This window comes from Chrysoperla carnea, chromosome 2 (assembly GCF_905475395.1).
Source record: "Chrysoperla carnea chromosome 2, inChrCarn1.1, whole genome shotgun sequence".
NCBI lineage: Eukaryota > Metazoa > Arthropoda > Insecta > Neuroptera > Chrysopidae > Chrysoperla > Chrysoperla carnea.
In genome coordinates, this window is record NC_058338.1 from 3,878,813 (window position 1) to 4,167,170 (window position 288,358).

General features: G+C 29.7%; 3 protein-coding genes and 1 non-coding gene across 4 annotated transcripts; 1 reads left to right on the plus strand and 3 right to left on the minus strand.

Annotated features, from left to right (window-relative positions):
- Positions 1–14,137: 14,137 nt before the first annotated feature.
- On the minus strand, positions 14,138–220,587 carry LOC123294231 (lachesin-like). Its single transcript, XM_044875347.1, has 9 exons — positions 220,509–220,587; positions 155,518–155,639; positions 96,278–96,463; positions 94,945–95,149; positions 83,586–83,717; positions 69,134–69,253; positions 19,945–20,115; positions 14,762–15,120; positions 14,138–14,152 (listed from the first exon to the last, which is right to left on the minus strand). The coding sequence occupies exons 1-9, from the start codon at positions 220,585–220,587 to the stop codon at positions 14,138–14,140; spliced, it is 1,389 nt and encodes a 462-aa protein (XP_044731282.1).
- On the minus strand, positions 98,725–101,738 carry LOC123293312. The gene is made up of 2 exons (XM_044874086.1): positions 101,653–101,738; positions 98,725–101,186 (listed from the first exon to the last, which is right to left on the minus strand). The coding sequence occupies exon 2, from the start codon at positions 101,168–101,170 to the stop codon at positions 98,747–98,749; it is 2,424 nt and encodes an 807-aa protein (XP_044730021.1). The 5' UTR covers positions 101,171–101,186; positions 101,653–101,738; the 3' UTR covers positions 98,725–98,746.
- On the minus strand, positions 181,225–181,296 carry Trnat-ugu. The gene has a single exon. It is a non-coding gene; the product is annotated as a tRNA-Thr (tRNA).
- Positions 220,588–277,047: 56,460 nt separating the features above from the next.
- On the plus strand, positions 277,048–282,266 carry LOC123292496 (modular serine protease-like). The gene is made up of 14 exons (XM_044873202.1): positions 277,048–277,092; positions 277,319–277,370; positions 277,953–278,078; positions 278,377–278,511; positions 278,581–278,700; positions 279,222–279,368; positions 279,429–279,883; positions 279,988–280,203; positions 280,419–280,610; positions 281,017–281,153; positions 281,252–281,413; positions 281,611–281,785; positions 281,847–282,026; positions 282,087–282,266. The coding sequence occupies exons 1-14, from the start codon at positions 277,053–277,055 to the stop codon at positions 282,191–282,193; spliced, it is 2,244 nt and encodes a 747-aa protein (XP_044729137.1). The 5' UTR covers positions 277,048–277,052; the 3' UTR covers positions 282,194–282,266.
- The last annotated feature ends 6,092 nt before the right edge of the window (positions 282,267–288,358 follow it).

Genomic DNA, 288,358 nt, shown 5'->3' on the forward strand with positions numbered 1-288,358 from the left:
TAATTTTAGAAAAAAATTGTACATGTGAAAAAATGTGGATTTAAAAAACATCCGACAATTTTTTCAGGTACGGACTCCTAAACTCATACTTGAAACTTAGCTAAGAACGCTCTCCATTAAATTACCCTTTTTCATTAGAGCCTTCTCCAAATTGAATCGATTTAGAGGATCATCGCCTATTTTGCAGTAGTTTCGGGCACGGAACCTATACCCAAAAGAACATCTATACCCAAATGTTTTTCATCAATATTTCTAAGCGTTACAAGCTTAGGGCTAAAATACGAATACCTTGACATAAACTTCATACATACAGAATTCACTTACGTAAACCATAGAGGAGTGACAGGGGGTATTTGAAGACCTTAAATCTGATTTTGCGTATTCGGAAAATTTATACCTTTTCGCCACCATCTCGGAAAATGATTTTTTTTTACGTTTTGGGCCATATATAGCGTTCTATTCATTCAAATTCGATGATTTTGTTGTCGTTGGACTTGCCTGCGTTTTATCTTGAAATCCATTTATGTCATAGAACTCGAACTCACTTTTTATGTCCTTTGCTTGCTATAAAAATTTCAGCTTGAAATCTCTTTTCGTTTTTGAGTTGTCGCGTTCACACACAGACAGACGATCAGACAACCGTAAATTGACTTTTTGGGTGACTTTATGAACACCTATACCAAAATTTGGTTTTTAACATAAACCACAGTACCTTGCTTCTAGACTATAATTTAAGGTATATATGTTTATTTATGGTATATCTATTTTAAATTAAGAGTATATTTTCAGTTTTATAATACAGTTTTCCATTTATTTAGAATGAATGAATCTTCTTACTTGTGTGTTCACATATTTATACAAAATAATAATAAGTAGAGTCTTCGGGGTTGTTTTGTTGGTCCTGGTTAGGTTACAGGTTAGAGGTTAGAGGTAAGTGTGTATCCTCCCCATACCTATGTATATGAAATATAAATAGAAAGTGTGTACGATGGTACCGTACGTACTTTAATTCTACTCTAAATAAAACTTTTGAATTAGTTTTGATGTTTGTATAACACATATATAAATATTATTATATACAGCTTGTATTTTTTGGAACTGTATATTGGAGAAAATCGCTACTATTGGCCAGAAGTTAATATCACACTTAAATTTTAAGAAAGAGACGTATTGGTCTATGGAATAATTAGATCATTGAAAGATTGATCTGTGTATATTTGAACAGTATTGTTCAAAGTTATTATGGTTCTTTAATATTCATTTATTACAACGGCTACTGAAACGAAGTTAAGCCTGCTATCGTGGTTTTATTTTAAGGGAAATGTTGTCGTGTAACAAAATGAATTTCCGAATAAATAAGTAAAATTTATAAAATTTTAAAAAGGCTGTATTTAGAGACCCATAGAGTTACGGATTGTACGTGTTGTTGTCGGTTACCGGTCAGAATTTTTTTTAATTTCTGCGTAATTGAGGTACATGAGGTACTTATATAATGGACCTGCTGAGTCTACACGCCTGGAATCTGGAGACTGGAGTTATTCAACAAATTATGCTAGGAATTTGTTTTGTTTCTTTGTAAGCGGTATAGCTCGTAAATGGTACAGTTTAGGATACTCATGCTAGAGGATTTTTTTTTCCTTAGATGTTTTTCTATAACACAAAAATAACAAAAATGAATGAGTCTAACACTTTATAGTGGCTAAGTATATTTCAAACAGGCAAATCGCTTTTAAAAGGTAAAATCGATTTTTTTTTTCGACTTTTATGTATTGTCATGTCAAAAAAGAACACTCCATATTTATCTATATAGATACCACAACCACGACTATGCAAAAAGCGTATATGCAGCTAAAAAACTACACACTGTATATTAAACTGCTTTGCTAGTGATTTATAAACATAATTAAAGTAGCGAATCTTGTAATTTAGTTGTTGTATTAAATAGTCAAAAATGAAAGTTCATTTTATATATATCACAACATTTTTAAGTGAAAATCGTATACGTGTACCAAACTTTTCATTTTGTGTCTGCGACGAAATTGGAAGGATAATAATGTTGTAGCTGCATTTAAGAATAAGATTTTAATGGACGCAATATTAGATAGAAAAGTCACTTTCTGTGAAACTTTTTCAAACCCACCCTAAAATGTTCTTTGAATCACTCTGATAAAAAGCTCTCACGGCCATAAAAATTTTTAACTAGTAGTCGAGCTACGGCTGATAAAAGCTACGAATATATTATAGTTTTAGTATATGACTAGGAAAATGACTTTCTGTGAAACTTTTTAACCCATCTCCAAAATGTTCTTCCTTCTGGTCAAAAAAATTTTTAACTAATAGTTTTCGAGCTATGGACGATCAGAGCTACATACAGATTATATTTATTCGCTCCGTGTGTGAGTTTCGTTTCCATGGTAACGATACACTACTTTAATTATAGAATTGTATGGATGCCTATATAATTGTATGGATTGCATTTAAGACTTACATTGAAAATTTAATATTATTGTATCACAAATTTAAATAAATAATTATGATAATTTACATTTGAAAAATAATATTTGTGCAATTTGATTTCTTATTTTCACAATTTTTAATGCATTAAGTTTAATTAATTCGTGTTTTTCAATAATTTTAATTTGACATTTCTATAGCATTAACATGTAAAGAATTGCAAATTAGTCATAACAGCCCCCTTTAACTCCAAAATTTTTCACTTAAAGCGCTGGCATCGATTTTATTGTCCCTACCATGACTACGCACACAACGAATAGTACTCATATGACTAGAAAAATGGCTTCTCAAATACAAATTAACACTCTGTATAAAATAATTATTTATAAATTATGATGATATAACAATTTTAATATTTAATAAAGAAATGCAAATTTATATATAAACATGTACTTACTATATATTGTACATACACAGCACATCATTTTAAGTTTAAGAAGAATAATTTAAATATTATTATGAAAAAAGATAATTGACTTTTAGAAATGATTTTTCCCGGAAATAATAATATGAAAATCGTAACATGAAAATTTATTTTTACTTTATTCCAGATAATAAACATGAATGTGTAGAATAAGGTTCATTACACTTTAAATTAGAAAATTGATCATCATAAATACAACTAGCATTTTTTTAAAAACTGAGCCGATTTTGAAGATAATCGCCAAGTTTTTAGTTTTTCTGGGTACGGAACACTTAATTTGCACTTGAACCTCGCATATTGAAATAGCTATGAACAACCTCCATTATATTACCTTTCATACGAAACTAAAAAATCAAAATCGGTTCATTCGTTTAGGCACTACGATGCCACAGACAGACGGACACACAGATAGACACATACACACACACACATACATAGCGGTCAAACTTATAACACCCCTTTTTTTAAGTTCGGGGGTTAAAAAGAGAGCGACTTACCTATTAAACTTACTCTTTTTCCTCACGCCTCCAATAACTTACCTTGTCAGTAGCTGTGACATCTTATTTTCGCCTAGTATCCTGAAAAAAAAACCATGGCTCCCACTCAAGAAAAGCTTGCGAGGATGCCATACCAAGAAGGTCTTAACAGATTATTAGATAATCTGAAAAACCAACAATTATAGGCATGGACCAGCTACGAGGGAGGGCGAATCGCCAAAAGCCTGTTGGGTGAAGGAAACTCGCTCGGTAACAGAGCCGAGGAGATCTTGAAACTAAACAGACCTGATATTATAGTCATCGTAGAGTTACTCACATCGATCCACTTTCTGTGTTACTGCCTGGCGCTCATACAGCAGCGAAGGAAATGCTTTGGTCCGGCCACAGTCGAACCAAAAGAAATTAGGAAACTCAGCGCTAGGCAAATCCTGGGTTTCAGTACATCAGTTGGTTATAATAGCCACTGAAAAGCGTAGCGGGGATGGAGTACAAGGGTCTATTTTGCTAGGTGCTCTGAACCATTGCTTCGAGGCCCGATGCTCGAGCATGGCCCGCTAACCTCCATACCCCCATACCCATCTGAAAAAAAACTCCCTGGAAAATTGAAAATTAAAGGATCATTCAAAACTAGGGCAAAAATTTTTAAAACTAGAATGATAATAATTTTTTATAGTTTTTATTTATTTATTAAATAATATAGCAGATATTAAATATATTTCAAAATTTTTATATAATAATATAATTATTATTATAATTTTTTTATTTTTTTTTTATGGTAATATTTTTATTTATATATATATAATCATATTTATTGTCAAGATTGTTTTACAAATGTTTATTACAATACAACATTTGAATTTAATCAAAAATATACAATACAACAATATATTTCATTCATTTTTTTATTTTATTTTTAAATTTACATATTATAACCAATATTTTTTTCTATTCATATTTTTTGATTAATTATTTAATTTTTATTTTTTTTTTTGTAATTTTTTTAATATTTTTTGTAAAATGTCATAAGTATTTATTTTTTATTCTGATAATCTAGTTTTTCTTTATTCATTTTATAATTATTTGTTTGTTATAAAAATCAACTGAAACCCAAAAAATTGAAAAAAAAAAAAAAAAATTTTATCGCTGCTCTAAGAAATCAAATAATAAAATAGTTTTTTTATCTTTAAATTAAAGGTATATTTTAGAATTTTCTTGAAAGAGAAAGATGAAATATAACAAAATAATAAAAGATTTGACAGATAAATAATATTTGTCATTTTTCTTTAATATAATAATGTTTACCATTATGACGTCAATAATGCTATATAAAATTTCTTTTTTAAATATGTTTTAATTTTTTCTGTCACTTACTATTTAATTAAAAATGACTTATTGAGAATATTATTTGTGTCTAATCTAAAAGATTCATGATTTATTCTTAATCTAATTAAATAACAAATAAGCATTATGACGTCAAAAGGCTATACATATCATTTAGAAAAGATTCATACGTGATTCATACGTGATTCATATGTGAAATTTTGAAATAGGTGTTAGTGCGGTTTTAACGTCACGGGCTCAAGGGCTATTAATAATATATTGATCAAATAAAATCATGATTTGAAAAATTAAATGCTTTCGAAATGAATATAAAAGAATTTAAAAAAAATTCTTTTTCGATTCAATTTTAAATATTAACAAAATTTTAAAAAAGCCATACAAATTTAAAGATAATTCCCCTAAAACCGGATAACTCTTTCAACCTAAACACAAATTTCTATGACTTTTTTATTCAAATATATATAGTTATAATGCATGATTTGTTTTTCTAGCGTATCGTAAATAACCAGGGATAATATAGATATTTCATTGATTTTTGTCACTCTTTTAAAATTTACGAGTGACACATGTATGTTTCTGGTGCTAGCGCTAAATATTTTATGCAATACGTCAGAAAAACAGGTTGTATAATATTTTTTTAATATACACATTGGAATATACAAAGAGGGGGGGGGGGTGTGATTTATATATTTTTTTACTCTAATTAATGTATTTTTTTGAAATAAATACAGAGATTTTTGTTATTCAATAGATATGCATTTATGTTGATATATATGTAGTTTTTTTTATTAATAAATTCTTCATATGACGATGTTTTTGTTTCATTTCGTTTGATTCTGACATATCGAGAATCGAAAATTAAATCATTGAAATCTAGATGTTAAAAAATTGTGGAAAGATACTACAGCGTCTGAAGTATATACCAACAGAAAGATAAATATGAATATCTTTATAAAAACGTTGAGATCGATTTTTCGAAAGGATAACAATTATTTTTTTAACTTATCACTTCCGACTTTTTCTGATAGAACTATACACCATAAGAAATTTTGAAAATTTTAGATATCCCCGATATTTGCTCTTTTTCCCTTGTGGCTCTCTCCAAACTTAACCACTTTTCTTGACGTACAGCTAAGAACACTCTCAATTAAACTACCTTTCAAATAAAAAATATAAAAATCGGTTCATCTGTTTAGGAGCTACGATGCCACAGGCAGGTAGACACACATAACGGAGATTAAAAATTGTGCTTTTAGAAGATTTTAAGCCTTTTTCCTACGTTTAGTAAAAAAAGAAAAAATATATCGTTTTTTGAGATTCCTCCATAAGAGCCAATGTATTTTATATCGATTTTCAATGATATGTTTCTTAAAAATTTGCATGGATACCAAAGCTGAAATTTTAAACGCATATTCTTTGAGTAAAAATTTACCTATAAAAAATTATGAGCCTTTAAAATCAATTATTATTGCCATACTCATGCATCCTTACGATTTGAAGTCTTTTTACTACGATTACAAACTGTATCGTTTTATTTCTTATTAATTGAATTTATATTAGGTTTTTGGTAGTACATACTATATTATAATAAATAATTAAAATAATAATTTTATTATTAGTGTATGACTACAAAATTTTTTTTATTTGATCTCAAAATTAAATCCTTTACTTTTTTTAACATCTAGATTGAGATTATTTATCTGCGTCTTAAAATATTAACTCCATTTTTATTTGCATATAAGAATAAAATTACTTTACAATATTCTTATTTAAAATAAAAAAAGAAGAAATAAGTTGTCTCTGTGTTATTTACATTATATTAAATCTATCATAATATAATAATAATATATTGGCATCCATTTTAATAAATTCTCTCTTGTAAATTTTTGAAATTATTTCATATTTATTTTATTTATTTATTAATGATAGTTATTTATAAACATTTAGAATTTACATATTTGGTTTTCTTGTTATATTATGAGATTAATATTAAAATAGTGTTGTAGTTATCATCCATTCATCTTCATCAATAAACTTAATAACAATGTATTTTGTGTTTATTTTAAGTAGTACATAGTTTCAAAAGTAGTTTCAAATAATCTTTGATTAAGTAGACTTAAATCTTAAAATCATTTCCAGAGTGTGGCATAAGTGGATATACAGGATGGATCATTCTAATCTATAATGGCTAATAGCTCGTTTTGTAATAAAATAATGAAAAAATAACTTAAATAAAAGTTGTAGAGTTTCATGAGGGACATCATATTTTTTCATCAAATTGGACCTAATTCTTCGTTGTGCTTTAATAGCCCATTTAGATTCTACACGGCAAGAGATATTAGAAAGTTGATCCTCATAAAAAAAACGAACAACTTTTGTTTAAAACATTATTTTGAAAAACGTTAATCTTCGGAAAAAACGACTTAAAAATATGTCATTATTACATTTAATCGAAAGAAAATACGCTTAAAGCTTATCGATAATTGTAGGTCAACGTACGGACACAGGCAATGTTCTTGCCAACTTTTGACTAAAGTATTTTTCCTCCTTCGAAAGCTGACAATTTTCGAAAAAATAGTTTAGATGAAAAATATTGTTTTTTTTTAATAAAGATCAACTTTTTAATTTAAAGTGTTTTTCTATCTCTTACCGTTTAGAATCTAATTTAGCTATTTAGAAAAATCCGAAGAACTATGTCCAATATGATGCCATCATGTCCCCCATCGAATTTTGTAAGAAAGTTTTAAAATTCATTGATTCAAGACACATTACAGCCTGAATGACTAACGAATAACTTTTTGTAATCGTATATCCACGTTTGCCACATTTTGTATGGTGTATGTGTGTATATATTTTGTCTGCCCGTTAATAGAATTCTATTTATATTAGAAATTTCGATAAATTAGTGTAAGACAAAATAACTATTTTATATGTTCTAGAATAACAGATTAAAAGATCATTTTGTAAAATTACTTAAAATAGTTGTATATGTTAATTTATACAAATAATTTTAGTTTTCGTTACTAATCGATTTTAAGGCGGGTTTTACCACTTTTAGTTAACTTTAATCGTAGATTAACGATTTTAACATGGAATAATTCGACGAAAAAAAGTATATCTTCGTTTAAAATTAATAAATTAGTAGATAAACCCGAGCCTAAATGTAGACAAATCGAATATTTGCACATTAAAGTTAGTATTGATGTATTTTCGAATTCCTCGAAATATAATTGGGAACCTTATTTGATTCAGCTTGATTTAACTTCATTTAACGCAAGTATGTACAATTATGGGCCGAAAAATTGAATCACATAGTTTTTTTTTTATAATATCGAACATTTTTTACTGCAACTTAAATTGAAACTACCTGGAAGTAGAATTAATTGGAACTAGATAGAAATTATGACCTTCGGTAGGTTTTTAAGTCATTAAAATTACAAATTAGTAAATTAAATCCAGCCAGTAGTTTATCTTGCCATGAAAAGAAGAGTTTCGAAATGAGACTTTTTTTGTGCAAGTCCTTTATTCGAATTGGGTATAGTGACCCAATTTTACAGACCATTTATGGTACATTTATTAAACCATACATATCGAGCATTTGTTTATGTATATAGAAAATTGGTATATTATCAAATTGTCACAATTAATTAAAATTTAAAACATGAAAATTACGAAAAAGAAAATATAAAACGATTATCTGTAAAATGAAAATGGTATTATTTACGGTTTAAAAAATATATATATATATAGATTTAATTTTTAACTTGATTTTATGGCGCATACAAATAAATACAACAATACAAATCACCATACAGAGTGTTCCAGAAGATAACAATACAGATAAAAAATCACCAGTAATTCAATATGGAATTTCCAACATGGAAGGAGAAATGCAGGAGTTGAATAGGTAATACTAGGGATTTCAATAAAACTTTATAAATACATTTTCTGATTAACAAAGTTTTCAAAAATCACAAAAAATTCCTAGATCATGGGGCTTTTTTTTATTATTTTATCGTTCAAAGTTGGCTGAAAAAATGATGAATCATATAGGTTATCCTTTTCAATTGGATATTTCTATAACAAAAAATTTAGAGAGTGTGATAAAAAACTATCTTAAATATTTAGAAAATCTTGTTGTTTATAATAATATCATAAAAGTATAAAGTTGTCGATGATATTAAAACTAAAATTAAATTTTAATTTAATTATGAGTTCATCGAAAACTCGTCATTTGATGAACAGAGACGACTATAGTTAGAGTATTGATGATTGAAGAGCGATATCTATATTATCAAATTTATAAGCAGCATTTACACACAGTATATTTTTGTAGTTGCGTGGTATTGTAAACCCTAAAATAACTCCTTACTTGACTACAAAGTATTTACCGTGCAATAAACAAAATTTTTTTACAATGCTGAAGGTTTACAATCACCTTAAACGATAATTTATTTATTGAGCATCATGAATGGAAATCCAATATTGAACTGAGCCACCCTGTAGGTATATAACGTTAAAAATAAAAAGAATACTAGAGTTACAAACACAATATTAACAACAGCATACAAAAGCCAGGTTCAATAAATTTTAATCTTGGATTAAATAGTATTAGTTAGTTAGTGACTTTTTTAATAAATAATACCCGTTCTCTTATAACTTACTTGTATTATATAACGAACGATATGCTTGGTTTTATAAAATATTATTAATAGTTGATTCAAAAAATACTTAACAAATCATCTTGGCTCTTTTTATGTACCTACAGGTTGATTGGCTTATGTTTTTAAAAGAGTGGAATTACTATTTTAGACCTTTGGAGAAGTATACGGCTTAGCCAAATAAGAAAAATAGCTCGAACGTCTTATCATCAAAATTCGTTGTGAATTTCTATTTAAGATCTGACCTGATCCCTCTACTCGTGCTGGTATGATCAGAACCGGAAAAAGTGATCAGTTTCTTCTTCTTAAATGGATAGTAAAATCAGTTCTACGACTACCTGTGTATGCACTGTGGTCAGTTTTAAGATATTGTCGGTTTCACTTAATCCTTTCACAAACGTCGGCAGTAGGATTAAATTATTGAAACTAAAATCATTTTTAACCCTTCGAACTAAAAAAAGGGGTGTTATAAGTTTGCCCGCTATGTGTGTGTATGTCTGTGTGTGTGTCTGTCTGTCTGTCTAGCGCCTAAACGAATTAGTCATCGTAGCGCCTAAACGAATGAACCGATTTTGATTGTTTTGGTTTTGTTTGAAAGGTTATTTAATGGAGAGTGTTCTTAGATATGTTTCAAATGCAAGATTAGGGTTCCGTAGCCGAAAATTTGTCAAGGGTTTTTTAAATTTTGTAAATTTCTCTTGTGAAGTTAAGAAATAAACTTGACTTATCGTTTGATCCTTGATGTTGAATTTAGAACAAAGGAATTTAAAAATTCAAAATTTGTTTGATGGAAATCTGCTTTCACTAAAAAAGTGCAAAATGTATTCATTTGTACTTGTTTTTTTTTGAACCAACTATAGTATTACATGTAAAACAATAAGTTATTACCACTTTTTACTTTTTATTTATTTATTGTAAACATAAATTAGAAAAAAAACAAAACTTAAAAAAAAATTTGTAACATTTTTTTTTTTCGTATTATTTTTACTTTTTTTTTTTTGTAATTTCATCTAATTTCGTATAAAAATCTTTTTTATTTAATATATATAATAATTTTTTTTTCTGGTAAGCTCATTATATTATACAATTTTATTTATTTAATTATTTATTATTATTATTTTTATTTATTTATTTATTTTTTTTTTGGGTAATATAATGTTATAATGTTTTGTTTTTTGTCTGGAAAAATGTTTTTTAAAACTCGAAGTTCGATAACTTTGCTATCACACTATTTTTTACTAATTTTTGTTGTTTTTTCTTTTTGTTTTAGGTTTTTTTTACATATAACGAACTATGCTACAGATAATTACTTACCAGCTAAAGATATTTTAGTAATTAAATTTTTTTTTTTTTTGTTAATAAAAAAAATCAAAAATTTTGGTATTTACTTTAAAATTTTATCAAGTATCTAAGTATAATTTGTGTCTAGGTGGAAGTTTTTCTATAAAAATTTTCTATGAGTTTTTTTATTTTAAAAATACTCAGAAGACAATGATCAAAGTAATCATTTTCTTCTGGGAAATTTCAAGTTCAAAAGTTTTTAAATTGAAATTATTTCTTTTTTAAACAAATCGTATTAGGAAACTGTATAAAAAATTTACCTGTAATCATTCACTTAAGAAGAAATACCCAGAATTATTAGATTAAAATAGTCCCTGATAATATTCTTGGATTTTCGAAAAAAATTACTATCCTAGAAAAATTTTATGAAAAACTTTAATTTAGAGTTGTAAAGATGTCTGCATGAGAAAATTGAATTGTTAAAGTCTAAAAACTTTTGAAGATCTTGGTTACAAGAAGAAATAAATTAGAATAAAAAAGGAAGGAATAAAGCAACTAATTCTAGTCAAGTATTACACGGCCCTGTACTATTATTAAAATTGAACTAATACATATTATTCTATCGGAAGACACTGATGGAACAATGATAAAAATCATTATTCTTTTTTCATGATTCATGGTGTATGCAAATTATAAAATATTACAATATTGACATGTTAAAATTAGCACGCGAGTAATGAAGGGTTGAAAAATATCATATAATATGTCTTATGAACAATGGTGTCTGCTAATCCAGTCAAAATATACATGAAACTACAGAAAAAACACAGTTCTTATCTGAGCGATGAAATTGAGACCCATTTACCGCCCCAATAATTATAATTGCCGCTATCTGGATTCGAACCTGCAACCTTCCACTCAGTAGTCTAACGATTCAAGCCCATTGTGACTTAGCTAGCACGACTACTGAGCCGGTAACATGTAAATCATTTATGTAAAAGTAAGTTTAAGCAACATGGCGTCAACTTTGCGCTGTACAGGTGATAATATGGTTGCCACAGCCCTTGACGTTTCACCCCTACACCAGAAAATATGTACTGAGTTACCGAATACTATCTCTACGTAAGTATTCGAAGAGAACTACATAAATATCGTACAGGAATAAATCGCATAGGGTTTGAGGGGAGATCACATAGTTTCTTTACTTCGGGTACAGCTGCTTTTGTACGGCACTAGGTTTTTTCTCCATTTTTTATGAGGTTCATCTGTACCTGTAACTGCTAATTCTCACCTGTACTCCGTAAAACTGACCCCATGGTGCTTAAACTTACTTTTACATATAGGAGTATCTTTTTCAACTGATGGTTCATGGATTCCTGATGGTTCATTTCACCTGAAAAATTTTAGCATGGGCTTGTAGTCTAGTAACATTAATGGAAAATTTTGACAATGCATTTAGAAAGTTATATTTAATGTATATCTCTTTGACATATTTTTTCAAAACTAATATTTATTTTGACTGGATCAATATGTCATACGAAGAAAGAAGGTTACATTGTCAATAATTAGTGTAAAAAATATCTGAATATTTCATAAAACCAAATCAAATATGTAAATAATAATTGAAAAAACATTCGTTAAAACATTTTCTCATAATATATCATCTATCTACAGTAATTGTAATAAAAATATATAAAATCAATACTAAAGTAATAAATCAAATATTAATATAAATAAATATAATTAAAATCTAATTATCTGTTTTCTAAATATAATGTAATATATAATGTATAAAATACAAATGGATTATACATATCTCTCATATACTTATAATATATATATATACAAATTGATTAATTTCAATATTTCAGTTTATAATATGATTTTCTAATATACATGTATAATAAAATGTATATACAGGGTATGACTGTGATATAAAGACTGTTGATAAAAATATAAAGACTAATAAAAGACTTCGAAATAAGGAAAACAAAATGGTACCATGAAGTTGTCGAAAAATAGCGTGTTTTTTTAGAAGTATTCGCCAACAATTTATAAAAATAGGAATTGTGAAAATAAAAGACAAAATTTTTTATTTAAATCTGTTAGAAAATAGTTAAATTTTCTATTGAAACCAGAAATTCTGGTAAAAACAATTCGACTCAAAAATGACTTCAACGTGGATCAGTTAATGAACGCAATGACAGGGTTAATCAAAAAGCTAATTGAATAGACGCAGACCCGTGCTGACAAACCGTGGATCAGTAAATGAATGCAATCACAAGGTTAACCAAATAGGTAAAAACCGGCAGATGCGTTAATTAAAGGCATGGTCAACCCTTTGATCAGTAAATAAACTCAATCGCAGGGTAAACTAAAAAGCCAAAAAACCTGCAGACCCGTGCTAATTCGACCCCTATTTAAGGCACATGTCCAATCCGTGAATCACTGAGTGAACGCAGTCGCAGGGCCAACGAAAGTTATTATAGTACCGCGTTGTTTTGACAATTTGTAATGTCCGAGTATGCTGACCAGAGATTTATTAAAACCCAGGTATTCATGTCTGCTTCTCGCTGCCAGCCAAGAAGGCTGGCATTACCATGGAAAATCCTAAAATAAAACTCATGCACGGTGCGAATACAAGAATAAAAATACATCAAAATAAGGTTCGCATAAGCTTTGCGAAAAAGTAAAAGTCAGCTTCTAGTATTTTTTATGTTTATCGCCAGAGTTTTCTAACCAAAAAAGATGTCAATCCTCCAATGTTGAACCTATGAATTTCTTTATTTTTTCTTTTTTGAATTACTTCTATTAGTCTTTGAATTTTTTCTAAGACTTTGAGATACGATCGGCCCTGTATATATGCCAGTATATGACATTCGATAATAACAATTTTTTTTAGCTTTATACTGTCCGTTTGAACCAGTATAAGACGGCGATATTTAAATAAAAATTATTCAGAGAAATTATTCCAAAAACTATTCATGTCGATTTTGAATTTGGTAACGAAAAATTAATTTTTATGTTATATTTTTTTTTTATTCGCTAGAAAAGCCACTTGTGCAGATTTTTTGCAAAATATTCTCTTTTCAAATATATCTTTTATTACAGGAATGATTTTGTTTTTGTAGATTTTCAAGATTTTGTTGTTTTCTTACGACTTATATAAACACGAAAGTTTTCGTAAAACTTTCCAATCCGATTTCGATTCCAATCTTATTATTTTATCGAAATAGTTTAAATTTGCTATCGTCCGTCTTACACTGACACAAATGGTAAAAAACTAAAATGATAATTTATTAATTATAACTTTTATAAATACAAAAAATATTATAAAGGTTTTTTTTTTTTTATATTTCTTTTAGATTATTATTTCACTTAAAAACTATATGGTTGGGTTTTTATACAGAGTGTTAATTTTATTTGGTGAATTGCTAATTAATCAAAATAATATTAAATATTGCAATACTTTATATTCTTTTTTGATTGTCGCTCATAAAAACCTAAACATTTTTTATTGTAATTTGTCTCAACTTTACCTTCTAAACCAAGATGCATTATACTTAAATGTAAATTCTGACAAATGAAAGGGGGTTTGTGAAATATAAAGGTCTAAGATTTAACTATATTCTCACCCTCAGATAATGTAAAAACGTCTCTCAAACCTCAACTAAGCGAAGAGCATTAACCTCTTTTAGGCACCACAGTCAATTTGAAGTCCGAGAGATTTCTGTAAATACCGTTTGACCAGGCCTGCTGTATGATGTTCTTGAATAGCTCCAAAGTGTTTTGGCTGGAGATATGACAACCCTCATTTTATGCACCTATTCTCACTGAATCTGTTACCAAATTTATTCTCAAAAAATAAAATTAACACCCCTTATACATCGATATACACATTCCACAATTAAATTTGTAGGGGTACAATATTATTATTTTTTTATTAATTTTTTCATTTTAATAATTTTTTTTGTTTTGTTTCGATTTTTATTAATAAATATTTTATTTTTTCTTTATTTTTATCGTAACATAATTATAATAACATTTAATGCAACTAATAATGGAAGACTCTGGATTATAATAAATTGGTTTATTGGTTCAGCACTACCCTCAACTAATGTCACCCATGGGGGATTTGTTTGTGGATTTGTATTATCATATTTGATTGTACGTACATCATCAATTGGCCATACGGATTGTGTGGTGATGATCGCTGGTAGGTCATCCTCATAATCATTGTTCCCATGACGACCTTTTTGACCGGGTTGACGTTGTTTTTTACGTGTTTTGTTTGAATTACTACTGTTGACATTTGCTGATGGTTTTATTCGGGATTTTGGGAAGACATCAATGAATCGAGGCGGAGGTTGAGTTGTTGTGGTTTTTGATGGAAGATGTAATTCTGTTAACGAGACAAAAGAAGGAAATTAAAATCGTTGATTTTATTGCCAATTTTCATAAAAGTATTTTCCGTGATTTTGAATCAGTTCGGTAAATTTGCTAGTTTTAAAATAAGATGAGAATAATGTCTAGAAACGGGCAGGAAGAGAAGCCTTCAGGAGTTATAACTTCGATTGACTTGTAAATTTTCAATTGTGAACAAAACTCAAATTTTCATCAAAGTGCTATAGGTGAAAATTCAGGGATTTCGTGCTTTTTCATCCTCGTTTACTGGAGCCAAAGGGGCCTTAAACTGCGTTGAAGTGAATAAATAAATTGAAATGCCATTTGTAACACCTAATGAGATACTTCTCTTAACCGGTAGTCACTTATTTTTAAAAGGACGTAAATTTTATATGATAAAAAAGCAAATAAAATAATTTTTATATGCAAACAATTTTTTTAATTAGTTTAATTGAATTTAACTGTGAAGAAAAATAAAAACGTTCATAATAATTTAATTTTCAAATTAAAAAGAAAATGTTCTAGCAAAAATAAAATAAGAAAAAAGTAAATATGATATTGAGCAAATGTTTTTTTTCGTTTAGTTGAATATAGTTTTCATTACTGCATTCTAATTTTTATTACTCAATATTTTTTAATTATAATTATTAATATCATTTTTAGAAAAATAGAAAATACATACAACAAGTGTTAGTTTTTAAACAGGAAATCAAATTCAATTGAAGTAAAATTTTACACAGTCTCCCAAATTTAATTTACCGAGATATAGATACCTTCTTTATGTAAAGAAAAAGTCGTTGTGTTATTATAAACACAACATAAACACATTATTTTTTTCAATTCTTTTTAATTAAGATTACTAGACAAGATATTTGTCAATATTTAGTTTACGCTGTATGTATCATATTAGAATCATCAATTATAATCGAGAGACTTTGATGTAAATAAATATCGTATACATGATTAACAGTAAACAACACAAAAAATAATAATAAAAAATAAGTAAATAGACAAAGTAAAAATAAAAATTCGATGAGTTGAAAAAATTACAATTCGATGCCTAGAGCTCGAATGGTCCAATTTGAAGGGCGCTTGGCATGAATCCAAGAAGTCCGAATTTGAGTATATTTTTTTCAATTCTCTTTAATTAATGTTACAGTATTGAATACAGCTATCCACCAGAAGTATTGTGAGTATCGCTAATTAGTATGGGTCTGACGACCATACTGTATTGACTCTTCCGCTATAACTATTGCCTAATGCTACACAGTATGACGTTCATTGAGCATTTAATGAAAATGTATTTTATAGATTATTTTCCTTAATTTTCTATTATTTTACTATAAAATAATTTTTAATTGATGTGGTATTTATGCTTTCATAGAACTATTAAAGCTATCATAGTAGCTATTCTATTTTGCTAGTATAAACTATTATAAATTGTGGTCTTATCTTATATTTTCGTTTGATCTTTCATCATCGTCCAAAACCGTGAAGGGACGAGGAATGGTAGTAGAAAATGGATAATTATGGTGCTTTGTACTTTCCTTTAATAATATTATTAGGTCAAATAAGTTTCGAAAAGAAACAGTTATTACATTAAATCAAAATAAAATCCTTGCAAGGTTTTTTATGAATTTTCTCGTTCGGGTAGGATATTGCAACTCAATTTTGGAGCAGATATCTTCAACCGATTTAGCTGAAATTTCGTATTGACGTTTAGTTAGTACACGAAGTAGGATAACAATGCATTTTTGTTGTAAACATTACCTGATTTTCACATCGTTTCCACCATATTTCTTAAACATAATATACTTTTTGTGAGGTTTAAATAATTGTAATAAAAAAATGCTTTTTAAAGTACAAGCTTCTATTATACGAAAAGCTGGAGGTACATATAGCTGAGCGCACCCTCTTCTGCGCTCTATTTCAAAAACGGTTTAACATAGGTTTTAACGAAACAAGTTTCCGACGAAATTGAAGGCAAAAGACACGAGCTATTCACAAAAAAATGATTTTCGAGACCTTTGACCTTGAATATCTAAGATAAAGGTTGTACAAAAATTCAGCTTATTCCCTTTGATTCCGAGGTTGCCAACTTATTCTGAGTAAGATGATCTGGTTTGTTACCATAAACTTAGAAATAAAGTGCGTTCTCGATCTAGCTGTCAAAGGAAGTTTTACAAAAAACAAATCGTTATGTCTAGGGTCTCCAAAAGGTTAAGAGCAGCTCTGATTATAAATTAAAATGGAAAATAGAAATTATCGGAGAATTTTGAATCATGAATTTGAAGTAAAAGTTAGTTAAGTTTGTTATACCATGTATATATGAAATATACATAGTATATTAAGTTTAGTCCCAAGTTTGTAACGCTTAAAAATAATGATGCTAGGAAAAAAATTTTGTCATAGGTGTTCATAAAATCACCTAATTAGCCAATTTCCGGCTGTCCGTCCGTCCGTCCGTCCGTCTGTGGACACGGTAACTCAAAAACCAAAAAAGATATCGAGCTGAAATTTTTACAGCGTACTCAGGACGTAAAAAGTGAGGTCAAGTTCGTAAATGAGCATCATAAGTCAATTGGTTCTTGGATCCGCAGGACCCATCTTGTAAACCGTTAGAGATAGAACAAAAGTTTAAATGTAAAAAATGTTCCTTATCAAAAATTAAACAACTTTTGTTTGAAACATTTTTTCGTAAACATCACTGTTTACTCGTGAGGGCGCCAATTAGGCGGAAATTTTATAATATGTACTATACTTGCTTATCAGTTATGTATGTGTCACATGTTTGTAGTGTAATGTGATAAAGAAATCAACACTGAAATCAATACTATGCATGGTATTTCAACAATTAACTCAGTCAATTGTTTGTTTTCACTTGTTTATTATAAAATTTAAAATTTATTTCTAAAAGTAGGTTAATTGAATCGACTAAAATTTTTTTATCAATATTTATACAAAAGGACAATCTATTAAATGTATGCCGGCACTTTTTTTCCTTACTTGAAAAAATTAATATTTTATATAATTTAAAATTTGTTTTCTTGAGTAAAAAATATTTCTTCGTGCTATAACGATGAGAAATAAAAACTTTTTTTTATTTCATTTATTTTTTTTTTCTCTTTGCTACAAGTTATTTTCTTTATCAATTGGTGTGATGTTTTTTGATTGACATGATATTAAAGACATTTTCTTGATGAAATGAAATATTTTATTATTTTTTATGAGAAAAATGAACAGAATATCTCAAGAAAAAGTTACACAAAGGAGTATCTCAGTAATTCTTGTGTGCTCATTTCTTGTGAATTTTGGTAATTTATATTTTGAAAAGCTTTGCAACAGGTCCGGAATCTTTTATGATTGAATTCATAAAATAAAGAATAGTTGGGCAGAGTCTGGGACGATCCTTGAGGTCCACACGAATGACTTAAAGTTAAGTTAGGTTAGGTTAGAGTGGCTGTCCTGGGGTGGGACACACGTAGACCATATGGTCCGTTGTGATACCGAAAAAGGGTTAGCCCATCCTCGGCCATTACTCCATGAACCATTTGGAGCTGTTGAGGAACAGCAGGAGAGCTTTGACATCGACGGATTCCAAGTCGGAGAGGTCGTCAAAGAGAGGCTGGCTCAAGTAAGTCCATCTCCTCATGACAAGAGCTGGGCGGTGACAGAGAAGATACGACATTGTCTCCTCCTCGTCATCACTGTCACAGCTCCTGTAGTAGTCGTGATACCCAGGCCCAGGTGTTCAGCATGCCTGCCACCCAATCAGTGTCCTGTAATAGCCGCAGCAACTTTGCGAACAGAGGTTCTTGGATGTATAAAGTCACTGGACTAAAATTTAATATGGACCCTATGGTATATTTTTTTTAGAGACATTTAGTACATTTTTTGAAGACATATCTGTAATATTCTATGGAATGCATAAAATTGAAAAGATGCTTGTGTATTTATTGACTGATTCTAATAAAAAATAAAAATTTCTTACTTTTTTTTTTTGATAATAAAAAATATATATTTTATGTACATCATGTTAAGGGAATATATCTTTTTTTTTCTTTCCGTAGAAATTCAATTTGAATTATAATAATACTTTTTTTGTGTCTTATGTTTTATTTGAATTTTTGAATTTTATGGATTGGTAAAATATTATTGAAATCATAACCAAAAAAAAAAAAATATGTGAATAAAACTCCGTTTTCGTACGTTTCAATGAATAAACTGTCATTTGTCTGTGATTTTCAATTTTGATATTAATATTCACAAAATTTATTTCGAAATTTTGTAGAAAAATCGAAAAAAAAAACATTTAGTCACGGGAACTGTCGGCGGTTGGAATATTACTGAAAACTTTAAGACAACTATTTTTTTAAAATGTTTTAATTAATTATAATTATTACTTGAAATTATTAATAAGTCTGTTGCGAAAAGGTCCTAAATTTCACAGAAACAAATATTCCGCGAGTTGAGGCACTTATAGACGACGAAAAATTTTTGTGGCTCTTTAAGAACTTTGAAAAATAACTCCTGTAATTTAATACATTATGGACAAGAGTGACAAAGCTTCTATATTACTTATATTACTCTTAATAACCTTTATTATTTTAATTGTTATTATTTTCTCAAATTCAGGAAACTTTTTGACACCCGGTAGAAAAATGTCTTAAGCCATAAAAACCAGATTCAAATTTGAAAATCCAATTCCATCTGTAAGCGATTCCTTAACGCATTTATAATAAGATTAAGAACTAAATAATAAACTAAATATACCTGTAATAAATAAAAAATATTTAAAAAAAAACGATAATTTTTTATTTACCTTGTAAACGTACAACACCTTCTGCTTTACCCAGTGCATTTTCTGATGAACATATATATCCACCAAAATCTCTTTGCTCCAATGATCTAATTGTTAAATTCATCAACAGTGAATAATCGTTCAGCATAAATTCTTGCATCACGTATTTACTTCCTTCCATTAACTTCTCACCTGAAGTCAAGCGAGAAAAACCATTCATATTTTATTTTATATTTAAGTATTATATTATATATTATATTATATATAAAATGTGTGTTCTGGTACATATTATATTATATGTGTATAATGTACAGAATGTCTCAGACAAAACAATGCATTCTATTACTAGTAAAATGTTTTTTTTGTTCAAAATGATTATTTTTGTATATTATTTAAAATCAGAAACATTTTAGTCTTTTTAGTTAGAAAAAATCTGGAGGGGGAACAGGCAATGTCGCGACTGATGTATCGAATCCCAGACTGAATCGCTTATGATAGAAGTTTGGAATTTCGAGAAAATATTGATTTTATACTGTAGGTGTCACATAAGAAAGGATTTTTCGAAATTCATACCCTAAAAGGGTGAAATAGGGGATGAAATTTGTATGAAAATACAGGGCGTTCTGTTATTGACTGCATATCGTTATCCTGCAGAATAAGCTCATAAAGACGAAGGAAAAAGTTATTTTCCACTTTTGAATATGAAGCCTACTTTGCGAGATAATTAACAAAATAAATTAATATATCTTTAGCGAATCACAGTTCAATAACATTTTGAATGAAACCAATAAAACACTACTTAAAGAGAGGATGTGTTTTATCATAGTGGAAGGCGTCTCTAAATACAAAATTATTACAAGAAAACTCTATTTGGCTACTTTTGTTATTATAAAAACTAACCCATTAAAACCTACACTACGTTTCTTGGTAAATTAAGTGTTGTACGCAACTAATCGTGCGAATATCACATACGTTAGGCATATATTTGGCAAGACGGACAATTGTCCGTTTTGATAATATCCTATAGAATGCTTGACCAGCTAAAGCTCGTAGTAGGCTCAAAACCTTAGATGTACTGTAAATAATTTAAAATTAACCCAATGCGTAAATTAAACAGAATCTTTGTTTATAAATTTTCAAAGCCTTTTTCTAGAACATTCTATAGGTTTGTATACATACAGCCATGTGTGTGTGTGTGTGTGTGTGTGTGTGTGTGTGTGGGTGCATGTATTTTCTGTTATGTTATGAATGAATAGTGCTCATTCAGAATATAAAGTTGTTGAAAATTATATTATTTATGTTATGTACAGGGTTATTCACTCCACACACCAAAAAAAAAAACACAAAAAATACATATCTTGAAGCAAACAATGGTATAAGAATATGTGAATGTAGTACGTGGTACGTGCTTATTAGAGTATTTGCTGAATTATATTAAAAATTATGTGGTGTTTTGAAATATATACTTAAAGGCAAAATATTTTTATGGTTAGTTTAACAGACAGTTATTTTAGACAAGTTTCTAGACTGAAAAATCAAAAAAATTTCTAGTACGTTCTATTACTACTACGATAATTTTCGTTCACGTTTGCTTTGAAATATTACGGTTAAACTTTCCTTTTTTTTTAAATATCAAGGTAATTTCTGTCCATACAAAACTGAAAGTGTTGGATAAATCGCATATGCCGAGAATTTAATATACTTGAACTTTTGCTTAAGGAGATACGCAAGGATTGAATAATACTAGGGATTTCAATAAAACTTTATAAATACATTTTTTGATTAATAAAGTTTCCAAAAATCACAAAAAATTCCTATGTGTTCGGGCTTTTTATTATTATTTTATCGTTCAAAGTTGGCTGAAAAAATGATGAAACATATAGATTATCCTCGTCAATTGGATATTTCTTTATCAAAAAATCTAGAGAGTTTGATAACAAACTATCTAAAATATTTAGACAATCTTGTTGTTTATAAAAAATACCATAAAAATATAAGATTGTCGATGATATAAAAACAAAATTTTAATTTAATTATGAGTTGATCGAAGATCCATCATTTGATGAACACAGACGACTATAGTTAGAGTATTGATGATTGAAGAGCGATATCTATATTATCAAATTTATATAAAATATTTTTAACAATATCCCTCATATTTTAAGCTTTAAAATCATCAACCAAAATTAAGAACTGTGCATACAAATGAAAAACTTTTTATGGTAAAAACATAGACTTTGATAGTTGAATACCTCTTAAACCGTACAAAAAATCGATATGAATTTTTCACAAAAGACGTATAAAAGAAAGATTAATTAATAAATAAAATTTTCATTTCCAAATTTTTTTTGGGATCATTTTTTCGGTATGGAAATACCTAGTCAATCTTGCCCTAAAATACGTTAAGATCCGTTATTTAAGAGATTTTTCAGTTTTAACTTGCATGGTAATCGGATGGTGTACCACATGGAAGTAGTTGAAGTCCATTTCTATTTTATAAAGAAAAATTCGTGGGTGATATTATTTTCTAAATTGTTTTAAATTAAGTTGACATTATTTTAAATCGTCATTTTATTGAATACTAATGAAAAATGCAATTCATTTTGCATGCATAAAACGTAATTTTCATGTTAAGTTCCTTCAATCCAGGTTTGCATATCATATACTTTCAATTACTTTTTTTAAACACAAATAAAGAAGACAAAAATATAAAAAAAAATCAACCATAATGATTCATAAATTCATTCATTCTTCTCTAAAATTCAAATAAAAGTTTCAAAAAACAAACAATATCATCGCATACATCCGTTATGCCTTCTACTATGCTGTGCTCCTATCTATGTGCAACAGAGCCAGTCAGCCACCAACAAACATTATACTTTGGCTAACACAAAAAGCTAGTTGCATGTGGGAGCTATGTTAATAATACTGAGAAATGAATACTATGCTAGTACGAGGGCTGGCAAAGTTTTGTTCAAGAGTTCACATTAAAACGGCTGAATTTCGGATGTTTCTATCTTTGTTGAAATTAGGTTGGGATGAATAATGTCGTGCATCTGAGAACGGTTACGAGAATTAACCCGAACTAGTAAAGCAATCTACTTTCTGTAAATTTAACTTCTGTAACTTTCATCTGAGTGACAAAAAAAGACAATTTACCTTCATGCAGTTGACGAATATTGTGTTTATGAATAATTAGTAGTGATGCAAAGGTACCCAAATACCTTGTCACTCCATTATGGGGATAAAAAACAATTTCTTCAAAATACTGTGATAGGGTTGAGTGGATCAAACTATTAAAAAATATGCTTTACATAAGCTAAAAGTTACTGCTATTTAAAATCCGTAAAATAAACTTTTACTTTTAATTTATATTGCAAAAGTTATCCGGGTACCTTTCCAGTCGAAACCGGGTACCTTGCCAGCCGGGTACCTTGCCTTGTCGTGGAAACGAAACACTGAAGTTCGAAAATTTGAACAGTAAGACGGATTTGAATGCGGTTTTCTGCATTCGATTCATTAGAATGTCAGTTAGAATTGCTTTTAAAATTGACCCTAAATACTAACGTTATTTGGGTCGTTGAAAACGAATATCGTGACAGAATTGGTCTTCAAGGTACTCAGGCTGAACGGTAACCTCGTTTTCCTCATAAATTAATGGCATGATTACATGGTTTTTTTATTATATTTGTCCCGTAATAATAACATTAATTCACGGGGACAACGAGGATACCAGGTACTTTCGAGTATGATTCGGTCACGAAATTCGTGTTAAACGACTCCAAAACCCTCATTAATTATGTTGGATCGATTATATAAATTTTTCCGCAAAACTTCAAGAGACGAAGAGGATTCCGTTTACTTTGGGCACCAGGTACCCTAGGAGACCAATTCTGTTGCGATATTCCCAAAAACTTCCGAATAAGGAGTCTAGAATCATTTTCATCATTATTAATCGAATTATGAATTTAGTATTTACGAGCAGTTTAAAATAGAAATGCATATTATTTATGCAGTTAATGCAATCGCTCTCAGGTAACAGATATTTTTCAAGAAAAGAAATATCCAAACCAACTTTTTTGTGATTTTACCAGCTCTTATACCAACCATATTCTCATAGAATTTAATCGAAACCAACCAAGAAAATAGTATAGCAGTACTTTACAGTTGTTTCGCTAATGCAATATAAAACAGTGATAGTTTGAAGGAAGAATGTTATTTATATACGATGTTTTTGGTAAACTTTTTTTACGAACTCTGTGGTTTTGACTTCTAATTGTCAGTAGAAGTTTAGGTTCTTTTCTTAATCAAAGCTATCGTTTTTTTTTTCGCGAAAGCGTTGATAATATCATTGATTTCCAGATGTTTAGAAAAGATGTTACTGGATCGTCAGTCCATGATAATGAAAACAATTTATGTAAGTGGGATCCGATCCATTTTTCGGACTAAGAACTGGTCTATAAAAAAGCAAGCCCGAACAATCTTTCCTGTCACATTTAGGCACGTAACAAGAAGAATCGGTGTCAGCCAAGCCAATGTAGCACACTGTTTTGTCAGAGTTGTTTCCTTGGATGACACCGACTCCAAAAATAACAATAATTTTAACTACATTATATTATCGTCATTATTTTATTTTTGTGTGAAGTCGGTTTTCTTTTTGTTAAAAGTTTTTTTTACTTTGTGATTTTTAATGAATCTGAAGTACACTAACTAATTAGTCACTAAAAAAAGAATAATCGAACTCGGTTGGCGTGATATTGAGTTATTCGTCCTCTTGTTGTGCATGCTTAATGCATGTTTAAGACTTTTATGGTTTTCTCATGGATGCCGTTGTTAGAACTGGACCAAAATGAAATGGGATCACACGGGAAGCACCAGCTTTCAAATTGAGTCATCAAAATCGATTCACCCAGTTGAAAGTTCAGAGGTAACACACATAAAAAAAATGCAGACGTATTGATAACCTCCTCCTTTTTTGTTTGAAGTCGATTAAAAATATAGTTTGTACACATTTTTAAGACAACACCATCTATAACTATTCCGTAAAACACCAAAGTAGACGTACTAGAGAAGCTAGCAACTCAAATTACTAGCTTTATTTCACTCTTGTTGCATATATAAAATGTTCATATATAACAAAATATAATAACAAAGAATTTGTAGTAATTAAACCATGGAATGTAATAAATGTTTTAATGTTTTTATATATTTGTTTTATAATATTTTTAACTTCTTTCAACATTCTTCACATCACAATATGCTTACTGGACCGTCATGTCAGTCCATGAGAATGCTAACAATTTATGTGAGTGGGGTCCGATCCGATCGGATTTTCTGGTAACGCAATTTGAATTGATCGCTCTGTACTGCGAGCTTCTACTGCTTCAAATAAATAACTTGCCAAGACATATGAAAGAGAAGAAGTTCATTCATGATTTTTTTATGGGTAAATTCAAGGCGGCTCGACCGTTTAGGGGCTATAATGCCACTGAGAAACACACAGATAAACACTTTAAACTTATAACACTTCTTCTTAAATACTTATCAAAGTGATGGTCCAGGACTTCAGATCAGATGAAAAGGATACTTAAAGAGCTATCATTTTTTGGGACAAATTTTTGGAAATATTTTAATTGAAATTGAAATATTTGAGTTGACTTTGTTCTTTTGAATTATTGTCTTGAATTACCTAATTATTTTACTATTTCACTCTTTTTCGAAATGCATTGAGCCAGGTTTATTTGGCCATTCATATCCATAGTAATTATTTATATGTTAAAATTATATGTCATGCCTTTTCCGAATTGAATATCATCACCAATCTTTTGGTTTTTTTCGGGCATGAACTCGAAGCTCGCACTTAAAATATAGCTAAGAAAAAAAAAACTGTTAAAGTACCTTTCAAACAAGGGACTTAACTTAGTATAACTTGATATATATTTCATTGTACATATATAGGGTATAAAAATTTTCCCGAAATAAAATAGAAATTTCATATAGTTTATTATTATTTTTAAGTATATTTACTTACCGTTCGTTTTTCAATGGTTATTGATATAAACTTTACGAAATATTATCGAAAAATTATTATTTTACCCAATTATTTTCCAATATATATATAATAAAATGATGCTTGTTTTAGAATGTAAATAAAGCTATATGTTCAAAAATCGGTTCAAATATTGTAATAATTTGATTTTATATATTTTTAGAATTTATTCACAAAGCATTATCAAAATATTTAATAATGTTTTCAACATGAAAAATCATGTGTACATACATAGGTAAACAAAGGGTATAACATATTCATGTATGTAAAATTCGTAAAGAATCCAATTAATTAATTATTAACTCTTCGTTTTTCCCGATAGAAAATTATTGTTTTCACTCGAAAAACAGAAATGAATGTGAATGAAAAAATCTCGATTACGTTTTACTGGGTCTTTTTATTATTCTTCATTTTTTTATTACGTTTTTATCCAAAATGCTTTTATTTTTAACCGACTTCAAACAAAAAAGGAGGAGGTTATCAATTCGACTGTATTTTTTTTTTTAATGTTTGTTACCTCAGAACTTTTGACTGGGTGAACCGATTTTGATGATTTTTTATCTATTTGAAAGATAGTGCTTCCCGTGTGGTTCCATTTCATTTTGGTCTAGTTCTGACAACGGCATTGATGAGAAAACCATAAATGTCTTAAATTTGCATTAAGTTTGCACGGCAAGAGGACGAATAACTCAATATCACGCCAGCCGATTTGCATGATTCTTTTTTTAATGACAAATTAGTTGGTGTACTTCAGATTCACTAAAAATCACTAAATAAAAAAACTTTTAACAAAAAGAAAACCGACTTCAAAAGGGAAACTTTTCCAAAACAAATTAATATGCACTCTAAAAGTAAAAAAATAATTTATAATAAATGTAGTTAAAATTATTGTTATTTTTGGAGTCGGTGTCAGCGAAGGAAACAACTCTGACAGACCAGTTTGCTACATTAGCTTGACTGACACCGACTCCAAAAATAAAAAGTACAAATATTGCAAGTAAAAATAAAATTGTTGTAAAAACATTGAAAATGAAGTTATAAATATTTTCTTCAGTAAAATTAAAATTCTAATCAATTTATCACACTGACTTTTACAAGTTGAGTTTATTAGAACAAACTAGATTTGTTGCCATTTGTTTTCTTACAGTTATAAAGAATTTCTTTTTAAAAACAACACACTATAAAATACATATAAATAAATAAATAAAATAATTTTCTCAATAAACATTGCTTTACCAACGAACAACTTCCCGATGTAGAATCGTACATCACATCTCTTATTTTATTTATGTATTATGTAACTACAAACCACTGATGAAAATATATATTGTATACTTAAAGATGTTATTTAAGTAAATCCAACTTTAATCCACTAGAATATATTTAAATCTATTTTCCAAGGATCTAACAAAACCTAACGTTGTTACAACATTACCTACGACCTACACTTATACGTTCTATGTTGTATACGGTTGTACCTTATATGAACGTAATTCAAACTATAAAACAAAATGGTAAATACCTTGGTAGAATACTCTCTTGGCGTTATGTTCAGTTCAGTTCAGACAAAACGTTGGCTCATTGCATTTATGTACACTACAGATTTGAAAATTTGAATCGAAAGTAGAAATTGAGATTGTTATAATGGATAATTAACGTAGTTTGAGCATTAAAGTAAAGTTCATAAAACCATGCTCATAATTATGTGAACTATTTGTGATAAAGTTCACACTACTGTATAAAATACTTAGAAGTGGTAGGTGTACATATACTCAATTTAAACGTGCAACTGCAGAATAAACAAATAAAAGTAGTCGAATTCGAATCTCTTGGATTCCTGCCATTTTTTAAATTTAAGCTTTTGTTCTATCTCTAACAGTTTACAAGATATGGACCCAGGATCCAATTGACCTATGTTGCTCATTTACGAACTCGATCTCACTTTTTGTTATCTTTTTTCGTTTTTGAGTTTTCGTGTTGACAGACAGATGAACAGATAACCGAAAATGGACTAATTAAATGATTTTATGAACACCTGTACCAAAATTTTCTTCATAGCATCAATATTTTTAGTCATAATTTGGGACTAAACTTAGTATACCTTGATATATTTCATATATATATATATGGTATAAAAACTTTTTAATAGAAAATAAACATATTAGAAATGACATAAAATAGAACAAAACCAAGTGTTTCCATCCATACAAGGCATGTACGAACAGGCCAGATTTAGGATTGAAATTATTTTTATCTTATGTTCAACTTTGATGATGGATATTCCTATTTTGAAGTTTTCTTCTGAGTAGCATTCAATGTTTTCAAAGTTCGATTATTTGAAAATAAAGCTGGATTTGATTCCTATACTTTGCGGTAGATTTTTACAGAGTTCTAATATTTTGGTATATTTATTTGTTTTTAAGGTTTATACGATTCATTGATTTCTGAATCTATGTGTACACATATATGTATGTTCTACATGAATGTTGTTGTTCGTACAAAGACATTAGAATTGTACTCTGTAAATTTATTATTGTCTCTCGTGAGAATAAGATAATATAAGGTTACGTCAAATTACTTGACACAAACATACATTATAATACAAATAATATATAAAATATATATACCTGAGAATATATACCATGTATGCTTTTAAACAGGAAGTACTGCGATCTATGAAGAAGGCTTAAGATAGTCATGTGCCTACTTCAATTTTTCCCAAAAAAAAACATAAACAAAAACAAAAACAAACAAACAACCTAATCACGTGTAAGGCACAGAAGACCTAATCCATGAGACTATATGCAGTATGTCCCCGAAGAAATTAGCCACGCTTAAATGAAGGCCTTTCTTCCGATTTCGCATATAAATCAATACTATTTAACGATAGGTACAATAAGGACTAGGTGTGCCAAGGATTATCCTGGCAAAAATATTGACAAATATTTTGGTCAAAATTAGTTATAAAATCGTTCTCAATCGCGTCGGTTCGACCGTTTAGGGGCTACGATTGTCACTGAAAAACACATAGACGCACTGATAAATACTTTAAACTTATACAACACTCCTTCTGAAATCAATATCAAAGTGATGATCAAGATGAGATGAGATGAAAAGGATACTTTGAGAGCTATCATTTTTTGGGACAAATTTTTAGAAATATTTTAATTGAAATTGAAATATTTGAGTTGACTTTGTTCTTTTGAATTCTTGTTTTGAATTACTTAATTATTTTACCATTTCACTTTTCGAAATGAATTGAGCCAGGTTTATTTCACTATTCATTTCCATAGTAATTATTTATATGTTAAAATTATATGTCATGCCTTTTCAAACTGAATCGATTTTGAAGATCATCGCCATTTTTTTATTCGTTTCGGCTACGAAATACGAATCTCGTTATTGAAACATAGCTAAGAACACTCTTCGTTAAATTACCTTTCGAATGAAAACAAAAAAAATGTAAAATCGGTATGACCGTTTTAGACAAACACCAGACACACACGCATAGCGATCAAACTTATAACATCCCCTTTTTGTTAGTGTTCGGGGGTTAATAATAACAAAAACAGTTCCAGTTGGTGAAATAGATTTGGTTTGAAAATGTATAAAGTAATTGTTTAACCGCATCTCTTCATGCAACAACGCCCTATGTGTAAATTCCACATTAAAATCAATAAAATTAATTTTGATTTGATTTACTTTTCATGTAGCTACTCTAGAATATTAAATTGAGTCAATCAACACATCTAGATATAGATATTTATGAAATTGCAAAAATAATTAGATGATGAAAAATATATTTTTCACACAGAAATAAGGGTGAAAAAATAAAATTTATTACGTTTATTATATTATTTTATTTTAAAAACTAGGGACTAAAACGATCAGTTATATTAGCAATAACCGTCAAAATATATACATAGGGACTTTGACAAAGTATATGCGTAGCTTTAAATTTAATATATCATATACAGGACGTTCTGTTATTAACTTCAGATCGTTATCCTGCAGAATAAGCTCATAAGGACGAAGGAAAAAGTTATTTTCCACTTTTGGATATGAGGCCTACTTTGCGAGATAATTATCAAAATAAATTAATATATTTTTAGCGAATCAAAGTTCATTAACATTTTGAATGAAACAAATAAAACACTACTTAAAGAGAGGATGTGTTTTATCATAGTGGGAGGCGTCTCTAAATGCAAAATTATTACAAAAAAACCTCTATGTGGCTACTTTTGTTATTATAAAAACTAATCCATTAAAACCTACACTACGTTTCTTGGTAAATTAAGTGTTTTACACGACTAATCGTGCGAATATCACATACGTTAGGCATATATTTGGCAAGACGGATAATTGTCCGTTTTGATAAATATATGCTTAGATACACATACACCTACACAAACCAAAGTATGTATGTTGTGTGTTGAAGTTGTAAAGTGATACAATGTTTAAGATTTTGTGTTCTGTATTACACAATTTATTCCCCCCTTCCTCGTACCTATATTAATATATAATTTGATACCTCCCACATCTAATTGGCTATTGGTGATTTATATTTTTGTTTTCTTTATAAATAATAACAACAAAATTTTTTTTTTAGTATACACTACCCAAATAAATCAATTATTGTTTTATGATAGTCTCCTCTAAGTGGCACCTACTAATTTAATGAATTTATAGGTTTGTGAATTCATAAATCTTTCTATTTTCCCACAGGAACATCTCCCGAATCTGACCTCAGATCGAAATTTGGTAAGGAGCTTTTTTGTTCGTCTTTGTGAGCTTATTCTGTAGGCCAACGATCTGCAGTTAATAACAGACCGCCATGTATATATTACATTATTATATCATCAATTGTACAGAAATACATTCATGTATTCAATGTATTTAAGTGGAAATATATTCTCATATTCACGCATGTTCTTTTCTGATCGCAATTCGATATCGAAACTAAAAAGAATGTTCTATGGAAAAACGAAAAATGTTTTTAAATGAATTATAAATATACATCGTGACTCGATTGACATAACTAAAGATCGTATTCTCTGGATAATTTTAAATCAAAAATGCCTTGTTCACTTTTGTCCTAAACACAATAGATAAGGAGTTATGGACACTTTTAAATTTAACCAATAAAGTACAGGCATTGTCCATGGTAAAGTAGTTTAATGTTTTATTAATTACAAAATTTATCGACAAGTACTCTCATTCTGGAATTACCTTAAATATTAATAATGTTTCAAACATACATTTATTTTATATATCGGTAATATCACTACGTACAATTATATGAATTTCAATTGAAAATTAATATAATTGAAAATTAATACTTGCGTTAGCAAATGTGTTTTAATAAAATTATATGTAAATATATTTACTTATATAATATAATATTTTATTTCTGCATATATAAATGTTATATGCATTGTAGCTTTATACATATATATAATATATTTACAAACATATTATATATATATCGATATTTAAATATATGGTTTAATACAGTGCATGTTACTAAACAGTATACCAACATCAAAATATGAATTTTCCGAAAACATTAATTTTAGAAAATGTTTTGCAAGGTTTTATTTGAAAGCTGATGCTTACTATATGTGGTTTCATTTCAATTTGGTCCAGTTCTGACAAGGGTATTCATAAGAAAACCATATAAGTCTAAAATTCAAAGAATTTTTGAACTCTCTTGATGGCCTAAATTGTTTTGATATTTATCACAGAGGCCACCCACATCATTATTTGTTAATCTTTATTAATTAAATTACATTCATATTTACAATTACATTTATGATGTGGGTGGAATCGGTTACTTCTTCGACAATTCTGCACCCCCATTAATAAATTGTTCACACTGCGGCTGCCTGGATTCGAACCCATAACCTAAGTCTAAATAGTCCAACGATCAAAGACTAACGCCTTAGACCGGTCGGCCATTTAGGCTCTTGTTTTGATATTGATGCAGGGGGAAACCCAGAAGTATATTGAAGTTTGTGAGCTCATAATGAAGTGAAATATTCACAATTAAAAATGTTTGCCTGCTTTTTTGAGAGTAAGGGCTTTTTACGTTTGTGGTAAATACAAAATAACGTGTCGATTAATATGAAAATCAAATTTATTTTGAGTTGTTACCCCGAACCACGTTCTTCGAATGCCTTCAACATCATTACATATTCTATATTATGGTAGTAGGTAGGTATTATATCTAACTTTAGACATAAATATTAGCTTTAAAATGTAAACATTTAATATATGCATACAGCAGTTTATATACCTATATGGTTAGTATAGAAGTAACATAACATGGTTAGTAAATATTACTTAAGTACACATACATTAGTTGGTGCCTACACCAACCTAGTCTATAATATATTTACATATTGCAAAAATAAATCATAACTTTAATATATATATATATATATATATATTCCATTTATACGAAAGTATATATTTATTTTTTAAATTAACCACTAGGTAAATAAAAAATCAATTTTAACTTGCCTTAAGTTAGTGACCTTCACAAAGGAAAAACAAAAAATACAACCTAAATCTAAAAATAATTATAAAAGAAGTGATAACATACAATTGACTGAGTTAATTATTGAAATACCATGTAAAGAAAGTGTTGATAAAAAGCAATAGTTTGTTTTTTGACGTCATGTGAGTAAAGAAAGATATCCACTCTTCGATATAGCCACACATTCATAACTGATATTCCCATATAATACAAACTATAAAATTTGCACCTAATTTGCGCCCTCGTGGGTCAACAGTGATGATTGAAAAAAAAATGTTCTAAACAAAAGTTTTTACATTTCAACTTTTGTTCTATCTCAAGACCCAATAGACCTATGTTGCTCAATTACGAACTCGACCTCACTTTTTACTTCCGGTGAGTGCGCTGAAAATTTTTTCTACGGTTTTATCGATTTTTTTAAAGGGGTACCCCTTAAAAAAATTGCAAAAATCGAAACATTTTTTTTCATCTCTAATTTTGATAAAACTATGTATATAAGGTAATTTTGAACCAAAAAGTTCAAAAATCGCATGCATTTGATGACTGATCGAATAGTTTTTGAAATACGGACTAAAATCGATCAAACTATAGCGATATCTCAGAAACTCGGCATCAATCATTAAACTAACCTGATTTTCATTCTTTTTGGATCAAAATTACCTCATCCATCGAGTTTCATCAAATTCCAAAACCTCTTAAAAAAATTGCCTAAAAATGAGAAAGTACTTTAAAAACAAACCTCTAGTCAAGATTTTTCTCCTGTTAATGAAGATCAATTCTTTCGTTCCTGAATGCGAAAACTAACCTTTATTTTCAATTGTTTATCCTTTTTAATATGTACCCAACAACTTAAGGTTTTGTATTTGATTGGTATGATAAATCCATTCTTGAAGAAAAAAAAATTAGGTTGATAAATTTTGATTGAAACAGACAGGTAATGAATAAATAAAGGTAATTTTAAAACAATTAGGGGTTTATACGCATATAATTGATTTCAAGTATCTACACTTGTATTGTTTTTCCAAGGAATTTATGTAGGATATGAATGTATTTGACATGTCTTATTCGTCGCAGCACAGGTATAAATGAGTAATTTATTTTGTCTGTTATAGCACTAGGAAATGTTGAAGATTTGTCAATATAAATTATTTTGTTTATTTAGGAAATGTTTATACATTTGTCAATAAAAATGATTTGTTTGTATTTATTAAAATTAATTTTATTTACGTCATATAAGATAATTGTTTTGAAATTATCAATAGATGAGTAAAAAAGCTTGCGTAAATTTATGGAAATATAGTAAGCGTGTTTTTATAGGCTTAATAGTTTTTCAATTTCGCTGATAGTAAAATAATTTCAAAAAGTGTTTTTTTTTTATTATTAGAATTATATCTGGTACCGTGTTATTTCAGTAGTTAACTGATATCGAATTTGCCACATTAACCATAAAAATTAACTTGGTAGCTGGTCCATACCTTTAATTGTTGGTTTTTCAGATTATCTCCTAATCTGTTAAGACCTTCTTGGTATGGCATCCTCGCAAGCTTTTCTTGAGTGGGAGCCATGGTGGTTCCCAGTTTGGCCAGCTTCTCTACTCTCTCATTACCGTTCCAACCAGAGTGTACGGGGATCCAGGTGATATTGACTTTATTGTGCCTCGCCAGGTTGTTTAGACTGTTTCTAGTTTCCTTGACGAGTCGCAATGACACTGTACAGTTTGATAGCGCTTTGAGTGCTGCTTGACTGTCTGTGCAGATACTAATCACATCATCCTTCAATTGGAGGTGGTCAGCACATCTCATGATGGCTACCAGCTCTGCCTGGAATACAGTATTGTAACTGTCTAACTTGATGGATGTGTCATTTTCCCTTCTTGGGAGGCAAAACCACGCGACAACACCCTCTGCGGTTTTGGAGCCGTCTGTGAACCAAATTTGGCCATGTCTTGGTCCTCCGCTGATCTACTAGTCCTCTCTCGTTGGAAGGCAGATCTTGCTCCTCCGTCGGTAGGGTTCTGATTTTGCCTTGTGGTTCGTTTTTAAGAGCCAACAGCTTACCTATGAAAAGTTTGGACAGGTCACTATTCCATCTTTTCAATTGTCCAGATAGAGATCATTACAAGGTACAGCCATTGAAAATTTAAACTGATATATAAAATCTTTAATCACAAATCATTTCAAATCGTTCTATTTTTATTTTTAAAATTTCATAAGTATACAATACATATGTGTGTATTATTCTCTACAGTTTTAAGTAGGTACTATATCTTTTCTACTAGAAATGTCGGAAACAAACAAACAACAAAACTATAATACCACTTATAAGAGAACCTAACGTGTATGATTGTACTGAGTGAAACAAAAACAAAAACAGAATAACCGAAACTCCTTCGATGAAATTTTAAAGAAAAGCCTTAATTCAAAAACTGAGTTAATTCTTATACTTATAGACTAATGCAAGGTTTCAGTATACATTGGACTATGAAGGGAAGAAAGCAGAGAGACAGGCGCAAAAACGCTGAACCGTGTATTAAGGTAGTTCCTCCGCGACCGTCCAGTCAAAAAGTTTTGGACTAATACTATCATTCAGTGCATGAACTGTGCTATGACTATTATACATATACCATATATTATTTTCAAAAGACTGTAGTTACTCACTATTATAAATTCTATACGTATACACACACATACTTTGACATATACTTTTACCATTAGTTTTTATATGCTTTCCACAAAAATTATCGCTAAAACGAGTTATTTATTTAAGTTTTTTATCGAAACTATATGGTAAATAATTTTTATTTTTATTTATATATTTTCTAAATATAGTATTCTACATTATATTAGTTTTTCATAGAGATGGTGGACGTCATTCATTGGTAAATAAATATAATATTTGTAAATTTGTGTATTTTTATACACTTCTCCCATGTACACGTACAAATTGCGTCACTTTTAATTGCTAATATCTCATGTATGGCATGGTGAATCATCTTCTAATTTTAACAGCAAGTGTATTATGAATTAAATATTTTATATTCTGAGTTTTGAGAAATTCTTGGAATATCACTTTCGTGTAGGTACTACCTTAAGGCATATTCTTTACCGAGATGATATTAATTTTAAAATGTATGCAGAAAATTTTGAGATTGCTCAAAAGAATTTGAATTTTGAAGTATGTAATGCATGTGATCGTCGTTGGTTTAATTTACAAATTAACAAAGATGGGTTTTGTTGTATTTGTCATAAATTTAAAATAAAAAATGAATTGAATATTTTCACAGCGGATAATAACATGGATCCTGGTTTACAACCTGATGTTTTAAAGAAATTAACGTTTGTTGAAGACCAATTAAATTAAAAATATTTGTCAATAATTGAAGTATAATTTTATTTTAGAAATATGTATTCTATATGATACCATTCGCGAGCCATTACAAAGTTATGCTTTAAGCTAGTTTATGTTTTTATGGTTGGTTTGTTACATTCGGTATTTAGGTATGTGATTCGTATTTATTCATTACTGAGTTGAGTGAAGAAGGTATCATCAGTGAGTACCTTTATTATTCTTCTCCAAGTCTTTGTAAAGTTTTGTTTATTGAATAATGTTTTCAATACACATGAAATAAATATATGAATATATCTGTGCTGTGTGTGTATTATTATTATTTAACAATAATACTTTATAAAGTCATGTGATATGAGTGCAAAAGGAAGGATAAAATATTGTCTTTGTATAAAATATTATAAATATGGGTAGTTCTACAAAGAAGTGGATCAAACAAAGCTTATATTCCAATAAACGTGGAGAAAACATGTGAAAACAAACAATTTAACTGAGTTAATAGTTGAAATACCATGTCAAGACAGTATTGATCACGCAATCATTTTTTGTACGTCATACAAGTAAAGAAAGATAGCTAATTCCCATATAATACACTAATTTGCACCTAATTTGCGCTCTCACGGGTTAAAAGTGATGTTTACGAAAAAATGTTTCAAATAAAAGTTGTTTATTTTTTTATAAGAAACATTTTTTATACTTAAACTTTTGTTCTATCTTTAACAGTTTACAAAATGGGTCCTACGGACCCAACACCCAATTGAACTATGTTGCTCATTTACGAACTGGACTAATTAATCGATTTTATGAACACCTATACCAAAATTTTGTTCGTTGTGTCAATATTTTCAAGCGTTACAAACTTGGAACTAAACTTAGTATACTTTGTAAATTTACTACTTGGTTTAAGCTTGGTTTACCTTCTAGATCAAAAATACAAAAAATAATAGCTCCAAAAATTGCTTTATTTATAGGACTGCCCTTACATATGTATATGTTGTATATTTTATTATTATACACTCATAATGATGTAGATTAATTGCCTTCCTTCTATTTATCCCTCTAACTCCTGTTCTGTTCCTGTTCCTTTTGTATTGTATTGTGTTATGTTGTGTGTTATTATACATTCCTTCCTTATCATCTCATTATTCAATTATTTGTATAATTGTAGACATGAAGAGAGGTATCCATATTTAATAAAAATGTTTTTATTGAAAATTTCACAAGGTTAAATGCTTAATTTTTGTATTATGTTTTTCAAAATAATATAATCGAATTAAATCAGTTGATATCCCTTCTTAAGTTGAATATTATTAAATGATAGATACTAATATCTACTGATTATCATTGGCTGCTGGTTATCCAATGATATTCAGTGAATGAACAAATTTATCAATTTTTGTCATACCTGTAGCGCCCAAATTAGGGCTCAGATGCAAAATTGGTAAATAACTTTTTCCATCGTCTTTATGAGCTTATTCTGTAGGCCCAAGATTTACAGTTAATAACAGAACACCGTGTATATGTCCTATGAGAGAAAATGTAACACATCGACTCAAAAGTACTCGCTAGAAAGTAGGTTTCTGGGATTTTTTTGGAAAAGGTTGTAAATAATTAGACAAGTTCATTTGTCATCGTCTTCGGTGTATAAATAAGGGAGTATTAGTGTTTATTCTTTCTCACAACACATTATCATTCAATTACAATTGAATAGCAATTTTCGTAAACTAATGATGTGTGGATATCATTCATTCATTAAACAAACACTACCAAACCAAATAATACTAGCTTGGTATCTAACCAAATAACAGTTTGCTTACTGGCTAGTCATTACATTATAAGTTAACATGAAACACTAACACTAAATGTTACCAGTTTACCAGTTTAATGGTTTGAATTGTATAATAATAATATTATCTATTACGAGACAGGGTAACTAGTTGAGAAAACAACGATATCTGTTTGCAATGTTCACATTATTCGGTTTTGTTGGGAAAATAATTTTTATAAATTCAAGCAAAATATTAAATGATTAAGAGAAAAATCATTTTATAATAAAAAAGCATGGGGTGCTAGATTTCAATCACCATAAATTAAATGTTTTCTTTTTTGAATTTATAGAAATTATTTTCTACTTTTTATCTCAACTAACTACAAAAGCGAGTTAAATCAAAATGAACTATTTAAGCAAAGATTAAGTGTTAGGTTAAGGATGTCATAGCGGTATGAGTCATAGACCATCAGTTAGTTCAATGTAGACAGCTGGGTATAATATATACATAGATAAGTATTTATACAATAATCAGATGTCTATGAATATATCTGTCAAACTTATTTGTGTTATTTCGTATAGTGATCCCCATATTACGTCATCAAATTGGATGCCTGCGTTTTTGACAGTTTAAAAAAGGTTTAAAATTTAATTTAAGTTTTTGACAAGAAAGCGTGTGTATTTTCCGATATAAATTTTTGGTCGCTTATTATCAAGCAAAATCAACATTTGGAAGTACTTTTTCAAAAATAGTGGAATTCTCTATTCGGGGAGAATTGGGAATTATAAAATTTTGCAGAAACAGAATATTGAATATCGGATATTCATCGGAATTATGTATACTTGGTACTAACCAAGCCCTTTAAATTGTCGATAAATTGAATAATTAATACTCACCATTATGGGGATGGAATATATGGAGACTTTGATAATAAATTTTCTGTATTTGTTAAGCAAACACATTAATTGGTGTTGTTGTTCGAGTTTAAAATAAACGATTATGTACATAGTCCAAGAGACGATGACCGTTTGAAATCTTTTATGTCTGATTTTACGATAGAGTTAAAGTTGAACAAGGCTTTGCGATTGATACTTACAGAATGTTCTCTTAAATCATATGTTAGTGGGAGGAAAAATTTGTTAAAAATTTTGCATGCCAAATTTTGTTGGATCTTTGAGTTTTCTTCTTCGTAAGTTGAGTTTTTAGAGTTTGTAACGACATTGCAATTGCGTTTCTTTCAAATGTACATACATTCGATAGAAGCGATAATTTTTTTTTTTTATGAGGCATCTAAGCGGATTTTGAAGTTACTGTTCTTGAATTTATGATGAAATTGATTGAAATTTCACTACCCTCCCCTCTTTTTGCTTACATAAGTAGACCCACGGAATAAAAAATACATTTTTTTTGCAGTTTAGGATTTTAAATGACGTATAAGTGGATTTTTGGAGTCGCTGATCTCGAATTTCAAAATGCGTAGCTTGCGTAATCCTTCCTACTCTTAAAGCTCAAATAAGTAGTCCCTCGACATAAAAAAAACAATTTTTCTGACTATTTAAACTTTTTTAAGGCATGTAAGGAAGTTTTTTAAGTCCCACACTAGTGATGCGGGGATTAAAACTCAAAAGTTCTGCTTTAAAACTTTTAGATATTTTTAGGATAATTTTCCATAAGTCAATACACTCAGCAAACAATTTTCGAAGGGAAAAGGTTAGTTTATCATAATAATTCCATATTGACTTGTTTGCACTCATTATTTATTGACCCAATAAACTTTGAAAGGTGTTTTATCTTGTTTTATACCTTCATACATTTAAAATTACTCTGTATCACAATATAAATATTTAAACGTAAGGTAAAAAAAAAGCATTTTCAAGTACTTTTGACATTAATCCAATATATAGAAAAAAATTGTAACATTTATGAATTCTACATAAAATAAATATAATTTTTTATTTTCATTTTCAAAATATATAAATTTTTTTTTATCTAACTGGGAAAAAAAAACAGCTAAAAAACTATATTGCAGTATAAAGCTATAAATATTGAAATTTAACTCATGAGACGACTATTGAAATACTATCGTTAAGTATCGTTTGACATAGAAAAAAAAATACCTAGTCATTACTTTTTTTTATATTATTTTATTATTTTATTTTATTTTTTTTAAAACCATAACGTTTGTTACATTTTTCAAAAAATTAAAAATATTTATTCTGCACTTGAACCAGTAGTTTTTTTTTTTAATAAACAACTAGCGATCCGACAGCCATTTCGAATGGTATAGTTTGGTTATCTTCATCGTACACCATAACTTAAAACATGGATACATTTTTAAAATGTATTTTATAAGTAACTAGAGTGACACCCACCCGCTTCGTAGGGTTTAAAAGTAAAGATTGATAAAGATTAAAACTCAGAATTAAAACTCGCTCGAGATTATGAACAAAAGTGGAAATTATTGAGGGAAAGGGAAGTGATGGCTCTATAACACGGTAGTTTTTGTTTTTAAAGTTGAAATTGCTCACCGAAGCGGGCGGGAAGACCAGCTAGTATCATATATCGCACAAATTTCTATAAAACACACTCTTTCAAAATATCTATTTATGATATTTCACACATATACTTTCGTTAAATTAAATCTAATCTTTCTATCATTTTAAATGGTAAACTCTTTCATATTTGTTATAAATAAATTTTTAATTGTATCCACTTAGTAATTATATAATGAAACAAACAAACTATTAAAACATTAAAACACATTATAAATAAATAAATAATTTAATAAATATATTATTTATGTATATATTTATGGTTATAATTAAATAATTAATTTTCATATCAAGGAATACTTTATATAATAAGTTTCTAATTTCATTTAACATTATGTAATATCAACTATTAATTACTTTTGTTTTATCTAAAATGTGTATAAGTATATATAGGATGTACCAAAAGTCATTGATCCGCCAGAAAATATAAGCCAGAGGATTTGGAATAATACTAGGGAGTACAATAAAGCTTTACAAATATATTTTTTGATTTACAAAGTTTGACAATCTTGTAGTCTATAATAATACCATACAAATATAAGATTGTCAGTGATTTAAAAACAAAACTTTACTTTAATTATGAGTTCATCGAAGATCCATCATTTGATGAACAGAGACGACTCATAGTTAGAGTATTGATGATTGAAGGGAGATATCTATATTATCAAATATATAAGCATCACTTGCACACAATATATTATATATTTTTGTAGTTGCATGGTATTGTAAAGCTAAAAATAACTCATTGCTTGACCACAAAGCATGTATTTAGTTTATATGTATGTACCGTGCAATAACCAAAACTTTTTTACAATACTGTAGGTTTACAATCACCTTAAATTTCGCTTACTTAATGGTGGCGCCACACTGTAAGTTGTATCTCTCATAGAATATGAATATATTATATATTTATCTATTAAGGTTAGAAATTAATGTTTTGTGACTAAATTATATAGAAATGTTTAGAATATTTAATTAGATAGTAATATTTATAGAATTTAATATTAAGTAGGTACGTATACGTATATGAACGTAGCTATAGTGGAATACTATTTTAACATAGAAAATTCTAAACAAGAAATAACTATCTTGTTACTATATTACTCTTAAGTTTAAAAGTACTAAAATTTATGTTTAGGTATTATATTTGATGGTGAAATATTTGGCAAAGTTATTTGTTTCGATACTTTTCATATATTTGAAATTGTACATTGAAATGTTTCAAACAAAAGTTGTTTACTTTTTTATATGAAATAATTTTTACATTTAAACTTTTGTTCTCTCTCTTGCAGTTTACAAGACCCAATGTATTCATTTTGCTCATTTACACGCACCCAAACTCACTATTTGACATTTATTTCAAAATTTTGTTTGTAGCATATAAATACTAAATAAAATCATTTTTTAACAACAAGTTTTTAGGAAAAGAGTACCCGTACGATAAAAGGGAAAAAATGAATGGTAGAAAAAGAATTTTTAGGTAAAGGTTTCCCACTCGAAACACAAAAAACGTCCACGATTCTTACCACTATAAGTCCGGACTCTAGTGAAACTCTGCGAACCCCCAAAATTGAATTCTAAATCCACGCCTGTTGTCAGGGTAAATTAATGGTAAAATAGGTCAAATTTTAAAATAAAAATAAATTTTCGTGTTTTACCCCTATTTACCATTGGCTGCTGACGCCCTTGGCTACTTTCCGGTCACTTTTTGAAATCTATTCACTCTTTTTCTAGGAAAACTCTCGTCTCATAACGGAAAGGCCTTATTAGAAATCCAGAAAGCATTTTTACACACACAAAATTTTTGATAAGCGCACTTCTAACGAAAAACTGTGTCATACTTCTCTTCTAGGAGGTCATATCTATTGTTATAGCTGGTAAATTACCTTTATCTTGAATTAGTCATATTCGTTTTATTTAAACAAATTTATTAAAATTAAACAAAAAAACAAAACTGCTTTCTCTTCATTTTTCGTATTTTATTAAGATATAAATATATGTCGACTTTATATTATCTTGTTCTAAGAAAATACAATTCTAATATTAAATATATCTAACTCTATGGCCTTAGTGTGTATTCTTTCAGGTTCAGTTTCAGTTTTGTTTAACAATATTCGAACCTACCAATCGAAACTCATTCAATAATAGAAATGGATTATTCTAAGTTAAAACTTGAAAAAAAATTGAAAAAAAAAAATAACGCGTTGTGTCCGACTAATAAAGGATGTATGAGCACGGTAGTGGGGACACAAATTGAAAAAAAAAAATTTTTCAATTTTGATGGTGAATTATGTTGTAGCTTGACGAAAAGTAGTGAGTTAGTCTCTTTTCTTGACAAAATTCAGTGCGTTCTCGATTTCTCAAATGAAGGTTTATAAAAAAAGGTACCCGTGATCTTTATTTGCTCAGGGACTCCAAAAGATTAAAATCCAAGCTGATTAAGTAGGAGTTTTTAAAAAAATTCTTGAGAAAAGTTTATGAGAAAAACTTAGTTAATGTATTTCTACAGACGGCTAGTTATGGCTGTTATTTTATTCATAAGACAATTTTGTTTCAAACTGAAAATATATGCTACAATTGGTTTAGTAAAGATATCTTTAGAAATTGAATTTCAACGTTTCCTAAATGGTAAAGTTTGTGCTCGCACTTTAAAACATACATATGATATGTATTACTATACTTATTAAAGACATAGAAATGCATATAATATTCTGCTTCTAGCATTCGTAGTATTTCTTGAGAACAGAAAATAGACGAAGTATATAAATATAAAGCTACCACACCAATTTTATTGCTTCTCTGTGTTTTTTTTTCTTCTTGTATTTTAAGCATATAAATTCCACTACTTCCTTGAATATTCAACAAAAAGGTCTACAAAATTAATCCACTCTGACTATTGGAACCTTCACCGTTCGTAATTGTTGTGTACAAACTGGTTATTTTGTATTCAATGACCAATGGGTCTGGTGAGAATCAACCAACAACTTACACTGTAAAAAAGAAGCTCTAGCTAGGTATCATTTTTAAAAAACGTCGTTTTATCTGTGTTTTTAGGAAAAACTGAAACATACACTGCAAAATTTGGCTCTTCCTGACATCTATTGGTGTATATCGTAGTTACCGAAATAAAGTACTCTACCGGGACATTCAATTTGACATTTGCATGGAGAAATTTTAAAAGGTTTTTAATAAGTGATAAATTTGGGTCTTTTAACTCAAAAAATATCGAGCAAAGCTCGGTCATCCAGGTACTGAGTGTTTAAATACTAATAAAATCTTAAATTTTTTATATTTATACGAATTTTTATTCATAAATACATAAATAATTAACATTTTCGTTTAATGAAACTATTTTTCATTTTAAATTATCTTTATAGATTAATCAACATTTTTATTTATGTAGTAACAAACTTTTGAATTTATTATATACCATGAATGCTATACAGGGTGAGTCATTTTAATCCATAATGGCTAATAGCTTGTTTTGAAGTTAACCAATGAAGAAATAACTTCAACAAAAGTTGCAGAGTTTGATGGGGGTACTATGTTCTGAGATCAAATTAGACCTAGTTCTTCGGATTTCTTTCCTAGCCAATTTTGACCCTAAACGGTAAGAAATATAAAAACACTTTAAATTAGCAAGTTAGAAAAAACAAAATAAAAATAAATTCAGTACAATAGATAAGCAAAATAACTGATAAAACTGCATTAAAATTTTTAATAAACTCATTGTACGTCTCATGTTCGTAATAATATGTGTTCATACAAAATATTCTAAGTGAAATGAATGCTGCTGACTACATAATTAGACCGTCAGCCTATAATAAAGTGAAATTATTTCATAACAACTCTTTTCTACGTTTTAAAGGATTGCTAAAGGTTAAGTTTTACTCGTGGCTTGAGTATCGAATTTCTGCAAGTTAAGTTTTTCGATGATTTTATTTAACATGATACCTGTAAAAAGCGTCAGGAAGTTTGCATTCTCAGACCTTAAGCCCATAATGAAGCAAAATTATTTTATGATGCCTTTAATCTATCTTTTAGCGGATTGATAAAGGTAGGTTAGGTTAGGTTAGAGTGGCTGTCTTGGGGTGGAACACTTAGACCAAGGGGTCCGTTGTAATATTGAAAAAGGATTGGTCTATCCCCGGCCACTCTTCCATGAACCATTTGAAGCTGTTAAGGAACGGTAGGAGCGCTTTGACGTCAACGGACTTCATGTCAGAGGGATTGTCAAAGAAAGGCTGGCTCAAGTGAGTGCACCACCTCGTGACAGAGAAGATGAGACATTGCTTTTTCTGCTTCTCATTGTAACAGTTTCTCCAGTACTCACGATACACTGCCAGGCCCAGACGTTCAACGTGTTGCCGCCCAGACAGTGCCCTGTTATAGACGCAACAATTTTAGCAAATAAGGCAAGAAATCGTTCAAAACACGTAAATCTCGATTTCCATAAAATCGATCCAAAGTTAAAGCTTCCGACTTTCTTTACGCTTTATTGTGGGCACAATGACTAACTATACAAGCAGTAGTATATGCTAGTTCAAGCAATATTATATATAAATATATATATGCTTAAGATATTAAATTTCGAGCGTTAAAGGTTTCGACATTATTTTATTCTTTATGTTTCATTGAATATTTTTCAAATACCATCAGTAAATAACCTCCTTATTGATGATATACATCTATATACTCTGCATAACATATTCTTTCTGAGTAGAATAGATTTCTTATATGCAACGTATTCCATGTCTTGGAACAAGCTTCCAAGAAAATACCATCGTAGACCAATATAACACAGGTAAGCGCTATCAAACTGTACAGTGTCATCGCGACTCGTCAAGGAGACTAGATACAGTCTAAACAACCTGGCGAGGCACAATAAAGTCAATATTACCTGGATCCCCGGACACTCTGGTTGGAACGGTAATGAGAGAGCAGACAAGCTGGCAAAATTGGGAACCACCATGGCTCCCACTCAAGTAAAGCTTGCGAGGATGCCATACCAAGAAGGTCTTAACAGGTTAGGAAATAATCTGAAAAACGAACAATTAAAGGCATGGACCAGCTACGAGGGAGGGCATGGATCGCCAAACGCCTCTGGAATGAAGGAAACTCGCTCGGTAACAGAGCCGAGGAGATCTTGAAACTAAACAGAGCTGATATTAGAGACATCGAAGACTTACTCACAGGGCATGATAACCTGAATAAGTTCCAAGATCAGATTGGAAAAAGAAAATCTCCCGCGTGTGACAGATGTGGAGAAAATTCCGAAGAAACACTAAATATTTTTCTTTATAGAAACAAGTTCATTTGTGATATTTGTAATATTTGGACACAAGCTTAAAATGAAATATGCCGAATATAAAAAATAAATTTTCTGTAAACTATAATATGTAGACATTGTGCATATTCTAAAAACTATTTAATCTATCGTATGTTGTGTGGGGGCTGTGTATCGTAAGTAATGTATTTTTTTTTCATTTTGTTGAAGTAACTATTTTGCAATTTTATTTCATAATAATATACTACATGTACTGATATAAATACTATAGGTATTGTTATACCATATTAAAATGTCTATTTTTAAAGAATAAAAGTTAAAGTATTTGAATATTGAAGCGTGTGAGCGCAAAAAAAATTTCAGTAATAAATTATGAATATTTTTATCGCTTTGTTTGAAAAACTCACGCTATTATTATATCGAAAAAAAAGGTGATAAAACTTTAATATCCATAATAAATTTAAAAAATAAAAAAAACTATACTATAAACATGAACTTAAACAAAAAAAACTGCTTCTCAAATTCTGTTCTTTCTAGAAAAAGGAGGAAAAAAATTTTTATGACAAAAACTACATACATTATACATCCGGCTAGAAAAACCATCATCTTCGATCATGTTACTTTATGTAATGAATTTCTAGCTGACTTCTTGAACTTCGTTTCACCTACAAGCAATTTATTTGATTATAACTTTTGATCAGAAATTATTAATCAGAATTAACACCTGCAGCTCTATTTATTCATTAATATAGCTAATACTATTGCATAGCCCGCCCGCTAAGCTCACTCACTAGCCCAACCTCAGCCTAGTCTACCGGGCCTTGGGAGTTGAATAGCAAAATATCCTTTCTTACATACAATATTTATAAAGAAACATTCCTAACATACTGCTTGTGAGAAGAATAATAAGAATTCCTATATTATAAAGCACATGAAGTTAAGAAAAGCTTAGTAACATTTACAATAATAATACTTTATTATTACCTATTTTAATACCTACCAAATGTACGAAAAACAATTGCATTAAAATTGGTGAAGGTCAAGGTCATTTCGGAGGAGCTTAAGCACAAACACCGTGATACCAAATTTTTTACATATTATATTGTTCATTTGGGATTAGTTGTTTTTTGGGATTGGAGAAAATCTATTGATAAGAAAATAAGTAAAATCAAATCATGAAAATCAAATAAAATCTTTATGTAAGCTATCAAAATTTTAACAGTCAACTAATTTTTCCAAATGCTGTAATTGACAAAATCTGATACCTATATTTAACGCAATTCGTGTGAACAGATGGATCGCAAAAATCATAAAAAAAAGCAAAACAAAACAAAACAAAATGTATACAACAACCCTCAATTCATAAATATTTCCGGTACGGATAAACGTTATCATTGTGGTGTCACTGTATCTTTTTTTTTTCCATCATATATCCCTACTAAATTTTACTAAATTTGTTGACAGAAATGACACACATTGACTACAAAGTCAATAATGTATAAACACAAGCATACCAGTATGATTCCTAGGGATACGTTGTTGAAAAATGTACGAGATGAGCTTTTGTAAATTGAATGCCATGATGTTTTTTTGTAAATAAAAACTTTACAACCGATTTAATTAATTAAAATTTAAACCCGCAAGGTCCATGTTTCATAAAACTGTTTACTATGCATACACTGTTCGTGATTCGCCAAACCAAAAATATGTTTCTTAAAAAGCTTATATAAGCTTCACAAAAAGCTTATATGGCTTGTAAGATTTAAATGATGTTTTTCTAGAGACTCACATCTATGAGTTGGCAACACTTTTTTGTGTGATATTGAAATCTTTTTCTTTCTATTTTTATGAAATATTATCGCCCTATTAACTCAGTTGGTTAAGGCGTAATCAATTTCGTCCGTGGTATGCTTAGTGTAGCGAGTTCGATTCCCGGCATCGCAACAATATTAATTTTAATAATAGTTGTGATGGGCTGGTGTAGTGCATGGTGTATGCATGAAGTATAAAGTTATAATTAAATAACTTTCTTTCTTTTTATTTTAATCCAAAGTTGTGAACCTCTAAAACCAACACCTTAGTATTATCTATTATCCGGCTCGAAGGACCAAAAATATTGTTGTTTTTTAATCTGAATGGAAGGATCGAAAGTTGAAACAAAAACAGTTCATGTCGAACCTTTAATTATGCGTATTCCGATACCATACACTTATCACCCCATAATTTTTTTTAATTTGTATGTTTTTTTTTTGTCAACCCTAAATTTGATACACAATAACATTTATATGATATGTATAACAAACAACCAGTCAGCGCTCTTCCTATATGTATGTATCATCTCTAAACAATGTGACTAAATTTTACACAACAGCAAATAAACGTAGAATGAACAACAATATCATCAGCATGGCATCATCCTGGATTCCCGATAATCTTAGGTCTAAGGCTTGGTATAGTTTTTGACAGTCATTTTAGAAAGATAGAAAATATTAGAAGCTGTTGGTAAAATCATGATTAACAAGCTTTTCCTCTATGTACACTCGTATAGCTGGAGATTTTTCTTGAAGATAGCTTAGTAATTTTTTAATTCTTTGGAAAACTTCAAATTCGTAAATGTTTTTTGAAGACGACATTAAAAGAAAAAGAGAAAAGAAGACAACTTGTTTGTAGGCAGTTACAGGTTTAGTTAAGTTAAGGTTGAAGGCAGAACAAAAAGTAAAAAGAATTGGAAAGTTAATAAACCAAAGGCAGTAAATTTGGATCGCTTAACTGGGAATTTCAGCAACGATATTAAGCGCCTCAATCTTCTTGATATTAAGCGCCTCTTTACAAATAGTGGGGCATGATTGACTCATTGATAAAATAGTACAGTAAAACCCTGTCCCTTAAAAAGTATTTTTAAAGCATTGCTATCCAAACTAAATGTGCATGCAAAATTTCAGCTCCATCGAAATCCGGAAAGTGGATCTTTGACTTGCAAGATTTGATTACAGACAGACAACGGGACAGGTGAAACTAAATAAAAGCTTGTAAAAAGTGACTGTATTTTTGACAGCTTGGTTGAACAGCTTGGTTGTAAGCTACTATGGTTTGTTAATAACCATCTATTTATTCAACGCCTGCTCTATGCTAGTTCTCCACCTTCTACTCTAAGCAACCAGTTATCAGATGCCATCATAATTTTTTTTTTCAAGGTATCCTCTTTCAGGAGCAACTTGCAGTTCGCAAATGGAACTCCCGGGTATTTATTGCTGCTTGTGTCCGGCAGCATTGTGCCATTTCTGGCAAGCTCGTCGCCTTCATAATTTCCTGGAATGTCCCTGTGTCCGGTACTCATACCAGGTTTACATTCATTTGATCCGCCAGCTCATTTAAGGACTTACGGCAGATAACATGGAATATTTTTTTGAAAGACTTTATAAATTTATAAATTAAAGTTTAATCCTGGCCCTAGACCTAATAGTATCTCATCCAGTATGTTCTGAGTTCTGATACACTCTCCTGTAGGATGATGTGATCGTTCTCATAACAGTTGATATATTTCATAGGATAAAAAGATTAAACAGATTATAACGTTAATATAATTTTCGTTGTTCTAATTTATTTATATGTGTATTGTGAATGAATTTTGAGTATGAGTTGATTTGACATAACTCTACTCTACTCTTTACGCCAGTTCTTATCTCTTCAACAAATTATTGTTATATTGTTATTGTTATTTTTTGATATATGTTTTATGTCAAATTTTATGGAAAGTTATGGAAATTAGACTCCGTGGATGTGTAAATTTTTATGTGCATATAAATTCTAAAAAAAAATTATTAATAATAATTATTTATTAGCATTTCAATGCATTCGAGTGGCATTTTGTTTGCGTAAAAATTTTTATTTCTTATAATTTACAAGGACTCACTTTGAAGGAGTAAGAGCTCTGATATTGAATTAATAGGAATCAAGTACTTATAAATAGGTAAGAAGTGTTTAGTTAAATATTCGGAAACTTTGAGGAAATGAAGCTGTTATGATTAATATCAATACCAAATTAATTACGATAACATTAAACAAAGTATCAAAAAAGTAAATTTACAGTATATCATATGATTTTATGGGAATCCAAAAAATTTAATTTTGCTCTATCACATCCAAATTATAACCAATTTTTGTTAACCAGGTATGTAATTCTACTAAATTTGGGTCATACTTTTCAAATTTGTTATCAAAATTAACGTAATTCTAATAGGTTTCAAAATGTGGAGTCCTGGTCCCAGAATTATGCACAAAAGTGATAGCTAGCAAAAAATTGACATCACAGATGAAAATAATGACCCAAAATTAGTGGGTTTCAAAAAAAAATTCCAATAAGATCGGATCAAATTTGCCTGTATTATAAAATCGATTTTTTTATCTTTATGACGTCACCAGAATCCAAAAAATTTAATTTTGCTTTATCATATCCAAACTTTATTTAATTTTGATCAACCAAGTATGTAATCCTACTAAATTTGGGTCATACTTTTCTAATTTGTTCTCAAAATTAACCTAGCTTGAATAGATTTCAAAAATGTGGAGTCCTGGTCCCAGAATTATGCACAAGAGTGATAGCTAGCAAAAAATTGACATTACAGTTGAAAAGATTGACCCGAAATTAGTGGTGTTCAAAAAAAAATCCAATAAGATCGGATCAAATTTGCCTGTGCTATCAAAAAAATCGAACTTTTTATCTTTATGACGTCATCAGATCCAAAAAATTTAATTTTGCTCTATCATATCCAAATTTTATTCAATTTTGATAAACCAAGTATGTAATTCTACTAAATTTGGGTCATTTTTTTCAAATTTTTGATCAAAATTAACCTTGTTCTAATAGATTTCAAAAATGTGGGGTCCTGGTCCACAAAAGTGATAGCTAGCGGAAAAATGACATCACAGCTGAAAAGAATGACCCAAAATTAGTGGGTTTAAAAAAAAACTTCCAATAAGATCGGATCAAATTTGCCTGTGCTATAAAAAAATCGAATTTTTTATCTTTATGACGTCACCAGAATCCAAAAAATTTAATTTTCCTCTATCATATCCAAATTTTATCCAATTTTGATAAACCAAGTATGTAATTCTACTAAATTTGGGTCATACTTTTCTAATTTGTGCTGAAAATTAACCTAGCTTGAATAGCTTTCAAGAATTTTGAGTCCTAGTCCCGGAATAAATCAATAAGATCGGATCGAAAAAACTCTTTATTATGTAAATTAATGCCTTTTACATGATTTTTTACTAACTGTTTGTTTTACTTATAAAACATACGTTTTGTTTTGCGCCCCTAATTCTTATACGCCGGTGGCGGGTGCCTCCTTTCCCACCTAGTAACGGATCTGATACTAAGACATTTATCTAAACATATACTCTATACCCATTTTTCCATGGCAAATATTTATACGAAATTTTTCCTAGAAATTTCGAGAAATGTAACACAGTTTTGCATCATTCAGTGCTGTATAAAACATTGAATATTTCACCTAATTTCACAAATATATACAATTCTTAAATAGTAAGATGAAATGATTATAAATAATTTGATACTTATACAGATCTAGAATACGTTTCGTTTTTACCACAAATTTACCAAAATTTACTCACACACATACAACTAGGTATATATTATACGCATATGATATAAAGTTACCACATATTCTTACCACACACATTGCTTGAATTTATAAGACTTTAATGTATGTACCTTGTTGTGGTTTTATATTAAAGGTAGATAGATGTCTATTCGCAGCCCAAGTAGGTAGGTAGTTATTTTAAAGGTTTTGCATTTGGTATGTCAGTGTATAATGTTTTGTGTGTGTTTAAAGTTTCTATTACATGTAAATATAATTATAGGTGGAAATTATATTTTAGTTAAAGGTAGCACAAAATAAAAGTTTGTTTTTACCCCCGAACTATAAAAAGGGATGGTATAAGTTGGACCGATATGAGTGTCTGTCTGTGGCATCGTTGCACCTCAACGGATGAAGATACCCCTATGTAAAAATCGAGAGAAACGCAAAAAAAATTATGTTTTGGAATTTGATGAAACTCAGTGGATGGGGTAATTTTGATCCAAAAAGAATAAAAATCAGGTTAATTTAATGATTGGATGCAGAGTTTCTAAGATATCGCAATATTTTGACCGATTTTAATCCGTATCTCAAAAACTATTAGACCAGTCAACAAATGCACCCGATTTTTGTACTTTTTGGGTTAAAATTACCTTCTATACTGAGTTTTATCGAAATTGGAGATAAAAAAAATTTTTCGATTTTTTGCAAATTTTTTAAGGGGTACCCCTTTGAAAAAATCGAAAAAATCGGAAAAAAATTTTTGTTTTGGAATTTGATGAAACTCGGTGGATGGGGTAATTTTGACCCAAAAAGTATAAAAATCAGGGTTATTTAATGATTGGATGCAGAGTTTCTGAGATATCGCAATATTTTGATCGATTTTAATCCGTATCTCAAAAACTATTCACCCAATCAACAAATGCACCCGATTTTTGAACTTTTTGGGTTAAAATTATCTTATATACTGAGTTTTATCAAAATTGGAGATACAAAAAATTTTTCGATTTTTTGTAAAATTTTTAATGGGTACCCCTTTGAAAAAATCGAGAAAATCGGGAAAAAATTTTTGTTTTGGAATTTGATGAAACTCGGTGGATGGGGTCATTTTGATCCAAAAATTATAAAAATCAGGTTAATTTAGGGATTGGATGCAGAGTTTCTGAGATATCGCAATATTTTGACCGATTTTAGTCCGTATCTCAAAAACTATTAGACCAGTCAAAAAATGCACCCGATTTTTGAACTTTTTGGGTCAAAATTACCTTATATACTGAGTTTTATCAAAATTGGAGATAAAAAAATTTTTCGATTTTTTGTAAATTTTTTAAGGGGTACCCCTTTGAAAAAATCGAGAAAAAACAAAAAAAAAGTTTTATTGATCAAGAACAGTGTATTAACAGTATTAACAGTGTATTATTAGGAATTCCCTAGACAATACATTTATTTTACATTCATTCTTTTCGATGGGAGAAATCAAAATAAATACAATACTAAGAAAAACCGAAACAACCAATCTCAATACAATTATTTTTGAATTAGCTTCAAATTCTTGGTAAACCCACATAAAATATTTTATACGGGGGCAGAAAATAATTAAATCAAATAAGAAACAAAATCGTTTTTCTTGTTGAATTAGGTTAGGGATCAAGTTTTTATTTTTTTATTGATTTACAAATAAATATGTTCAGTAAATATTCCTGTTCTATCTTCTAAATGTTATGCATTCAAACATTTCGTGAAAGAATAAAATTCTAAGAATAAATAAATAGATAGAAACAGTACATACAGATTCTATAAAGGTTGTCCCCAAAATAACCGTTAATCGAATAGCAAAGAGATATAAAAGAGAAAGTTTCCTTACAGTTATTAATATTGATTATATAGAAGCTAGTTACTCTTGTCCATAATGCACTAAATTACAGGAGTTATTTTTTATTTTAAATAGGATCAGCACCGTTTTAAACTATATCTCCATAACCGTACACTTTAGACCAACCGTCACCCAACTCCCCCGTCTATTTTCCCGGGTAAAAAAAATAATATATAATTATATATAAATCATACATAACTACATATAGAAAATGGCCTTATATAATTATATATGAATCATATAAAATTATATATTGTTTACATATAATTATATATAAATTACATATAATTAGATATACTCATATATAATTATATATAAACGCTCGAGAAATTAATGTATCGTTATATCTGATTATATATAACTATATATAATTAGATATACTCATATATAATTATATATAAACGCTCGAGAAATTAATGTATCGTTATATCTGATTATATATAACTATATATAATTAGATATACTCATATATAATTATATATAAACGCTTGAGAAATTAATGTATCGTTATATCTGATTATATATAACTATATATAATTAGATATACTCATATATAATTATATATAAACGCTCGAAAAATTAATGTATCGTTATATCTGATTATATATAACTATATATAATTAGATATACTCATATATAATTATATATAAACGCTCGAGAAATTAATGTATCGTTATATCTGATTATGTATAACTATATATATTTAGATATACTCATATATAATTATATATAAACGCTCGAAAAATTAATGTATCGTTATATCTGATTATATTTAACTATATATAATTAGATATACTCATATATAATTATATATAAACGCTTGAGAAATTAATGTATCGTTATATCTGATTTTATATAACTATATATAATTAGATATACTCATATATAATTATATATAAACGCTTGAGAAATTAATGTATCGTTATATCTGATTATATATAACTATATATAATTAGATATACTCATATATAATTATATATAAACGCTTGAGAAATTAATGTATCGTTATATCTGATTTTATATAACTGTATATAATTAGATATACTCATATATAATTATATATAAACGCTCGAGAAATTAATGTATCGTTATATCTAATTATATATAACTATATATAGTTATATATACTTATATATAATTAGATATAACGATACATTAATTTCTCAAGCATCTATATATAATTATATATGAGTATATATAACTATATATAGTTATATATAATTAGATATAACGATACATTAATTTCTCGAGTGTCTATATATAATTATATATGAGTATATCTAATTATATGTAATTTATATATAATTATATATAAACTATATATAATTTTATATAATTATATATGATTATATATAATTTTTTTTAACCCGGGTTTGTAAGGATTTTGTACATTTACATTCAGTACGTGAATCTGAAACTATTTAAATAAAAAAATAACTCCTGTTATTTAAACCTCTTTTCTAAGGTTTTCCTCGTTCTGTTTTTCTTTGGCGGTTGTTTTCGCCAACCTATATATTCTCTATAATATATAGTGTACACTAACGCTTATAACAATACACACAACAATACTTATTGTACACAACAATATGTGTGTGTGCTATGAAGAGAAAAGATATTTTATATTACGGTTGTTATGTATCGATAATAATAGTAAAATCTTTATTCAACAATACGTAGAAGTTAGAGCAGAACAGAACATACAATACGCGGTGTATATAAATTTGGAGTAGTTTTAATATTATCAAAAAACTATTTATTATACACTAGTCAATAAAATTTAAGACTAGCCTTTCACTGACAATATTATTGGCTCAATTAATAACATGGTCAAATTCGAGTACTTTAACATCGAGTCGAAAATATCAGACAATTTTGCCCCAATTTCCTAGATCAATTTTTTATATTATATAAATACGTATTTTGACTACCAAGTAATCAGCATCAGTATTAATTAGCTCATCGTAATTACTCTTATTGTGTCGGTTACTGGTTGCTAATTTTGTGTCGGACTGCACATTGATATTTTCGTGTACCTACAATTTATACTGTTCTAGGTATCTATCAAATTGTAATGTGGCGTCAGCCAATAAGCTTCCTTCAGTTGCCAATGCGCATGATATATAATACCAAAAATTGATCTAGAAAAAGGCAAAAATCTAAATTCCTAATAAATTTTAAATCTAATTTCGAAATATTCTAGAGTTCTAATTTATTATCTTTGATAATATTTATAAAAATCTTAGTTGTAAGATTTGCAAGCAATGTGTACTAGCTTAACAGATAAAGCTTGAATATTTGAGCCAATAAAATGATGCCAGAAAAAAAACTCATAGCATGTGAGTCCTGTTGTTACGAAAAATGTATTTAAAAAAAATATGGTGCCCATAAATAACATTACGATTTCATTGGTTAACTATATTTTAAAATTCAATGATTTCATCAATATCTTTTTAAATAGAATATGATGTATAAAAAACACAGAATATAGAACCAAAGTTTTAATAGGAAGTGTATTTATTGAAAATCAGATATATCTTTGCATATATTAACATTCTATGTAATATACGGGAATCAGTGTAGTCACATTTTGTGTATATTGGTATAAATATAATATATTCTATGTTCAAAGTACGAAATCATGATACAATACCATGTTATACAGACCAAAACTAGTTATGACTTAATCATTGAAATTTGAAATATTATACCATGTATATGAAATATACCAAGGTATACTAAGTTTAGTCCGACGTTTGTAATGCTTAAAACTATTGATACTATGAACAAAATTGTGATATAGGTGTTCAAAAAATCATATAATTAGTTCATTTCCAGCTGTCGTCTGTCATCATGATTACTCAAAAACGAAAAGAGATATCAAGCTGAAATTAAGCAACATAGGTCAGTTGGATCTTGGGTCCGCAGGACCTATCTTGTTAACCGTCCGAGAACAAAAGTTTAAATGTAAAAAATGTTTCTTACAAAAAAATAACCATCTTTTGTTTGAAACATTTTTTCGTAAACATCACTGTTTACCCGTGAGAGTGCAAATTATACGCAAATTGTATAGTATGTATTATATGGGAATATCAGTTATATATGTGTGACATGTATGTATGTGTAATGTGACAGTAATCAACACTGTCTATGTATGATATTTCAACCATTAATTCAGTCAATTGTTTGTTTATACGTGTTTTGATTTAGTAGTAGTCAGAGAATTATGCTAGGATCCTTCTACGTAAGGTTAGGTTATATTGATTGTCCACAAGTGACAAACTTATTACACAAGGTCCATTGTGATACCATGTTTATATTTTACTACCTTTTTCACTGAAAATTTCTGCTGCTCAATTATTTTAAGTAAACCAGCCTATCACAACTATGAAGTAAATAAATTTTCATGTGACGGAGGGAATCAAACCAGCTTGTTTATAGCGCAATATATAATCACTATATAATTACTTGAAGCATTTGACTTCTTAATTTGTCTATAATATTTTATGACCCATTATTAATATTAGCCCAATTTCGTGCCCCGATAGTAAATACACATATATTCTACATATTATATATATAAAATATATATAAAGCAATGATTTATCTTAGTACCACTTTTCTCAATACAATAACATTTTATCTAAAAGTTTTACTTTATGTAAAAGTATATATAATAAAATTTTATATTCAACAAAAATTTATTTTTATGTTTTTAAATAAATAAAAACCACTACTGACTGACTGAATGAAGAAAAGAAAATATAAAGGTCATGAGCGTAAGCTCATGCTCAATCGAAAAAAAATTACTGAATTACATCTAGTTACGTCATCATGACTGTTGGTGTTATAACAGGTAAAAATTTCTTGAGTCAACGATTTCAATACTAAATTCAAGACAAGCCGTGGTGAGAGTCTGATGCGACCTTTGAGGTCCACACGAATAATTTCCCAGTAGGTCGTTGTGTGCGTAGTCATAGTAGGGACAATAAAATCGATGCCAGCGCTTTCAGTGAGAAATTTTGGCGATAAAGGAGAGGTTGTTATGACTAATTTGCAATTCTTTACTTGTTAATATTATAGAAAATGTCAAATATCTTAATTATTTATTTAAATTTGTAAGAGAATAATATAAAATTTTCAATGTAAGTCATAAATGCAATCCACAGAATTCTATAATTAAAGTAGTGTATCGTTACCATGGAAACGCCTCCAATAAAACTCACGCACGGTGCGAATAGCAAAAAGTTTGTGGCTTATTTAATTTTCCTTTATTTTGTTACACCTTTGACAGTACTATATGGGTTTACGGTCTAATACCCATCTCTTCTTATTATCGAAGTATCGAAAATTTGATAGGTAGATTCCAATGTAGAATGCTCTAAAGTTTTTTTTCTGATTTTGTTATATTTATTTGAAAATTGTCGTATTGATAAGAAGTTTTAAATTTTAAATGATTATATTCAAATAAAAAATATTATTTCGTTTATATAAATAATATTACATTTTTTTTTATCATCATCAAACTTTTTAAATTGTCATTTTTGAGACAAATATAATCTTTAAATAATAATATAAGAATTGATAGTAAAAATTGAATCAAAATGACGTATCAATTTAAAAGTAATAATTGGCTTTAATCTATTTATACAGTGGATATAACTTTCTGTCTAGACATTCACGCAAATTACTTAGTTTGATATTGTAAATCAAACAGTTTGATCCAGTAAAGCCATTTTTGCCAAGTTTGTAACGCCTTAAAATAATGATGCTAGAAAAAAAAAATTTGTCATAGGTGTTCACTAAATTACCCAATTAGTCCATTTCCGGTTGTCCGTCCGTCCGTCCGTCTGTGGACACGATAACTCAAAAACGAATAAAGATATCGAGCTGAAATTTTTACAGCGTACTCAGGACGTAAAAAGTCAAGTTCATAAATGAGCATCATAGATCAATTGGGTCTTGGGTCCGTAGGGCTCATCTTGAAAACCGTTAGAGATAGAACAAAAGTTTAAATGTGAAAAATGTTTCTTATCAAAAATTAAACAACTTTTGTTTGAAACATTTTTCGTAAACATCACTGTTTACCCGTGAGGGCGCCAATTAGGCGGAAATTTTATAATATGTACTATACTTGATTATCAATTATGTATGTGTCACATGTTTGTATGTATAATGTGATAAAGAAATCAACACTGACTATGCATGGTATTTCAACAATTAACTCAGTCAATTGTTTGTTTTCACTTGTTGTTTATATGATATAGCTATAACATTTTCTACTTTTTGTTTAAAACTTTTTTTAAAATATTTAATTTAATTATTAAATAACAATTTAAGTTTAATAATAATTACATACCTAGTCGGTAATGTAAAAGTAATTCAAAGGTAGATAGATAAGTGTTATGGGGTATTATTTAAACCCATTACAGTTACCTAGAATAGCTCTTTGTATCTACACATGAACTTTAAATGAAAATAAGCTTTAGTGAGCTATATGATTATATATTGGTTAGAATTTACCTTTTACATGCATATACAATTACTTAATATATATTTGGTAACTATTGTTTAATGTTAAGTACAGATTGTTCTTCTAAAAATCCTCTTAGACTTTACACAAATGGGCAAAAATCGATTTTTATTTAGTATATACTAGCTGTGAACTACCCGCTTTGCTGGGCAACATCCCCACTTGCACCCCTCCCTCCACATTTCCTTGCGTGGGATAACAGTTTTGTAATGTACACGTCATGCTCTTTTATTTGATACCCCACTTAGGTATATTTGTAAATATTCGATAATTCCTTCCCACTTTCTCGCTACACCTTTCTACCCTCCGAAGGTTAAAAGTAGATAAAAACAATAGATCTTCGAAGCTGGTTGTATATCGTGTCAATATTTGAGCTTAATCGATGCACAACTTTTTTAGTTTTTGAAGCATATCCTTTTCAACTCCTATTTCAACCCCTTACTCTACTATAATATGGATGTATTATACATAAAAACCTTCCTCTTGAGTCACTCTATCTATTAAAAAAAACCGCATCAAAATCCGTTGCGTAGTTTCAAAGATTTAAGCGTACATAAGGACATAGGGACAGAAAAAGCGAGTTTGATTTATAATATGTAGTGATAGTCAGTTCAATCAACATCAAAAAAAATTTCCGTAATCAACCGTAGAATTCATTTTCGTTGAAAAGTTTAGTTTTTATTGGGTCTCGATTGGGTATGCCATACTTTGTATGCCCTCTTAATTCCCCATTGGGTCCAAACATATTTGTGGTGGCAAGTGCTAGTCGGGATCACCGGGCAAGCATGGCAACTAATTATCGGCCAAGCATTGTCAAATAGAATGGCCCAGTTAAGGCAAACTATGATCGACCAAGCATCATCCATTAAAATGGATTGGGATTTATCCAATAAAAAGTGACTCCATTAATTTAACATTTGGAATCATTTAATGTTAGTTAGGGCGATTATCGAGCCCAACCAGTGCTATTAACTGATCGGCAAACTATCGGCTGAATGATTATCTGATTGTATACTTGGTAAATTTGATATGAGATTCATGGGCCGCTCATCAAACGTTAATGGCCTGGTACTTATATCATCGTGAAACCATTCTAAGAGCCATTCAACGACCAGTCATTGGCAAAATACGGGATGTCGACGTTTATTTATACAAGTGGGTTGTATTTAAATTTGATATCGCATTATATGAATAAATTTAGCTACTGACGATGATTCCTTTGCAATCGAAATATCGTTTTTTTAGCGAAATGTAAGTCTGTTATATGTTTTTTTTTTTTTTAAATTTCTTAATATTCAGGTTTATTTCGATTATCGTAGTATTTATTTTAATAGCAATACTTTTTTTCAATTCAACCCTGTATACAAAGACATTGATGAGATGTTCCACCTATCAACACACAGTTCCAAGGAACACATCTCACTTCTACATATCTATGTATGTATATATAGATAAAACAATTATTTTACGAAAAGCAATTAAAATACTTAAGTATGCATGTGAAAATGCGAAATGAAATGAACACTTGAATCGTCAAATTCATGTTGATTTCAATTTAATATTAAATTTAAATTAACATTATAAGCACATTTATACAAAATCATTTACTACGAGTATGTATATATATATATATATATATATATATGTATGTGTCTTATTTTACTTTCTATCATCGAAATTCTACCTACGCGCTACTAGTAAAGATACTCTTGTCTACATGCTAACTCACCTTCAACAGTTATCTATCTACCTACGACCTAACATCAAATTGGAATAATTATTGTTATTGTGTATTCAAAATCTATCGATAAAGGTAAATGATCGAACGTAAATTCACTCGAAAAAATTACAGACAGATTTACAGATGTTTTTTGTTTTTTTCATGATGCTTATTAGTTGAAGCTACCTTCAAATTTTCATTTCTCTATCTAATTGTAAGTTTTCGAAAAAATGGATACTAAAGTTTTGCCCCAATTTGCTTCCTCAATGATGTTTACGAAAAAAAACTAACAGAAATATACGAAGAAGCTCTAAAAGTTAATATTTTATTGCTTACATTTTTACTCTCGTAACGACAAAAATTCTTAGAATTTCTAAATGGCTTAAATAAAATTTTTTTACTGTGGATATACATCCGCATACAATTAGAACAAGTGAAATTTACAAAATTTAAAAAAAAAACCGACAAATGCGATTTATTCCTTCTAAACCGATTTTTGGAAGTTATAAAATGTTCTCAATCAAGTCGGTTCGATCGTTTAGGAGCTACGATGCCACTGAGAAACACACAGACTCACAGATAACCCTTTAAACTTATAACACTTCTTCTTAAATCAATATCAAAGTGATGGTCAAGGACATCAAATGAAATGAAAAGGATACTTAGAGAGCTATCATTTTTTGGGACAAATTTTTGAAAATATTTTAATTGAAATTGAAATATTTGAGTTGACTTTGTTCTTTTGAATTATTCTTTTTAATTACCTAATTATTTTACCATTTCACTTCGAAATGAATTGAACCAGGTTTATTTGACCATTCATTTCCATAGTAATTATCTACTTATATGTTAAAATTATACTTCATACCTTTTCCAAACTGAATAAATTTTGGAGATCATCGCCAATTTTATAGTTTTTTTGGGTACGGAAATCTTAGTTCACACTTGACACTCTCCGTTTGATTACGTTTCAAATGATATCAAATAAATTAAAATCGGTTCAACCGTTCAAGCGCTACAATGCCACAGACAGACACATACACAGATAAACACATAGCGGTCCAACTTATAACACCCCTTTTTTTTAGTTCCGGAGTTGTGTTTTAGAACGAGCGTGAGCTTAAAGTTGCATATAACGCAAGTGCTGACGGTTTAAACAATAAAATTTTTACAGCATAATTTTTATTATAAAAAATATGCATAATATGAAATCATATTTTTAAAGGCATATAAAATAATAATATAAATATGTGATGTAATTTACTACTAATGGTAGTCATTCTTTATAGTTTAGAAGACCACCCATATCATTCAAACTACTAGATATATATAATATAATATATATTATAATATATTATAGACATTTTGAAGTAGAATTGTAATATTAACATACATATCTGTGATCTATTATGGTTATATATGCGATAAACATACCGTATGTGAATGTATAGATGTGTGAAGCAATTCAACATGATTAGGTATGCATTTTCTTACAATATACAGTGTGTATACTGAATATTAAAACTTAGGATAAGATATATGGTTTATTCTACAAGGGCTAAGAAATGAACTTGGAGATGCTACTCATTACTTCAACATACTCTAAAACTTGAAATGTTGCAAAGTAAATTGGAAAGTCAAGATTTTTAAAAAGGCAAAAAAGTTTAAAGTTTGTCCAGACGCGGGCACGTGTTAATAAAATAAAATTGGCAGTACTTAGTCGATGTGGTACTGAAGTAGTGTGAGTGCGACCTCTGTAGTCCACACGACTTACTTCCCAGAGGAGGAAAAAACAATTTAAAAAAAGGACTTGTTAGCTTTCATAGATTATTCTTCGAACATCTACTGCAGCTTATGCTGGAACAATCATTATCTTCATAGATAAATGATTTGTTTATCCACTTTTCAGATTTTGTTTATTTAGTTTATTCCTGTTTTTTTATTACCATTAAAAAACAACTCAGCTAATTCTGCTGAAAATTCTGCTTTTTCAGTTCTTTAATACGCGATAATGCGTAGAATAATCCCAGCCACGTGTTAATGTCATAACTAGTTCGCGAGATAATCGAGGCGAAAGAATTCGAGCGAACATACGCACAAACGTATACACACTCAAAGTTTACTTCTTTAGTCTCAAAATAAACTCTGGTAGAACAAATATTGTATTTCAAGAAAAAAAAGTGTCGTTATTTTGGGTGGTGTATATTATATCACGAGACTTGCCCCTACAATAAAAGCAAAGAATTACAAATTTTCTTTTTTATTACAATTTTAAGTCATACGTCCGGTATAAACAAATAAAGTCGAATCGATTTAGAAATGATGACTATTCCATATTACCCCATATATAATATACATAGTTTCGAGTTTAGTGACCAAGCAGATATTACAATATTATGTACAGTTATGTCCGAAGGTATTTAATAACACAGTCTTTGAATGCTTTTCATTACTAGCATAATGCAACAAGGAATTATTGTAATATACAAGCATATGTGCTTCTATATGTAGAGATAGTTGAGGTATTCCTCATATTTACTAGAAATGAAGAGAAAAATGAAATTTTATAAATTGTATCTACGTCTTGCGCTGGGTCTTTTTTGTAAAACTTCATTTGACATTTGACAATTCATCGATCCGCTATATTTATATATTCCAACTAAGTACAATTTAATTTTCCATCTATAAAATGTATGACTTTAAACTAAAATCAATCTCTTTCATAGAAGTAATGATTTTGTTTATTTAACTTCAGTGATTTTGTATCAATTTATATTTTAAAATCAATTCCATACTATTGTAAATACAAAAATTTAGTTGTACTTGTTCCAATCGTAAGGAAATTGTTTGAAAGTATTTTTACTTTATTTCAATATGAAACGGCCAACTTTCGAGATGTGATACCTCAATCAAATCAATCTACCTGTAATTTTAATGGTCCATAGAATTTCAAGATAACGTTTGCCTGACCAAAAACTAATTAAGCCAACCTATATGGAACAGTTATTTTAATGTTAAAATGAGTGTCTTTAATTTATATTGTAATTAACTCAATTTATTCCAGAAGCGTAAGCATAACAAATTTTTTATGAGCCATCTCTTTATCTATTATAATATTTTGAATAAAAATGTACATTTTAGTTCAATTTTTATCATTAAAAAAAAAAAAATGTTGCTAAAAAATGAAAAAAAATAGTAAAGATAATAAACATAAAAAAGTGAATTTGTGTGTTACAATAATGCAAACAGAACGAACAACGATTAAGTGCGAAACAAGTTTTATCACTATAGCATAAAACGAACTGGAAATGTTTTCTAGATCGAAAAGTTGTTTTACGAAAAGATTTGTTTCTCCTAGTACGAAACTAGGATGCCGAATATGTTCAAACTATAAGAGAAGATCATAGATGGTTGTAAAACATAATCTTACCAAAAGCCTTGCAATAAATGAATCGATGCTGTAGCGAAAAAAGTTAAAAATCTACTTTGAATACGATGGTAGAAATAGGTTGAGAATCGAGAGAAATATTAAAATCGTTAATAACTTCGTAAGAAAGACACATGTAGATCAGTGCATTGAAAAGTTCCAGAAATGAAGTAAAAACCAACCCCTCCCCTACCCTCTCAAAAAAAATTTCTAAGCTACTCTAATAAATTAAACGCCATTTATGCCAATACAAAACTGGATAAAGATCCATCAAGATCCGAATTAGAGTCGACCTTCACCCATCTGCTTACCGAATAAAAGTTATTTTTATGAAATATAAAAAAAATATCCCAGCAATGGGCTGCCTAATGTGGTCAAGATTACTTTTAATGAAAATACCAAAAGTAAAATTTTTAGCTGACATTCCAAGCCATTTCTCGGGCTAGAGACCTGTCTATAACGAAAACTATCGGAACGTGAAGTTAAATCGTATCCTCTCTAAAATATAAATAACTTTTCTGGATATTTCGAACTCACAAACCTTTAAACATTTGATCTATATAAAGCTTCAATCAGTTTCAATTTTTAACACAACGGAATCCTTAAAATATCCCTATTAATAAACATATTTTTATCTTTAACTTCTCAAAATATACATTCTGGCGTGCTTAAAACATATGCGTGTGTTGTTTTAGTTTGCTTTTAGAGTAAGTTAATGTGCGAATAAAATAAATTTAGTGTAGAGCATATTTGGAAGACAAATTTAGGAAACCGAAAATATGAAATAGCACGTTTATATTACAAGAAATATATTCTTGTTTTTTTTACAGAGCAGGCGCTAGATAGACTTGAGTGTGCAAAAATGTTGTTCAGAAATGCTTATAGATTAATATTCTGGATGTTGCCAGAAACCCTATTAATCCAATTTTTGTATATCCCTCTCCTCAAACGTAAAAACTGGTTCAATAGGGTTTCTGGCAACATTCGGAAGCTTTTCTGAATAAAAATCAATTTTGACACACTCTTGAATAGTAATAAAGTGAATGAAATTTCTAGTTTCTACATTTGATTGAGTTTCTTGTACCAATTTCTAGTTAATCTGACTTCTAGTATTATTGAGTATGCGATTTTGATATTATAAGAATTATTACTGAAATTCAATTGATTTTACACTTCGAAGAAATTCGATATTTTAAATAAATATAATTTTCGTTAAAGACTAACATTTAGAAATAAATGCTTTTCCTAGTCTTACGAAAGTCATATACCTTAACTAGATTTCTTTTCTAAGAACACTATTTTCTTTCAAAAATGAATTCGATGGCAGCAAACATTAAATAAAAATTAAATCACTCAGAATTTCTAGAATTTGTTTTTCAATATGTCTCTGTTGTTTTTTTTTCTGCTAAATTATATTGAAATTCTGCTAATGTATTCAACGTTAATTTTATTTTCTACTAATTTGCTAATCCAGTAATTATTTTCGAAAAACTCTGCTTTATGCCAACGGATGTTGCTTTAATTCAGTTAGTTTCAAAATATTTTTTCTAGTAAATGTTTTTTTCTGTTTATAAATAATGCAATTATTTTCGTACTTATTTTATCAGAATTATTAAATTATCTTTTTTCTCAAAAATAGATAATACCTCGAGAATAGAACATTTGAGGATAGGAAGTGGCTCTCAGCTAAGAAGAAGTATAAGATCACTCTATTGTTCGAATATATACAAAGGCCCTATCTTTTTAAATGATAATGAAATATCAAGTTGAACTTCAAGTATACGTGCAGCTTTTAATTATTGTAAATTTCAATTATCAAGTTTTCACAAAATTCTAGAACAAAGCATTCCGTAAGAGTTAATGAATACAGACTTACAGTTGAATAAAGACACAGGATTGATTAATCTTCCCGCACGGTAAGATCCGGTACTCTTTGAATGAGGCTTAAGTTTCGCTTTGCTAGACTGATGTGAATCTATGCCGATTTCTTCTGGGGCAAATCAGAATACTTGATAAGATCGTTTCATATTGTAAAAGGAAGTAAATTTTGTTCTTTTTTCTAGAAAAATTTGTTATAATTAAAAAAAACTAAAGCTAACCGGCAATAAATGAGATGGTTTTTGAAGTACTAACAACACCTTAACAATTTTTACTTTTGTTAATAATATCTACGACTTGGAAGCAGTCGAAGAGTGGAATATTTTTGTACAGTTTTGTGATGAATTATTTTCTTGTGTGTACTTTTTTTTACCAATTTCTTTCTATTTTCCTTTTTTACTTCATACTATGTTTAATTTATTATCATCGTTGTTTTGATGTAATATAAAAATTGGATGACAGACAAGATATAAGTTGACTGTTTCACGTTATATTCAATTTGTCTGCTAAGATTAATGCGTAAATAAAACTTCTTTTTTTTTCCATTTTGAATATGAAATTATTATTATTTTTATATATTACATTTATAAATACAGAATCTTCTAGAGAACGGATGTAGGAAGCTTTTCTGACCCTCAGAAATTTTTCTCTTACCATTTTTCGGTATTTACACTGCTGTTTGAAAAGTAAATCGAATACCAGCAGCAGGTTTAGCCATAATAATTTTCATATCGTTACCTGAAACTTAATCAAGTATACGATTGTCACTTAAATTGTGACAAGGTCGTACTGTTAGACTACATTCCCAACAGGTGAGAATATGAATGTCACACCCCTTGAGTCTCGACCCTGCATCAAGGCGTTGCTGGATACTAACTCTGTGTAAGTATTCGAAGCGGATTACATAAATGCCGTAAGAAATAAATATGATAACTTCGCCAGAGCATCTTTTTCAACATTCATTGTAGTCTATGTCTTCCAAAAAGAATTTTGAAATTTCCATAGTGATATTTTTGATTCCTAATTATCTTCGGCAGATCTTCTTGATAACTATTAATGAGTTCATAGTGATGACAAACTCTACTGAGGGATTTCGATCATGTAGTGGGAGACCATTCATTTTTCCTCGAAATCATTAAACTCCAAGGGATTAGTAGAGAATTGAAATTAATTAATTATTTACCAAACCACTATAGACAGTACTTTTTATAACAAAAAATAAATAAAGGGACTTAAATTTACAGTATTTGAACTTGTAAGAAGGACCCACATTCATTAAACACTCTGTATATTCATAAATATACCTACAATTTATTATAACTGTAGTTATATCCGCAATATGATCAGCTGCTGATACTACATATTTCTTGTTTTGTGAATGAATAATACGTTCAATCGATGAAAGTATGCGTTAAAAAGCTTTTCGGAATCGGATGCAACTTTACTTATTCTATGCGTGATGTGTTTGTAGGTCCTAAACGGCTATTTTTGTAAGAATTTTGTGCATTTACATTCAGTACGCGATACTGAATCTTTTTAAATAAAAAATAAACCCCTGTAATTTAATGCAGAAAAAAAATTCTCTGTGGTATGATTAATTATCTCGTAACTTAGACCTCAGATCCAAATGTGGTAAAGAACATCTTCTCTTTTTCAGCCTAGTCGGGAATTGAAGACAATTATAGAAAATCCTGATACACATGAAATGTAATTTATCGAAAAAATCTGATATAAATCTTTAAGTTCTTGTTTTTAATATTTTTTCTTCAAAATTTATAACCAATACACAATCCATATTTTATTTTAGATTAGTTCCATTGCATACAACAATGCAATAAACATACATTATAACAATATGTGGTGTCCGTGCAATGTCTAAACCAGCATAGAAATAATACCAAATATTTATTATTATTAGACATTGTTTGCAATAGATTCTAGAAAGATTCTATAACTGACAATATTGTAGTGTAGCTACTAGTGTGCATATGTGGTTTTAGTGTCTATCTAAATAAAACCCATACCATTTCCAAAAAACATAGAATATATCGAATTGGTTTCTCAATGAAATGAATACTCTTTCAAGTATTATAGGTACTTCTACTCTCTAGAAAACTTGGCTATCGCTTACTTGGAAGTTGGAATAGCTAAAAAAAATACTATTTATATATTCTACATGATATTTATTTGTAGAATACAGTGGTTGAAAAGTCTTTATATATTATAAATGTGAAAGTAAGGATGTTTGTTTGTTTGTTTGTTTGTTATGCTTTCACGCAAAAACTAGCGAATGGTTTTTAATGAAACATCAGATGGTTCCAAATGATGATCACAGATAGAGCAAAGTTAAGATCATCATTTTTTTCTCGAAAACAAAACGACGTTTCTCGTTTTAATATTTACAACTATGACATGTGACGTCACAATGATTTTGAACCTTCGTGTTCCTTGTCACTCAATCTTACAATATACTGATCCCCCCCCCCCTCTTTAAGAATGACCTTTAGCACACAATATGAGCTTGAAGCATTCACTATCGATTATGATTAAACCGTATCACCAAGACTTTACTTCGAAAATACGGTTTTCATTTCAGATGATGGCAGGGATCATCCTCTTGGTCCATCCACATCGTGTTTTATTCTTGTTTATCCTATATATTGTTCCACAAATCTACATTTAGATATTTGAATTTAGTAGTCACTTCTATTCCAGAAGCACTTCATTTTTTTTAAAATAGACTGACTACTTATTATAATTTAAGGTGCCATCGAATAAGATGGGGTTGTCGGATTCAATAAAGTAATATATGTTTGTTATTTCTAGATACATAGACTTGTGGCAGGATTTAACAAGTTTTCTATGAGTTAGGACACATATACTAACGTTATTAGTGGTAAAGTATTAGGGAAATCGATATATTGAAATGAAATAAACAGTACAACTTAATTAAAATTTCTATGTAAATTTAAGTAATTTATTCACTATTTTCACTATTTCAAACTTAAGAGAATTAAACATTTTATAGGAGTGAAATATCGAAAAAAAAATTTAAGATATCTCCGGTGTCGGAGTCCAGTGCACTGCCACTAGGCCACTGTACCATTTTTAATATGAAATGAGTATAACTATGGATATACCCTAGCAAAAACGTGTTGATGGGGATAACTTTGACGACGCGAGCCCCAAGGATTTTACCTTGCCGAACATTACTTATTATAGATTATTATTACTATTGAAGTCTTCACTTAAAAAAAATCCGGTTAATTTGACGATAGCCTAATAATTGTCGGATTTCTAGATTCAAATCATTTGTAAAAGAAGAGTCCTTTTATAAAATATCTTTTTCGATGGTATCAAACACTGAAAAAACATTTTATTTGTATACAAAAATAATTTTTCCAAGAAATACAAGTTTTTTTTGTTGGATATTCGAGTCTGTATAAGATTTGAAAAGTTTAATATAAATAGAATAAGTTTTTGTTTCATATATTTGTGTTTATAGTGTACATAGTGTAATGTAATAAAAAATAAAAAGTATTAACTGTTTGTGATTACAACAACTAAAGCCAATAAAAAGTAAGTAAGAAGAGGTTTTACTATATAATAAATAAATAAATAAATAAATGTATAATATCTTACCAGTATCTTTGTACCAGCTGTTGAGTGCTCTAGGCGATGTTTCTACATAACATTGTATAAGGACATCGCTCTCCATCGGTGCAGCTACCAACTGGTTCGACACTTTTATAAGTGGATGAACTGTAATCAAAAATAATCATTCTTTTATATTTTTGCACATTAAGATGATCCATTTTTTTTATTATTTGCGAATAACAATATAATTTAATATAGCTTCAAGTATTATTATATAGGTATAATAAGGAGAAATGCATTTAGTTATTTCAGGAGTCAGTGTGAAATATTGTTGCGGCTATTACAGGACACTGATTGAGCGACAGGCATGCTGAACGCCTGGGTCTGACAGTGTATCACGATTACTGCAGCAGTTGTCATAGTTGTGAGGAGGAAAAGGCAATGTCTCATCTTCTCTATCACTGTCCAGCTCTTGCCATGAGGAGATGTTCTTACTTGAGCCAGCCTCTCTTTGACGACCTCTCCGATCTGAAGTCTGTCGACGTCAAAACTCTCCTGCTGTTCGTAATAAGCTCCAAATGGTTCATGAAGTAGTGGCCGGGGATGGGCCTACCCTTTTTCGGTATCACAACGGACCCTATGATCTGAGTGTGTCCCAATCCAGGACAGCCACACTAACCTAACCTAATATGACGATGATTAGTTGTATTTTCGTTTAATCAAGTAAATGCTACTAAATTAAAGCATATGTAACGCGAAATTTGACACATGTACAGAACGCGTGAGTTAATCTCTCATCACGGAACTAAACGTTACCCAACGTTTGTCGGAAGTTCGGAAATACGCATTTGCAACTTTCTGAAATATATCGCCCATTCTTGGACTAAAAAACATTTCTCCCATATATTTATTATCAGAAATATTTTAATACAGCTTAGCACACCATACCAGCTTACACAAGTAAGCAAAAATATCATCTTCTTCGTTCTCAATGCACAAATAATACTTCAAACATTGCACAAAATATGTAACAATATTTTATTATGGCTATAAAAATTTGTGTGTTTTATCTTCTAGCAGATATATACATATATACTAGAATGATACCCACCCGCTTCGCTGGGTTTAAAAGTAAAGATTGCTCTCGTTTATTCTCTTTCTACAACACTCGAAATTATTGTAAAGATTGTTTTACACAAGTAAAATATATGTATGGTTTTCTATTTTTTTAAATGTATAATAGTAATTATTTATTGAGTATATCAGAGAAGATGGCCGTGAAATATTTTATATTGACTATTTTTACAGAAATCTGTAATTTATGATAATGTCAAATTAAATTAATTTTTAAATTTTTTTATTAATATATCTTTATAAATTATATCTCATGTGTTATTCTGATATATCAGCTATATTGCTGTACAGTTTCATTTAAAACCATTCGCTAGTTTTAGCATGAAAGCGTAACAAACAAACAAACAAACATGCTTACTTTCACATTTATAATATATAGAAATACATTGTTGAGAAGAAAATATTGTGAAAATTATTGTTGCAACCCAACCATATATAGCTCTAATTCGAGATATTTATTTTTATTTTACGATAAATTATTATATTGTTGTAAAAGATATATCTGGTGAGTGAGCGGATATGAGTGGAGGGGGGGGCGAGTTTATAGTTTAAAAATATGTTTATTTTACGTGATGTTTTCGTAAAAAATTATTTTTAGTTTGCTTCATAAAAATGATGATAAAATTAAAAAAAAAAAAAGAAAAACAAAATTATGAGTAGATTAGAATATAAAATGAAGTATGAAAAATTAAAAATTACTATGACCTTTCTTGTTTTAATTCCTTGTAAAGCTGAATTTACATATCTCTACGTATATTCGTTGTGTGCGTAGTCATAGACAATAAAATCGATGACAGCGCTTCCAGTGAAAACTTTTGGCGATGAAGGAGGCTGTTATGACTAATTTGCAGTTCTTTTCATGTCAATGTTATAGAAAATGTCAAATTAAATTTATTGAAAAACACTAATTAATTAAACTTAATGAATTAAAAATTGTGAAAATAAGAAATCAAATTGTACAAATATTATTTTTCAAATGTCATTATTATATGTATGTCATTATTATTTTTCAAATTATCATAATTATTTATTTAAATTTGTGAGACAATAATATTACATTTTCAATGTAAGTTATAAATGCAATCCATACAATTATATATGCACCCATACAATTCTATAATTAAAGCAGTGTATCGTTACCATGGAAACGCCTCCAATAAATCTAACGTACGGTGCGAATTAGTTACACTTGTTCATGCTTGGATATTTAGGAGAAATTCAGGTTATTCTATACACTACTTTAGTTACATTATAATCTTAAAATGGATTATATACTTAAAAATTAAAGTTAATTTAACAATAGAGTATTGTTAAAATAATTTAAAGTTATGTTATTGCATTGGGGGATTATTAAATTAAGTATTGTTGTATGTCACATATATTGTTTAAGCACAAGAAAAAAGTTAAAAAAAAAAAAAAAATTTTTACAGTATGTAACACTTTTAAAAAAAATTGTAGCTGAAACAAGTTTTTATTGTCCTAGTTTTATTACAAAGTTTATTAAAGTTTGTAATAAAATTAGAAAAAACGCTAATCGATTCAATTGAAACATACCTACTTCAAAATTTCAATCCTAGAAATCTTAATAAAGAAAATATTGGGTTGAATTTTTATACCATGTATATCAAATATACCAAGGTATACTAAGTTTAGTCCCAAGTTTGTAGCGCTTAAAAATATTGATACTATGAACAAACTTTTGGTACAGGTGTTCGTAAAATCACCTAATTAGTCCATTTCCGATTGTCAGTCTGTCCGTCTGTCTGTCGTCTGTCTGTCCATCATCACGATAACTCAAAAACAAAAAGAGATATTAGCTTTCATAGCGTGCTGAGGACGCAAAAAGTGAGGTCGAGTTCGTAAATGAGCAACATGGGTCAATTCTTGTAAACCGTTAGAGATAGAACAAAAGTTTAACTGTAAAAAATGTTTCTTATAAAAAAATAAACAACTTTTGTTTGAAACATTTTTTCGTAAACATCACTGTTCACCCGTGAGAGCGCTAATTATGCGCAAATTGTATAGTATGTATTATTTGGGTATATCATTTATGTATATGTGACATGTATGTATGTGTAATGTGACAGAGTGAATCAACACTGTCTATACATGGTATTTCAACAATTAACTCAGTCACTTCTTAAGAATAATTATCGTTTTTTGCAAATCCCTCTTGTGTGGAGAAACATAGGCCGATAGTATTCACAAATACCTTATAAAACATGCTGTAAATATCGAAACCAAACACTCTAAATAACACGTGTGTTACGATGTATGAGCAAATATCACGTGCGAAATAACGAAATTGTGATAACTAAATTATTTGATATCGTTGGTGGTGTTGCTCGTGTGATAAATAAATAAATAAATGTTTATATACCCGAATAATAGTGTATCTAGTAAAAAAAAAACGAACTTAGAAAAACAAAGTTAAATTTAATTTTAGAAAAACTTTTTAGATTATTTTCTTAGACTGTATGATATGTTGTCGCATACCCATCCGCCACAGGAGCACAGGATATACACACAGACATTCCCACAACAAAAATAGAATTTATCATCATATAGTTTTCTAACATTAAAGTTGGTTTTAAGTAAAAGATTTCATTCTTTCGTAAGTTTTTTATCTTTTTTTCTTTTGTAGATGTCTATGACCTTTTTTGTTTTTTTATTAGCATAATTTTCGATTTCGGAAACACGAACATTATATGAGAAACGTTAGAATCATTTACGCTTTAATTTTGTTAACAAATGTTAGTCTTAGTCTTAGCCAAGAAAATAATTTTAATTCAAAAATGTTTTTAGGCGCCAACTAGAAATAGTTGAAAATCTCTAAGGTGGTTTTCACGCAAAAACTACTTAATGGATTTGAATGAAACTTAACAATAATATGAGCTACAATTAGTTTTGATATTTCAAAGAATGTTATCCAAACTTTTAGACTATTTCTATTCATTGTATTCTTCATATTTCATATTTTTTAGCCGCCAATTTTGAAAAAATATAGAAAAATTCAATGATATTAAATCATAATTTATCGAAATGTTCGAATATATTTTATTAATATATTCTTCTATTCGAGAAATAGATTGCTATGTATATATAAATGATGGTTTTTCGATCGGGGGAAAAAAATTTTTCAATTTGTTAAGGCAAATATTGGTTGGCGTTTTGTGTATATCTTACGTACACACAATTCTTGATTTCATAAGCATTCGTGATGTAACCAGTAAGTAAGGGAATACTTTTATAACGAAATAGTAACGAGGAATATATTCGGTATAGTATTCCGGGTGTCTAAAATGACCCATATCCAGCATGTTTAAAATCAAAAACAATTTATTAATTGTTTAAATCGATTCCTATCGAAAATTATTTTAGTCAAGATAAAAGACGTTGTTTGAGAAAATTACCAATCACAGGGTTAACGCAAAGGGCTAATAAAACCGCAGGCCAAATGCTTACTCCATTAAAGGCATGGCCAAAACGTGAATCAGTGAGTAAACGCAGTCGCAACGTTAACGCGAGTTGATTTGACACCGAGTCGTTTTTATCTCGACAGAGTTGCTTGAACCAAAGTTATTAAATACCGAGATTATTCAGTCCCCTCTAGTGATTAGATGAACAAGTTTTGACCAGAAGCGTCATAAAAATCACTTTTGATCGCGAATTAGCAGTCAAAAGAACTATTAGCCAATGCTTTTCAGGCAAAGTTACTATAGAACAGTTAAAAGTACTTTTGCCCGTTTTTCAGCTAAAAATACTTTTGACATGCTAAGAGTTTGGACTATGACATATACAAAGCTGCTGAATGACACGATAATTTGAAGATGATACTCGACCGTACACGTGTGAATGCCTCGTGTTTACTTTGACTCGGGTAAAAAAAATCGCTCTTTGAGCATAGTAAAAGGCGAAACGAGGACCATCGAGACTCCATAAGTGTTACTTTCACGTTATCCTTCCTCACTCAACTTCTTGAGACTTTGCGAGAGTGCGGAAACGGCCTTATTAAAATCAGTCAGAGAAATAATTAGGATTTTAAAAAGCAGTAGTGGCAATATTTGAATACCCGGTATACATAGATAATGTACTTGAGTAAATGCATCACAGTTTTATGCGAAAGACGACATTTCTAGTATACATATCTTTAATATATTGAGGTTTTGATCGTAAAGTGCTTTTTTCTATCAAGCATATATCAAGTCACAAATCTTCTTCGAGTAAGCACATGATCTCTTAGAAAAAAAGTCAACTATTCAATATAAAAAGTTTTCTGTCCTTGGAAAATTTTTAAAAATATATATGCTTGCATGTGACAATGATATCTCTGGAAAAGTCTGGAAGCTATCTAAATTCTACTTCATACAAGTAAAAATTTCTTTTGAAGAGTTGGACACTGAGCTTTCATTACCGTAAGAAAAAGTTAAAAATTTTATCTGTAATCAACTTGATTGGTGGATCCGTGATATCGCTGCTATTTATAGAAGAATTTTATGCCGATGATAATCGTTCAAAATGGAAAACTGATTTACTCTTCAGTAACAGGCGTGAGAAAATAAAGAATTTGAATCTTGAGGACCATCTTAGAATTAAGCATTTTTGCATGTAAAAGTATCCGAATATATCAAAAAATTAAATCAATATCTATAAAAGAAACTCCTTAACATCAGAGCTCGGTCGCAAAGGTCACATTTTCCGCTCATTAACCGCTGCTTTTTTAGCTCATCGTGCATCCACGAGGCAAATAACTATTTCGAGATTTTAAGGCAACTCATAACGAAGAAATCTCGGATTTTTCCTAAAGAAATCCCCTCCGAATTGCTGAAATCAATCACTTTCACCACCACTCCGTTTTAACTTTCATTATAGTGTATAAGGCATTATTTTCGTGATATGTAGGACCAAAAAAAATAGAAACTAAAATAACAGAATACCAAGCATACAGTTTGAGAAGAAAAACTGTAGCATAGTAAAACGTAAGACGATATATATGTACATAAATGCAAATAATATAATCAAGCATACAGGACTAGGTCAGAAAATGACTATTGTGAAAGTAAGTACCGTAACGTTCTACTTCCTTCCCCCTCGGAGATTCGATACACAACTGGTGAATATTTTTATAACTTTGGTATAATTAAATGTTGAAGATGATTTTAAACCTACAGTATTGTAAACAAGTTTTGGTTCAATGCACGGTATATACATATAAACCAAATACATGCTTTGTAGTCAAGTAATGAGTTATTTTTAGCTTTACAATACCATGCAACTACAAAAATATATAATATACAAGCTGAATACAGAGAATTACAAAATTATTCCCTTTTTGTATCCAATTATTCCATCTGGCAGTCCTGGAGCAAGCCCCTAAATCAACAGCCAAACCAATGTTTATGAAAAATAATGTGATTGGCAAATTCTATCTATGGGGTATGGGTATGGAAGTTAGCGGACCATGCTCTAGCATCGCCAAATAGACCCTTGCACTCTATCCCTGCTACGCTTTTCAGTGGCTATTATAAACCAACTGATGTACTGAAACTCAGGATTTGCCTAGCGCTGAGTTTCTTAATTTCTTCTGGTTCGACTATGGCCGAACCAAACCATTTCCTTCGGTGCTGTATGAGCGCCGGACAGTAACAGAGAAAGTGGATCGATGTTTCTTCTGAATTTTCTCCGCATCTGTCACACGCGGGAGATAGTCTTTTCCAATCTGATGTTGGAACTTGTTCAGGTTATCATGCCCTGTGAGTAACGATGACTCTAATATCAGCTCTGTTTAGTTTTTTTTCTAAACCATCCCTGAACTATAGCGAACAAAACAAACAAAAAATTTTGAAAATCGGTCCAGCCGTTTTTGAGTTTTAGCGAGACTAACGCACAGCAATTTATTTTTATATATACAGAAGATCAATAAAATTGGGAAAAAAACCCAACTCAACCCACACCCACCACCACCACCACACCCACCACCACTACCACACCCACAGCTACCACCAACACCACACCCACCACCAACACCACCAACACCACCACCACCAACAACACCACCACCAACACCACCACCACCATCCAACCCAACCCAACCCAACCCAACCCAACCCAACCCAACCTAACCCAGCCTAACCCAGCCTAACCCAACCTAACCCAACCTTACCCAACCCAACCCAACCAAAAATTACAAAAATTGTGTTTTTTTGAATTTTTTATAATTTTTTCGATTTTTACAAAATGCAAAAAGTGTAAAAAAAGTTTTTGTTTCCGATTTCGATAAAACTAAGTTTATAAGGTAATTTTGGCCCGAAAATTACAAAAATCGTGTTTATTTGACCATTAAATGAGTAATTTTCGAGATATTTTATGAAACTGACTGTAGAGCCAACATTTTCATTTCGTTCAGTCTCTGATATTATTCCGCATTGAATCTAATTATTCCGAAATTGTCCTTTTCATTTCAATTACGATTCATTACTGTTTCGGACACACAGTAATAAGCTAATTCAAATCATCGTCAGCTTGGTTTAATATTATTGCCTTAATCCCTTTATACTTGACAGCGAAGAATATAATGTATATGTAAAACCCATATTCATTCAAAATACTTAACTTGGTATACATATAAAGTGAAACGAACGACATCAATTGAAAAAAGTATCCAAGTTTTAGATTGAAATCAATAAATGAATTGAAATGAGTATACATTCAGAGTTTTAAGAAGGGTTTTCTTTTCTATATGTGTCTCATATATTCATATCTATAATACATAATCATGTGTGTAGTCAATCATTGGGTATGAGGACAATTTTAATTGAGCATAGACTCATGTCTGACAAAGCATTTTTATATGGCTAGTACCATCAGTCAGTCATAAACACAAAATAGATTTATATTTTTTTTTTTCGGAATGTTAAATGAGACTACTAGTTGAAGCTACCTGCAAATTTTCAACTTCCTATCTTTTATACTTCGAAGAAAATGGACACCGAAGTTTTGGCGTAATTTGCACCCTCAGAGTAAACAGTGATGTTTACGAAATAAGGTTTCATACAAAAGTTGTTTCTTTTCCATAACAAACACTTTTTACAAATTTTTTTCCTTCCTCTTACGGTTTACAAGATAAGTCATACGGACCCAAAATCATGTAGCTTGACTTCATTGCCACCTCTCCACTAACGTAGCTCAGCGTAGCTTTTAAGCTTTTTATTACCCCCTCTTGACCGAGTCACGCAATTTATGGATGAAATCACGCCATATTCTAGCAATTCCGTAATGCCAGTGTACTAGAAATTAAAAGTGTCCTCTTGACTTGATAAAATAAAGTAGGTTCCATTCGCCTCATGGGGATCATAATAAAGGTTAAGCTGAGCGCACCATCTTCTTCGCCTTCTATTTCAAGAAACAAAAAAAAGTTTTAGACAAAATTTTTAGAAAATTTTATCCTCTACAACTTTTATAATAAATATTAAAACGATTGAAGTCAAAAGTAACGAGATATTCACAAAAAATTGATTTTCAAGACCTTTGTCCATGAATATCTAGGAACGCTCACGCGTGACCATTAGTGCCAAAATTTATACTAGCAGGTTTGTACAAAAATTCAGTTTATTCCGTTAGATTCCGGAGTCGACCACTTATTTTGACTAAGATGATCGGGTTAAGACGTTCCCTTACAGTCAAGGGATTTAATTTTTTCTCTTTCTTCACTATCCCCCCAGCTTTAATGACACACCCTATACACTTCTCATCTTTATACACATTATTATATACAACTTATAAGATATGTGATGACAGTATAGAATTTGGGTGTCATAGATATGACGCTATGATATTATTTTATTACACATGCTCAAGTCATAAAATATCGAACAATAAGTAACCTTATATATGGATAATATTCACTAACCTACTATTCGTAAAAGGGTCTGAAGATCTTATACTCACTCGTATATGTATCATTTTAATAATATAAGTTTATTGAAGGATAGTAAAAGAAATTGGAAAAAATTTACTTCGAACTAATTTTAGTATATTATACCGTTTTACATATTATGTTCGAGTTAAGTGTACCAATGACCTTTGAGAGGTCTATATGGCTAATAAAAATGAGACCACGTTTTGTGTATAGATAACATCGTAAAAAATTAATAAAAATTACTATAAAATTTTTTTTTCTATACATTGACCATAAAATTATTCTAATAAACTCCCAAAATCGAAATTATCAAGTGCGAATACAACCAAAAAAAGCGATGATCAAGTTGAGAGAAAGAATTCGTTCATATTTCTGCTCTAGACGGTTTCTCGTAGATTATATTATTGTGTCATAGAGCAAGAGAAGGTATAAGATCGATCTTCACCCATCTGATAACCAGATGAAAGATTTTTATACCATGTATATATGAAATATACATAGTATATTAAGTTTAGTCCCAAGTTTGTAACGCTTAAAAATAATGATGTTAGGAAAAAAATTTTGTCATAGGTGTTCATAAAATCACCTAATTAGTCCATTTCCGGTTGTCCGTCCGTCCGTCCGCCTGTGGACACGATAACTCAAAAACGAAAAAAGATATCGAGCTGAAATTTTTACAGTGTACTCAGGACGTAAAAAGTGAGGTCAAGTTCGTAAATGAGCATCATAGGTCAATTGGGTCTTGGGTCCGTAAGATCCATCTTGTAAACCGTTAGAGATAGAACAAAAGTTTAAATGTAAAAAATGTTCCTTATCAAAAATTAAACAACTTTTGTTTGAAACATTTTTTCGTAAACATCACTGTTTTTTTTTCGTAAACATCACCAGTGAAGGCGCCAATTAGGCGGAAATTTTATATGTACTATACTTGATTATCAGTTATGTATGTGTCACATGTTTGTATGTGTAATGTGATAAAGAAATCAACACTGACTATGCATGGTATTTCAACAATTAACTCAGATGGTTGTTTGTTTTCACTTGTTGTAATGAAATTTTATTGATTTTTAAACACTCCTATCATTGTTTTTCTATCGAAAAATGTTCATGGCTATTTTTAACCCACGAACTAAAAAAAGGGTGCTAAAAGTTTGACTGCTATGTGTGTGTCTGTGTGTTTGTCTGTCTGTGGCATCGTACCGCCTAAGCGGATCAGCATTTGTCGAGGGTTTTTTTAATTTTGTAAATTTCACTTGTTTGAATTTGTGATTACAAAACGAGGTACTATATCAACAAGAAAATTAAACCTTTTTGTGATTCAAAATTGTCATGATTGTTTTTTTTTTCGAGTTAAGAATATAGAAAGCTATTAATAGAAAAATTCATTCATGATAAAAAAATATAAAGCTTCTTGATATACGAGACCCCAAAAAAATTGAATCTATTAATAAACTTTATAACATCGAAGAAACTTCGGAGAAAAATGGTATGATCATTCTTTTTCTTAAAATAATATAATGAAAAATTTTTTATTTAAAAAGTAAACTTGACAACAATTTAATAATATCAAGACATTATTAAGAGTAATGTTTCGTTAAAACGATGAATGAATATATTGAGTGTACCTAAATATACGACTGTCAGTTCAGTGTAAACAGCTGGGTACATGCCTGTAAAATTTAACTGTGATTTTTATACTTTTTGGATCAAAATTACCCCATTACCCAAAATTTTTTTTCGTTTTTTTCGATTTTTTCAAACGGGTACCCCTTAAAAATATTTGCAGAAAATTAAGAAATTTTTTTAATCTCTAATTTCGATGAAACTCAGTACATAAGGTATTTTTGAAGTACTTTATATAAGGTATTCAACATTTTGAAGTACATTTTCAAACATAGTAGAATACCCTATTATACATATAGGGTATCATACATATTTTTTTGCCATCCAATATATTTGAAATAATTGTCAAAAGGCATTCAAGTATTATTTTTTACTCGTCATAATTTTATATTAGATTATGATTTATGATAAACTGAAAGCTCTTTCTCAAATGTTTTTCTATTTATTTATTTATTTATTTCATTTTGAACGAATTCCTTAAACAGGAATAATAGTTTTTATTTATTTATATTATTTTTCATTGTAAACAGATTTTCGAAGTAAATCAAATAAAAATGAGGTGTATAAAAAAAAAACAGAAATTAATCTATTATAAAAAAGATTGTAATAAAAATTTGACTAGAACATCACATGACTTCTATAATTGTAAGGAGAAGAGTTGAGTTGCTGAATATTGTATATTTTTATACCATATGTATACGAAATATTCTAAAGTATATTAAGTTTAGTCCCAAGTTTGTAACGCTTAAAAACATTGATGCTATAAACAAAATTTTGGAATAGTTGTTCATAAAATCACCTTATTCGTCCATTTCCGGTTGTCTGTATGTGTGTCTATCGTCTGTCCGTCTGTCATCACGATAACTTAAAAACGAAAAGAGATATCAAGCTGAAATTTTTAAAGCGTGCTTAAAACGTAAAATGTGAGGTCGAGTTCGTAAATGAGCAACATAGGTCAATTGTGTCTTGGATCTGTAGGATTCATCTTGTTAACCGTTAGAGGTAGAACAAAACTGTATGCGTTAAAAATATTCCTTATAAAAAAAAAAGAAATAACTTTTGTTTGAAACAATTTTTCGTAAACATCACTGTTTACCCGTACAATCGCAAATTATGAACAAATTATATGTAAGAGTAATCAACACTTTCTATACATGGTATTTCAACAATTAACTCAGTCAATTGTTTGTTTTCACTTGTTTATATCGTTTTCTATTAAGAAAAAACAAACTAGTGCAAATAGATATTTCTGTTGAATCAATGTTTTCTTTTACACTACTTTTTGAATACACGCCGTCTCGGATCGATACAATTTTTATTAAGATTTATTGACATAATATTCACACGTTTTACATTTATTTACTTGGGGAGCAATTAGTTATTCCTTTCAGGTAATTAACGAAAATGTAAATTGCGATTGCGATAATTATAATTTATAATCATTTGATTCTTTCTCAATTATCATTAAAGAAAAAGGAAAAACAACCTTCAGGAATCGTAATTTTCAATAATCAAGAGGCTTCCGGTTTCAATGACATTTTAACTTCTTTGAAACCTGGAGGACATCTGAGACTTTAGAAAACTTAAATAAGTTTCAACTCTCAAATAAATTTATAACTTAAACCATCATTTCTAGAAGTAAGCTTGCAAGTACATGTCAGATTGAGCTATTCATATATAAGTGACATTTATATGAATGGCTATTTTGCAGTGTAGGTACTTTTCGTTTATATGCAATGTGACCACCCATGATTTCGAATTTTACTTTATTTCCCTGAATAACCAGATTCCTTAGAGCGATTTTTTTTGAAATGGGTGATTTAAAATATTCAATTTAATAACTTTATTTGAAAAAATAATACATACTCGATTTTACACAATCTAAAAAACAATTCTTCCCGCATTGGTAGTTTGGCATTTCTTAAGGAAAATGATGTCAAAAGGGGGTACTTGGGTGAGTGTGGCATGGAAGAATACATATTTGAACCACTATGATATATTATACTTGGATCACTATTGTTCTACCACCGTCATAAAACTATATTTGACTGTCTGCCGAAAAACGTACATGAAAATTTTGGTACGTTTCGCACGAACAACTGACTTTATTATAATAATATGTTTTTTTTGTGAATGAAAATGGTATTTTATCTAGCAATTAAATTATTATTAGTCACTAAAAATACACTTTCAAATGTATATACAAACTATACAGAATGTTCAATTTACATTTAGGCATAAAAATATCACGAGTATGACAGAATACATGCGTTAAGCAATGCATCTAAGTGAGAGGTATTATATATATGTGTTGAAGCTTCGATATGTGTTGAGATAGTTGTAAGACGCTTGAAGAGTGGGAGTTTCTTAGTTGAATAGATAAACTACAACGGTCAAACCACGATACAAGTCACTTTTGCAATTTCATATAACACTTATAATACCTCATACTTAGATGCATTGCTTAACGAATGTACTTATACTCGTGTGTATTTATATGCCTAGATGTAAATCGAACATATCTGTATAGTTACAAACACCACCATTTAAATATTATACTAGAACTAATATGATTGTGAAATTCCACATGCTCCTAATTTTATTATTATCCCCCATCATTCCTGCCCCGAACACGTCGTAATCATAGTCACTACACTTAGTCGTATAAACGTGTGTATAATTATTATTAAAGTATCATAGTCGAAAATAAAATGTTTTAAAGTTTTTAATATCGTACAGAATGAAATAAAACTGAAAGATATAAAAGTCATAGATGTATATACTCAAGTTAGATTGCCAACTTCAAGAATTTCTATTATCCAAAATCTTGTACAATTTTCCTTTAAAAAAAATAAAACTTATTCAAGTCAAATTATGAAATCCCTGAAAGACGTACCCCAAACTTAGCAAAATAATTAAAAACCGGACACCAAAGCCAGGTTATAATTTGAGGCCGAGATTTTTATTATGTCATTGACCTTATTAGATCGTCTTGTACAATAATAATAACACATATAAACCGAAAGAGACTATGTGAGATGATCATTATAAAAACTCCATTAACTAAAATTCAAACAATACCATCGGTCTTGGTAAAGGTACTACTACACGGTGAATCATTTGAGACAATAAACAGGGTGAACCAATTTTATCTTTTATAACCCAAATAGTTTAAATTAAATAAAGTTGAAAGACTAAAACCCCGACGACTACAGAAACACGCTCTTAAATGTATAAAAACAAGAAAATATTTTCATCTGAAAATGTTATGATAAGTAAAATCGTCATTACAGTCGGGGGACTTCTTTTCTATTAATCTTAGAGGTCCTCCTACTGTAATGATGATTTTACTTATCATAACAATTTCAGATGAAAATATTTTATTGTTTTCATACTTTTAAGAGCGTGTCTCTGTAGTCGTCGGGGTTTCAGTTATTTTTATTATTATTATATTTTATTATCATAAATAATGTACATAATATTGAAAATCTGTAAAAATTTTTGTCTCTATATCGCTGTACTTATTGTCTGCGATTGTTTTACCGATCTTTTTTGTGAGATAATATCTATTTATTATACGTGGTAAAAGATATAGAATGTACCCTAAGTAAAAGTTCTCCGTGTATAGTACACACAATGACAAAACATCACACAACTACCATACACACATACATAGACACACATAGAAACTCTCACCACTCGTTTGTAGAGTTGTAGTATATAAAATAATAGAAGAACATAACATATTAAAGAATTTCTGTATGAATATAATATAATTTTTCGTAGCGCTATGTAGCTGTAGGTACGAATGCATATACTTACAATGTACTTGAACTGTAAAACGTTTACTAACTGATGGTGGTATACCATTTGAAGCGATACATAGATAGGCACCCATATCTGCACGCTGGATATTTGTTAAGTGTAGTGTATCACCATCATACGACCACAATGCTGTAATTAAAAACAAACTTATTTAGTTATGTAAATTGCATATTATATAACAAACACTATATACTATATACTATCCTACAGGACAATATGTAAGAAGAAGGGTTAGTATCGAATTATATAACAACATTGTTTTTTGTACAAAATATTATTATAATGTTAGATGTTGGATTAGTTTACAATATTTTTATACACTTTAGGAAATTGTGTTCATCCTGAAAGTCAAAATAACAAATTTATTTGTCACTTTGAATCTGTCTGCTATTGGCTGATAGTTAAAATTTAGGTATACAAATTCGCAACTCCGAAATACTAGACTGACCTCTGCTGGTTTAAATAGAAAATGGCGAGGATATTCAAAAAATCCATGAACCCTAAGTTTCTGCTACGTGGCAAATAAGCTCCTGAGTTGCATAATAGCAGAGCGACTATTTTCGAGATAGAGGGGGCGAGTGCAAATAAAATGAGTAAAATTTAACAAAGATTCTGTTCCTTGCCCAACAAGGAATACTTCCCCAACAATGCCACGAATGTTACGCAATGCTAGCCGATAATATGTTTTTCCAAACGGAATACCTGTGAATGAGTTAGGTATGGTCAGTTATCTTCAGATCATAGCTAGCATTGGTATCGTTATTGCATTAGAATATAAAGTCAAGTCAACCATATTTGATCGTCTTCTGCTTGAAGTGTATTTAAAATTCATAGAATAATCTGCATATTTTAAAACCTTTATCATCGTTGAGAGAAGAAAGGTCGATTACATTTTGGTAAAATACGAAAATTAGCTTGCAATATTATTCTGTACTGCGTTACTAATAGGCACATAGTATCATAATATCAAATATGGTCCGGCGTTGTGTGTATTTATTATAGACAAGAAGATAAAGTTCAATTTTGATGGTGAATTATGTTAGAACCTATGAGACGAAAAGTAAGAGTTAAATTTTTCGATATTTGGAGTAATTTTAGAAAAAATCTATCTAAAAATTAGTAAAGTTAATTTTCCCTGAGTGTTTTTTGTTTAAAATACATACTTTTGTTTATCCAATCAAAATGATGGGCTAAATTTATGAACATAAAATATATATAATAATATAAATATTAAATATTTATTGTAAAATATAGAATATGATCCTTTAATAAGAATATTCTATTAAAATTAACAGAATGTTTACTATAAAAATAGATTAGATAATTATTTTGGTTTAAATTGTAGTATATTGGGTGTCTCAGATCACCCGTGCATCCCAAGAAAATCAAAAATATGTTGTTGAATGTGGAAAGAAAATTTAAAGAATTATTGACTTTTATTTAAGGTGATTGAAAAGTCGATTCAGCATGGTTCATTTATTTAAGAGATTTCAAGTTCCATATTAAAGTGGCATATGTTTTGCTTTTTCGAAGAGGTGTATGGATTATCTAAGCACCCGGTATTTATTTATTATATAAGCCCATGTATAATATAATATGTCAAGTTAAAAATGATTTATCAGTTTGTTAAATTAAATCTAACATAAGACATATTTGGTTTATGTGTTATGGTATGTTGTTTATGTATATCAGGCTTTATTTAATATTCATAAACATTTTTACGAAATATAATACAAAAGCCTGTTTTTAGGATGAAATAAATAATATATGTAAAAAATATTGCCTTAATCTAGAAAAAAGTTCATTATATCTCCGATAATGAAAAACTACGGGTTGCTTGTATCCCAGGTCCGGTTTAGCTTTGCTCTGCACAAGTGTAATCATCGACGGCTTCGTAGTGCCGTCGGAATGGCACTTGGTGGGATGCCAAGAGTGGCTCAGAAGTTTAAGCTGTACAGGCTCATCGCTTATGAGTCATTTAATGGCTTTGAGTGACTTTAACTCGGTGAGTTGCATTTAAAATGAAATCGGTTGGTAGCAATGTAGAGCCACAAGTACTGTTATAAAGGATGCGAACCTCACCAAGACAACGGTACTGACCTGCTAGCTACTTTGAAAGCTGAGATGGCAGAGACGCTAAAAGACTTGCCCTATCGGAGGGCATCTTGTTGGGCGGTGTGTGGCGCCGTCCATGGCAGTGGTCGTGAGGTTAAAGCCAAAGAGTACCTCACGTAAGACAAATACCACATTCTGTAGTTCAGTTCAAAAGTTTTTTTTTATAATGTACAGAGAACTAGCAGCTGTTGGCACTTCTATGTCAACCCTAGCATTGAGATACTTGGCGAAGTAAGATGAAAGTATGGTGATGAGTGCTTCACTTCGGCGGTTTGAGAAGTATATCCCGGAAGGGTACTTTATGAGAGTGCTAATCTACAAGATTTTTTTACCACATGATTCGTTGAATAAATATCGCGATCATAACTAAAATCACTAGACCGAATGAAATAACAGTCTGTTATAAATAGAACTCTAAATAAAGAAAACTAAATTTATTCCACCTTATTCGTATTTATTTCTAGAATAGCCTCTTCAAAACGCAATTCGAAGACATGTGCTGCATTTTTTTGCTATCATAAAACTATAAAAAGTATATATATATCGAAACTGATCAAAGGCAATATGAATTCTATGAATATCATGACGTTATCTTGTTAAAGGAAGAAAGAATGTCACCAGTGACGGAGCTATTTTAAATACAACATGAGGAATGAATTTGAACTCCTCTTCTGCTTAAAGCTAGGGAAAATAAAACTAAATTCAAAATCAAAAATTTATTCATATTGTACGGTTTTATTGATCACTTACAAATGTCTGTTCACTTTGTTGAAGTGGTCTTTACCTTGCGAGGGCTACTGAAGATATAGCAGTTAATTATAATCCAATATAGCGCCCATTGGACGCTATATTGTGCAAAAAAATGTATATGTTCCTATTTGGCACACTAGAGACAAAACACGTGAGACGATTTTAATGATTCTTACGTCAATCGATTTGTCTTAATCTTACGAGTGCTACTGAAGATATGGCAGTAATTAAAATCCAAAATAGCGACCACCCGACACCATATTTTGAAAAAGAATAAAATGAAAGTCGGCGAACTGTATCAAATGGGGTATCATTGAATAGTCGACTCTAACGCGAAAATCGGCTCTAACCGTAAAAATGATAGTCAACGAACTAAGGTAAGTGGGTTATCGTTGAATAGTTTTTTGAAAACGCCACTGGATAACAATATATGTGGATACACAATCAAGCATCATACTTTGTATCGTTTGTAGAAAACAGTACTCATCATATTTATTCCTTTTCTGTTTTTAAAGATCCTTCAATTCGTTATAACCGGACATTTTCGATTCAATACTTTATGAATACTTCTTATACGACGATTATATATTTTTATTGTATGGATATAAATACAATGTGTTGAAAATTCGTTTCAAATTTTATTAAAACTAACTGACGTATATAATAGCACTGCAAACCAGAGTTCACGTTCTGATATACTAAGTAAACACTGAAAATGAATGAAAAAATTCCATGGAAATTAACGGGATTGACAACTGTTTTGAAGAATTTCCCGATTAGTATTAATTAATCTCTATATCTATATATTATAAATGCGAAAGTAAGCTTATTTGTTTGTTTGTAACGGTTTCACGATAAAACTAGAGAATGGTTTTTAATGAAACTGTACAGCAACATAGCTTATACTTCAGAATAACACATGAGCTATATAAAATTAATCTGACATTTACTATTTTTAATTTTTACAGAAATCTGTAATTTACGGTTCAAAATGATGACTATAGATGGAGTGGGTCTATAATTATCATTTTGAACCATAAATTAAAGTATTCTGTAAAAATTTAAAATAGTAAATGTGAAACCATTCATGGCCAACTTTTCTGATATGCTACTCAATGAATTATAACTATTTTACATTTAACAAAATTGAGCCCTGTGCACATCAAGGGAGGTTGGAGGCTATAAAGCGTTGCTTTTTACTTTTAAGCCCAGTTGAACGAGCGAGTATCAGGCTGGTTTTATAATAAAAATGGAGGCACCGAATACTGAACCTTTTTAAATAAAAAAACTCCTGTAATTTAATGCAGAAAAAAAAATGTCTGTGGTCTGAAGTACTATATAGTTTTGTATCACTGATATGTTTTTCAAAGTTTTTTTTTTATAATCATATAATATTATATTTCGTCGATATAAATATCGATATGTAAATATGCTAAGAGTAGCTAGAAATATCAAGTGGTCTCTTTAGTTTCGAACTCGCCCTTTGAGATTCTCTACCTCGACGCTGCTTTACTCTATTTCAATCAATTTACATTTATTTCACGTTTTAGATACTTTTAAAAGTATGCTATAACAAAAAATAATATACATATACATTCATTTAACACAAAAAGTTAATATTTAAAAATTTTATGGATGAATATCAAATTATGGAAAAAAAGGGTCGAATTATTATGATGATATTAGAAGGGGAAAAAATCAATTAAATATTATGGGTTTACAGTTAAACTACTTTATGTGAAAAACAAAAATAATGCGATTTATTCTTTGTAAACCGATTTTTGGAAACTTAGCTATAAAATATTCGCAATCAAATCGGTTCCTGTTTAGGGGCTACGATGCCAATGAGAAACACACAAACGCACAAGTAAATAATTAAAACTTATAACACTTCTTCTTAAATCAATATTAAAGTGATGATTCAGCACATCAGATGAGATGAGAGGGATAGTTAGAGAGCTATCATTTTTTGGGACAAATTTTTGGAAATATATTAATTGAAATTGAAATATTTGAGTTGACTTTGTTCTTTTGAATTATTGTTTTGAGAAACGTAATTATTTTACCATTTCACTTTTCGAAATGAATTAAGCCAGGTTTATTTGACCATTCATTTCCATAGTAATTATTTATATGGTAAAATTATATGTCATGTCTTTTCCAAACTGAATCGACAAACACACATAGCAGTCAAACTTATAACACCACTTTTTTTTAGTTCTGGAGTTAAAAATACGAAATTGTTATTATTCAAAATTTAATGAACAATTTTCTACCAGAACTTGGAAAAATTGGATATATAAAAAAAAATCTTATTTTGTATATTCTATATTTTGAGACATCAATTCTGTTGAGTGCATTTTCTGGTTTCTTTGTTATTCGAAATATATTATTCAATGCATGTATTTGTATATTCTAGATAGAATATACTTTATATAGAAAAGTTTGATCGCATTCAATATGAATGATATCGTATCGTATGTAGTACTGTATTTACATTATAACTAAGTCATGCGTTCGTTCGTTCTCTCTCCAACCCATACATTTCAATAACTTTCATTTTGATAAACTTCGAAACATAGTTTATATTCGATTGACAGCTTTTAAAATTGATTGAAAAGCTAATTTCTAAATATACTATATGATGTACTATTAGTAGTTTTAGAAATTATAGAAAAAATATGGTCTTTATTAACCGACTTCAAACCATAAAAAAGGAGGTTCTCAATTAGACTGTTTTTTTTATGTTTGTTACCTCAGAACTTTTGACTGGGTGAACCGATTTTGATGATTCTTTATCCATTTGTCTAAAAGTCTAAAATTTGCATTCATTATGCACGACAAGACGACGAATAACTCAATATCACGTCAACCGATTTCGATGATTCTTTTTTAGAGACAAATTAGTTAGTGTACTTCAGACTCACTAAAAATTACGAAATAAAAAAAACAAAAAGAAAACCGACTTCAAAAGAAATTATTTCCAAAACAATTGAATATGGACTAAAAAGTAAAAAAATAATGATAATATAATGTAGTAAAAATTATTGTTTTTCTTTTTGGAGTCGGTGTCAGTCAAGCTAATGTAGCAAACTGTTCTGTCAGACTTGTTTCCTTGGCTGACACCGACTTTTTGTTAAAAGTTTTTTTTATTTTAATATTACAAATTTCAACCAATTGTCTCCGAAAAAAACGGCGTTTTTTTGTTTCTACAAATTATTAGGGCCTGTTCAATTAAATCTCTACATAGTATAAATGTGAAAGTAAGCATGTTTGTTTGTTTGTTTGTTTGTTTGTTACGCTTTCACGCTTAAACTAGCGAATGATTTTTAATGAAACTGTACAGCATTATAGCTGATATATCAGAATAACACATGAACTATAATTTATAAAGATATATTAAAATAAAATTTAATTTAATTTGACATTTGAAAGTACCATAAATTATAGATTTCTGTAAAAATAGTCAATATAAAATATTTCAAGGCCATCTTCTCTGATATACTCAATGAATAATTACAATTATACATTTAGAAAAATAATATATTTTACCTGTGTAAAACAATCCCCACTATTATTTCGAGTGTTATAGAAAAGGGATAAGCGGGAGCAATCTTCATCAATCTTAACTTTACACCCAGCGATCTATTAAGATTGTAACGCTAAATAAAACTTTGATGAGTGTTCCAAAATCACGTAATTAATCTCTTTTCAGTCTGTCAACACGATAACTCAAAAACGAAAAAAGATATCAAGCTTATCTAAGCTTAAAAAACGATATATATTTTAAAAGGATTTATAAATTTGTGTTATTGATTTTACAACAGGTTTTATCTTAATAATGTAGTAAAATCATTAATTAATTATTTTGAAAATAAACTTTATCGATTTATTAATTACTAAAAATGAGATTCTGTACGAGTGAGATAGAATGAGGAATAATGAATGAGACACACTTGATGATGGTTAAGTTGTTGAAAACTATCACCAGTAATAATGATATTTAGCTGTTATAGTACAATATTTATTATACTTTACGAACAGCATCATCGATTGTTCTGTGGAGCAACGATACAGGTTTGTATTTTTATCAGATTTCTGCCTGAATTTGGCTTTTTTACCTGAGATCTCGCTGTTGATTCCCCCAAAAATTAGTACGATTTTTACATTCCCAGATTTGATGCCTTTAGATAACAATTAAAAGATGGATGATAGACGTAAATCAAGAAAGACTATGGCCGCTCTTTATATCAAGGAGGATTTCGGAATGACGTTCGACATTTGGGGTCATCCATACATTCGTCACACCAATTTTACGATTAACACCTCCCCCTCCCTCCCACTTGTCACAGATGGTCACATTTTTAAGCCCCCATCGTCTGGTGTGACGTCTTTCTATTAAAGTGTATACACAGTTCTTACAGAACTTTTGGTTCTGTGAAATAAATGAAAAACTGGATCGTTGAGCGTTAGTTAAACGATTCATATTGTAAATGTAATGTTTCTAACTAAACATTTGACGTTTGAATAAAGCGAAAGTATTCACTAACAGAGTTGCAAACATTGAAAAGTAAAATTGGATCAGCCTCCTCCATTTAAGTAGTAACATCGTTTTGGATAACGTGTTTCTCCCATTTAAGTTGTAACATATTTTTTTGGCAAAATTACTCCCATTTATGTGGTAACATATTATAGAACAGCTCTGTTTATAAAATGATTACATTGTAAGCCAGTGAAAATTTAGCCAGTTTTTAATTTTGTGACCAAAGTATGGTTTTGCTCCACGAAGAACGGAATTTTAAAACTGAATACGTTACTGCTATAATCATACAATTATCATTGTTATTAGAATTAGTTGTTGAGTATTGTATAATGTATTGTTCTATCTATAATGTATGTATAATGTACACGGTGGAGCAGAGAAAGGTGCGATTTTGAACGACTATATGGCGAGGGCTACGTGTTTGACCGATATATATGAATGTTCATCTGTTCGGGACTAGCTTCTAAACTTCTTATTATAATTGGACCAATGAAGTATCGTTAGAAGCGTCTTGACCGCCAGCTACTTGCTACGTGGCGCCTCTACTTGCTTGCGTAGAGGACATAAAGCTATGATAGCGCTTTTCAAATATATATATGTTGCTTTACTTTCTCACGCAATTTTAACCCCAAAATGGTTTAGATAAAATAAAGTTCGAAAACTAAAACCCCGTCAGTTACAGAATCACGCTCTTGAAGTATGAAAACAAGAAAAAATTTTCATCTGAAATTGGTTATGAAAAGTAAATGAAAATATTTTCTTGTTTTCATATTTTTAAAAACGCGATTCTGTAATTGTCGGTGCTTTAGTTTTCGAACACTATTTTATTAGTAATTAAATAAACTATTTGGGGAAATGAATTGGTTTTTATTCTTCAGCGATTTTAAAATCGCTCACTTTTCTGCCCCACTCTGAATAGTTATTATTTATATGCTATTAAATTGAGAGTTTCACTAATATATTAATATCTTTCTAAATCACAATTCTACAAGTTTTGTGGTTCAGTTATATATTATACTTGTCAGCGAAGCGTTGTTAGCTGTAGTTCTATATAGCCTAGATAGCTGTTATATTGTTTAATAGTTCACACGTAATATTCAACCAAGATTTATATTTATGTGACGAGCTGGTAACGTTGGCGAAAGTTTGTATAAAACGACTGAATTTTGAATATCCACATTCTTTGATTGTTGCAGTTCATATCTGAAATCAAGCCTACTAAAAACTCACCTGAGAAAACAATGTCATTATGTGTTTGACGCAAAGCTTTCTCATTTTGTGTTTATAAAACATTTTATGCATGTTTTATAAAATTAATTCTGACACCTAAATAAGGCATAAAGTTTGACTCAAAGGTATAAAAGTGTTTTGACCTATTTTTTGTTCTATACACAATAATCTGTTCAAATAAAATACCAAACTACTACTTTATAATTAAGTGTTTTTTAAATATATAGGATGTCAAGAAATATGTGCACCTCAAAAAAACAAAAAAACTTAAAAAGATAAAAAAAATAATCTATAATCTATCATTTGATTAAAAATTTTAAAATGAAGTTAATCAGATTGATGCACTGGCTCTTTGAAGTTAAAGAATGCGATCATAGCTTCTCTCATATGGTCTTGTAGCTTTAGGCTTAAGGTTGAAGCCAGTGTTTATGATCACACTGTTTTGGAGGCTTTATTATATTATAGTGCTCTTACAATGAATTATATTTACAAAATATATTTAAATATGAGGGAATAATTATTCAATTGACATGCTGTATACATATAATATATGTATATTGTATAATAGATACAATGAGAAAAATGCATTTAAAACTACTAAAAAACAATTTTAATAAACACATAGCTTCTAACTAACTAACTAGTAGAATAGAATTGGATAGAAAAGAAAAAGTTTAAATGGCATTAGATGGATATAGAAACTTCTAAAATATATACATACACAACAAGTATTCAGTATAGAAGTATTCAAGAGTATATATGCAGAAGTAATCAACAACACAAAACTCAAGTACTTTTTAAGTGAAAACTTGAGAATATTTAAAAGGTAATAAACTTAAAATACAATACTATGTATATATATATATATAATATATTAGTAGTACCCCATACTTTATATACCGTGTCCACGAAATGTTTTCTTAAGGTAGTACTATCGGTAATAGACTTTCCATTCAGAATTTAATGAAGCTTGGCATAGTTGTCCATTATTATATCATAATTAACCAGTTAAATTTTAGGGGCCTTCAGAGAACTAACTTAATTATGATATAATAATGGACAACTATACCAAGTTTTATTAAATTCTGAATGCAAAGTCTATTACCGATAGAACTACCTCAATTCTTCAAAAAACTTAGTTTTATTCGAATTTGAAGTAATTTTTTTGAATGAAGTATGTATTAAGTTCGATCGGAATTCGATTTTATCAACTGAGAATCTATTGATATTATGAAAAAAATATTTTAAAGGTCGTTTGTAAGCAGTATGTTTGAAGTGAAAACTTCTAAGGTGCGTTAGACGATTTTTGGTAGGGTAAAATCTTATATTACCCTAATTGGCGTCAGCAATGCTACGTCGTTATCAACATGCTAAGAATATAGCTACAGATATAACACAGTAACCTAGGAATCTAAAACATTTTTTCTAAAAAACGACACCTTTGTAATAATTGTTAAAGCTGTACAATTAATACAATTTGATGTGTTCTGTGTATTATGGTTTGTCTCATGTAAGCACATAAACAATCCCTCTTTGTTTTATACATAAGAACTGGACTAGTGACAGCGATTTAACTATAACGTAACATACTGTATAAGTTAAAAGTTTTTTAACGAACTATTCTATATTACTATATATATTAGTTTTGTGTTATTTTCTTAGTGGTATGTTAAGATTTTCAAGTGAGAAGGAGAAAGTTTTAAGTGAGAACCTAACTAATGTAACTAAATTATATTCCAAAATGTATGTGAGATATAACCAAATTGTACATAATATTGTACTTATATTATATATATATATATATATATATACTACAACTTATGTAAAGGATTGCGTTTATATTATATGTATATGAACACTGATGTGATCTTATTAGACATAGAAAACAAAGATCTCTTGAAATGGGTTATACATGAGTATGTTTAAAATAGTGTTATTAAGGTGTTACGAGGTCTCATACTAACAAGAAAAGGAGAAGGGGAAATGGGGGGGGGGAAGGTCTATTAAATAGATCAATGATACAGTGATACATTAGACAGAAAATAATGTATAATGAGGACCAATAATGTTCTTGTACATCAGTTACATTTGATTCTAATTAGTATTGAAAATAGATTTGCTGATAATAGGGTAATTTTTACAGCATAATATATCTTCACTGAAAAAAAAATTTAAATAATAACAAACTGATACCGAAGTTGGCCGTTTCATCTTCAAATCAAGTAAAAATACTTTCAAACAATTTCCTAACGATTAGAACAAGTACAGCTAAATATTTGAACGGGATTGAATTTCATATATGAATTCATTGATACAAAATCACAGAAGTTAAACAATCAAAAGTCAGGCATGTTATCGATGGAAAATAAAATTGTACTTAGTTGGAATATAGAATCGTGTAAATAAAGCGAATCGATTAATTAAACGAAAATTTCTTTGCGTTTGCTTTAAATTGAGGATTTGGTTATGATGATCGCATATCTATTATGTCTAGTCCATATGTGATTGAGTCAACTACATGAAAATTGTTGTTACAAACTTACAGGAAGTTTGAAATAAAGTTATTGATCATTTTTATAATATATACCATTTTTTGGTGAATATGCAACAAGTATCGATAGCACATTTGGTTATAAGCTGTAGACTAAGGACACTAAAATCAACATTAATCCTAATGTCGCTGGTTCAAAAATTTCCCCAAAAATTATTTAAACTAACCTTGTTTTTCTCGACCACCTTCATGTCGAAAAACAATATTACGATTATCTTCACGTCTCCATAATACCGTAGGCTCTGGAACACCAGTAGCATGACATCGTAAACGTACTGATCCACCTTCTGTGGCGGTATTCCCATCAATTGATGATACCATATCATCTTCATCAATTATATCAGGCGGTATAACTACTTCTAAATTACCCATCTGAAAAAAAAAAATGCATTGATTATTACCCAAACAGTTTTTTTAAACTAACATCGAAATTTTTAAATAGTATTTGAGTTCTTAAGGTTGAATAATAACTTGCCTTACAAGATTGTTATTGTGTGACTTAGAAAAGGCTGTTTTATTAACTTTTTATTACTTTCATGATCTTCACTACGTTTTGCTAGTTTTGCCGTGGTTCATAACATTTTTAGAAAGTCTCGTCTGTGGAACAGAGGTTTTTTCTCCTAACATAGCAAAATGGTAAGAAAATGATAAACGGAAATTAAACAAAAACAAAAACTATGTCTTCATATAAGTATAAAACGTAATAAATTATTTTTAAAAATAATTTAAAGCAAATTTTAAGTCATAATATTAAAATTTATTATTTTATAACTTAAAATAAACATTCGTACAGTCGTCTGTGTTATACTTGAAGTGAGATGTTAGAGAAACTTTTTATTTTTGTATCATTTTACACAAAAAACATTAGGCTTTTATATTTATGAAACACGATACTTTCCAATTACATTTTCTAATAGTCCTTTGTTCAAGAAAAATTAATAAAATAAATATTAACTTTTTGATTTTTAGTAGGTTTATATTTTCTATCAATCAAGCAAAGTTTTAAAAAAAATATTTTTGGCGATCTTAAAATCAAGTTAGTTGGGTAAATCTATCTGATTTTGCTAAGAAATTCGGTAAATTTTGGGGGAAGGCTGATTTTTATACCATGTATATGAAATTTATACAACGTATATTAAGTTTTTATACCATGTATAAGAAATATATACAAGGTATATTAAGTTTAGTCCCAAGTTTGTAACTCTGGAAAATATTGATTGCTACCAACAAAATTTTGGTACAGGTGTTAAATAAAATCATCTAATTAGCCCGTTTTCGGTTGTCTCTTCGTCTGTTACTTCGTCTGTCTACCAACACGATAACTCTAAAACGAAAAGAAGACTATGAGTTATTCTGCTTAGAGCTAGAGACAAAAAAATGCCACTATGATAAAAGAGAGTTTTTCTGAGTCATGTTTTCAAAGACGTTACAGAAAATGTATCTTGAGTGATTTAAAATGAAGCATATGTTACAACTGCCTAGAAAATGTTAACAACTTACCTGACTTCGCATTGGGTCTGTATTAATCTGGCACATATATGTACCTGAATCATTCTTTTGTACATTTGATACATGTAATTTCCACGTATTATGGCCATTATGTGTCACCGATAATCGTGGATTGTGTGCAACCATATGCGTGTGTATTGCTAAAATTGCTTTTGAATCAGATTTGATCCACGCCACCTGAAACAATAGAAAATAAATCAATTAGATTTTTTTTTATAGATAACAATAATCTTTTGCTGAAGACGAGCTTGGATTTAGAGTATTGATGGTTGAAGAGCGATATCTATATTATCAAATTTATAAGCAGCTTGCATACAATATATTATATATTTTTGTAGTTGCGTGGTATTGTAAAAATAACAAATTATTTGACTACAAAGCATGGTTTATATGTATGTACCGTGTAATAAACCAAACCTTTTTTACAATACTGTAAGTTTACAATTACCTTAATAAGACCTTCACTTTTAAAATAATTGATGCAATAAATTATCAATATAATGTGATTTTTTAAAGACCTAATTATTCGGTAATAAAAGCATTATCAATCAACAATAATTTTAATGTACTAGACTTTATGGATGGAAAAAGAAGATTATAAAAATGATTTTTTGGTCACTTAAATTTAAAACAATATGGCAGCCACACACACAGACATTATTCAATTATTACAATTTTTTTTCTTGCAATAAAAAGAAAAGAAAATAACTTTTAAAACAGAAGAAGTCAAACAACTATAAATTTTTCACACAAAAAATTATTATTTCAACACCAAATATTTGGCAAGTGTATATAACTTTTGGACAGGATATATTTTGCCTAAAAATTTGATTGTTTAATAAGAGGTTTAAAAGCCTAGCTTCACACGGTCATTATCCTTTTACCCATATCGATATTGAACAAGCAATGTTTTGGATCATAATCAGGTTTTCAAAAAAAAAAAACCGTTCGCACTATTCGACAGTACATAAAAAAATATGCAAGTTAAAATCCGATGATTTTCCTGAACTGTAAGAGCTGTTAAAATTTTTCAGAAATCGTTTTTCTCAAAAAAATTAGGTTATGTATCGGACTAAAATTTATCACCCTTTTTTACGATCATAAGTTACTATCTTTTTCCAGAAATTCATATCAATTCCTTCATTTTTAGAACTGTGATCAGAGAAAGTTGAAAATATGTGGTTACAGCAATTTTTGAGATTTTGAGGTTATTTTACTATTCATAGGGTCCGAATATGGGGTAAGGTCGATGCAGAAATTTTTAGTAAAGTCTCCATCCGGTAAAAAGAAGCGATATTCAAGAAAACATCACCAAAGAAAACAATGTTGAGACAAAATTTGCAAAAATTTATCGAAATATATATCAAAATCTTTTGTTTTAGACAAATTTGGATATACCGAAAAACAGTTGGGATTTCATTTTCATAGAAAATAACATATTACAGGATAAATAAAAAAAAAATGAACAAATGTGCGCCCATATATACCTACTTATATTACGTTCTCGCCTTATGAACTGGCACGTGTTTGCCTCATAAAAAATGATATTAAGTATCATACTTACGCACGTTCGTCCACCATAGCCTATTAAAAGGGGAGGGGGATATGGGAAAAAGAGCTATTAATTATATGTGAAAGTGTTTTTTTGGCTCGTATGTCTTTTTTTTTAGAATTGTTTATGGGTACGGTAGAACCATAGTGATCCAAGTAACATTTTTATATTTGTGAGAAAAAAATAAAACTTTCACTTGAACAAATATGGAATGAAATAATTATGAAAAATGATGTTTCTTTCGTTTCCACATGCCAAAATGCCAAAATTTATTTTAAGTAAACTGATACTTGGGTCGCTATAATTCTACCATCGTTTTATGGGCTCTTACATTTTTAAGGAGTATTAATATTTTATGTAAAATATTTTTGTTCGTAAGAAATCATAATTAAAATGACAAATTTTCTTATGGGTATTTTAGCAAGGTAATATATTTTAATGGGATTTTAAGGTATTTCCAGTAAAGCACTTATCTCGACAGATTTGACCTTTTTTATAGGCTCAGAATATCGTCCCAAAGATGCAGAATTTTTGGTCGTTTAAATTGAGATATAATCAGCTACAAGGTTCGCGATTTCGAGAATCATAGCATGTAAAACTATATTTTCTCGAAAAAATTGAAAAAAAGTACAAGATTTGAAAGAAATTTTTTTAGAATTAAAAAAAACTAGTACCACGTTGTTTTATTTTCGAGATCATAATTTTGACACAAATTGTCAAAATTGGGAACCTAGGCATTAATCATCTCGTATTTTAAACGGGCAAAATTTCTGAAACTATGGGATTTTATAGAAAGCCCTATTCTTAGTCTGTGCAAAAATTCGGTCGTGAAGTGGGTTTTACTGCACTTTTATCATGAAAACAAATAAGCAAAAGAAAATTTGTTAAAACATTCTTTATTTTCATTTTTATTCACATATCAATTCCCACTCATTTTCATAAGGTCTCCCAAACTTCCCTGTTATGGAAGTAAACACTCTTCGTCCCAATCCATTCCATTCATCACTCCCATCAACATATAAAAATTCACCATTTCTTTGAATAGTAATATCAGTTTCATGAGACGCTCGTGAAATTTTCCATGAACTATCTGACGGAAGTTCATCTTTCCGAGTTAATACGGGTCGACGATCAGCCAATTTAACCCAGGAGTCAGGTCTTTCCGTAGCAGCAATTAAAAACTCTTTCGTGTGAACATTTTGAACTGTTAAATTACCATCTTCTACATCAATGTTGAACATCCATTGACTTTCTGCTTCAATTTTAGGTGTACCCACGAACACCGGGTGTTGTTGATCTGAATAATTTTGGCATTGTCCGCAAGCGTATAAATATTCACCCCAAATCCGATTTTTTAGTTTACATTTATCACCTTGCCAAAACATTTTTCGTGTCCAAACAGGTAACTTCCATTTTATATTCTCAGTAATTTGTTTATATTCTTCACTCAACTTTTCATATTCTTTTATTTCCATAAATTTTTTAACAATTAATGCTAATGCTGCAATTTGATTCTGATTATTGACGAAATTCTGTTTTTTTAATTCATCAAAGATAGTCGATAATGTTACGGCCGTAAGCTGTACAGACCTTCCATGTAAGAAGCTTAATGTTATTGAACATTTAAAAATTTTTTCAAACCTATTTTTTAAAATATTTTCTACTTTTAAAGCTTTCTGTATAGATGGTCCGATAATTTTATCGTAGTATTCATTAATATCCTCGGCTGTTACGTTGGTTTTACGAAAAATGCGGAGCCGAATAAATTGTAAAAGTCCACAATTACTTGGAATCATTTGCACCCACAAATCTTGAGTTTCATTAATACAACTGCTATAATTTAGAAAATCACGTGAGTATAAATCCATAACTGCTATAGCACCAATTTCGAAGTTTTTAGGTGATTCCCATTCTTTTATCACACTTGTGATAATAATTTTCGAAGCTTTTAGGATATTACAATATGAACCTTTTTGACTGTGAATGAAGGCTAAAATATTTTGTAATTCGTTAACGCCATTATATAAATTATTAGTTTTTATAAGAATTTCTTCTAGAGAAATCGTTTTCAATTCATTAAAAAGTTTATGGGCCTCAGTTTTTTGTCCCAGCAAAATTTTCAAAACACATAAATTAATTTTAATGCTTTCTAAATTCTCTGACATAGAATGTCCTAGCAATTCCAAGCTTAAAGTTCCGTAAGCCATGTTTCTCTCAGTTGCATCGGGTTGTTTCTTAATAAAATTCATAATATTCTCAAAACTATTCAAGTCGTAAGATGCTTGAATAATTTGAGACATCGAAATTAATTTTAAATGTTTAAAATGTTCAAAAGCTTCTTGAATTTTCCCAAGCTTTACTTCTAAGATACATAAATTCACTGTGATATTTTCTAATTGGTTAGAGCTTTCTAATGTTAAATATTCGATTGTAGAATATTCTACCATTTCGCTATATAGAATTTCGTACGCTTTATTTTTATTGAATTTTGATTGCTTTTGAATAAAATACATAATATAATCCGAAGTTTTCAGTTTATCAACACCATTTTGGAAAGATTTTCTTATGATTTTCGAAATTGTCTTTAATTTAACATCTGTTATATTTCCACCAGAGCTTTGCATATTGGCAGCATTAAACTGCACTTCTTCTAAATAGTCAATAGCTCCATCAAGATTATAAAAATTTATTTCCGTTACACATTTTTCAACTGTCAGAATATCAAAACGTTCTAATTCTCCCATTAAGTAATTTCTCAAATTTTTCAAATCAGTTTCTAGTTTGTCCAATTTGAGTAGCTGTTTTTGTGATAATGATTCTTTTATCTTATGGCGTTGTTTTAAGCACTCATCATGGAAATTTTCATAAGCTTGTATCAATTTAGCAATTTCTAAATTTGAATCGCTAGCTAAAGCTTTTAAAAACAAATCTTCCAATTGCCGAATAGCCCATAAAAGTGTTTTTGTTAATTCTTTACAATTGTCCGGGTATTTCAGATTGGTTTCTGATGAATTTTGATTAATGGTGTTTGAAGCTTGAGAAATTATTTCTTTAATGCGTAATTTAAAATATTTGATTCTAACATTACAAACTTTACATTTAAGTCGTTCTGTTGTTTCTTCTGGCGATAAACTAAATATTTCTTCTAATCCTTTTAAATCACTTTCAATAGTTTCAAATTGTTCTCGAACTGTATGTTGAATATTTGAATTTGTTACTGGATTTTGAGGTGATCCATGTGTTGCAAGTATTGGACATAATACGGTGTAAATGAAAATTACTAAAATAGTAAAACCTTGAATGGAATTATAAACGAATCTCGTTCTATTCATATTTTGCAGAGTTACCCTAAAAAAATATCATTTCAAATTAGTTTAAGTCATCCAATAATTGTGTTCAAAGAAGTTCCAGAAGTGATTAACTAAAATCATCGGACAAGGATTTTGAACAAGATGGTAATGATCGCATATCCTTAATAAATATTATTGAGTACTTTTTAGCGAATTTACGAAAACCTCCGAGGGAAAGGGAGCTATTGCTTTTGTATTGATGATGGAATTTTAATGACCATCAAAATTTGGTGTCAAGAAAAGTTCTGATATTTGAGTCAAGTTCGTTTGTGAGAAAAATAGACAAATAAGCAAGGGGTGGGAGTGATTCCTCTTAAGAGGGAATTCGCTTAACTAACGCAGCATCCGTACTACGAATTTTTTTTAAAGTTTTTTAGACAAATATAAACAAAATTGTCTACTAAAAATGCGTGTAATTTTTATAAATAAAAATCAAAAATATTAATACGAATTAGATTCTTTACCTTTATTTTTTGGGAAAAATATTTCTTGAGTTATTTCTCACTTTTAAGTAACAGACACAAACTTTAACATTTAAATATGACGACACCATAATTAATGCACAAATTATTGGCAAAATCAATGTTATATATATCTACAATTCACACGTACACAATGTTTCAAAAGTATGAATTCAGTTGCATAACTAATAAGGTCCAATCAAGATATTAATATATCGAAAAAATAACTGTTAAGTTGCTGTGGATTTTTTAAGGCATAGCATGGATATCATCTATCTATAATAGCCGTGATGACCACATAGTAGCCGAAATACGTACTTATAGAAAAATTTATAATACAAAACTTTATCTAGGAATTTAATTCAAAAAGTCCGAGTTCGAGTTCACATTTATTATTTTTGGAAATACTAATTAAGAAAACAAATTGTTACAAAAGTTAAACTTTTAGAAATATTTGACTTATGAAAAAACCATTCCTTGGACCTTATAATATCGTGATGATATAATAAGGTCCTAAAAAAAAGAATTATAAAATCAATTCTTACCGTAAAAAATACACTATAATAATACACTGACACGTTCTTCATCTATATACATACTTTTGGGACATGCTGTACACATACTACTTGCTATAACATAACGGTATTAATGCTACGGGTCAACAAATCTCACTTCTGATAAATTATAAAATAAAAAAGAAAATATCTTTTTGATAAGCTAATGAAATGTCGAAGCAATAATTTAGTCTAATAAACATAAAGCTAAGTATCACTTTTAGGAAATAAATTCGGAGATCGACTTAAAATTTAAATCGTGGTATAATATAGTGTTTTACGCAGCTAAAAGTTTTCAATATACACAGTTTTCAATTTTTAAATTGTAAAGAAGTCATAATTCATTGAGAATATCAGAAAAGGTAACCATGAATTGTGTTATGATCATCATTTTGATATTCCCAATGAATTATGACTATTTTACAATTAAAAAATTGAAAACTGTGCATGTCTTTTAGCTGCGTAAAACAATCCCTTTAAGTGTTATGGAATGTTGATAAGTGAGATCAAAAGGGGCGAGGCTATAAACCAGTGGTTTTAACTTTTAAGCCCAGTGAAGCAGGCGAATATCAAGCCAGTCAATAAATAAACGTTTTATGTCCTAGTGTACGCTTTCCATTAAAGCATATAGTAGTTAAACGAATCAATTGTACAAATAATTTCTCTACCAATATGCAGTAAAATAATAAACTTTGTGTAAAACTACATTTTCTCACAAATGTTACATGTTGTAACTTGTAAGTAATGTTTATTATACGTTCGGAGTCAACGATGATATTATGTAATTATATTCTAAGTATTTCCATCTGTTGTAACGTAAATGCATTTCTGTTTTTCACATTTGTATTATTGTATTGTTTTATAAACAGCTTGTATTCTTTAATACTGTATATAGACAATTTATTCAGATTAATATTTTATGTACTTCAATCACCAGAAAAATAAGACAAAATAACAACCGATCTGCTTTAAAAATCCAAGTTTTTTCACCGCGATTATCTTTATTCTGATGCAAGAAATGACCTATGAAAAGTTCATTGCAAAATCACTGCCGCAAATAAAGTTATTCATGGTCAAACGTCAGTTACGTTGAGTTACGTAGTGAACTCAAAAATGACGGTTTCAATTTTTAATGGATTTTTACTTTTGGTGCGGATTCAAATAAAGGTTTGCACAAATATTGAGCTTATTCCCATTGATTTTGAGATTGAACCGCTTTTCTTGACTAAGATCGGGTTAAATTTTCTCATCTCAACTCCCACATTTTATTTATTCATTACTTTTAATAACATTACTAATTGAAGCATGTTTTTTTAATTTTGTTTACAAAATTAATATCTAAATTAAGAATTTTTCCCTAATTAATAATATCCCTCCAGCTAAACATATATTTTGTTGTAATGACTGGGCTGTTTACTGTGTCAGTCCCTACGTAGATAATAAACTAAGGTGGCGAAGTCCGTAACGCAGATGTTGATTAACAAATTAAATGTAATAAACTGAAATTATATTCTTGACATAAAAAAATTATTTTTATTTCACAAAACAAACAGAAAACGCAACAACAACAAAAAAAAAATACAAAGACGGAAAAGATTTTACATTTCCTTTATCATAACGTCTTGTGTCTTTGTTTTTTTTTATATAACCCGATCATCATAGTCAAAATAAGTGATCAATCTCGGAATCGCACGGAATAAGGTGAATTTTTAACAGTCCTATATTTAGATAGTATAAATGTTGCTTCAAAAGTCACGCGTGTGCGTCGTTAGATTTTCTAGGCCAAAGGTCTCGAAAATCAGTTTTTTGTGAATATCTCAGTTCGTTTGCCTTCCATCGTATTAACATTTATTATAAAATATGTAGAGGATAAAATTTTCTACAAATTTTGCCTGCCAAACTTTTTTTTTGTTTGTTCAACCGTTCTTGAAATGGAGAGCGCAGAAGGTGTTGCGCTCAGCTTAACGTACTCAGTGCTGAATCAATATTTATAAATAAAAGGCATTAAATAATTATTTAACTCCATCTCCATCTTCTACGACCTCTTCCTCCGTTTTGTCGGCTACAATTTACCTGCTCTTATGGATGCATATAATTATTTTTGCCGCTTTAAATTTACCGTGTCATTCAATTTATGTTTACTTTCGTTATTAGTGTAATAAAGGTTTGTACAAAAATTCAGCTTATACCGTTCGATTCCGGTGTGAAACTCTAAGATGATTGGAGTATTATTTAATTGTATAGAATAAAATGAAATAAAAAAATATTATATATTTAATAATAACAAATTGAAATAACAACATAAACACAAACGCAACACCATACTTTTAATGCTTTTAATGCTATAACTAATAAAATAATTACGTTATCCTTTTGTCGTTCTTTTTTTTCTTCTATGTATGTGCAAAATTCTTCTCGTTTAATATTTGTTGTTATCATTATATTTTGTTAACTACTTCGGACTTGGTTTTTAGGACAATGTACCTTTAAATAGATCGAAAATATTTCGAAAGATTTATCACCACAGATAATCGATTAGTATGGTAAAAATTAGTAGATACGGTTAATAAGCCGGGATTCATGGAAAAGTTGGGAAATACCGCACCGATTTTAATGAAACTTTTTGTAACGAGTTGATAGAACCTCAAGGAAAATTACGCCTTTAGCTTAGCCGAGTCAGAAGGGAGACACAAATTTTTTTGAAATGTAAATTTTGATTAGAAATTGTCATCTAGTACATATTTTGGGTCACTGATTACGAATCCGATATCGGATTACACGGATTCTGTCACGTATTTCGAAACTGTGTCATTTTTGGTCAAGAAAGCGTTACTGGAAAAAAAAAAACCTTTCTAAGAGAACAAAGACTTGGGTTCTAAAGTGATCGTGGACTACTGACATATAGAATTTCTGTAAGTAAGCGAAGATATCTCGTAGTCTCCGTTGAGGGTCTGTTTCTATTGAAATTTGCGATATAATATTGTGAAATCGAGCAGAGTAACAAACCATTTATCATTATTCATGTTATATTATCATTTCACCGTGCGTGGCGTTACGAAAGTTCAACGCGAGGTGTTGACGTCACTGCCGTTTGAATTTATAGTGAAGAAGCATCATTTTCAGTTGTAAAATGCAAATTAAATTTTTAAAAAAAATTTTCTTAATAATTTTTAGTAATCTTTCGAAGAAGGAAATAAAAAAACATGGAACTTCTCTGTATAATGCAGAATCTTTTTAGGGGTTGATGTACCAACACTTACCCGATTGGTTTGCTTTTATTACATAAGACAATCTTTGTATTTGTTGAGCAAAGAAAACAAAAAAGTGAGAAATATTTGTAACCATTCCTGTTTTGGAACAATTTTACTAAGTTCTTCGTTTATGGTGACAGCGATTACAAATTAAGTTGAGGGGTTTACATGGAAGTAATATGCTTATTGTGATGATAAGTAGTAAAATCCCAAAAAATAGAATTTCTCCAAATCATATCTGCTATTTTATCTGTGAATTTATATGTAAATAAACATTTTACTGACATTGAGAAAATTATTGAAATTATATCTAAATAATAAAGTCTGGTCGCTGGAGTCTTTTTTACACGCACTGGAGAAAAACTGCACAAAAATAGTAATTATTCGGGGAAATTGTTGATTCTTGTCGAGAATCAACTGAATTCAACGTTTTGTTAGCCTGTTTTTAGCATGTGATTAACTCATCATATCTTAATTTGAGGGTCTCAGGTTAATTCATCTATCGATTTTTCTTTTACTAATCTGATCGTCTGTATTACGCGAGTCTCGCTATATTAAGGGCAAATATTTAGTGGAGTTACTAAGAAAGATCAAAGAAATCCTCCTTATATTAATCTGACGCGCTCGTGTTACTACCCAAATCCCCTCTTGAGCTTTCTTACTATATGTAATTTTTCGGGTGCTTCACTGAGGAATGCTTTCGGTTTTCAAAAATGTCGAAAATTATCGAAAGCATTTTCTAGAACTTTTTTCAACTTTCGAAAGTCATTCACAAGACTAACTAGCTGAAGCTACCTTCAAATTTTCAACTCCTTATCATTTATAGTTTTGGCGAAAATGGGTTCTATTATATTTTGAAACTATTTGTCTGCTTCACTGAAGGTGGTTAAGGAATTTTCGGTTTTCATTCTATCGCTCATGGTATTGGTTTAAGATCGAAAAGTAAGCATAGTTATCTCCAATGACTTTAATGACGGTACAACGAATTTCGCAAAGATAATCTTCAACAAAAAAGAGAGAAGTCTTTCAGCGCAAGGACTAATGTTGATGACTAAATGCGTTTATTATTATTTTTTTTTCAGATATGACACAGAAAATAATAAAAATACCAGAAATGCTTTTATCTAGGAAAAAAAAAACTGAAGGAAATATCTAATTATTCTTTTCATCACAATAAAAATAAAACCATTCAAGCTTTGGTTTATGCTCAAGTACGAGGAACATACGATTGCTGTTAGATAAAAATCAGTAATTTGAAGTAATGCCTAGTTCGTGATGTACAAATCTATATTTTTGTTCTGCTTCTTCAAATTTTATTAAACGATACCCCCAGAAATCATTCTTGAGATGTCGTCCTCTCTGTCACTGCCCAGCTCTTGTCATGAGGAGATGGACTTACTTGAGCCAGCCTCTCTTTGACGACCTCTCCGACCTGGAGTCCGTCGATGTCAAAGCTCTCCTGCTGTTCTTAAACAGCTCCAAATGGTTCATGGAGTAGTGGATGGATCAACCATTTTTCGGTATCACAACGGACCTTATAGTCTAAGTGTGTCCCATCCCAGGACAGCCACTCTAACCTAGCTATCTTCCATTTAAGAATTTGTTAAAAGTGCTAACTTTGGGAATATTTTTTTAGCGAAAACTGTAGTCACAAATGAGTTGAAATTTCACGAGTGCATTACAAAAATGTTCATCTTTATCATATTTTTTCCCATTTTTTTATCGTAAAAACAAAACGCCATTAATCCCTTAATACATTGTGTCATGAAAATGATATTCTGAAAATTGTTTTGAATATTCAGAACGATTACCTACAAGCAACTTCCTTATACTGAGCAGTTTATAAATTGACCAATTCTTAGTTTACTTGCGATCAATATAAATATGATGTGTTTTCACAACTTTTAACAAAAGCGTGTGCTTATATTATATGAAAAACATCATCTTGTGTCTCTCGTTCCATTTTCGTAACAAAAAGGAACTTTTATGATTTCATTAACATTTATTTGAATAATTTTTGTTAAAAAATGCTAATTGACTTTAGTGTGGATGAGAATCATCTTATCACTGCATTATTGTCTGTAGATAAATTTACATAGTTCTACGTACGAGATTTTCTTTTTTCTCTAGCTTTAGTTGGTTTCCCTTTACCATTTTTTTTTCTACACATTTTTTTTAAACTTATGTCGTACGTTATAATATGATTGTTTTTATAATTTTATTTTGTATAATCATAATTATGAAAATTTTATAAATAAAATTTGAGAAAAATAAAATTATTTTACAGGCATGTTCTTGTTAGTGCGATACTTTGTTCCAGTTAACTGTCCCAGATGAAAAAAATAGGTTTCTATAACTGTTCGTTAATAATAATAATTAAACTGTATACTCGTATTTATATGCAAAACATACTGAGAACAATGCACGTTGGGAAAGGGGTGCAAAGTGGTGCCCTGCCTTGAGAGAAAACAAATTTTGCAAAAACAAAAGCTATTAACTCTTAAATAGCCCCACACATTCATAACTGATATTCCCATATAATACAATACATACTATAAAATTTGCACCTAATTTGCGCTCTCACGGGTAAACAGCGATGTTTACGAAAAAATGTTTCAAACAAGAGTTGTTTATTTTTTTGTAAGGAACATATTTTATTTTTAAACTTTTGTTCTATCTCTAACGGTTTACAAGATGAGCCCTAGGGACCCAGGACCCAATTTACCAATGCTCATTTACAAACTTAGTCTCACTTTTTACGACCTAAGAACGTTATAAAAATTTCGTTTTTTAGTTATCGTATCAACAGACAGACGGACAGATGGGCGGATAACTGATAATGGACTATTTAAGTGATTTTATGAACACTTATACCAGAAATTTTGTTCGTAGCATCAATATTTTTAAGCGTTACAAACTTGGGACTAAATGGGGACTATATACCTATATTAAGATATAGTAATTTCATAGAATATTATTTTTCCATTTTAGTAATGGACTTTTATTTTGTAAACATGAATTTTCGTTGATTTCTCACAAATCTAAAAATGTTACTTGGATTACTATGGTTCTACCGTCTTATATGTACAAGGTATTCAAATAAAATTGATCTTATGTAACTATCTCATGTCATAATTTCATGCATGTATAAAAAACATTATCCAATAAATTTTATGAATTAAATAACCAAAAAAAAAAAAAAAAATGGTTATCTGTAAATAATAATAATAATAATAATAATAATAATGATAATAATAATAATAAATATAAACAGATATAACAAAAAAAATAAACAAAGAAAAATAATATGATACGTTACATAGAGAAGTTTTGTCGGATTTTTTGTTGTTGTTGTGATGACTGGCGACTCCCTTCCTCATATCCTTTGAAGCTTTTAGTTAGCCTCGTTCTCTGGGAGTGTGTGTGTCGCTTTATTACATTTTTACATTTTATTTTTTTTTATTACGCTGTTCCTTTTTTTTTGTTTGCTCCTTTGTTTAGTTTAGTTACAGGAATAATACAATAAAGTAAAATGAGGATAAATTCTATACAATTTAACGTATATTGTTTGTGTTTTACTCTCAGTGTGAGTTACATATTTTCTGGAAGTTGAATGAAGTATAATTAAACGGTAGTAAATGGGGAATATTGCGCGACGAACAAAATGTAACCAATTCCATCCGCGGTAGGCATATAGGGTAGCGGGTTCAATTCCCGCGTAATAGTTGTGATGGGCTGGTGTAGTGCATGGTATATGCATGAAGGAAGTGGACTCAGCCTCTGAAATTGAGGAGCCGATAAATGAAATTATCAGCGGAAAGGTGGTAAAACACATATATGGTATTACTATGGGCTTTATAGTCCAAGTGTGTCCTTCGTGGACAGCCAATATAAGACAATTTCCCTCTAATATCTCGTAAGGAATACATATTTTACTGTGGAAGCTAGAACATGTCTTCGGGAGCTTTTGATTAGGCTAGGTTAACCTAACGTAACCTATTCCATGGTTGCCTAAATGACGACATAAATACAATATAGAAAATTTTCGAAAACATAATAAATTGCACATTCTATACAGGGTATTTGAACAATTAACTCAGTCAATAATTTGTTTTCACTTGTTTAGTAAAATTTTTATGTTAAAAGGATGTCAAACTGAAAAAGAGTCATGCTGTAGATATAATAAAAGACTACGTACATAAAGTCTGGGGTTCAAAAAGGCAACACCAGTCAGATCACAGTATTATGGTAGTACACTATACAAACAATATGAACATTGATGATATGTGACTGACTGATCATTACTGGTATTCATTTATAAATGTACAGCGTGTTACAAAATTACCGAAAGAGCAAAATAATTATTGTAGAGTCTAGTTAGTTTTCGAAAAATGTATTCATAAAAAAAACCTTTAACAAAAAGAAAACCGACTTCAAAAGAAAAACTTTTCCAAAATAAATTTAAATACACTAAAAAGTAAAAAAATAACTATAATATAATGTAATTAAAATTATTGTTATTTTTGGAGTCGTGTCATTAAAAAGTTCTAACACTCCTGTAATTAAATTTGAAACGATATTCTGAACTATTTGTATACAGTTACTTACCAAGCGAACGTCCTTACGCTAAATAAAACATCAATTGTTTTGAGATACCTGGTCCATTAAAGAGGATATGGACGCTGGAATAAACTTTTGTAATGGAATGAGTATGGAAAAATGAATGGCCAATAATTGTATTTGTTTATGTCAATATATAGGTAGGCAATACGATCACATCGAGTAGCTATTTTACTATCCCTATCTCTATATTTTATAAATGTGAAAGTAAGGATGTTTGTTTGTTTATTTGTTACGCTTTCAAACAAAAACTAGCGAATGGTTTTTAATGAAACTGTACAGCAATATAGCTTATATTTCAGAATAACACATGAGCTAAAATTAAAAAAAAAAATTGATTCACCATTTTTTAAATTTTTACAGAAATCTTTAAATTTTGATCAAAATGATGATTATAGATGGAGTAGGTCCATAAATTAAACTAATAAGGTCCATAAATGAACCATAAATTAAAGAATTCTGTAAAAATTTAAAATATTAAATGCCAAACAAATCGTGGTCAACTTTTCTGATATACTCAATGAATTATGACTATTTTACACTTAACAAAATTGAAAACTGTGTATATCAAAAGAGGGTGGACGCTATAAAGCGGTGGTTTTTACTTTTAAACCCAGTGAAGTGGACGGGTATCACGCTAGTATTTATATAAAATAAAGTATATATGGTAATAAATTCAATTAATGGCGTGTTTATCAAAATTAAACAAATTACTAAAACCACAGATTATTATAAAATGTGTGTTTGTATGTGTTTGTGTTTATACACCACAAATTATATAATTTAGGACTAGAACTGGGGATATTACACCAGAGTGAGCGTTAAATAACAACAAAAAATATATGGTAATAATGTAATATATAATATATGAAATATTTATGTGCTTTTTTGGATCAAATGTCCACCAAGTACTTCTAAATGGTTATTATAAAACCGAACTCGAATTATTTGTAAAATTATACATCTTAATTACCTGAATATACAGAGTGATTCAAATTTTAACAACAGGGCTATATCAAAAACTAGATAATGTTAAACATGGTATGGTATGGTATGGTATGGAGGTTAGCGGGCCATGCTCGAGCATCGCGCCTCGAATCAATGGTTCAGAGCACCTAGCCAAGTAGACGCTTGTACTCTGTCCTCGCTACACTTTTCAGTGGATATTATAACCAACTGATCTACTGAAACCCAGGATTTGTCTAGCGCTGAGTTTCCTAATTTCTTCTGGTTTGACTATGGCCGGGCAGTATCACAGAAAGTGGATCGATGTTTCTTCTAAATTTTTTCCGCATCTGTCACACGCGGGAGATTGTCTTTTTCCAATCTGCTGTTGGAACTATGTTAATCATAATTATGAGAATAACGCTATAGTATCTGCAATATAGTATATTCGCCAAATCAATCACCCTTGGCTTTAATCATGAGGGATTCTTAGCTGATTATGCCGAATTTCTTATTTTTCTAAACAAATCCATTTTTTTTCGAGCTATATATGAAGTAATATTTTTTTTATCGTATATCAATCACCATTAAATATATGACCAGTTACCATTCATTATAAGATAATGCTTCTATAATCACCATTTTTAAATAAAAATATTTACATTTATAAAAAATGGTAGTATTTTTTATTTTTATTTTAAAACAGTAAATTACAGTCGTTTACTTGCCTGTTGTTATTTCAACAACGTTCGAGTTTATTTAAATGGGTTTTAAAACAGTGAAGGCACACAAAATATCGCTGAACTACAAAATTTTCTTTAAAAAAGAAATCCTAATTATTATCATTAAGTATAAAGATAATAGAGCCTAAGTGGGCGAGCGGTCTAAGGCGCTAGTCTTCCGATCGTTTGTCTACTTAGACATAGGTTGTGGGTTCGAATCCAGGCAGCGGCAGTGTGGACAATATATAATTAATGGGTCGCTTGGATAAGAACGTAGTAACCGAGTCCACCCACATCAAAAATGTAATTGTAAAATATGTTTGTAAATGAATAAATAAAGATTAACAAATAATGATGTGGGTGGCCTCTGTTATAGGCATATTTGTCGGAGAAACGGAGGTTAAACTCCATTATTATTTTTTTATAAAGATAATGATATTTTTTCGAATTATTAATTATAGAAGTTGTTTCATACGTATATCAGTCAACTTCCACACAATATTACATCAAATATGTAATTTGTATTGCATAGAAAAATACAAAATAGGAATGAATATGAAATTTGATTATTATATAATTTTTCATTTTAAGAATTTTTTTTGCATACAGTAATATAATTCTATTTCTTTAATGAATTTTGATGTCTTTACCAAAAAAACGACCGTCGTAGAAATTGCCTATTGTTAAAGAAAAACCTATTTGAGCGACTTTAAAAAGAGTTCTGTTTTACTAATTTCTCAGAAACTTTTACAATAAACATTCATTTGAAGAGACGGAAAAAAAGACTGGTCCAAGTGGATCAATTTTCTCATGGCATAAACGACAAAGAATCGATAATAGATTCACGACCACGAAAAAAAACTATATTTTTATTACAGAGTGCCGGAATTTGAATTTAAACTGCGCGCGTTTGTGGTGCATTATGAATCAACAAGGAATATTATTTGAACGTTATGCGTCATTTCCGTAACGCTATTCGCCGAAATAAAAAGGCCGGAATTATGGAAAGACAATTCATGGTTTGTTATAGCGTTCTACAACCACCGTATTCACCTGATCTGGCGTCGTGTGACTTCTGGCTGTTCAGCAAACACAAAAGATCGCTCCGGGGACACCGTTTTGCGATATGGAGCGATAGAGGAGATTCAACCCGCAGCGAAGACGGAACTGAAGGCAATCCCGGAAAGTGACTACTTCCAGTGTTTCGAAGTTTCGAAGACCCGGAAAATCCGTTGGCATTAGTGCATTGCATTGGGAGAGGATTACTTTGAAGGGGATAAAATTGATTTGGAATAATAAATAAAGAATTTTCAAAATAAATATAATGTCACCTGATTTTTTGGGCACATAGAAGATTCGAAGGCCGCCATTGATGATATTCTTTTCTGCAGTGTAAAGTAATAAAAATTGTAAATATTTACACATATATTTAAAAAAAATAAAATTAATACTACATGCTTCGAGTGTAACTGTGGATGGTGTGTGTATCCATTCTATTATTTTTATACCATGTATATATGAAATATACATAGTATATTAAGTTTAGTCCCAAGTTTGTAACGCTTAAAAATATTGATGCTAGGAAAAAAATTTTGTCATAGGTGTTCATAAAATCACCTAATTAGTCCATTTCCGGTTGTCCGTCCGTCCGTCCGTCTGTCTGTGGACACGATAACTCAAAAACGAAAAATGATATCGAGCTGAAATTCTTACAGCGTTCTCAGGACATAAAAAGTTAGGTCAAGTTCGTAAATGAGCATCATAGGTCAATTGGGTCTTGTGTCCGTAGGACCCATCTTGTAAACCGTTAGAGATAGAACAAAAGTTTAAATGTAAAAAATGTTCCTTATCAAAAATTGAACAACTTTTGTTTGAAACATTTATTCGTAAACATCACTGTTTACCCGTGAGGGCGCCAATTAGGCGAAAATTTTATAATATGTACTATACTTGATTATCAGCTATGTATGTGTCACATGTTTGTATGTGTAATGTGAAAAAGAAATCAACACTGACTATGCATGGTATTTCAACAATTAACTCAGTCAATTGTTTTCACTTGTTTTTTATAATTTAAATTTGTTATCATTTGTATACAATTCGTTAGTGAGAGAACAAAATATCTTATATTAATAAATCAGTATTTGAGGATTTCAGAATTCGAGCATCAACACATTAGCACATGGTTAGCTTTATGGTCGTTATGTTTCCATAATTAAAATACATCTCTTGCCTAATTTTATGTTTATTCTTCATTTGTTTCACGATTTTTCACTTACCTAAAAAACTTGTACGTACGAATTTTGTTTTATTATAGAAATCTTGAATGAGAGAAGTTTTATGTTAGTAATTTTTTTTTTTCTCGAAAGTTTACTAAAAATTACTAAGAAACATCAAAAAAGAAATTTTTAAGGAGTGTTGGAAGTTTGTATGAAACTATGTGATTTTTGAAGTTAGAAATGTAAAATTTGATAGAAGTAAGGAGATGAAAAATTTTTTTCGATTTTTTGCAATTTTTAATTGCATTTTTATTTGCATCGATTTTAGTCCATAACTCAAAAACTATTCAACCAATCATCAAACGCACTCGATTTTTGCACTTTTCGGGTCAAAATTACCTTATATACTGAGTTTTATCGAAATTGAAGGTGAAACAAATTTTTCGATTTTTTGAAATATTTTTAAGGGGTACTACCCCTTTGAAAAAATCGAGAAAATCGAGAAAAAAATTTTGTTTCGGAATTTGATGAAACTCGGTGGATGGGGTAATTTTGACCCAAAAAGTTTAAAAATCCGGTTAATTTAACGATTGGATGTAAAGTTTCTGAGATATCGCAATATTGGGATCGATTTTTGGCTATATCTCAAAAACTATTCGACCAGTCAACAAATGCACCCGATTTTTGCACTTTTTGGGTCAAAATTACCTTATATACTGAGTTTTATCGAAATTGGAGATGAAAAAAATTTTTCGATTTTTTGAAATTTTTTTGAGGGGTACCCCTTTGAAAAAATTGAGAAAATCGGAAAATAAATTTTATTTCGGAATTTAATCTATCTCGATTTACTTATTTTCCAAGTTTTGTAAAACCCCAACTATCTTAAATAGTGTAGTAACTTTTATATAATTTGTGGATACAATTTTCCTTTAAATATAACATCTAACTTTTAAACGTATTTTTTACTTACGTTATTATTGAAACTTGATCATTATATTTAATTTCATTTTATGCCATCCAAGACAACATATACATTTAGACAACACGTTCCAACAAAAATTTTCTTCGTAAATCTTATCAAATAACAAATATAATCTTTAATAAAATACTTTGTTAATATTATTTTATAATGTGTAATGAATGTAGAAAATTTATATATCGAATACTAGTTTGATACCCGACCGCTTCATTGGGCTTAAAAGTAAAAAACCACCGCTTTATATCCCAAACTTCTCTTCATCTTACTTATCTCCCTTCCATAACACTTGAAGAGATTGTTTTACGCATCTAAAACGTATGCACAGTTTTCAATTTGTATAATTGTAAAAAAGTCATAATTCATTGAGTATATCAGAAAAGATAGCCATGAATTGTTAGACATTTACTGTTTTTATTTTTCACAGATTTCTTTACCTTGTGGTTCAAAATGATGATAATATATTTACTCCATCTGTAATCATCATTTTGAACCATAAATTAAAGATTTCTGTAAAAATTTAAAATAGTAAATGTCAGATTAAATTTAATTTTTTAATTTTTTTTAAAAATATATCTTTATAAATTATAGTTCATGTGTTATTATGATGTATGAGTTACATTACTGTACAGTTTCACTAAAAATCATTCGCTAGTTTTAGCGTGAAAGCGTAACAAACAAACAAACAAACATCATTACTTTCACATTTATAATATATATTATATTGAATATAAGCTTCTTCTATTGAAATTGAAAAACAGAATTATTATTATATGAAATCTAAAAACTTTTATAATAACTAGTAATGAACTAATTACAGAAAATGAAGATGAAGAAAGTAACACAGCATGTTTCGTTTTACTTACAGTTTTATTAATAATAATAATAATCTTTTATAAAATATATATATTGACAATATTAGTAGAATCAATATTTAATAGTTTTGGAAAAGTTTTACTAAAAAGAATAATGTATAAAAGAAAAATGTGTAGCTAGAGACAACATCACGAAAAACATGATTTTAAGACATCGGATAAAAGAATGGAGATGTTCAATTTAAATTATTAAGGATAATTCTAAGCGCCTCAATATTTACAAATTAAATTGTCCTTTAAAATTATTTATACCTTATTTTGAACTATGATGACTTTTGTTAGCTTCTTGAATGTCGACGAAAATTTTTCGATATTTGCCTTGGCTTTCGAAATAACGAAAGCTTCGGTTAGGTTAGGATATATTGGCTGTCCACGAAGGACTGAGGCAATAGAGCCCATTGTGATAAAATTTATGTGTTACACCACCTATTCGCTGATAATTTCATTTATCAGCTCCTCAATTTCAGAGGCTGAGTGGACCTCCTTCATGCACTACACCAACCCACCACGACTATTAATATAATAAATTTTGTTGCCGCAGCGGGAATCGAACCCGCTACCCTAAGCATACCGCGGACGGAATTGGTTATGCCTTAAACAGCTGAGCTAATAGGACGACAACTCAACCCAACCTAACCCAACTCAACCCAACCTAACCCAACCCAACCCATAACAAACGTATAGTGTTAGTAATTACTAAACAAAATTTTCAATTTTCGATATTTTGAAAATTACTCACCCAAAGTAACCTTGAAAATGGTAGAAAGTTAAAAAGTATAACTTTTTTCCCCCGTTGTCTTTCTAAAATTAAATATTATTATCTGCATAAAAAAAAAAAACCTTAAATTAAATTATGTAAATTATATGTATGGTATACATAAATGCTTTAAACAAATATGCTTAAAAAAAGTACGCAAAGTTTACCTTCACATTCGAGCCAAGTATATATTTTGTTCTGTAGGTATGTGTGTCCTGTAATCTATCTTGTACAATCCAAGTTGTCGTACCAGTAACGCATACGTTTAAAAATAGTAACGAAAATAACAAAATCCAGGAGTTTTAAGGTAGGGAATAGAAGGGCTTGTTTTAACAGGGCTTCCTCACTAGAAATTTAAACTTGATTAGCGTATTTGTTTGCGCGTTGCTGTAGGCAGTGTCTCACCAGGTAGCCCAGATGTTAATTTTAGCTTTACAATAACACGCAACTACAAAAATATATAATATATTGTGTGCAAGTGCTGCTTATAAATTTGATAATATAGATATCTCTCTTCAATCATCAATACTCTAACTATAGTCGTCTCTGTTCATCAAATGATGGATTTTCGATGAACTCAAAATAAAAATAAAATTTTGTTTTTATGTTAAGTACAAAATTGTTTAAATATTTTAAATAGTTTTTCATCACACTCTCTAGATTTTCAATATTTGTATTTTTTAAATTCGCAATGGCATATTTTCTACTGCTACGCTAGCTTGGATTACACAATGTCCTCTATGATCTGTGTCCTGTGTATATTATGTACATAAAAAATAAAAAAGGAATTAAAAAGAGTTTTGATCAATATTTAGTTAGTAGAGGTACTCTCAAACAAAAGGATCATTTGGTTGTTAACACACAATCCTTTAATAATGTACCAAACATTGACTAAGAGAGATTAATGAATTCAACCGTATTAAAAGCACCAATGAATGAATATTCCTCGATAAATTATATGCTATATGCTATATGGTATACAGAGTGTCTAACTAAAAAATTTATTCCTGATAAAAAGCTCTGCTTTCAAAAATATTAACATTTAACTATCCAATTATATCCAGGGTGTCTCCTAATTAAAGAATATTCAGGGCAAACGGTTCAAGAAATCACTGCTTAGATATCTAGGAGTGTATTTGCAGAGCTTTTTGTAAAAAATAAATTTTTTTCGTAAACCTTATAATAAAAGAGATTTCACATATGTGGCCAATTTAGGTAGACATTCTGTATATCGTTCTAATATCGTAACTAACGGTGCAATCGTTTTAAAATAGGATCACATCATATGTACAAACGTGTATTTTAATACGCAAATAGTATGGAATGATCTATTTGAGCTAACTTCAAATTTAAAGTATATAGATAGATACTCTAAAAAAAAGTTACGAACCTTATACATTACAGCCTGCGTCAAATACAGTAGTTCTGATTCTCTGATTCTTCGCAGACTTATTTATGATGTAACCCCAATGAATAATTCAAGTTTGTGGCCTCGAGCGCCAAACGGATCTTTGTCAAAAATCGAAAAATCCGTAACAACATCGCCTTTTATTGTAATTTTGGCAATTATAATCTTCAAGGTCTATTTTTGATAGTTCCTTTTCAGGGTGTTTTGTGTAGACCCTATAGTTTCTTTTTTGAGCTATTCAAAGTTTTTTTTTCTTCGAAATTCGCAATTTTATGGAATGTTCTATTTTTCTGAATTAATTTCAACCCTAATTCTTCGTAGCTTCTCGTAGATGAAACAAATTTCCAAAGAATCATTGTTAAAATTCATTCAAATCGGCACAATATTGCAAAAAATTGCGAAGTTCGAAAAAATATTAAACTTTGAAAGGCTTTATCTCGGAAACAATTGAATCTATAGAGACAATTCTAGTCTCATATTGTAGAAAATTTAGTCTACTTGAAAAGATACTATCGAAAACTATTCTTTTAGAGTTATAATCGCCAAAATCTGAAAAAGGCGAAAATTTCATGGTATTTTCGAAAGTGTGTGAAAAATATATTCAATGAAGTAAATCTATCATCCAATACTAGATCGTTTACTTTTAGAACCTTTTATTTTCCGTCGTTTAGTTAATAAATAAAACAGTTCATTATATATTTTATTGATATGGGTTTCATATCCATATATTTGTATATGCAGGTATCATAGCTTATGTTTCATGTTTGAACCAAGTTCTTTCATAATCCCAAATTTTTATTTATGTAAATCATGGAAACTTTTGTGTACAGTTAGTATTCTGTAAGTTGGCTCCATATAGAAAACGTTTTTAATTATAATAGTTACGAAAAAAAGTTATTCTGTATAAAAACTGCTGCTTTCGAAAATATTAACATTCAGGTTTTCGATAAATTTTAAAAAGTTCGATAGGAATGTTAATGGTCGTCTAAAGAATGTCCCGAAATTAGTGGGTTTCAAAACAATTCCAATAAGATCGGAAAAAATTTTCTTCTGTTATCGAAAAAATCAAATTTTTGAACTCTATGACGTCATCAGAATCCAAAAAAATTAATTTTGCTCTATCACATCCAAATTTTATCCAATTTTGATAAACCAAGTATGTAATCCTACTAAATTTGGGCCATACTTTTCAAATTTGTGATCAAAATTAACCTTGCTCTAATCGGTTTCCAGAAAGTGGAGTCCTGGTCCCGGAATTAAGCATTTAAGTGACAACTAGCGAAAAACTGGCATCACATCTGAAAAGAATGTCCCAAAATTAGTGGATTTCAAAAAAAATTCCAATAAGATCGGATGAAATTTGCCTGTGTTATCAAAAAAACGCATTTTTTAACTTTCTGACGTCATCAGGATCCAAAAAATTTAATTTTGCTCTATTTCATCCAAATTTTATCCAATTTTGATAACCCAAGTATGTAATCCTACTAAATTTGGGACATACTTTTCAAATTTGTGATAAAAATTAACCTAGCTCTAATAGGTTTCCAGAAAGTGGATTCCTGGTCCCGGAATTGAACACTTATGTGATAACTAGCGAAAAACTGGCATCATAGCTGAAAAGAATGGCCCAAAATTAGTGGGTTTCAAAAAAAAATCCAATAAGATCGGATGAAATTTGCCTGTGTTATCAAAAAAACGAATTTTTTAACTTTCTGACGTCATCAGGATCCAAAAAATTTAATTATGCTCTATTTCATCCAAATTTTATCCAATTTTGATAACCCAAGTATGTAATCCTACTAAATTTGGGACATACTTTTCAAATTTGTGATCAAAATTAACCTAGCTCTAATAGGTTTCCAGAAAGTGGATTCCTGGTCCCGGAATTGAACACTTATGTGATAACTAGCGAAAAACTGGCATCACAGCTGAAAAGAATGTCCCAAAATTAGTGGGTTTCAAAAAAAATTCCAATAAGATCGGCTGAAATTTGCCTGTGTTATCAAAAAAACGAATTTTTTAACTTTATGACGTCATCAAAATCCAAAAAATTTAATTTTGCTCTATTGCATCGAAATTTTATCCAATTTTGATAAACCAAGTATGTAATCCTACTAAATTTGGGTCATACTTTTCAAATTTGTGATCAAAATTAACCTAGCTCTAATGGGTTTCCAAAAAGTGGAATCCTGGTCCCGAAATTAAACACATAAGTGATAACTAGCGAAAAACCGGCATCATAGCTGAAAAGAAATCGAATTTTTTAACTTTAGAATTTTCTTTTACATGATTCTTCAGTTTCTTTTATTATTTAATTTTAATCTATAATGTTTATAAAATCAGCGAATCTATGGATATTTGTGGTTACAAATACCTACATCATTATTTACATCATGACCATAACGATGAACCAAAACAAAGATGCAATATTTTAAATTATATAGTAGCTTTTAAAAATTTCTGCCTACTCTGTCTTAAAACTCAATATAGGTATAAGACGCCACTGTCTTATACCTATATCATCTTATACATATAATCTTATCACAGTACATATAACCACAATAGTATTATAGTTGATTGCATTTTCTAATATCAATTTTAAAGTCTATAACGATGTCTTTTATTACTTAAGTGAGTTGGAAATCATATAAGTAATGTATTTGTATTCTTAGCAAAAGGTACTTAGTGATCTAATAATAAAGATACTGATATGTTACACCTAATAATATAATATCATTACATACTTAAAGATACCGAGAGTTTATTAAAAATTGAAGGTAAATAAATAACAGTTTAAAGAAAACATGCTTAATTGTACTAAAAATTGGGTTAAAATTTTACGTTACATTCATTATCCAGGTTTTAGTACAATTAAGCGTGTTTTTATACCCTGATATATATGAAATATATCAAGATATACTAAGCTTAATTCGAAGTTTGTAACACTAAAAAATATTGATGCTAGGAACAAAATTTTGGTATATGCACTCATAAAATTACCTAATTGGTCCACTTCCGGGTTGTCTGTCCGACTGTGTGTCTGTTCGTTTGTCTGATTACACGATAAATCAAAAACGTAAAATGATATCAAGCTGAAATTTTTATAGCGTGTTCAGAACGTAAAAATTGAGGTCCAGTTCGTAAATGAGGTACATAGGTCAATGGGGTCTTGGGTTCATAGGACCCATCTTTTAAACCGTTAGAGATATATCAAAAGTTTAAATGTAACAAATATTCCTGACAAAAAAATTAACAACTTTTGTTTGAAACATAGAAGCATTATATAGTATGTACTATATAAGGAAGTGAGAGGAAAGATACTCGTTATAACTTTGTGTGTAAGAGTGGCTATCTATATTTACTTACATGACGTAAAAACACGATTAAGTAATCAACACTGTCTATACGTGGTATCTCAACAATTACCTCAGTAAATTGTTTCTTTTCCCTAGTTTTTTTTATCTATAATTAATTTTCCAACCTCACGATCTTCCGAATGAGGAGCGGAAAGCATCGTCAAAACAGCTTCTGATCGTTTATCCTGTGAATCCTGATCAGGCTACTAGGCTAAAGTTATTTAATTATTGTATTATCATCGGTACTTCATAAGACTGCAAAATTTCTCCATGAATGTTTGAATAAATCTCTGTATAAAGCCCTTAAAACTTTAAATATGTCTTTCACTACATATACGTAACAGGCTTGTGCTCTATTTCAAAATATGTTTGATAGATTTAAATATGATAATGTATATAATGTTAATTATTATTCTCTTTATATTATATATATATTATCAAATTATATGATATATTATTATTATTATTATTATATTATACAATTTTATTATATCATTTAGAAGTACTTAATTATATACTAGAGGAAGTATTTATTTATTTTATATGCCTAATATTACATCATCAAACCCTTACATAATTGATGTTTAAAATATTTTGATGAAATTTAATGAACACCCTCAAAATAAAGACAATATACAGAGAGTTTCTTTATTTTTTTTGTTAGCTTAAGGATGTATGAGCATGACAACAATGTTTGATTTAAAGGGTCAAAATTTGTTTGTAGGTAGTCTTTTACTCAAAGAATATGTGGTTAAAATTTCAGCTTAGGTATCCGTGCAAATTTTTAAGAAAAAAGTCATTAAAAATCGATATAAAATACATTGGCTCTTATGGAGGAATCTCAAAAAACGGCATATTTTGGAAGTTTTTGATAATTTTCATTTGGAATGAATGAAAACAAATTTAAAAAAAACTGTTTAATAGAAAGCAAACATATTAGCAATGAATTAGAAAAGAAAAAAACTAAGTGTCACCGTCCATATAAGGGATGTAAGAGCAGGGTAGATTAAGGGTTGAAATTATTTTTACCTTATTTTCAACTTTGATGATGAATTTTGTTATAACTCCATGAATGTAGACGAAAAATAAGAATAAAATTTTTCGATATGTGTCTTGGTTTTCGAAATATCGAAAGCTAAATAATTAAGCAAAATTTTCTATTTTCGATATTTTGAAAATTAAGCCAGATATCGAAAAATTGTATTCTTACTTTTCGTCTTATATCGTCAAGTAATAATATAAGTTTATCATCAAAATTGAAAATATCTATTTTTAAATTTGTGCTCCCACTACCATGCTCATACATCCTTAACATTTGCAAAAAAACGTACGGATCGTATTATTACAATAACAGAGTACAATTCAGTTTCCAGTTTTTCCTTTCCATTATAAGTAACGTTTCCTATTTTTATATTATTTGTATTATTATTATTATGTTTTTTTTTTTTGTAATTTTGTAAAAACTTCAAAATAAAGAAGAATAATAACCGAACAGTACAACCAAAAATTCAGTTTATTTATTGAATGAATAAGCGTTTGTTTGTTTATTGTTTAACTAACTGTTACCAGTTTACTGTTCAAGTTACCCAATTCTTCCCAGTTCTGTTTGTTTGTAACATTATTTTTCCTTATTTATTTATTTTTTCATTTTCATTGTGTGTTATTAAAAAAGACGAACTGAACATATATATATATATATATATATATATATATATATATATATATATATATATATATATATATATACAACGAACATAATATGGGAAGGACACATGAACACATACAAACATACATTTTTCAACCATTTACAATGTGAAATATGTTACATCGTGTTACTTCCAAAAATTTATTGTAAATTTCCCGACCAGAAATTGCCCCCATACATATGTTCGGAGCCAATACCTGATCAGGAAACTGGATATTCGAAAATCATTGGTATATTTATTTTAACTAACTTTTTTGGGAAAGTGTTATAAAAACCCTATATGAAACCTTACATTAACTATTGGGGATCTATTTACGATATAATTTGAAAACCCAGTGGAAAATTATTTGTATAAGTTTTGCCTAGCTGGAATCTGTTGGGAATATACCTAGGAAAATACATAGGAAACATATGAAAAGCCAAAATTGATAATGTAACTAATATGTGTCTATCAATTTTTGTATCAAGATAAACTAACTGTATACAATATATAACTATCCTCATGGTGTAGTGGATAGCATGTAAGACTCGTATTCCTAGGGTCGTCGGTTCGAAGCCCATCACCACCACATATGTTATAACATAATTTTTTTTTAAATCTACCATCAAGATGGTGGGATGGAACGTATTGTGGGATGGATGTAATTTAAAATTTTTTCAATAGGGGAGGGATTGTCCAATCATAAAACAAGACTTATATACGTTACATCCCAATTCAAATTCCTTATTCAGCAACCAACTATTTGGTTTGCAAACGCTTGTACACGAAAATTTGATGTCGGATTATATTGTCTGAACAAAAAACAGGTTTTCGTTCTAATAAAGGTGTTTTCTCCTTAGATTCCTCGGATGGAAGTGGAGAAACAATCTTAAAACAAAATTTGCATTAAATAAAATGTTACGTTTCAAATATTCAAACGATAGCCGATAGAAAATTAAGTTTAAAAAAAAAAGTATTTATTATGAACAATAATGGAAGTTGAAATACAACTGTTTAACTATTTCTATGTTTACAAAATTGGTTTAAAGTTGCTTCGAGTTTAAAAAGAATGAGGCTTCATAAATCACAACTTGTAGTGAGGTACTACACACATACATATTCCCTTTTTCGTACTTGCTTGCTATCTCCTTTTATTATTTTTGGTAAGTTACTATTTTGGTAGCATTTTACTGCTGTATTCAGCATCATACATAACAACACATCTATTCATCCATCTATTTCTAGAATTCATTTATCAATGACGAAACAGAAAGATTGTTTCAAACATATTCACTGAAGAGAATTGTATTGGCAGCGTGTTTCAGAAAGAATGATACAAACAAGAGCTCTGGTAATGTCGCAAGAAAGTAAATTTTAAGACAACTGAATTTTTAATCTCAACTTTCTTATTGAAATTGAATAGACACGATAACAAAAATCAAAAATTGCATTTATTTAAGGATTGGACGCGTAATTTTTGAGTTAAAGGTCGAAACGAAATGAACAGATTTTTTCTGATTCACTTTAGAAAATATCATGGACATATTGGTCTGAAAGTCAAACTTTCGGCACACAAACTCTATACACCAAGTTTTATCGAATTCGGATGCAAAAATTTGTTTGTAATTTTTTCGATTTTTTGCAATTTTCTTAATTGAAATTCCATTTGAACAAATCAAAAATTTCACACAGTTTGTCTGATTTCGATAAAACTCGAACTTGCGACCCAAATAATACAGAAATCGTGTTTATTCAACGATTTTTTGAATAATTTTTCATCGACAAAAATCCCTCATTGAGAATGATTTTTCGCATCGATTCGTTGGCAAATTTTAGATCACATTTCTTTCTCATATGTAATAAACTATAGGTTTTACAAAAAAAAAGTCTTTAAAACATGGTTTTTCAATACCACTGACACACTTTGTAGATGTGTATAGCAAGTTTATACACAACATTTATATACTGACATATAAGGGAAAAAAATCAGATAATTTGATTTCTGGAAGAAAACTAGTTAATTTTCCCAAATGTCACTCATTCAGTCACTCAACTATTGAATTATGTAATAATTATGTTTAACTGTTCAACGAAAATTACGATGAAAGAAATATTTATTTCAATTTACGTAAGATTTATTAAAAAAAAAAAGAAGCATTTTAACAATTCTTTCGATTGGAGTTCTGTTTCTATATCCTTCGTATACAAAAAGTTAAAATTGGTTCTGGTTAAAATTTTAGCTCAAATAGCATAATAAAGGTATATATTATTGAACAATATTGAATCAGAACTAAATTTTATTTGGACAAGTGAAAAGAAACAATTGACTGAGTTAATTGTTGAAATACTATGCATAGTCAGTGTTGATTTCTTTATCACATAACACATACAAAAATGTATAGACAGTGTTGATGCGCAATTGTTTGTTGTTTTTGACGTCACGTAAAAAACAAAAGATATTCACTTTTAAATACACACACACACACTGATATTCCTATATTAATACATACTATAAAATTTGCACCTAATTAACGCCCTCGTGGGTAAACAGTGATGTTTACAAAAAAATGTTTCAAACAAAAGTTGTTTATTTTTTTATAAGGAACATTTTTTACATTTAAACTTTTGTTCTATCTCTAACGGTTTACAAGATGGGTCCTACGGACCCAAGACCCAATTGACCCATGATGCTCATTTACGAACTTGACCTCACATTTTACGTCCTGAGTACGCTGTAAAGGAAATGGACTAATTAGGTGATTTTATGAACAGCTATGACAAAATTTTTTTCCTAGCATCATTATTTTTAAGCGTTACAAACTTGGGACTAAACTTAATATACTATGGATATTTCATATATGCATAGTATAAAAATTATAATAACTTAAAAAGAAAGTATACTAATTTAATTACTTAAAAAGAAAGAAGAATAAAAGAAAGTTGAAACATTTTAAAACTGATGATTCTAATGAGGAAATTTAATTATTAAGAACTAATTCCATTCTTTACTTTATTATTTACTTAAAATTAAAAACCATTTTATGTTAATTGAAAAAATGGGTTAGAAAGTAATATACATGAGTAAAGTGGAAAGAGTTACAAGAAAAATCAAAACAGACCCTTAAATTTTATTTTGCTTAATATTTCTTTCAAGACGGCTTCCATTTATCAGAGTTACAAAATTAAATTAAAATGTTCACCAATCAGAATAAAAACGATCACGAGCGTAGGAGAGCACATTTTTCTTTTGAAATATAAAAATTAAAAATCGTAATTTTTAAACTGTATATCAAGTGACCTAAAACGCGGGTAAGCCCTGCTGTGATGTCATAGTGGTATGAGTCATAGATCATCAATTAGTTCAGTGTAGACAGCTGGGTATAATATATACATAGATAATAAGTATTTATATTTATTATAATCAGATGTCTATGAATATATCTGTCAAACTTATTTGTGTTATTTCGTATAATGATACCCATATTACGTCATCAAATTGGATGCCCGCGTTTTTGACAGTTTAAAAAAGGTTTAAAATTTAATTTAAGTTTTTGGCAAGAAAGCGTGTGTATTTTTCCGAAATAAATTTTTGATGAATTTTTATTAGCAAAATCAACATTTTGAAGTTCTTTTTCAAAATTAGTGGGATACCCTATTCTGGGTGTACTAAAAAATTGCAGTGGGCTTCGTTCAGCCTTAAGTACATGTTAAATGTTTCGGTTAATAAAAAATATTAATAATTTTGTAGACCCAATTCAATTGACTGCATGGCGTATTAGGACAAAGTTTTATCGCCTGAACGCATCTATTGAAACTAGATAAATACTAAAGTTTAATAAAATAAATACAGTTATCATATAGTTACTATTTTATTAATTCTTTTTCAACGATATAGAGAAGTTAAAGTTTTGGTTTAATTTTTTTTTTACCCTTAAACAAAAAGAAAATAAAACTTTCTTTTCCAACTTTATGTACTAATATATACCAACCGTTAAAAAAAATATAAATAAATAAACAATCTTCTTTTTAAAAGTAAGTATAATCTAAGCAGCGGGAAGTCAGTAGTGGAATCAAAATATTTCAAGAAAAAGAAAGCAAAAAACGAAGGCGAAGAAAAAAAAAGTAAAAATAAGAATGAAAATATGATGACTTTATGTTGACTTGCGAGTGACTGTATACATAGAAATATATAGGGTGTCAAGCTATTTGATTCATGAAATTTTAAAGCGTATGCTTTGAGCATTTTTAAGTTGAAAATGTGACTTAGAGTTTTATCCTATACTAAATATTAAAGATCGACTAGCCGGAGATCAGTAATACAATCCGAGGGATTCTGTTAACCCATCAGGTTTCATTGAAGTTTTAGATCGTAGTATTAGAAATTTATTTAAGTATAGATTGAAGGAATCAGTGTCAGAAAAGATAAGACATCGTTCCTGCTCCTCCCATGACACCTACTGCTATAACTATGATGCATTGGTAGGCCCACTCGTTCAGCGTTGCCTGTTGTAGTAGCTGATTTTGTTTTTAGAAGCCCTTTGAAGCAATATAAGATCTTCGAATCGCAAAAAATTGCACTGAGACCATACCTGTATTCTAGTACCACAAGTCATTCCTGCCCCCATGAAAGATAGGTCTTTCTTAAGATATTTTCATTCAAAAAAGACGTCGAAGCACTTTTGCTGAACTTACAGACCTCAAAATGATTCATAGAGACCAGTGAGTGGGGATAGACTAATGCTCTTTTCGGAACCACAACGATGATGGCAATCAGTTAGTTATATTTTTTTGGCTCGACTTTGCTGATTTTAAATTATCGAAGCAGTATAAGCAAATATCCTCTCATTTCAGACGGCGTTGACCTACTTTTCAGCCGTTTCCTAGCAGAAGCGAAAAAAGTTTGACACTGAAATCTGAATACATTTTTGAGAGCAAGACGATCGCGGAATCATAAAAATAGAACCTGCGTTTATTAAGTTCGATTTATTATTATTATTTTCGACAATTTTATAAAACTAATTATAAACGACATTTTCAATTTTTAATCGTGTGACACCCAATTGATACAGATATAAACTCAATAAGTTTTGATTGTGGCTTTGTTGTTCATATTGAACAAAACTTACCAGTTTATAATATGATAGATACTTTACCATCAAGAGATGACAGACGTGGTGCAAATCGAATGAGCAGCATCTCTCTATCAAACAATGCGTTGATTTTTTTCCCATTTTTTTTGTTCCTTCCACAATTTTTGTTTGTTGTTGTTATAATACTTTCGATAAGGGAATATGCATTGATATGGTAAGGATGCATTTATTTAGGCTAGGCAGATTCCTCATTTATAAGCAATTTTTTAAGGTAAATAAAATAATTATAAAGAATTGTTTTCTCTCGTAAAAATCTCTTATATATATATATATCTCCGAATGCAAAGAATTTTACTTCAGAATTCGTAGGTCGTAGGGACAGATAATCTTAGCTATCTAAGACTTAACTCAAAGCTCTTCGCTCTTTCTACGGTCATTACGCTCAAAAGGAATTCAAATCCAGGCGTTCTGTTATTAGTTAATTTAACTGCGGTTACTTGAGAGTGTTTCTTTTGTTTCGTTACTTCTTAATGTCAGTATAACCAGGTTTCCAAATCACAGACTTTATTTACATGGCCTCCCATTACTGAGTTAAGTTTTTGTGAATTTTTAATGCTTTTAAAAGCTAATCACCATGTAGTACCTTCTTTACTACTGGTTGCTTTAGGAAAGTGACCACGGCTCCGCTCTCTGCGAACTCTTCAGCCTGCCCTCAAAAATTATTATTAGCAGCCGTTCCTCTCTACGCATTAAGTACACGATTCAGTGAAAAAAAATTGATTTGTAATGCTATTTTCGAAGTTTCTAGCTCCAAACTTATTAAGAATTAGTATTATGTTTCTTTTATGGGTTTAATTCAATTAGATCTCGACTTTCCAACTATCTTAACACGTTAAATGAGACGAAATGTCATATGGATATTGGATAATTATTAGGGCACAAATTCAATCGAAAAACTTATCAACGCCAGCCAAATTCTACATAAAATCACAAAACGCGATGTAAAGCTGCTTTTTTGCAAGCTACGTTTTGCAAGCAAAAAAAAGTTGTCCCACAAATTGTGGGAATTTTTTCAGATTTTCACCTATTACGCGGGTAGCACAACTTTTGTAATGACGCGTGACCATAGACATAGAAAATGGAGTTCGTTCTCGATCAAGTCTTACCAAAAAATCGGACTCCGTGATTTTTATGTGTCCGGGGTCTCCAAAAGGTTAAAGACGGCTCTATTGTCAATGTGTTTATTGAGATATTCTATGTAACCCATTTGTATTTAAATGCTTGTTAGACATCCTTCGGATTTTCGAATTTCTATCATTTACCTCGAATAATATTTTACAAAAAAAGATGAAGAAAGCGTGATGTACTTCAGTTAGTTTTTTCTTTTCATACCCACTATACTTATTTATTGTTTGTCTGATTTCTTGCCATATTTTATTATTGTATGATGAAGATATTCTTTTTATTCTTTATCACTCACGAGATGTATGATTTTACTTCTATGTTCTTTTTATTTCTATGATGTGTGTGCAGCAGTGGTGAAGAACGAGAAGGAATGATGGGTTTGGATAAAAGTGTATTATTACTTCTTCTTGCTTCATTTATATCTACAAGACGATTCAGGAAATTTAATTGTTATACAATAAAAGAGAAAAATATTTCAAGTGAAGTCAATTTTATTTTATCAGAAGTAGCTATCGAAGAGGGAGGGTTGTATAGAAAAGATTTTTATAGTATTCAAAGAAGTGTAAAGATAAGATGCGTGAAATCAATCACCTCTGTATTTTCTGATAACTAATCTGTAAAGTATATTGTTCTGAAAAGATCAGCTTTGTTATACCAAAAAAATTTGCGGTGTAGGAGTTGCGTTCGTTGTCCAAGTAGACGGAGAAGAATTTTAAATTTACTGAAAAAAGTCGTGAAACAATAATAAATTAACAAACTTGATTTTTGAAAAGTCAGTGGACTAAATAGTTTTGGGACTATGCGAGATATCAAAAATTACACACAACAGTATTAAATCCTATTTTTCTACTTTCTATGGATAAATGGATAAAGACGTTATTCCAAAATTAGTTAAATGAATTCGGGGATGCTCAAAATAGATATTTCTGATGAAAATTCGATATCCAATTTTTTTCACGGTCACAAAACTTCTTTTATTGATAGTACAAGGAAGTAAAAATGGAAATTATCCACAAAACGTAAATTCAATTATGACCTTTTTTTGCCAAGACAAATCTTGCGTAGAAATGTACCCTTTCTTTCGATATTTCCTAATACCCAGGGGCATAATCATTCAACGACGTATTAAAATGATTATTTCTTCTTGTGGAGTTCCAAAAATGATAACTACAACTCAACTTTTTTTCCTTAATCGTAAGCCAATTAAAAGTTAACTCGAGTCAAATGTTGTACATGGACGTTGATGGCCCACATGATAGAAGGCCACGAATGCCTAAGTGTCGTATTCAGGAGAAAACATAAAGATTCGGTTTTAAGCTTTTATCACTATATTAGAAGAATTTAGAATTGATAATTTAGCATTTTTGTTAGAAATATACACTTCATACACTTAGAATAGAGGCGCTATTCGTAACGAACACAACCGTTTTTAGCATGACTCGCGGAAATCTATATCATTTCATTACATTATCAAATTCATACAATTATCAGATATTTAGTAATATTGCCTATAACTATAAATAAATGATTTCATTCTATTAAAATATACGCCAGTAAAGTTTTACAAAAAAAAAAAAAAAAAAAACTATAATCGTAAAACGCTATGTAAATCTGCTTATTTGGTATGTCAGTTGGACGCCTTTAGGGAATATAAAACTAAGTTTTGCAAGCAAAAAAAATCGCAACTAGTTTTAATGACAGAATCTAATATGGCTGATGAATCATTCAGTATCTTGATTACCTGATTTTATAAATTTTTGACTTGACAATTTTATACTGTTTAAATGCATAACATATATCTGCTTACTATGACTGCTACGTTTTTCATGCTACTTGGCTACGAATTAGAAATATGAGATATACATATAAGCGGGCACACACGTATTCAAGTATTCAATTTTAAAAATAGATATATAATTTTTGTTCAAATAAAAACTTTAGAGAGCTGTACCACTTCTACTCACTTCTGTATAGGTTTTTTTTCCCACGGTAATGCTACTGTTAAATAAAAAATACACAGTGTCGCATACATGACGATTCATTAGATTAGATTAAATTATAATACAAATAAGTTTGACAGATATATTCATAGACATCTGATTATAATAAATATAAATACTTATTATCTATTGATATATTATACTCAGCTGTCTACACTGAACTAACTGATGGTCTATGACTCATACCGATATGACATCACAGCAGAGCTTACCCGCGTTTTAGGTCACGTGATATACAGTTTAAAAATTAAGAGATTTAATTTTAATGTTTTAAAAGAAAAATGTGCTTTTATGACTCGAAATCAGAATATTTAATTAAGTATATCTTAATATATATATTTCTTGTGTGTGTGTGTATGTGACTGAACTTCTCCTAGACGGCTGGACCGATTTCGATGAAATTTTTTGTGTGTGTTCGTGGAGATTCGAGAATGGTTTAGATTTACAATTTGGTCCAGTACAACTGTTTTCGAGGGCTCCGTACCAAAAAAATGAAATTTCATTAAATGGTGGGAGCGCATATAAATCATATCACATTATGTATACTATGTGTACTATGTATTTTTAATAGTATTCAGGTATTGTCAATAGGCATTTAGTAGAGCCATATGCGAGCGCAGCGAGCTCTACTATCAAAGGTCAAGCCAAAGGTCGAAGGTCAGGCCACTCCAATAAATAGGAGTTAAATTGGGGTTTAGCGGGATGGGTTTAGCGGACAGGCTAAACGTAGTATAGGTATTCATGAATTGGAGTTACGTTTTTACGGGACAACGTCAGTCGGGGCCGCTAGTTTTTATATAAATTTTAACTTTTTTCAAATTTCATGATTTATTTTTGAGTAACGATAATACCCTATTGAGGTAAATTTTTTTGTATACCTTTCGGTTTTCACCCTGTGATTGAAATGTTCTTTTCCACTTGTTATAACAATATGATGATTTGAGAGAAAACTTACGTACATTCATTCATATCTACTTCATACACGATTTTTCACACAAATAAAGGATTTTCTTGTATTCTTCACTACGTTCCTCTATCTATATCCATTTTTTTTCAGTAATTTTTTTTTTCCGTCTTATTATGGTTTGTGTTCTTCGTCATATATATACAATTTTTTTCAATTCAATTCCATGTTCATTTCGATTTTTATGATTTGAAATAAATTTAATTTTGTGAAAAGTATATGAGATATTTTTTACGAATTATCTGTGTAAGTATCTGTGTAGGAGATATATTTGTACTGTGATTTTTATTGTGCCATAGGCGCTAAAATCACCGAATTGTGTATGTTTGTGAAGATATTGTAAGTAGCTTGATTTTTTTTTCGGGGGAAGTGTTAAATTATTTTTTATATATACCGCGAAAAAAAATTGATTTTATTATTTCAGTCTGTTGAATTTTATTGATTGAAAATATATCTTGTGGAAAATTTACGTTTTGCAGGTGACAATGCTGGTGTCACATCCTTAAACAAGTGAAATTTACAAAATTTTAAAACCCCTGACAAATTTAGTCCTTGTAAACCGATTTTTTGAAACTTAGCTATAAAATTTACCTAATCTAGTCGGTTCGACCGTTTAGGGGCTACGATGTCACTGAGAAACACACAGACGCACTGATAAACACTTTAAACTTATAACTTTCCTTCTTAAATCAATATCAAAGTGATGGTCAAGGACATCAGATGAGATGAAAATGATACTTAGAGAGATATCATTTTTGGGGACAAATTTTTGGAAATATTTTAATTGAAATTGAAATATTTGAGTTGAGTTTGTTCTTTTGAATTATTGTTTTGAATTATCTAATTATTTTACCATTTCACTTTTTAAAGTGAATTAAGCCATGTTTATTTGACCATTCATTTCCATGGTAATTATTTATATGTTAAAATTATGCGTCATTCCTTTTCCAAACTGAATCGATTTTGAAGATCATCGCCAATTTTCCATCGTCTCTTCGGGTACGGAAGACTAAGCTCGCATTTGAAACATAGCTAAGAGATACTTCGCAGTGTAGTTTACAAACTTTCAAACTTGAAGTCTGTACATGGAAGTTATATAATATCAATGTTTACAGACTAAAAGTTCTCGTGTACATGGAAGTAAAAATCAAAAACTTTTCAATACGGTATGCAATTTCATAGTTACTTGAAGACCAATTCAAAGAAAATTATTATCATTGTAATATAGATTTGAAAACAAACCCTCAAGCAATTCATACGTATTACGATTTTCATCTACTGATATAACAAGGTGCGTCATTTCAATCAATACATTTAAAGATCTTCTAAAATACTCCCTCATTTTTTGCATGGGGTAGCGGGTTCGATTCCCGCCGTCTCAACAAAATTAATTTAATTAATAGTTGTGACGGGCTGGTGTAGAGCATGTTATATGCATGAAGGAGGTGCACTCAGCCTCTGAAATTGAGGAGCTGATAAATGAAATTATCAGCGGAAAGGTGGTAAAACACATATATGGTATCACAATAGGCACTATAACCTAAGTGTGTCCTTAACGTGTTTGCAAAATTTCGACTCAATCGGTTGAGGATGCGTAAATTAAAATTATTTTGCAAGATTTAATCTGGACAAATATTCAAATATTTATAAATTAAATAAAAGCTTGTAATAAATAGTACCATTCTTATTGAAAGACCTTACTTGATAAATAAAACAAATCCAATGACGTTGTGACGGTATTATAGTCGAAGTAGAAACTAAACAAATAGAGATGCAGTGTAAATTTTCATAAAATTGCAATAAAATCAATTTTCTAAGTTCCATACCATTTTCAACTTTATATATTTTCTAGTAACTAATATGGCTTTCACAAAGTGTTCACATTCATTTCAAATATAAAAAGTTTTTTTTTGAAGATGTTTATTTAATATAATAATAATAGTTGGTGGGTACTATATGAGTATCAAAGGATTAAAATAAAAGTCCTTTCTGTATAAAACAGGCTCACTTCTATATATAGTGACCATAAATAATATAGAAAATGGTACAGAAAGTTTTTGAAATGTTTCAGATGGTAAAAAAAAGTTTATTATTTTCTATGGGGTCTACAGTAAGTATCAATTTACGCTAAATATTATATTTTTGGTAAACGAACTACCCATGTGACGAATCGGTTAGTTTCAAGACTGGATTAGAATAATACTTTCATATCCCGTCAGCACTTGCATTCTGAACACGTTCTGTTCGAAACTTTTTCTATCTTTATATAATCTTATCTATTTTTGAATTATGATTTTCAGATTTCTTCAACATATGTACAGTCCTTCAGAAATTGTGAAAGTTGCGGGCCTGTTCGTGTACATTCGCTAGTTTATTATAAGCCGATGGCTATCTTCTTTTACTTACGTGACATAAAAAAAAACTAACGATTTCGCTATCAACACAGTCTATAAGTGGTATTTCAACAACTAACTCAGTCAATTGTTTATTTTCACTTGTGTAAAATCATTTTTCATACCTGTGTTCAAAAATGTGACTATAAAATAAACTCTTAAAAATGTAGACAGCGTACAATTATTTTGTTGGCTTTGAAAGAGGAAATGTTTCAAATTCTGGTTATTCGAACTTGAATACTTTATATATCGTTACCAATACGTATACATTTATTACTGAAATAAGATTGCACCATCAACATTTACGAAATTATAGTTACTTTTTCTAGTGAAAATACTAGGGTAATATATTTCTTCCTTTGTATGATTAGAAACAGAATAAAATATAATTTAGAACACATTATCCATGTATGATGATGCCTGCCTTAGTACTTTACTACATTTGTACCTTTTGGTACGAGAACCGGCAACGATCCTATACCAGGTGTTCTGTTATTGATAGCAAAAAACTATACCAGTAAATTAAGCCTATGAAAACAAATGGAAAAGCTCTTTATCAAATTTCGATTTGACGTTGGATTCGGCAGATGTAGCCATGGGAAAAATAGAAAGATTTATAAACACACAGGCCTAACAAATTCATTGAATTAGTAGTTGTCACTTTAGAATATAGAAGAGGCCTATCATAAAACAATAATTGATTGTATATTGATTTAATTGGGTAGTGAATATTAAAAAAAAAAATTTGTTGTCTTTATAAAGGAAACAAAAAAGTATTACATATTTATTAAATTATTTCACCAATACAGAGACACTCAGTTATGGGAGGTATCAAATTATATATTACCGCGATTAAAGATTACAGAACGGTTAACGCACACGTGCTGACGGGTTAAAATTTTCCATGCTGTTGCCAGCTCTTATAACATTTCTATTTGAAAAATCGTAGTAAAAGTAGAGCTACGAACATAACTGTTGTCGCAGTAAGGTACTAAGCACACACCTTCAGGATAAAATTACTATAATATATTGTTACACGTATGTTATATATTATGTATATGAATGTATTGTTATGTTACGTTAACAATATTATCTGTCCTTTTATTAAATAGATTTTTTCAATACATCCACACACTTCCATTAAATAAACAGGTTTTAACAAGGTAAAGGTTTTACCTGAAAACAGTATGGTAATGTGGTCAAAGTTTGATACTATTGTATAGGTTACTCATATAACTTAAATTAAAATGCAATGCCTTATTCCTGAGTGATTAATATATCGAAAAATTTGTTTTTCAACGACCATACTTCGTCGTAAACCACAATTTCTATTCTGCAGATATTTTCTAAAATACTTCTACGTTTGCTTAGGCAGGTTGGAAGATTCGTTCGATAGTTCTGGTAAACACTTCAAGGGTCCATTTAAAAAAAAATCATCTAAGACTTTCATAAAAAAAATTGTCATATAACCTTTAAACTTCTGTATATTTTAGAAAAAATCAAGTTCATATTCTACAATGTTAGCAACATAGAAAGCTTTATTTATTTATTTTATTCTCATTTTAGTCAAAACTGACGTACTTTTCAGTTCTTTACTCGGCAGAAGCCAGAAAAAATAAACCTTATGAACATTGAAGACTAACGTAGTTACGATTTTCCGATCAATTTTATTGGTTAGCTCCAACCTAGGCAGCCGAAATAAGGAAAGCAAAGATATAATAAACAAAGTTATAGTAAATTAATTTCACTATGTTTAGCCAATGAATACCATTTTCTTTCTCATCAGGTATCCTTCAATAATATGGAAGTGAATTTAGTGTGGATATAATTATCATTTAATCCTACTTAGGTATCATTTTAATATTGTACCATACACATACAAGTACATACCTTTTTACGCTACTGTGGATTTATTTTTTGTGGCAGTTTTTTTTTTTTATTACTACATTTATATATTGTATGGTCAACGTAAAAAAGGTTATATTTTAAGGATAATAGTTGGGGCATAACTGGCTAAAATAATGGGATGTTAGAAAAAATAACAGTTGTTTAATATTTGTTAACTCATGAAACCTTTAACCATAATAACATTAATTAAGAGACATTTCTTATAATTATTTTATTGTGAGATTTTTAGAAACATGGATAAAACTTAATGTAATAGAAAACGTAAACAATTAACATAGTTATTTATCTAAATACTCTGAATATTTTATAAATTTCACTTCACATTGGCTTTGATGGTAAATCACTTTTTCAATACTTATCTTCGAAACAAATCACTCAACATGAAATTATTCTTTCTATATCTTTTCTAGAATGCACAAAACTTGGTAGATTCAATTCTTCAAGAAAAAAAAGCAAATAACTCCTGCAATAAATAAAATACTCAAAAAAAGAAAGAAGAAGTGTATGAAAAAATATAAGTTTTAGTTTACTTAAGCATTAGTGAAAAAAGTAAAATATACACCCTCCCCCTTTTCTGTAAATTTTAATGCAGAAAAATTTTTTATTTCGTTCACTCTTCACAATCTCATGGCTACTAACGCTATTAACTCCCATACGAATATGCTCATGCAATCACAGATATCTAAAATTTATTTAGAGCAATGATTACGTACGTCATTTAAAAAAGTAGTTCTAGCAAGAATTAATTTAGAAATTGTTATATCCAGAGGGTTTTAGATTAAATGCTCAAATATTAACATGTAGCGTCTAACTAAACAATTATTTGCAGACAAATGAACATGCCCGCCAAATAGACACGAACAAGTTTTGGCTGAGGGTGCCAATTATTGTCAAAAGAAATGCAGAACAGTGAATGATAGACAAAAAAAAAATATATAATTGACGGTGTTCGAACCAAAAGGTTATACACCTCTGATAGACAAAGAAATAAAGCACTAAAAACGGATCAAATGTCGACTTTGTGAGCAGTAAGGCGGATTAGGATGTGGTTTTTTTGCATTCGATTCGTGAAGGCGTCTACAAATTTTGTGAACAAAAGTGATGACAAAGAAATGAAAATTTGGTAAAGCTGAACAAACTGGAAATTAAATATCGATGGATATGAGTATCGTTTTGTTACTCGGGGATTTTTGAGTCCGCTGAACACAATTATCACCACGAGAATGGCAAACGAGGTACCTGATGCCCAAGGAAAATGAAAGGGAGACGGCTAGGTACGAAATATGTCACAGAGATGAGGTGTATATTTCCTGCCCTGAGCACTAGGTACCTTGAGCACCTTTTTCGTTATGATATTCGAGTTTAGCGACCCCAAAAGTCTACCAACAACAAATTTAGACTGATTTCTATCGATATTTAGTTTCTAGTTTTTCTAGCTTTTCCAATTTTTTATTTCTCCCTCATCACTTTTGTTGTAAAAAGATTGTAGAAGCCCTCACGATTTGAATGCAAAAAATTCCATCCCGATACGTCTTACTGCTCGACAGTTCATTGCTATATTACTTCGACTATGATGTAAACTATCTAAGTTAAATATATGAGTATTCGTGATCCAAAAGTAATACATACATGAAATATGTTGATGTTCTTTGAATAACCCCACGCTCACTCAATGTTACTCTTTCATGATATTCTCTTGAATAATATTTTAAACTTTGTTCATAAAAAGTTGAGATATGTTTTGTGTTGTTTCTTTTATTTTTTTATATTTTTCTCTTACTTATTTATTGTTCGTATTTTTGCTAATATACTTTTTTCAAAAAAAAGAGAAGAAAAAAATTTGCTTTACTAAAAAATGTAATTTAATAACCTCCTACTATATAGAGTACTATATCATATGTATTGTAGTTCGGTAACAAGTTCGAATAATGGGTCGTTCGCGTACTCCCTTCGGTTTGTGAAGTACTATCGCTTTTGTATTGGCATAAATGTAATCAGATTTAATAAAGTTTCTACGTTTCTAATCGAAGTAATTATGATTTTTTAAAAAAAGTGAGAGGTTTCGTGGGACCCTTGGTGGGAACTATGTTCCATTTCTGATAAATTATGTTTTATTTGTCTTATTTTTTAGTCTAGCTAGATAGTACTCTTTGCATGAAGAGCACAAGATCATGTAATCGTCGGGAATGGTATTAATATTTCAAGATAATATTGTAAAAAAGTCTCGGTTACTTATCTCCATCTGCCCACCACACGATAAGGAATATAGCTACAAAAAATATCAAACTAAACAAGAAGCTTGGAAGAATCTTACAAATTTAATCGGACCCGTTTCAATCAAATTCGTTTTTAGGGTAGATACCGATCTACGATACAATACTTTCATATAATGGTATACTTAGTATTTATATATATACAATGGCATTGTAAATAGAATATCCTGATTCCCACTTGAACCAGTAACAAATAATATCCTTATACAATAATAATAAATGAAAGGAACAGTAAGTTTGATAAGAGAGTTTAAAGATGGAATATTACAATTATTTTAGAATTGTGTATAATTATTTTGGTTATTTATTTGAACAATACAAGTGTAACGAGTCTGATATCGTGGGTAACTCTGTGAAGGTTGTATCTAGAAGCAATCAATTATATCAGATAAGATTATTGACTCTTTGTTTTACTCGTATTTTAGGTTGTTACACTGGTTCGATTGTCACTGTGTTACTCGTATGTTAAGTTAGGAGTCCGAGGGACTTCTGCAAGTCACGTTTGCCCATGCCTGCTTTAGAAAGTTAATTAAAGTTATCTTCATCATCTGGGAAATTGAATGTGGAGACTACAAGGGTCTCACTAACATAAACTGCTTGTTTTCTGTGTTTTTTTGGTACGAACTCCCTAAATAAAGTCAAGATAACTACATAAGAAAATATAATAATAAAAAGACGTTTTAATATAAAATAAAAAAATGTAAGAAAAATATAATTTTCAATTAAAAATTTATAAAACATAAATATCCACCATAAAAAAAATTTTAATATTAATTAACTTTGTTTTATAAAAAAAGAAATTACTTTTATTATTATTAATCGTTCATATTAATTTATTGATGTGTTAAAATATGTAAATTTATGAACAAAACGATAAGCAACGTTATTTACACAGAAAGTTAACCATGATAAGAAAAGAGGATGGTTAAATAATTTTTTTATTACATTTTTTTTGAAAGAATCTCTATATATTATAAATACTGTTTTTTTATTTTTCAATAAAACTCAACAAGTTTTATAAATCAGTGTTCTTAAAACTTTTTCAATTTTTTATCAATCCTTTTCTAATAATCCCGGTTTTTCACGCGATTTTTTTAATTTCTGTTTTGGAATATTTGAATCGATTTTAGTCCGTATCTCAAAAACTATTCGACCAGTCATCAAATACATGTGATTTTTGTACTTTTTGGCTCAAAATTACCTTATATACTGAGTTTTATCGAAATTGGAAATTAAAATAATTTTTCGATTTTTTGCAAATTTTTTTAAGGGGTGTACCCCTTTGAAGAAATCGAAAAAATCGAAAATTAAAATTTGTTTTGGAATTTGTTGAAACTCGGTGGATGGGGTAATTTTGACCCAAAAAGTATAAAAATCGAGTTAATTTAATGATTGGATGCAGAGTTTCTGAGATATCGCAATATTTTGATCGATTTTCGTCCGTATCTCAAAAACTATTCGACCAGTCATCAAATGCACCCGATTTTTGTATTTTTTGGGTCAAAATTACTTTATATATTAAGTTTTATCGAAATCTGAGATAGCAAAAATTTTTCGATTTCTTGAAATTTTTTTAAGGGGTACCCCTTTGAAAAAATCGAGAAAATCGCAAAAAAATTTTTATTTTGAAATTTGATGAAACTCGGTGGATGGGGTAATTTTGACCCAAAAAGAATAAAAATCAGGTTAATTTAATGATTGGATGCAGAGTTTCTGAGATATCGCAATATTTTGATCGATTTTCGTCCGTATCTCAAAAACTATTCGACCAGTCATCAAATGCACCCGATTTTTGTATTTTTTGGGTCAAAATTACCTTATATACTGAGTTTTATCGAAATTGGAGATAGCAAAAATTTTTCGATTTCTTAAAATTTTTTTAGGGGGTACACCCCTTTGAAAAAATCGAGAAAATCGCAAAAAAATTTTTGTTTTAAAATTTGTTGAAACTGAGTGGATGGGGTAATTTTGATCCAAAAAGGATAAAAATCAGGTTTATTTAATGATTGGACCTATAGAAATTCCCCACCAAAAAATTAAAATCCATAAAATGGTGAACAAAAGGGAGGATAAGTGAGGGCTATAACGTGATAGTCTTTGTTTTTAAAGAAGAAATTGTCCTGCAAAGCGGTTGGATACCTGTCAGTCCAAAATAATGTTTACTTCGAAATTGAATAAAACTCTGTTCAGAGAGATTATTTTGATCCAAAGAATAACAAAAATATGTACATCTACCGATTGCAATTGGGAGCGAAGTTTTTAAGATATAGCTTGAGATCGATCAATTTGTAAGAAACGAATTTTTTAGCCAAAATACTAAAACTATTCACCCAATCGTTAAAAGCACTCGATTTTTATATTTTTTGGGACAAAGCAACTAAATTAAGTGTCTTTTCGTTGAAAGGACAAATACTTTTTCGAATTTTCTTAAAGAATGTTTTCTTACAAATGGAAAGTGATTATCCCATGGTTTTATAATCTTATTTTCTTTAGTTTAACCTAAAACAAAGATTTTGTTAAAATTTCATTACACAAGTGTAACACACGAAGTTCTTACATTTTCAAATCAAAGATTTGACTTGAGTAAATTTGACGCCAATATACGAAGAACATTAATGGTATTTGGTGTATATCCTCCGCACCCCGTGGTTCCCACACTTTCATCTCATACCACATCCGTAAAAGTTAAGATATAGTACGTTATTATCCAATTACTTATAAAACTAATTAAGTTTTAACAAACTAAATGAGATTATATCAAGTTTAAAAGTCTGTTATGTATAGTACAGAGTGTCCCAGCTAATAATAGCAGTGGGTACCTTATCTGGTATCATAACAAAAAAAATCGACTTCAAAAGAAAAACTATTCCAAAATCAATAATTTGGGAGTACATAGTCGGTGTGGTACTGAAGTCGTGTGAGTGTGACTCCTGTAGTCCACACAACTAACTTTCCAGAGGGGGGAAAACATTAAAAAAAGGTCTTGTTAGCCTTCATAGATTATTCTTCGAACATGTACTGCAGCTTATGCTGGAACGATCATGATCTCCATAGATAAATGATGTGTTTTATCCACTTTTCAGATTCTGTTTATTCAATTTTTTCCATTTTTTTTTATTACCAATTATAAAATGGCTCAACTAATTCTGCTGAAAAATTTTTCAATTCATAAATACGTGATTACGCGTCTAATAAGGCTAGTCACGTGCTAATATCATAACTGGTTCGCGAAATAATCGTGGCGAAAAAATCCGAAAAAACATACGCACATACGTACACACGCACACACAGACATTACATTGAAAAGTTTTGATTCGGAATTTCCTGCCTTGAAACCGCGAAAATATGTAAAACTGGGGATTTTCAAAATCGGCCCCATTTCATTAACTTCCTCCGCGTTAAGTTAATTATTATGAACTAAAAAGTAAAAAAAAAAATAACGATAATACAACGTAGTTACACTTATTGTTATTTTTGGAGTCGATGTCAGCCAAGAAAACAACTTTGACAGAACATTTTGCTACATTAACTTGGCTGACACCGACTCCAAAAATAATTATATTTTCGTTAAGTTTTTTACTTTTTAGTGCATAATAATTTGTTTTGCTATAGTTTTTCTTTTGAAGTCGGTTTTTTGATCAAATTCTAACTCAAATCTATCGAAAATGCGATCGTTAAGACGTCATATTTGAACCAGTTACTAAAATCTATTGACCAATTGTGACCCTTGCAAAAATCAATTGAAATAATTTCGAACCAAATTAGTACGATGAATTTAATCCGCTAGACTCTAGTCTTCTAGACTTTTAAATTTTAAACCCTTAATAAAAACAGCTGTAATAATAATCTTTATTTTTCTAAAATTGCAACATACTGTAACTAGAAAAAAACGCATTCCCCGCTATTCAGAAATGTTCACTATTTTAACGTTATTTACCAATTTAATGAAGTTCTATTGTTATAACTTGAATCACCCTGTAATAAGTATGTATCTATATTCTATCTGTAGAATAAGTATATACTTGGTATATACCATTTCTAGGTACCTACTAGTAGGTAGTTTTACCTAGATATGGAATAGTAAACTTTATTAAAACATCATTGTAATTTATAATGAATGTTGAAGTCTTTTTATTTGATACAATAATGTAACTTTTACAGTTTGTGATTTCAAACAAATATCACATTTTGTTTCTCTACCTTTGTAGACTGGTATCTAACCCGAAAATTGAGGTCTTGTTTCCATTATGGGAAGATTTCAATAACATTAATAATGTTTTAAGTTATGTTAGGTTATATAGGCTGTCCACGAAGGACACACTTAGGCTATAGAGCCCATTGTGATACCATATGTTTTACCATCTTTCCGCTGATAATTTCATTTATCAGCTCCTCAATTTCAGAGGCTGAGTGCACCTCCTTCATGCTAATACCATGCACTACACTAGCACATCACAACCATTAATTAAATTAATTTTACGGAATTGGTTACGCCTTAACCAACTGAGCTAATAGGGCGACTAATATTGCTTTAAGTGGCAAATAAATTAAATCCGAGAAATCAAACTAAACACAGTAGTTTAAATTTCCAATGATGTTAAGAGCTGACTGGCTAAATACTACGGTAGCAATTGAAACAAATTTTTACATTCAAATGTTGAGTTATCGAGGAATTAAAGCCGATTTGAACTAGAACTCTGATCACAGACTTCAACTAGGATTCATAGGTTTGCCATCTCTCCAAATTTGATCGGTAGACTCCCGAAATCTTGTAGTCTCTCCCGAGTCCTGACTAATTTCAACATTAAATTCTCCAAAGTTCAGTAACAAATTATATTTTTTGGTTATTTGTTACATATTCAAGTAAACTCGACAATTCTGAATTACATTTTCATTACATTTTTTAATCACTCCTGTTCTGATTGAATTATTTCTCAACAATAAATGAAGGTCAAGGTAATATATTTGGAAAATCAATCAACAATAACGATATTGAATAGAAAAAATTATCTATCAATTGATATATTTATTTTGTAAATCACAGGTAAATAGAACCGTCTACCATCATCATCAATATGCCTACATTCAAAATGGATCGACACCTCTGGAGAATAAAAAAAAATTATTTCAACCCTCATACACAACATGATTGAAATATAATACAAGACATGTAATCCAGGAGTCAGTGATGAATTTTATCCAAACATAAATTAAGTGTAACATTTTCATATAAATATTTAGGTATCGCATACCGTTCATGCTTGACAATCGGAGTTAAGAAGGTCGTACAGTGTCAATGAACGAGCAAATTTGGTTCATGTTTAATTTTGAGGAAAATGAGTCTCGATCTTGCCGTCTTGGTGTTGGTTTTTGGCAAATTTTTTAAAACCAGGATCAAGACCCATATAAAATACCACTTTGACAAGATATTGGTCTTACCCCTATGTATATGAATTAAGATCAAGACCAAGGCCCAACTCTGCAAGACCAAGGCCTAACTCGACAAGAACAAGACTTATTTAACAAGACTCGCAGGTCTCAAGATGTCTCATTTTCATTGTGAGGCACACATGAGATCTGAGGCATTTTTTTACTTCCTCCTGTAGTGTGTATACTATTTTTCTGCTCGACGGAGGTGGAAAACTTCGTGGAGGGAAGAAAAAATCTTCTTCTCTATCACTGATCAGGTGTTCAGATAGAAGAAGACAAAATTGTCGAGAAAGCCGCTGATTTAACAGTCTATGGATGTGAGAACCAGAAATTAAATTTGTTCAAGGATTAATGATTGGGAATAAATCATTCTCTTATACCCTCAAGACTGAATATTCTTAGAAAAATGATTCTGAAAACAACGGATTTCTTAAAAGGAATAACTTTTCTCGGGTGTTTTTTTGTGATACTTTTTTTGAGAATTCTGTGTTAGAGCTATAAAATCACGAAGTTAATCTATGTTTTCTTACAAATGAAATCTATCGCTGACTCTCGGTGTAATATATTTCATTTAAGATCAAATGAACATAATAAATTTTTTCTTTCTCTCGTCACAATTCCATTATTATCCAAATCATATTTTTCATAGAAAAATCATATTTCTATTATTGTCCATTATATTATTTTTTTTCAGGATTGCACAATAAGAGGACAAATCCTTCAGTTTTTTTGTACGTTCTTAGAAAATAAATAAATAAATAAAGTGACAAAAAAAAAGTTGTTGTATACCTAAATAACTGTTTGAATAGAATGGAATACAAGGAAAAATGGGAAAATTGAAAAGGGAAATAACATGGTTATTCAAGAAAATAAATGATATTCATGGGAAAAAAAAATTTTATAAATGAGTCATTGTTAATAATTGATAGTTATGAAACAAATTAAAGGAATTTTACAGGAATTGTTAGTTAGGATTTCATATGAAAATAAAACCAATTTTAAGTGTTAAACCCATTTTGTAATATTTAACCGACTTCGAACAAAAAAGGTGGAGGTTCTCAATTCGACTGTATTTTTTTTTATGTTTGTTACCTCAGATCCTTTTTCTGTTTGAAAGCTGGTACTTCCCGTGTAGTCTTTACAATTTGGTCCAGTTCTGACAATAGCACCCATGAAAAAACCATCAACTCTTAAATTTTCATTAAGTACTGCTATTTTTCGAGTTGGAATCAGCCAAGTTAATGTAGCAAACTATTCTAATTGTATTGTTTATAATAATTAAATGTGTATTCATTCATCTTATATCGATCTTCTTGAAAGAACAGCGAAATTATTTACACTTCAGGAGACCATAGACGGGCGTAGCTCGTTTTTATCTTCGGAGTATGAATAATTCAGAGAAAAATTTATTTTCTTATTTTTAGTACAATAACAGCTTGATAAGAAAATGGCTTTCCACACCGACCCAAAATGTTCTTCGGATAGTTCTGATTAAGAGCTCTCACGTCCACAAACTTTTTTAACGAGTTGTTTCCGAGCAACGGGTGATCAAAGCTACACATACCTTATTATATGATTAAAGAGTTTCACAAAAATGTATTTTCCTATCTAAGCGTACGGGGTCCTTTATGAACCAAAAACTTCTGGCATCGTGTGTTTACTTGTTCATTTACTGGTCAAAAGTGATAATTTTTGACAGTCTATGGGTAGCTTTAGTTTTCTGCTATCCAAGTCCATTGCTATACAGTATTACAATGTCGCCATTTTAATAAGAATTTATAAAATCAAATTCAAACTGTGATTATATTTCTTTGTATCATAATAATTTTAATAATAGTAATTGAAAATTGAGTTTTTTTTCTTGTATATTGTTTTTGATTACTTTGATCTTAGTGTAGGTATGTAATCTGGAGAAAGTCATCACTTTTAAGGAAGTACAAATAATTGGTTTTCTTTCTAATTGTATCAAGAAAAAAAAAATTGAATGAAGGAAAAGTTTTTAACGAACTGTGTATTTAAAATAAGAAAAATACTTTGGAATATGAATAAATAAAAATACATAAATAATACATTAATATCGATTTAGAACATATTTCAAACGATTTGGGATTTTCCTTGACCTAAGAGAGTCCGGTTCCTAAAATGGCCCATAGTAATATCAAGTTGAGATTCGTGGTTGAAATTATTTGTTCTTTATTTTCAACTTTGAAAATGAAATACGAAATTTTTCGGTATTTGTCTTGGTTATCGAAATACCGAAAGCTGAATAATTAAACAAAATTTTCAATTTTCGATATTTTGAAAATTACTCCAGATATCGAAAATTTTTAATGATAATCATTATGTTAATCATTTACAATAGAAAAAAAAAAACATTAATCATGTGAAATCTGTAAAAAAAACTTTTCGTATAAGAGATACTAACTACAACATAAATGTAGTAGAGCCGAGGAAAAACCAGATATTTGCAATAGAATAAATAAATAAATAAATAAAAAGAAAATTTTATAATAGAAGCCAAAAATTCTTAACAAATAGGGTCCATGAATAGTTATTACTACACTGTATCCGAATGACTTAGTGTGTTTCGGTTTAGAAGGAATCTCACTCAAATCCCGGATAAGTATAAACTTTAATTTTTTTTTTAATGAATTTATTAATATGATTTTTTGCAAATCAATTAAATTAATTTGAATACGCATTTATTTTGGAATAAGTTAAATTTATGTATTCATTAGGTTAATATAATTTTCTCACTGATATTGGCTGTTTAAATTGTATGTATATATATCGGCTCATATGGCGATGTGGTGAGCGAGTTCGACTCTTAGTACTAAGATCGTGGGTTCGAAACCCACTAAGGTAAAGAAATTTTTTTTCCCTACGTTATTAATTTAAGTTTGTGTAACAATCCCACAGGTGTTTTAGTCACTCAAAGTTTTTCATTAGGTTTCTACAGCTTTATCACCGATAATGTCTCTTGATATTGTTTCATCATATAAGAGGTGTCGCAGCTCGGTGTTAAGCGGGTGCGACTCGTAGATCGAATGTCCATGGTTCAAAGCTCGGGCAAATAAAAATTTTAAATTTTTTCTCTACATTTCATGTTCTGATTTATTCAAATTAATTTCATTAATTTAAATGCGTGTTAAATTTCCGCGCTTTTTTCGGGTGTGGTCAATCAAAATTATTCATTAGGTCAGTAGTGTTTCATCGTTCATAGTGGACAGTTGGTTACATTTGTGCTTTGTGTTTCACCTTCATTTGACTTCCAAACGTCAAATTTCATTTTCGAATTTGTTTCTGAGTAAGTTTTTGTTTTAATTTACATTTTTCTAATTCTTTTTTTGTACATTGTAAAATTCTATATTATATTTAATTTGTTTCACATTTTGTCCAAATAATTTTTTACACAAAACTTTTAATATTAATTAAAAAAAATTATGTTTGAATCATTTGTTTATTTTTTCCAATTGAAATCACATTCTAGAATTAGTTGTTTTATTATTAGTGATTGACTACAAGTATTTTTATTTGATTTCAAAATTTTTCGAGCTTGCGTTTATTCTCAAGAGATTCAATCTCATTTATACAAAATTTATTTATAATAAATATAACAAAATGAATATGTACTATGGTTCGATAAAATTTTTTGACGTTAGTGTTATTTTAGATGTAGAGTTTACTAATAAACACACAGTTTTAATATTAATAATTATAATTTTTATTTAAAGACGTTCATTCATCAACCTGTTTTGCTATGTGCGTTTATATGGAAACAGTATTTAAATTTGAAATAATTTTGAAATTTTTTTTTTGAAATTTTATTAAAATTTTTAATAATTACTAACTGATAAAAGTTTCAAGTATAGTTATCGATATAATTTTTGAGAAATATCGATTTATATTTTCCATTTAAACCTATGTTAAAGATTAATTTTTGTCACTTTTTGAATTTAAAATTTAACATTAATTACGTTTCGATTAATTTATATAATTGTATATTTTTTCTTTCTTAAATCATTTAAACTTTTTTATCATCATAATTATTTTTATTTGTCTACTTACAAGTCTCATGAATGTACGTCCTTAAATGAATAACTAAATAACTCTACAATCCGTTACTAAATATCGAAAAAAATTCTATCAAAATAATAAATAAAACTAAATTTGTATTCAATTGATTTCAACACTCCGCTCAATTCAAACAAAACATATTCCTATGGGCTTAGCAAATTTGTGAAATTTTTGATTTGATAAACCTTTGGTACAAATATCAGCCAGTTCATTTTTTGAAGGTATATAATCAATTTTTTTTTAAATTCTGATCGAATGAAATGTTATTTAAGTTCACGTACATGCGTGAACCTGTTTTGCTACGTGCGTTCATAGGGAAACAGTATGTAAATTTTAAAGAATTTTAAATTAATAGAAATTTTTTTGAAATTCTATTAAAAGTTTAAATAATTATTACCTGGTAAAAGCTTGTAAAAAAAAGTATTGGTATCGATATAATTTTAGAATAATATCGTATTTATATTTTCCATTTAGTCCCATATTAAATCTTACTTTTAGTCAATTTTTTAAACTTAAAATTCAATGAAAATAATTCGATAACAGGTTATTTTTCTTGTCTTAAATCATAGAAAATCATTTAAACTATCGCATTACCATATTGTTTTTTGTTTCTCTTCTATTATCGTTGACGCATGTACGCCCTTCAATTATTTGGAAATAATATATTTTGAAAATCTAAAAAACAGAATATTAAGTTGCATTAGCTAGCTGCGGTTTGTAAAATGAATGTTTTAATATTATCGTTAAACCAGTAATTTTTGAGGATAATCAATCAAGTATTCAATAAGTTAAGAATTGGGAAAGTAAAAGAAGTAAACACATTGGCATTAAATACCATTTCATTCGATCAGAATTAAAAAAAGATAATTTAAAAATTGAACATATACCTACAGAGAATCAATTGGCTGATATTTGTACATACACTAATAATAAAATTATTTTTAATTATTTTAATTATTTATCACTAAAATATATTTATTCATTAGGTTGGTCCAGTTTTATCACCGATTATGGCCGTTTAAATTGTAACAAGCATCAAGTCGTGTGGCAGAGAGTATAGCGAGTCCTACTCCTCTTACACAGGTATGGAGTTCAAAATCCAGGTAAGTAAAATTTTTATTTTTATTTTCTAAATCTCATGTGATAATTTATTCTTAGTAATATAATTAATTTGAGTGTGTGTTTTACTATTCACCATGAATAGCTTATTTATTTGACATTTATCTATTCCCTTCATTTGAATTCCAAATCTTAAATTTCATTTTCGGGTTTGTTTCTAAGTAAGTTTATGTTAATAAAGGTAAATTAAGATTAAATGAGCCATCTTTAATTGTTTATGCATAAATATTATTGCAAATTAAGCAATTTTTAACTTTTATGCCCAGAGATATTTTTTGTTTTTTTCAATTTATTTTACTCTAAATATCAGTTCATTAATTTAAATTTGTAAAATCGGTCTGCCCTATATCCTGAGAAGCGACGTTGACTAACTAAGGTTAGTATGATGTTTCTCAGGAAAAACTCGTTCGATTTGTTGCATGTGTTATAACACTATGAGAAATTGTGTAGTCAAAAATCAATTTTTTCTCGTTATGTCTGTCTAAAAGCTAAGCGCCTCGATAGGGGATTATGTATCAACTCATGATGACGGTGAGACGGGACATGCAAAAAAGCGCAGTCATCACTTAAAGTGAGTTAGGTATATCTAGACAGATAATGTACGGAAAAAATGATCTTGATTGCATGGATTTTTCGCCTGTGTTATAGCCTGTGATATATTGGATTGGTTTCATTCTGGGGTAAGTCAACTTATAACTGGGTTGAAAAATTGCCTAATTTTTCTTTTAAAATTTTTTTTTATTTTCTTTTTTAAATATATTATTTTAAATTTGTAAATTCGGTCTGCCCTAAATTCTGAGAAGCGACGTTGACTAACTAAGGTTAGTATGATGTTTCTCAGGAAAAACTCGTTCGATTTGTTGCATGTGTTATAACACTATGACAAATTGTGTAGTCAAAAATCAATTTTTTCTCGTTATGTCTGTCTAAAAGCTAAGCGCCTCGATAGGGGATTATGTATCAACTCATGATGACGGTGAGACGGGACATGCAAAAAAGCGCAGTCATCACTTAAAGTGAGTTAGGTATATCTAGACAGATAATGTACGGAAAAAATGATCTTGATTACATGGATTTTTCGCCTGTGTTATAGCCTGTGATATTTTGGATTGGTTTCATTCTGGGGTAAGTCTACTTATAACTAGGTTGATATGGTTAATTCAAATGGACCTTCAGAAATATTTATGCATAAAGGTTATTGTAAATTAAGCAATTTTTATTTATTTCTTTTCTTTTTAAAATAATTGAATTTTTTTCCAGAGATATTTATGCTTTTTCATCTCCGACAATGTCATTCGTATAATTCTGTGTTTGTGACTTGTAAAATTCATATCCTATCCTAGAATTACCTTTTTTTATCATATCCTATCCTAGAACTTTCTTTAATTGTTTATGCATAAATATTATTGCAAATTAAGCAATTTTTAACTTTTATGCCCAGAGATATTTTTTGTTTTTTTCAATTTATTTTACTCTAAATATCAGTTCATTAATTTAAATTTGTAAAATCGGTCTGCCCTATATCCTGAGAAGCGACGTTGACTAACTAAGGTTAGTATGATGTTTCTCAGGAAAAACTCGTTCGATTTGTTGCATGTGTTATAACACTATGAGAAATTGTGTAGTCAAAAATCAATTTTTTCTCGTTATGTCTGTCTAAAAGCTAAGCGCCTCGATAGGGGATTATGTATCAACTCATGATGACGGTGAGACGGGACATGCAAAAAAGCGCAGTCATCACTTAAAGTGAGTTAGGTATATCTAGACAGATAATGTACGGAAAAAATGATCTTGATTGCATGGATTTTTCGCCTGTGTTATAGCCTGTGATATATTGGATTGGTTTCATTCTGGGGTAAGTCAACTTATAACTGGGTTGAAAAATTGCCTAATTTTTCTTTTTAAATTTTTTTTATTTTCTTTTTTAAATATATTATTTTAAATTTGTAAATTCGGTCTGCCCTAAATTCTGAGAAGCGACGTTGACTAACTAAGGTTAGTATGATGTTTCTCAGGAAAAACTCGTTCGATTTGTTGCATGTGTTATAACACTATGACAAATTGTGTAGTCAAAAATCAATTTTTTCTCGTTATGTCTGTCTAAAAGCTAAGCGCCTCGATAGGGGATTATGTATCAACTCATGATGACGGTGAGACGGGACATGCAAAAAAGCGCAGTCATCACTTAAAGTGAGTTAGGTATATCTAGACAGATAATGTACGGAAAAAATGATCTTGATTACATGGATTTTTCGCCTGTGTTATAGCCTGTGATATTTTGGATTGGTTTCATTCTGGGGTAAGTCTACTTATAACTAGGTTGATATGGTTAATTCAAATGGACCTTCAGAAATATTTATGCATAAAGGTTATTGTAAATTAAGCAATTTTTATTTATTTCTTTTCTTTTTAAAATAATTGAATTTTTTTCCAGAGATATTTATGCTTTTTCATCTCCGACAATGTCATTCGTATAATTCTGTGTTTGTGACTTGTAAAATTCATATCCTATCCTAGAATTACCTTTTTTTATCATATCCTATCCTAGAACTTTCTTTAATTGTTTATGCATAAATATTATTGCAAATTAAGCAATTTTTAACTTTTATGCCCAGAGATATTTTTTGTTTTTTTCAATTTATTTTACTCTAAATATCAGTTCATTAATTTAAATTTGTAAAATCGGTCTGCCCTATATCCTGAGAAGCGACGTTGACTAACTAAGGTTAGTATGATGTTTCTCAGGAAAAACTCGTTCGATTTGTTGCATGTGTTATAACACTATGAGAAATTGTGTAGTCAAAAATCAATTTTTTCTCGTTATGTCTGTCTAAAAGCTAAGCGCCTCGATAGGGGATTATGTATCAACTCATGATGACGGTGAGACGGGACATGCAAAAAAGCGCAGTCATCACTTAAAGTGAGTTAGGTATATCTAGACAGATAATGTACGGAAAAAATGATCTTGATTGCATGGATTTTTCGCCTGTGTTATAGCCTGTGATATATTGGATTGGTTTCATTCTGGGGTAAGTCAACTTATAACTGGGTTGAAAAATTGCCTAATTTTTCTTTTTAAATTTTTTTTATTTTCTTTTTTAAATATATTATTTTAAATTTGTAAATTCGGTCTGCCCTAAATTCTGAGAAGCGACGTTGACTAACTAAGGTTAGTATGATGTTTCTCAGGAAAAACTCGTTCGATTTGTTGCATGTGTTATAACACTATGACAAATTGTGTAGTCAAAAATCAATTTTTTCTCGTTATGTCTGTCTAAAAGCTAAGCGCCTCGATAGGGGATTATGTATCAACTCATGATGACGGTGAGACGGGACATGCAAAAAAGCGCAGTCATCACTTAAAGTGAGTTAGGTATATCTAGACAGATAATGTACGGAAAAAATGATCTTGATTACATGGATTTTTCGCCTGTGTTATAGCCTGTGATATTTTGGATTGGTTTCATTCTGGGGTAAGTCTACTTATAACTAGGTTGATATGGTTAATTCAAATGGACCTTCAGAAATATTTATGCATAAAGGTTATTGTAAATTAAGCAATTTTTATTTATTTCTTTTCTTTTTAAAATAATTGAATTTTTTTCCAGAGATATTTATGCTTTTTCATCTCCGACAATGTCATTCGTATAATTCTGTGTTTGTGACTTGTAAAATTCATATCCTATCCTAGAATTACCTTTTTTTATCATATCCTATCCTAGAACTTTCTTTAATTGTTTATGCATAAATATTATTGCAAATTAAGCAATTTTTAACTTTTATGCCCAGAGATATTTTTTGTTTTTTTCAATTTATTTTACTCTAAATATCAGTTCATTAATTTAAATTTGTAAAATCGGTCTGCCCTATATCCTGAGAAGCGACGTTGACTAACTAAGGTTAGTATGATGTTTCTCAGGAAAAACTCGTTCGATTTGTTGCATGTGTTATAACACTATGAGAAATTGTGTAGTCAAAAATCAATTTTTTCTCGTTATGTCTGTCTAAAAGCTAAGCGCCTCGATAGGGGATTATGTATCAACTCATGATGACGGTGAGACGGGACATGCAAAAAAGCGCAGTCATCACTTAAAGTGAGTTAGGTATATCTAGACAGATAATGTACGGAAAAAATGATCTTGATTGCATGGATTTTTCGCCTGTGTTATAGCCTGTGATATATTGGATTGGTTTCATTCTGGGGTAAGTCAACTTATAACTGGGTTGAAAAATTGCCTAATTTTTCTTTTTAAATTTTTTTTATTTTCTTTTTTAAATATATTATTTTAAATTTGTAAATTCGGTCTGCCCTAAATTCTGAGAAGCGACGTTGACTAACTAAGGTTAGTATGATGTTTCTCAGGAAAAACTCGTTCGATTTGTTGCATGTGTTATAACACTATGACAAATTGTGTAGTCAAAAATCAATTTTTTCTCGTTATGTCGGTCTAAAAGCTAAGCGCCTCGATAGGGGATTATGTATCAACTCATGATGACGGTGAGACGGGACATGCAAAAAAGCGCAGTCATCACTTAAAGTGAGTTAGGTATATCTAGACAGATAATGTACGGAAAAAATGATCTTGATTACATGGATTTTTCGCCTGTGTTATAGCCTGTGATATTTTGGATTGGTTTCATTCTGGGGTAAGTCTACTTATAACTAGGTTGATATGGTTAATTCAAATAGACCTTCAGAAATATTTATGCATAAAGGTTATTGTAAATTAAGCAATTTTTATTTATCCCTTTTCTTTTTGAAATAATTGAATTTTTTTCCAGGGATATTTATGTTTTATCTCTTTCTTATATTTTAGGAATACCTGTCCTGTAATTATATTAAGTGATGTCAAATTTAGGCTGATAGTATTTGGGGATTGTGAATTTTTTTTTTTAGGAATTGCGATAATGTTATCCAATTTGTCATGTTCCGGTCACGACAAATTGGATGATTATTTATCTTTTTCTTCTGTTTAAATGTAACCGGATGCACTTAAATAGAAGGAAAAGATCGTGGATTAGGCCTATAGGGGATACCACGTAAAAAAAAACGCGCTGATGTATCCTACCTCAATGGTAGTGTGGAAACGGATACAAATTTCTTTTATAATGATTTTCTTTTACAGTGAGAATTTTGGGTTACAAATGACAATCTTGGCTAAAAATGCAACGATCTGCCAAAATTTCCATCGAAGTATATCCATCGAATATAAATAATATCAACAAACATTTAAACAAACAACAGACTTAACAGCACACGTGAGTATTTGTTTTATGTTTCTTGTAAATAAGTCATCCAAAACAACATTTATCCAACTCAACAAGATTCAATGGTTTTCGTGATTCAATATTTTGTTTCATATAAATTATATTTGAAGGTATCATAAAGTTTCAATGCCGGAAAATATAAAATTTGTAATAAAATTTGTGCTTTTTATTTCTTTATAAATTAATAATTTATTAATTGATCACTAGAAAATAAATATTGGCTTAGGATATCGATTCTAAGTGCTGTTAAATTAGTTGCAAATATTATTTTATTATTTTAACATTTGGACAACTTTTGCTTAAGCATTTTTCTGTATCTTGCGTTTTTTTTTCTTTCGATTCAATGCAACAATGATATATTTTTCGTATTTCGTCGTATTTCCTCCGAAATCTTACAATTTTCGAAAGAATATTTTCAACCAATTTCCTAATTTAATGTGCTATCTCTTACATTTTAGGATTAAAATTGATTAATAAAGCAACCCCAAAAACTAGATTCAATCTGAACGAACTATTTTAGCATGGCGAAATATATTTGTGAGTAAAATCTAAGGAGCCTAAATGATAAAAGTGTAAAAACTACAGTTAGATTCGAAATAAACTTTACCGTTAGCTCTACAAAAAATAATCATGAAATCGGTAAAACCGACACATAAAAAGCGATTTTCTCGAAAACTACGAATCCCACGGTCAAATAAATCATATTTTTGAAATTTTTGGGTCAAAATTACCTTATATACTAAGTTTCAAGATAAAATAAGATACAGACAAAAAAGATTCAAGATTGACCTACCTTATATGATGATAAGTGGTTTACAACACACGTGAAATAAACATCACGTCCTTGGGTCACTGTATGATTTTCAAGTGGTGCTAAAAATTCCGGTTCTAATTCTTCCAATGGTGCTAATTGACCTGGAAATAATAATCATTTTTGTTAGTTATTTGGTTCGATAAACATTTATATAAATTTTATTTTGTATTCATCTTAATTCTGACAAAAAAAAAACACAATTAGTCTAGACATCAGAATTAAATTGGCTTACAAGTAAAGAAGTAGTTATATTTTACATGAAATATGGTTTTAAAATATTATATATAAAGTGTAAATTTATTTGCATCGATTTTATGGTATCAATCCAGTGATATCATATTTTCATTCAGAATAGGGTATTATCGTTAGTCAAAAATAAATCATGAAATTTGATAAAAGTTAAAATTTATGTAAAAATATAATTAAATATTCTGATTTCGAGTCATAAAAGTACATTTTTCTTTTAAAATATTAAAATTAAAAATCGTAATTTTTAAACTGTATATATCACGTGGCCTAAAACGCGGGTAAGCCCTGCTGTGATGTCATATCGGTATGAGTCATAGACCATAAGTTAGTTAAGTGTAGACAGCTGAGTATAATATATCAATAGATAATAAGTATTTATATTTATTATAATCAGATGTCTATGAATATATCTGTCAAACTTATGTGTGTTATTTCGTATAGTGATACCCATTATGGATGCACGCGTTTTTGACAGTTTAAAAAAGATTTAAAATTTAATTTTAAGTTTTTGGCAAGAAAGCGTGCGTATTTTTCAGAAATAAATTTTTGGTGGCTTTTTATTAGTAAAATCAACATTTTGAAGTACTTTTTCAAAAAAAGTGGAATACCCTATTCGAAGATATACAATGATGTTATAAGCTTGATTTCTGATAATTATAATATTTTTAATAACTGTTTCCATTCGAATAAATTATTGATAGCGTACAAAAAAAAAATAAGAACATGTTAAAAAAAAAAAAAAGAAAACAAGAGTTTATTCCAACTTTTTAACACACACAAAAGGAAATAAATTATATCATTAAAATATAATTTCCAAACACAGACGGACCACGTGAAACAGTGTGAAAATAAATGTTAAGTTATCTTTCATTTGCTTTGACATAGTAACACATACATGCATACATACATACAAAAGTTACATTCAAAACGTGCATATAGGAATATACAGGAACACGACGCGGCATCTCATAGGATGTTGGATGCCTGTTCTCATGCTGTTATAGAAAATATTAATTATACAGTTACTGGAATGGATCATACAATGAAATCCGTTCAACACAATTCGTCTATTTATTTGATGTTATAAGTTTGACAGCTATGTGTGTGTGTCTGTCTGTGGCAGCGTAGCGCCTAAACGGATAATTCGATTTTAAATTTTTTGGTTTCATTTGAAAGATAATTTAACGAATGGTGTTTTTAGCTAAAGACTTCTGTACCCGAAAAAACTAAACAATTGGAGATGATCTTCAAAATCGATTCAGTTTGGAAAAGGCATGACATATAATTTAAACATAAAAATAATTACTATGGAAATAAATGGTCAAATAAACCTGGCTCAATTTATTTCGAAAAGTGAAATGGTAAAATAATTAGGTTATTTTAAACAATAGTTCAAAAGAACAAAGTCAACTCAAATATATCAATTTCAATTAAAATATTTCCAAAAATTTGTCCCAAAAAATGATATCTCTCTAAGTATCATTTTCATCTCATCTGATGGTCCTTGACCACCATGCTGTTTAAATTCGATGATAGGTACGTACTGAATAATCTGGTAGCTCCAACATATAATACGTATAACTACACCAGTTTTTCCAGTGTTACTTAATAGCAGTAATAAAATGTTATACAATTGTGACTATTTCATACTTTATTACAAAAAATTAGAGGTTTTAAACTTTTAATTGTATATAACATTTAACGCAGTCTTAAATTTTAATTTTATACATAAAAATGTATATAACAGTTATAGAATTTAATTTTATTTTTGTTCTGGTTCTGGAAAAACGAACGATTCTAGAAAATCATTTTACTCTGCCATTTTTAAGAGAAAGTTTTTTCATATAAATATTATAATAGGGTATGATGTTGTACCTAAAATAAAAGTCTTAGAATATGTTCGATGGTATATTATGATATCGCACCATTGAACACGTTTTTTTTCGATAGCTGTTTAATATTTAAATTTTCAACAAATACATAGTGTGTAGAAATAAAAGCACTATATACAGATTTAAAAACCACATTAATGATTCATGGCGCTACACCCTCCCCTATTAGTCATAAATTATTAAAATTTAGAAGAAATATTTATTAGGTTATTAAAATTTTACGATTCCCAATCAAATAAAGATTTTTAGAAGTTATAAAAAATTGTTTTTTACAAAGCTAATTAATTTAAGATTAAAAGTTTTTGAGTTCAAAAGGGTCATTAGAGTTTATAAATAAAAAATTTTACATGATTCAAAAAGAAACATTTTCTTCGATATTTCAGACATTAAGAGATACGTTTTATAATTAGATTGGTGAAAATGGTTTTTATTTTATATAAAATTGTTGCGGTGAAAATTAAATAATAAACAAAGTAATTATCTAACTTTGAAAAACATTATAATTTCATTTAATTGGTTTGAAAATCACGGTAAAATGTTTTAACAAACAAGAACACAATGAATTTTTACCTTGGATGTGATAAAACCAAAAATAATTTTCAAATAATATTCAAAAATGATATCAAAAACATGGTAATATTATTTAATTAATTAATTAAGAGATTTAGAATTTGGGAAAAATATCGTTGGAAATATAGTGTTTCAGATTTTAAATAAAACAGGGTGTAAGAAAAACTTGTGCAAATAGGCCTCAGATATGTTATCTGCATTTATATGCTGGAAAATTGTAATTTTTTTTGTTCATTCTGTATATCATATAACAAAATGGGAATAAAATTGTATAGAAATTACAAAACATAGTCTTATACAACATAAAATAAACAGTTGAATGAGCATTAGTTCAACATCAATTCATTGGAATCTCCTATTTAATTTCGAATGTTAAAAGATTTTACGTATTTTATGGTCGGGCAAGTTGAGGATTCTTTAAAAATTGAAATTAAATAAAAAATTTTAATAAACTTCCGACAAAAGTCTGAGTGTAATTCGTCAGTGACATCGTAGCTCCTAAACACATTCAAAGCTTATTTCATCAAGACTGTTCTTTGCCATGTTTCAAGAAAATTTGACCTTCCGTTTGAAGATTGCCATCTCATTTCTAGTTGTTATCGGTTACGGAATTCTAAACTCTAAAAGTTTCAAGCAATAGTTTATTACGTCTCTAGGCTAGAAATAGTTAGATTTCCTGGCGCAAGTGATATATTGGTCGAGATGCAACTAACACTTTCAAATCACTGCGTTCTCGGAGTTAAATGCGGCTGGAAGACCGTATTTTCGGCTTGAATATCATGAAAAGTGATTTTCCGTATCTGAGGAATGTTAGTAGCTACTTTCATTAAGCTATGTTATACGTTGGCCTTACTTCCCACCCACAACGACACGAAAAATAGTATACATATCACGTGAGCATGTACAGAAGCCTTACATTATCTCCTGTTTGTCAATCTTGCCTTAAGCTAGGGATATTTTATTTTCTAGTACTCCCTTGGGTCGTTAAAGAATTTTATAAAACTTTGAGAACCAGGTTCTATAGAAGATTTTTATCGTTCGCGAATATAAAATCGTATATCTTAAAAAAATCGTATGTTCTTAAAGAGGGGATTAAAGATCTCAGAATTTCGTTTCTTTTTTTTTCTGGTTGGATGTAGACAAGCAGATGGACATGTAGAAATGTGAAATGTGGTAGTTACGCATCAATCTTGCCTGTCCCTGTTCGATATGCTACATGTGAGCTGAAGACCTAGACAATAGCTATATGGATTTTATTCAACATATATTTGTAACTACATATTACTTTAATTATAATTAACATTGTTTTGTACAGAGAGAATCAGAAATATTCCATTACAGAACTAGGCAACCGAAATATCATCTCGTAAATTTCATCCAAAGATGATTGTTTATCAGCTCGAAAAACAAGATATTATAATAATTTTTTAATAACAAAATATAACAAAAATAAAAATTCGATCAGTTGAAAAATTAAACTCTGTGTCTAGAGCTCGTATGACCAAATTGGATAATGCACCTGGTGCGAGTGTATTTTTTTCAATTCTCTTTCATTAGGATTACTCGGTAAGATATTTATCTTTATAAATTACGCCATTGTATCATGAATATAACCGAAAGGCTTTGAAGTTTAAAATTTTATACAAGCTAGTGACCAAAACATAATCATTAATTCAAGAAGTCCAAGCTCAAGTCTTGATGCGATTGTGTTTTATAAAATTAAAAGACTATTTTTGCTACTTGAACAGATTTCTTTGTTCCATTTTTTTTTACTTTCTGGGAATTATCGAACTGAATTTAATGATCGTAGTGGGAGCTTTCCCAAGAAAAATTGCTAGACCCTAAGATAGAGACACGCGAGAGTATCTCATTTTCTGACCTCAGCGTCGACTAATAAAAAGGGTTAATTTGCGAGTGACCTGTATGATTAGGTTATCGTTAATTTTGGAGCCTCCTTTGAGGGTGGGACAACTGACCAACGGTCTCTAATTGTACTTAGACTAATTCTTACACTAAAACAGGATTTTCCAAATCTATTAACAATGTTTTAGTTTGAACCCAAAAAAAAAAAATTTAAAAATAAGAATAAATAAAAATTTTTATATAAAAAATAAAATAATATCTATTTATTAAATAACATTTCTCTTCTCTTCATTCTACTCTCACCCGTACTTTGTAAACACCACAACCATATAAGATATGTAGATAAATACCTATATATTATATAAAGTGAATTGGTAAAGTCAATTAGTGACCCCTAAATTAAGTGAATTGTAGTAGAAACGTGCCGTGCCATTGAACATTGTAGTACTTACTATACTGTGTTGGTATGTATGTTTAGAGAGGTGCTATACACTTGCTAGATAGATAGATATACTTGCACTCTTGTGCTATTACACTAGTAGGTAGTAAGGTTGAACACAAGGCACAGAACAGAAGTACCAACACATTCGTGGGTGGATTGTGTGTATCACAAGAGTGTGTGTACTTTGAATCTACACAAAACGAACAATGTTTATTAAGGGTATCACAGGCAAACATAGATTTACTTGGATAAAGATTTGAAATGTTCCAATGGGATTTATAGAACATATCAAAGGAATGCTCTGATATTTCAATCCACGGTCGACTTTCGAACTGTCAATGATCACCTGGGTGTGTCTATTCAAATCTCTATTAGTATTATGGTTATGCATAGTTAAGGAATTAAGACCTTTGAGGCCGGAGTTTAAAATAACACGATTTTTACGGAACCAGATGCAAACACAATTGCTTAGATTTATGTTCCAATATTACAGATTCTTGAAAATTGGAACACTCGATAATCGGAAATGTCCAGTAATACTTTTCATCGACTCGCAGATTCAACGTCTCTCTGTGTACGGTCTCATTTAAATACATACACTTCAAAGTTTTTCTTGCAATTCTATATGTTATTTATAATGAACTTTCCCGTACAATCCCTATAATCGGAACACATTCAGTAATCGGAACATCTCTGGTTATTATTGAGTTATTATTGACCGATTATCTCTTCCTAATAACTCAATAATAATAAACATTTACTTACACAGCACGGTTTCCATACACACATATAACTTCTGCTGGGAGTCATCGAAAGCCCCATTCACTGTTAAACACACAATACATATACTCCAAGTAATCATTTCGTGTATGTGGAGTACCTACACATAGTCACATTTACGGGTTGATTGATTTCGAATATTTCGAAATTATTATTTAACAAGCATTAAAACTTGCTTGTTCGAGCTTATTATTGGATTATATGTTTATTACTCTTTTCGTATCTCTATTCGTAATAAATTGATCCATAAACGATGGATGATTGGTTTTCCCGCTATTGAAATAGTACTTGAATACGTATTTTTTGTTATGAAACCAAAGTTTTACATTTGTTTTGAAATTTTTGTGTACTTTATTAAAGTTAAAGTCTTTTGCATAATACTTTTCATAACTTTTGATATCACAATGCATTATACCATTTAACAAATGAAGGTGAGACTGTACACTTCAATGAAGTAACGTACATTACGTACTTTCAATTTGAACAAAAAGAAAGAAACGAAAAAATATCACATATCTAGATATCGGTTCTAGAACCGTCCAACTCCGTTACTCCTGTTTAAGTGATTGGCTTCAATGTGTAATCTGTTCGTGTCGTTATTCCATTTGTATGCGTGTGTATACAGAACATACAAACATTTCACACTGCTATAAATGTGATACAAATTACTTATTTTTATTAAGAAACCAAAATTTTAAATTTATTTCAAATTTTTATGTACTTTATATGAGTCATAAGTATTTGAGCGATCAAATTATTATCCTTAAACTTCATAATCATTCTTATCAGTGGTCAAGCGAAAAAACACTATCGAAGATTATCATTCGACCTAACAACGGGAAAGGTTGCTAGAAAGTTGATCCTCCGTACGAAAGGAACACCTAGTTGAATTTGGAGAGGCTATGCTGTAGTTCAAAGCCATATAAACCCATAGGTCGAAAAAAGTTGTTCCTCTGAGAATATCCTCGTCGATAATTACTTCGTTTGCGGATATTATGATCAAAAATTATGGAAAAAGACACCTGCAATGAACAATCAATACACACATTTGACGGGGAATAAAAGTTTTGTCTCCACGAAGAAAATTATCAAAAAAAAAAAAAGAAATGAGAAAATCTTTGGATGGAATTATCAATTTAAATAAGGGTAGTAATTTTGTCGCCATTTTTATCCATTAAATTGGAGGAAATAGGTAAAGGGAACAAAATACATCCATATATTTCGTGCAATATTACCAGATTCTATGCGATGAATTATAATAGATCATTATACAGCATAAAGTCAATTTGATATTTACATAGTACCTGTGAAGTCCTGTGTACGTTCAAGCACAGGAATATATTCTTTTCCATTAAGAGTGGTAGAACATTAAATTTAAAGTAAACAATTTAATCGGATAAAGGAATATATAAAATAGCCAGGGAGTCCTCAACAACAGCTCCGATTTCGATGATTTTTTATTCAAAATGATTCTTTTTGTATCATCATCATCACTACATATTATAAAACAAAGTCGATTCTTCTGTCCCTATGTCCCTATGTACGCTTAAATCTTTGAAACTACGCAACGGATTTTGATGCGGTTTAATAGATATTTTAATAGATAGAGTGATTCAAGAGGAAGGTTTTTATGTATAATACATCCATATTATAGTAGAGTAAGAGGTTGAAATAGGGGTTGAAAGGGATATGCTTCAAAAACTAAAAAAGTTGTGCATCGATTAAGCTCAAATATTGACACGATATACAACCAGCTTAAAAGATCTATTGTTTTTATCTACTTTTAACCTTCGGAGGGTAGAAAGGTGTAGCGAGAAAGTGGGAAGGAATTATCGAATATTTACAAATATACCTAAGTGGGGTATCAAATAAAAGAGCATGACGTGTACATTACAAAACTGTTATCCCACGCAAGGAAATGTGGAGGGAGGGGTGCAAGTGGGGATGTTGCCCAGCAAGGCGGGTAGTTCACAGCTAGTATTATATAAAATCAGAAACATTTCAGAAGGGAGGGGAATAGGCAATGTCGCGATTGATATATCGACACCCAGCCTAAATGATAGAAATTTGAAATTTCGAGAAGATATTGATTTTATATTGTAGGTGGTTTATTAAGAACGGATTTTTCGAATTTGGGACGGGGATATATTTTAACAAAATGCATAATACAGCCCATAGAAATGATCATGTTAATTTGAAAAATAAAGGTTTGTAAAAAGAATGAGATTTCGTATTAATATGGTTGTTATGGAAAGTCAATGGTGCGTTTTTTTAAGGCTCACACTCAGATGCACAATTTGGGGATTTAACTTTGTATTCCTTATACCACTCTTAATGGAAAACCCTTTATGTATAACAAAATAGCTTATAATGAACAAGTAACACCTAATATGATATAGGATAGGTCTACACTTTGATATAAGTACCTTTATGGCTATAGGCCTCTTTTCTCTTTTATAGCACGTTTCATAATAATCGTATATATTTTATTTACATAGGCAGGTACTGTTTTAGACTTCATACTTTATATTTTGGTTAATTTATTCTTTTCATTTTAATAGTTACCAGCATGGTTTAAGAACCAGCAACGTTACGGAAAAAAATTGATTTCAAGCCGGCTGAATTTTGGTTCTTTCATTTCTGATTGGAATAAGGTAAGGATCAAAAACGCGTCTAGCATTCTGGAGAACAATTGCGTTTACTGCGTTTACTAGCTTGCATTCCCGAAAAAGTCGCAAAACCTGACGTCCTTTAAGGACGTCTCCACAAAATCACTTCTTAGAATTATCTTTAAATTATGTATACATATTATTTCTGTATAAATATTATCGAAGATAATCAATGAGAACTCTAGAATATTTCGAAATAAATTTTGATTTTTGCCCCAATTACCTAAATCAGTTTTTTGTATTATATAAATACGTATTTCGACTGTCGAAGTAGTCATCATCAGTATGAATTAGCTAGGAAATTGGGGCAAAAATCGAAAATTTTTATTTCTGTAGCAGTAATTTTATCATGGCTTAAATTTAAAATTAAATAATGCAATTTTAGTTTGCCAAACAAAAGCTAGGTTGCTTTACTAGCGCACATCAAACGTTAATTAACGCAATCGTTCTCATGAGCAAAGCCTACTTCAAATATCCTACTCTTGACAACGTTGCCAGCTCTTGTATCAGTATTTATACTTATGTTTAAGTGTGTGTGTTGGGAAGGGGATCGTATCCGTAAATGGTGTATGTGTGAAGCTGTGAAAATGTAAAATTTATTTTTCATTTTACATAAAATTAATTATCCAACTCATTTTATTTTTGATGTAAAAATATATTAATTTTTCACATTGTTTTCTTTGGTTTTGTCATGCTACCAAAAGGTTTTTGTATATTTGTAGGAAATCAAATTTTAAATTTCTTATCGAACTTTTTTCTTAGCCGCGGTTTCAAACTTGATCATATATCTCGTGGACTCTGTCAGGAAATTTTAATGATATAGTAGTTAAAATTAGTTCCGAAGTCAACAATATGGAACAATCAAATGGTCAGCCAATAAACATGTGAAAAAAATGAATAAAAGCATGTCAGCTCCTCGACTAAACAGATAGTAATAATATAATTGAATTTAATGTCACAAAAATAAAACATAAAATACAACCAACACAAAAAAAACAAACCTTTTTTGATAAAGACTACAACAAAACTAAATACATCAAATACATCAATTGTATTATTATAATATTATTTGTTAACTCAGTTGGTATTTTTTTGTTTGTCCATTATGGGGTGGAAATGGGTGGAGTGTTTGTGGTATATGTGAGTGTTTGATTGTGTTCAGGAGTGGATGTTTAAGTGGATTAATAAAATAAATATAACTATAACTAACAAATATATTACTAAATTATTTGAAAAAAAACACGTTAAAAAATCATGGCACGTTTGAGGTTTAAAACCCGACTTTAAAGGTTGGATTCATATGCTGCGGCTGACGCAAGCGTCTGACGCGCACTACTGACGCGTACTTGACTGTCTCTTCTGAAGCATCAGCAGTGTGCGATCCTTCAAAACGAAGTTAACTAAACTGAAGTGAAAGGAGTGACCGCGAAATTCCATCACAACTAAAATTAACTTTTTATTATCGTTACCTCGTCTCGAATTTTTTTAAACTATATAATAACAGAGTCGTCCTATTAGCTCAGTTAGTTAAGGCGTAACCAATTCCGTCCGCGGTATGGTTAGGGAAGCGGGTTCGATTCCCGATACCGCAACAAAATTAATTTAATTAATAGTTGTGATGGGCTGGTGTAGTGCATGGTATACGCATGAAGGAGGTGCACTCAGCCTCTGAAATTGAGAAGATGATAAATGAAATTATCAGCGAAAAGGTGGTAAAACACATATATGGTATCAAAATGGGCTCTATAGCCTAAGTGTGTCTTTCGTGGGCAGCCAATATAACCTAACCTAACCTAACCTAACCAAAAGGGGGCGGATCGACAAAGACAATATCTAAAATCACGGAAAGGGAATTGGTATTTATAAAAAACTTTTTAAAATAATGGAATACAGCGCTCCAAATGACTTGGAAGTATCATTTTTTTTTTGGTTCCTATAATCGATTCGATGTGTTTTTGGTTCATCGGAAAATTTACTGGAAGTGTTTATCTGTAGTATTAATGGTTCTTGTATGTTCTAGATTCTCTCTAACACAAAGCAGAGGATTTACTCTAGAATTCTATACATCCAATATGATTATTGTTTAAGATATTTAAGCTTGAAATAATGTCACATGTGTGTATAAAGAAAAAAAGAAAGAAAAAATCTTTATAAAATAATTACCAAGAAGGTTTCTACTTCAAACATTGAAAAGTAATTTGATTCTTGTAATTATTTTTATTTAATCTTAACATTTTGATGTTTTGTGTCTTATATTCTCATCTTTTGAACAACGTAACTAAATACTATACAATGACATTTATCGAAAATTTAAGTGTATTTATTTATTTATTTTTTTTTTTTGTTGTATTTATCTATTCTTCTCCTTTTAATCCCACGTCTCCCTGCCATCTTCCCCTATTGTTCGAACAGAGCCGACAGAGAGAGAGATGGGCGTGTGTTATAATTCCGTATGATGACCCCAGAATTTATATGATTTTGGGATGTTTGATATATACATATACACAGTTTACACAGTCAAAGAACTCGAAAAATAGGTACACTTTGAAAAAAAAGTCGTTCATTTCATTTGCCATTTGTAGGTTGATAATTGCTTAAAATTTGGATACCACGCTTTTCATACTTCATTTATTTGACACATTACATACGACAGTGTACGGTTGTTTTTGTTAAGTGAATCAGCCAACTGATTCCAACATGTTTTGCTGTTTACTTTATTGTAAGTATGTATGTACTTATACATATATATAATATTATGTATTTATTAAAAATTTTTATGTAATGTATGTAAATAGATTGTAAGGATTCCTATTTAGTTTAGGAATTAACACAATATCAGCTTACAATATCTAAGTGAACTGTGATTCGATAAAATTATTTACTTTGTATTAATATTATATTAATTTCTTTGGTTAATTAACTCTCAAAGTAGGTCTTAGATCGAAAATTGATAAATAACTTTTTCCTTCGTCTTGATGAGCTTATTCTATAGGCCAACCGATCTGCAATCAATAACAGAACATCCTGTATATGTATAGATGTATGTGTCTATACGCTTGTATCTAAAAACTCTCTAGCGGTCGCAATCAAAGTCCGATTTTTATAAAATTTTGTATCAAAAAGGGTTTTGGTATTTAGAAGGTCAAGTTCGTTAATAAATAAGCTTAGTACAAAATATTCTTGTTATTTTTTTCCATCCTTGAGGAAATATGTTTAGCTGACGCAGCTACTGCGCTACGACTTTTTTTTGGTTTCAAGCAGACGGACAAAAAAAAAAAGAAAATGTATAAATATATGAAAATAATCTTAACAATAATAAGATAATATTTACGATATGACTTTAATATAATAATATTATTAGGAAATGGTGCAAGAAAATACTAAACGGAAATACACTGCTAGCTACTACCACTCACTGGCATGGCAAATTATTATTATTATTATTAAATATATGTTATATATATGTTCTAATAAGTACTTCAATGCAGGAAAAGAACATTAACTCGAGAAATATTATTTTTTATTCATTCAACTATCATAATTTCATTTATACAATCCCGCAATAAAGCTTATAAATCGAAAAACTGACTAAGCTGCTGAATGGAATGACCCCAAATTAGCGGATTTCCAAAAAAATTCCAATAAGATCGAAAAAAATTTGCCTTTATTATCAAAAAAATCTGACAATAAATTCTTAAAGTTTATACTGCAAATCAGTAATACATCTTTAAATCAGGCGTCCATTTTTCAGAATCTTGACTCAGTATCACAATTTTTCGACAATTTAAGGACACTGAATTAAGAAATGTATTAAACGGGAATCTTATCGAATAGTATTTAATTCAGTATAAAAAGTGTTTTCAAACAATTGACTTTTTTAATATTACATTTTAAACACTTTTTATAATTAGATTAAAATTCACTTTAGAAAGAATTTTAATTTCTCGTTGCATAGAAAAAAGAATAAAATGTATTTTTTTAATTAAAATTTAAAAACAAGAAAAAAGATAGTGTATTTACTTCGACGACAAGAATCTAACAATAAACAGGTTGTCTCCATAAAAAAACTACCCTTTTTGTATACAGCAAATGTTTTTATTCGATTTTTCTGCGATTGTTTTTAAAAATATTCTTTTCCCGGCGTTATTGTGACGAACAAACAGAAAACACCTTCTTAAATGAAATGCAAAAAGTCCTTATTAATCCGAGAAGTAGAAAAAAATTGACGGGAGGGTCAAAGGCTACAAAAACGGGTTTTTCATGATTTTCAGCAAAACGGTAAGTTTTATCATAAAATTAGCTCACACAAAAATTGTAGATCTCAGAAACCAGGCATACTTCATTCATACTTAATTTCAAACGCAAAATATTCAAAATCCAGCTGTTTTCAAATCAACTTTTGCGTGAAGTTGTTAGATTTTATAATCTATAAATTCATAGATTTAGAAATGTTGATCGAAAAGCATTTTTCATAAGGGTATACTTTCCAAAATATTGAATCAATGTCACAAGATTTGTCAATAACAGAATGTGTTGCAACTGTCATCCAGAATGATCCATAAACAACTTGAATTGTCGCTGTTCACTCTGTGGCGACGTGGGTACATTCTGTATTTATATAAATGAAATGATATAGAAAATTATATCAGAAATAGGTATAATAAATTTTCATGTTATTTCCATATGCAAGAAAACTAATTGAAAATATCATTTATATATGTATATAATTGTACACAGTATGTCCTGGAAGGTCTTACCCTGCCTTTACTGGGGTCTTTTTGTTACTTCTAATAACTTGGTTCAAACAAAGGGGATTACCTGGAAAATTTTCCGCCTTATAATTTGTGCCTAATTTGCGCTATCACGGGTAAACAGTGATGTTTATACGAAAAAATGTTTCAAACAAATTTTTTAATAGCAACTTTTTTATATTTAAAGTTTCATTCTATCTCTTACAGTTTACATAATTGGTCCTTTGGATCTAGACCCACTTGACCCATGTTGCTCATTTACGAACTCGATCACACTTTTTATGTCTTGAGCACGCTATAAATTTAACCTTGATATCTTCTGTCGTTTTGGAGCTATCGTGTTGACAGACAAACGGGCAGACCTATACCAAAATTTTGTTCGTAGCGTCAATATTTTTAAGCCTTACAAACTTGGTACTAAACTTAGTAAACCTTGATATATTTCATATACACATGGTATAAAAATATGTACAGACTTCGAAGAAATTGAAATCAAAAATGTATTTACACATGAAAGTATTTTGGAATTGATTCGTACGGTTTTGGAAAGATTTTTTTGTACTTCTGACTTATCAAAAGAAAGTTATGAAAAGTAGTGAAGAATTTCTTGGACATACTGTAAGTGTATGATACATGTATATAATATAATAAAGTATATTATATACTTAACAGCAGTATTCAGTTTAGCTTCGTTTAGCTTATGTAGCCAAACATAGTAAAAAGTATATTTTATATATACATAACAAGTGAAAACAAATAATTGACTAAGTTAATTATTGAAATACCATGTATAGAAAGTGTTAATGATGCAATCGTTTGTTTTCTGACGTCACGTAAGTAAAGAAAGATATCCACTCTTAAATAGCCACACATTCATAACTGATATTCCCATGTAATACATACTATAAAATGTGCACCTAATTTACGCCCTCGTGGGTAAACAGTGATGTTTACAAAAAAATGTTTCAAACAAAAGTTCTTTATTTTTTTATCAGGAACATTTTTTACGTTTAAGTTTTTGTTCTATCTCTAACGATTTACAAGATGGGTCTACGGACCCATGACCCAATTGACCTATGTTGCACATTTACGAACATAAACCCACTTTTTACGTCCTGAGCACGCTATAAAAATTTCAGCTTGAAAGCTTATTTCGTTTTTGAGTTATCGTGTCCACAAACAGACGGACGGACAACCGGAAATGGACTAAATAAATTATTTTATGAACATCTTTACCAAAATTCTGTTACAAACTTTGGACTAAACTTTGCATACCATGTATATATTTCATATATACATGGTATAATAATAATACAGTATTGTAACACTTGCAAATGTTTTGTAGAATATATTTTAATGACATATAAAATGCAGTGAAAATTTCCTTATTTCGTGCCAAATTGTTAGACAGAAGAAAATCACTGTATTTAATACTTTATACTGTTTATAATTTATTCATTAGAGTAAGAATATATTATTAAATATTATTGTATTTATTTATAATAATAGATCTAAATACAATTAAATATGGTAGCAAAATAAAACGGGAAAAAATTGATAAGAAAAACTTAGGAAAGGATTGTTGAGAAATTTAAGTATAAATGGATAATTATTATTGTTGCTATTCTTGAAGGTAGATTTAATTGGGTAGTAAATACTAAAAAAAATATTTTGTTCTTATAGTTGTTGTTGTTAACAAAACGGACAATTGTCCGTCTTGCCAAATATATGCCTAACGTATGTAATATTTGCACGATTAGTTGCGTACAACACTTAATTTACCAAGAAACGTAGTGTAGGTTTTAATGGGTTAGTTTTTAGAATAACAAAAGTAGCCAAATAGAGTTTTATTGTAATAATTTTGCATTTAGAGACGCCGTCCACTATGATAAAACACATCCTCTCTTTAAGTAGTGTTATATTGGTTTCATTCAAAATGTTATTAAACTGTAATTCGGTAAAGATATATTAATTTATTTTAATAATTATCGCAAAGTAGGCCTCATATCCAAAAGTGGAAAATAACTTTTTCGTTCGTCTTTATGAGCTTATTCTGCAGGATAACGATCTGCAGTCAATAACAGAATGCCTTGTAAATCTATTAGAATATTGTTTGCAATTTGGATATTACTTTTTATTTAATTCTGATTCATTTTTAGATTTGAAAAGGAAATTCGTGCATTCTTACATATAATGGTAATTTTACTAAAATGTTAAATAAACTTATATATCTATGTATCTATCTATTTATGTATATATAGTATCTAGTACTCTATTCATAGATATATGCATGCAAAACCTTTACAGATATATAAGTTAGATATATGATAAGAGATAAAGATATTTACAGATTATATACACACGTCAACACTACTGTTAGAAAATTATCATGATTCCTTTCAATACCTATTCAAAGAAGAAGAATATAATCGAACATCATATTATCGAAAATTAAATTATGTCTAATTTCAACGATTCTATATAGATACTTCGATATAGTAAAATGAAGAAATTAGTAAAATATCTACAGTTCACGAAAAATTTAGTCACATCGGCTTAAATCTTTGTGTAATTTGTTCCCCAAATGTCCAAAATCTATCAAAAAGATAACCCATTTTTATATCAATTTTTGACCAAAAAAACCATTTTTGTTTGACCCATATGTATGTATGTTCATTTGTTCGGACTTAGCTTCTAAACTACTAATCATAATTTGACAAATGAAGTATTTTTAGAAGCGTCTTTATCGCCCGTTGCTCATAGGCTATGTGACATAAAATTGAATATGGCGTCTTCTAGAGGATATTAAGCTATGATAGGACTTTTCAAATACATACATATTGTTATACTATCTCCCGAAATTAAAACTCCAAAATGGTTTAAATAAAATACAATTCGAAAACTAAAACCCCGACAATTACAGAATCGTGCTCTTAAAAGTATGAAAACAAGAAAAAATAAGTATTAATTTCTTTCTACCAAAGAACTGAAAATCTTAGTTTTGGGAGATTTTTCAGATTTTCCGGGTGGACATTTTTTCATATTTTATGCGATTGAGTTTTGTTTTCTGCAAATATCTCATTTTCTATTGCAAATACGTCAAAAATGATTGGAAATGATTTTATAGAAAGTTTTAATTTTCCATTTCAACATTTTTCCATATATCCCTATGTTTTTGAGATACTTTTGGGGGTAGTTTTTTTATGTTTTTCTATCCCCTAAATAGAATTCAATATTTTTTAACTATACCAAAATGAACTTTTTTTAAAAAATGCAGGCTTCCGTTTTGATGGTAGTTTAAATCTTTATTTTTTGGACAAAAACAAAATCAAAAACCTTCGATTTTTTGTCTAAAAACAACAGTAAAGACTCTTAAACTTTTTACTCAGCAGTGTACTTACAAACTCATACAGTAAAACTCGAAATATTTACTTGCACATTTGCACACAAAACACAGTCTAAAACTCTATAGGGTAATACTATTGTGCATTACATGCATATATGGGAGGGTGTTAATACTCCACCCCAATGGGACGATATGTACTACTAACGAAATATTGGAAGTTTAGGAATGAAAATGTATTTTCAAAGTTTTCATTCACTCACTCACTCACACATACCTACACCAAAAACCAAAACTCTCCATAAATGATATTATTATCATCATTTGTACATTACTACTAAAAGTACAGATATTTGCTATTAAAATAAAATGTGTGTACCTCTATCTACGTACTATATCATTAAAAGTTGTTATAAACAAAATTTTAAAGTCATTTTCATCACCAAAAATTAGGACTTTTACGGATAAATCATATACAGAGTGGAGTAGAAATGAGTACGATTTTGTAAACGCTGTAAAAAGTAATACTATCAATATTAACATAAAAATAATTTTCTTACCATCAGAAACATCATAAAAAATGCATTTTAGAAAGTTAAGTACTAAAGAAAATTACTTATTTTTATACCATATATATGAAATATACCAAGGTATACTAAGTTTAGTCCCAAGTTTTGATACTATAAACAAAATTTTGGTATAGGTGTTTATAAAATCACCTAATTAGTCCATTTCCGATTGTCTGACCGTCTGTCATCACAATTACTCAAAATTTAAAAGATATATCGACCTGAAATGAGATATCAAGCATGCTTTGGACGTTAAAAGTGAGGCCAAGTTTGTAAATGAACAACATAGGTCATTGGGTCTTGTAAACCATTAGAGATAGAACAAAAGATTAATTGTAAAATGTTCTTTATAAAAAAATAAACAACTTTTGTTTGAAACATTTTTTCGTAAACATCACGGTTTACCCGTAACAGTGCAAATTATGCGCAAATTGTATAATATGTATTATATGGGAATATCAGTTATATATGTGTGACATGTATGTATGTGTAATGTGACCGAGTAATCAATACTGTCTATACATGGTATTTCAACGATTAACTCAATTTCGTGTTTAAATTAAGTAGGACATGTTTTCTTTTCGTCTATCACGTTTTTCTTGTCATTCATACAAATTTACCAGGTCCGGCTCTTGGTCTATAATATATAATAATCATAACTATATAATATATTGATTCCTAATAAAACTGTGAATATATTAATATTTTCTGATATAAAGACAAATGTAATTGTAAAATTGTAAACTTCATGGAAAATTATTATACACCAATTTTCATTATATTTTCATTACAATATCGAATATCATAAATTATAATAATAATGCATTATCGAGGCAGGTATTATTATATTACTATATTATTCTAAATAAAGTCATTTTCCGTAAATTCAATTTATAATGGAAGAGCCAGGCCAACAAAAATTCGTTGAATTTACCAAAGCTGATCATTTGAGGTTTTGGTTATAGTAGTTGTGTACACACACATACTGTGATCAGTCAAGCGAACAATAGAACAGGGTCATCTCAAATATTTCTATTTCAATTAAATTTCCAAAAACTAGTCCCAAAAGTTGATAGCTCTCTAAGTATCCTTTTCATCTCATCTGATGTCCTTTGACCATCACTTTGATATTGATTTAAGAAGGAATGTTATAAGTTTAAAGTGTTTATCTGTGCGTCTGTGTGTTTCTCAGTGGCATCGTATCCCCTAAACGATCGAACCGACTCGAGTGAGAACATTTTATAGCTAAGTTTCCAAAAATCGGTTTACAAGGAATAAATCGAATTTGTCGGGGGTTTTTTAAATTTTGTAAATTTCACTTGTTGTACAAACTTTTTGATCATCCTATATAATTTAAATAATAAATTTAATGTACATTATACTATTTACTAGTTGAATAGCATTGCTGTGTGTCAAATACATTTGAGTAGCATAACATAATACTGTAACAAAATAACATGAAAAGATGTATACATTTGGTATTCAAATTCAATATTCTGTGCATCATATAAAATGGTTTGGCGTTCACTCACCAAGAAATCCGTCAATATCTTATTAGGCCTAAGTGAAAACATGTGAAATATCCAAAATTTAAAAAGTCCCGACAAATGCGATTTATTCCCTGTAAACAGATTTTTGGAAACTTAGGTATAAAATATTCTCAATCAAGTCGGTTTGACCGTTTAGGGGCTACGATGCCACTGAGAAACACACAGACGCACAGATTAACACTTTAAACTTATAACACTCCTTAAATCAATCTCAAAGTGATGGTCAAGGATATCAGATGAGATGAAAAGTATGCTTAGAGAACTATCATTATTTGGGACAAATTTTTGGAAATATTTTAATTGAAATTGAAATATCTGAGTTGACTTTGTTCGTTTGAATTATTGTTTTGAATTACCTAACTATATTACCATTTCACTTTTCGAAAGGAATTGAGCTAGGTTTATTTGACTTATTTCACTTGTTCTATTTTCAATTACTACGTGTTTTTTATCAAATTTTTTATACCCAACCCAAAAATTGTTCATGTTCTTTTTTAGCAGTTTGGCAGTATTCCGTATTTTATCTGTGCATTTCAATTTCATGATAACTAACTTTCTTTATCTTATCTATGAATTATTGAAATCTAAACAAAATCAATCAAATTAAAATAACAATAAGAAGAACTATTAGACATGTTTCATCTAAATCAAACAACAATAACATATTAAAACCATGTTTTATTTCAAATAATAAACATAAAATTTATAAAACAATACACAACTCTTTAGAAATGTTGTATGCACATGATATTGTAGTTTAGTTAGCTAGATAGAGTAGGCTAGAAGCTTCTAGGGGCTACAAGCTTCATACAAGCAAGCCAAAGCTCTTTCTAACTATGCTAGTAGGTAGTATAAAATAATACTAGGAGCTAGGAGGATAGATATCATTATTATAGTTAACTTTATAGAATTTTGAAATAGATGTGGTTTTATAACAAACTCGTTTGGTATCCGGAATATTTGTTTTAGTTTGTTACTGTTTCTGACTATATCATTTTAAAATGTACTAACATTTACAGTTTACGGTAAATAAAATGTCAGGTATTGTGCATCAACAAGGTGATTTTAATTAGTGATACGATTTACTGCAAAGTAAGCCTAACAGAACCAAACCTTGAAAAGGTCAAACTAGGTCAAAGGTCTAACTAGGAGCTGTTTATGGAAACAACAAGCCTATGAGCAGTAGACACAATATGACATTGAGAAGGTCGAAGGTGTAGCTAGGGACTGTTTGTGGTAAAAGCAAGCCAAAGAGCAAGAAACACAATATAACATTGACAAGATCGAAGGTCTAACTAGGGAATGTTTATGGCAAAAGCAAGCCTAAGAGCAATAAACACAATATGATAGGGAAATAAATTATTTTGTTTCCGATTTGTGTGCGATGGTGTCCCACGGACTATTTCTTTGAAAGGTAACTAAAAGCAGATCTTTATTAACCCGACTATATAATGGCGAGGATTATGTGATTGACCGGTATTTATGTATGTTCATCTGTTCCCTTCCAGCTTCAAAATTAATGTGGCAAATGAGGTATCTTTAAAAGCGTCTCGATCGTCCGGTGGTTATAGGCTATGTGGCGTCACATTAAATTGAATATGGCGCCCTCTAGAGAACATAAAGTTGTGATGGAAAAAAACAAATTTCGATTTAATGATAGCGTATTTGGTATCAAATGAAAGGACGTAATTAGCACTTTTAAAATATATATTGTAATACTTTATCATGAAACTATAACCCCAAAATAGTTTAAATAAAATAAAGTTCAAAAACTAAAACTCCGACTCTTTTACAAATCGTATGTTAAGTAAAATCGTCATTACAGTCGGGAGACCTCTTTTCTCTACTGAGGTAAACTATTTAATCTAAGGTGCCCGGTCTACAATGACGATTTTACTTATCATAACAATTTCAGCTGAAATTATTTCCTTGTTTTCATACTTTTAAGAGCACGATTTTGTAAAAAAGTCGGGGTTTTTGTTTAAGGATGTATGAGCATGACAACAATGTTTGATTTAAAGGCTCAAAATTTGTTTGTAGGTAGTCTTTTACTCAAAGAATATGTGGTTAAAATTTCAGCTTAGGTATCCGTGCAAATTTTTAAGAAAAAAGTCATTAAAAATCGATATAAAATACATTGGCTCTTATGGAGGAATCTCAAAAAACGACATATTTTGGAAGTTTTTGATAATTTTCATTTGGAATGAATGAAAACAAATTAAAAAAAAACTTTTTAATAGAAAGTAAACATATTAGCAATGAATTAGAAAAGAAAAAAACTAAGTGTCACCGTCCATATAAGGGATGTAAGAGCAGGGTAGATTTAGGGTTGAAATTATTTTTATCTTATTTTCAACTTTGATGATGAATTTTGTTATAACTTCATGAATGTAGACGAAAAATAAGAATAAAATTTTTCGATATGTGTCTTGGTTTTCGAAATATCGAAAGCTAAATAATTAAACAAAATTTTCAATTTTCGATATTTTGAAAATTAAGCCAGATATCGAAAAATTTTATTCTTACTTTTCGTCTTATATCGTCAAGTAATAATATAAATTTATCATCAAAATTGAAAATATCTATTTTTAAATTTGTGCCCCCACTACCATGCTCATACATCCTTAAGAACTTTATTTTATGTCGCTATATTTGGCTTAACTTGTAAACATAGTACAATAAAAGTAGCAATGCATACAAGTATAATATTGTACGTATATTGAAATAAAGTTAGTGGCTTCTTCTTAAACTAACATACTAACATACATACATACGTACACAACACATATACATATTTATTGTACATACATTTTTAAATGAATAAACGTTTTGGCATACCACATAAACTTTATGGATCTCGTAAACCAACATTGAATAGAAGGGTATTTTAGATTATTAAAGCATTTTATAACGTACATTGTAAGTAAAGTATATTAGCTTTAAGCAAATTAAAGTCTAAGATGCTTTATGTTATTTGTGTTCAAGTTTTAGACATTTTATATTGATATATTATTTTAAATATTTATTTTCAATATGTATCTAATTTTATTAAATTAAGTAGATATGCAAGGATTGAATAATACTAGGGATTTCAATGAAACTTTATAAATATATTTTTTGATTAACAAAGTTTCCAAAAATCACAAAAAATTTCTAGGTCATCGGGCTTTTTATTATTATTTTATCGTTCAAAGTTGGCTGAAAAAATGATGAATCATATAAGTTATCTTTTTCAAATGGATATTTCTATATCAAAAAATTTAGAGAGTGTGATAAAAAATTATCTAAAATATTTAAACAATCTTATAGTTTATAATAAAACCATCAAAATATAAGGTTGTCGATCATATAACAACAAAATTTTAATTTAATTATGAGTTCATCGAAGATTCATTATTTGATGAACAGCGACGACTATAGTTAGAGTATTGATAATTGAAGAGAGATATATATATTATCAAATTTATAAGCAGCACTTGCACACAATATATTATTTATTTTTGTAGTTGCGTGGTATTGTAAAGCTAAAAATAACACATTTTTAGACTTCAAAGTATGTATTTGGTTCATATGCATGTATCGTGCAATAAACTAAAATTTTTTTACAATACTGTAGGTTTACAATCACCTTAAATCAAGTGAACACAAACAATTGACTGAATTAACTGTAGAAATACTATGTATATAGACAGTGTTGATTACGCAATTGTGGATTTTTTTTTTTTAGGTTATGAAAGTAAAGAAAGATAGCCACTCTTACATACTTCTTACTTCCTCAGTGGATAGTAAATGCTATAACAAACAAATACATACATAATAGTTATTAAAATAAATACCACGATACTGGAAATGAAATTGTACATTAAGAAAAAGAAGTTTTATCTCGTTTATAAATTAATTAAATTTTTAAAAATTATACATGATTTTTGATGTATATAAATAAATTAGGTAATTAAATAATAAGGTCATATCCACTGATTTATTTATTTTTTCAAATAAAATATTTAACTAAATATCATTTTTCAATATTAATTTATTATTATTTAAAAAATAATTTTTTTTAAACTATGTTTAAATAGATTTAATTAATTATTAATTGCACAATATATTTTTCAATGTTTGGTTTATATTCATAAATAATACTAGCTTGATACCCGCCCGCTCACTGGGTTTAAATGTAAAAACCCCCATTTTATAGCCTTCACCTTCCTTACTCTCACTTATATCCCTTCCATAACACTCGAAATAGGGACACATAGGTAAAATATATGTAGGTACAGTTTTCAATTTTTTTTATTGAATGTAAGATAGTCATATTGTGTCTCTTGAGTTAGTCTGATCCAAATCATCAAACTACTGAAATCCATTCAGTAGTTTTTTCGTAAATGTGCCAGAAACAAACAAACAACCTTACTTTCACATTTATAATATTAAGAGAGATATGGGTAAAAAACGTATTTTGTTTTTATTAAATAAAAAAATAACAACTAAAAATATATACATTTTGATTAATGAGGCATAAAATTAATTATATTTGTCATGATTCTATCACTAACCATTAATTGAACCTATATAAAATAAATACAAAATCAATAATTTAATAAATAGTTTTGATAAACAATATTTATAAAAATTGTTGTTTTTTTTTTAAATAATGTTGTTTTTATGACCTTTTTTTTTGACAATTACATGAAACAATAATCTGTGTCATTTTTCATTCATAGAATTTGCAAAATTTATAAATTTCCAACGCAAATAGCTGAAGGAAAATGAGAAAAGTGTGGAAATTCATGGCCAACTTTTCTGATCTACTCAATGAATTATTACTATTTTACATTTAACAAAATTGAAAACTGTGTACATCAAGAGAGGATGGAGGCTATAAAGTAGTGATTTCTACTTTTAATCCCGGTGAAGCGGGCGGGTATCAATCTAGTAACATATAAAAAATTAAGATTATTTTATATACATTACTCCGGTCAATTAAAGTCTCCATTGTTTTTTATACCATGCATATATGTAATATGCAAGGTATATTAAGTTTAGTCCCAAGTTTGTAACGCTTAAAACTATTAATGCTACGAACAAAATTTTGGTATAGGTGTTCATAAAAGCACCTAATTGGTCCATTTCCGGTTGTCTTTCCGTCTGTCTGCCAACACGATAACTCAAAAACGAAAAGATATCAAGCTGAAATTTTTACAGCCTACTCAGGACTGTAAAAAGTGAGGTCGAGTTTGTAAATGAGCATCGTAGGTCAATTGAGTCTTGGGTCCGTAGGACCCATCTTGTAAACCGTTAGAGCTAGAACAAAAATTTAAATGTAAATAATATTCCTTATAAGAAAATAACCAACTTTTGTTTGAAACATTTTTTCGTAAACATGTTTACCCGTGAGGGCGCAAATTATATGGGAATATAAGTTATATATGTGTGACACGTATGGTATGTGTAATGTGATAGAGTATTCAACACTGTCTATACATAGTATTTCAACAATTAACTCAGTCAATTGTTTGTTTTAACTTTTTTTTTTTTTTTAAATAAATTTAATTGTATTGTTTTAATATATTAGATATATAACAATAATAAATTATTGAATGTTTTCCAGTAAATTACGTGATCAATTGAAATGAAATCGTGCAAGAAAATACGTTATTTTGTGCTGATGATACAACAATGAATGTTGTTATAAACTATATCTATGGATGTATGTGCGTCTAGATGCTATCCTTATTATATTACTACAATCCTGTTACAGTTTACAAACCTATCCTGTTCTCATTCCCATTCCTATTGTCCTCGCTCGGTAGGTCCTCGGTAGGTATGTAGTTGTCGTGTATAAGTTGTATGTCGTAACATAATCTGATTGTATTAAAATGAATTCTACACATCCGTTATCTGTGTGTTCAAGTTACTGACCCTTGAAAATAACCATGAAGGAAGAAGCTACCAGTAGTTGTTGTTGGAACTTTATAACAAAAAAAAAAAATACCAACCTCAAAGATAAAAATCTACTAATGAAATAAACCATTCCTATGCTATATCTTTTGAACGGTTCGAATTATGCGGGAGTAAATGAAGAATTTGTCAGCATAATAGAGTTGGGATTAATTTTGGGTGTAAACATATTAGCATAGTATTGGTTTTAATTTTATTATTATTGTATTAAATTATTTTTATTATTATAATGCTTCGTATAATATTAATCGAGAAAAACGTATTTTGTTTTGGAATTTGATGAAACTCTGTGGATAAGGTAATTTTGATCCAAAAAGTATAAAAATCAGGTTAATTTAATGATTGGATGCAGAGTTTCTGAGATATCTCAATATTTGGATCGATTTTAGTCCGTATCTCAAAAACTATTCGACCAGTCATCAAATGCACCCGATTTTTGTCTACTTTTTGGGTCAAAATTACCTTATAAACTGAGTTTTATCGAAATTGGAGATGCAAAAATTTTTTCGTTTTTTTGCAATTTTTTTAAGGGATACATACCGCTATGACATCACAGCTGGGCTTACCCGCGTTTTAGGTCACGTGATATACAGTTTAAAAATTACGATTTTTAATTTAAATATTTTAAAAGAAAAATGTGCTTTTATGACTCGAAATCAGAATATTTAAGTATATTTTTACATAAATTTTAACTTTTTTCAAATTTCATGATTTATTTTTGACTAACGATAATACCCTATTAATTAGCTCCAAAGAGTACATAATTAGTTCGAGTTGTATTGTAAAGGGTTCAAAGTTAGACTTAGTCCAAGAATACACTATGAATGTAAGTTACCTGGACTTCAAGATTCTTAGACACACCCTCCTCCTATGTAAGATTTTCATTGATCCTTCCTTCCCCACTGCGATAGGTTTATCATTTAAACCATAAATCATGATTTGTTTCAACCCTAAAAATTCAATTTTTTAACATGTTTACTGTTAAATCATAAACACAATTACATTTAATAAAATAAAAATTAAAAAACTTATATACTATGAAAGTTTTGCCCCCTGTGAGAATCGAACTCACGACCCCTGGTTTACAAGACCAGTGCTCTGCCTCGGAGCTAAGGAGGCTTGTTGTATTCACGAGTGATTTTAAACATCAAGGGGTACCCCTTTGAAAAAATCGAGAAAATCGGAAAAAAAATTTTGTTTTGGAATTTGATGAAACTCGGTGGATGGGATAATTTTGACCCAAAAAGTATCAAAATCAGGTAAATTTAATGCTTAGATGCAGAATTTCTGAGATATAGCAATATTTGGATCGATTTTTGTCTGTATCTCAAAAACTTTTTGACCAGTCATCAAATGGACGCGATTTTTGTCTTTTTAGGTCAAAATTACCTTATATACTGAGTTTTATCGAAATTGGACTTATTCATATCATTGTATAAAGACCTAGTTATATAACATAATTAAATGTTACCACCATATTCAGAACTTATTTTCGATACCGGTTAATAAAATAGAAACGATCGCAAAATAAATTATATTATATACATTTATTTTAACTTGTAAAAAAATTGTATTTTATCTCATACTATATCAGAGATTCTGTATCAATAAATCCTCTAGTACTTTGAAATCTATTACTTAGATCATTTTCGAGAAGAGAAAAAGAATACATATATACCAAAGAGGAAGATTGATTTTAAGTTCAACCATTTGATGTGTAATCATGTCATAAATAAAACCACACTACACGACGAACACTGCACGACCATACTTATCCACGAATTTATAAATTGTGCTGTTACAAAAGGTCACACTGAAAAATGACGGGGTATGTTGAAGAATATTTTTATCTATATATGTTAACATAAAAATTGATTTTTATAGAGTTATTAAAACTTGTGTTTAAATTTAGAATTTGACTCAAAAATTTTGGCAGACTACAAATCCAGTTTCAATCAACGTTTTGCAAAGGGTAATTTTTATAGTGGACGAAGAGGCAGATACGAGTTTTGTTCGTGATCCGTAGTCCTTTCAATGTGGTTGTCATTATTTAAAGGGGACATGTGGAGATCCTTTTTCGGTAATGTCGGATATCATCACTGATGCGGAGGTGGAGGGTGCTTGGGTGAAAGTGAAAATCTGCTCGTGATATGCAATATATCCGCCCTTGGGTATGGGTATGGGTATGGAGGTTAGCGGGCCATGCTCGAGCATCGCGCCTCGAAGCAATGGTTCAGAGCACCTAGCCAAGTAGACCCTTGTACTCTATCCCCGATACGCTTTTCAGTGGCTATTACAACCAACTGATGTACTGAAACCCAGGATTTGCCTAGCGCTGAGTTTCCTAATTTCTTCTGGTTCGACTATGGCCGGACCAAACCATTTCCTGCGCTGCTGTATGTGCGCCGGGCAGTAACAGAGAAAGTTATATCCGCCCTTACTCCAATATAATTTAGGTCGCCTAAGAAGTCAAAATTGAAGTGGGCGGATGACTAGGTCTTGCCTAAGGAGTGAAAAAAAATTAACAAATTATACTTTTTATTTTGACATTTCATAAAACAATGTTGGCAACAATCTGATAGGTCGGTATGATTTAACTTCGTTAATCCGTTTACCGGGTTTAGGAATTAATATAATCTACGATATCTTCCACGAGAAATCCATATACACTGAATGTTTAAAATAAAAAGTCCCTGTGCATTGATGACTCTGTACAAAACGTGCAGGTAATAAACTGTCATATCCCATCAATATTTCTTGTTGGTGCAATCATTTGTACCTTCTCTGTACCTATTTAAAGGTAACAAACACAACACACACTTCACGTGGTAATATAATATACAACCATTACCTTATTATACCTTTAGTCCAAGCAAATTGGCAATTGATTTTTCTGAATCGAGCAGTTTCACAACATAAACTTAATAGGTTATTAATTTTTAAGAGGGATTTGTCGTACTCTCGCAAAATTTCATTTTTCAGTCCGCTCAGTGTTACTTAATACACATATTTCGGGGAATAACTCGTTTCCACACTAACTTGAGCTAGAGTAAGGGCGAGTTTCTTCAGCTATTTCACCATCAGTTAGTAGATTTTTCGCAAATTAAATAGTTTCCTTTATTAGAAGCCATGGCGTTCATTTGTCAATGACCGCAAACTAATGATTCTATTAGTTCTGCCGGCAGGCAACTTTTTAATAATTTTTTAATGTTTTAAAAGATACTCGACAAACGTTTTTAAACAAGTTATTCAGCATAGCCCCCTAGAAGAGGTGATTACCAACTCCTGGGCAAAAGCACCACTAAGCACCCTTTCTCAATCCTAAGCTCAATCTCAAATTTTACATAACCACTCCGTGATAGTTTCGTAAAAAGTGTTTCATATGTTGTCGATTTATTTGGACACACTGTATGAATAAATACAGATAATTTTCAAGGTGCTGTGAGCGTAGAGTCTTGAAAATACTTTTTGAAAATTATAAACCTACAACTTTACGTTGAGAAATTGCTTGTTTTAGAATTTTTCATTACAAAATGACTAATTTTCTTGGACTAATTCTATATGAAAGGCTTATTATCTATTCAGAAAAGGAATTCCTTGTATTTTAACAAACATTTTTGCACTTAATAAACAAATTTTATGTATATACACACATACAATACACAAGCAAACAAACAAACAAGTCATTTCTATCCATCCATTCTCTATAAGCTCACATCCCTATCCCTTCCTTTTTTCGTTATCCACACGCACACACACACACACACACACACACAATTTTGTGGATAAATGAGAAAAGTGTGGAAATGATATTTACACTTTAAATAACCGTCTTTTGTTTTTCGGTGATGATGTGTTTTTGTTTTTGCATTGTATTAAAATAACTTTTTGACGACGAACATGACGACCGAGTAGTGATACGAACGAAGACGAATTTGAGATGGTAAGCTCGTTGACAAATCAATGGTAAACATTTACAGCAGATACATATGCGACTTTTTTCCTACTTACTACTTTTAACAAAACTTTTAACAAAAAGAAAACCGACTTCAAACTTACTTTTCCAAAACAAATTAATATACATTAACAAGTAAAATAAAAACGATAATATAATGTAGTCAAGGAAACAACTCCGACAAAACAGTTTGCTACATTAGCCAAGCTGACACAGACTCCCAAAATAACAATAATTTTAACTATATTGAATTATCATAAGTTTTTTACTTTTTAGTGCATATTAGTTTGTTTTGGAAAAGTTTTTCTTTGGAAGTCGGTTTTCTTTTTGTTAAATTTTTTTTTTTATTTTGTGATTTTTAGTGAATCTGAAGTACACTAACTAATTTGTCACTAAGAAAAGAATAATCGAAATCGGTTGGCGTAATATTGAGTTATTCGTCCTCTTGTCGTGCATACTTAATGCAAATTTTAGACTTTTATTGTTTTCTCATCGATGTCGTAGTCAGGTCTGGACCAAAATGAAATGGGATCACACTGGGAGCACCAACTTTCAAATAGATAATCATCGAAATCGATTCACCCATCCAAAGTTCAGAGGTAACACACATTAAAAAAAACAGTCGAATTGATAACATCCTCCTTTGTTTGAAGTCGGCTAAAAACTGTGCTGTAAATAAAAGATATAATTTTTCATTGGAACTTGGACCAAAATAATATTTCAAGTCACAGCAGGCGATCAGTTACTGTATACTAAGTCGATTCTCTTTAGTTCTTGAATATTGAGCCACTCGAGCTACTCTATTTGACATGCATGGCTTTGAAATCCACCATAAACTGGTTTCAGCAATTCAGATACATAAGAATAATGCTATAAGTACCGCTGTTGCGCTGATTAAAAAAAAAAAAACGTCGTTCTATCCGTGTTTTCAGGCCAAACTGAAACATACACTGCACAATATGACTCTTCCTGGCATCTATTGGTGTATTTCGTAGTTAACGAAATAAAGTACATTACCGGGTTATTAAAATTAACAATTACATGGTGATATTTTAAACGGTTCTTATATTAGTGATAAAAAATCTGTATCTTTTTAACCCAAAAGATACCGATAAAATCGGTCATCCAGGTACTGATAAAATGATGTGAGGACATCTAATTGAGGATAAAAGGACATTGAACAAATGAAATTTCAGATAATTATGTATAGAATATATAACTCTTCTATTTTCTGCTTATTTTATAGAAAACTTTTACATTTATCTCCCTTTTATGTGTTTACGTGTTTATCGTGCGTCGTATGGTTTCGTTGTTGTATGTGCAAAGTGGATGGATGGATATGTACTCTGTAATCAACCCTTTTTTCTGCGTGTGAATGAAATTAAGCATGGTAAGTATGATGATGAGGTGAATGTTGAAGGGTTTATTAAAAGGTACCTTTACTTATTATTATGTATATCATTTAGAATTTTCAAAGAATTAATTTTTATTACATTTGAATAAATTTTATTTATTTATTGTATGTATTTAGAATACCAAATTTTTATTATTTATTGCAAGGTTTCTCTTATTTTTTAAGCAAAAAATTATCCCGGGCAAAAAAAAATATTCAAAATTTCCCACAATAAATCCAACTTGTTTCCACATTCTCAACTATCATCACATTTTCTACAAACTAGGTAACCTATAAAACTCTAACTACAGCTATGTTGATTTGACATACATAAGTTTATTTGATTTCAAAATTGTGTAAAATGTTTTTTAGAGTTGACTCTACTAGTGTAAACATGTTTGAAACATGTTTAAACATGTTTACAAACACACAGATATATTTAACAACAAAAATATTTATCATTTATGTAAATGACAAAATACAACAATACTAATAGCCTACTTTTCTACGGTATCATCATATTTATTGTTGTGTTCAAGTAACAACAAATAACATTCATGTAGGTAGTACTTACAACAATTGATGTAAAACTTACCTTCTGTTGTTTGATAATGACTACAATCTTTTTCTATTTTATAAAATATACTTTGTTGTAAATATTACACACTGGGATATGGTGTAGCGCTTAAGTACGGAAGCCCCTAAATAGCTCACTGTCAATTTATGAGAGAGTGGCGCTACACTAGCTTATTCTTAAATGTGTACTACCCACAATTATAAAACCAATTCTAAACAAGTGCACTTGTGACTTGTGGCATTATGGAAACGAACCTTTTTGAAGGTGTTGGTATTTTGTCCTGTGCAGATTTCTAATTTTCTAATTAAACACTTAATAATACTTTTAAAGGTTATAAATTAGGAAGGTGCAGATGCAAAAGAAAAACATCAACGATTAAAGTATTATATTTTTTTAAATAAAGAAAATTTGAAACTAACTACATAAGACAAATTATAAATATCATATTATTATTAAATCCGGACATACAATTATTAATAATTCCAGGCAATTTCGGTAGTGTCTAATTAAAGGCTAGCCATCACTGACTGACATCTTCAAAAAGGTTCGTTTCCATAATGCCACAAGCCACAAGTACACTTGATGAATGTTAACTAGTGTTTTTAAAAAAATGGTTTTATACTTTTTTTATACGGTTTTATAACTGTATTTGTAAAGAAAATGGTTCATTAAAATGGTTAAAATTGTAAAACAACTTTTGTACGACTCTGCAAAATGGTGCCAGTACCTTATAGTTTGTATTCATTCGCATATATACCATCAATTTTTAAACAAAATGTTGATAGTTTAAGGTATTTACAGGTATTCATATGTGAATAATATATCTATAAAGAGTATGATAATGTATATTTGTCTGCGTGCTTACCTGTCTTTTGTTACCTATTTATTATTATTGTTATATGTAGACAAGAATTATCTTTAATAATAAATAAATAAATGTGTTTATCTTTTATTTGGTTAACTTTCTGTTCAGTATTTTTTATTTACTAACAGTTGGTAACTAAATAAAAACAAAATTTACTTACAGTTGGTATACTAAGTTTAGTTCCGCTTAAAAAAATACTACGAACTTGATACTACGAACAAAATTTTTGTATAGGTGTTCATAAAATCATGAAATTAGTCTATTTTCCATCCGTCTGTTTGTTTGCCGACAAGATAACTCGAAAACGAAAAGAGATATGGCGTACTCATGACGAAAAATGTCGAGTTCGTAAATGAGAAACATAGGTCAAGTTCTTGTAAACCGTTAGAGATAGAAAAAAAATTTAAATGTAAAAAATGTTCCTTATTAAAATAAAAGAAACTTTTGTTTGAAACATCTTTTCGTAAACATGACTGCTTACCCATGAGAGCGCTAATTAGCTTAGAGACATTATATGTATAATATGTATATACAGGTATCGTCGGCTATTCGCACCGTGCGTGAGTTGTATTGGAGGCGTTTCCATGGTAACGACACACTACTTTAATTATAGAACAGTATGGATGCAGATATAATTGTATGGATTGCATTTATAACTTACATTGAAAATTCAATATTATTGTCTCACAAAAATACATAATTATGATCATTTACATTTGAAAAATAATATTTGTGCAATTTAATTTCTTATTTTCATAATTTTTAATGCATTAAGTTTAATTAATTAGTGTTTTTCAATAATTTTAATGTAACATTTTCTATAACATTAACATGTAAAGAATTGCAAATTAGTCATAACAGCCTCCTTTGTCGCCAAAATTTTTCACTGGAAACGCTGGCATCGAATTTATTGTTCCTACCATGACTACGCACACAACGAATATGTAACCGTAGCTACTTCATAAAAAACCTTTGCACGGTCTCTATAAACTTTGGAACATCATTTTGCAAAATATTACGACATATAACTTTCGAAAATATTATAACGTTAGGTATATAGTTAAAATATTGTCATTATAAATTCTCATACCATAAATATAATATTTTGTTGAAGTATATAAACTCGTACATTGTATTTACTGCATCTACATACATGTTCTATAATACAATGACAATGAATGACGAGTTTTCCAGCCCTAAAGAAAGTATTTTCGTCAAGTTTTGTGTTATTAACACAATACGTGCAAAGAAAAGTATTCTTATATGTAGGTGTATATTAGGTGAATATGAATTAATGTTTTAATTTTAAATTATGTGTAAATCTAAAATACTCATTGGAAAAATCGGAAAACTTTTTCTATGCACTCACCCGGAAATTCACTCGCACAAAATTACGAAAAACACCCACATAAAATTACGTTTTTTATGGTATGGATGGTATTTTCACTAATCAACCTGAAATAAAGTCAAATAAACCTTCCAAAAATTCAGTATCTACATCACAATCCCTCAAAAATGGAAAAACGCTCCTAAAACTATCCCTTTTCTTCTTAACAAGCTAGAAATAAGTGGTTTTTTGTTTTATTCATATATATTGATTTTTTCAGTGATGCAGAGCCCAGGTCTAAGACCGCTACGAGAGTTAAAGAAGGAACCTTCTTGCGAGTCTAAAATACTATATAAACTTATTTGAAGCTGACTAACTCACTCACTGATCAATACAAATTCTAAGGAACTTCTAGACATGCTAGAATCAAGCGGTTTTCGCAAAAATTATCAGATGGGGGTTTAGTATAAAATTAGGAACAATAGACTAACTAAATGCCGTGATTACAAGCTGGATCGATAAAAAAGTCTTAGTTTTTTAGGTGATGGGGAAGTTTCTCAAAAATCATTTAAAAAAAAACATCGTTTTTTGTCGCCGTTTTCAATGTTTCACTATTTTTGGTCTAGCTCACCACAGAAACAAATCAGAACAATAACGTGCGATAAGGAACATAGTTTCAAAAATCAATATTTTATGAAGTAATGACGAATACAGTCGCCCTATTAGCTCAGTTGGTTAAGGCGTTCGATTCCCGCCGTCGCAACAAAATTAATTTGATTAATAGTTGTGATGAGCTGGTGTAGTGTATGGTATATGCATGATGGAGGTACACTCAGCCTCTGAAATTGAGGAGCTGATAAATGAAATTATCAGCGGAAAGGTGGTAAAACACATGGTATCACAATGGGCTTTATAGCCTAAGTGTGTCTTTCGTGGATAGCCAATATAACCTAACCCAATGACGAGTACAAGAATGGATTCTCACATTTTTTATTCTATTGAATCATTATTGTTCTACCATCGTCAAATAACATCCAATTCAATCAAGCTAATTTTTGCAATACATATTTTGAATAAAATTGAAACACCCTGTACAAAGTATGTACACAACATCATAAGGTTCAATTTATTTTGTTTTGTATACATATTTATTATTATAATAATAATATTTCAATGGTTTTTGGTGTTGTGTGTTTGTGTTTGTGTTTGTGTATGACGAGTGACTGACTGTCAACTGTCATTTTGTTTATTACTAATTATAATTTAAAATATGGTTGGAAGGGTAGAAAATAATGGGGGACTGATCATGATGAGTTTGGTATACATATAATGGATAAATATTTTGAATTAAACTGTTTATGTGTGTACGTTTGTAATGGTTGGAAATAAATAGTTAAATTTTATAAATATTTTTGAAATGTGATTGAAGTTTTTTTAACGCTTCATGAATCTTTTATGTATAATTCAGAGATGAATTTATTTTCTGATTGAATCAGTTTTTAACCCGCAAAATGCTTATAACATGAGTACTGGCAGGTTAAGAAAAGTTCTCATATTCGACTTCAGCTTTGTAAACGACATTTTTATTACGGTCCTGAAATATTCAAGGCAGTTAATCAATGTTACTAAATTATATTGTAATTGTCTAAAAAATCGCATATGTATGAATTTCTGCCAAATCTTCAATTGCAAACTTTCCGTAAATGAAAACATTGCATTTCCCAGAATTTTACATACGAAATTAAAAGTCAAGTCTTTTCTCGAAAACCTTGAAGTTTCAAAAAACACTTTTCACTTAAGTTTTAAAGTATAAATTTTAATGATACACACATATTTAAAACATTATAAATTAAGTTTAAGATATGCGAAAATTAATTTAACGACAATCTACTCTTAAACACTGATGTACTCCTTTGTACTCTTTTTTAACTAACTTGAAGTTATTTAAACTGTATTATATCTACTTATTACAGAGAGTTATTAACATTTTGAAGGTGAAAATATAAATCTTCTTTTTATACACGCTATTTTTATACCCTATATATATGATATATATTAAGGGTAAGCCAGATTTTGTCCCAAGTTTGTATCAAAAAATTAAGCCCCTGTGAAATAAATGGTGGAAACGCAAAAAAATTATTTATAATATTACATCTTACTATTCAAATGTATTTATTTGCGCTCCCACCATATTTATGTAGAGTTGTGTACAGCTATTTGAATAGTATTCAGATATCATTATTCAAGTAGTTATTGTGAATAGGTATTTATTAGAACTATTGCTGAAGGCCAGGACAAAGGCCAGTTATTTCAAAGTTTTAAATTTTTACTTCTCTCAAAAGTCCCCATGAAATTTCAAATAACTAGGCAATGTTTTTCTTTTTTTAAATAAGTACAAGCTTCGTCGGAGGAACTTTAGTACAATTTTTTACCTTTATTATGACAAAATAACCTTTATTATACAAAATACGTATTTAACCCTCAAAGGGTTAAACTGGATAACAAAAATAAACCATTCTTTAAGAACTAAAAGTACCTTGAGGAATTTGTTTGAAACCCTCTGTATTACGTTACCAAAGACAATTTATAACTTGATTACCGTTTATATATTCAGACAGGTATGATTCTTCCTACTAAATTAATTGATAACTAAATTTTAAAAACATTTCTCCCACCACCAAGTTCCCAAAGTTTTTTTTTGTAAAATTATGATTGAATATATAATTTAAAAAGTTATAATTAATATTAAATATTATTAACAAATTAAATTCTTTCATGTAAAATCACACAGAAGAAACAAGAAAGGTAAAATGTATTTTAAAAGTAACTAAAAAGTTTTGACAAAAAAGAAAGTTTTTGTTTGAAAGAAAGTTGATTTTCTTTGCATTTAGATTTGTTAAAGGGCATTGGTTTTTGTGTTTTTTGATTATATTTGTATTATCTATTGAAAATTTTATTCAGAACATTTAGTTAATATTGATTGATTAATGATTTATTATACCATGTATATGAAATATATCAAGGTATACTAAGTTTAGTCCCAAGTTTGTAACGCTTAAAAATATGAACAAAATTTTGGTATAGGTGTTCATAAAATCACCTAATTAGTCCATTTGCGGTTGTCTGTATGTCGTCTGCCCGTCTGTCATCATTTTTATAGCGTGATGAGGGGGTAAAGGTCAAGTTCGTAAATGAGCAACATAGGTCAATTGGGTCTTGAGTTCGTAGGATCCATCTTTTGATTTTAATCTAAATATCATGTCATTTTTGCCTTTACCCCTCTCACCTAATGTTAAATGCGTTTACCAAAAATTTATCATGAAAGTTTGCACGTTTATAATAAAACTAGACATATTATCTGAATTTAATTTCTAAATTGATCTTATAAAACCACAAAATTATGAATGGTTTTTAGTCTCTTAATTTGTTAATTAAGAAGAACATTACTTCTAAAATGATATGAACACAATAAATTTATTGATTTAATGTATAAATAATTTATTAATTAATAATATACCTAATTATATAAAATAACTTTTCTTTACTAATACAGGGCTAAATCCTTTGTTTCCGCACTGAATTTTCTGCGGCTTAAAAGCTAGCTGATTAGAATCGTTGCAAAATTTATTTGTCATATTCGTTCAGAAATAGTCACTTATAATCCCACATTTACTTTACGTACGGAAAGTTTTTTGGAGACGCCCTAACGGGTAAAAAAGGGTGTTTAGAAAAAAATATTTCGGACAAAAGTTAATTTTTTATAAGGAATAACTTTTACATTTAAACTTTTATTATATCTCTAACGGTTTACAAACTGAATGCTTTTTCATTTGATTGAATGAGTAAAAAAATTCCACTGAAAAATTTGCATATCTCGGTCAATTTTGTAGCTAACAAGTCGAAAAAAAACGAAAATATGCACAAATACTTCAGCCAGAGCTTTGAATTGAACTTTTTTTTTATATGATGCATAGTTTTTTTGTAAAAAAATGATAAGAACCCCCAACTTCCCCCCAAAAACCTTTCTTTTTTACAAAATGTTTACAACCTGATAACCAACTGTGGAAAATTTCACAGATGTATTAAGTTTTTCTTTATTACCATGATATTTTCTTAAAGTTTATTAGACTTAAGACAGCTTCATACCCTGGTAGCACAATATACTACTTAAACTCGTATGTACTGTTTTAATTAATTTTTGATACGACATCACATCACATTGCTATAATTAATGAATGTAACAAAATAATTAATAATTATTATACAACTAAACTCTGTTCTTGAATAAAAGAGTTTTACAGTATTGATGTTAATACTCTCATGGGTACAATAATCTTATACATAGTTACTAATTCTTAATCGTCATTCTGTTTATCATAGATATTATTGTGTCTTTAACGTACACTGTTAAAAAAAGTTGTATTTAAGGAGATATCTAAGGTTTGAATAATACTTCTTAAGGATTGGAGAATTCAATTTTATAAATACAGTTTTTGATTAACAAAACTTACAAAAATCATAAAAAACTCGTAGGTCATCGGGCTTTTTATTATTATTTTATCGTTCAAAGTTGGCTGAAAAAATGATGCATCATATAGATTATCCTTTTCAATTGGATATTTCTATATCACAAAATCTAGAGAGTGTGATAAAAAACTATCTAAAATATGTAGACAATCTTATAGTTTATAATAAAACCATAAAAATATAAAGTTGTCGATGATATAAAAACAAAATTTTAATTTAATTATGAGTTAATCGAAGATCAATCATTTGATCGAAAGAGATGACTAAAGTTAGAGGAATGATGATTGAAGAAGTTGAGCTTTTGATATTTCGAAAATCAGTTCTGATATCGAAAAATTTTATTCATATTTTTTGTCTACATTCATGAAGTTATAAAAAAATTCATCATCGAAGTTGAATAAGGTACAAATCATTTCAACCACAAGTCTCAACTTCCTTGCTCAAACTCAAAAATGTGAACATCTAAAAAATACTTCAATTCATTTTGAATGTACCAAAATCAACCAGTACAAAAAATTTAAACACAAATATGAATGAAATAATAAAAATATGTAATATTTTTTTATAAATTTGATTATAAATCAATTTAAAGTTACTTAAATTTGGAACATATGAAGAATAAATAAATATGTAGCAAAAAAAATTGAAAGATTTTATTACAAAAATATTTTATTCTTTATCAGAGAAGACATATATGTTTTTTACAGTGAAAGTTCAACTCAATGCATCAGCTGTTTTCGAAAACGTAATGCCAAGCTATTTCCCTGTAATTTTTTTAAATCTTCAATTTCGATAAAACTCAGTATATAAGATAATTTTGACCCAAAAAGCACAAAAATCGTGTTCATTTGATCACTAGTCGAATATTTTTTGAGATACGGACTAAAATCGATCAAAATATTGCGATATTTCAGAAACTATGCATCCAATCATTAAATTAATTTTTATACTTTTTGGATAAAAATTACCCCATCCACCGAGTTTCATCAAATTCCAAAACAATTTTTTTTTTGTGTGTTTTTTTCGATTTTTTCAAAGGGGTACGTACCCATTAAAAAAATTGCAAAAAATCGAAAAATTTTTTTTATCTCCAATTTCGATAAAACTCAGTAAATAAGGTAATTTTGACCCAAAAATTTCAAAAATCAGGTGCATTTGTTGACTGGTCGAATAGTTTTTGAAATATGGACTAAAATCGATCCAAATATTGCGATATCTTAGAAACTATGCATCCAATCATTAAGTTAACCTTTTTTTTATACTTTTTGGATCAAAATTACCCCATCCACCGAGTTTCAGTAAATTCGAAAACAAAATTTTTTTTTGCGTTTTTCTCGATTTTTACAAAGGGGTACCCTTTGAACAAATTTCAAGAAACCGAAAAATTTTGTTCTCGCCAATTTCGATAAAACTCAGTATATAAGGTAATTTTGACCCAAAAAGTACAAAAGTCGTGTGCATTTGACGACTGGTCGAATAGTTTTTGAGATACAGACTAAAATCGATCCAAATATTGCGATATCTTAGAAACTCTGCATCCAATCATTAAATTAACCGGATTTTCATACTTTTTGGATCAAAATTATCCCATCCACCAAGTAAACGATGTTATATCTAACTTAAACTGTACTTTTATATTTGACATTTTTTTTTTTATAAATCTGATCAACGATGAATGATAAAAGATTTTGAAAGGATTTGTTCTTTAATAACAAGCCATTCACTGAGAGTGTGTAGGAACAGCATACAAAAATATATAAAATATCTATGTAGCTTCCTTGTATTAGCTGACTTTACCCTTAATAATTAAATTAAACTTCAACTTTTGAATTTGATTGATTTAAAAAAAATTTATACAAATTGTAGATAAATTTGATATTTGATTTTTTTTAAAGAATTTATTATTTTTATATTTTTGTGTTATATTTATTCAAAGAGAAATTATCTTTTTATTCGTACTCAATGAATCAGCTAATAAAGCTAATAAAGAAATGTATTTGAATGAAAATAAGATTAATTATAATTATATTGAACACCTGATTTATTGAAAAATATGAAATTCAAAAACGTAGTGGCGAAGAAAATACACAAATTATTTCTGCCGAAACTTAATAACCCGATGTTTTTTAAATGAGATATGCAAGGATTGAATAATTCTAGGGATTTCAATAAAACTTAATAAATACATTTTTTTAATAACAAAGTTTCCAAAAATCGCAAAAAATTCCTAGGTCATCGAGCTTTTTATTATTATTTTATCGTTCATAGTTGGCTGAAAAAATGATGAATCATATAGATTATCCTTTTCAATTGGTTATTTCTATATCAAAAAATCTAGAGAGTGTGATAAAAAACTATCTAAAATATTCAGCTAATCTTGTAGTTTATAAAAATAACATAAAAATATAAGGTTGTCGATGATAAAAAACAAAATTTTAATTTAATTATGAGTTCATCGAAGATCAATCATTTGATGAACAGAGACATATATCATGTACCGTGAAATAAATCAAAACTTTTTTACAATACTGAAGGAATACAATCGGCTTAAGATACTGGGAAATCATTTGTGTGGACCTCATTAGCCACCCACCCCACAGCTTGTTTGCACTCAATTTTAAGCAGATTATGTTTCAACTATTTCGATTTAAAAAAATAAAAATAAAAGTTAATATTTTTTCTCCTAGTTAGAAATGATAGTTACCTACCATTAAATTTCTACTAAGCATACATTCCGACGTAACAACACGTATTTAAGATCGGATTTTTATGTGTATACAATGGAATTAATATTTAAATTCAAAATGTTCAAATTTACTTAAAAATCAAATTTTTATCAATCTTTTTTATGGGAACCAAAATCAATTAGAATTCGTTTTTTCACTTTACACTCACATATGATCTTAATGTTACATCACATTGTGCGTTAATACCATTCACTCCTAGCTGGTATTTGTCGTTTTAAGAATATTTAAAGAAAAAAATTCTAAAAAGAGAAAAAAACCGAATGTCGAAAAAAATTCAATCATTATTTTATGTTAAATAGGCACACAAGAATATATTTGTAGTGTAGTGTATATCTAAAATCAATATTTTTTTGGTCGAACAAAATTTATATGGATTTCACATTTTTGTTAACCGACTTCAAACAAAAAAGAAGGAGGTTCTCAATTCGACTGTATTCTTTTACTTTTATGTTTGGTACCTCAGAACTTTCGACTGAGTGAACCGATTTCTCTATCCATTTGAAAGCTGGTGCTTTCCGTGTTGTCCCATTTCATTTTGGTCCAGTTCTGGCAACGACATCCATCAGAAAACCATAAAAGTCTTAAAATTATATATGCACGACAAGAGGACGAAAAACTCAATATCACGCTAACCGATTTAGATGATTCTTTTTTTAGTCACAAATTAGTTAGTGCACTTCAGATTCACTAAAAATCACAAAATAAATAAAAACAAAAAGAAAGACTTCAAAGAAAAACTTATCCAAAACAAATTAACATGCACTTAACAGTAAAACAATAACGATAATATAATGTAGTTAAAATTATTGTTATTTTTGGAGTCGGTGTCAGCCAAGCTAATGTAGCAAATTGTTCTGTCAGAGTTGTTTCCTTGGCTGATACCGACTCCAAAAATAACAATAATTTTAACTACATTATATTATCGTTATTTTTTTACTTTTTAAATGTAAATATTTTATTATAGGAATCATTTTTTTAGTCCCTAAAATCGATTAGACGTGTTTTTGGTACATCGAAAAATTTATTGGAAGTGTCTATTCTTGAGATAAGATTTTAGAATAGGATTTTTATATGGAAGTCATATGAGTATTTCATCATATATTTTTTTATCTTAATTCTATCAAATTTTTACAAAAAGGGAAAACGACAAGTTTTAATGGAATGAACAAAAAAAAATCCTTCTATGTTGTATTGAAAAGGGGTGTTATATAATTCTTGATGTTACGATTATTACCAATCCTTTTCATATTTAGTCAGTACCTATACCTTTAAAACTCTCTAATAATAATAATAATCATTATATCGTGACTACTTTCTCTTCTGGTGATAGAAGTACATTATTAAGAGGAAAGAAAATGTGAGTGGTATTAAAACGAAAAGTGTTCTGTGCTTGCGTTATATTATTAACTTTTAGATAGAAAGTTATTGACTTCATCCCGAAATTAAAATAAAACCAATGAAAACACACAATTGATTGAATTGAGTTGTTGTCACCTATGTTGCTCATTTACGAACTTAGCCTCACTTTTTACGTTCTGTGCACGTTGTAAAAGTTTCAACTTGACATCTCTTTTCGTTTTTGAGTTATCGTGTCCACAGACAGACGGACAGATGGACGGACAGCCGGGAATGGGCTAATTAGATGATTTTATGGACACCTATACCAACATTTGATTCGTGATTTAGTAGCTACAATACTTTTAAGCGTTACTAATTTGGGACTAAACTTAATATACTATAATATATTTCATATATACATGGTATAAAAATTTTCGATATCTGAAAATCGAAAATTGAAAATTTTATTTAATTATTTAGCTTTCAATATTTCGAAAACCAAGCGAGATATAAAAAAATTTTATTTTTACTTTTCGTCTACATTCATGAAGTTATAACAAAATTCATCATCAAAATTGAAAATAAAGTAAAAATAATTTCAACCTCAATTCTAAACTTGCCTTGGCGCACGTCATTTTCCACGCTTTAATCCCAAATGTCTTCTTTGAATGATTTGCTTTCTTAGGGTTCGTACGAGTTTAAAGGTCATATTCATCACAGTTTATTTTTATTTTGATATTTTATGTATGTATGATTGATCTTAAATGATGTGCAGCGATGTGGGTGTTGTTTTTTGTTATCAAAAGTTTTTTTATTTTTGTTGTTGGCAATACTGACTTTTTTTATTGTTGTAATACTGATTGATTGACAATCAGTAAAAGTACGTTGACATTATTTTCCTACTTTGGTTAATTTATATTTAAAATATTAAATCGTTGTACCATTTTAATATTTGAAGATGTATATGGAATGGGGAATTTATATAATCTTTATTAGTTTTAAAATGGTTTTAAAATTGAAATTTACAAAGGGGGCTTCGTATAGCTATTAACGTTGGAATTTACTGATTACGTTGTCTATTTTTTTAAATACACATCCCGAAAATAAACAATATGAGAGATTTTCATAAGAACAGGATGACAGGATTCTTTTATTCGGGGAATTACGATGAGTTGTCTAACATAGATAGAGAAATATTTCGGTAATTATCTCAGAAATAGCTGCATAGTCACGATTGTTTATTTTTCTTCACAGAAGAGACAAATAATTACAAGTTATTTCATCAGTAATTAAGATAGTCAGCGCCACGAGTAAGAAAAAAATAAACCATACTGTAAATACTCAGCTGATTTTTTCATTGAATAAAAAGGCTAAAGATGCCTACTTCATTATACATTATAATGTGCTTTGCCATATTTGCTCCCCGAGTCTTTTATAATTGCAATAGTTTTCCTACTTTTTTATATAAACTTTGTAGTTTGTGTTATAAAAATTTTTTTGACCATTTCAGTTACCTCAACCAAGCTACGCCTGTTTTGTAAGCCGCAATCTACCTGCTCTTACGGATGCATGTTATTATTGTTGTGGCTTTCAATTTACCGTGTTATTCAATTTATATTTACTGTTTGTTAGTGTTATTAAGTAACGATTTATATTGGAAATTGAAGACGAAGGTTTGTGAGATTCTTTGACCATAACGATCCGTTGAACATCTTGGGGCTGTTTCAGAACATTTCACAGAAAGCCATTTTCCTAATCATAAAGGTACTATAAATATATGTGAAGTTTTGATCGCTGGAAGCTCGAGACTTGCTCATTGAAAAGTTTTGTAGCAGTGAGAGTTTTTGATCAGAATGATCTGCAGAAAATTTGGAGGTAGTTTGAAAAAGTTTCATAGAAAGCCACTGTCAAAACAATTGTACAAAATACTCCACTGTGTATTTTACAAAAAAACCCGAAACAATAGAAATATTACGTCCGTTCTTTCGGTATCACAAACAAAGCAACAAAAAATGTTGTAACTCGACTACTCCTTCCAAAAAGGCTTGCACATCATAGTAAAGAGAGGTGAGTGAATGACTAAGCATTTCATTAAAACTAGTTGTACATTCTTTTTTGTGTACGACGGACGAATCTATGTATGAACGCTTTTATAAAATAATATGCTTTAGAAGCACAAACCTCATAGACATACATTCATGGATGGCAAGCAAATGTTTTTTAAATATAATAATAATAATAATAAAAACTAAAATAAAACACAACAAATGGAATTTTTTGAGTCTAGACATTATCATTCACACACTAAAGTGTGCTGCTGCTGGTTTTTTTTTACTACACATGAAGAGAAAAGTGTGCTTTGTGGCAATTAGGTATATATGAATGTGAGTGAAAAACCCCGATGAAAGTCAAAGCTTTCATTTTCTTATTTAAACCAAAAGGGGAAGGTGGTCTAAAATGATTCCCCTAAGAAAAAAATGTAATTTATAGCCAAACTATTCGACAGATGTACAACGTCGAAATATTTTCGAGTTCTTTAATCAAATGTTACAATACCGGTTTGTAAATTTTTTATTGATCTATTAAAATTTTTCAATATTTCTCAAAAGGGATCGTTTTGATCGACCTTGTAAGGATAATGGGTAAAATGATTCTATGGCATTTTTTTATCAAACAGTTCACATAAAATATTAACTGTTCTTTTACATTGCATCAACGATTAGTATGAAAACAAAAATCAGTGGTAAAATAATCTTGATTTTACCTATTTTAATTTTACGCACAAATAAGGAATCATTTTAACGTTTATAAAGGGGATCATTTAAGCCGTAACGACATATATTTAAAGATTGTCATCGGAAAGCAAAAGTAAAACAGTCATCCAGTAAAAATTAACTAAAAAAAGGAATTTTACGTTGAATTTTGTCCTGCCATAGATCATAATCAGTAAAATAAATATTTTTGCTACGAAACACAAAATAGCTTTTATATCGCTATAAGTCTTTGGCGAACGATTAATTTGATCACATGGAAGCCATCTATCGAAACCGATCATTTTACCCTCAAGGATCATTATATCGCACTTTCCCCTACTAATCCAATATCCATCGTACATCGGACATTACAGAATGACAAAAATTACATGTATGATAACAGAACATTTAACGTAAATATATTATAAATATTTTAAAAATGTTTTTTTTTGCTTGCTTTGTTTTGATATAAATATCATGCGAGTACGACCGACCAACGAACGACATGACTGACGAATATAATATTTAATATGATTGTAAAGTAAACACATTTATTTTTAGTTTTTTTTTCTATTGAGAAAAAACGATGTGGTTTTTATGTTTTTCTACAAAAACAAAAAATATTAAATGAGAAAGATATGGAAACGGTTGGAATATTTTCATTTTTGTAACAAGTAAAGAGCTTAATTTCGATTTTTTGCCCCAGTCCGCCACTAAATTAGCAACGAGTAACATAAGAGGAACTACGATTAGCTAATTCATACTGATGATGACTACTTGGTAGTCGAAATACATATTTATAAAATACAAAAAACTGATCTAGGAAATTGGGGGGAAAAATTGAAATTTATTTCGAACTATCCTAGAGTTCTCATTTACTATCGTTGATAATATTTATAAGTAAAGGGTTGTAAATAATCATTTTAATGTCAAACTAACTTTAAATAGTCTATGGTTTAATGTAATATTAATGGATAATGATTCCTAGAAACCATTTCCTCATAAAACTCAAAAAATTGTAGTAATTAATACACACTCGCATACTAGGAAATGTTTGGAGATGACTTGAAGTCTAACTATCTGTACTATTACAAAGTTTAATTGTTGTTTCAAGTAAATAATACCTTATATTATCCTACAATATACCAGAATTATGTGAAATATATTTTGTTAAATGTTCCTTAACCTGTACCCGATGTCCAATGCCGTATGATAGGTATCTCTTTGGATTGGATTTCTCTTTTTTGTTGGATTTAGATCAGCCCTGAAAATAATTTCTAATATTTTTCTTATAATTCATATTCTGTAGCTTCCAAGATTGCCCCCCCCCCTTTCGACTAATTGGCTGGCAACACTGTTGGTCCTGTCCATAAACTATATACAGTCAAACCTGGATAAGCGAGAGTTCAAGGGAGCACAATCTCATTCTCGCTTACAGAGGTTTCTCGCTAATTCAGGTACATGGGTAACGTTTCTCTCTATAGCAAGTCACAGCAAGTACGAATGTTGTAAATATGTAATATAATATATTTTTATTGTAGCTGTAGTTCTTCCTAAATAATATCAATAAATAAAGCTCGACTTTCGCTTATAGAGGTATAGATAAGTAGCAGTCTCACTTACGGAAGTCCATGAGGGAAAAACGACGCTCTCTTACAGAGGTTTCTGTTTCCCGCTAATAGAGGTTTTAGGAGCTTAAAATGACGATTCCTGGCTATTACTCTCACTTATAGAGTTTTCTCAATTATCCAGTTCTCACTTATCCAGGTTTGATTATATTACAAACCACAAATCAAGGACCTTTTGAATTCGATTTACATTTTTTTTACTTGAAATATCCTCAGAAAAGAATTTCCGAAAAGAATTCCATTACCAAAAATTCCAAAAAATTATTTTATTTCCATAAAAATCATCCTTAATATAACGAAAATCAGGATATTATAAGTCCTAGATTCAGAGGTGTACCCAGAAGAGTCGAGAATCAGTGTAAGTTATTAAATTAATGGAAAAATCTACAAGGTCAATTTTTCAATGAGTTGCATATTTTATGTAATGTAACATTGTTTCAAGACGGTCGCTTTAATTCTCTATTACTTGCTGGCTGCACCCCCTTTTCGTGTCCCCTCCCCTCTCTGTTATATCTCCTGCCCTAATAGACTCATTTTAAATACATAGAAAATGTAAGACAATACTATTTAAACTAAACAGACACTCGTATACTAAACTTCAAGTGGTTTATAGATTAGGTATTTTAGGAGTTTAGGAGTTTATATAATGTTATTGTATCTAGATTCAGACAAATCTTTGTATTATAGTCTTTATTGAACAATTTTAATCTTAATTTAGTTTTATAAGTAAATATTGCCAAATAAATTATACAAAAAGAAAAATAAATAAGGCAAAATTTTCTTTTACTTTATGGAAACATAATATATATGCCGCACCCAGCTAGATTAATTAGCCGGTCAATTAGCCACCTACCATATTTACTAAACGGCAGCGTTCTGAACAATATTCAGCCATTCAATCAAACAGCTAAGCAAATGACTTGAATCGATAATGTTTAAATATTTGTCTAGCCTAGTCATTTAAATTTAGCCCACTACTGCCACCAAGAATCGCTGAAACCCATATACAAGCTATATATTTACTAAAAACTACTAAGAAAAATGTAAAATGTAAATTTCACAATTGAAAATGGTTTGTCTCTTAACTGGCTTTCACTATATTATAACACGTATTTCCATAGAAAACGAGCCTCAACGGTTGTAAATACGTCATGCCGTTTTTTTTTTCAAAAATATGACCATTTTTTAATAATAATTAATAAAAAAAAAAAAATGGAATTATTAATATAAAAAAAGTCACTTAATTAAATATACTTTTGATGAATTATTCTTTCATTTATATATGAATTTTGGCGATAAAGGACGCTGTTATGACTAGTTTGTAGTTCTTTACATGTTAATGTTATAGAAAATGTCAAATTAAAATTATTGTAAAACACTAATTAATTAAATTTAATGAATTAAAAATTGTGAAAATAAGAAATCAAATTGCACAAATATTATTTTTCAAATGTAAATTATCATAATTATTTATTTATATTTGTGAGACAATAATATTAAATTTTCAATGTAAGTCATAAATACAATACATACAATTATATATGCATCCATACAATTCTATAATTAAAGTAGTGTGTCGTTACCATGGAAACGCCTCCAATAACACTCAAGCACGGTGCGAATTGGCATATACTAACTAACGTTCTAGAGCATGATTTAATGTTTTCGCCAGATGTCGTTTTCATCGCGCTCTCTACTAATACTCCGCGAAAGTTTGGGATTTTAGTTTTTAAAATAAAAAATCTATGTTCCAATCATTGTTAATCGTTATCGAAAATAATTCTTTTTTTTTTCGATAATAATTTTGATAGATATGATTATGACCCAATTCTAATTTTATATTTTATCGATTGATAATAATGATAATAATAATAATAATAATATTAATATTATTATTATTTATAAATTTAATATCATTAAAATTTTAATTTTATTGATATTGTGTTGTCTATCGTTAAAATAATAATGATAAAATATTATTATTATATTTTACAACGATTTAACGATGATAAAATATAGATTTTTTTTTTTAAATTATTGCTATCATATAAATAAATAAATTTTGTCAAAAATATTTTTGTGTTTTTGTGTTATGTTTAGTTGTTTGGTGTCGTTAATATTTATTATTACAAATAAATAAATAAATAAATAAATACATTCATTTAACAACAATATACACATCACTAACCAGATAAATATATTATTAATAATAATATGATTGTCATTTGTGATTACTGAAGATACAGAATGATACAAATCCGATATCAGAAGTTGGAGTCTTCTGTTAACTCTCCTTGTAAAGAACATAGTGTTTTTTACATAAAAAAATCGCTTATAAGTATTATAGTCGACAAGTTCATATTGGTGAAATATAGAAATAATGGTCGAAAAAATATGTGTGATAGCTTCTTGCATTCGGAATGATATCTAGGAAAATGTGCTAAAGCGTATTTTAGCACATAACAAATTTTAAAAATGAAAACCGTTATTTTCTTTTTCGCCAATATTTCATTAAATATTAATATTAATATTTAAGAAATTTAAATTCTTAGATAAGATTCTTAGGGGAAATTGTTCTATAATGATCCCTCAAAGTAAAATGATCCCTCGGTGTTTTAAGTAAACCATTAAAGCCGTCTAGTATATAAGATAATAAGTTTTGGAATTTGATGAAACTCAAATAAGATAATAAGTTTTGGAATTTGATGAAACTCGGGGTAATTTTGATCCGAAAAGAATAAAAATCAGGTTCCTTTAATGATTAGATGCCGAGTTTCTGAGATATCTCAATATTTTGATCGATTTTCGTCCGTATCTCAAAAACTATTCGACCAGTCATCAAATGCACCCGATTTTTGTACTTTTTGGGTTAAAATAGCCTTATATACTGAGTTTTATCGAAATTGGAAATTCAAAATTTTTTTAGATTTCTTGCAATTTTTTTAAGGGGTACCCCTTTAAAAAAATCGAGAAAATCGGAAAAAAAAATTTGTTTTGGAATTTGATGAAACTCGGTGGAGGGGGTAATTTTGATCCAAAAAGTATAAAAATCCGGTTAATTCAATGATTAGATGCAGAGTTTCTGAGATATCGTAATATTTTGATCGATTTTAGTCCATATCTCAAAAACTATTCGACCAGTCATCAAATGCATCCGTTTTTGGTACTTTTAAGGTCAAAATTACCTTATATACTAAGTTTTATTGAAATTGGAGATTAAAAAAATTCCTCGATTTTTTGCAATTTTTTTAAGGGGTACCCCTTTGAAAAAATCGACAAACGCAAAAAAAAAAACAAAATTCAGGACTATAACGTGATAGTCTTTTTTTTTAAAGGAGAAATTGTCCAGCAAAACAGGCGGGTATCTGGTAGTAATATATAAGTTAAATAAATATCAACGCATTCTTTAAACTTTCTATAATCTTTTCATTCAATGAAAATGATCAGCTGGAGACCTGATGAAAAGTTCAATTTTTTTGACTACCGCGGCGCTCTGACCTTAAAAACATTCTCGAATTATCCTTCCCTGTCGAGTTTTTTCGTTTCTAGGATATCCTGTACAACATAGAAATAACTAATAACTATATTATTGATATAGAACTATTACATAAAACTAACTTTACACACACAATCACTAAAACCAGTGACTGACTGACTATACCATGGAGGTTAGAGAGAAGGAGAACGATCGCTACGCGCTAAAGCATTAGCGCATCTGTCCCTGAAAATTTGTAGAATTAATAGTTCATTTTTCAGCCACCAGCCGCGCTGTCGTCGGTAAGTAGTATATGCGAAGTTAGCTGTTTATGAGTACAAGTAGATGAAGTTAGTTACCATTCAAATTTATAAAGTAGTATAGATAAATTTATAAAGTAGAATAGATAATTTATAATTTATTCATTAATAAATAATAATAATAATTAATAATAATTTCATTATTTGCTTTTTTTTTCCTTTGAATGATATTATATACACGTATATTTAACGTTGATATATCATTTGAAATTAGCGCACAACAGCCCGCTTTTAATGAGACAACTTAGTGATCCCAGCGCCTCACTTATTTTGTCCATATTTTGGGAACAATATTTTCTATAGCGATCGTTCTCCTTCTTTATAACCTCCATGGACTGACTATACTTACACTAATACTAATATTACTATAACTATATTATAGCTAAAACCGTTTTATAATGCGCCATCAATGGTTTTGACATTTTCAATTGTTTCAATTCTCATATTATTAACATATAAATAGTTATATTATTATTACATATTGTTGAAACATGCCTTCAATTTATTAGGAGTGGGAGCTATATATATATGAAGTCTTTGTGGGAGCGATATGTGAGTATGATATGTTTTTACAAAACATAAATCACAATTAATTGATTGAAAATTGACATATTTTAGTGAAAAAACAGAGAAATTATTATTATTATTAATTATGTTTATGCACGATATAGGAAATTAATTACTTAAAACTCATTGTGTGTATGGTTTGTGTGATGTGGTTTGGATTTGCTGGAAATTTTTGAAACTTCAAGACCCATTGAATCAAAGCTAGCTTAACAGTAAATGGTTAATTAATATTATAACAAGCTTTTTTTTAACTTGCAATGTATTGGATTAAGAGCCAGGGCAAAAAATTTTAGGAATGGTTATAGTAGTTGTGTACACACACATACTGCGGTCAGTCAAGCGAACGATAGAACAGTGGTTAGATATATGTTATCGAAACGGTTATGATTTCCGTGGTATTAAAATGAATTTACTCTGTTTACTATGATTCTATATTGCATATAAATAACAGTTATGAGTGTTAGTCAGTTAGGTGTTAGAACAGGGCTGGTCAGTCAGCCCTTATGTATGTCCAATAAATAAATAAGATTCAGTTATGATCGCCGTGATTTTTAAATGAATGTAAGCTGAAAATTGTTATACAGATTATATATTGTATATAAATAACGGTGATGACAGTCAGTCAGTTAAATATTAGAACAGAGCTGGTCAGTCAGGCTTTTAAGTACAATATGATATCATGTTTATAAATGATATGTGAAAAATATCACTCCTAATAAGTAAATTTCTTGGAATATCGACAGAATTTCTTACAATAAATTGTTTTTCCTACTTTAAAATTTAATATTAAAAGCTTCCGCATCGTTCGCCTTATAAAATCACAATTTGAATTAAAAATATTTTCGTTAAAAATCATAAATATTTTTAAAATATCATTTATAATTACATTTTGTAAATCGTACTGTTTTACAATGTAGATACATTTTTATATAAGTAGAATGTTTATATAATACTTGAAAAATTTTTCGCATAGTTCATTTAAAATTCATTAAAAGATGTTTTTGTCAATATCCTTTTACAATGTATCTCAAAATTATACTTCTGTAAGAGCAAAAGTAAGCACTGTTGATCTATGGGAGGTAACAGTGGGCTATGTCACCTCTCACAGAGCCAAAACTAAGAAGGCACGAATCACTTAAGCAGTAAGATAATTTTTGTGGATATCTTTAAGTCAGTATCAGTGTGAACGCCATAATGTATCGGCCAGGCCCATACTGGCTGGCGATATCCACAATACTTCTGGTAGATAGTAATATTCAATACTGTTTTATTGATCATGCTATCATTGATTCTATAGTATCTGTCTCTAAACCATACCAGCATTGTAGTGAACGATATGTATTTCTTGTAGTGATATTAGGAAAGAAAGAAAAGATCTCTATCAGAAAACTATCCACCTGGAACTGTTGGAGAAAAAGGATGAATACTATCTGAAAATTCATCTTGAGAATTGAGAATGTAAGATTCGAAAAGCGCATACTAGGAATCGTTAAAACTCGATTGAGAGGCAGGTTTGGTTAGAAACAAGGGCATGTTTTAACTAGAATGAGTAGAATTTAAACAGAAACGATTTCGTCGGCTTTTAAAAAAAGAAAGACGATTATTGTTTGTGTCTACATTGAAAAATGTCAGTGAAGAAATAAAATTTAGAAAATTTTGGATTAAAAAATATCCTGAATTTTGAAATACACGATCCACGATACCTCCAAAATGAACAGAACAACTCAGATTACAGTGAAGTATTAAAACACATTAACCAACTGTGAATACGGTATTTAATGACTCATAAAAATTAAGTTGTTGTAAAAAGCCATCAATTTTCTTTACTCTTTTATTTTATTTTTTAATTTCTTCACTTTCACTGTGAAATAATTTCTTTTTAAGATCAATATGTTTCTTTAATTTATACGGGCAAAATATTTTAAATACTTACGGAAACAAATTTTACTGTATATTTTGTGAATTATTTAACAAAATAAAAATCTGTCTTAGCTTTCTGCAATTTTTCATCTTTCAAAAAAAAAAAAATAGTGATACAAATATCACAAAAATCACAAAGTCTTCAAATAAGGAAATTTTTATGATTTTTAGTCTCTGATTCCAAAAAGTGGTGGTAAAGTGGTTTTTAGAAAATGTTGCACCCGTCGGTATGTCTGTAACCAAGCTGGAGCCTTCAATTTTCAACCGATTTTTCTTAAACCCGGTACATAGGTTCAGTTTGGTCATAATTCCAGATGATTTTTCATTTTTTCCCTAGGTCTTTTTCAAGGGTGTTTTCCTCTTGGCCAAAACAGGATTTTAGGGGTTTTCTCAAAAACGGCTTTAACGATTTCGATTAAACTTGGCACAAGGCTAGGCCTTAAGGTGTTCCTAGAATTGGTATAAGCCACAAATCTGGGAAAATTCGAGAAGGCTCACACTCTAGGGAAAACCTTTCCAAATACAGGAAAATGGGATTTTCTAGGGAGATACTGAGACCAAAATTGATCAAATATTATTTAAAATATCTTTTTAAGTAACTTTTGTAACTTGGTAATCTTAATCTTGGTAATCTGGTAATCTAAAATATTACAAGAATAATATATCAATTTTATAATATAATAAAATCTCATTCCGTTTATTTGGAATGCCGTGAAAGACGTATGTATGAATTTCAACAATAATTTCCAAATAACATTCGTTTTTATTAAAAAGAGACCAATTCAATCACACAAATGCAATAAAAAAAAAAAGTTTTTCCCATCTGAATCTCTTCTCTATAACATAATAATTATACGATTAATTTCATAAAAAACATTTATTCCAATCTATAACTTTATTTTGTTCGTTTTTGTTCGTTGGAGGTTTTCATTTTATTGTTTTTTAAGAGGTTTCCGTTCGTCGTATTTATTTTGACATTATTACAAAATTATGTAAAAATAAAAACATTTTTTTTTTTATATTTATGTTTTGGGCTTAGAGACAGACGAAGTATTTGATAGTCATCCAGAACAGCGGAAAATGTTGAGAGGCTGTTATAAAAGTTGGCTTTGTTAAATAGTTTAATACGAAAATTCACATTCCCAAATGTCTCCAAGCCGCTGATAAGATAAATTTAAATATAACAAGTTTCGTGGATAAATTGATTGTCTCATTCTAGAATGAATGTCACATACTACAATCGATCCCAAACTCGTTAATTTTTCAAAAAATATTGTAGACGCATTTTATTGTCATTCGAAAAACGGAAAAACTTTTAAATAATATTTTCTTTATAGTAATTGTTTAAAAATATTTGGTTAGAACAGCAATAAATTATGTAATTTAAAACAATAAAATCGATAATTATGATAGTGTTCAGAATTTTTGTTTTTCCTAATAAAAATGTCTACTGACAATTTCTAAATTTCGATATAATTTTCTTGAATCGGTATAAGTGTAATATAGCATGGCTGAAACCAATCAAGTCAAAGAATATGTAACCTGTCGTATCTCTTTTTTCAGGATCGAATTTAGGGATAATGAAATATGAGGAAATATTAAAGTTCCTCCCAAAAGAAGTAGTTTTTTAAAAATGACATGAATCCCGTAAAAGTCAAGTGGTGTTTTTGAATTTCAAATGATTATATTATAATTTTCTTCAAAACAACAAAAAAGTATGGTTTCTGCACAACTTAGCATGAATTTCCGAACTTGAGTGTAGTCATATGGGACATTTCAATTTTCGAATATAGGAGTGATTTTTTTTAGCTATAAATGCCACGAATCCTGTATTAGAATGTTCTAGTATTGTTAAATTTAGATTCCAAATTCGTGATCGGCTACAAACAAAAACCATCAATGGCTAATTCCGAGGTCAAAATATTCAGTTTTTTAAGACAGTTTCGAGTTGGGTCGTTTGAAACTAGGTCAAAGTGATCAACATTAGCAAATATTTTGAAGAGTTCTTTTTGAATTATCTGTAACTTTAAAATATCATGGAAAAATAAAAAATTAAAACAGTTTTGTTATAAAACTTATACAAGACCTTTTCATTTTTGTAAAAAAAAAAAATCAAAATCCCAATTATAAGCTAAAATTTTACCAGTTATATTCATATTATTCACCTTTGTAGAGCGTTGTAAACGTAGCAGAGGCTATAGCATGCTATAGACCTAGATATAGACAAGTTTACTATTTTATCTATAATAGTATAATAGAAGTGAAAATAATTTGAAAAGAGATATTTCGGGGTAGATAAAAACTAGATTGTATAATATACATCGTATTTGATTATATTATACATATACCACCTATATTGTATATATTATCAAACACTGTAGTAACTATATCTATTGAAATCACGAAGGACTAAGCTAGAAGGATTACTAAATGTCCGACTTACTATCATATAATAGTAATTAGTTGATTCCACTCATCCGACACTGAATTATTCGCTTCGTAATTTTTTAACACACAATTTTATGTACCATACAAAATACCAAGTATTTCAAAAATTATGGCACAAAATTTATTGACTTTCTTCAAGACAGATAATTTTTTTAATTTTATTAAAACGGTATATGATGGAAAGTTAATCCAAAATCAACAGCCAAACCAATGTTTATGAAAAATAATGTGATTGGCAAATTCCATCTATGGGGGTATGGGTATGGAAGTTAGCGGACCATGCTCTAGCATCGCCAAATAGACCCTTGCACTCTATCCCCGCTACGTTTTTTAGTGGCTATTATAATACAACTGATGTACTGAAACCCAGGATTTACCTAGCGCTGAGTTTCTTAATTTCTTCTGGTTCGACTATGGCCGAACCAAACCATTTCCTTCGCTGCTGTATGAGCGCCGGACAGTAAGCATCTGTCATACGCGGGAGATAGTCTTTTCCAATCTGATGTTGGAACTTGTTCAGGTTATCATGCCGTGTGAGTAACTCTACGATGACTCTATTATCAGCTCTGCTTAGTTTTTTTTCTAAACCATCCCTGAACTATAGCGAACAAAACAAAAAAAAAATTTTGAAAAACGGTCCAGCCGTTTTTGAGTTTTAGCGAGACTAACACACAGCAATTTATTTTTATATATACAGATGGTAAATAAATGGTGGAAACGCAATTAAATTGTAAAGAATATCAAGTTTACTATTAAAATATACATTTATTGGCACTTCCACCATATTCGTTAAAACTAAGAATTTTTTACAATATTAACTCTAACTCAGTTGGTTATAGCGTAAGCAAATCCGTACGAGCTGAAATTTTTACAGCGTACTCAGGACGTAAAATGTGAGGTCAAGTTCGTAAATGAGCATCATAGGTCAATTGGGTCTTGGGTCCATTGGACCCATCTTGTAAACCGTTAGAGATAGAACAAAAGTTTAAATGTAAAAAATGTTCCTTATTAAAATTTAAACAACTTTTGTTTGAAACATTTTCTCGTAAACATCACTGTTAACCCGTGAGAGTGCCAATTATACGGAAATTTTATAAAATGTACTATACTTGATTATCAGTTATGTTTGTGTCACATGTTTGTATGTGTTATGTGATAAAGAAATCAACACTGACTATGCATGGTATTTCAACAATTAACTCAGTCAATTGTTTGTTTTCACTTGTTTATGTTTAGTCTTGTAAAAATGAAAGAAATTAGGCATTTTTTGAACACCTTATATTTTTATATCCAGTCCATATAACAGTCTACGTATTATTTTAATAGGGTATAGCCAGCCTATGTTATAATAATACTACGTATAGTAGACGTTCGTATACGTATTCAACCAACAAATGACAAAGAAAATGTACAATATATACACATTTTTCTACTTGTATTCTAAGTTAAAATAAAATACTGTTTTCTATTTAACTCTGAAGTGAAGCAAAGCAAAGTAATGTTAGTTTTTTTTTAGTACAAATTATACATATTATAATTATAATACTAGTATCATGCTATATATGTTGTAGTACTTTAGTACTACTAGTCAAGTACTAGTCTACATTACAAACAGTACTAACTGCCTGACTATATTGTACTTCTTATATTATTAACTTTACTATTATATACTTCTAGTACTGATGTTAGTTCTATACATGAGTATTTGAAAATGAACAACTGATACTATTTATTTTATAAAATTAATGTTTTTTTTATAAAGTACAAAGTTATTTATTTAACATGCTAACACTTGCCTTATGAACATTTTTCTCACGGTAGATTTAAAATATAACTTTTATTTTTAATACGGGAAATTTGCAAAATGTAAAAAAAAAAACCCGAAAAATGCGATTTATTCCTTGTAAACCGATCTTTGGAAACTTAGCTATAAAATGTTCTCAATCAAGTCGGTTTGACTGTTTAGGGGCTACGATGCCGATCAGAAACACACAGACACACAGATAAACACTTTTAACTTATAACCCTAATTCTGTGATGTTCAAGGACATCAGATGAGATGAAAAGGATACTTCTAAGTCTCAAACACTTTCATATACTCATTTTTTTTGGGAACGTCCTTTAGGATCTTGATCGAAGTATCAACTGCTTGCTTCGATATTCCTGTACATTTAACATATATTATCCAGTCACTAGTATAGAAACAAAGAACGGTGGAAAGTATAAATGAATTCATTCTTCTATTACATTGTATTTTTATTACTGTATGCATGACTATGAGATGATGATGCGTTCGTTCTGTTCCTATTCATGTTCCTCATTGCTTCCTACACTTTTACTGCTTCTATTAGTTTAGGAACTGGCATCAATTTTCATGTAAAAATCCTAAAAATCCGAAGTATTTTTATCTTTGACTACTTGGGATTAAAGTAGATCTGGCAATGGTTTCTTTGGTGTGCAAAAACATCCAAAAACATGTACGACTATGTTCACAGGCCTGGCTTAGGCTTGGCAGTGTATCACGACTACTGCAGGAGCTGTCACAGTCGTGAAGAGAGAGTCTCATATTCTCTGTCACTGCCCAGCTCATGTCATGAGGAGATGGACTTACTTGAAACAGCCTCTCTTTGACGGCCTTTCCGATTTGGACTCCGTCGACGTCAAAGCCCTCCTGCTGTTCTTAAATAGCTCCAAATGATTCATGGAGTAGTGGCCCTATGGTCTAAGTGTGTCTCACCCCAGGACAGCCACTCTAACCTAACCTAACCATGTTTACAATCAAGTGAGGATGCAAAACTCGCACAAAAAGTATATCAAACAACAGGCGATTAGAATTCTTACTTAAAATTGGTTGTCAGCTCCTAGATAATGTATTTTATATGTGTGTTTTGTACATTAAAATCTCGACTACCTACTTTTTTTTTTGTCTTATCTTTTTAAATGTATTTATACTACTATGTATTATATACTTAACTTTTTTTTATTTCGTTAAATCTCGTGTAATATAGTCCTATACTAGGTAACATAATACAGGGCTAGTGAATGAGAAAATTTTGGAGATATGTTTGTTTAAAGATTGGCGGGAGGGGGATTATGTTGTATATGTATGCGTATGTGTAGCTTAATGGTATATATTTTATTTTTTAAGTATTTAATTTATTGTATCACTTTACAGAAACATAATTAAGAGTATGTACGACAAGATGAAAAAAACAATACAAAAAGTACAGATAATTTTGTTTTATTATCAGTGTTTTTCGTCCAAGGCTGGATGTAGTCTCATTCAACAAATAGACAAATCGAGTTCAGATAAAATAGACTTCTTGATATAAATTTATTATAATCAGCCCAAAAAAATTGAAAATAATAATTATTACTCCAGTAAAAAAAACAATTAAAGGCATGGGCCAGCTACGAGGGAGTGCGAATCACCAAAAGCCTGTTGGGTGAAGGAAACTCCCTCGGTAACAGAGCCGAGGAGATCTTGAACCTAAACAGAGCTGATATTAGAGTCATCGTAGAGTTACTCACAGGGCATGATAACCTTAACAAGTTCCAACATCATATTGGAAAAAGACAATCTCCTGCGTGTGACAAATGCGGAAAAAATTCAGAAGAAACATCGATCCACTTTCTCTGTTACTGCTCGGCGCTCATACAGCAGCGAAGGAAATGGTTTGGTCCGGCCATAGTCGAACCAGAAGAAATTAGGAAACTCAGCGCTAGGCAAATCCTGGGTTTCATTACATCAGTTGGTTATAATAGCCTCTAAAAAGCGTAGCGGGGATAGACTACAAGGGTCAATTTGGCTAGGTGCTCTGAACCATTGCTTCGAGGCGCGATGCTCGAGCATGGCCCGCTAACCTCCATGCCACACCATACCATACCATACTCCAGTAAACGAGGATTAAACCTCTAAATTATTAAACCTTAAAACCAAATTTTCATCAAAATCGGTCTGTATGTCAAAATTTAAAGATTTGAAAATATATCAGAGTATATTAAGTTTAGTCCCAAGTGTGTAACGCATCATAAAAGATCTCAGGGAATACTAACCTTTGTGTAACAAATTTATTTTGCATCATTATTTTAAAGCAAATAATTAATTTGCATTCATCTATTAAAAATGTTAGATGCTGCTTGGTTAATAAAATAATATTTAATCTTTCCTTTCGTTTAGCTCTAGAAGGCAGTAGGCATTAAATGCCTACGACAGTTGTAAATGACTCCTGTAAAAATCATTTTATGGGTCACTAGGTTAATTTTGTAAAGCAATGAACTTTTATTATATTATATTTTATTAGAAGTTAGTTAAACTTTTTATTTTTTACAGATTTTTAAATTATATTTAATTTTCACAAGATAATAATAAATTTTACTTTTTTTTTAACATTGCAGTATTTAAATTTTTGATGAGTTTTTAATTGCTTATTATAGTAAAATGTACATATGTATTGCGGATGTTTATTGCTGGCATGAAACAAGATATTCAAAACTGTTTAGCCCGTTAGCACTCGCGTTATGTGAGCATTTTGCTCACACTCGATTTCAATCATAAATAACTTTTATTTAGCTGGCAATGTATGTATGTTCGTTCGGGTGGAATTTTGAAACGCAATTTTGAAGGAGTTATCGTCAACCGAAAGTGCTGAAATTTTGCATGGTAAGCTAAGTGGCGTCCTGATTTCCATCCTTTTCCGTTCTCGAGCTATGATTGTTCGAACTTTCCCGACTTTATTTTATATATTTTCATAGGTTTTAATTTTTTGGAACGGAACCCTAATTTTTTAGAAAATAAAATGTAGCTGACATATCATATTTGCTGACAATTTTGCATTCTTTAGGCAAAGTTTTCAAAAATGGCGTATTTTCATACAAAATGCCACTCCCCCATTCAAGGGGGGTGGGGACTTTTTAATAGGTATTCTACTATTTGGGGCGGAGACAAATTTCAAAAAATCAAAAACCATGAAAATCAGTCGAGTCGTTCTCGTGTTATAAGTATTCGAACAAATCCGACTTTCTTTTATGTATATTAAGACTAGCTTGATAAGCGCCCGCTTCACTGGGCTTAAAAGTAAAGACCACCGTTTAATAGCCCCCACTTCTCTTGATCCCACTTAATGCCCTTCCATCATATTCGAAGAAATTGCTTTTCACAGCTAAAATATTTGCACAATTTTCAATTATTTTAAGTGTAAAATAGTACTAATTCATTGAGTATATCAGTAAAGAAGGCCATGAATTGTTTGACATTTACTATTCTAAATTTTTACAGAAATCTTTAATTTATGGTTTAAAATGATGATCATAGATGGAACAACAGTAAAATGTCAGAATAAATTTAATTTTTATTTTAAATATATCTTTGTAAATTATAGCTCATGTGTTATTCAGATGAATGAGCTATATTGTTGTACAGTTTCTATCAAATTCATTCGCTAGTTTTTGCTAGTGAAAGCGTAACAAAAAAACAAACAAACATCCTTACTTTCACATTTATAATACATATGAATTTCTAAGTGTTATAAAACTTGAATTTCAACTCAAAGATATAAAACCATTAAATATAAGGAAATCAAATTGTTTGTGACGTATTTGTAATGGTTGTGACGTATACAAAACTTTTTCTCCACAGTATCGATAATCTTTTTTTATAAACTTTAAACAAATTTTTTTTTACTTACTTTTTTCTCACTATTTAATCGATACAAAGTTGTTCTTTTCAGGTCAGTGTATTAAAGTGTAAGAAGAAAAAGATAGTGATATTACAATATGTTAGGAATATGTTTTACTTACACTTAACGTAAAAAGTTTACTATTATACTAAAAAAAAAAACAATATTTTCGTTCTAGTTTCAGTAAAAGTTCTGTACTGTTGCAAAAAATAAAATAAACAGAATACTTCATCTACTCATCGATATAATGATACCTTCACCGTTCCATCGTTCTATCGTTCTTAACTGTTTCGATCCTATTTATATAGTTCCATTTGTAACTCTCTTATTGACTGCGAATGAGTTTATACAATAAAGAAAAGAAAACGCAATGCATACGAATTTGTTGTTTAAAATTGTGAAAGAAAACAAGTAAAAACAAACAATTGACTGTGTTAACTGTTGAAAAACCGTGTATAGACAGTGTTGATGACACAGTGTTGATGACGCAGTGTTCTTAGCTATGCTCCAAGTGCCTAAATTGTGTTCCGTACCCGAAAAAAACTTAAAAATTATCGATGATATTCAAAATCGATTCAGTTTGGAAAAGGCATGACGTATATTTTTAACATATAAATAATTACTATGGAAATGAATGGTCAAATAAACCTGGCTCCACTCATTTCGAAAAGTGAAATAGTAAAATAATGAAGTAATTCAAAACAATAATTCAAAAGAACAAAGTCAACTCAAATATTTCAATTTCAATTAAAATATTTCCAAAAATTAGTCCCAAAAAATGATAGCTCTCTAAGTATCCTTTTCATCTCATCCGATGTCCTTTACCATCACTTTGATATTGATTTAAGAAGGAGTGTTATAAGTTTAACGTGTTTTTGTTTTGAAACACCCCGTATTTAGAAAATGAAAAGTTTTTAACCATATGTTCTCATGAACTCTTTTACTTCTTTCGATGCAAAGAATCAATTCCTCAATATTTCGAAATGTATTACTGAATCACCCTGTATACATATCTTTGATACAAATAATTCATAAATAATTATACTTAATCAAAAGCTTTATTTACTTAATCAAAAAAAGGTATCCCTTTACGAAAGGTACACACCCAACGTTATGATGGGTTTGTAAACCACATAAAAATGATGATAAAAGTTTTTTTTTTTTTAATAAATAAATACGTGTCCAAAACATACATTTTACTCCCTTGGGTAGTACAAAAACCATTGAATCATGACTTTTTTACACACACATACAAAGTCATAGATATATGAATGATGGAATTCCTCCTGCGTATGTGGGAGGACCTTCCCTTGGGTTTTTAATTATAAAAATAGTTTGAATACCGTTTTATGGTTTACGTCATTCATATTAAACCAGGAAAACGTTTTATTTAAGTTTTTGTGTTGTGATTGAGGGATGCTAAAGTATGTGGGAAATATGATGAGTTATTATCGTTGAAATGTTTACGTAAATACCGTTTGTTCATTGCAATAAGGGTAACTTTGAGATTTTAAAGCTAGTCATCCATAAATATGCTTTTCTTACGAATTTGATGAAATCAAAATAATATTTACATTAATTTTGATGGTTTTTCAAAACTTAGCTATAAAATGTTCTCAATCAAGTCGGTTCGAGCGTTTAAAGGCTGCGATATCACTGAGAAACACATGAACGCACAGATTACCACTTTAAACTTATAAAACTCCTTCTTAAATCAATATCAAAGTGATGGTCAAGGACATCAGATGAGATGAAAAGAATACTTAGAGAGCTATCATTTTATAGGACAAATTTTTGAAAATAGTTTGAATGAAATTGAAATATTTGAGTTGACTTTGTTCTTTTGAATTATTGTTTTGAATTACCTAATTATTTTACCATTTCACTTTTCCAAATGAATTGAGCCAGGTTTATTTGACCATTAATTTCCATAGTAATTGTTTATATGTTAAAATTATGTGTCATACCTTGCCCAAACTGAATCGATTTTGAACATCATTGCAAATTTTTTAGTTTTTTCGGGTACGGAACCCAAAGCTCGCACAAAAAAATTAAAATCGGTTCACCCGTTTAGGCACTACGATGCCACAGACAGACATACACACAGACACACACGCATAGCAGTCAAACTTATAACACCTCTTTTTTTTTTTAGTTCGGGGATTAAAAACGGATATTTTTAAGTGATTAGAACGGATTTCCTGCGGAAGTCATACCAGCCAAGAAACTAAAAGTGAAATTATTTTTTATTACTTTAATTATTTCTTTTAATATAGTATGTACTACCAAAAACCTAATATAAATTCAATTAATAAAAATGAATGTTGAGATATTTTCACGATAAAATGATGTTAACTCGTAAATTTTGACGGCGTTACGATTACAAAAATTCCAGATGTGTCTAAATTCGCTGCATATTAAATAACATAGATAGATATGTATCTATCTCGATATAGTAAGTTCAAATTATTAAATGATGCCTATCGATGTAATAAAATCAGACATTATATGATCAAATTCTAATAAAGTTATTAAATATATTTTACCCTTGTGTATTATTATTGTATATATTATTAAATGTTATCTAAACGACTTCAAATATATATATATATATATATATATATATATATATATATATATATATATATATATATATATATATATATATATATATATATATATAGGTTACTGCCACTATTTCTGGTTAGATTAAATATTAAATTATATATACCGGGTGGCTTCAAGTCATTCGTTATACTTAACTTAATATTTCAATGTTCTACAGTTTCATTCAAATCCATTCGGTAGTTTTTGCGTGAAATCATAACAAACACATTTATAGGGAAACATATAAAATATATTGAATATATAAATAATGACTATGGAAATGAATGGTCAAATAAACCTGGCTCCATTCGTTTCGAAAAGTGAAATGGTAAAATAATGAAGTAATTCAAAACAATAATTCAAAAGAACAAAGTCAAATCAAACATTTCAATTTCAATTAAATTAGTTCCAAAAATTTGTCCCAAAAAATGATAGCTCACTAAGTATCCTTTTCATCTCATCTGATGTCCTTGACCATCACTTTGATATTGATTAAAGAAGGAATGCTCTAAGTTTAAAGTGTTTATTTGAGCGTCTTTGTGTTTCTCAGTGACATCGTAGCCCTTAAACGGTCGAACCGACTTGATTGAGAACATTTTATAGCTGCCAAAAATCAGTTTACAAGGAATAAATCGCATTTGTCGTGGGTTTTTTAAATTTTGTAAATTTCACTTATATTCAATTTAAGCAGCATTTCATATTGAACGACCTATTTTGTATTTGAAAGTGGATGAACGAACCGGTGCGTGATGTTGGGACACCCGATATAATAATAAATTTATTGAATAAAATTATTAATTTAATATTCTAATATAATATTATAATATTGTTTTATGTATTAATATTTCAAAATTAATTTATTTAATATTACTTTAATTATGTGTAATTTTAAAATAATGAAAAATGAATTATTTATTAAGTACTACCACTTTCTTTGAAAATATTGAATTAATTTTAATGGAATAAAGTGAGTTTTACTTTTAATTATAGGTAGAGACTTTAAACATATGTGTACAGAATAGTGGAATGGGATCTAATAAATTTACACGGCAGAACAGGAACATATTACCGTTTTACCTAGAAAATTCTTGTAAAAATGATTTGTTCTTAATTTGAATGAAAATCATTCAATGATTTAAAATGACTTAAGACTCAAAAACCTCGAATAGCGAGCACAATTATATGAACATTCCGACTAGAAATCTTCTAGTTTACCCAATCGGCACCGAACTGTTTCTCCAAAAAAGAAAAAAAATTCCCAAAAACGTCGATATTTGTTTGGGACTAGTTTTTTAATAAAACCTTTTCAGAACGTTTTTAAAATAGACTAAATTTTGCTACAATATGAGACGAGAATCGAATCTGTAGACCCAATACTTTTCGTGGTAAAGTCTTTGGAAATTTATCGACGTAATTTTATATATCAGAGCTAACGTCAAATCGGATAATTTCGATTTTTAACTTGTGACTTGTTTATGATGTTGCCCCAATGAATAATCAAAGTTTGTTACCTCGAGAGACGAACTCAACTTTCGTAAAACTCGAAAAAAAAACCCTCAAATTTTCATATTTTTATATTTTGGTGATTATAAAGCTATTTTTAAAGTACTATTTTAAGATGTTTTTAAAGTAAACTAAATTTGCTACAATATGAGACTAGAATCATCACTAAAGACCCAATAGTTTCCGAGAAAAAACTGTAAAAATTCATCATTTTTTCAAACTTCGAAATTTTTTGCAATATTTCAGACGTCACGCGAACTACTCCAGTGTTGTTCAGGTTCAAAATTCATTCAATATGACATAATATTTCAAAAAATTGCTATGTTAGAAAAAATGATAAACTTTGAAAGAATTCTCCGAAACTATTGGGTCTACAGAGACGATTCTAGTCTCATATTGTAGCAAATTTAGTCTTCTTTAAAAACCACTTCAAAAACTATCCGTTTTGGGTTATAATCGCCAAAAGCAGAAAAAAATATTTCTCTCAAACAACAAAGTTACTGTATTAATTGTAGTGCTTCTAAAACAGCTGAAGTGTGCTATCGACAGATTCACTTTCGTTGCACTATACACTATATCAGTCATAGAAATACTTACAATATGAAAGGGCTCTTCAAAATATTACATTTAAGGGAAAACTAATAAATATATTTATCAAATATTATATATATAAAAAAAAAATACTTATTTTATTACAACATACCTGCTACAAGTGTAACAAGGACAGCAATACACCAAAGAAGACGTTCCGGATAAGGACAATCAGTTTCGTACAGGATCATTCCTTTTCTAAGTAGCACAAAGAAAAGTACTCATAGTCAGGGACACGATCGTCCCTTTTTTTTCTTCTTCTATGTAGTACAATTTTTACGATAATATATATACTTCTGCTTTGTATGAGTAATAATTCTGGAACAAAATAGAAAACAAAATATTAGATATCAATATTATTATTATTATTATTATTATTTTCACCAATAAGAAAATGTGACAAAATACTACGCACAGAACGGGGGGAGAGGAGAGGTCTGAGAAAATGATACTTGTGTAGTTTTATACCAAAAAAGGGAACAAATTTAGTGACTGCTCTGCCAGAGTATTCAACTTTATAAATTCAATTTTTGATTAACAAAGTTTATTAAAATCACAATCATTGGGCTTTTTAATATTATTTTATCGTACAAAGTTGGCTGAAAAAATGATGAATCATAAAGGTTATCCTTTTCAATTGGATATTTCTATATAAAAAATCTAGAGATTGTGATAAAAAACTATCGAAAATATTTTGTAGTTTATAATAATACCATAAAAATATAAGATTGTCGATGGTATAAAAACAAAATTTTAATTTAATTCTGAGTTCATCGAAGATCCATCATTTGAACAGAGATGTTTATAGTTAAAGATGATGGAAGAGAGATATCTATATTATCAAATTTATAAGCAGTACTTGCACACATTATATTATACATTTCTGTAGTTGCTTGGTATTGTAAAGCTAAAAATAATACATTACTGGAGCACAAAGCAATGTACCGTTCAATAAACCAAAACTTTTCTACAATACTGTAGATTTACAATCAACTTAAGTAAGAAATTCAAACAAACAAAACAAACACAGTTATACCAAAGTTAAGTTTTCACTACTTTCGACCGTTCCCATGACTGAATATCTACTTTTTTTTAATAGTCCATGGTTATAATACACACTTAATTAATACTGGTTTCAGAATTAATTTATGAAAATATTGATTGAACGCGCTGGTAACGGAGCTTCTTCCTGCCATAAAATACCAATATACATGTTGTAGATGTTTAAAAGGTTTTTCCATTTTTCGTTTCATGCGTATGGTGCAAAGATCCTTTCATGAATTCATGATTTTATATTCGAAATGATTCTATGAAATATATAAAATTATTAAGGAATTTTTTGATTAACTTTAAAAAGAGGTATTAGCCATAATAGATTAAAATCGTTCACCCTGTCACCCCTGGGATAGAGATTATTACATTGCATGCAATTCCATGAAAACTAGAGTGTCTTTTACCCTTTGAAATAAAATTTGCTGATTATATTAAAAAAACATATTTCTAGAAAGTATTTAAGAACATAAATATTTTAATATTTCTACAGGATTCTAAGTGTAACACGTTTCGATAATATTGTGTTAATATTCACGTTTAAAAATGAGGGTTTGGAAGAAAGAATAGAAGAAAAGATGACCACATATTTTCTTAAAGATCTCATAAATCACCTGTACGTATCTTCCTACGTAAGCAAACACACAAAAATTGCAGTAACGTACAGTCAGACATACTTTTAAAAAACGTTATCTTTTCTCGAATGTCTCGAAAAAAAAAACTGTACATGACTTTTTTATGAAATATGATGAATAATGTTTTGTACTAGCATATAGCGTTCAAACGTATGAGACGACGTACAAGAACAAGACATATCACACAGATGTTCAACATTTGAATAAGAAAATTTAACGAGATAATTTTCACCAGGGATACGAAAATACTTCTTATAATGGTTCTTCATTTAACTAGTCTCGCATTTTTTGTACCCTGTATATATGAAATATATATCAACGTATACCAAGTTTTGACCCAAGTTTGTAACGTTTAAAAATATTGCTGTTACGATCAAATTTTTGGCAAAGGTGTTCGTAAAATCACCTAATTAGTCCATTTCCGATTGTCTACCTGCCTGTCTCTTTAGACAATAACTCAAAAAACAAAAGATACCATGCCCAGGACATAAAAAGTAAGGATTAGTTCGTAAATGGGCAACATAGGTCAATTGAGAGAACAAATGTTTAAGTATAAAAAATGTTTCTTATAAAAAAATATACAACTTTTGTTTGATATAAGAGATAGAGAGTTAAAAAATTGGTGGTAGCTTCAGCTAGCAAAACTGTAAAATATTATCGGAAAATGAGAACACTAGAAAAAACTTTCGAAAACTAAATAAATGTGTTGGAATTTAAGCTCGTCTAATTTATAACAAAAATATTATAAGCACAGATATTTCAATAATTTACTCAATCAATTGTTTGTTTTCAATTGTTTTATGCAGCGTTTTTTTTAATACCTACTCGAATAATTCATTTTTCACGATTCATATTTTTCGAAAACTACAATAAAATAATACAAAAATTGCCGTTCTACAAGAATAGAAAAAAATCTGTAAAGCGAAATTTATCGTATGAGGGATAATTATTTTTTTATATTAACGGGAAGGATTGTATGTGTACATTTTGCTGAATAATTACATAAAAATTGGTCGCTAAAACCGATATGTTACTGTAACCGGAATTTGTATAGCTAATTCATTCATATACAGTATACTTCTCATAAAATTCCTGAATAAACGCCTGATACTGCAAACGCCTGGTACATTACATCATTTAAAAATAGAACAGTTAAAATTATTTTTAATTTTAGCTAATTAAAATTATATAAAATTCATCATGATCAACTCAGGAATAACTTTTCTTAAAGTTTGAAAAAAAAACCGAAGGCTCTATACCATAAAATACTTATTCTATTTTATATTTTAAAAAAATACTTCACGCAGTAGCTACGTAACATAAACGAATATATTTTTAAGTATACGTTGATATAATAGTCCCTATAATATATTCCAATAGGATACTCCTGAACATATTCCAACAAGATAAAGAATTCCTGCAGTAAATTTTAGAAAAAAAGTACTCGGTTATTGGTCTAGGTGAGGTTAGGTTAGAGTGGCTGTCCTGGGTTGGGACACACTTAGACCATAGGGTCCGTTGTGATACCGTAAAAGGGTTGGCCCATCCCCGGCCACTACTCCATGAACCATTTGGAGCTGTTTAAGAACAGCAGGAGGGCTTTGACGTCGACTGACTTTAGGTCGGAGACGTCGTCAAAGAGTGGCTGGCTCAAGTAAGTCCATTTCCTCTTGACAAGAGCTGGGAAGTGACAGAGAAGATGAGACTGAGACACTGCCAGGCCTAAGTGTTCAGCATGCTTGCCACCCAGCCGCAGTGTCCTGTGATAGCCGGAACAACTTTGCAAACAGAGGCCCTTGGAAGTAATATAAGAACTTCGGAACGCCTGCGATTGTACTCAGACCATATCTGTCTTGTAGTACCACAAGTACGTTCTTCCCTCCATCTAAGATTGGCCTTTTTCAGGATATCCTCTTTCAGGAGCAACTTGCAGTTATTGGTCTAGTAAACATATCTATTTTTAACCCCCGAACTAAAAACAGGAGTGTTATAAGTTTGACTGCTATGTTTGTGAATCCGTCTGTCTGATCTTTCATTGGATATTTAATGGAGAGTATTCTTAGCTATGTTTCAAGTTCAAATTTCGGGTTCCGTTTATCTTCGAAATTGTTTCAGTTTGGAAAAGGCTTTAGGGAATAAAGTAATTGATGGAGAGTGTTCTTATATATGTTTCAAGTGCGAGTTTAAGTTTCCGCACCCGAAAAGTTTGTCGGGTGTTTTTTAAATTTAGTAAACTTCACTTGTACTATATAAGTTCGATTCAGCGATACGAAACAATTAACTCTTTTTCCTTGAAAAGAAATTCTCTAAAAAAATAAAAATTTAAAATGAAAAAATACAATATCCTGATGTTCCCTTCACAACGCGAATGAGAGAACATTGAAGAAGTAAGTTGATAAGGTGAATAGAATGTTGTATGATGTGTTGTATAAAGATTAATGATGTAGTTTTACTATAATAAATAATTGAAAATTATATGCACCAGAGTGATATGACAGATGTGTTGAATCACTACTACTCACTACTCAGTTGAGTTTTACTTCACTACGTTGACTTGACTTGGATCGGATGTAGATGAGAGACTAAAAATTTTATATATATATATATATATATATATATATATATATATATGTACCTATAATAATCAAAAAGAATGATTATGAATAATGTTATTTAAGAAGTTATTTAGGAACTGGTGCATTATAAGTGTTACTACCTTTCTATTATGAAAATTAGGAAAATGTTTTAAACAAAAGTTGTTTAATTTTTGATAAGGAACATTTTTTACATTTAAACTTTTGTTCTATCTCTAACGGTTTACAAGATGGGTCCTACGGAACCAAGACCCAATTGACCTAAATGCTCATTTACGAACTTGACCTCAATTTTTACGTCCTGAGTACGCTGTAAAAATTTCAGCTCGATACCTTTTTTCGTTTTTGAGTTATCGTGTCCACAGACGGACGGACGGACGGACAACCGAAAATGGACTAATTAGGTGATTTTATGAACACCTATGACAAAATTTTTTTCTTAGCATCATTATTTTTTAGCGTTACAAACTGGGGACTAAACTTAATATACTATGTATATTTCATATATACATGGTATAATAATACAAATAAGAGATTTGTTGTTTAAATTTAAATAAAAAGGCTTTTTAAAGAGCATTTTTCGTAACATTTCGATGCTATAAGATCCCAAATCCAATAAAAGCTGTTGATTCTTTACGATTACGTAGATATAGGCCGAAACGGTTTTTTATCAAAATAATGGCTTTTTTGTAAGGATTCCGTGCATTTACATTCAGAACGTGATATTGAACCTATTTAAATAAGAAATAACTCCTGTAATTTAATGCAGAAAAAAGTTCTTTGTAGTCTGAAGTTAAAAACTTTAACAAAATTATTAGAAGAGGTTTATAAATTTATTAGTTTTCCAAAAGATTTACAGGAATCAATATTTAATAAATAAATATATATATATTTTACAGAAATAGTAAATTTTCAACTTGAAAACTTTTGAATTTGAAATAATTAAAATAAATTTATAATACAAGTACAAATAATATATGTATTGGTAACCATATTATGAATAAATTTAAGCAAATCATTTGTTTTCGAGTATTCAGAGAGTATTATTTGTTTTCATAGAAAGTAAGTTTTCAAGGAAAAGAACAATTGTTTAAGACAACTCATCCTTTTATTGAAAACTGAAATACAAAACACAAAATTTAAACTAAACAAAACTTAATAAAATAAAATATATAATTATTATAAAATTTGTTCTTATTATAATTACATACTCGGTTCGATTCTTATGTATAATATTTAGTTTTCCATACATACCCACACCCTCAAATGAGCAATTCGTTGGTGGGTGCGATCCTAAGACTCTAGCCAACAACTTTTAATTTAGACCTAAAGGTATAATTAGATACGCCGAGTCACAATAAAGTTCTACTCGTAGGTACTTGGATACATTTTGGCTTCTCATTTTATCTATAACGGTTTGCAAGATGGGTTTTACAGACCCAAGACCCAATTGACCTATGTTGCTCATTTACGAACTCGAGCTCACTTTTTACGACCTGAGCACGCTGTAATAATTGGAAATTGATTACTTTTTTGTTTTGATTTTTCATGATGACGGGCAGACAGACAGGCAGACGGGCAGCCGGAAATGGACTAATTATTTGATTTTATGAACACCTATACCAAAATTTTGTTCATAGCATCAATATTTTATAAACTAGGGACTAATCTTAGTATACCTTGATAAATTTCATATACATGGTATAAAAAGCATTGAAGACACTTTGAAAATGGTATGGTATGGTATGGTATGCGCTTCGAAGCAATGGTTCAGAGCACCTAGCCAAATAGACCCTTGTACTCTATCCCCGCTACGCTTTTCAGTGACTTTTATAACCAACTGATGTACTGAAACCCAGGATTTGCCTAGCGCTGAGTTTCTGGTTCAACTATGGCTGGACCAAATTTACTTCGCTGCTGTATGAGCGCCGGGCAGTAACAGAGAAAGTAGACCGATGTTCCTTCTGAATTTTCTCCGCATCTGTCACACGCGGGAGATTGTCTTTTTCCAATCTGGTTGGAACTTGTTCAGGTTATCATGCCCTGTGAGTAACTCTACAATGACTCTTATATCAGCTCTGTTTAGTTTCAAGATCTCCTCGGCTCTCTTACCGAAAGAGTTTCCTTCACCCAACAGGCTTTTGGCGATTCGCCGTCCCCCGTAGCTGGTCCATGCCTTTAATTGTTGGTTTTTCAGATTATCTCCTAATATGTTAAGACCTTCTTGGTATGGCATCCTCGCAAGCTATTTTTGAGTGGGAGCCATGGTGGTTTCCAGTTTGGCCAGCTTGTCTACTTTTTCATTACCGTTCCAACCAGAGTGTCCGGGGATCCAGGTAATTAAGCCCTTCGTGGGGCTAATGAAACAAGAAATTTTACTTTCAATTTTCGGGATCATTTAAATAACTTCTTGAAAGTAAAATAATATACCTATACACATATAATACAGTTTTGTGTCTCTCATGAACTTTTTACATGAATCACAATTATATTATATCTATATCTATATATATTATAATCATTTATTATATAATTGTGTTTGTATATTTATTAATTATTCATATAAACATTTATAAAACAATAGAAGGAAGAGAACATATTATATAATATATTATATTATTTTATATAGGTGGAGAAACAAGCGACATTATATATATATATATATATATATATATATATATATATATATATATATATATATATATATATATATATATATATATATATAACATTATATTATAGACTGAATGAACCGCCAGTTGAATTATACACAAATTATATATTTGATCGTTTTATTATTATATTAATACAGGTCCGTAACTAGGGTGAGGCAAATTTAATCCGATCTTATTGGAACTTTTTATGAAACCCACATATTTTGGGTCATTTATTTCCTCTGTGGTGCAAGTTTTTCGCTATCTATCACTTATGTGCTAAATACCGGGACCACGATTCAACTTTCTGGAATTCTATTAGAGCTAGGTTAATGATCACAAATTTGAAAAATATGACCCAAATTCAGTAAGATTACATACTTGGTTTAATAAAATTGGATAAAATTTGGATGTCATAGAGCAAAATTAAATTTTTTGGATTTTGATGACGTCATAAAGTTAAAAAATTCGATTTTTTTGATAACACAAGCAAATTTGACCCGATCTTAATGGAATTTTTTTTGAAACCCACTAATTTTGAGTCATTCTTTTCAGCTGTGATGCCAATTTTTCGATGGCTATCACTTTTGTGCTTCATTCCGAGACCAGGACTCCACATTCTTGAAATCTATTAGAGCTAGGTTAATTTTGATCAAAAATTTGTAAAGTATGACCCAAATTTAGTAGGATTACATACTTCGTTTATCAAAATTGGATAAAATTTGGATGTAATAGAGCAAAATTAAATTTTTTGGAATTTGATGACGTCATCAAGTTAAAAAATTTGATTTTTTTGGTAACACAAGCAAATTTGTTCCGATTTTATTCGAATTTTTTTTGAAACCCACTAATTTTGGGTCATTCTTTTCAGTTGTGATGTCAATTATTCGGTAGCTATCACTTTGATGCTTCATTCCCTGACCAGGACTCCACATTCTTGAAACCTTTTTTAGCTAGATTAATTTTCATCACAAATTTGAAAATTATGACTCAAATTTAAAAGGATTACATACTTGAATTATCAAAATTGGATAAATTTGGATGTGATAGAGCAAAATTAAATTTTTTTTTTAGTTTTAGAAAGTACTTTTATGTAAATATTTCATGTGTTCAAGAACATGGCAAAACAGAAATCTCTTCAATGGAAAGATTAAATAATAATAAGGATTTAACCGTGGAAATCTATGACCTGCGTGATGGAGCTCTGCTGTGAATGACTTTTTTTTTTAATTCTACCATCGATATTTTATGAACTGTCTATACTTTGAATATAGTTTTGTGTTGTGAGTGTGTTTATATATAACTTTTGTATTTCTATATATAATTCATTATACATATACTAAAATTATGATTATTATTTATTAAATATTATTATACCATTTCAATATTATTCAATAAATTAATAATTTTAACAGTTATGTAAAGTGTATAGAGTGTAGAGTGCTGTTGTGTAGTGTAGTTAGTTGTTTTAATTGTACAATATATAGATTTTAATGGCTTTATTTTATTATTGTACTGTATTCATAAAATACAGTCAAACTTCATCTGTAAAATGAAACCGAACAAATGAGAACAAACAATTGGCTGAGTTAATTGTTGAAAAACCATGTATAGCCAGTGAGTTGAAAAAATGTTTCAAACAAAGGTGTTTATTGTTTACTAGCTGTGAACTACCCGCTTTGCTGGGCAACATCCCCACTTGCACCCCTCCCTCCACATTTCCTTGCATGGGATAACAGTTTTGTAATGTACACGTCATGCACTTTTATTTGATACCCCACTTAGGTATATTTGTAAATATTCGATAATTCCTTCCCACTTTCTCCCTACACCTTTCTACCCTCCGAAGGTTAAAATTAGATAAAAACAATAGATCTTTGAAGCTGGTTGTATATCGTGTCAATATTTGAGCTTAATCGATGCACAACTTTTTTATTTTTTGAAGCATATCCCTTTCAACCCCTATTTCAACCCCTTACGCTACTATAATATGGATGTATTTTACATAAAAACCTTCCTCTTGAATCACTCTATCTATTAAAAAACCGCATCAAAATCCGTTGCGTAGTTTCAAAGATTTAAGCATACAAAAGGTTTTTGAAGCATATCCCTTTCAACCCCTATTTCAACCCCTTACTCTACTATAATATGGATGTATTATACATAAAAACCTTCCTCTTGAATCACTCTATCTATTAAAAAAAACCGCATCAAAATCCGTTGCGTAGATTTAAGCGTACAAATGGACATAGGGACATAGGGACATAGGGACATAGGGACAGAAAAAGCGACTTTGTTTTATACTATGTAGTGATAAGGAATATTTTTTACACTTAAACTTTTATTCTTCCTCTAACGGTTTTCAAGATGAATCTTACGAACCCAAGAACCAATTGACCTATGTTGCTCATTTACGAACTCGACCTCACTTTTTGCGTCCTGAGCAAGCTTGAAAAATTTCACCTTGATATCTTTTTTCGTTTTTGAGTAATTGTGTTGACAGACGAACAGACGGACGGACGAACAACCGAAAATGGACTAATTAAATGATTCTGTGAACACCTTTACCCAAATTTTTTTCGTAGCATCAATATTTTTAAGCTTGGTTACAAACTTGGGACTAAACTTAATATACCTTGATATATTTCATATATAAATCGTATACAAATATAAAATTTAAACTATGTTAAATGTAATCCTAACCAAATTGTAATCTTAAGCCATTTCATACTCAATGAAGGTGATTAAATTATCCTTTAAATGCAAATAAATCACGCTTTTGATTTTCTACGGTCAATAAAATATAAAGAATAAGATAATTTCTAGGAAGCAAAAAATAATAGTATCAAAAACTGTTAAACGGTAATCCTTTTTATAAATAAAAAAGAGTATTATTTAAGAGTATAAAATAAAAATATACAAACAATCTTATCATATTACTACGAATGTGCTTCTTTTATGATGAAAATATCTATTTATTTTATATATTAAGGTGGTTGGTGTAACGAAATAATTTATCTATCAATAAGATTAGGATTAACCGATAAGATTTAAGAAAACTCGCTGATTTTAATTCAGAAATTTCATTTTTGTTTTGGAATTTGAGGAAACTCTGTAGAGGGGGTAATTTTGGTCCAAAAAGTATAAAATTCATGTTAATTTAATGATTGGATGCAGAGTTTCGGCCAGTCATCAAATGCACCCAATTTTTGAACTTTTTGGGTCAAAATTACCTTATATACTGAGTTTTATCGAAATCGGAAATTAAAAAAAGTTTTCCATTTTTTGTAATTTTTTTAAGGGGTACCCCTTTGAAAAAATCGAGAAAAACGCAAAAAAAATTTTGCTTTGGAATTTGATGAAACTCGTTAGGTGGGGTAATTTTGGACCAAAAAGTATGAAATTCAAGTTAATTTAATGATTGGATGCAGAGTTTCTGAGATATCGCAATATTTTGATCGATTTTAGGCCGTATCTCAAAAAATATTCGACCAATCATCAAATGCACACGATTTTTGTATTTTTTGGGTCAAAATTACCTTATATACAGAGTTTTATTGAAATCGGAGATTAAAACAAGTTTTCGATTTTTTGCAATTTTTTTAAGGGTTACCTTACCCCTTTGAAAAAATCGAGAAAAACGCAAGTTTTTCTTTGGAATTTGATGAAACTCGGTGGATGGGGTGATTTTGATCCAAAAAGCATAAAATCAGCTTAATTTAATTAATGGACTTATTAAAAGTTACAATGTCATCGAGTATCATGGGCAAAACTTCATTTTCAAAAAGGTTAGAATTCCCCACCAAAAATTTAAAATCCATAAAATTATGAACAAAAGACTAATTTTTTAATCGTCCAACTATTCCATGGATTACTACTGTTCTTTAAGTCGACTTTTATGTCTGCCATATAAAAATGTAATGAATTAAGTTTTATAGAATTTTTGAACAAACATTACCTAAACAACCTTAATTTCTTAGTTTTTTCTTTATTATTATTAGAACTATAGAATGGAATATGATGAAGTAAACACATTGTCAGTTGCAGTTAAATAAATATTATATGGTATAAGAAACAATTGATGTTGAAAAACGGAACGAAGACGAACAGAAAATACTCTTTACTAGAAGTTGCAAATGTTTGTTAAAAATAATAATAATAATAATAATATATACCATATTCTACTGTTGACTGGAACTATTTAAAACCAGCAATAACCTCCTTTGAAGGAATTTATTTCAAGGAGGTTCAAGCAAGTTATACAAAATGTAAGATAAAAATCATTTTGGTAAGTGAAGACTTTAAGGAATTGTTTCGAAATCAGTGAAATGTTTTTGAGATATAATGAAACTTGCTTTGCAAGAATAAGCACCATAATTTTGGTACAGGTCACAAAACCCATTTCTTTCAGGACCGTTCTGTCTGTCTGTGGACATGATAGCTCAAAAACGAAAAGAGATATCAAGTTGAAGTTTTTATTGCGTGTTTACGATGTAAAAAGGTCGTAAATGAGCAACATAGTTAGAGATAGAACAAAAGTTTAAGTGTAAAAAATGTTCCTTATAAAAAATATACAACTTTTGTTTTAAACAATTTTTCCCGTAACTCTTTACCCGTAGGAGCGGAAAATATGTGTGGCTATGTAAGAGTGGCTATCTTTATTTACTTACATGACGTAAAAAAACAACTATTGCGTTACCACTGTCTATACTTGGTATTTGAACAATTAATTCAGTCTGTAATTTACTGTCTTAAAATGAATTAAGTCTCAACAATTTCCACTGCTTTTCTCGCGAATATGCACTAGTAAGTGACCCTATTAGCTCATTTGGTTAAGGCGTAACCAATTCCGTCCGCGGTATGCTTAGGGTAGCCGGTTCGATTCCCGCCGTCGCAACAAAATTAATTTAATTAATAGTTGCGATAGGGTGGTGTAGTGCATGGTATTTGCATGAAGGAGGTGCACCTTGCCTCTGAAATTAAGGAGCTGATAAATGAAATTATTAGCGGAAAGGTGGTAAAATACATATATGGTATCACAATGGGCTTTGGAGCCTAAGTGTGTCTTTCGTGGACAGCCAATATAACCTAACCTAACCTATGCACTAGTAAACGCGATAAATACAATCGCTCATAGGTGAATGGCTTACTTTTTCTGTATCTAGTTTCTATAAGAAAGGAAATATCCAAGATTAAGCTGTTTAAAAAACAACTTTTTCGAAATATTATAACGATTTTGCCTTTTATTTGAACATTCCAGTGATTATAAAATTATTATAATGCGACAAAACTATTTAAAAAAAATTCTTATAATTTGTTCTCTCTTATGGAATAAATGTGGATATATTTAAACCTTTCTCTTCTGTCTCCCGTTTCTATCTCCTGCACATATTATTCTGCGTATATGTTTCTACATCTTTCTATGTATACCAGTAAACTGTAAGTGAGTAAGACTTGAAGATAGTTAGCAAGCTCACCAGAGTTCTAAATAAACAATTAACTTAAAGAAACAAAAATAAACATAACAAAAGCGTTTCAATTATATAACATCAAGAAAAGAATAATTGTTCTTAAACTGTTTTTTTTTCTATATATTTCTTTTCTACTCACTCGACTCATTCGAATGTCGTCTAGCTTGGCGTGGTTTGACTTGGCTACCGCTTTTTTTTTATTCTAAAGTAATTGTCAGAATAAAAAAACAAACTTAAATATTTTTGTACCAATGTAGTTTTCTGATTTGTCCGATGTAAGGTATGCGCGAATTGCATTGCAGTTTTTTATGAGAGAATCCTAGAATGATGTTTAATAGCTTCACCAAATATTAAATTGAAAATCGAACAAGTAAAAACAAACAAATGACTGAGTTAAATGTTGAAATACCATGTATAGACTGTGTTGATTACACTGTCACGTTACGCATATATAAATGTCACACATATATAACTGATATTCCCATATAATACATACTATATAATATGTGCTCTCACGGGTAAACAGTGATGTTTACGAAAAAATGTTTCAAACAAAAGTTGCTTATTTTTTTATAAGGAACATTTTTTACATTTAAAGTTTTGAAGATCCTTTAAAGACCCATTTACGAACTGGACCTCACTCTTTATGTTCTGAGCACGCTGTAGGAATTTCAGCTTGATATAATTTTTCGTTTTCAGTTATCGTGTTGATGGACAGGCGGGCAGACGAACAGACAACCGAAAATGGACTAATTTGGTGATTTTATAAACACCTATACCAAAATTTTGTTCGCATATACCATGCACTACACACACCCATCACAACTATTAATTAAATTAATTTTTGTTGTGATGGCGGGAGTCGAACCCGCTACCCTAGGCATACTACGAACGTAGAGACGTAACAACCGAATCGATAAGACCTAAGTTTGTGTCAGCGATTTCTTTAAATTTATAAATTATGAGTTATATGTTTTAATGTTAGTTCATTCTATTTAAAACTAAGACACTTTTCAGTTCCCATCAAGATATAAGACAAAAATGAGAAAATTTAACCTATTACCAACTGAAATTAGTACCGAATTAAAGATTATTTGAAAGTTTCACTTTCCAACAGGTTTTCTCCTCATAATAATAAAAATTATTGTTTTTTATATATATTATTTTTTCTCTATGTATTTTTTCTTTTTTTTTTCCAGTCTTTTTATTTCTTTTTTTTTATATAATTACTATATGAAATTTAATTGTTATTGTTATAGTAAATAAGGTTAAATTTTCTTTTTATATTTCTTTTTTTTTATTGTAAATAAAAAATTTGTTTTATATTGCATTCTGTCAATTTTTCCATCCAGGAAATGGTTAATTACTTTTTAGAAGAAACAAAATTTTAATTTTTTTTATTTTACCGTTTATGCGATATAGCCACTACCATTAGACCAACTAAATCATAATATTTTATTTAAACTTACAGCTTTGCGTTATTTTTAACGGGAGAAACAATAATTTGAGATCCGAGCATTTGATAAGTTTGTAGATGTATGTTTTTGATAAGAACTAATCAAACACTTGACTGAATTTTATAAATGGAAGTTGTATGAAACGTTCAGAAGCAAATATGTTTACTTTGCCCTTTCCAAAACAACAATTTATTAATCCTTTCGTTAATTATCATTAAGGAAAACGTCTTAAAATACGCATATTAGAGTGTCTTATCATCTACTTTCTAATACTTCTTTGCCAATTTCAGTATTGGGTCTACAGAGTCCATTCTAGTCTTATATTGTAGTAAATTTAGTCTACTTGAAAAGATTCTATCAAAAAATTAGACCTTTATGGAACTGTTCTGTAAAACAACTAACGTTTCTATAAAAGATCTGATTTCACAATCCATCTGCGACATATACAAGTAGTTCATTGAAATTCTCCGTGAAGCAGGTTCATTATTATTAGTTTTACAGTTAAGTTACTTATGTAACATGTGTTACAACAATTTACACCTTTAATTAATATTTAGATGACAAAATTTACAACAGCGACACAAATATGTCAATATTCGAAACACTTTCATTACATTAAGAATTTCCATTTTATAAATTTAAAGTAAAATGCATACAAACAGCAGAATGATGTAAATTGGAAAATTCTCGCTTTGGCTAAACCAACAGAAAAACGGAAAGGTTTGCTTCTTTCTTATAAGTTTAATTGGTTTAGAATAATAGATTTTTTCAAGCTAGATTGATTTTTGAAATTTTTTAAAGAAAGAATTCGTTAAATAAATTTAAGTTCTTAAATTAGCTAGAGGCATTATGAAATTTGACTAATTTTCAAACTTATGTCACTACAATACTAGTTTTTTGCATACTGAGAAACTTTCTAAACTTAAAGTACAATCACTGATATCTTAAATTGAAGTTTCGATCACATACCGCAAACAAAGTACAATTTAATTTGAAAAAAATGACACAATCAAAAACAAAAAATCACATTATTACCAATTTTTTAAATCTAGTTTGATTAAACGGATTTGTTTTTTTAGCCAGCCATTTAAAGATTTTTTCGAGAAGATGATTCTGAACAAGGTTCAAATACTTTTTAATTCTAAGTATCTTAAACCTAATTACCAGTTTGTATTCAGAAAAAAGCATTCTACAATTGAACAGATCCATAGATCGGTCGATTTAATACGAAATAGGCTTGTAATTATAGATGTATCCCAAGCTTTTGATAAAGTTTGTCACACTGGACTCTCAAAAAACTCAAAAAACAAATTTTATAGATAAAAATGCTTTAATAAAAAAATATTGGGTGTGTAGGCGCACATCCTACGAAGACATTAAACATGACTTAAGTTTTCAAGCACAATGAAAAGCTCAGTCTACTCCATACCTGGTAATCGATAAACGATAACTTTAAATTAGAAAGTTGTTACTGATTCAAAAATTTTTTGTTCGAAACATTTTTCCGGAAACCGTACAGCTAGATTTTTGCAATCAATTACTGTCTAAACTATTCCTAATTTAAAGCATTCATCTAATGTGTGCCTTGTTTTGATTCCAAGATGTTGCAAAACATATTCCGAGAACAGTGTAATAGAGAATCAAATTCCTTTGAAATCTTTAGATCCAGTGTAACATTGACGAGGTATATTATAATAATAATAATAATGGGGTTTTAATCTCCGTTTCTCTGAAATATACGCCTATAACAGAGGCCACCCACATCATTATTAGTTTAATCTTTATTTATTTAATTACAAATACTTACAATTACATTTTGATGTGGGTGGAGTCGGTTACTTCGTTCTTATGCAAGCGACGACAATGTGATCAATTCGGCACTCCCATTAATTATAAATTGTTCACACTGCCATTGCCTGGATTCGAACCCGCAACCTAAGTCTAAATGGACAAACAGTCGAAGACAAACGCCTTAGACCGCTCGGCTATTTAGGTTCTTCTATATTCCTTTGAAAAAAACATTTTTCGTTCGAAGCATTTTCCACGATTAAATTTATTTATCGAGTTTCAAGAACATGTCAACTTGAAAAAAAACCATCCTGTATTTATCGCAAATTTAAAATACATCTTTTCCATCTACCCTACGATTGTAATATTTACAAAATGCAAAGTATATAAAATTTGGTATTCAGGTTATATAGTTTTTGGTTTTTATTTTTTTGAAATTGTGTGTTGAGTTGTTGTTGTTGTGTTAAAAGACGAAGAAGCAAAGCAGAAGAAGACGAATAACGTCAAGTGCAGTATCAAGAATGAATCTTGTATCATCATCAACTTGTGTGTGTGAAGAATTTTAAATAAACAGAGTAAACTATAGTCACAAGCTTGCTACCAAAGCTCATCTCTTTGGAGAATATATTATGCATACATACATGCGAGCATGAAAATGTATTTAAAAAAAAACCATCAATGTCATTTACAAGCAAAAAAATAAATAAAAATAGAAGATAATAATATTGTAATTCACAATTTCCTTCCTTCATTGTGTGTGGTGATTTCCTTACAGTTTCCTTAAACTGTCCATTATTACAAGGTGGCCCGAATGAACTATTAAAAGGTATTTCTTCGAAGTATTCTAGAATATGCCACGTAAAAGTTCCTGAATTGGTATGGATCACTTTCTGTCATAGGACATAAATGGCAGAATGGTCATTTTTGAGATAAAGGTGGTTGTAGAAATCTTTGGGGAAAAAAGTGGACCTTAACCGCCTGGAAGCAACGGTCAGTCAAAGCATTCATTTTTCATAAACTGGAAAAAATGCAGACAAAATTATTTGGCGGTTTTGAACGGAGTGGGGTTGAAGTTAACTAGAAAAAGATATCGCCGACTGGTAGAATGACGGTTATTTGAAATCAAGAATGGAAGAGGTCCTATAGAAGTTCCATGGCCAAAAACGTTATGAAACTTTGTTAAGGGATGTTTTAATAATATTAAAGAACGTTGACAACATAAAAATTTTTGGTTTTTCATTTTGTTTCAAGCTTTAGAGAAAATTTTTAGGAACCCTTTTTTGTTCGAAATCTCTTTAAAATCGTCCCCAAGACATTATAAATAATTTTCGCAATTTAATTAAGAAAGATTGTTTAAAAATTTTCCGACCTAGCAACATACATTTGAAGAGAATCGAATAAAAAAAAAATTAGATAGAATTGGTTTTTTGTACTCATGCGCTGATTCGTACTGCAGAAACAAGCGTTCCTTTTTGTGTGTTTCAAAAGAAAAGCTCAAAATTAATGAATTAATGAATAAGACAACGGCCACGAAATTTAAAGTGAAAGCTAAAAAGTATGCAAAAAGGCCGACGAGGTCAGTTTAATAGACCTTGACTCCAAAGTTTGAATCTTAATGATAGGGCATGACATGGATATTTTCAATATTGTTAATCATTAATAGAAGTAAAACATTCAATGAGAACTTATCGTAAGACTTGAGGGCTCGAGAACAAACTATCAAAGGATAGATTTTAGTAATTTTGTATTTCCTACTCTCTTGAAACTTCTTTTAACCTTGGATTTTCAGCTACCATAGCTGAATCATCCATAGGTAACAATTACTAAAGTTTTCTTCCCGAAAATTCCTTAATAATTTGTGAGTGGATACCCTGTAAAAGATTGCTTATTATAATATGTGAAAAAAATATAAACTTTTTCATTTTGTTTTGTGTTTTGCTTCCAATATTCTGATGATTGTTTTAAACTATGAATACATACTCCCCCCCCCCATTGCTTGCAGGGTTCGCTCCCCAAAACAATTGTTTGTATATACAAATTTATGTATACAGAACACGTTTTTCCTAACCATTTTACAATTTACCATATATAATTTTCGTAAAACTAAACTGTTTTTTTTCCTGTATTATTCGCTGTTTCGATTATTTGAAATGATCTTTTTCGTCCTCTCTCGACTAAATGTAATTTATCTTTCAACAGTTTTTCAATTATGTATGTATTTTATTTCGTTTTTTTCTGTTTTGTATTTATTTACCAGTGATTTAAAAAGTAATAAGTTACAGAGTGATTTACGACATATATTCTCGAATTGATGTTTGAATGGTTCGATTCAATTCATGTTTCTTTCTACCAACTTGGTTATCCTGGATTTCATACCAAATTAATAATGACTTTGAATCCAAATTCCAAAATCCAATTTTAAACCCTCGAACTTAAAAAGAGGTGTTTAATAAGTTTGACCGCTATGTGTGTGTGTCTGTGTGTTTGTCTGTCTGTGGCATTTTAGTGCCTAAACGGATGAACCGATTTTAATTTCTTTGGTTTTATTTGAAAGGTAGTTTAACGGAGCGTGTTCTTAGCTATGTATCAAATTCGATCTTAGAGTTCCGAACTCGAAAAAACAAAAAAATTGGCTATGATTTTCAAAATCGATTCAGTTTGGAAAAGGCATGACGTATAATTTTAACATATAAAAAGTTTCCAAAAATCGACAAGGAATAAACCGCATTTTTCGGGGGTTTTTTAAATTTTGCAAATTTTACTTGCTATACACTGTATATATGAAATATATATCAAGGTATACTAAGTTCAGACCCAAGTTTGTAACGTTTAAAAATATTACTACAACAAATTTTTGAATTTTTGTCGGGCTCAGGACGTTAAAAGTGAGATTGAGTTCGCAAATTGGCAACATAGGTCAATTGGGTCTTGGATCCGTAAGACCCATCTTGTAAACCAATAGAGATAGAACAAAAGTTTAAATATAAAAAAAAGTTACTTATAAAAAATTACACCTTAGAAGAAAATTCCCCAATTATGAACATTTTCGTAGAGCCAATCAAATTTTAAGCTGTTCTGAAATTAGTATCAAATTCTACGCCTGACTCTAGACCTGTAACATACATATTACACATAATATATAAACTATAGACATTAATATTACCTTTCAAGAACACATATCAATTCTTTCTATACATTGTAATTGTATTTAATCATGTAATAACCTACAACAAGTTTTGCCGATTATCACCTAAATAGGCCTGATATTTAACTTTCTGATTACAAAAAAAATCTTCAGTCATTGATTAATGATAAGTTACCTGCGCCTTAGATGGACTTATTCCGAAGATGGCTCACTTTCAAAATATCATACCTCTTTTTTCCCATTTTTATCGTTTTTGAATGGATGGGGTAATTTTGACCCAACAATGTATAAAAATTTCTCGCAATATTTGGATCGATTTTCGTCCGTATTTCAAACACTATACGACCAGGCATCAAATGCACCCGATTTTTGTATTTTTTGGGTCAAAATTACCTTATATACTGAGTTTTATCGAAATTGGAGATAGAAAAAAATTCTCGATTTTTTGCTATTTTTTTAAGGGGTACCCCTTTGAAAAAATCGAGAAAATCGGGAAAAAAATTTTTGTGTTAGAATTTAATGAAACTTGGTGGATGGGGTTATTTAACCCAAAATGTATAAAAATTGGGTTAGTTCAATGATTAGATGCAGTGTTCCTGAAATATCGCAATATTTTGATTGATTTTAGTCCATATCTCAAAAACTATACGACCATGCATCAAATACACCCGATTTTTGTACTTTTTGGGTCAAAAGTACCTTATATACTGAGTTTTATTGAAATTGGAGACAAAACAAATTTTTCGTTTTTTTGCAATTTTTTTAAGGGGTACTTTGAAAAAATTGAGAAAAACGCAAAAAAAAAAATACTGTTTTGGAATTTGATGAATTAGCTGAAGAACATATCGTTTTCACTCTTTTTTCTTTCTATTAGAAAGATGTCTGAATAAAATTGCAAGAGATAAATATAAACTGACTGAACTGTACACACATCAAGTCAAAACAAAGGAAAAAAGTTAAAAAAAAAACACCGTTAAACATTATTACCAACATAACATTATTACTACTGTATATAGTGTATAAAAATAACAACCAGTAATACAACACATGAAACCAATATAACTAAATAACTCAATTAATATCATTTAAACACAAATATGGAAGAAAAACATAAAGTTGGTATAGAGTAAATACAAGATGCAACAGAATGACCATCCATGATTTTCACGAAAACTTTAGTCATCTTACAACACAACAAAATATCTATTATCATATCTACGACTAGGTCAACTAGCTTAATTAGCCCTTCAATTATCATCCTAACCTTTTTTACTGAGCGGCACCTTTCAACTGAAGCGTAAATGATATTGAACCATTCAATCAAACAGCTGACTTGGCTCGATAAGTTTAACATTTGCCTAGTCTAGTCATTTAAATTTAGTTCCAATTTCTACCACCTTACACTAAAACCCATACACCGTCAATATGACGTCAAATATGGTCACTCTATTTTATGAATGGTCTAAGTATCAACCAGCCAGTTCATTAAATGTTGTATTAGACGCTACAGCATCATTCAGGCCGCTGGTTGAACGGTGCCTACTGAATCTACTGAATACTTAATGAAACTAATTTCATTCTAGTATACAAAGATTGTTTCCTTTTTTTCTTTTGTGTTCTGACTCCGAGGCATGATTGTTCCCGTACTCTGTCACTTTCTTAGTCTTGCAAAGAAAAGAACCATGGTCTTTGGCTAGACATTTTTTGAAAAACTTAACAATTTTAAAGTTTACGGCGTTGAAACGTTTTAGTAAAACATGATAAATAGAGCGGCTGCAAAGAATATCATTCAGCCTATTTCTTGGAGTGTATGTGTGGTTTATCTTAGAAAACTACTATACAATCTAACCTAGCCTACCTTGAACATTCTGTATATGTATAGTTTGAAACATTTGAACAATTTATTTCACATACAGTTTTTCTTCATTATTTTTCGTTTCATTTGTGTGTAGTATGTATTTTTTATTTATGTCTAAGTTGGGTTTTTCATTTTTGGTACTTCCATTATTAGAAAAAATTCAAAAAAATGTTCATTCGAAGTCAATAAGGCATTATTTATTTTTCTCTATAAAAAAAAAACGTAGAAATCCTCATGGCTATTTAAAAGTTAGAAATTCATAAATACAGGAATTTTATTTGATTTAAAAAGGGATTCAATAATCTTACTAGGTATAGTCATCTAGTAGTTTAACTTGGAAAGTTTTCCGGGAGTTTTGAAAATAAGTGATATTATAGATTTTAAGGTGCCCTTTTCGAATTACCACTTTGCTACCTTGTATCTTTGCCACCCCATATAGGAATTTTTACAATATCTCCTTTTCGTGTCATTTTACGAGGAAAATATATCATACAAAATTAAACCTCAGAAAATTTCCTACAATTTATGTCTTAATTAATGTCAATAGTTTTGGCGTACGAGTGTCGCAAAATGATTAAGTGAAAGATTATATATTTTGATTTGAGTATTTAACGTTAAATAACTGAAAAATTTGATGTTCTTTGAAACAAGTCTATCATACACTTTTAAAAGTAAAAAAACATTGAAAATAAAAAAAATTTCAAGTCATTTTCACAAATAAAAGGAGTAATAATGAAAAGATAGTTTCTCGTACCTTTTTTTATGATTTATTCAGCACAAAAACTGATGAATTTACCATAGGAACTAAAATTAATACTTGCTGCGCCTTCCAACAACAATTTTAACAGTTTCGAATACAAAGTTTTCGAAATATCAGTTGTTGGTTTTCACTTGTTAAATCTATATTTCATTTTTTTAACAGGGAATGCAATTTCTTGAACGCATTAAGCATAATAATCAAACATTAAACTGAATGGAAGTCAACAAGATGATTTTAAGAATCTTGACTAATCGTTATATGAAGTGATATATACTCACTTCACTAAACATCAAATGAAAAATATACTACACTAGTTCAAAGCCAAACAAACAACCATCATACCAGCTTTAGCAGTCGGTATTATAATAAAAAAATAAATGCGGTCGGACAGACGAACAGACAAACATCGGGTCGGGCTGGTAGAAAACAGAGTAATGAACAACAAATTGTTTCTAAACACATTAATTTCTTTTATTGAACCACATGAGAAGAGTGAACGCGACACATAATGTATACTACCAGAAATCGAGAGAGAAAGAGAAATGGAATAAGCGGTTTGATTAGACGAATTTTAGCTTTAAAGCCAGTCGTTGTATTTGACCGTCACCTCAGAATGAGGAACATTAATACAATTAACTAACTTGAGGCCGTTACGGGTAAATATGTTTCAAACAAAATTTGTTAATTTCTTAATAAGGAATATTTTTCACACTTAAAGTTTTGTTCTAACACTTAAAGATACCTCTAACGGTTAACAAGATGGGTCCCCCGGACCCAAGACCCAATTGACCTATGTTGCTCATAGCTTGAGATTTTTTTTCGTTTTTGAATTATCGTGTTGACAGACAGACGGACAGACAACCGAAATGAGCTAATTAGGTGATTTTTTGGGCACCTATACCAAAATTTTGTTCGTAGCAAGTCTTTTTGTCTAACACTTTGAGAATTGCTAATGGTAAGTTTGATAACCAAGAAATTTGAAGTTTGAATCGAGTTTTTCTTTTGTCTGCCATTCTGCCGTTCATATTAGAAGATATTTTTTCGCAAAAAGATACGTAGGAAAAAATGGCAAGAAGCAACTGCTCAAATCAAAACCAATTTTCACCATTCGACAGTTAAGAACTTTCTACCGCGAAAATCAAGAAACTCGATTTCCATGATTTTGACACTTCGTCCACAATTTCACAAAAATTGTGAATTGTGCTATTAAAGTTCCCTTTACCAATTCTAATAAAAATAGGCCAGAAGAATCGCGGAAATCTCGCAAAATATTTGGCAAACAGAAAAAAAGGCAAAGTTAGGGTAAAGTTATTAAACACCACTTAATAACAGCTACCAAAACTTCCAACCGTTCTAAAAACAGTGTCAAATACTGTATTCGGCTCTAGACCTATTCGAATTGAGAAATGATGGTCGGCAATGGGGCACTAAATGAAGAAAAGAAGTAAATTTTTTGGCCAAGTCACAATAGTAAACAATTTATTTAGTAATAATAATAATATATGTTATATTATTATACTGTTACAACCATAAAATAATCATTTATTCCAGTTTATTTTATTATGTGGATATGTGGAGTGTGTGTGTGTGTGTGTGTGTGTGTGGAAATGGGAATCGGTATATGTTTGAGAGAGAGGTCCCCCACATTGGTCACCACCATTAGCGTCAGCAGCATACAGAAGCAACAGCAGCTTTATACAGTAAGTTATTTCAGTGATGTATTTAACGAAAAACGGAGTACATATGTATGAACAGTACGTTTAACTTTGGATAAGCTATACGAGATTCAAAAACATTCATTTTGCTTTTCTGACCTGCCAGGACTGTCAAAAGTAATTGGTTAGAGTGGCTGTCCTAGGGTTGGACACACTTAGCCAATTAGGTACTTTATGATACCAAAGAAGGGTTGGCCAATTACGGAGACTACTTCCTGAACTATTTGAATCTATTAAAACACAGCAGGAGTGCTTCGATGGCAACGGACTTCAGGTCGGGGAGGTAGTCAAAGAAATGCTGGGTAAAGTGAGCTAAACAGTGACAAAGAAGTTAAAACAATGTTTCTTTCTTCTCTCCACTGTAACTGCTCCAGCAATTATCGTGATGCACTAGGTGGCTCGTTCAGCATGCCTGCTGCCTAGCCAGTGTCCTATAATAACCACAGCATTTTTGCTTATAGAGACCTTTTAATGCGATAAAAGACCTTCAGAAGGCCTACGAATGCACTCAGACCATAAATGTCTTATACTCTGAACTGTGTGTTTTTTATAGGAGGCCTAACTGAGTAAGAGATGGTAAGCTCTTTGAAAGTGGCAGATTTTCGAAGTATACATTCTTTTCGTTTTAAGCAGTTTGGTTTCTCCAAGAGCTTGTTAGGTCTCCAAAATATCGAGAGGGAAAGAAGAATGCCTATCAGCAGTTTGCAACGTTTGTGCGATCATTAGGGAGTTTATTTGGTAAAGCGCAATAATATTTCTAAATTTTTACTAATTTGATTTCCCTCTATCTTGAAAATGGCCGCTCTGGCATAATTATGTCCTACCAGAGAAAATGCTCCATATCATGTATTCATGGATCAATAGGTTTCATGGATATGCACATTTATAAGCGTGTTAACAAATCCAGAAGTAAACGAACTGTATGCATGTGTATATATTATACTGGTATACCACGCATGGGATAAATATACTCCCGTTGGTGTAGGTAACTACAGCTATATAACTGAATTTGGACATCAATTGCAGTGGCAATAAGCTCGCGTGTTCTATCGCGTTGCCATCTACAGGCGTAGGCAACAGTCAGCATTAAAACTAAAACCCGATTTATTCTATATTCCTCTGTATATTATTAGCTTATATTTAGTACTGTACTGTGTTCATATGGTACCAATGACGCTCTACAGGATATATCAGGATCAAGACAATAATTATCTTTTAAATTAGTAGTCAAGAGGTAATGTAATGTCGCCCTATTAGCTCAGTTGGTTAAGGTGTAACCAATTCCGTCCGCGATATGCTTAGGGTAGCGGGTTCGATTCCCGCCGTCGCAAGAAAATTAATTTAATTAATAGTTGTGTTGGGCTGATGTAGTGCATGGTATTTGCATGAAGGAGGTGTACTTAGCCTCTGAAATTAAGAAGCAGATAAATGAAATTATCAGTGGAAAGGTGGTAAAGCACATATATGGTATCACAATGGGCTTTATAGCCTAAGAGTGTCCTTCGTGGACAGCCAAATAACCTAAGTTAACCTATATCAGTAATCATACCCCAGACAGACTTTGATTTTGTTGTGCTCTGAGTGACATTTAGCAAAAGAGATACGTTCTGAAATGAAATCGATGATACTCATTGAGAATACCTGCTTCTACCTGTAGAGCTGAGTTACTCTAAAGAGAAACCATTGCCCACCAGTGATTTAGATATACAAATTGAAAAAGGTTATTAAATTAAAAACATTTTTAAAAAAATTAAGAATTTTCAGATTTCACTGATTTCACTGACTTCTTGTATTTTTTTATATTTTTAATTCATTACTTACACCGTTATTACAAAGTAAAAAATATAAATACCCCTTAAAATTGCTGTATTTAAGTGTAAAAAAATATTTAAAATACATTATAATTTTGAGATATTTAAACGCAGTTTTTTGGCGCTCTCTATTGAAGACGTATAAGTACGTGATCTGTCAATTGGTGACAGTTCAATGTATACTTTACACTTTAAAAAAAAATAATTTACAACATAGAATTTACACTCGTTTTTATTAAGTTTTCTAATAAAAAGCCGTAGAATAATATAATTTAATGAAATACCATATAAAATGTAAGTAATTAATATCATACAGTTTGTCAACAAATTTGACAAGCCCTATGATGTCACGTCCGTATAAAAATTTGAATTTCCGTTTTATAAATTTTTAAATGCCCTCACTCAATTTGTACTTTTATTAATTAATTTTAAATAATTAAAAAGTAATTAATTACTAAAATAATGGTTTAGTTGAAATGTCCCGTCATTCAAGTTACGGAAGAAAAATATTTGAACCAAATTTAAATTTCATGAATATTCCCTATTATATTATCTATGGTTCAAAATTATAGTCATTACGAAACTTTCCTCTTAGAAAGCCACTTTGCTTAAACACTCTCATTCTGAGACACTGTGTAAAGAATCTATAAAAACACTGTACAAATATATGTATGTATCTGTTTATATAATCGCTCTGAAAATTTGGTGCAGATCTGTTTTCTATGTACCTAATGTGAGTCAACAAAATACTCCGGGAGTCCGCGTCTGAGGGGGATGTTCAAACAAAACATAAAAAAGTTGTTTATGAGCAAGATTGATATCAAAATACTTTATTATCTTTATAAGATTCCAGAAATATTATGTTTCTGATAACGTATTGGAGAGAAGTTCTTTATTGGTTTTATTAATTTTTTTTCTCCATGTATATATGAAATATATCAAGGTAGACTAAGTTTAGTCCCAAGTTTTTAACGCTTAAAAATATTAATGCTATAAACAAAATTTTGGTATAGGTTTTTATAAAATCATCTAATTAGTCCATTTTCCGTTGTCTGTCTATCAACGAAACGAAAAAAGATATAAAGCTGAAATTTTCATAGCGTACTTAGGACGTAAAAACTGAGCTCGAGTTCATAAACGAGAAACATACGTTAATTTGGTCTCGATTTTTTGCAATTTTCTTACGACGTACCTCTTAGAAAAAATTGCAAAAAATCGGAAAAAAATTTTTGTTTCCGATTTCGATAAAACTCTGTTTATAAGGTAATTTTGACCCAAAAAATACAAAAATCGGGTTTATGTATCAATTGGATCCATAGTTTCTGAGAAAATCGTTCTTTATGTTCAATTTTGGATTATATCTCAAAAGCCACGCATCCAATCATTAAATAATCCCGATTTTTGGTTTTTTTGGGTCAAAATTACCTTAAATTATGAATTTTATCGATATCAAAGACAATAAAAATTTTTCGATTTTTTGCAATTTTTTTAAGGGGTACCCGGAATTTTATAACGGAATCCTTAGTTTTTAAAGTTGACGCAAAATTTCTAAATTCGTGCCTGGTTGAATAGTTTCCGGTAACTAGTTCAACAAAGTTTCAGAACCCATATTGGCGTAAAGTTTTATTAATATTTTATTAATGGCGGTAAGTTTTATACCAACATCGACACCAATCACAATCTATTCCAAACCTACGCGAATTCTGCTTATAAATGTCACGTGATTTTTAGACAATGAAAAGTCATTTTTTGTAATGGATTTTCATAATTGATCAGTCTTTATTCTCCGTCAGTAGTTGTGTTGAAACTTAAACTGTGATTTTCATAATTGGATTTAGATGTCTGTAAATAAATCTTTTTAATGTCGCTTCTAAATTTAGAATAGAAATAGTGCATTTTTTTTTCAATGCTTTCGAATTTTTATAGTATGAGAAATAAAATTGAAAAATTTTTCAATTGAAAATGGGATTAACGTCAAAACTGTCAAATAATAGAAAAAGTTAATATTAGTTAGTTTTCTCTCTAAAATAAGAAAATTATTTATCAATAAATTTCAAACATTTATTATTATTTGATCCTTAAATATACAATGTCTAACTGAAGTTAGGTATAATTTATTTAATACTTGAGTGATACCCACCCGATTCGCTGGGTTTAAAAGTAAATATTGATAAAGATTGCTCTCGGTTATCCCCTTTCTACAACACTCGAAATAATGGTAAGGATTGTTTTACACAGGTAAAATATATGTATGGTTTTCTATTTTTTTAAATGTATAATAGTCGTAATTATTCATTGAGTATATCAAAAAAGATGACCGTGAAATATTTTATATTGACTATTTTTACAGAAATCTGTAATTTATGGTAATATCAAATAACTACTTTTAAATTCATTGATACAAAATCACTGAAGTAAAATAAACAAAATCATTACTTCTATGAAACAGATTTATTTTAGTTTAAAGTCATGCATTGTATTGATGGAAAATAAAATTGTACTTAGTAAATTTATTTGCGTTTGCTTTAAATAGAGGATTTAGTTATTATGATCGCATATCTATCATGCCCAGTCCATATGTGATTGAGCCAACTACATGAAGTTTGTTGTTACTAACTTACAGAAAGTTTGAAATAAACTTATTAAATTATTAGTGCGATATGGAGCATAGTTCAAAAAACAACTCCTGTAATTTAATGCAAGATAAAATTCCTTATAGTCTGTATTAAATAATGGTAAAGTAATAAAATGCAAGTTCTCCATTAAATCTGTTACATTTTGTAAAATATTTTAATGATTGTACAAATATTACAATTTACTCATATACCAGAATAATAATAATAATAATAATATTTTGACATTTAGACATTTTGTTTATTAGAAGCGAATGTTCCATCTTACCAGCAACAGAATAAAAGCAATGGAATAGTAAAATTTAATGTAACATTTTAAAATTGATATGAATATTGCAATAGTTTTTCTAAAAGAGCTATACAAACGAGTAAACGAGCTGACTATCAATTTTGTTTAAAAAAAAGTATAATGAACATTATTATTGCATAAATATGAGAAAATGTAGATTATTTACAGAAAAATATAGTTTTTTATACTTCATAAAAATTTATTTAGTAAATAACTTTAAATCTTTGAAAAAAATTTTTGATATTTCGGTTTAAATTCATAAAATTTCATAGCCCCTAAAATGGGTCAAGCCCCATTTTTGCTTCAAAATAACTTGATTATCAATAGCCTCACTGAAAGAAACAGTCTTTAAATAAACAGTATTCAAATAAGCGTCAGGCCATCAAAAAAAGCTCCGAACCATAAAAATGTATAGGATTTCATACACATTTTAGAAGCACAAACATTTGTATACCATGTATATGAAATATACCAAGGTATACTAAGTTTAGTCCCAAGTTTGTAACGCTTAAAAATATTGATACTATGAACAAAATTTTGGTATAGGTGTTTAAAAACACCTAATTAGTCCATTTCCGGTTGTCTGTTTGTCTGTCATCACGATTACTCAAAAACGAAAAGAGATATCAAGCTGAAGTTTTTATAGCGTGTAAAGGACGTAAAAAGTGAGGTCCAGTTCGTAAATGAGCAACATGGGTCAATTAGGTCTTGGATCCGTAGGACCCATCTTGTAAACCGCTAGAGATAGAACAAAAGTTTAAATGTAAAAAATGTTCCTTATAAAAAAAGAAACAACTCTTGTTTGAAACATTTTTTCGTAAATATCACTGTTTTCCCGTGAAAAGGTCCCTTATACAATACAAAATAAACAACTTTTGTTTGAAACATTTTTTCGTAAACATCACTGTTTACCCGTGAGAGCGCAAATTTTATATTATGTATTATATAAGAATATCAGTTATATGTGTGTGACATGTATGTATGTGTAATGTGACAGAGTAATCAACACTGTCTTTACATTGTATTTCAACAATTAACTCAGTCAATTGTTTGTTTTCACTTGTGTGTACTGATTTCACAGCACATGATATAAATGAGATTCAATTCAATATTCTGTATACGCTTCTTCAGAAAGTCAATGTGAAATAATTTTTGCGAGGTCAGTTTATAAAAATGATTACAGTATAAAATGAATTATCTACATTTAAGTGGGATAAACCACATTTATATGACCAGAGAGCATGTCAAGGACATAAAACAATATTTTACACAGAAAAATGATAACGTTTTATAAAAAAAAAAAAATCTTACCTACTTACTTTTTTTTTTTCGTTCATCGTTCAACTTTCTCAAGTAGTCGTAGTGGTAGTCGAAAACAAAATGTCAACATTCCAAAGTGTACAAGAATGTGTATTTTCATGTGATTATAATAAATAGAACGAGAATTTATTTTTACTGTTTTTGAAACAGGAAACCAGTAAATGTTAAGTATGCAAAATTTGAGGAGTGTAATTTTCAATTCAGATTTACAGAAATGCTAAGAATGCTGAGTAAGAACACATGAACTATCAGGGACTTTCAAAACTTAAACTACCTTCCTTTTTTGAAACATAAAGAAATCATGCTCGGGGAAACTTCAAGTATTCTAGGATATGGCACGTAAAAAATTGATGAATCCTAAATTTCTTCCGCGTGGGAAATAATGAGTCGATGTGAAGCATTTTCTTTCATTGAGCATATATATAGCAGAGCGACCATTTTCTGTCCCTTAGCAACAAAGATCTGCAAGGATCGCAAAAATATGACATATTGCTGGAAGACATTTGCCCCCCCCCCCGTCTTTCTCACCCCAAACGCCCAAAAAGAGTAGCATGGTTTGATTTATAATAGTCGGGAAGGGCAGGTAATGTCTGCTAGCATTACGTAACATTTCTGGGGTGGTTAGGGAACTTATTTGGCAAGGAGCAGAAACTTTTTTCAATTTGTAGTCATTTTACTTCCCCCTTCCCTTCTATCTCGAAAATGGCCGCTTTGGCATATGTCCTATGAGAGAAAATGCTCCACATCGAGTTAGGAGCTTACTTGCCACGCAGTCCCAAGTCTGGGTTCATGGATTTTCCAAATCTTGAACAAATTTCAGAGTGGACATGAACATGCGAAAAATATACTATGGTTTTTTGAGCTTTAAAATGGCTTTATGATAGGAATAGATTTGAAGAGATTGATAAAACTGTAGCACTCCTTAAAAAATTTGCGGTTCTCAAATTGTAGCTACGTAGGGAAAAATTTGTGTGTCTAGATTTAATTCAAAGCCCTGTAATTATTCATCAAATTCAATGATCATCAGTCTAAATATGTAACACTCAAGAAGTGATCAAAAGACATGAATACAGAAGAACTAGCTGATTTTCCAGAAAAGCAATTTTCATTCTAACACCATAAACGAAACAGAAGTTAAAGAAATATGCTACTTTCAAACAGATTTCTAGATTTAATCTTTCAAGAGATAACTGACCTATCAATACATTTCATGAGAGCTCTCAATGGACGGAAGTTCTTCGGAAGCCCTGAGCATCCAAACTTTGTAAACGAAGACTTTATTCTACTAAGACTACAGATTCTACAAAGCCATAGACAATCGTAGAAAGTGTCATAAATCAATTGCACGTATCAATTTTTAAATCAAATCCTGCATTATATTTAAAAATTCAAACTGTTTGTGACTAATGTGTTCTAGACAAAAGGCTCGGTAAAATCTATGGATAAAAAATCGTCCACATCTTTAATTTCCGGAGAAAACCGCTCTTTATAACTTCGAAGGATTTGCTCTAACCTGATATGGGATACTCAAATCCAGGTCAGTCTTACTCTACAAAACAGCACGAATTTATATTTCTATATTGTGTGCTGTGATGTCCTGCCCGTGGTTGGTAAACGTTTCGTTTATCTTTGTTGAATCAGTTTTATTTACAGTCATTTAAAAAGCACATCATCATACCATTCTCGAAAAACTTCACATCATAAATGGTGTTAATTTTGTGTGTGTTTAAAAAAAAAAAAAAAATATTAATAAAAAACAAATTTAATTATAATTATAATTTTTATAAATAAGAATTTTTTTTTTGCTCTGCCGTCTAAATATTTTTATAAAAATGGTTAATTAATTGCATGAAATCATAACAGAATAATTAAAATTTTAGTTAAAAAAAATTTTGTTTTCTTATTATGAAAAAATATTTTCCTTAAATATTTAAAATTGTAGGTTGTTCGTTATTTACTTATTGTTTTTCGTTGAATTTAATATTTCTTCGTATAAAGAATATTTCGAAGAAAATTGTCTGTCCAGATTCAAAGTTATTCTATTTATAAAAATAAACTAAACTTAGTATTAAAGGCAAGGCAATCTATTGAAAACACAAAGGTTAGGAAAAGATAACTTTTTGACTTCCAACTTTCAAACCATTAATCGCGTCAAACTAAAAAATGATAACAAATGTTAACGGACTAATATGGGTTCTGTAACTTTGAATTCTATTGCCATCAATCCGATTTTTTGTTATCTTTAGCAATGACCTTGATATTCTTCGAATAAACCACAACTGACAAAGTCAACGTGGAACGAGCTGCCTATCGTTTAAGTCATGTCGGTTTATGTTTCAAAAGAACTATAACTCTCTGTATATTTCCTTATATCTAGTCCACACTTATAATCTGTATTTTCCAAAAGGTTATGTTCGTTTGTGTATTGCTGATGGACTTAAAAAGTTTTGCATCGATTGAGCTCAAATCTTTTCTCACAACCTGCTCTGAGGATCGTTTTGATCTATATTTAACCCGCAAAGGGTGAAAGAGTGAGGGGTGAAAATGAGGACAAAATTTTATCGTTGTACGAAACATTTGAAACAATGCTTATAAAGTTCGAACCGGCAGGAATTGGCAAACCATTGAAGATCAGTCAGTTTTTTAAAGTCAATATACTTTAAAAGATTTTCTTACAAAATCAAATATCATGGATATGAATATTTCACACAGAAGTATTAATAGTTAAGGTTCTATAAATTATCTACAAATATGGCTTTCCTGTCATGGACACGCATGATCAGCCTTTTCAGATTTGTGAATTTTTAAAAATCCGGGAGTTTATCAAACTTCATAAAATTTTCTAGATACATCTCGTCTATTTCCATAGAATCATAATGCCCCACAGCGACAGTGGCGGGGTGCAGAGACCCTCATGGGATAACGGTAGTAAGTTATCCAACAAGAACAAAAATGGTTGGCATTTCCTGTAACACTGTCCAATGCTGGAAAATAAATACTCCAAAAATATAGTTTTATAGGCGTTAACACTTATGAAATCAATTTGTGGAGATTACTTCCATAGCACGAACTACCAAAAAAATTCTTCCATTTGAAATGTAATCTTTAAACTGGCAAGTTCGAAGAAGGTGTCAAAAAGCAAGATTTGGTAAATAAAGTTGACTTAAAGCTTTATAAAATTGAAAAAGTGAAGGCTACATTGACGATTATGGATCAAAACTTCTTATCAATAAAATAAACTCTTAAAGAAATGAATACATTATTTGGACGAATCCGTCAGAAATGTATTATATTTTTACGGAATCCTTATAAAAAAAAATATTTGACATATTGACACGGTAAATTCTGTTTTCCGCATCATGTAATTTTAATAATAGCTTTCGCCGTTCATATACTTATAAGTCGTTTTAATAATGGCTTTCCATAATAACAGTAATATGTTTCGTGGTGTATGTGTTCGCCTTGTTTCATTTTTTAAATAATAAACTTGTAAGAATTACATCATATGTGGTAACGTAATCGACAAAGACAATCCTTTCTCATCTTTATACTACTTAGGTATAAAGCTATTTGTGTGCTGACGTAGTCCCAAACACACACATCAAGTGTGTTATTAAGAGTGACAAGTTTTATAATAACCTTAAGACTTGTGAATATTTGTTTTATTCTAATTTCTAAGAAGTTCAGGGACCAGGACTCAACATTCTTAAAACCAATTAGAGCTAGATTAATTTTGATCACAAATTTGAAAAGTATGACCCAAATTTAGCAGGATTACATACTTGGTTTATCAAAATTGGATAAAATTTGGATGTGATAGAACAAAATTAAATTTTTGGATTTTGATGACGTCATCAAGTTTAAAAAATTTTATTTTTTTGATCTCACAAGCAAATTTGACCCGATCTTATTGAAATTTTTTTTGAAACCCACTAATTTTGGATCATTCTTTTCAGCTGTGATGTCAATTTTCTGCTTACTATCACTTATACGCTTAATTCCGGGACCAGGACTTCACATTCTTGAAACCAATTAGAGCTAGGCTAATTTTGAAAAGTATGGCTCAAATTTAGTAGGATTACATACTTGGTTTATCAAAATTGGATAAAATTTGGATGTAATAGAGCAAAATTAAATTTTTTGAATTCTGATGACGTCATAAAGTTAAAAAATTTGATTTTTTTGATAACACCGGCATTGATACGATCTTATTGGAATTTTTGTTGAAACCCACTAATTTTGGGTCATTCTTTTCAGCTGTGATGTCAATTTTTTGCTAACTATCACTTATATGCTTAATTCCGGTACCAGGTCTCCAAATTCTTGAATCCTATTAGAGCTAGGCTAATTTTGGTTGTGCTACTATATCCACCCAAATGTTTTATTTGTTTAAAATAATTCCGTTAGCTTTATACCTATTAAGTCCAATGCAGCATAGCCCAACTATTGCATGATTACAGTATAGTATTATGTTATGTATGAATAGTGAAAATGAATATTTTCTTTATTATGCACAAACATAATCATCTACAACATTTGCATAGCATAGCAGGATACTGCTTTTAAGTTGTAAGCTACCATATTTACTGCAGTAATATTACATCCTTATAAAATGTACATGTTTTGTTTCTTTGGCCAATCTACTTACTTGTCTTGTAAATATTGGGTGGGCCAACAATCCTAACAAGAAATTAACTTTTCAAAACCAAACACAAATCTTTAAAAAAAAAAACAGCAGTGGTCTGTTATAGAATGACTAAGCCATTAATAGATTAGATTTTCAATGACCACTCAGTTCATTCATACATTTTAAAAGTAATTAAAAACAAGTGATAACAAACAATTGACTGAGTTAATTGTTGAAATACCATGTATAGAAAGTGTTGATTACTTTGTCACATTACACATACATACATATCACACATATATAACTGATATCACCATATAATACATACTATGCGATTTGAACTACCACGGGTAAACAGTGATGTTTGCGAAAAAATGTTTCAAACAAAAGTTGTTTAGTTTTTTATAAGAAACTTTTTTTACATTTCAAGTTTTGTTCTATTTCTAACGGTTTACAAAATGGGTCCTACGACCTATGTTGCTCATTTACGAACTCGACCTCACTTTTTACGTTCTAAGAACGCTATAAAATTTTAGCTTGATATCTCTTTTCGTTTTTCAGTTATCGTGATGGCAGACGGACAAGCGACAGACAGACGACAGACAGACAGACAACCGGAAAAAGACTAATCAGGTGATTTTATGAACACCTGTACCAAAAATTTGTTCATAACATCAATATTTTTAAGCGTTACAAACTTGGGACTAAACTTAGTTTACCTTGATGTACATTTCATATATATGGTATAATAAAAACATAAACTTTTAATTAAAACTGTGTTTTCAAACAAAATTACTTCTTGCGTTAGTTTTGAGACACCCTCTCGTTACATATACTTTTAATAACAATTTTTGATGTTTTTCATAAAATTTTTAAATTTTTAATGTGTAGGTAAATGTAATTGAAATGATCTTTTAAAATTACGGAAATTAAACTTTTATTATTCGGTATTACCTTCTGTAGTGGAAAAACAATTCCTAGTACAATAAAATTTACCAGTTATAAATGAAAAAAAGGTTATTCTTCTACTGAGAGTAAAGTAATTCTGGAAATTGTGAATAATTCTGATATAACTTGGCTGAAAAGAACGAATGTGGATATAGAAGATAGATACAGAAAGAAAAGTGAAATTTTCAAATTGTATTCATTCGGCAACTGTTTATCCTCAAGCCTTTGAAAGTATTCGAACTTATTATTTATTTTATCGCAGAGAAATATAAAATAAAATCTCAACTTTTAAAAGATCAATAAAAAAGAAAAAAAATCAATTTTTAAAGAAACAATATTCTGATTTTATCTTAAATGGACGACATATTTCAGGAACTATAAAATATCATTAAAATTGTTTACTCTACATTAAATAAAAATCTATTAAAAAAGTTTTTAAACTGTTTTTCAATAACTGAACGTATCGATAATTTATTGTCGGCATAAATTTATTCAGACAAATATTCTTTTTACTATATAGATTTATTGTACTTTAATCAAAGATATTTATAGAAAAAATTGACCTTAATTATCTGAAAATGATTTTCTTTTTTACTTTGTAAAATCGTAAGAACGTAAAAAAAAAAGAAAAATTGATTGTGCCATACGTTAATATTATGAAATTTTGGTTAACAAATTATATAACTCTACCGAATTTCGGTACAGGTTAGAAAGTTTTCACGGATCTATTTAGACAAACAAATTGTTTTTTTTTTTTAATCTCAAGAAATTTTGGTTAATCGTCTAATCACAGAACTATTTAATCGTTATTTAACCTATCCAGTTTTCCATGTATAAATAGCCAAAAAAACACCACGATACTCGAAGAATTCAGTCGGTATCTCGAAGAATTCAGTCGATAAGCAGAAGTCGGTTTTTCTTGTGTCTTTTATTTTGTGATTTTTAGTGAATCTGAAGTACACTAACTAATTTGTGACTAAAAAAGAATCATCGAAATCGGTTGGCGTGATATTGAGTTATTCGCTCATACTTAATGCAAAGGTTTTCTCATAGATGCCATTGTCAAAACTGGACCAAATTTAAATGAAACCACACAAGAAGCACCAGCTTTCAAATAAAAAATCAACAAAATCGATTCACCCAGTCGAAAGTTTTGAGGTAACCAACAGTCGAATGGAGCATCCTCTCCTTTTTTGAAGTCGGTTAAAACTAGAATCCATTTTGTCTATACTTTTCCATTATCAGTGACCAAACCCAGGCTTCTCGTTTTCACTGGACACTGTGGGCAAGAGTTCAGGACCTCGTCATCGATGGAGGCATCGATTTCCCCTCAAAATAAAATCTTTACTTTGTAACCGTCATTCCGTCTAGAAAATTTATTAGGTTCTCAATCTAGATGTCAAATGAAGTTTTACAATTAAAGGACCCTCGTTGTCTTTATGAGCACAGAGACTTCAAAAGGTTAAGAACGGTCTAACTAGCCAAACAGCTCAGCACTGTGACTGAGCGTTTTAGACATTCCACAAAATATCTAGTAATCCTACAGAAAACCATATTGCATTTATTTCCGGTCACAAACATACAAATATAATCAAAATAATAAATGATAATAAAAATATTATTGAAATAAACAAATGCACAGTACGACAAAAAATGGGAGTTATTGTAGAACAATCATTGATTTCATATTAAACATAATAATAAAAACAATATTTTTATTATTATTATTATTATTATTGTTATTATAATTATTATTAATATTTATTTTATTCAAGTACAAAAGTTTGTGTGTGTCTGTTTTTATTGGATAAATAAAAAAAAAGTTATACAAATAAAAATAAATTATAATATTTATGTCATTACACAACAAATAATTATAATAAAATAACTATAAATTACTAGAATTTATTTTTTATTTTACTTCTAAATCATTTAACTTTGGATTTGTAGAGGTAGCCAATATTTTTGTGTGCCGATATTCACAGAATATTTTTGCGATTATTCTGATTTGTTTAAAATGCAAAACCTGAGCAAAAAGTATTTAAAAAGAAAACTATAGTTTTATTAAAAAGAATCGAAAAAGCTTAAACTAATGTATATAACATTCGGGTTAGGATTAAAGGCTCAATTTACTTTATCACAATACACTATTCCTAACCAATTTTGGCTGGATTATCAATTTTCGGTTTGTTCCAATTGTTTGTTTTCACATGTTTCTAAGATAAGTTTGATACAGAAAAATGTTTCAAGCAAAAGTTGTTCCTTCCGAGGGTTGGCTTGAATCTTAACCTTGCAGGTCAGTCAAAGGTTACTCTTATTTCATAACAGGTAAAACTTAAAAAGGTAGAAATTTGTTCCTTATACAAAAACTAATATTGTTTATTTGAATATGTATTCCTACACGAAAATGGCTTGGATTTTTTTAATTCAGGTTTAGAGTGCTCTTTTGTAATCCAAAGGCGTTTTCTGGAAAGCTTCTCGAAAACAAAAAAAAACTGGTAGCAACTTTTAATGGGGACCCTATTCATTGTGCGCAAGGAAATGATTGTCTTTTATAAGAAACAATTTTCTTATTTGAAATTTTCTTTTTATGAGAATGCTATAATATATGAATAGATAATACTGGATATCGGATCGTACTTTTCAATTAGGATTAACTTTTCTCAATAGATATTGTCATTAGCGTAAAAAATAAAGATGCATTACTTTTAAGCAAAATTTACAATTTTCAGAAACCTCGTATATGTTTGTTTTTCAAGAATAACATTTTTTTAATAAAACAATAACAAAAAACTTGGGACACACTGTATATAGTTATAAACACAAACATAGTATAGTCATAATACTACATAGTACATTACATGATCCTACTTTTTAATTATAAATTTATTTCTAATAATTGATTTATGTTAATTAATAATAATAATAATAATAATAATAATAATAATAATAATAATAGTTGACTGATTAATTATTCAGATTGTAAATATTATATTATATTATGTTAATCATATTTATAATTATTATTTATTAGTTATTAGAGTATACTTTATTTTATTAATGTTAATATAGGACACACTACTGACTACAGCCGAGTAGTTGTTGTAATGTAGTGGTTTGAATCAAAATCCAATTGAATATGTTGAATTCAATTGGATTTATATTTATTACTGGATATTAATAATTCATTTTGATTATTATATGATTATTGAGAATTATATTGACACTAAATATATATGAACAATTTTATATTGAATTGTAATTATATGGTAGAACGATAGTGATCCAAGTATCATTATTATACCATGTATATATGTATATGTAATATATATCAAGGTATACTAAGTTTAATCCCAAGTTTGTAATGCTTAAAAGTATTGATGCTACGAACAAAATTTTGATATAGGTGTTCATAAAATCACATAATCAGTCCGTTTCGGGTTGTCTGTCTGCCTATCGGTAATCACGAAAACTCAAAAACAAAAATAAATATCAACTTTCTATAGGTCCAATCATTAAATTAACCTGATTTTTATACTTTTTGGATCAAAATTACCCCATCCACCGAGTTTCATCAAATTGCAAAACAAAAATTTTTTTCCCGATTTTCTCGATTTTTTCAAAGGGGTACCCCTTAAAAAAATTGCAAAAAATCGAAAAAATTTTTGTATCTCCAATTTTTATAAAACTCAGTTTATAAGGTAATTTTGACCCAAAAAGTTCAAAAATCGGGTGCATTTGTTGACTGGTCGAATAGTTTTTGAGATACGGTCAAAAATCGATCCAAATATTGCGATATCTCAGAAACTCTGCATCCAATCATAAAATTAACCGGATTTGAATATTTTTTGGATCAAAATTACCCCATCCACCGAGTTTTATCAAATTCCAAAACAAAATTTTTTTCCCGATTTTCTCGATTTTTTCAAAGGGGTACGTACCCCTTAACAAATTTGCAAGAAATAGAAAAAAATTTTGTATCTCCAATTTCGATGAAACTCAGTATATAAGGTAATTTTGACCCAAAAAGTACAAAAATCGGGTGCATTTGATGCCTGGTCGAATAGTTTTTGAGATACTGGTACAAACATTGTTAGTTAAAGTTCAATATCAGCTTGTAAAAATGATATTACATCTTAAAACCTTCAAATCTCTTTTAATCTCCATAAAATACACACATATTAACATGATTATTTATAATTTATAATTTCTCCATTATTAGTAGTATTATACATTACATTACAGGTATTATTGCTTTTCCAATTCCAATAAATAATTATTGGTTGTTGATTTAAAACGTTTAATAGTGTTTGTTGATTTGGATAATACACAACACATATGCATCATACATAGGTAAATAACTAAGTAACTATAATTATATGCAACTGAAATAATGTACATATAATGTGTAATAATTATTTGGTTTATAATAAATAATGTCCACGCTTCTCTACGCTTAAATGCAAAAATATTGAGCCAGTTAAATCATTCAAACTCAGAGAATTTCGAAGTATATTTACTTTAAGACTAATTTCATTTCGAACGCCTCATAGAGATAACAACATGTCACATTTTCTGTTAAAAAAGATCTAATCGTGGTAGAATTTCACAGTCGAAGAACAAAGTACAATACTCTTAATTCCGTTACCGTAATTGGAAAACTCGCACAATTCACCATTAATATAGCATAATTCACCATCAAAATTGAAAAAATGAGATATCGCAATATTTGGATTGATTTTAGTCAGTATATCAAAAACTATTCGACCAGTTAACAAATGCACCCAATTTTTGTACTTTTTGGGTCAAAATTACCTCATATACTGAGTTTTATCGATATTGGAGATGAAAAAATCGAGAAAAACGCAAAAAAATATTGTGTTTTGGAATTTGATGAAACTCGGTGGATGGGGTAATTTTGGATGGATAATTTTGGATTGGACCTATATAGAAAGCTACAATGGCAGCGAGTATCAAGGACAAAGATTCATTTTCAAAAAAGTACCTCACCAAAAAATTACAATCCACAAAATTGTGAACAAATGGATAAGTGAGGGCTATAACGTGATAGTCTTTGCCGAGCAAAACGGGCAGGTATCAGCTAGAAAATTACAAATAGTTATCATTGATTATGTAGAATAGCAAAAAGTTGCCATCTATGAATGGGAAATAGAACTATTCCTAAATTTAAGAATACGAGCGCTACCTGTGAATGGGAAATGCATTATTGTTAACATTTGATAGATAAGAAAAAGAAGAAAGCAGAAACGAAGTTCCAAGTTTCGTAACATTCCAAGAAGATGAACTCTCCGTATTTTATTTTTGATTGGTGCGCGATTGGTTCACTTCAAAAATCATATTAATATCTTACACCGTTTTGTTTTGATTTCAATTTAAAAATGTATTAAAGTAAATCATAATGCCACGATCGAAGCTTGTTTAATTTATTAGTCGATACTTCTAGGATGCATTTATAAAATTTTACGAATTATTGCTTGGTATGAAAGTTTTGTTCAATTATACTGACTTTGGGTATATAATATTTATATGTTGACTATTTTATATGTGCCATACTATTAAACACAATTGGTTATATTATATCGATATTGTATATAAATGTATGTTTTATTACAATACAATTGATTACAAACTAGAATTTAATTCCAAATATAACAACAATATCAACAATAATTAGTCGAGAGGATGGAGTAGACTAGCGTTGCTAACTTTACGGATTTTTCGTAGATCTACGGAATAGTTTCTCCAGAAAAAAAAATGGTATCTATATACAGATATGACGTTTTTTATTAGCCTAGTTATTATTTCAAAATTTCAAAATTTTACTGTATAAATTTTCTAACAAAATTGTTTCGGTGCAACTATCCACAAATATTTGTAATTGTTCATTTTATTTTTATTTTATACCGACTTACAGATTTGAAAATAATTCGAGTTGGTAACATAAGTTAAACCGTGTCATTCTAGTTAATCTTCTTCAACAAATAATATAACGTAAGCCTAAGCAAAAGGTCTTTGATTTTTTTTACGGCTGGACTAAATAATTTCTAACTAGGTATATATTTTTAATAATATATATGTAATATGTTGTATCCATTTATTCAATACATGTAATTAATATATTTATATACAAGGTGTATCATAAGTCACGGAAAAATCTTATAAAAGTTGTAAAGGATAAAATTTTCTACAAATTTTGTCAGAAATATTTTTTTAAACGCTAAACCTTTTTTAAAATAGAGAGCGTCGAAGATGGAGCGCTCTAAATGCAGGGTCAATATTTATTATGAATTATTAAATAAAAAATTAATAGAATGGATCAATCGTGAATCTTAGTATATTCCCCTCCAATAATTATTTAATACCTTATATTTATAAATATTTTACCGTACATTAAGGTACGTAAAGCTCAGCGCTCCATCTTATGCGACCTTTATTTCAAAAACGATTCAACTTTTAAAAAAAGTTGTCAGGAAAAATTTATTTAAAAAAATTTATCTTTTATAGTTTGACCTTGAATATCTAAGGATGCGCACACTTGATCATACGTGAGTTTTGAGACAACATTTCTATTATCAAAATAAAGGTTTGTATAATTAGATTCCGAGGTTAACCCTTTTTCTTGACCAAGATGATCGGGTTATAATATTAATCGAAAAATTCTAAAATAATGTTAAACCGACAAAGTCGTATCTCGTTCATGGTACTTTTGATCTGTTTTAACTTGACGAATTCATTCTCTATAGTGATTTGTCGTGAGTTACGATACAATCTGTATATATTTTAACATACAATCAATATATTATTTACAATAATTATATCAAATGAAAGTTTTTGTATCAAACAATATAATTAGTGTCTATTCTTGTAAGCTCCATTTCTATATTATTAAATTCAATGTGGTGGTCTGCATCCTCATGTACAGTCTAGCTAAAAGTCCTACATGATTAAAAGTGTAACATTATTGTAACGTTCTACTTCTCGTAGATTGGACAGAGTAAAAACACCACTTGGTGAATTGTTTGAAAACTTTGATACATTTTAATGTTTAATGCAAATATACATTAATTATTGTACACAAAATCAATTAACAATATTGATTTTTATATATTTACACCCAATACGTTTAACAATTTTAGCACTATATTGTAATATCACCATCCACAATGACTGCCCGTAGAAAACTCTGCATGAAGACCGTTCATATTGAGCTCTACATATCGACTGACTTTTACATATAAACCGTTTCTATTGAAGAAGGTCAAATCGAATTTATTTTTTCTTCAGCTGTTTTCGATAGTTTCGTTTTTGTCAAATTACTAAAAAGTCTGTCGTAAAAAGGAAAATTTTCTCCGAGCCGATTTCTGGGTTTTTACAAATACTTTCGTAGAATAAAACTATTTACAGAGAAATTTGTGCAAAACCAAATACAATTTCAAACCACAAAAATTGTGAGATCAACCCGATTTGGTTAAGTAAAAAAGAACCGGACTATTATGGTCAAAATTCATCTTTTAAAGTCATTAAAAATTGATTAGTTTTTATTAAGTAATAAATTGATGATTGTAACAGATAAACTTAATTTGTTCCCAAATAAAATCGATAATAAATGTTATCACATGATAATAATGTTACCGTAAAACCGTATAAAATATCTCACTCATCAGTCAGTATTATACGATATTGAGCCAGCCATAATCAGTGCTTGTTCATTGGTGTATTACGACACACAATCACATTTACCATTATTGTCTATGGAAAAAGTACTAATCAAATATTACAATTAGGACAAAAAGAAATTTAAGAGGAACCATACCTTTATTGATTTTTTTCAGGTTAGTTTAACATTAAGTTAGATCTTTCATCGATTTTTCTCGATCGGTTATCGAAGTGCTTGAAAATATGGTTTTAAATTAACGAGAGGTCTGAGGAGTATGGTGGGTGAGGCAGATTCTACACTCAATTCGCATAATACACTCAATTCGTTTATTTTTCGACTGACCAGTGCCGGCTGTTTTTGACGCACTTTTTGGCTCATTTTGGTGATGGTGATGGTGATAGTTTGATCCGGTTGCAGAAAGTTATAGAGTACTAACTTTTCGAGCTATTTGACCTTTCCAATACGTTTTAAACTATCAATGAAGCAAAAAATTAAAATTTGGGAATAACGACAGGAACAATATAGAACGAAATTCCCTATGGATAAGTTTATACCTATGACACAGTAAAATAAATATTTATTGAAATTTGGAGCTACAAAAACACATGACATTAAAACGGACAAAACTTTTGAAACAACCTCATAATTCCATCTTCAAAAAGACTATTTACTGACTCCAAAATTTTTAGTTTAAATACCAAAGCATTAATTATAATTATTACCTATCTATGTTACGTTATAATGCACGATTAGTACATACGTATTTATATCCGTTTATATATGACTATAGTTAAAAAGTGTATAAAGTAGTTGCACACACAGCTTGCACACAATGACGCTGTGCAATGGACATATTAATGTGTGCAACTGTGCAACATTGATGTATTAGAGAATTGCATAATGTACGTTTAGGGATAAAATGTAAAATGCCTGGTCGATTACTTCAATATGTCTACGTTATAGTCGCGACAGGAAATTCATATGAGTATTATATATAAATGGTTAAAATCTACTGAAAATTTGGTACAGAACTATTCATAAACGTATATAATCATCCAACGAATTCGTAAACTCTCAAGTGCACGCGAGAGGGAAATTAGGCGAAATAGACACTTCCAGTACATTTTTCGATGTACTAAAAACACGTCGAATCGATTGTGGGGACCAAAAAAATGATGCCTTTAATAAAATATTTACATTTAAAAGTGTTTAGCAATAAATAAACTCACTTAAAAACATTGTGACATTAAAACACTTCAAAATCGTGAGCTCTGAATCATAACATCATCTGTTATGTCAATTTATAGTATACCAAAGAGTTTATACAACTAGAAAACGCCAGGACCCAAAATTTAAGATATGATGAATGAGAGAGAAGACTGCCAGTGAGTTCCGGCATCTGTCCTTGTCTAAACAATATGTCATTGGCTACATATTGTTTACATTATTGCCAAAAAGTAAATAGTTAGAAAACGATTTATGGAATATTATTTAATACATTAAAAGATATTCAAAAAGTAGAAACGTAAATTTAGGTGCATATTGGAGAATATGCAAACCTGAATAAGATAAATACCTTTTTTTAATGAAATATTTATTAAGGTTTCATTTTATCAAGTTTTTATTCAGCGAATTTTTCAGCTGTTAACTGAATTTTCATTTAAAAACATTAACTAGTGGTAAGTAGATTTAAAAAGTATTCAGCCTATTAATAATTAGTTGATAAAAGTTACTATCGAATTATATTTTTTTAGTCTTCATTTATGGGTATAACAAAAAAAATTTCAGTTACGTACGACAATTAAAAAAAGGTCGATAGAAACGAGGACAGGCGAAACACGACGCCTTTGTGCTACTTTGCAATAGTATTAAGGATACTACAAATACATAGACGGATAGACAATCACAAGCTAAAAAAAAAGCAACTAATGATTTACAGGTAAAAGAATTAAAAAAGAATAAAATAAAATAGAAGAAAGACAAGTCACATAATACTAATTTATGGTTTTACACCCAATATATGGACACCATACCATATATACATACGGAACACACATGACATAAGCTTTGCGTGTATTTGACGTAATATTTTTTTATATTATATTATATATTATATATTATATCCTATGTTATATAACACGTTCATCAGGCATATAATTGATGGCATTGGTTGGTCAGGCAATATTTGTCGACCGTGAACCCAGAAAGAGACGAAATTTCTATAATTTAATGTGTCTGTCTTTTTGAGGTTTAAGATTATAAATTTTACTTTAGTTTACAAATAATTTAGTTTTAATTTAGGAATTTATGATAGTCGAGTTTTTCGAATTCTATTTTTTTCTTCCATTTCACTCCGTATGTGGATATCGTCTTCCTTGTGGTGGCGATCGAAGCATATTATCGGCAATATGGACTGAAAAGTTTTTCAAAACATTCGGTCGAGCTTTTATTTCATCTAACTATTTATTATTCTGGGAAGTTATTCGTGTGGACCTCAAAGGTGGCACCTTACTGCACCCAGGTCTAAGTAGTGAGTCGTTTCTATGGTAAATCTACGAAAAAAACTTCTGCACGAAGTATTCACAATACAATTTTTTTCACTTCTATGCAGTAAACATTGAATTCCATAAGTTCGACCTTCGAGCCACAGTGAAATTTTCAATTTTTGATACTAATATATCTTCCCTCAAAACCCCAGGCAAAGAGAATCATGGAAATTTTGCTTCGTCATTGGCACACGGTCCACATATAGTTATACACATCAGACACCAACATATACACCAGGCTGACAACAGAATAGCCTGCTTTTGCAGCTACGCTGTAGGGATTTCTCGTTTACACTACCATTATAACAGTAGAATATACATAATATTAATGATGTCGGCAAAAATAAAATCAGTAAATCTTTAAAATTCCAACCTCTGTTTCAATAACTCGGAATTTTCCTCCATTTAGAAAGTTATATAGTCTTTAGATTCAGAAATGTTCTTTTAGCTTGTAGTTCTCAGTGAGAAAATCCGTTATCTATTCTTATAAAACCGAAGATGAATTTCTGTTGAAATTGCTTCGATTTACTATGACTTGATGCTGGAGGTACTTGATTATTTTTCTTTGGGAAGTACTCTTCTTAGTAGAAGAAAAACTTTAGCATCATCAAAGCCACTAAAAGAAGACTTTGATCCTTTAAGAGGCGTCAATTGGTGCTTATACAATTTACTAGATCATCTGCTTCCATGTTTTGACTGTGCATAATCTACCATGTCGGCAATTTTTGTGGATTGATTAATTTTACGATGAACATTAGCGTTTTTCTATGTTCCCCTAAAGTAGAGTAGCATTAAAGAAGCTACTTTAGTTTTGCCTTTGATATATCAACATTGGGGATAAACAAGATCATATTGGGTTATATTTAAACGAATCCTGACAACAAACAGGAATTCAAATAAATATTAGTGTTGGTAAACGAGGCAATATATTAGATCTAACGGGATGAATTACATTCTTCCTTGGGGAATATCGATTCCATAACACTGACATAGTGTCTCATACTTGTGTCTAGATATTACCAATTTTTTTACCTATTGCGATCTGTAATTCTAATTTACACTACTGTAGTTTTTTTTGATAATATGATATATTATATTTGCCGTATAATACAATATACGTATTTATAAATTTGCAATGAATGAACAACGCGTGAATAAGGAGTGCCAAAATCCTAATATTTATAGGGACTAATACATTTATTCCGCACATAAAGGCCTAAATTAATCTTTTTATTATAAATACACGAAATCTTAAAGTTGATAATCCACGGTTTGCACATCATTATTGTCAGATAAGTACAAAGGATTTGAAGAAGAAGTCAAAAAAAATGGGATCAAAGTACACCAAAACACAAAGTTATTGGAATATATTTTCTATTGCGAAACCCATTTTGCCATGCACAAACAGGTGGCTTAAAGTAGAAGCACAATAACTCGATTTCAACAGGCGTTAAAAAAATAAAAAATGTATATTAAGAAATCATAGCAATTTACTACAATACTGTTCAAATTTATAAACAAATTTTCTATTAATCAAGTCAAACAATCAATTGAGTTCATTGTTGAAATACCATGTATAGTGTTGATTACGTTATATTTCTTGGATAATCACAGCCGTGTATATAAATATATAAAACACAACTGTGGTGTCACACACACATAACTGATACTTCCATAAAATTCATACTATATAATGTTCTAACATAATTTGCGCCCTCACAGATAAACAGTGATGTTTACGAAAAAATGTTTGAAGCAAAAGTTGTTTATTTTGTTTCATTTTTGTTTCTCTTGCCTCTAAGTTCTTTATGATTGGATGAAAGTTATCTCGAAATATCTAGGAAATTTCGCATCAAATGGAAAATTTGGTAGAGGCCTTTTTCATTCATCTTGATGAGCTTAATCTCGTAGTAGCATTTTCCAGTGTCAATTAAAAAACATCCTGTATATATTATTTTATTAACGTTATAGGAATAGTTTTTTGTTATGAAAAATTATGATGTTGCATCTATAACACATGCACACACCCGCTTTCACATACAAACCCACACACACATAGTGCTTCCCACGCCACGTATTGTTGACGCATTTCGGTATATTTTAAATTTAACTTATGGGTAACCAAATGAAAATTAAAGATCCAACCATAACTTTTTATTTTCATAAATTTTTTACTGGCATCATATCTATAATATACATATTTATTATTGTACAGGGTGATCCAAGTTAATAACATCAGATTTCCATCAAATTTAAGACAATGTTCAAATACAATGACAATTTCTCATTAAACTTATAAACGAAAATACTCTTTTTCGTGAGTGTTGAAATTTTGGAAGAAAATATATATTGACAAAACGCCTGCTTCGAAAAACTGAAAATTTGACCGTATAAGCTTAAGATCCTTCATGATTTAGGGCTTATGATGATAAATTACGAAAAAATCAGTGTGCACATCACTTCGTTTCGAGAAAAAATCTCTAGCCCCAATGACTTTAAAGCAAATATAATTGGTAATATTCACAATCATATCCTTTTTCTTCCAAAATTGTTACAGTCTGTACTTTTATAAAAGACACTTTTCTGGATATAAGTGTATTAAGAAATTGTCGTTATTTTTGTTGTCTTGTTTTTGAAAGAAGTTTTACTGTTTAAACTTGGACCATTCTGTATTTATAACAGTATAATAAATGCCATACTTAATATATGTGAAAGATATTAGCTCTCAATTTGCACACATGATTTTATAAAACTTTTATTACCTCGTACCTTGACTGATGGTTAAAATTTAGTAATCCGAACTATTTGTATCACATAACAATATTTAAAACAAAATTGTAATAAAAATACTTTCTAAAAGACAAGCTTTGATGGAAATAAAAGTAGAAAATAATTTTGCAGGAGTCACTCATACACGACCATTCGTTATAGCTTTAGGTGCTTCAGTACACACATTCTTTCTTAACCTCCAAACTAAAAAAAAAAAGAACGTGTTATAAGTTTGACCGCTATGTGTGTGTGTCTGTCTGTCTGTGGCATCGTACCGCCTAAACAGATGAAGCGATTTTGATTTTTTGGTTTTGCTTGAAATGTAATTGGGCTCCTCAAGCTTTTACGGGTAGTCATGTATGAGTGAGTGACTCCTACAAAATTATTTTACTTTTTATGACATTAAAAACTTGTTTACAACTCTGGATAACAATTAGTGGTAGTTCACAACCCTCTCCAAGTATACATGTAAAGTGCCTCGTAACTTCACTTTCTTCCAACATGAAAGAAATTTTCTACTGTCAATAATAATGTGGTCTTTATTTTGATGGTAACATATTGGTTAAAACATAATCATCCATGACGAAACAGTACACACAAAATGCGTGGTTTTACGATCTAAAACCAATGAACTGTAAAAATATTATTTATTCAAACTACACTAATTTTATTGGAACTACGTTTCAATTGATTTATCAATTTTATATGGTCGTTGGGTTATATATTGTACCTAGAGTCAAACGTACCTTGAATCATTTTGTAGTACAAATATTGCTATTTACTAATAAACAGTATTTGTATTGAATAAAAGATATTTTATCATAATGTAGGTAGGCTGAAGACTGATTGTCAATGTGTTTTTGTTTTCAATTAAACTAAAAATAAAAATTTTTTGGGAAAAAATTTGTTTTATTTCGGCTACTATTTTTAGAAGGCACGATATCTTGTTTTATATATTATACTAAGCGTAAATATCATTCAAACTAAAAAAAGAACGTTCAATTTTGAGGAGGTAAAGTTTGAAAGTAATTGCAGGAAATTTTCAATGGGCTATTCAAGAAAAAACCCTGGAATGCTGTGGTAGAAATTAAAGATAGGGTGATGTGGTACTAATATCTGTGTGAAAAATCGATTTTAATATCAATGCGTCAGCAAGTAAGCGTCAAGTACGCTTACGTCAGCCACAGCATAGGAGTCATACCTTAAAGAAAAGAAATTTCCATTGTGATAATTCAATGCATAACTTTACAAAACCTACAAATGTCAATTTTGATTCTAGGTACTACACTTTCCTCGATGTATCGACATCATACAGTTTTTAATTGCATTTCCAAACGAAAAAAATATACGAAACATATTGTTTACTATTTGATTTACGTGAGCTTTTTATTTATCACGTCATCATTGAAACAAATACGTCACAATGTGTAATGAAACAATTTTTACCAAAAAATATGGTAGAAAATTTTATATATGAATATTTGATTCAGTGAATCAATTACGGGGAAAAAATTTGATTATATGAATCATCAATAATATCGTATAACGAGGCTTGCGTTTAATCGAAGTCTCGGAGACTTTATTTTCCTCGACGTTTCAGCACACACGAGCTTATCGTCCTTCCGGGCTCCGATTCACTACCCATTCGAACTAAACTTCAACCGCTGGCCCTGCTTTGTGGAAGACTAGCGGCTCATGTACTAGAATCCTAGTTTATAGGATCCAATAGTTTTTAAATTCGGAAGAAGGGAGTTTGTTCTTGCCGGTCAACATAACTACGTATAAAAAATATAACCGATATCTCCGTCCTTGGAAGTTGATAATTTTTTGATTTTCTGGATGTGTAGGATTCAAATAAAGTGTATTTCTGTCTGTTTCAAGGCTCTAAAAAGATTTTTCACATATTGGTTCCATGAATAATTGACCAATTGAGGTCGAAAAAAAAATATACTTTATTTGAGACTCCCAAGAAAATTCTCCAAAGAAAATCAAAAAAATTATCAAATAATATATTTTACAAATCATTTAATACAATAAATGTAAGAAGGTATATAATATATGAATGATATATAAAAAAAAAAAAAACTTTTTTTATAGTATTTGAAAAATATTTAATATGTCTGCATAATGCATCCTCAGAGAGACAGAGTGAGAGACATAGTGAACAGAAGAGAAAGAGAGTGGACTTAGAATCTATTTTATATTGCAATATCAGCATCATATTTAAAATACACACCACTATATATGGATATAGATAGTATGAAAGTACTAGATTCTAGTAGGTAGTATTACTAACGACATAGACACACACATATATTCTTTTACTAAATATAATATGTGGATAGTACTTTTTCCTAATATTTGTGCTATATATGCTTAATATAGTTTAGTAAAGGAAGGTCATCAAGGAAGGTCCGTCCACTGTCTTTGTCAGCTCACAACAATTTTTTTAGTTTTTAAACAAAACCTGAAACCTTGTGAGTTATCGATTTTTATTTTCTAATTTTTTGGCTCGTAATTATCATTCCGGAATCGAAAAATTGCTTTTCTTTGTTTCTCACAGTTTCTTACAGTCACCTATGTTGTTCATTTACGAACTTAGCCTCACTTTTTACGTCCTGGGCATGCTATATAAGTTTTGGCTTGATATCTCATTTCGTTTTTGAGTTATCGTGACCACGGACAGACGGACAGACGGACTGACAACCGGAAATGATCCATTTACGTGACTTTATGAATACCTATACCAAAAATTTTGTTCCTAGCATCAATATTTTTAGGCGTTACCAACTTGGGACTAAACTTAGTATACCTTGATATATATTACATATATACAAGGTATAAGCATAGCCCACTCTTTTAGTGGCATAATCATTGCAACTGCTGGTTTTTCTTAAGATTCAAGCCTGTTTTTCACTGACATGTTGGCTACTTGACTTCATAAGTGTTTTTCCCAATAGACAAATCTCAAAAGTATCGCCAAGCTTGACAACCTTCCTATACAAAATATATCGTTAAAAACAATGAAAATCTACTGACACTCTCATTGTCAGACTCTTACTCATAATACCGACTTTATAACTGAACCAAATACATATATATATATATATATATATATATATATATATATATATATATATATATATATATATATATATATATATATATATATATATATATATATATATTAGGGGTTAGTATCAGATATACAGAACGGCACTCTACTTATCCAATTATCTATAATCAAATTTTTTTATTTAAATGATAAAACATTTTAAAAGCACTAAGAAATCAACTCCCATGGTAAAAAGGCTGATTTTAATAATTAATTTCTCCTAAACCGTACCTACAGAGAATATACTTGAAATTTATAAGGAAGGCCTATCAACTGACACACGAGATTCCAGTTTTTTGGGAAACTCTTTCTTTTTGGTATCGAAACACCTTAACTTCGCTTGTAACCAACAAACAATGTAGGTCAACTTGGACCTAGTGTAAATGTCCTATTATGATCCCCCTAAGAAAAATAACCAAAAGGGGTATTTTTCAACCCTATCTTCAATTTACACCTTCTCATTTAATAAAACTCCATCGTTTTTTCGTCTTTACTAGGTAAGGTTAGGTTATATTGGCTGTCCAAGAAGGACACACTTAGGCTATAGAGCCCATTGTGATACCATTTATGTGTCTTACCACCTTTCCGCTGATAATTTCAGCTAATCAATTTCAGAGGCTGAGTACACCTCCTTCATGCATATACCATGCACTACACCAGCCCATCACAACTGTTAATTAAATTAATTTTGTTGCGACGGTGGGAATCGAACCCGCCACTCTAAGCATATCGCGGACAGAATTGGTTATACCTTAACCAACTGAGCTAATAATAGTAATCATTTCACGAGTGAACTATGTTAATGCAATAAAAATTTAATTAAATGTGATTTCTATGTCATGTATTACCACCGAAAATGTTCATTTCTGAAATGAAGAGTCAATTACGGGAGCAAAAAAGTGTTAGTTTATTTCTTCTGTGAGACAAATTTGTTGAATAGATTTCTATCTCTTTTGTTAACGAAGGTTATTTGATAGAATATTTTATTACATACTAAAATATTTTATGGAAATAGAAAAATAATGAGTCACACTAACGCAAAAACCCTATAAAATAGTTAAAATTACCCTGTACACTTATTCTTTACAAATTCGAAAACTAAAGAAATTGTTATGAAAGCAATTTATTTTTATATATACAGATCAATAAAATTGAAAAAAAAAACACACCCACACCCACACCCACACCCACACCCACACCCACACCCACACCCACACTCAACCCAACCCAACCTAACCCAACCTAACCCAGCCTAACCCAGCCTAACCCAGCCTAACCCAGCCTAACCCAACCTAACCCAACCTAACCCAACCTAACCCAACCCAACCCAACCAAAAATTACAAAAATTGTGTTTTTTTGAATTTTTTCGATTTTTACAAATTGCAAAAAGTGTAAAAAAAGTTTTTGTTTCCGATTTCGATAAAACTAAGTTTATAAGGTAATTTTGACCCGAAAATTACAAAAATCGTGTTTATTTGACCATTAAATAAGTAATTTTCGAGATATTTTATGAATCTGACTGTAGAGCCAACATTTTCATTCCGTTCAGTCTCCGAAAATTGTCCGAATTCCGAAATTGTCCTTTTCATTTCAATTACGATTCATTACTGTTTCGGACACACAGTAATAAGTTGGACAAAGACCCAAGATATTTGTTATTCATTTTATTACATTAGTTTTTTAAGAAACTGTCCGAAACAAAAGGTAATCAATTTTTAAAATGAAAATGATTTTTTTTCTAAACCATCCCTGAACTATAGGGAACAAAACAAGAAAAAAATTTTGAAAATCGGACCAGCCGTTTTTGAGTTTTAGCGAGACTAACGCACAGCAATTTATTTTTATATATACAGATTCGCGATTATCCTCTCAATCAGCCAAGAAAACATTCTTGCTTTATTCCAGAACAATGATTAATTTACGTGAAAAATTATGTATAAGGTATTTCGAAAATTTGAACTAAGGAATTCACAAAGAATTCGTGAATATATTAAAGTTGTTGAGTTTTACAACGTGTATCTATTCTTGCGTTGCATTCAGTGAATCGTAAAATAATGGTTGCTTAGAAACACTCACACAATAATTTTTATGAAATATAATTGATATAATTCAATTGTACATAGATGTATTTATCATCAATACAACGTGTTCCAGGGTCATCTCATCTTATTCGTATGGAAAAATTGTCCGAAAAGACTCTTCCACGTATTCGACAATATAATAATAATAACAATAATAATGGGATTTTAACCTCCGTTTCTCTGACATATCCGCCTATAACAGAGGCCACCCACATCATTATTTGTTAATCTTTATTTATTTAATTACAAACATATTTACAATTACATTTTGATGTGGGTGGAGTCGGTTACTTCGTTCTTATCCAAGCGACGACAATGTGATCAATTCTGCACTCCCATTTATTATAAATTGTTCACACTGCCGCTGCCTGGATTCGAACCCGCAACCTAAGTCTAAATGGACAAACAGTTGAAGACAAAAGCCTTAGACCGCTCGGCCATTTAGGCTCTATTATATATGTTATTCGACATATTCGACATATTCGACAATATCTCTGACAAAATCTGATAACCGAGTTATAACCATAAACAACGAACCTCTCGAATACATGGTTTTTCTGTTATCCACTGTAAACTTTCTGAACAGATACTTGCATGCATACTTTTGTTATAATATCCATGTATAATATACCACCCCCATGATTATGAGAGTACAGTAATATCACACATAAATGCATTTCAAATCCTCGTAAATATTTCAATTATTATATTTGATAACATAATATATAATGTCGCATCAATAAACCAACCATATCAGTATCATTCAAATTCAATGAAATAATTATTAACCATTTGGAAAATCTATTTTATTCAAAAGGGAAAACTTAATCTATATAGGTGCAAATACATTACCAATTTATTGACACAAATAGTAAATAAAAGAAGATCGAAGTTTGATGTTTAAGAGCAAGTTAGCAATTTTGAGAGATAATTCATTTGGAAATTTACTTTTCTTAAGAATTTGTGCAATTGAAATCTGATACGAATCATGATGACGATAACTTTATGGTCGAAATTCGTATATATAGTGTGTTACATTTAAGTTGGAACCACCTTAGACACATACGTGATAGTTATAACGAAAAATTAACATCACAGGTGAAAAGAATTAGAGGGTTTCAAAAAAAATTCCAATAAGATCGGATCAAATTTGCCTGTGATATCAAAAAAATCAAATTTTTGAACTTTATGACGTCATCGGAATCCAAAAAATTTAATTTTGCTCTATCACATTCAAATTTTATCCAATTTTGATAAACCAAGTATGTAATTCTACTAAATTTGTGTCATTCTTTTCAAATTTGTAATCAAAATTAACCTAGCTACAATAAGTTTTACGAATGAGCAGTCGTAGTTCCTGAAATAAGCACAAAAGTCATAGCTAGCCAAAAATTGACAACACAGCTGAAAAGAATGACCCAAAATTAGTGGATTTCAAAAAAAATTCCAATAAGATCGGATCAAATTTGCCTGTAACACCAAAAAAAATCAAATTTTTGAACTTTATGACGTCATCAGAATCCAAAAAATTTAATTTTGCTCTATCAAATCCAAATTTTATCCAATTTTGATAAACCAAGTGTGTAATCCTACTAAATTTGGGTCATACTTTTCAAATTTGTGATCAAAATTTACCTAGCTCTAATAGGTTTCCAGAATGTGGAATCCTGATCCCGGAATTAAGCACATAAGTGATAGCTAGTGAAAAGAATGACTCAAAATTAGAGGATTTAAAAAAAAAATTCCAATAAGATCGGATCAAATTGTGTTGATACACCCAGCAAATAATTTTTTCAAAGGAATCAAAATATTCTTGGTTCGTTTATTGTAGGTACTAAAAAATTTCAAATCTTATTGGTAATTTTTACATTACATATCCGAATGCTAATATTTGTCACACCACTCATAGAGATGCATGAAGAAGGTTACTGGCCTCGCTTATGACATAGCTATATAATAGTCTTACCTGAAAGTGTCACATTTAACTTATATGTATGACCTGCTAGACCTTGTATAGACAATCTATTAACAAATTTTATTACTTTGATCATATATATTAATTAATAACAAGTGAAAGCAAACAATTGACTGAGTTAATTGTTGAAATACCATGTATAGTCAGTGTTGATTTCTTTATCACATTACACATACAAACATGTGACACATACATAACTGATAATCAAGTATAGTACATATTATAAAATTTCCGCCTAATTGGCGCCCTCACGGGTAAACAGTGATGTTTACGAAAAAATGTTTCAAACAAAAGTTGTTTAGTTTTTGATAAGGAACATTTTTTACATTTCAACTTTTGTTCTATCTCTAACGGTTTACAAGATGGGTCCTACGGACCCAAGACCCAATTGACCCATGATGCCCATTTACGAACTTGACCTCACTCTTTACGTCCTGAGTACGCTGTAAAAATTTCAGCTCGATATCTTTTTTCGTTTTTGAGTTATCGTGTCCACAGACGGACGGACGGACGGACAACCGGAAATGGACTAATTAGGTGATTTTATGAACACCTATGACATAATTTTTTTCCTAGCATCATTATTTTTAAGCGTTACAAACTTGGGACTAAACTTAATATACTATGTATATTTCATATATACATGGTATAATGATTTTGAATAAAAAGATGACATTAAAATTGATTTTATTAACTGACCTACCTACACTCTTGCTTGGGTTCCTCGCTGAGTATACTCGCCACATAGTTATACGAGGTATGCAAAGCTAACTATCACACTCTTCACTTATTTCGCAAGTATGTCATTGTTAGAACTAACATCGAAGAGGCAACGTCTGCTACGGTAGCTCTATGTGCATATAGGTATTACAATTATTAGCGAATTGTCATGAAAATGAAGCTATTGCTTTTGTACTGATGGTGGAATTTTGGAAAAATTTTTTTACAAATGTCCATCGATTATACCTAAGAGATATCAAAAGTGACCATCGTTAAAATTTATATATAGTGTGTCGCATTTAACATGAAGACACACACCCTCACACTTTTGTCATTTATAGGAATATCGAATTGAAAATTTGCACATTTTCCTTCGTTTTCCTTCTTATCTGTCCAAAACGGTCTACATTTCTTAACGTCCATTAACAATCTTATCGAACTTTCTCAATTTGTGGACACCCGGTACATTCTATATCAAAAGTGAATACACGAATGTAAATATTTTCGAAAGCAGAGATTTTTATAAAGAATGGCTTATTTTCGTAAACCTTATAATAATTTTAAAAAAAAAAAACCTTATAATGGAGCTCGTCTTTATTCGTCTGGGGGTCTCGTGTTACTTTGACTCGAGGCGAGGCAAGACACAACATCTTCATGAACCCTCGAGCAAATTTCATGCCCTTTTATAAGAATGTGGAGGAGCCATTACACGCCTTCTTGATTATTGATTGTTGCAACTTGCAACAAAATGAATTGTTTAAATGCAAATTAAAAAGTTTCAATGTTAGAAGTATTGCACTATTTTTTTATAGGTTATAATTAAATTATTATTTTATGATAATTTATTTATGATATTTGATATGATGATATTGGTTCTCATCTTTAAAATTTATTATATTTGACCATATTGACTATATTGCTAAATTAAATATTTCTTGTTTACCTTCGCAAAAAAAAAATAAATTTGAAATTAAGATATAAATTCAAATATTTAAAATTTTATAGAGTCAGTCAAAATGTGCAATAATTTTAGTGCAGTTTGTGTTTTAACATGCAGTAAGTTTTATCTTTATATATTTTCTCTGGGGCGATTAAGGACGTTCCCAAAAAATCACGATTTCTTAGGATCATCTTTCAACCATGTATATACATTCTCATTTATGCCCATTTATATAACGAAAGTACAGCACAATGATAAGCTACTCAAAGTTCTGGCAGAACGAACTGCGATGAGTGCGTCAAATAATTTATTTAAAAATAATTATTTTTCGTTTATTTTCAGTCTATTTTATTAATTTATTCGTCGGAATTCAGTGTCAAAGAAACCCATGTCCGTAAGTAATTTTGAGAATTTATCTATAAAAATTTGTTATCATAATTAAAATTTTAGAGAATAAGATTTACTAAAATTTAGCTTCTTAAGGATGTATGAGCGCCAAGGTAACGTTGGATAAAAGGCTTGATTTTTTAACTTTACACTAATGGAAGTTATTGTCATGGGTTCGATTTTCGAAATCGAAATTTTCAACATATCTTTACGATTCATGGTTAGGACAAAGCATTTACATTATTTTAGAGAAGAAGTATGTGTGTGTGCGTGTACGTACGTCCTTAGACATTTTTTTCGCCATCGATATCGCGCGAACAAAAAATGATATCGATTTCGTTGAGGTGTCGACTTTTTCGTGTATATAACAAAATTCATCATCAAAATTGAAAATAAGGTAAAAATAATTTCAACTGCAAGTCTAAACTTGCCCTGGCACTCGTACTACCTTAATATTTACGGTGGAAATAATTATGTTGAATATTCAAAAATATATCAAAAGTTTGAAATGCCAAGGTAGATAAATTGTCGTAAATTTTATTTTCTACAACTTTACTAAATATAAAAATGACTATTTATTTTAAATTAGGAGCGATGAATTTTATTGTGGCAACAGTGATGATCAATGTATACCGAATGCTTTAAAATGTGATGGAAAACCTGATTGTAATCACAATCATGCTGATGAAAGTTATAAAACCTGCAAATCAAATATGTAAGGGTAAAATATGTAAAGATAAACCATAAATTACAGATTTCTGTAAAAATTTAAAATAGTAAATGTCAGATTAAATTTTTTTTGTTTTTATTTTCTTTGAATATATCTTTATAAATTATAGTTCATGTGTTATTCTGATATATCAGTTATATTGCTGTACAGTTTCATTAAAAACCATTCACTAGTTTTAGCGTGAAAGCGTAACAATCAAACAAACAAACATGCTTACTTTCACATTTATAATATATATAGGGATTGACTCTTTTGATAATATTCGTTTTATGATAATAAATAGATGTAAACCAAATGAATTCCACTGTGCTTATGGAGCTTGCGTGCCACTGAGCTCAAGATGCAATAAAATTAGAAACTGTTTAGATGGATCAGATGAATTTTATTGTGATAAATGCGAACCAACAGAACTATGCTCGTAAGTAAAGATATTTTTTATTATATTCCATAAAAGTTCTGTTATTAAAAAACTGTTTTTTACATTAAGAGAGCCATGGTTGACTTCTTGTGCATCTGGTGATTGTATCTATCGACATCAAATTTGCGATGGTGTCCAAGATTGCCCAGACAACTCTGATGAAACTTTTTCACTATGTACAAAAATTAGGTAAATATAAAAATTAATTTTACTTTTGATACTTTTTTTTACATGTATCAATAAAATATACCAAGGTATACTAAGTTTAGTCCCAAGTTTGTAACGCTTAAAAATTTTAGTAAAAGTGTTCATAAAATCATTGAACTAGTCCATTTCTTGTTGTCCGTCCATCAACACAAGAACTCAAAAAAGAATTATCAAGCTGAAATTTTTATAGGCGCATAAAAAGAGAGGTCGAGTTTGTAAATGAGCATCACAGGTCAATTGGATCTTGGATCCGTTGAACCCATCTTGTAAACCGTTAGAGATAGAACAAAAATTTAAATAACAAATCATTTTTCTTATAAAAAAATAAACAACTTTTGTTTGGAACATTTTTTCGTAAATATCACAATTCTAGATTCCTAGAATTTCCACTCCCGTCCGCGAAACCTGACTTGCTACAATGGGAAACAAATGTTTCCAATATGTACAAACATTTGGAGCTAAAACTGAAAATAATTTCTCACTATATCTTTTTTTGAAAATAGGAGCGATGCTAATACTTTTAGATGCAAGTATGGTGCATGTATTGATTCGAATTTAAGATGCAATGGAAGAAGTAACTGTGTTGATCACTCCGATGAGTTCGAATGTGACAAAAATATTATTTCGGATAATTTTAAACCAATTTGTGGGTAAGTAGACTAAGTGTACTGCCCGAAAAAGTAGTCAATTTACAAAAGATTTCGTTACAGGAAACACAGTTTCCAATGTAACTCTTATTTATGTATCAAAGAAGAACAAGTGTGTGATGGTATTATCGATTGTGATGATGGATCGGATGAAACTTTCGCGCAATGCAACAATAAAAAATGCACAAATACAACTATATGTCCTTATGGTGCATGCAAAACAGGATCAGACTGTATTCCTGCTCCTCGTCCAACAAGAGCAACTGTACCAAAAATATCACCCAAAAGTATGATGTCAACGGCATTGGTACCTGATAATTGTGAGCCCGCTCCTGAGGTAGATGATGAAGTAGGAAGTGTGACAATTTGTCCAGATGTGTCGCCGGGTATATTGCAAAGTTTACCCTCCGGGACGATACTGTATTATACCTGTAAAGATGGTTATTTGTTAACTACTTCAACACCAACAATTGTCTGCATGAATGGAAACTGGTCCAATGAATTTCCAGAATGCAAAAGTAAGTACCACAAATAAGTCAGAATTGTGTGCTACTTTGGAAAGATTTTTAAAGTTGGCTAATATTGTTATGTATTCAAATATTTATAGAATTATTATTTTTAGGAAGTTGTCCACCATTAGAGTCGGCAACCCATGAAATTAAATGTACATATATGGATAAAGAAGTTTCTTGTAATAAACCTTTCGCTGGGGTCATTGCCTCGGTTAAGTGTAAACATCCATTTATAATCCGAAATCCTCGACAATTACAGTACTACAATGGTATTGAATGTCTTGAGAATGGCAAATGGGATAACGAGTTACATGCATGTTATACAGGTAAATATTTGTAAAATTTTCAGTTTACATTATATACCTAAAACTATATACTCCAGTAAACGAGGATTAAACCTATAAATTCCTTCATGTAGCTCCAATTAACCTGAAGATTTGACGGTAAGTAGATAAGACTCCAATAAGCAAAAGTTATGTGGTATATTTACATCATTATTTGTAAAGATATGTTTGAGTAACAAATTAGTTTTTTTTTTAAGATTGTGGAAAAATTTCTCTGCCAGTTCAAACTGCACCATCAGAAGATGATATTACTCCGAAAATTGCCGGGGGATATGACGTCAACAGAATTGAAGATATTCCATGGCATGCTGCAATTTATGAAAAAATAAACGGAACTTACGATCAGATGTGTGGCGGAAGCATAATAACAGAAACAATTATTGTTACAGGTCAGAAAACAGATATTTTAACAAATCTTTAGATGCGGTACGATAATTTCCTAATTTGAATAGGCGAAAAACTGCCGTAGAAACCTATTTCCCAATACTGTTCATTCAGCAGACCTTTTGCACTCGTTTTGATTCTCCTGGTGAAGTAACTATTTTTTCTATCTATCTAATTTAATGTATACGAGCCACAAAGTCACAAAGTGTAAAAGGGATCCGATCGGCTATCCGAAACAGGTGAGAACCTTCATTGCTTCTTTCGAACCTTCGATATTGTGGTTGTTAAGCGTGAAAGAGTGAACACGAATGTCTAATTTTGAGGACTAATACAAATAAGTTAGTTATCGCACCGCATGCATCTTGTGTTAAGTGAAAGTGATTTGCAATGATGTTCCAAAATATTTTACAGCTGCACATTGTTTTTTCAATTATTCCGTTTCTCCGTATGTATTAAAAGATAACAAAAACGATAGATTTGCTGTTGCTGTAGGTAAAAAATATCGTAGTTGGGATAGTGAATTGGATACTAAAGCACAACGTTTTACGGTATTTTAAAATTTTAGCATTTACTTTAATTAAAGCAATTCCATTGTCAACCAGAATGATTTGGCACTAAATTGATTTTTATCGTTCTATATTTTTAGATAAAATTTAAAGTGCATCCAGATTTTTTGGACAATGATTTTCGCTTTGACATAGCTGTAGTAAAATTAAATAAGCCCATAAGCTTCAATTTAAAAGTACGACCTATTTGTGTTGATTGGTCTAATAAAAAAAATCCAATTCGATTTGACAAACCTGGAATCGTAAGTTCTATAATTTCGTAATTCTCGAAGCCTAAGCCCTTCCCAATAGCCAAAAAACGAATGCATTTCTACCATTTTTCGTGTACAGGAGGTCATAAAGCTAAAAAGAAATTTGGATGAATCTTTCATAATAATGTTGGCCATTGGGAAGTTCTTAGCGCCAGTTCTAACAATAATAGTGCATAATTTCGTTTAAGGTTGCCGGTTGGGGAATCACGGATCGTGAAGACGTGATGTCTCATTCCGAAAAACTTCAAGCAGTCAATTTACCATACGTTGACAAAGCTACTTGTATCAAATATTTTCAAGATAGTTTACCTGAGTTTACAGTTTTTATTACACCGGATTCTTTTTGTGGGGGGAATAGAAATGGTAAAAAACTTTGTAAAATTTACAAAAAAAATTTTGGATAAAAATGAATTTGAAATTTTAGGTTCAATCACATGTCCAGGAGATAGTGGGGGTGGATTCGCATTTAAAGAAGGCAATCGTTATTATCTTCGAGGTATAACTAGTACTGGTCCAAGTAGAAACCTCTTCGCATGCGATATATACGAATACGCTGTTTTTACCGATATCCAATCTCATTTAAATTTTATTAAAGAAAATATAAGTGAGTAACGAAATATTGATTTCTTATTGGTTTTAATGAATTTTAATTAAAAATTTTTAGAGAAACCGGTTAACATCAAACCAAATCGAAATAAATTTAACAATGGTCCGTCAAGACAGCCGTTTAACTCGAAAAGCAATTCTTTATTGATTGGCAATGCCGTCTAAACAACCTAGTGATGCTACAAAATTGATTCAAGATAGTGAGCAATAAACCAACAACTAAAAATTACTTTCATTATTATTTATCTGTTATTTATTATCAAAAATAAATATTTTTTTAAATATAAATAATTGATTTTAACCTTTTAAGATTTACCCCGAACTATAGCCTCGCCATCTGTTGGCATTTAAATACCAAGGCAATCAAAATTGAATTTTATTTAATCACTAGAGTGATACCCACCCGCTTCGCTGGGTTTAAAAGTAAAGTTGGACAAAGATTGCTCTCGCTTATCCCCTTTCTATAACACTAGAAAGAATGGTAAGGATTGTTTTACACAGGTAAAATATATGTATGGTTTTCTATTTTTGTAAATGTATAATAGTTGTGACAAATGACTACTTTTACAGAAATTTATAATTTATGGTAATGTCAAATTAAATTAATTTCTATTAATATATCTTTATAAATTATATCTCATGTGTTATTTTGAAGTATGAGCTATATTGCTGTACAGTTTCATGAAAAATCATTTGCTAGTTTTAGCGTGAAAGCGTAATAAACAAAAAAACAAAGATGCTTTCTTTCGCATTTATAATATATAGAGATTGTACATACATAACGACCGACTGAACAGTCCTGTTCTAACACCTAACTGACTGACAGCCATAACTGTTATTTATATGCAATATACAAACTGTATACTATATAACAATTTTTAGCTTTAGTTAGTTCATTTAAGTACCACGTAAAACAAAATCGTTTCGATAGCATATATCTGATCCCTGTTCTATCGTTTGCTTGACTGACCGCAGTATGTGTGTGTACACAACTACTATAACACATCCTCAAATGATTAGCTTTAGTAAATTCAACGAATTTTTTTTGACCTGGCTCTTCTTAATCCATAAAAATGAGCATAGCATTCATTACATTATAACCTCAAATATTTCAAGAGTTTATAACAACACATAATAATTACCGACTACATACATATACACAAACAAGTAGTAATTACATATTTTATTGTATGCAAATTAAATTAAATTATTGATATCGATATTAATATTAAAAACAATATTCAATTTTCAAATAATTATTGGTATAATAATAATTATACGAATATATAATAAGATTAAAAATATTTGCACTAAAAATATTATTTTAAAATAAATAATCATAAATAGTTTTATTTATTATTATTATTAAAAACCAAAATAATTTTTGCAATAAATTTTCGCATAATCGAAATTAAAAATAATAAATTGGTTTTTTGTTTTCAATAAATAAACCGATTTTAATTTAATATAATATAAAATATTGTTGAATTAAAATTCAAATGAATAGAGGAGATATATATGTATAGCAAATTGGCTTTTGTCAATTATTTGGTTAATCTTGTATACAGAATGTTCGATTTACATCTAGGCATATAAATATCACGAGTGTGACAGAATACATGCGTTAAACAATGCATCCCAGTAAGAGATGTTATATGAAATTGCAAAAGTGACTTGTATCGTGGCTTATCTGTTGTAGTTCATCTATTCAACTTAGAAACTCCCACTCTCCAAGCGTCTTACAACTATCTCAAAGCATATCGAAGCTTCAACACATGTATATAATACCTCTCACTTAGATGCCTTGTTTAACGCATGTATTCTGTCATACTCGTGATATTTATATGCCTAGAAGTAAATCGAACATTCTGTATAGAGTGTTCGGTAACGAGCACATTCGAAGAACACAGTGATATAGAGTAAAATATTCTAAGGACGTTTGTCAATCTGATGTATTTTTCTAGAACCTACTTGTTTATAATATATGATTATTTACCCGTTACTTCAGACTACAGATAATTTTTTTCTGCATTAAATTACAGGAGGTAATTTTTTTATTTAAATAGTCAATAAGTAAATCGGCATAGTCGTATAAGTCATAAACGGTTAGTGATACAAAAAAAAAATTATTCTATAAAAAAGGTAGGTAATTTAATAGGGTATCGTTAGTCAAAAATAAATCATGAAATTTGAAAAAAGTTAAAATTTATGTAAAAATATACTTAAATATTCTGATTTCGAGTTATAAAAGCACATTTTTCTTTTAAAATATTAAAATTAAAAATCGTAATTTTTAAACTGTGTATCACGTTACCTAAAACGCGGGTAAGCCGTGCTGTGATGTCATAGCGGTATGAATCATAGACCATCAGTGAATTCAGTGTAGACAGCTGGGTATAATGTATACATAGATTTATTACTTATTATTGTTGTTCACATTTAATTATGCACACAATATTTACATCATGGTCTTTCGACTAATTTTGATATATAATATGTTACATTCAATCGTAAACTAAATTGACAAATGTCTTGTCTAGCAATCTTAATTTATTTTAATCAGATGTCTATGAATATATCTGTCAAACTTATTTGTGTTATTTCGTCTAATGATAGCCATATTACGTCATCAAATTTAATGCCCGTGTTTTTGACAGTTTAAAAACGATTTAAAATTTAATTTAAGTTTTTGGCAAGAAAGTGTGTGTTTTTTTCCGAAATAAATTTTTAGTGGCTTTTTATTAGCAAAATCAACATTTTGAAGTACTTTTTCCAAAATAGTGGAATACAATATTATCTACTATAAAGACGATAACCATTTTTGGTCTAAATTGTACGGTTATGGAGATATAGACTAAAACTGTTTTCCGTAAAATAGAGGCACTTCCCCTCGACTATTTTTGTAAGGATTTTGTGAATTTACATTTACTACGTGATACTGAACCTATTTAAAATAACTCCTGTAATTTAGTGCATTATGGAAAAGAGTTACTAGCTTCTTTATAACCAGAGAGAAGAAAAAAACTAACTAAAGACAAATCCAAGACAAGTAAGAATATCATCTGATCAGACCTTCAAATGACCGAATCAAAAGAAAAGTAACACTCGTAACAACACAATTAAAACAAAAGCGCTTCACACAGACGGAATATTAGTGAATACAACCAAAAGTAAAAAAACAATGATGTCTAACATTTCCAAACTGTTTCAATGGAGAACTGTTTCAATGATCTCAATAGAGATTTTTGTTGAAGTACACAGAAAAAAGGTTACTTTTTACTTTTATCAAGAATGAAAAAAAAAAGAATAATTACATTGTGATCAAAGTCCATGCAGACATCAGACGGTCAGTACAATGGTTCATGGTCATGGTACAATGGTTCATGTATTTAAAACCAAAAATATTTTGTAATTAATTCAAGTATATATTACATTTGTATACCCCGATCATCTTAGTCAAAAAAAGTGGTCAATCTATGAATTTTTGTACAAACTTTTATTTTGATAGTAAAAAAGTTGTCTCAAAAGTCTCATATGATTGCGGGTGCGCGCCTTAGATATTCAAGGTGGAAAGTTTTTTGTGAATATCTCCTTTCTTTTGTAGAAAATTTTATACTCTCCAACTTTTATAATAAATGTTAATACGATTGGAGTCAAAAGAGATGAGATATTACCAAAAACCGATTATCGCGACCTTTGACTTTGAATATCTAAGGACGCGCACTCGTGACAACATGTGACTTTTGAGACTACATTTTTACCATCAAAATAAAGGTTTATACAAACATTCAGTTTAGTTCGTTTGATTCCGAGATGAAACCCTAAGATGATTGTACTATGTATGTATGTTTGAAAATTAAAATTTTATCACAAAATGACACAAAAATTTTTGTTAGAAAACTAAACTTTATAGACAAAGCACAATATGACATAGAAAAATGTTACCACCTTTTTATTTTTAACCACTGTATGTTGACAAAGAAAAGCCATAGTTTCTAAGGGAGATTTTATGACAGCCAGTCAGTTACATATTAGAACAGGGCTGGTCAGTCAGCCCTTATGTGTGTACAATGAATAAATGAGATTCAATACGCTAACTGTTATCTATGTTCAATATACAATCTCTATAACAATGTCCACCTTTAATAAATTCATTAAAAGATTATTGCAATCATAACTGAATCTTATTTATTTATTGTACACACATAAGAGCTGACTGACCTGCATTGTTCTAACATCTAACTGACTGATAGTCATAACTGTTATTTATATTCAATATACAATTTGTATTACAATTTTCAGCTTTAGTAAATTCATTTAAGTACCACGTAAATCATAACCGTTTCGATAGCATATATTTGATCCCTGTTCTATCGTTCGCTTGACTGATCGCAGTATGTGTGTGTACACAACTACTATATACATCCCTACTTCTTTGTGTACATAGTAGTTACGTGAGTGTTTTAAATTTAAAATTTTTCACTCTTTATAACAATGATTATTTCTACAACGGAGTATAGACCAGACAGACGGCTTCTTTTACGTATTTACATGTATAATAAAACATAACCAAACATTTTTACTTTGAATTTTTGTTCTACAGTGCTACCATCCCACAAACGTCATTCATACATGCAAACATATATTTGAGCTATGTAATTATCATTCTGTTGATATCATATAACAGCAGTCAGAGCTATAAAGCTCTTTGTCCTTAGTTTTCATTTATTTGATACAATTGATATTAAAAAAAAATCCCGGTGTACTTTGATATGGTTAGTCATTCTCATTTTGTAGACATGAAATGGCTTTTTATTACTTACCGTACTATAAAATAATGGAAAATTATATGTTCCTCTAAGGTAGGTTTAGTTGAGTAGTATGGATGAGAGTAGGCCAATCGCACTGCTAAACTTTAAATAGTCAGTACATTAATTAGATTTACTTTTTTTTCTCAAATGATCGAGTATCGAGTTGTTGATTTCAGTAAAAAAGTGCTGACAAATTTTTTTATAGAAAATAAAATTCTCCACAAAAAAAATTCTATGTATCCTCCCACATTTAAGTGTCTCTGTATTGGTGAAATAGTTTGATAAATATGTATTAATTTTTTGCTTTCTTTATAAATAGACAACAAATTATTTTTTTTGTATTCTCTACCCAATAAATCAATTTACAATCAATTATTATACATTCTTAAGTGACACCTACTAATGTAATGAATTTGATAGGCCTGCGAATTCATAAATTTTTCTATTTTTCCTTTGGCCACATCTCTCGAATCAGACCTCAGATCGAAATTTGGTAAAGAGCTTTTCCATTTGTCTTGATAAGCTTAATTTACTGGTATAATTTTCTGCTATCAATAACAGAACACTTTGTATAATAATGCAGCTACTCGATTATATCAATACGGACATTTTTATAGATAATAGAATACACACCAACATTTATATAGATAATAGAATATTCATACAACGCACTTTAGACAACCCTTATCAATCACTATGACGTAATCATATGGTTAAAAAGAACTAAACATCTCTCCCCTAACAACAAAAAAAAAGTTTTTAACTAGATTCATTATTGTTGATCACTATTGCTGAAAAGTGAAAACAATTTTTAGACAATAAAGGGAAAATCGAACAGAATTTCTTCTTCTTTTTTTTGTGTTTTCACGGCACTATAATAGATAATAGAAACATAAATATAGTTTCTAAATGTGTAGGCAACATTGATTTCTTTTATCCGGGCTGTATTTGTATAGCCTGTATATACAGGGTGCGTCATTTCAATCTATTATATGGCTTATAGCTCGTTTTTAACCGACTTAAAACAAAAAAGGAGGAGGTTCTCATTTCGATTGTATTTTTTTTAAACGGTTTGTTACCTGTAACTTTTGATTAAGTTATTTTTTGATTGGTTAACTACAAAACGTACTATTATCCATAAAAGATTGAAATACTCCACCTTGCATATAGACTGTAAATTAAATGTTCCTTTATTTTCCAAGATAAACCTTGTCAGATATTTACTTTGGAGCTGTCCTGTTCCATCGAATCAAACCGCTAAAGGATTTTATCGATGAACTTACAAAGAAAACAAGATGGAATATGGTAGAATTGGTACTCAAATTGAGAGCAGTAAGATAAAGATATTACTCAGAAACATAAAAAGAACCTGGTCTGCACGAAATCACAGGCAACCTATGATTCTCCGGATGATTAAAAAATAGGAGATTACACTTTCGGCGAGGAATGTGATAAGGAAGATACCTGATAGAACATCCACTCCCTTGTTGTTAAACACTGTAAAATCGGCGTTTTAGAA

Excerpts from the sequence above, each read along its gene's own strand:
- LOC123293312 (XM_044874086.1), bottom strand. The coding sequence starts at position 101,170 with ATGAATAGAACGAGATTCGTTTATAATTCCATTCAAGGTTTTACTATT.
- LOC123294231 (XM_044875347.1), bottom strand. The coding sequence starts at position 220,587 with ATGATCCTGTACGAAACTGATTGTCCTTATCCGGAACGTCTTCTTTGG. Across the intron at positions 155,640-220,508 it reads CCTTGTTACACTTGTAGCAG|GTCAATTAGCACCATTGGAA; the intron begins GTATGTTGTAAT and ends TATTATTTCCAG. Across the intron at positions 15,121-19,944 it reads AGGTGTTGTACGTTTACAAG|AATTACATCTTCCATCAAAA; the intron begins GTAAATAAAAAA and ends TCTCGTTAACAG.
- LOC123292496 (XM_044873202.1), top strand. The coding sequence starts at position 277,053 with ATGTGCAATAATTTTAGTGCAGTTTGTGTTTTAACATGCA. Across the intron at positions 280,204-280,418 it reads GTTACATGCATGTTATACAG|ATTGTGGAAAAATTTCTCTG; the intron begins GTAAATATTTGT and ends TTTTTTTTTAAG. Across the intron at positions 280,611-281,016 it reads AGAAACAATTATTGTTACAG|CTGCACATTGTTTTTTCAAT; the intron begins GTCAGAAAACAG and ends AATATTTTACAG.